We start from the raw sequence: 228,165 nt of genomic DNA on the forward strand, positions 1-228,165 counted from the left end.
CCCTAATGACCAGGCTATTTTTATCAGGGAAGGAGGTAGGACTATGCTCAAAAAAAGAGTCGATTGCTGTTAATTGATGATACGTGATATATTAGGAGAATTTATGACATTTTTTTCGACATTTACATATATATTCCATTACTAAAAGATGCATATTTTCAGATGTTTTTCTTAAAACAGTGAACGGCCCCCTGCCCCATCTGTGGGGTCTAACTCTAGGCCAGTCACTTGCAAGGTTCTCATGAGGGTTGGGGCGGGGTGGAGAAGGAAGCTGAGAAGGAAGGAAACTGGCACCACGAGGAGTCCTTCTCCTCCTCTATTTGTAAAGTAGGCTACACCGCAAATTAGCCACATTTTACCTAAGAGGTAAGAGAGAACCCAGAGTGTGGATTCTGATGACACCAAGGTCAAAGGTGCTGTCACCTGTGGGTAACATTGTCTTTTTTGGAAGGATACAGTGCTGGCTGATGTTATGAGGACATGGTCTGCAGCCAGACGCCCTGGGTTCAAATCCTGCCTCTGCCAGTTGTGTGATCTCACCTAGTCTCTCCAAGCTCCATTTCTCTCACTTGTAAAATAGGGATAATAATAGAAACAAAGTGAACACATGGGACTGAATGTGTTTATGAGACCAAAGTAAATGGATGGGTGAGACGTGCTTGGCCAAGTGAATGCCATATAGTAACTGCTCAGGTGACAAAGGTCAGATTGTTAGTTTCTAGAAAGTAACAGGTATTTTGTTAAGAAAATAGGTAGTTGGGGCGCCTGGGTGGCTCAGTCGGTTAAGTGGCCGACTTCGGCTCAGGTCATGATCTCGCGGTCCGTGAGTTCGAGCCCCGCGTCGGGCTCTGTGCTGACAGCTCAGAGCCTGGAGCCTGTTTCAGATTCTGTGTCTCCCTCTCTCTGACCCTCCCCTGTTCATGCTCTGTCTCTCTCTGTCTCAAAAATAAATAAAAACGTTAAAAAAATTTTTTTTTAAATAAAAAAAAGAAAAAAAAAAAAGAAAATAGGTAGTTAAAACCAGTTGTCCCCATGTCAGCAACAACCTTTAGCCATTTATTAAACTAGCAAAAAATGAGATTATGAAGCTAACAACAAAACTCTAATTAAAGTTTACTTTAATTACCCAAAACCAGATCATGGGGATATTTATTCTATTTTTTTTTTTTTTTTGAGAGACAGTGCATGAGTGGGGAGGGGAAGAGAGAGAGGGGGAGACGGAGAATCTAAAGCAGGCCCCATGCCCAGCGCAGACTGAGGCCAATGCAAGGCTCGATCTCACGATCGTGAGATCATGACCTGAGCCCAAATCAAGAGTTGGATGCTTCACCAACTGAGCCACCCAGTGGTCCCTGGGAACGTCTATTCTAAAGCCTTTTCTAAAACAAAAGATACTGTGCTGATACAAGCCGGGTGCAATGGTCCACTCTCATGGGGATATTCAGAGATGACCGCCAGCTCCCGTCCTGCTCTACCGAGAGGCGAGGAACCCAGAGGAGCATTTGCGGGGAGGGTTTTTTTTCCCCTTCCTTTCCAGTGTAATTGACATACGACATCGCATTCGTTTCAGATGTGCAACGCAGTGATTTGACAAGTCTATACATTACGCCGTGCTCACCACAAGGGTAGCTACCATCTACCCGGTTACATTACCATCCCAATATCGCTGACTCTGTCCCCTCCACCGTGTGTGGACGCAGCTAGAAGGGGCTGGCTATGCACCTGCTAGAGGGCCCTCCCCGAATGCCACCACGCCGGGGCCTTCATCCCGGACTTCCCAGCCTCCTGAATGGTGAGAAATAAATGTCTGTGGTTTCTAAGCCACCCAGTCTCTTGGCATTTTGCTACAGCAGCCCGGATGGACGGAGACGCTTCCTTTTTGTCACACTGAAATTTCACAGTGACTTGTAAGTCTGAGCAGTGTGATCTCCGACTACATGTGGACACTTGGGTTTCAGCAGGTGACTTCTCAATTTAAGTGTTAATGGCCCTCCCCCCCCCATTTTCTGCTTCAGTTACAAGTTTCCGGGGGCACCACCACCGAGTTCTGCTATCCTGTCAGTAAACACACGCACGCTCACTTCTGCTCGCAGGCTGCCAAGGGAAACTGGAGTCATAATCTGAGCCCGTTTCTGTCCTCGGAACAAGGAGAGGGAGGGTTAACTCCCGTTACCACACGTGCTACAACAGCTGCCTCCAGGAGGATGTTCTGCACGTCTGTATTAAAACACGATCACAACCACAGTCGGAATTTCATTCTCTTCACCTAAGTGCCCGGCTAGCCTCCCCTCACACGCCTCCCCTCGGACGTTCTCATCCTGCCCCAACTGCTTGTCCTCTGAAATTTGCCATCAAGACGGTCTGTCCTGTGACCACAGCCCTCTGCTGGGTTTCTCACTATTTGTTCCCACTACTTTTATTCTTCAACTCCACATGGAGCCCAGTTTCCTGTTTCTTTTTTTTTATTTTTTAATTTTTTTAATGTTTAGTTACTTTTGAGAGAGAGAGACAGACACACACACACAGAGCGCAAGCTGAGGAGGGGCAGAGACAGAGAGAGAGAGAGGAAGACACAGAATCCGAAGCAGGCTTCAGGCTCCGAGCTGTCAGCACAGAGCCCGATGTGGGTTTCGAACCCACGGACTGCGAGATCGTGACCTGAGCTGAAGCCGGACGCTGAATTGACTGAGCCACCCAGGTGCCCCGTGACTGATTGTTTCTTCTTTTCAGCCTTTTTCTGCCTCTTCTTCCTTCCCTCTCTGCCTGGTACTCTTAGGTTACCCTCAACCGCACTTAACCTCTCTTGTACACATTCATCCAATGATCAAGATCCCGATTGCATTAATCCTGTTCTTCCAGCTGTCCTACAGGCTGCTAGAAGTCCCTTCAGAGCTCATACCACAAAACTGCCATGGTATTTCATCATGAAAATATCTCCCCTCCCCTCCCCGCTGCCCCCACTTCTCCATTCCCTCACTCCCTGGAAATAACTCACCTTCCACTTGACACGGAAAATAAAATCTGTCAAATGAGAATTTGCTCAGTTTCCTGCTACTGCCCTTACCTGAGTCCTTCCTCCTTGCTTCTTTAAGGGTGGACTATGTGACCTTCCTGCCTCCGGTCTACAGCTAATTCCTGTGCATAGGCTCTCTATCCCAATACCTCCCACCTGAGAGGTTTTGCATGAAAAACTATCTTCTCTATTGTCTCTTATTTCAATGTAGCCTCTCTCTACAGGCTTCTTCCCATAAGCACTGGAACATGCTAGTGTCTTCCCTGCATAAAAGAAAGGGAGGGAGAGAGAGAGAAAAAGAGAGGGAAGGGAACAAAGGGAAGGAGGAAGGGAAGAAAGTAGGAAGGAGGGATGGAGGGAGGAAGGAAGTAAGGGAGAGAAGGAGGGAGGAAGGAAGTCCTTTCATGTCCCCTTCCAAGCGCCACTCTCCCTTTTCTCCCCTTCACAGGAAAACCCCATCTGTGTTATGTATGTGTCTCTGTCTCTTTCCTCCTGTGCCTTCTTTAGCATACTGCTTGTGCAACAGCAAGTCTATTCTTCTCTTTTCTTTTTTCTTTTCTTTTCTTTTTCTCTTCTCTTCTTTTTTCTTTTTTAAGTTTATTTATTTTGAGAGACAGAGAGAGCAGGGTAGGAGCAGAGAGAGAGAGAGAATCCCAGGCAGGCTCCATGCTGTCAGCATGGAGTCCGATGTGGGGCCAGAACTCACGAACTGTGAGATCATGACCTGAGCCGCAACCAAGAGTCAGACGCTTAACCTGCTGAGCCACCCAGGCGCCCCGCAAGTCTATTCTTCAACTGCGTTTACACAGGCTTCAAGTAGAAAAACTACAAGACCCACTACAACTTTGACAACCTGCCTCCTAAGACTGGGCTGCGAGTTCAACATCAACCCGGATCTCGACAAGCACTTGACACCAGAGTCCTTTCTGGACTTCTATCCAAACAACAAGGACTCTGCCATCTTGTGCCTCCATGCAAGGCCACCCTACAAGGACATGCCTTCAAGTTCATCAACTGCAAGCAAAGATTACTCTCGCCTCCCCTGTCAGCTCCCCGGGAACATCTTCAAGCTCTGATTCCACTTCAAGCACTACCACTCCCAGTGGTGATGGGCCAATAGATAGATGGATAGATCTTTGGGATTCCAGAGCATGAGCATGCCTTCTGCAGGTGAAAACCATTTGTCATTTGAAAAGCAGCTCCTGACATACTGCTCAGTCTCTGATGCCTGAACGTGCTGAGTGAATACTCGACCAGACTTCCCATGATGAGCTGAGTACTGTTCTATTTATGAAGTAAAATATCAGGTGGGCTTGGCAGCAACCCATTATACAATGGCTGTGATACATTTGGGATCAGGTTGGAACAGGACCAGAAGTCAATTACGTAACACTCCATCACTTACCTCTGTTTTGCCGATGTATCTCTCTCGATTCACACCTTTGGCCCATTGGGCATGACTAGCTGACAGAAGAGAAACAAATCACAGGCTTGGATGACCTATAGATCGGCTTGATACGATGGAACGAACTGACTTCTACCCCACTCAGCCACCTTCAGGGATGCCCCTAAAAGACAGCGGTGAGGGGAAGTTTTCCCACTGGGCAGTGTTTTGAGCAGTACACTCGGCCGTGTTCTTTGTGTGGAGGTAGAAATAGTCTTAGGTAAGAATATACATAGACTCTTGGTCAATGGCAAAAGGTTTGGTTGGTTGGTTGAGGCCTAAAAGAAACAAATTCGGACAACGGCTGACAACATGGAGGCTATGTTCTCACTAAAGCTGATGTAGCCACTGCCATAGCTGAACGCCCGACCTACCGGAAGAGGGCAATACTGAGTTCTGAATACACCCCGCTGAAAGGGAGAGCCAGCTACTTTAAACTCTACCCTGGAGAGAGCAGTGATTTAGATCTATAATATAGAGTCCCAGCCTAGGGAAATAAAAAGATATGGGACCTCCAAGCGTATTTCTTTTACCATTATTTTATTTTTATCATTTTTATGGTCAACAGATCTCCTGAGTCTACATCCTTTTTTAAAGCGCATAAGCTTGTCAGCTAACATTCATCCTTACCCGGCAAGAATATGGAGATAAACACTAGCCCTGAGTGGCTACAAATTCAGCTGAAGTGTACATTATAGGCAAATACAGTGTTTTGCTGTGGGCCTCAGCTGTTCAGGAGGCCCAGCGTGCCCTAAGAACACTCCCACCATTTTTAGCAAAGACTGCCACGTTTGGTCTGCAAGGCTCAGGTCTGCTGTGGACTTCTACACTGCTTCCGTCAGCCCTTCCTGTCTCCGGACCCCAAACCTGCTTAAGCTAAGCTGCGAGCTGGGAGCTAAGCTTCAGAATCGCTGGATTAGTCTGGAAGAGTTAATGCACTCCAGAGTACTTAATTTTCTCCTAGGGAGTCATCCGCTCATTGGTAGGAAATAGATGAGTAAGCAGTCATTATCAACTCCACAGGGTAGTTCTAGCACAGGGGAGCAAATAATCCAGAGGACGACATGCACTCAAAGCTTATTTATTGTGAAATAAAGGAGGCAAGCAGCATTTTACTGAATAGAAGTCACATCATGACATCACCGATCGCTCTATTACTAGCATCATACATTTCCCGTGGGCATCATAGGATTTCTTTTCAGGATTTCATAGTACACATTTCAGGCAGAAGTCCTAAGTAATTGGTTCAGATGCTGTTACTGGCCTTGACACCATTTTCTTTGTGTTTCTATACATTAACAAAAATATTACGTCCTAACCCATAATTACAAACACCTTCGATCGAAAGAGTGCTTTCACCTTCATTAAAATACAAATCAATATATCAGTCAGCACACCTTTACTGAATAAACCTTATAGAGAGTGCTACCCTAGGTGTAGCTGAGCACAGAATGAGTGTAAGACATGTTCCAGGTCTTAGAAAGCTATCATTTCACCCACCCTTTCAGCACTAGACATGTTTCCCATAAAGAATTATATTACTATAGCTTAAGAATTCCAATTGCCACTTAAGGATCATATAAGAAAAGTAGAAAATTTCCAGAAATTATCATTTAACATTTTTTTTTAGAGTCGAAGACTTTTAGCCTTTTTCAAAATAGAAATTTAAGTATGTTGCCTTCACAATTTACTCAAATTTTCACTCAAATGGCCTTATGTCTATTTACAGTTTTAATACAGTTATGCATGAAACCAAACTACAACTTCTTAAGAAGCGCCTCTTTTTTTTTGAATCATTTAAACATTTTCTATAAACCACTTTTCAGGTCTCTATATCAGTGAGAGTGATGTCTGATTCTGGGTCTACTCTTACGTTACCAAACACACCTACCATTTTGACATTCTCTTGAATTAAATCCTAAAACAAAGTTAAGCAGTAGAGCTCAGGTCTAGATGCTTCCAGGCTAGTGGATGGGGGCAATCACTCTTCCAGAAGGCCCTGGCCCTCCTTAGGCCCAGCCGATGTCATTTTCTTTGTTTAAATTCAATGTGGCATTGTCCTTCTGGCTGTTGGACACCTAGCAAATGGAGAGAACTCTAAAAGCAGAAATGGAGAAGAAATACAGACATCAAGAGACATAAGCCAACAGTATTAGACCAAAGGTTTATTCAATTGTGATGATCTCTAAAAGGTACAGAGTCTAGATTTGAAAGAGTGGATGTATTTGATTGATGCGTTTCAAAATGTCAGGCATCATTTTTTAGCCTTCCATTCAAGGAACAGAACATTTGCAACCTGTTCTATCAGCCTTGAGGGCTGAGGGATAGTGAAGAGCAAGGAAACGGTAATCAGTTCAATTCAAATCCTCAGTCTATGGTCAAGTTTGAACACAACAAGGCATAGAATGGGCTTCTTAATAAGGACATTCTTAGGGGAGTTAAGAGGATGAGTTGCAGGGTTACCAGGGACTCCTTGAAGATGCAACGACAAATTTGTGTGTATGGAAAGTTATGTTCTTTTCTAGAAAGGGATCCATAGATTTTGTGAGATTATTTAAGGATCTGTGACCCCCCAAAAGGCAAAATGGAACAAAGCCAACCAACGGGATGAGAAAAACTCCACAGTGTTAGCAAAAATGTGCTTGTTTTGGCAAGACAATTGAAGTTGGTCTTATAAATGCCCCAAACGAATAGCTCTCATTGTCAGTATCTGGACACTGCTCCCCGGTCACAGATCTTGTAAAGCTCATTGTTTGCTTCTCAATGAGAGCTGAAATTAATTTTCTAAGACTCTTTGAGGTAAAATAAAGCACGGGGCTTTTGAAAAATTAAAATTGGGGATTCTAGCATTTGATTTTTGCTACTACGACAAGTATATTTCTTTGGGGAAGCTGATTTCCAAGCCCAGCGATGCCCTTCTACTTGACAAAAGAGCGTTCAGAACATGCCCTGGCAACCCATCCCCTCCCATCTCTACAAGAGCCTGGTACCGTGAAGGCCATTTCCTGCATTTTCTTGATCACCTCATTTTGCAATTTATTAAAATAAGTCCAATAATTAAATAATTTTAATCGATCTCTTTCTAGAATGAGAATTGCGATGTGAAATGCCACTTGAGATCATGAGAATTCACTTAGACATATACTTTTTCTAAACTGAGATAACATTTCTTTTTTTGAGATATTTCTCCCAAAAATGTTCTTAGTAGTGTCAAAACAGAAATAGGATGTGTGTAGAATAGTATGATAAATATAACTAATGGAATTCTTAGCTAGGAAAAAGGACTGGGCAAAAGCTTGCCTAAGGAACTGGTCAAAATTACAGACCTCTAGGCTTAGGTGTTACGGGGTTTGGACAAACGTCCTTCTTCTAATCTGATAAGGATTCTCGTGTCCTCTCACTGGTGGTAAAATATTTGGAGGGGGAATCAGTCCTGGGCAAAACTGTGACATCTAACTCAGTGGATCAGGAACTAGCATTTGGGGAGTATACGCCTGGCCCTGATTTTCATTTTGACAATGAAACCGTACATGCTAAGAACCTTTGTGACGGGTTTTTTGATTTCCCTTCCATGGTAGGATTCTGAGGGCTTTTCATCCTGGTAGTTACTTGTACTCAAAATAGAAGTGCAAAAGAAATCAGGGGAAAGTGCCGAAATGTGCATATTTATGAGTAATACAACATTGTCTGTGTCACTTAGGCACTTACATAATTTCTATTGAAATGTCACCCAAGAGTTTTATTTATCCCTCCATACATTAGCCTTATTATATCAAGAGTAAATCAAAGCACAATATGCCATGTGAATAGCCCTGAAATTGCAATGCTTGATTTCTGAGCTCCATCCTCAGTTGAAACAGCACCTTTTATCCAGAATCTTCAAAATGACTTCCAAACATTTGAAATCAATTGAACTTTCCCTTATCACCTAGGACAGTGGTCCTCAAAGTGTGTTATCCAGATCAGCAGCATTAGCACCACTGGAAATTGGTTACAAATGCAAATTACTGAGCCCCTCCCTAGATATCCTAGATCAGGTACTCTAGGGGTGGGGCCCAGTATTCTGTGTTCTAAAATGCACCCCCACCTCCCCAGGTCATTCTGATGCTTGCCCCAGTTTGAAAGCCACTGGTCTAGGAGAACAGGCCTGTAGAAACGCAGAGGAGTTAAATGACTAGAATATTGAATGATCAGAGGAAGGAATAAGGTCACGGTCTTTTCACTTCTGTTTACTGTCTTTACTGCTGCTCACTGTCTTTGCTGCTTTCTGCTATGGTATTGCTTCCCAAATGGACCAAGGGCTATGACTTGCCTCCAAAACTGATGGGTCACTTTTGGACTCACAGACGTGCCTCTCTAGGGAAACAAGCCCAACATCAAGGCCATGTCTATTTAGCACAGGGAACAGGGTCAAAACTGGCAAATTCACTGAGGAGCTCCTTAACACTATAAATGGTGGAAACACTGCTATTTGGTCCCCGTCTTGTGACACTGTGGCACATACATTAGACCCGGAAGTAAGGGAATTAAGGGGCTATCTTCTCAGTCTGGTTTCATGTAAGACCCCCGTTAAGATCAAGCCTAGGTGAGGAAATTAGCAGCTCATCTCTAGCAATTCAAACTAAGGGGTTAGAATTTATACCAAATTTGAAAGCCATGGTATTCAAAATTCCAAAAACACTTACCTGTTTTGGTAATGGGTCCAGAAGACTACAGTCATATTTATAAAGTATTAAAATAATACATATTTGAATCTGTAACAGAGCAAACCACCTGAAAGAATAACATGAAATTGTCAGTGAAAGATGCATAAATCTCTACCAACAGAGAATATTTAGAAAGCACACATACAGATTTCAGAGCAAGTATGTTCTTCCACACAATATGAACTTTAACCATCAGAAGGATAGAGTAAGGAAGAATTTATTCTTTTCTTTTATAATTCTGTCTACTGCAGAGGGTAGATGGGATGATTAAATTGCTTAAAAATGTAGGTAAAATGCTTAGCCAGTGAAAGCACTCAATTAATGATGACCAGGTCTCCTTCAAAGTTTTAGATCAGTGCTTCCCGCCATGGTAGCCATTAGCTACACGTGGCTATTTAAACATAAATAAATTAAATTTAAACAAAGTTAAACATTTCAGTTCCTCAGCTGCCATATTTCAGGTACTCAATAGCCATACGTGGCTACTGGCCTCCCTACTGGACAGAACATCTTTAGAACATTTTGCATGATCACAGAAAGTTCTACTGGACACTCTTGTCTGATTTAGACTCTTTTTGCCCATGAGAAATTACTGCCTGGATGTTCTATAGGCATCTCAAATTCCCCATAACTACCAAATATGATTACTTTTGTGATCGTTCACTAAGATGTCTCCCAACTTTTTGATCATATACCCTATAATGAAATATTTGAGCATACCCTACAATATATTGATACTCATTTACTTATAAAGTATATACACATACTACTCTATTAGTTTGCTATATACTTTGTAAGACACATACAAATAGAAACTAAAAATATTGAGAGAAAGTATAAGTGGAATTCTGCTATTTTTTTTGTGCATCTCTGTGGGTTGTTCTCCTCAGGGTAGGCAATGCCTTTTAGGGGCCATAACTCTTAGTGAATACGATGAGTCCAACAGGTCAGAAAATTGGAAGTCATCACAGACTCACTCCCCTTCTTCGCTCTCTATATCCAATTAGGCACTGAGTCCTTTTGTTTTATCTTCTAAATACTTCCCCAATCCCTCCGCTTCTTGTCTTATCTCCAGTCCCTCCACTATTCCCTCAGTGCAGTTCATCATGATTTGTTTCCTGGATTACCAGATTAGCTCAGCTTTCAGATCAATTTCGTTGCTTCCAATTTCACTTCCCTCCACTCTGTCCTTCACTTTACCACTGGAGTGAACTTCCTAAAACATAAATCTGTCACTATGTCCTCAGTGTACGTAAACACACACACAATCTGCCGATGCTTCCCATTTCCTTCCAATTGACAACAGAGAATACAGCCTTTGAAGATATGCCCCCACCTCTCTCCCCAGCCTCCTCCCCACTGATAGCTCCTCTTTGACACCCATGTTCTAGCCACCCCGTGTACCTGACAGTTCCCGAACGGTGACGCTCTCTTGCAAGCCCTTCCCCTGCCCAAGGCTCGGTCTCCTCTGGAGGCATTCTCTGACCACTTGCTTCTGAGATGAGATGCCCCTCCTCTCCACTTCTGTGGTCCCCTGTGCACATCTCAGCCACACCACCTATTGCACTGAATTGCAATTGCTTATCGAATTGCCATTTCTCTCCTAGAGGAGGAACTGTATTGTTGGGACTTAACAGTACAGAGCATACTATTGGTGCCTAATCACGTTACCTGAATGAATGAATGAATGAATGAGTGAGTGAATAGATGATGGAAAGGATGCCTTCCATAAAAGAGATTCAATTTCCTGCCCTTTTTAGCTCTCTTTCTCTGCATTTCGGTGGCACTTTACACATTCCTCCACCAATGTCCTTACCCTCCAATCCTACTACATCCTACCATGTTACAGTTAATGGTTTGTATGTCTGACTCCCCTTATAAACTTTAGTATTCACAAACAGTAGCAACCATGTTCTACTCATCTTGGAGTCCTCAATATTTGTTGATTGAGTGAATGAATGAATATGAATGACCTGATATTCACCTCAGGTAATTAGATTTGTTTCCTACTAGTATTCTTGAAACATCTCGAAACATTCTTGAAGCATCTTACTTCAAATGAAATCGGGAGTACTCCACATGTTGTTATAACCCACTTGGATGGCACATCACTTCTTCACAAATATTTGTGATGCGTATTTAACCCTACTTATTTATGAGTGCTAAAAATAATTTATTCTAAGAGACTATCAATGGCTATGAAATAGAACATACACAGTCTTTACTGCTTCAAATCAAAGAGCAATTCCAAGAAAAAGCAATTTTGCTAACCCATGTACAGGTTCAGAATTTCTCACAACTAAATTTCTGCCAGACTTCTAACAAATGGAACTTCTACTTCTGGCCATGTCCTGCCCTAAATAACTCAAAAAACTGAGCAAGATTCACAGTGTAGGATGAAAATTCCCAAGAGAAAAGGAATCAATGAGGTGAACTCTGCCAGAGAGTCTCCCGTTCTCCGTCCATGGCCGTTTCCAGGTCACGTGCAAGGAGGAGAAAGCCCACGCAGACTGGACAGTCTCACTAGATTAAAAAGACAAGAGATCAAAGTTCAGGGAAGCTAAAGAGACTGGAATTTGCAGGCAAGAATAAAAGAGAGGAGGGAGTTTCACAGAGAGAACAAGAATGCTTCAGAGAGCCACCTGGGGGTCTCCTGGAGTATTTGGTTGAGTACTAATCTCAGCATGTGTAAGAGGCAACTACTGAAGTGAAGATGAGAGATGAAAAAGAAAGCTAAGGAACAACAAGCTGAATAATGCCCAGGGCTCCCACAAGATATGGAAGTCTGTTCCCACATGCAAGAGTGAGGAGATCTTGTAACACATGGACAATTGAATAGGGTCTTTAAAGGTTATAGCCTTATGGGGCACCTGGGTGGCTCAGTTGGTTAAGCATCTGACTCTTGGTTTCGGCTCAGGTCATGATCTCACGGTTCACGAGTTCAAGTCCCGTGTGGGGCTCCACAATGACGATGCAGAGCCTGATTGGGATTCTCTCTCTCCTCTTCTCTCTCTGCCCTTCCCTGCTCTCTCTCTCAAAATAAAAAGAAATAATAAACTTAAAAAAATAAAGGTTATTGTTTTTTTTTTTTGTTTTTGTTTTTTTTAAATTTTTTTTTTAACGTTTATTCATTTTTGAGACAGAGAGAGACAGAGCATGAACGGGGGAGGGGCAGAGAGAGAGGGAGACACAGAATCGGAAGCAGGCTCCAGGCTCTGAGACATCAGCCCAGAGCCCGACGCGGGGCTCGAACTCACGGACCGCGAGATCCTGACCCGAGCTGAAGTCGGACGCTCAACCGACTGAGCCACCCAGGCGCCCCGGTTATTGTTTTAATTAGAAGTGCATTATATTAAATTAAATGCCACTCCTGATTTTACCTTAACAAAGCTTAACAAGTCTTGAAAACTCATTTTTCTGAGCAACTTACTACATGCCACAGTAAAGCCTAAAACTAAAGAATACAATAAAATCTAGTATCCATGACACTTAAATTTTTTTTAATGTTTATTTATTTTTGAGAGACAGAGACAGAGAGAGAAAGAGAGAGAGAGAGCAAGAGTGGGGGAAGAGCAGACAGACAGGGAGACACGGAATCTGAAGCAGGCTCCAGGCTCTGAGCTGTCAGCACAGAGCCCAATGCGGGGCTCAAACCCAAGAACCGTTAGATCATGACCTGAGCCAAAGTTGGACGCTTAACTGACAGAGCCACCCAGGCAACTCCTAGTATCTATGACACTTAAAATTCATGTTTTGCATTTATTCAGAAATGGCCATGCCTAGAATAAACAGGGAAATATGAAACATGGGTGAGGGAAAAATCATTCAAAAGAAACAGACCCAGAAATGACAGATACTGTAGACAGCTAGTTAGATTTATTCCGCATGTTCAAAAGGTAGAAGCACAATGAAGAAAGAAATGGAAGATAAAAAAAAAAAATCAAACCTAACTTCTAGCAATGAAAATACAGTATCTTAAGTGAAAATACACTGGATGGAATTAACAGAAGATAGGACACTACAAAAGAAAAGATCATGGAACTTAATAGAACACTGGGAAATATCCCAAATGAAGTACATAGATTAAAAAGGGACTGAAAAAAGAAATAGAGTATCAGTGACCTGTAAAATACCATCACACAGTCTAACATATGTGTAATTTGGAGATACAGAGAAGTGGGCAGGAAAAATATTTGAAGAAATAGAAGCTGAAACATTTCCAGATTTGTTAAAACTGTTAGTTTACAGAGCTAAGAAGCACAATGAAGCGAAAGCAAAAGAAACATAAAGAAAACTATTCCAAGACAAATCAGAAGCAAATCGTTAACAAAAACAGTGACAAAGAAAAAAGTCCTAAAAGCAGTCGGGGAGTGGGGAGACACAAGGAAGGAAGGAAGGAAGGAAGGAAGGAAGGAAGGAAGGAAGAAAGAAGGTCACAGGTCACAACCTCTCATCAGAAATCATGAAAGCGGAAGACAACAGAACAACATCTTTGAGGGGTGTCTGGGTGGCTTAGTTGGTTAAGCCTCTGAATCTTGCTTTCGGCTCAGGTCATGATCTTACGCTTCGTGAATTCAAGCCCCGCATCGGGCTCTGATCTGACAGTGCAGAGCCTACCTGGGATTGTCTCTCTTTCTCCCTCTCTCTCTGCCCCTCCCCTGCTCACTCTCTATCTCTCTCTTAAAATAAATAAATAAACTTAAAAAAAAGTTTAAAAAACAAGAACATCATCTTTGAAGAGTTGAAAGAAAAAAAAGTAAACATTGTTCTTTATAACAATACGCTGACTCTATTATGAGAGAAACTTGCCTTGATGATTTGGGGGTAAATATTTAATTTCCTCTTTATAGGTTGAAAGTATAGTATCTTGTGGGGAAAAAATGATGGTCTTTGAGACATATGTGAAATAGAGAAAGACAGAGAGATGTTGAAATGGCAGTCAGATATTGAGTAGAGAATTTAAAGGATAAACATGTGTACGTATCTTAAGACAGTTGTCCTGAGAGCCCCTGGTGTTATTCTACACTCAGACTTTGAGAAAGGTACTCATGGAGGAAGGGAGATGGGTCTTTGAGTGAAATTGACACCCCAGGCGCAGGATGAGGTGAAGAGGACAGTGACCACTCTGTGATTATTTTGCAACAGACAAGCACAGCCTGTGTGCAAGGGCCAACGGTAGGAATGGGGGATTTCCTGGGCTATGGGAAAAGAAATATTTTAGATCCATTTTTTTATCTTTCCCTGACTATCCCACAGGCATACCTTGTTTTGTTGCATTTCACGGATACTGCCTTTTGTATAAACTGAAAGGTGGTGGCAGTCCTGCCTTGAGCAAGTCCTTCGGCGTCATTTTCCAAGGCCATGTGCTCACTTTGTGTCTCTGCGTCACATTTTGGCAATTTGCACAAAATTTAAAACTTTTGCACTATTATTATGCTTAGTACGGTGGTCTGTGATCAGTAATTACTACTCACTCCAAGTTCAGATTAGCTTACAGTTAGGATTTTTTTTTTTCCTCTGGCAATAAGGTATTTTTAAGGTCAGGTATGTGCATTTTTTAGACATAATGCTACTCCACACTTAATGGGCTACGGTGTAGCATAGAAGCGTAACTTTTATATGCGCTGGGAAACCAAAAATTTCATTTGACTCACTTTAGTGCGATATTAGCTTTGTTGCAATGGTCTGGAATCAACTGTGTCATTTTTTAAAAAACATCAGTCAAGCGTGATGCATCTTTATGGCCCTGTGTGACACCGCTATGAAGAACAAAGAGACGATAAAATGTCAGGAAGCATGAAGAGCCTCACTTTCCTCTCTCTCCTGGAGACAGGGTCACACAAACAGCGTCTCATCTACCATGAGAAGCTGGGAGTCTAGTAGACATCACAGGACACTACGGGTCAGATTTGGAAGGGACACCTGGGGTGTGGATATACGCTACTTGCTTTTCCTCCTTACTCTTCCCGGAAGGGAGGGACATTTATGGGACCAGTGAACAGGCACTGAGGTTACATACTAAGAGTTCTGACGATAACATGAGATCTCCATTCATTCATCCATTCAATGTGCACTGTCTTTATGTGCTTTATGCTCTTCTAAGTGCTGAAGTTACAGCAGTAAACAAACAAAAACACCATTCACACTTTTCATAAGAATGCTTAAATTCTAGAAGAGAGGTAGTAAGCAGGCAGCACATAAACAAGCAATGCAGATATCAACCATGAGAATAAGTACTACAGTAACAAATAAGACAAGATAAAGGGAAAGGGAATGTGGCGTGGGCTAAAATATTTCGGATGAGGAAGTCCTCTCTGATGAGGGGACATTTCAGTAGACATTGGAATGATGTAAGAGGGTGCAACATATGAATATCCGGGCACAGAATTCCACACAGAGGGAACAGAAAGTGCACAAATCCAGAGGAAGGAGAATGAGGAAAAAAGAAGAGGCTAGTGTTGCTAGAGATGAGCAAGAAAAAGGGAATGTCAGAGAGACCCCCCAGGCAAGTAGAGAGCCCGTGGGGGCCTGCTGAAGACTACATCTCATTCTGTGAGATGGGAAACCATTGAATAGCTCTGAGCAAATGTGACTTAAGTTTCAAAAGAATCATTCTGGCTGCTCCATGGAGAACAGAACATATCGTGATGTAAATGGAAGCCAGAAGACTGGTTGAGGAAGCCATGAGGATTTTCCAGACAATAGAAAGTAGGGCCTTGGACCAGGATGGTAGAAATAGCCATGAGCCACACAGAACAGGTGAACACAAAGGAAGGGAAGCAAAAATAATAGGAAAACAGGGAGGGGGACAAAACATAAGAGAGTCTTCAATATGGAGAACAAGCAGAGGGCTACGGGAGGGGTGGTGGGAGGGGGGACGGGCTACATGGGTCCGAGGCACTAAGGGATCTACTCCTGAAATCATTGTTGCACTAGATGCTAACTTGGATGTAAATTAAATAAGTAAAAATAAAAATAATAAATAATAAGTTAAGAAAAAGAAAAAGAAATAGTCATGAGCCAGAGTGAGAGACTGGATATACTCTGCACAGTGGGCTGACAGTTTGCCTTCTGGATGCGGAAGACTGAGCCAAGAATGAGTTCTGACCCGAGGAAATGAGTTTCTGACCTGAGGAAATGCAAGAATACAGTCGCTATTTACCTCAGCCACGGAAAGGACGAAAGGAGGAACAGGGTGGGGAGCTATCGCCTGGAACTCGGTTCTGGAACTGCTAAGCTTAGCTTGCTATGCACCAGTGGCCTGGAGACATCACTGCAGATGCTGAGTGGAGGCTGAGTAAATGGGCCTGACGTTTAGGAGGGATTCAGTCAGGACTGGAGCCATAAGGGATATAAATACAGAGTCTTCATTATTCAGACGATTATTTAAAGCTGTGGGACAGGATGTGATCACTTAGGAAGTAAGTTAAATAGGAAACAAAACAAAACAAAACAAAACAAAACCAACTGGCAATCCGACGAGACCGTGCTGGGGACATTCCAAAATTTGGAAGTCAGGAAGGTGAGGGAGAGGAGCAAAGGACACTGCTAAGGAGGAGCCAAAGGGGTAGAATAACAAAAAGAGAGCGGTATCTCTAAATCCCCATGAAGTATTTCATGGAGGGCACGAGCCCCGGATCAAATGGAAAACGTGGCAAGGAGCGCCAACATGTGAAATCAGTCACCAAGTTCCCAGCTACTAAAAAGACCAACTCTTCTCAGTACTTAGCGCCCTTCCCGGAAGTAAATTAGATGAGATCACTTCTTCAGATAACTAAGGTGACACTTTGTGTCAGTGGAATAAGCAGTGACTTCCCGGATACTCAGTGTGCTCACCTGGCAAAATACTGGCTAATTTTGCATCTGTGAATTACAAAACAGTTTGGTAGGTTCCACTTTATCCAGATGGTCCTATTTTCTCCTAACTCTGGCTTTGGCACTTCTCTAACGTTACTTTGCTATAGACCGCGCACTTCTCCGAGCTCGGCTCCCTGGCATAAAGGACCTTGGCACTCTGTCCAGTCCTTGGGGGAGAGGCACTGTAGCAGCGTGAGGACAAAATAACCACTTGGGCGGGCAGGGTGGCAGGCGCTCCAGTGGAGAAGGCACTCTGGCCAGAAGGACAACCTGTTCCCAGGCACTGTCTCACAAGGGGCCCTGGAACATCTAGGGCCCCGTGACTGCTTCACACCCTGCCCCGCAGAAGGTGAGGTGATGAGAGACGAAACTGGCAGAGTGGGAGGAGTCCGTGGAGGGTTTGAATGACAGTGTTGGGTCTTTGATCCTGAAAAGTGCTACAGACCCAGGGAATAGGTTGTGCTTATTGAAAACTTATACCTATGTGTGAAAATGACATTCCCTTAAGCATTATTACACACAGAAGACCCTCCACGCGGACTTCCTCTATCACACAGATGAGAATGCAAACAATGTTCACAAGCTATTTAGGAGTAAACATGTTAGGGGCACCTAGGTGGCTCAGTTGGTTAAGCATCTGACTTTGGCTCAGGTCATGATCTCATGGTTCGTGGGTTCGAGCCCCGTGTCAGACTCCTGGTTGGTAACACAGAACCTGCTTTGGATCCTCTGTCCCCTTCTCCCTCTGCCCCTCTCCCACTCATTCTCTCTCTCTCTCTCTCCTCTCTCTCAAAGTAGATACACATTTTTTAAAAAAGAGTAAACATGTTAGAAATACTACGCATACTTTGATTAGAAATAATTAGAGAGAATATTCACCAATTCATTAGAAGAGCTTCCCACTATAATCTGTAAGGCATTTCCTTAACAAACTTTAGTCCCTGCAATGTTCCTTAAAATCATAAAGCTACACTTCCCTTAAGGTAAAATTACAGTTGGGGCTTTTGACCAACTTCATACTGTGCATTAGAGAGGCTTTAATATTTTTCTTCTTTTATCTTTGAGTGTTAAGTTAGTTATTAAGTTCGTATTAGTTATTAGAAGAGCATAAATATTAACATATTTCATACTAGTTCTAACCATTTTGACTGATATCCTAGCTAAAGGAAAGGTAAGATGCATTAATAATACAGATAATAAATAATATGTGCTAAAAATAGTTTTCTCCAAATCCAAATATTTGAATATTATAGCAAAATTACCTCAGCTATTCACTAAATACAGTCATTTTTTATGCAATTGCAAAAAATAGTGTTTTCTAGCCTTTACCATGTTATTGAATTTTGTTTGAGGCCTGAGATGTCCGAGACTGACACACACATACCTATGACATTAAAAGCTTTTTATGTCACAGAAAATGGGCTTCCTAAAGTATTTTTAACAGAAGCAAGCTGAGCTATGTTCACGTTAGGGTTGTTTTTGTAATGCTCCTGTGTCAAAACAATGAAGATAATGAGGCATATTATTTATAACAGATTTATTTTTCACACTTACGAGAACCACATAACACATCTACAAATAAAGCTCGTTAAAATATAAACATACTGAAAATTCCTTAAATACGTAGTGCTCGTGTGTCTCCCCCGTTGGTAGATAAATGTTCAAGGAGCGCCATACAGACATGGAGAGCACGGAGTCTGACAAAACACACGCCACCTCGCAGACCTCACACTAGTAATGCACGTGGAGAGATGCAAAGGGTGACAATATGAGGCCAAGACAGAGACCAAAGGGCTATGGACATTTGGAGCCTGGAGAGAGCCCTGTGGTCTGGAGCAATCAACAGGAACTTCTGTGGAGGTCAAACTTGAGCTAGACCTTGATGGAAGGCAACGGGGCTCTAAGGAAGTAGGCCCTCACCTGGAGTCAGGGCATTCCAGACCCAGCGAGTGCAGGAACAAGCGAAGGAATGGGCATTGCAGTTGGGGGCGGCTGGTAGCCCCTTTGGGGAGGGCACTGCCAGATGTTCAGAAAGATGCAATCGGCCTAGAACTCCAGGCTCTCCGTGACGCTCTGTAGGTGACGTCACCAGAGTCTTAACGAGAGTGACCAACTGAGATGATTATTTGAGGAAAAGCAATCCGCACGCAGTAAGACGGGTTGAAAGAAGAGATGATAGAACCTGGGAGAAGGGTTAAGGAAACTGCAATGTCACCTGCTGGTGAGGCATGAAGACCTGGTTTGGGGGGTGGGGGGGACGGGGGGCGTGGAAGGCCAAAAAGAGGGAAGAGCAAAGGGTCACTCCGGAAGGCCAGGGGTCTAGAGCAGCCCTTCGTCAAAAAGAAACAGAGAGTACTCAAGGAATGGTAAGATTACGGGAAATGAATGATCTTGGTTTTAGATGTCTTGATGTTGAGATCGCCTCCCTCTCTTGCTTTTGGAAGGAAAATCTCTTGCTTTTTTTTTTTTTTTTTTCCTACCAGAAGAGTCACTGCGGGCAATGCCAGCATGGGCTGGAAACCTGCCATGGTTGCCAGGGGCAGGGGCTCTGAAGTATATTCCTAGTTGCTACCAGCTGCGGCTTATGAAAATAGAATGATCTCGCCCTGGAATTCAGAGAAGGCAGCAGACAGACATACTTTCACAGGCATCCTCCACGGAAGCATGGTTATTCAAGTTAAAGGGGAAGTACTGTCCCCACAACCTCATCTGCCCAAGAGATCTTTCAGGAAAATGAAATCAATTTGGCGGCAGGAGGCAAAGCAATCTGGCCCAGCGGTTGTCAAACGTTAGCCTGTGTCAGAATCCCCTGGAAAGCTTGTTAAAACACAGATCGCTGGGCCCCGCTCTGGAAGTTTCCCACTCGGGGAGGTCTGGGGAAGGGCCCAAGAATTTGCATTTTTTGCAAGTTTCCAGGTAATGTTCCCACCGGTGGTCCGGGAATCACACTTTAAGAATCACTGATCTAGAGGAATTTGATGAGGAGAAAGGGAAAAGACTATGTTAGAAGATGTATTTTATCATCCTTTTTTAGTTGTAGTACTACAATCACAATGATAAAGATTATCTCAGGTATACATACGGGAAGCTCTACGGTTAGGGCACCGGACTCTTGATTAGGGGTGATGGTGAGGGCAGAATGTGTGGAGTGAGCAGGTAGACACTTACATTAAATAAGAATAAGGTGGGAAGGGAAGAGTGGGAACAGGGTAAGTGGGAGAGAAGGACAAGAAAAAAGCCTATGGAAAAGGGAAGAGAATGGGAGCTATTTAATAGGGGAAGAGGAGGTGAGACAGCAGATAAGAAAACAAACAGGGACAGGATGGGAAAAACCTCTGCCCTTCCTCTAACTTGAGAGATTGTCTTCTGTTTCATCAAAGCCGGAGGGCACTCTCCAGAGGTCACTTTGAGGTGCTACCCATGATCCTGCCGCTACCCCTCCTAGTGACGGAACTCTCCTATGGATGCAATATGAGTGAGAAAGTTGGATACAACTTTGAACCTTCCTATTCAAGCAAAGGGCACAGGAATAGTAGCGACTTCCGTAAGACTAAGTATGCACCAAATAGAAGTGATCTCATGGTATATTTTATTTTATTTTTTAATGTTTATTTTTGAGAGAGAGAGAGAGAGCATGAGCAGGGAGGTGCAGAGAGAAAGAGGGGGACAGAGGATACAAAGCCAGCTCCACGCTGACAGCAGAAAGCTGGATGTGGGGCTCGAACCCATGAACAGTGAGATCATGACCTGAGCCAAGTCGGACACTCAGCTGACTGAGCCACCCTCATGGTATATTTTAAATTCCAGACCTTCCAGAAAAAATTGAAGATGAGACACTTGCTTTTGTTTTGTGATGCACCCACAGTAAATGGGTACATCACCCCTCTGCAAAAGCCCATGCTATTTAGAAAGCAATTCATGGATACGGTCAGAGCACGTTAATACAATATTTCACAGAGTTCAACAAACCTTGGAAGCACACTTTTGCTTTTAAGGAAATTATGTTACTTAGGATGCTTTGGGTCGTAAGTGACAGAAAACCACATCAGACTGGTTTCCATACCAAAGGGAATGCATCGCTTTGTGTGCCTGAAAAACTAGAGCTGGCTGGCCTCGGGCAGAGAGGGCCCAGCAGCTCAGTGATGTTCCCAGAAAGCCAGTTTGCCCCTGCTGCTCTGCCCTGTGGTACCAACTTTATCCTAACACTGTCTGCTTTTATTGTCTCCGAATGGCTAACAACAACTTGGGGGGCCAAGTGCTTCTTTATTCACATCCTACAGGGAATGATTATTTTTGACCCAGAAGTCTCAACGGAAACCCTCGTAGTTCCTCGCACTGCTTAAAACATACGCCAACACTGAAACCAGTCACCATGGGAAGGGAACTGGGGGACAGGGATGGTATTTGCACATGGGCTTAGGGAACCATGCTCCACTGTTATGGAGCTGGGGGATGGAATCTGCACCCCAGAATCCCATGGACCCCCAAAAGAAAATGAGGGAGGGGAAGAAAGGAGAAGGCGTTAGATGATAGGGAGGCAGTAACCCACAAGCAGTATGGTGACCCGGCACAGTTTTAATTCAGTCCTCACTTCCTTGCAATTAAACCCTCCTTCTGAACAGGAGACATCTCTCCTGTTCAAGAGTAGTCACTGAGTTTGATGAGTGGAGAAAGATCAAAAAAATGGGGAGAGCGGTGGAAGATACCCAGCCTGGAGTGCTCTTTCTTTCTCTCCACAGATACAAATCCTGTGCAGGTTTTCTGTGCACCACAGAGGGGCTGGAGATCTACTTTGTAAATAAAAGGAAAAGAGGGTCTTTGCTATAATTTTTGCCCAGAAACGAACATGCTATATGTCGGAAGCACTTTGGCTTAAGGATCAAAAGTCAGTCCTGAATTGCTTCTTCTGTTCTTGACAGTCTTAAATCTTAGCCTCATAATGAAGTGTCAGAACAAGGTGGCTGGGAAAGCAATGACTACAATTTTGCCAGTGGTTTCTGGGCTCCTTTCAGCGAGTCACTGCTCCTCAGTAAAGCAGTAAGAAGAGAGATACATGGCTAAAAATTAATAAAGGAGTCTGGCAGCCTGACTCAGTCTTGGAATTAACCACATCCACCCTTCCCACCCTCATTCCTAACCCTTTTTATATGCCCTCCAGGACGTGTGCCCACAATAAGGAAAATGTTAGGAAACAATTATATAAGCAAATATAGTTTTTTCAGTTCTACTTGACAACCAGAGTTGAGGGGATGCGTTTGTTTATGTAACAAATGCCTCGGAATAAATTGAATTTGCAAGGTCTCACGAAATCCATTGGGATTTGAGTTTCCTCGCTCTTCAAAGCAATCAGCTCTTTCTAAGTATAAAAGGGAGAAAAGCTACTTACAGTACTTTGCAGCATACTGCAAAGATATTTTACTGAATAAGGCACAATTATTAAAATTATATTACCTCGAAAATAAACATATAGAAACAACTGTACACAGAGCTTAAAATCCCAACATACAGGTACATTACGTTACATTATATTACATTACATTACATTCCTACGAGCTTTCTCTATACTGTTTATTGCTTATTACCATCTAGTCCATACAGCCTTTTCCAATCCCCCTCTTCGAAATTCCTACGGCAGTTACTACGTATACGTGTCATCTGGCATTTCTCACGGGTCATCTGACACTGTTAAGTAGGGCTTGTTTTTCATGTTGCTAGGGTCTCATCTCCCCAGCTATATTATAAGCAACTCAGGAAAGTTACGTGTCTTCGAATTTCCCCAGCGGTTCATGAAGTGACTTGAGTTAGACTATAAGTTCCTTGAGGGAAGGGACTTCATCCCTCATTTTGTTTTCCAAGGTAACTCCTAGAACGCTATCCTGGCATACAACATAGACTCCATAAATACTCCCTGAATGAAAGAATAAACATACTAATATTAGGTGCTCCGTAAATACCTGTTAGGTTGAATACTGCCACTACTAATCTACTACCAGCTGGATCTATGTTTGAATTAATTTTCCGATCACCGTGTGACTTTCTTTAGTAATTCAAGACAAGTCCATGACTTTGTAGCCCAGTACTGCCCCAGGATATAGGAAGGACCCAAACACGCACACACACAAAATAGAGATCGTAGTTGCTATTCCTGAGGACTCCACGCTTCATTTTTACTTCTCAAGTATTGTAGATTTACTCTTACTACAGCCTCTTCTTCTCCAAGCAAGCTTTTGCAAGTGAGGGGTCTTGCCAAAGATCAGGGCTATTGTTTTACAACTGGGATGTGACCCAGATCAATGAGCACTGGGATGCAGCCAGCCAGGCATCCTCGCGCAGGGATGGGAAGCAAGAGAAATGGGGGCTGTTGGCTCGCAAGGGGGTGGGGGATGTGGAGGGGGGTGCAGTACAGCAAGCACATCCCTTTGTGCTGAGGTCACAACTCTCAGAGATAGCCACGCCACACTGGAAATCCCCTGTTCTCTTCCTTTGTTTCAATTCATAGCTTCAGAGGAGAATGTCCGCAGTAAGGCAACTCCTCATTCTGCACGCTGCCATTGCCGAACAAGTCTGACAGTTCATGTTGCTTTCTCCTGTTTGTTTTTCTGTACCACCAGACTTCTCCAGCAATAGAATTACTGGGAAGAGTTCCCTTCCTGCCAGTACCCAGGAGCTTCCTAGCTACCAGGAAGTGCCCAGCAAGGGGTTCTTCCGGCAAATGTATTTTCAGAATTCCCACTCTGCAGAGGCGGAACAATATTCTTCCATCGTGACTTCTGGTTGGCAGCTGACAGCAGTACCGGCTACTTATTTTGCAAACTCAGCAAAACCTTCTGTGTCCACTAATGAGAGGGCTTCTCACACCACCTCGGTGGCCTGAACTCTAAGGGATGACAGCTGCGAGGCCACAAGGCTATGTGTTCATGATCAACTGTGGTCGTCGGCTACTTGAAAGGCAATTTTCTCTGACTCACAAAGTATTTGGTACACGAGAAAATAAGTTGGCTCTTGGTACACAAATTTAGAATGGGTGCAATTTTCTGAGGATTATGCTAAGGATCTGCGGGATTAAATTTCTAGTAGAGAGATCCATCTTGGTATAAAACTGTCCAAATGAAGTCATTCACTTTCCTGGAAAATCTTCTGTTTTGTTTGTCTTTAAAGACAGAATGTTTCTGGGGTTGGCTATGTAAAATACGTGATGGAAAAGTTAAGGACTTATAAAAGCAGAAACAATAGAAAAATGAGACTATGGAGGTTCTATTTATTGTTACATGTATTCAACATTCATATTTCTCCCACAGATTTTGGTTATATGATACATATTTTGCCACACCTCAGACTAAAAAGGTTTCAAAGGAAAATGTAACATCTTGTCCTCATACTTGATCCTGCACCTGATTTCTCTATTTTCACCATCTCTTTCAGCCACCTAGATTCAAGCCACAGTCCTCGAATCCTTCCCCTTGACTGATCCCGTTTCTTTTTTTTTTTTTTTAATTTTTTTTTTTAACGTTTATTTATTTTTGAGACAGAGAGAGACAGAGCATGAATGAACGGGGGAGGGTCAGAGAGAGGGAGACACAGAATCCGAAACAGGCTCCAGGCTCCGAGCTGTCAGCACAGAGTCCGACGTGGGGCTCAAACTCACGGACCGTGAGATCATGACCTGAGCCGAAGTCGGCCGCTTAACCGACTGAGCCACCCAGGCGCCCCGACTGATCCCGTTTCTAATTAGTTTCCAAAATCTGGTAGATTCTACCACTCCAAGTCTCTCACATGGAATATAGCATAATTATATAACCTAAGCCATGCCCCACTCTAATCCATTCTATACAAAACCTTTTAACACTTCATTAGTGCCTTGTGAGCTGTGTACCAACCTCTCAACCGGGTATTAAGGGGCCTCCCCAATTGGGCCAATGTGTGTATTGAGTCTTTCTTCCCACCACTACCTGTAGTCTGATCTTAATAACAGTGAAACCATAAACCCTTCAACTACATACCCTTGTCCTTAATGACCCTTTGGTCACTCTGTTTTCTCAGTCTAGACGTTCACCTAACCCTTCAAAGGCCACTTTCCCCAGGAAATCTAAGATCATTCTGACCAGATACACCCTTTCTCTCAAATCTCCACAGTGTGGTGTTTGGGCATTTCTTACCCTGCATTCCTTGTAGTTATTTATGAACTCAATATCCTCCTTGCCTTCTCCTAGATAATCATCTCCTGAGGGCTGAGAACATGGCTTATTCTTGATTGAAGCTCCTGCAATACCCAGGGCACTGCCTTGCATAGAGGAAGAGCTCAGTACATTAAAAATGTATAGTTTCTGTACAAATAAGATACTTCTAACTAAGCTGAAATGTCATGGTCTCCTCTATCGTACCATTACTGTCAACCTCCAGCAAATGTCTGTCAGCCCCAAAAGATATCACAATAATTTCATAACAGCCTTTCTTAGAAAACAGTAATCATCAGTTAATCCTTGACCACTGGCTAATACTACATGCTTCACTGCAGGGCATTTTAGTCCCTGGTTTAAAACATTTCCAGCTCAATTTAAAAGATGGTTATATGGTAGCAGATGGCAGTTACATTGGTGGTGAGCACAGCATAACGTAGAGAGAAGTTGAATCACTGTGTGCTACGCCTGAAACGAATGTAATGTTTTGTGTCAACTATACTGAAAAAATGTAAAACAAAACGAAACAAAACAAAAGCCCCCCAAGATCAATAAATAGTTCAAAATAAACTTCTGTAATAAAAGATAGTTATTAAGAAACTCTTTCGTCGTCATTGGGAATATATGTAAAGGGACCTGAAAAAAGTAACACCTATTGTTTTTAGAAGACCTACTCTGGGTGCACTGATAGTTAGTAGGTGACAAAGCAATAGCTGGGTTACAGGTGTTACCCATATATATGGGTATATATACATGTGTATATATATATATGTATATATGTATATATATATATATATATATACCCATATATATGTATATATGTGTATATATATATGTATATATGTGTATATATATATATATACCCATATATATATGTATGTATATATATATATATATATATATATATATATACACACACACATACATATTCAATGGGAAAGGACAAAGCGGGGGCCTCTATCCCAGCTATGGAAGAAAAGTCTCTCCTTTAGGTCTGATCGATGAGTTTAGGTCAACTACCTACTCCAGGACAAATCGTTGCTCCAGGCAAACACTAGGCACCAATTTGCTTACCCTTAGACTCCTAGAATGACTTTTTAAAAGGAAGATACTGGGGCACCTGGGTGACTCAGTCAGTTAAGTGTCCGACTTCAGCTCAGGTCATGATCTCACAGTTCGTGAGTTCGAGCCCCGCATCGGGCTCTGTGCTGACAGCTCAGAGCCTGGAACCTGCTTCAGATTCTGTGTCTCCCTCTCTCTGTTCCTTCCCCACTCACTCTCTCTCTCTCTCTCAAAAATAAATAAAGATTACACTGTCTCTCTCTCTCTCAAAAATAAAGATTAAAATAAATTAAAATAAATGAGTAAAAATGAAGACAGAATTTCCATGGTTGGCTAAGACTATTTAAAACCATTTTGGGGGAAATATGAATTACTAAAAGCTTACTGATGCTATCAACCATAAAACAAAAGAGGGGTAGAATGCATGCTGTGGAGTAAGTCATAATTATAGATATGGATTAGCATTCCTGCTCAAACAATGAAAACAACTGACTTCTTAAATTTAAAAACTACAACTTTTGTGATATAACGACTTTTAAAGGATTTGTACATTCACTGAGTGAGACTTGGTTACAAACAGATACTAATATTTCTCCAACAGAATCGTCCCTGGTGAAGAAATGGGACCTATTTCAGGTAGAGTGTAAGTTTTATGAAGTTAGGGACTAAGTCCATTGTTCCTCAGTGCTCTATCGTAATGAACAGAAGGCCTGGCCCAGGCAAGGTGTTCAAAACAGCTTCTGATCACATAAATAAACATAAAATAACTTTCACTAAGTGCTGGACACTTGCACTAAAACACAACATCGCAGTGAGCATCGCAGTCCTGGGGACCAGATTAATTTAACTCTGAAAGGATCCAGAAGAAAGATTTCCTAGAACCAAACTGCCCCAACAAACAGAAACCATTTAGTAAGGTGCCGCTCTGCTCCAAGCTACGGATGGTCTGTAACCCCAGCACAGGCCCATGAGAACGTTGTAAAGAAATAGTATACTTCAGACTTAATTTTCTAAAAGGTAGAACTCAAGCAACTTCGAATGTATCCTCATAGGAAAGCTGAACATTTGAAACCTAAACCCTGCTTTCATCATGCAGCTGCAACTGTCATATTTGGTTCTGATGAAGTCTCCCATCAGAAGCCACCGTAGACATTCCCACAAGGACATCGTGCAATCCGACCAGCCAACCAAACAAAATGTGGTCTCTCGGATCTCCCTGTAGTTTGGTAATAAAGAAAAGGGAGATTAAGCCAAAGATGTCCCCCCCTCTGAGCCATCGTGTCTCTGCAGACTTTCTGGATAAATGTGGCCCAGCTGTCTCACTGACCTCCCAGGACACTGGTACTTCCCGCTTCCAAATGCCATGAACCCGTCCAAGAAAGCATTCTTCTCTAAATTTGCCTTTTTCCAACGTTCCTGTGGGAAGAAATCATTTTTTTTTTCCAAATCAGTCTTATATAAATAAGCTTAACTTTATTTCTCTAGGCTAAAAATGACTTTGTACAGCTAATCCTTGCATATAAAGTTGCAGGGCTGTTGGTAATTTTTTTTCCAACCTGTTATTCATATCAGGCACAATTGTGTTTTTGGAATGTGAACTAATAAATAAAAAGGTTTAAAAAGAATTTTGTTAAGTGGTAAACGTAAATGATAATGTAAATCAACCACAGAACTGACCTCAGAAAAGGAAGACTATTTATAATAAGATCTCAGGCTCCATCACAAAATTGTCCTTGGTAATAAATCTAGTAAGTTACTGGCCGCCCTGCCTATTGGAATGAGCTTGGGATGTGGAATGAATACATCTGGATGCCATTTTTTTTTTTAATTTGACAGAGGATGGACTAAAGACAGAGGATGGACTAAATGACCTCTTAAAATTCTGCTTAGCCTTGTAACCCCCCAATTTTAAGAAACAGCAGAGAACAGCTTTAATTTGTCTTGTTTCGTTTGTTTTTAGTACTCCTTGGAAACTAACAACAGGAGCAATTGCCTGATGAATATAAAATAAGTCTTCTTTCAGAACCAGACATATTCACTTTAACATACTTTGCTGGTTTCAGATCATTTATTTTCAAGTTGGTGAAGCTTATTTCAAAAACCTTGCTATCTCATTTGTGTTATACCCATCCATATTACAAGTCTGATTTTTACTCTGTTGTCGACTTGGTTAGACCACAGAGAGAAATAGGTCTGCTAAATGACACAGTTGTAGTTAATCTATGAATTCATATTCCCACCATAAAGGAAATTAAAATCAAAGGGTAATGCATTTTGAAAGAGAGGACTTACAGGTTTGAACACTTCAGGTTCAGGAAAGTATTTTGGATTTCTATGCAGCCAAAATGGAGACAACATCAACAAGTCACCGGAAGGAACAGTGTAATTCTATAATAGAAAAATCAGTTTCAAGTTATTTTTGGAAATCTGCTTTAAAGAGAGTTTGGGTCATTAAAAATAATGCTCCAACTATATTGTAGAGAAGACATATACATTTTATAAATCAATGGCGAGAAAATCTAATTCTTTCCTGGAAGGATCGTTTCTGTTTTCCAACTTAAGCAATGACTACATTCTAATTCTGATGATTAGTTACATATGCATACACATTTGGTTACATGGGGGAAATATATTAGATAAATGTGAAGATTTTAGATACTAGTATATGTCTGATGTAATGCAGCTTTGGACGTTTGATACTGGGGTTGGTAGCAAGTGCTTTTGATGGGAACCACAGTGAATCCCCAGGTCGCGGAATAGAAAAATCTAACTCTGAGACAGGACAGTGGCCATAACAGCACTGAGGGTGGGAACAGTGGGTGTCTCCTATCCCCGGGGACATTGATGACAGTGTCAGGGCAGAGGCAGTGGAGTCTCTCTCTCTCTCTCTCTCTCTCTCTCTCACTCACTCTCTCTCTCTTTTTCCTCTCCAGAAACAGCTATTAGGGCAGAAATAATATGAAGAATATGAAGACAACTGGTTAGGAAGACACGGGACACTGAGTGCTGTGTGTTTCTTGATTGGTTTGGTGTTTGGGAACGCTGTGGCTGTGGGACTGAGGTTAAGCAGTGCGTTTCTGAATTATCCTTCCCTATGTTATCATAGGTTTTCTAATATATAAACTATACTAAGAACTAAAAACCATGTCATAAAATCACCCTGACTTCATCACGTTCAGGAACCATAGGACAAAGGGCTCTCCCATGGTGTGTAACCAGTAGATAGCTATCAACTTTCCTAAGGCACATTCTGTTAGTAACTCCCATCGCCAATCATTGGAAGTCATATCTATTTAACCCTGCGTAAGTTTGAAATGTCCTCAAGATATTCACAAAAACGCTTATCTTCTGCTTCTAGAACATGAGCACGTTACAATCACAAATATGTCTTTTTATAGTAGCAGGGAGTGGCATATGGGAATGGGCCACCATTTTTTAACCAGAGAGAAACCCTGTTAGCTCCACTGGGGACTGAATATTGCTTAAGGTTTGGCCGCTGCAGTACTAAGTGCTGAGAGAGCTCCCAAACAAGGAAGAGAGAGGGGATTTCGCTGGTGTCCTCTTACCATTTTTAAAGTAGAAAAAGACTTAGGAGGTCTCAAGCCTATCTGTTCCTTCTACCTCTGGCGGAACTGAGGTTAGAGTGGTCATGCCTGACCTTGAGATCAGCTGCAGAGGGCCCTGATGCGTGTTTGGGGGCAGGACCAGGGACAGCCCTGGGACAGGGCTCCAGGCGGGTCAACTGGTGCCCTTCCCCTCCTTACCGCATACACCTCTTTAGCGGCTGGCTGTTGACCCATGACTGTGACTTGGAGACTGACTGCCACAGCCTACAACACGGGCTAGTAGAAGCCTTCAAATGGAATCTCAGTCACAGAATTAACGTTAGCAACAGGGAGGAGACCAGAAAGAAGTTCCTGTCACAGCAGCAAATGCCGGGCTGATGAATGGCATAAAGGAACGTGAGAGCCGGTTGAACCTCTGAGCAAAGGAACCTCTGAGCAAAAGGACGTCATCGTCCCATCTGACAGTCGCTGTCATCGTCTACACGGCACATGAAGGGAAAGACCAAAAGGGAGACGAAACAGTCCTAGGACCAGAACACAGATCGCCATCAAAATCCCAGCTTCTCTGTGTTGTAAGACTGTGTCTCTCAGGTAGGCAGCATTGAGCCTGGCCGGCCCCCTTCATAGGGATCCTGTGAGGCCCAGTGAGCTTAATTTGCTAGCGTGGAGATGGGGTTTTCTTAAAGAGGGAAGAGAAGGCAGCACTCTTTGTTGTAGCTCAAGAAGGATACTGAGAGCAAAGTGGTTGCAAAGAATGTAGAGTTTTGAAGAGAAAGCAGCAGTCCTATAGAAAGGCGAAACATCCACAGGAGGGGATTCGAGGCACATACTTTCCTAGCTCTTAACCAAGAACGTGATTACGTTGCAAAAAAAAAAAAAAAAGGCTAAAAATCAAAAGTACACTCTTTTGCATGATAAAAAATGTTCTCTATCCAAATTTTCGAAAATTCAGAAAAATAGAAAAAGCGAAAAAACAACCAGAAAGCTGACAACAAAAAAACACCCATCAACCGGCTAGACTTCCCTCCAGTATTTTTACCGAACAGTTTAGTGTTGTTGTTGTTGTTGTTGTTGTTGTTGTTGTTGTTAAACATAGTCTTTATCCTGATGAATAATTTTGGAAACTTACGTTATTCACCTAATATTATAGCATAAGTATTTTTTCTTTATAGTGTGGACTCATTGTGAACAGTTTTGTCTCCAATGTCTCCTTCATCTTTCATTGGGCAGATTAATCATAAATAATTTAATCATTCCCTGGGTTTTCTTTCTATAATAAATAATGCCATCAAAAGCATCTTCTTCCATGAAGCATTTTTTCACATAAAATCTTTTAACATAGATGTTCAGAAAATATAGGGCATGGACATTTTTAAAGGCTGTTAATACATTTTGCTCAACTGTTCCCTCAAATCTGGTAGCTAAATAGGTTTCTACCTATAATATTTTAGTGTCAATTTCACTGCCCTCTTCTCTGCTAATCTGACATTTAATAGGTTATTTTTGGTTACTGTATAAATCTTTATGTCTTTGTTGAGCATTTTTCCATGTTAAGTTATTTTCTTCTATGAACTTTTGTGTTCATGTTCTGTCCTCATTAATTTATGCAATATTAGTGCTTTATTTATTGATATGTGAGTTCTTTAAATATTAACATTATTTACCCCTGTTATACTTACATTAACATTTGTTCTTAATTTTTGGTTTACATTTAATTTGGATTATACTTAAAAAATACATGTTAAATTTTGATGTGATACATTTAAATCTGTTCATCTTTGTGGTTTCATTGATGAATCCCAAGATCTGGAAGCCCTTTTTTCTCTAAAATAGTGGTTCTCAAGGGTGGCCTAGAACCTTCTGGGAGTTCTTAAGACCTTTCCAGAGGCTGTGCTAGGTCAAAAATAGGGTACAAGATTCAAAGTATAGGACAAACCAGTGGATTTTGACATAACTGAATACAATAAATTCATTGATATTTCAGATTATAACAAACTTTTAGGAAACTCCCACTGTTGCATTTCAATGAGGTATTAGAAAGCAGACATATCCGGAAAAGTTATTGAAATATTGATTCCTTTTCCAGTGACATGTCTGTGTGAGGCTGAATTTTCTTCATTTCCATCAATGGAAAGAATATATCACAACAGATTGATTCCAGACACATTTATGGGAACCCAGATGTCCTCTATTAGCAAGGCATTAGACAGATTTGCAAAATCTTAAAATAATGCTATTCTCCCACATTTTTTATGTTTTGGAAAATATAGTTATGTTTCATAAAACCATGCTATTATTTTAACATGTAGTAGGTTTCTTATTATTTTTAAATTAATTAGCAAATAAATATTATAGCAATTTCTCAGTTTTAGTTTCTAATACAGCAAACATTTTTTAATTTTTTTAATGTTCATTTTTGAGAGACAGAGATAAATCACAAGTGGGAGAGGGGCAGAGAGACAGGGAGACACAGAATCCGAAGCAGGCTCCAGGCTCTAAGCTGTCAGTGCAGAGCGTGATGTGGAGCTCGAACTCACAAACCGTGAGATCATGACCTGAGCCGAAGTCGGACGCTTAACCCACTGAGCCACCCAGATGCCCCTCTAATACATTAAATATTGATAGATATGACTAAGATAGGTAAAAATCTTTGGGGTCTCTAATAATGCTAAGAGGATAGGGGCACCTGGGTGGCTCAGTGGGTTGAGCGTCCAACTTCAGCTCAGGTCATGATCTCACGGTTTGTGGGTTCCAGCCCCATGTCAGGTCTGTGCTGACAGCTCAGAGCCTGGAGGCTGCTTTGGATTCTGTGTCTCCCTCTCTCTCTGCCCTTCCCCTGCTGGTCTCTCTGTCTCTCAAAAATAAAGAAACATAAAAAAAAAAAACAAAAAAAAACCCAATAATGCTAAGAGTATAAAGGGATCCTGAAAACAAAAAGTTTGAGAACTACTCTAAAAGTTAAAAAATACCCACTTTCTGGCCAGTCATCCCAAACCATATGTTAATCTCTTCCCTCTTCATCGATTTACGATTCACTTATTCTATATTACACTCTTGGATACAAAGGGACTTGTTTCTATGTTACCTATCCAGCCTGTTATATTGATAGTGAACATTAAGTCTGACACCACTACCATACCATTTTAACCTGTTGTGGTTTTATAATATGTTTCAATACCTCGAGAAGATAATTAGTATTCTTTAATCATTCATATTTTCTAACACTTCCTTGTTTATTCTTTCCTGGGTATTCTTGAAGATTACCTGCGTACCAAAAGTATGAAACCTTAAAAACAGAGTACAGGTAGAAGTTTAAGAGTTTTGTAAAGATGATATAAGAAAGAAAAAGAAGGAAAAAAAAGAAAAGAAGGAATAAATCAAAGAAAGCAGATGGCGTATGCCCATCTTAATTTGTTCCAAAAATATAGGAAGGAATCAGTACAGGGACATAAATAAAGGAGACCATGTTCAGACTGCATTAGGAAAGAGCAGTAGGAGAGCACTTCAAGCATTCACAGCAAGAAATGTGACCAGTTGCCCCACAGGGAAGAAAACACGAACCCCCACCACTACTTGATATGGATGATCCCATTCAAAGCATTTTTCATAATCCAAATTTCTGGGAACACATCGATATATTCAATAAAGACATTCCACCTGTTTTAGAAAACATATGAAGCCTAGAAGGACCAAGTTGTATGAATTCATACCAAGGAAATAATTACTACTGTAAACCAGGATTTGGCCATATGGATGCCCATCTTTGCCCTGTTCATAACAGTAAACACCCGGAAGCCATACGCATTCAGGCATAGACAGCTGATTTAGAAATCTATGTTATAGGGGCGCCTGGGTGGCTTAGTCGGTTAAGCGGCCAACTTCGGCTCAGGTCATGATCTCGCGGTCCATGAGTTCGAGCCCCACGTCGGGCTCTGTGCTGACGGCTCAGAGCCTGGAGCCTGTTTCAGATTCTGTGTCTCCCTCTCTCTGACCCTCCCCCATTCATGCTCTGTCTCTCTCTGTCTCAAAAATAAATAAACATTAAAATTAAAAAAAAAAAAAAAAAAAAAAAAAGAAATCTATGTTATATCCACATATTAGATCATCATGCTGCAATTCAAAGCTGTGTAGATGTCCTCTACTGATACAGAAAACTTTTGTAACTATTACTAACATAAAAGCTGATTATGAGAAAATTAGCATAGCATGGTCCTAATTGAATTTTTAAAAATGCACAGACTACAGGAAAAAAAATCTGAAATTATCAGAATACCAAAATGTTCAAGTGGTTATCAGACTTGTGAAATTTTAAGCAATCTTTATTCTCTTCTTTTAGTGTTTTTTATAGTTTCCTTTTTATTATTTTTTGTTTATTTTTTAATGTTTATTTCTTTTTGAGAGAGAGAGAGAGAGAGAGAGACAGAGCGTGAGCAGGGGAGGGGCAGAGAGAGACGGAGTAACAGAATCTGAAGCAGGCTCCAGGCTCTGAGCTGTCAGCACAGAGCCCGACGACGTGGGGCTCAAACTCACAAACCTCGAGATCATGACCTGAGCCGAAGTCGGATGCTTAACCTACTGAGCCACGCAGGTGCCTCATTATGGTTTCCTTTTTAAAACTAATTACCAAGATTTGTTTATGAAATAAGAAGAAAAAGCTGTTCAAGTTGTCATTTTCAAAATTAAAGCCTCAACTCTGCAGGGAGAAGTTCACAGTGATTAGTTTATGCCTCCTAAAAGGGGAAAGGTTGTATACATTTAATTTATAAAAGAAATAATAAGTACAGAAACAAAGGTCATATTTGTACCTTTTACAAATATTAAAAATATATTGTAGGGGCGCCTGGGTGGCTCATTCAGCTAAACATCTGACTTCAGCTCAGGTCATGATCTCACAGTTCGTCAGTTCGAGCCCTGCATCGGGCTCTGTGCTGACAGCTCAGAGGCTGGAGCCTGCTTCAAATTCTGTGTCTCCCTTTCTTCTGCACCTCCCCTACTTGCATGGTTTCTATCTCTCTCTCAAAAATAAGTGAACATTTAAAAATTTGAAAAAAAAAAGTTAAAAGTATATTGTGAAAAATAAGGAAAAGGAGTTCTAGAACATTCTTGGAAGATAGCAGCCTGAGCACATGTCTCTGGGTTGCGTGATCAGTAAAAGAGACACCAGCAGGGCTTGGAATGAGCCTGGATCCACTGGCCCCTAGGAAGAAAGTGTGAGTTTGAGGAAGTGGAGATAAGAGATTATGATTTTTTTTCTACAACTTCTCAAATTGTTTCAGATATCTATCACTTTTAATTAAAAATTTTTATTGAGAATCTATAATGTTGGAATTATAAAAACAGTTCAGTTTTGTAAGAGGATTGTATGCAGTGAATCATAAATGTGTTTATTCCCTTGGACCAATAATCCACTATTAAAGTATAATTCAAGAATAATCATTAAAAAAATGTACTATGGGGGCGCCTGGGTGGCTCAGTTGGTTAAGCATCCAACTTCAGCTCAGGTCATGAGCTCACGGTTGGTGGGTTTGAGCCCCGCGTCGGGCTCTGTGCTGACAGCTCGGAGCCCGGAGCCTGCTTCGGATTCTGCGTTTCCCTCTCTCTCTGCCCCTCCCTCACTCATGCTCTGTCTCTCTCTGTCTCAAAAATAAATAAAATATTTTTTAAAAATGTATTATGCACAAAGATGCAAATAATCTCCACATTAAAGTAACCACAAAGGAAACCAACCTAAATTCTCAAGAGTTAGGAAATAATGAAATACTTAAGCTATGAATTCAGCGGACTATTACAAGGCTATCGAGATAAATACGCAAGCGCTGGATGCATGAAAAGTGTAATAATGTTAAAAAGTGTCTAAATGGCAGATTTACACTATAATGAAACATAGGTTTCTGTATTGGTGCCATACAAGGAGCATGTGAGATAGTTGTATGGCTAACGGGTCATGGGGAGTTGTATATACTTGAGTATATACGTGTTGCATATGTTTGAACTTAGGTGTTTTTCTAGGTAAAGTTCTTGAACAAGCAAAATTGCTTTTGAAAAAATATGAGGTGTTAATGGCCACAACAAATTTATAACCTCCCTTAGTTAAGCACGACCCTGGTAAGAACATGTGGTTAAAAGCTCTTCCAAGGGCCACTTGCTTAAGGATAGAGGAGGTTTTCAGGTTGGTGAATGGAGCAGTAGAATATAGTGACTGTGTTAGTGCCAATATTGCAGCCTGACCCGCAATTAAGTCAGTTGCATGACGAAAAACAAATACATTTGTAACAACACCTTATGGTAAAATAAAAATACAAGGAAGGAAGAAATAGACTGAGTCATCTTCAAGGGTCCCCAAATGAGAAGCAAACCGAAATAAGCAAAAAACTAACATTTGTCCAGTGGAAAGCTTCCGCTCAAAGGGAAAAAAAATAGGGCACAGAAGACAGATTTCAGGTGGTGGTACAGTAAAAAACAAAGATATGATATATGATAATTAGTGTGGCAAGAGAATAGTAAGGACAAATAGTATCTATTTGAAAAAAGAAGGGTTGAGGTATAAGTATAATCAAGTTAAAAAAAAAAGTAAATGAACAGCATGATGGGGGACGAGGGATGGGGAAATGGGTGATGGGCACTGAGGAAGGCACCTGTTGGGATGAGCACTGGGCGTTGTATGTAAGTGATGAATCACGGAATCTACCCCCAAAACCAAGAACACACTATATACACTGTATGTTAGCTAACTTGACAGTGAATTATATATATTTAAAAAAAAAAAAAGAATGCTGAAGGTCAGGATAGCAGAAGCTAAAAAGAATACAATTTCAAAAGTGCACCATGTTGATCAGAAACTGGCATGTGCCTAAAGGTCTTTGGTTTGGGTCTGTCTGCCAGAAAATGTATTTATGTAATAGTTTAAACGTTTTCATTATAAAATTATCATGTGATGACCTCACATACTGAGCTAATGAAATAGCACAAGCTGGGTGTTAAGTTTGAGAAGGAGGGTATGGAGCAGTCATATATGAGGCAGGCAGAACAATGGTCAAGGAAGTCCGAGACAGAACGTGTTGAAGTCACATAACCACACTGAAAGTTACAGAGAAGATAGTACAAAAGTAACCGAAAGAATATATCTTATTCTTCCATAGATATGATATAGATAGATATATAGATATGAAGATTCTTGTGGTTTTTTCTCCCTGTTTTAGTGAAGGGCATAGTTAGTAAAGAACTATGGGAACTAAAGAACTAAATGGGAATTTAAAAGGAGAGAGGTTTCAGGGTAAAAGGGCTGAAAAATGAGATCAGAAAGAGGAAATGCGAGAAAAAGAAAGAATTAAGGAAGAAGAAGAAAGAGAGAGAGAAAGGAGAGAGAGTGGGAGAGGAAAAAAGTAAAGAAAGGAATCTGAGTGCTTATGAAAAGAGGGCAGGACAAGCATAAAACATCTTTTAAGCCATTATCATGATATAGAAACCAGACAAAACAGTATGAAAGAAAGAAAGAAAGAAAGAAAGAAAGAAAGAAAGAAAGAAAGAAAGAAAGGTAAGAAAGCAGAAAACAAAACTACAGATCACTATCTCTTAGGAACTTCCAGGCAAAAAATCCTCAACAAAATATTAGTGAAACAAATTTAACAATGTATAAAAAGAATTAGACAACATGATCAAATGACATTTATTCCAGAATGTCATGCCTAGCATGACATGTCTTTCATGTCTATGAAAGGCTGGTTCAACATTCAAAAATCCATAAATGTAATCCATCACAGCAATAGGTTAAAGAAGAAAAAGCATATGATTATATCTACTGATGCAGGAAAAGCACTGGACAAACTCCAACACCCATTCATGATTAAAATTCTCAGTAAATTAGAAATAGAAGGAAATTTCCTCAACTTGATAAGAAGCATCTACCAAAAACACACCAAAAACCGAGCTTAATGGTGGAAGATTTTCCCCTTAATACTTTCCCCTTAAGGCAAGAATATCTGTTGTCACTACTGTTATTCAACACAGTGCTGGAAGTCAGAGCCAGGGCAATAAGGCAAGAAAAAGAAATAAAAGAAATAAAATACCTACATAAAAATTCCCAAGGAATCTATAAAAACACTTGTAGGACCAAAAAGCACATTGAGTTTTGCAAAGTTGTAAGTACAAGGTGAACACACAAAAATCAACTGCGTTTCTACAAACAAGTAATGTACAATTGAGAACCAAAATTTTTTTAAATGCCGCTTACAAAAGCTCCAAAATAACTGAAATATGTAGGTATAAATCTCACAAAGCATGTATGGCATCTGTATACTTAAAATAACAATCAAGATACCTACTGGCAGACACATAACTTCTGTATTTCAGCTAATTATCTGTTAGCCAGAATATAAGTAAAGTTTAACAAACGTTCAATATAAACTATAGTACTATTCAGAGTAATAAACACATTCCTCTACTCAATTGCACCAAGTTGTTTGATTATATCTCCTCAAAGCATATCTTTTTATACTGATATTTTAAACTAATAGATTATTTAAAAGCATAAACTGTTAAAATCCCACTAAAACTAAATGCTGTAATGTATGTAAGACCAGGTAAATAAACTATGTCTCCTTTGGGTGTAGCTGCAACTTTTATAAAATTTTGATTTTTTTTTTGTCTCTTTTGTCTTTCACTACTAAAAACTGTATCAAACTGTATTATTAAAAAGCTAACAAGAGTTGAGAGCTGAGTAAATGTGATCTATCTGGATAATGCAGGCCCTAAGTCAAATCATTCTGAAAAAAAAATATTTTGTTCTGCCTGACTGATTTGCCAAATACGGAATTAAAAGTCAGCCACACGAACATAGCTGCCATGGAGCACTTGCAAATTTTCTCCTACTTTGCTCATAGGAAGGACCTCTCTCCCTCACTCAGCTGCTGGCTGCTAATATCAGTTGCTATCATCCAGAGCTTTCCCGCTGTTTCCCTGGCTGTTGTCTGTAGTCTGAAACTACCTTCCAGTTACCCAAAGGAACTTTCCTCATACCCTCAATTCCTGAACCCATTGCTCAAGATTACTTGCCCATTGGTTCAGCAGACTATCTAATCCACCTGCTTGACCTAAATAGGATCATATTAATTCTGATGTGGGATCACATAGCCAAAATGATCATCGAAGAGTTACGTTTTAGCTAAAATAGCTGCCAACAGATAAATATTCACATTAATAAAAATGTTACGGCACAACTCTCATCCGTAACCTGTTTCCTTAATGGAACTTGAGGAATTATCTAATGACATACGGCAAAATATGTACCTTTTTTCCTTCAAAGGTTGACTATTTTAAAACCAAACCAAAGCTCACCAAAATTTGAACAGGCTTCATCACTTTTCTAGTAATGATACCAGGGGCTCTTAAACGAAGGGTTTCCAAAATGCACCATCTGATCAGTGGGAGTTTCTTCAAGTCATCCTCAGATACTTTTATCTTATCTTTACCTGTAGAGAGAATTTCAAGATTTGTTTAAAAGACCGACCTAAAGAGGCCAGAGAGTGATTTCACGGTTCACTCCTTTCTTTCTTTCTTGCCTAAATATTCCTTCCACTTAAGGAAACAGCAATAGAAGATTGGCTTCAAACGCATAAAGTAAAAGATCGGAGAAGCCACCTGGCTTGCTATTTCTGCCTCTTCCCTGCTGATTCATTTTTGGTTTTGCTTTTGATTTTTCAATCATACATTTCAGAAGGTCCAAAAAGAACATGAGGAAAGGGACAATGAGGGACATGTATTACATCTGGAATGATGAGCTCTCCCTCTAAACATAGGTGCACCAAACATTCCTAACGTAATGTGCATACCTTAGTTTATGTTTAGATTGAAGGTATCTGAAAAAGGATTGGGGTCAATCCTTCCATGACCCAAAATATAGTTGGGCCCTTTCAGTCCACTTAGACATTTTAATTAGTGGTATTTCAAATAAAATGTTTGCATTCTGAAAATTACTTGAAACAACCCAGCTTTCAATTTGTTTTGACAGTACTGGTTAATAAAAGTAAAAAAACACTGTCAGTTTGATTAAGCCAAGTTGCACATTTGCTTCCCAACTGTAGTGGCAATGCATGGATAAGAGTCTCCAGCCGTGTCTTAGATTCTTGACGAATCTGGTTCTAAAGTAAACCCATTCTGCAAGACAGTTATAGGTGGGTGCTACCTGGGAAATCTGACCTGTCAGTACATCTGTAATTCCTTAGTCAGAAGCAAATCTGAAACCAGGCTTTCTAAGCTATAGTTCTACTAATACCCATAGGGACATCTATACATTCCATTCAACTTGACAGATTCTTGAGCACCAAGTAAGGGCCAGGAGTTGAGTTAGGCTCTACTAGGGTACAATAATTAAGACACTCTTGTGGGGCACCTGGGTGGCTCAGTCAGTTAAGCGTCTGACTTCGGCTCAGGTCATGATCTCACGGTTCATGAGTTCAAGTCCCTCATATGGCTCTGTACTGACAGCTCAGAGCCTGGAGCCTGGTTCGGATTCTATGTCTCCCTCTCTGCTCTCTCCCCACTTGTACTCTGTCTCTCTCTCAAAGATAAATAAACATTTAAAAAAGTTTTTTTTTTTTTAAAAGACATTCTTGCAATGCATTTAGTCTACTAGGAGGTAAAAGATAAGCCTATAGTTAACTGGTACACCATGCAAGTAAGGAAACTGTTCTGTGATGTGTAAAATATTCTGGTATTTTATTCTAATATAAAAGCAGGGAGGTTCAGGGGCACCTGGGTGGCTCAGTCAGATGAGCGACCAACTTCAGCTCAGGTCATGATCTCACAGTTCGTGAGTTCGAGCCCCGCGTCGGGCTCTGTGCTGACAGATCGGAGCTTGGAGCCTGCTTTGGATTCTGTGTCTCCCTCTCTCTCTGCTCCCCCCACCCCGCCACTCATGCTCTGTCTCTCTCTGTCTCAGAAATAAATAAACATTTTTTTAAAAAAGCAGGGAGGTTCATGTCTAACTAAAAGAAAAGCAAAATATTTTGAGTATCTTTGTCTACAACTATGATTATAATGAGTTCCTTGCAAAGAGTAGACTTTAATAAATAACTGCTGAATTAACAAAGGTCCAACTTCAACATGGGGAGATGATGAATGAACAGTCCAGGCAAAGGAAAGAGGAAAAGCAAAAGGAAGACTGTACAAAGCACGGGTATGTTCGGAAAATGGCAATGGGTGTAATGGGTCCGGAAGGTGGTATAAATGTGATGGAACAGTGAGAAATCTCCTGGGGCCATTACAGATGATCCATGACACCATTCTAGAAAATGTGAAGACTCGAGAATCTGGGGGCTTCCTCTCTTGGGCCAAGAAAGGATGAACCTTCCAACAATGAAATAGTGATACACAGCACTGTTCTTTACTAAGACCTTCTGCTCATTTGCTCAGACCTAAGTAACCTAATATTTAAAAAGAGACCAGTGACCTTATGGGCCATTTGTTTAGCCTTCACGGACATTGTCTCACAAAACTTTTGCTTTTGCTTTTCCATAACAGGGATGGGAAAATAATAGGTATGGCTTCTGCATCTTCACAACCTAAATATCACAGTTTTTCCAAATTGTGTTCTATGAAGCATTTGCAAGATGTCCAAAGTTCAAAGCAGAAAAAAACGTTTTATGGCCAACCAAATTCACAGGAAATGTTAGCATTCTCTTGGTGATTCACTGAACACATCAGCATATTACAGGTTTTGAGAAATCCCACAGGAGAAACAGCTATTTACGCTAACGTTCCCAAACTTTTAAAAACTCCCATTACCTACACCAGCATCATCAATAGCTATTTAACCAGGACACAAAAGATAAGTAGCTATATACTGGCTATGGATACTCTCTGAGATAATCCTTCAACAAACAAACAAACAAACCCTGGTTTTCATTTGTTTCAGCATTACCAGCACATATCAAATGTCTCAGCTTGCATGTGGCCAAATCTTCTGCAAGTAGTTACTGGGAACCAAAGGAATTATTACCATCAGAAAACTATCTTGATATGCCATGGAACAAAAATTTTACTTCTTCATACTTTCCCCGAGCTATCCCTGGACTTTCTAAGCTAATTCAGAAAAAAAAGTTAATTTAGAGAATCCACGGTCAGAATCAGAAATTTTTTATTTGAAAAAAAAAAAAAATGGGGGCGCCTGGGTGGCTCAGTCGGTTAAGCGGCCGACTTCGGCTCAGGTCATGATCTCACGGTCCGTGAGTTCGAGCCCCGCGTCGGGCTCTGTGCTGACAGCTCAGAGCCTGGAGCCTGTTTCGGATTCTGTGTCTCCCTCTCTCTCTGACCCTCCCCTGCTCATGCTCTGTCTCTCTCTGTCTCAAAAATAAATAAACGTTAAAAAAAAAAAAATTAAAAAAAAAATGGCTGAGATCATTGCCTATGCAAGAGCTATCACTACTAAATCAAGTGAGCAAATATTTATTTGGCATTTAGTGGAGAGCAAAGTGCTAACTAAGCACTGCAGGGGAAACAAGAAATTGAAGGTTTAAAGATATTACACTTAAAAAGACAACAAATTCTAAAACTGAAAAAAGGAAGGGTAAGTGCTTTGCCCAGACAGTGTTGAAATGAGGAATTCTGAGGTTCTAACTGATGAGTTTATAAATGGCACACAAACTTAGCACGGTGTCTAACATGAGGTAAGCGTTCAATATAAGGTGGTATTTATTATTGTTACCATTATTATTAGTGAAAATTTAGTAATAACTCTTTAGAAACCACACCTTCCTGATTGATTTTGCTCCGTAGCTAGTAAAGTGATTCTTTTCCCTGAAACCTTAGTTGGGAGATTACAGTTTGAAAGCATATCCAATACTAATTGGACACCAGGTCTGCGGAATTCTTCCAATCATTCACCCAACAGATATTTACTGAGAACCTCTTAGCAGTGTCCAAGTGCTGAGGATGAACATGAACGGAAGAACCTTGGCTCTCAAGGTACATAGTCTGATAGAAAAGGCACAGAACTAAAAGTAATTAACATGTGGTAAGTGTTACCACATCAAAATGTGCAATGTGCTATGGGGCACAGTGGTGACAGTGACCACACTGGGGTGGGTGGGGAGGGGCAGGTGTGAAGGGGATGTCAGAGAGGCTCCACAGAAGAAGTAAAATCAGAACAAAGGATTAGTAAAGGGCATGTTCACATAATAGGAATGCAGCTGGCTGGAACAGAGTTCAGTGTAGGAAGTGACAAGATCAGGGGTCCTCATTGCAGTCCCAGACTGCCCACACCAGCTGAAGCCAGAGCTAATGACAGGTGGCTCCTTTATCCAACCTCTGAATGTGCCCCAGGAGAGTCCAGGTTTCGGTTCTGGGCCTTCCTCTCTTCCCTAACTAGATTCTTTTTCTGTGGTTTTCAAACAAATACTTTTCTATAAAATATCATCAGTGGGCTGGTGAATTTTATCATCTGCCTTTGATCACCTTCCTGAGCTCCATCTTATTTTTATCCAACTGGCTTCTTGATGGCACTGCTTGCACGTCTAAAAGGCATCTTGAGGGGCACCTGGGTGGCTCAGTCAGTGGAGCGTCCAACTCTTGGTTTTGGTCTAGGCCATGATCTCACAGTTTGTGAGTTCAAGCCCTGCATCGGGCTCTGCACCAACAATGTAGAGCCTGCTTGGGATTCTGTCTCCCTCTCTCTCTCTGCCCCTCCCCTGCTCGCTGTCTATATCTCTCTCTCAAAAATAAATAAGTAAACATTAAAAAAAAGAATTAACTGAAAACTTGGTATAAGCTAGACCAGTAGTTCTCAAACATTAAGCATGCCTCAGCATCACCTGGGGGCTTGTTACAACACAGATCACAAGGCCCTACCCTCCAAGTTTCTGATTCAGTAAGTCTGAAGTAGGGCCCAAGCATCTGCTTCTGGTAAATTCTCAGGTGCTATTGATGCCTGCTGGCCCAGCAAACATACTCTAAGAACCACTGTGCTGGACTGAAAGAAGTAGAAGAAATTCTTGAATGTTATTAAATAATCTGGGTTTCAAACAGTTTCTATCACCAGTTTTAAAATTATCTCTTTAAGACAATGGAGGGAAACATACTAAGTGGGAAAAAATAAGATTTAAATCAGAAGTTCTGAGCAGATGCATAGCTGACCCTTGAACAATGCAGGGGTTAGGAGTGCTGACCACCCCCCTCAAACTCCAGTCAAAAATCCACCTATAACTTTTGACTTGCCAACAATTTAACTACTAATAGCCTAGTATTGACCAGAAGCCTTAATAGTAACATAAACAATTAATAGCACACATTTTATGTTATATATAATATACTGTATTCTTAGAATAAAGTAAACTAGAGAAAAGAGAATGCTAGTAAGAAAAGCATAAGGAAGCAAGAGTACATTTACAATATTGTACTATATATATGATACCATAAATTTATATCATCTGTTTATGAAATGAATCATCTGTCAGTATCTATGTCAATATTGTCTCATATATTTATTCAAAAACTTCCATGTATAGTTCAGGCCAGTGTTGTTCAAGGGTCAACTGTATCAACACCAAAGTCACTCGTTTTTATTCACATGAAAGTACAAGACAGCAAAGGGGTTTTATTTCTTACTATGAACCCTAAAATGAAATAACTCCGACTGAAGTTTTAATTGGCCAGGATTTCAGAACTGGCTCAAAATTATATCATTTTTACAGCTACAAAGGTGCCGTCTTCATCAGAATCAGACTGCCAAAGTGCCTTCTGGATATCATTGACTTAAGCTTACTTGTAGCCATATATTTGGGTCCTACTCTTCTTCTCTCTTATATAAGGCCATAGTCAAGGACATGGGTTGGCAAACTATGGCCAGTAGGCTAAATCCAGCTTACCATCTGTTATTGCAAATAAAGTTTTATTGGAACACAGCAAAACTCGTTTGTTATTTATTGCCTAGGGATGTTTTCACATTACAATGGCAGAGTTGAACAGTGGTGACAGAGACCTTCTGTTCCATAAAGCCTAAAACAATTTACTCTATGGTATTATACAGAAAAAGCTTGCTAATTCCTGACTAAGAAGCATCAAGGGAACAAGCTGCTTGTTTGCTCCTCATTGTACCTCCTATTGCTCAGAAGTCTAGATTTTATTCCAGCATTGGAATTTTACAAGTACCATAAATTCTGTGTGACCTTTATTACACAGATCGTTTATATAACCAAGTCAAGTGGACAATGGCTAGCATAGCATCTGAATAATCCTGTAATATGTGTCTATATGCATGGAAAATATAATCTCTTAGGAAAAGAATGGTTTTTGTTTAAAAGATACTGTCGTATAATAGTCTCCAAATCACATTCATCAACAGAGGGCACGTGGACACAATAATGTTAAGGAAACCAATTTTCTGGTACTTCCATATTTATTTTCTTCTAAAATGGGTCTGTCTAAGGAAAAACTGTGGCTCAGTTCTCTTTCCCTATCTCCTAACACAATCAACTTTTCCTCACTTTGTAAAAGTTTGCCTCTCGGTCATCTTGATATTCACATTGGCACATTTTCCCTGCAGTATAAAAATCTCTTGAGTGCCAAACAAAAGGGCAAGTACAGAACACATTGTACCTAAAGAAGGAGCCCTTGAAAGCAAAGTAAAGCAGACACAGAAAAGAAATATTAAAAGCAGACAGGCCTTCTTTCTTTTTTTAAATGTTTATTTATTTTTCAGAGAGAGAAAGAGAGAGAAACAGAGTGTGAGCAGGGGGAGGGCAGAGAGAGAGGGAGACAGAATCTGAAGCAGGCTCCAGGCTCTGAGCTGTCAGCACAGAGCCCGACGTGGGGCTCAAACTCACGGACCACAAGATCACGACCTGAGCCGAAGTCGGACGCTTAACCGACTGAGCAACCCAGGCGCCCAAAGACAGGTCTTATCCATTTCTCCACTAGCCCTTGCACATAAACCAGATAGCTGTTTCCATGTTTGTCCATGTGTCTATCTTAAAATTAGAATTCAAAAGTGAGGGGAGCATCAGAGCAACACACATATGACACATTTATTTGAATTGAATTGAAAAAAATAGGACAGATCTTTCCCATTAGAAAACAAGCTGGATTGGCTGATGAGTTTGATAATAAGAACTGACTTTGACAATTAGGTTATAAGGCAGCCATTTTCCATAACTGAATGAACTAAATCTACAACTTTTGATATTTAAATATTTTGAACAGACTAAAATCATGCAGGCAATATACCAGGAGTAGTGTCCTTTGAAATTACTGAAGTGCAGGATAATAAATTTTACACATCAAATTAAAAATGAGGGGATCCAAAATTCTTTTAAAGTGTATTTGAGGAAAGAAAGGAAGGAAGATGGGAAGGAAGGGAGGAAGGGAGGGAGGAAGAAGGGTGGGAGGAGGAAAAAAGAAGAGAAGAAAGAAAAGGAAGAAAGGAGGAAAGAAAACTAAATCGCTGATGAATGGCATGCATTAAAAGATGAAGCCCTGTGGGACAAAGCCTGAATGTCCTTGGTCAAACAAAGGAAGAGTCTGTGGCTCTGCACAGGAAGAAGGGACTGGAATTGCTGGAGTCTTCAAGGTAAGTAAGACAAGGCTGGAGATCTGAGAGAACAGAAATGACCCAGCTACATGGCAGGTGACTGATTACCTGATAGGAAGCCCAGGAAAATTCTTCAGAGTAATGGCAGATAAGACTTGTAAGAACAGAAGAATATTCAACTTTATGTCAAGTATTCAATTTTAAGTTCTTTCTGGCTGCAACATCATTTTCTCTTTCCTTGTTCCATATTTTTAATGTTTTGCAAAGTTTGCTAAGAAATAACCTTAAGTGTACACTCAGGGAAATAAAGATCTGGGTGATGTCCAGTGAGGCAATGCAATACCAAAAAGAGGCAAAACATGCAGAAGGGAAGACAGAATGTAAATTGAGAAATCAGCAAATGCAAGAACCATGAGTCAAGAGAAAACTACAAGATATACAAGCTTCCACCTCTGCCATCTCCCTGATTCCTCCCTCCAAGGATTCCTAGAACACCGGGATGGGGTTCCAACCAATTTCACTTTTATCTTGAAAACCAAGATGGCCCCTGGCAACTGGATGTTACAAATAAATTCGCAGTGACCTACAATTCAGATTTTAAATCTTCTTTAAAAAAAAAATGTTTTCTCTTTAAAAATCTATTTAGAGAATCTACATTGGACAAACAATCCCTCTTTTTCTTTTTTTTTTTTTTTTTTGTATTTTACATTACTGTAGCTACAGGGTACAGAAAAAAAATATTTTTTCTACTTAATTGAGGATAGATGACTACCAAGGACGAGGGTTTGTATTTAAAATCAGATTTGCGTGACTCCAAAGTGACCCACCTATAATAAGACAGGCATAATTCTGGCCTAAAATGTTTGGATTCAAGGAATAGTGAAGTATTCTGAGCTCCTTTAAAATAAAAATAATAAGGGGAGCCTGGGTGGCTCAGTTGGGTAAGTGTCTGACTCACGATTTCAGCTAAGGTCATGATCTCACAGTTCATGAATTCGAGCCCAACACTGAGCTCTGTGCTAACAGTGGGGAGACCATGCTTGGGATTCTCTCTCCCTCACTTTCTGCCCCTCCCCCACTCATGCATGTGTGCCTATGCGCACATTCTCTCTCTTAAATAAACTTAAAAAAAATTTTTTTTAAATCAAACAAAACAATGCATAAATAAAAACCTTTAAATTAAGTAACCTTATTAAACTAAGTGAACTGTAAACCGCAAAATTAGGGTGCCTGGGTGGCTTGGTCAGTTGAACATTCCTACTCCTGCTCTCAGCTCAGGTCATGATCTCATGGTTTGTGGGATCTTGCCCTGCCTTGGGCTTCATGTTGACAGCAAAGAGCTTGCTTGGGATTCTCTCTCTCCCTCTCTCTCTGCCCCTACCCCCACTCATGCTCTGTCTTTCGGTCTCAAAAATAAGTAAATATTAAAAAAAATTTTAAACATTAAAAAAGATAAAGCCTACAAATGTTTTGTATTATATCACACAGAAACAAAAGTTTGTTTTGAGTTCAAAATACTTAAAATCTAATGTGATATATCAGCTGTTGAAAGAACTTTCGAGGCCCAAGATGGAGCCACTTCTGCTCAGCGGGCTACATCAGTAACTTAGATAACTTTCACATCCCTGTAAATGCTCCACTTGATCAGAAAAACAGTATACCATCTGCCAATCCCCAAATGCCAAGCCAGGTCTGAACTCTGTACTTATTATTTCCTTGTTTCTTTTCACCCTAGAGAAGGATGACTGTGTGGCCCTAACCAATATTTTCTATTTGTCTCTTCCTTGTTCTTTATTCTTTATCCTATAAAACCTTCCTGCCTTCCAGCCCATTTTGCAGTTCTCCAAAAGGAGACTGTCCATTTCGTGAGGTGCTAAATAAGGTTTGTTTTTATTACTGATATTGTCTTCTTTAATAACTTTTTAAACAAAAATGTATGAGAAATGTAGAGTACTCTTGGAAAATAGATATTTTGATTAGATATCTTTAGTCTCTCAAATCCCAGTGTGATGCTGGACAAACAAGGTAGTATTCTGGGACTAGACAAAGGAAAAGAAAAGGAAATATGCTAAGTTTTCAAACAACATCTTTAGGTTAAAGACTTTTCTTATTATAACTCTCAGAAATGGCTCTGTACCCATACTCTGCATATTTCAATGCACATCTGTGGTTTGTTCTTCCAGCATTTTGACTCTAAAAATAGAAGACTCCACTGGAAGAATGCCAAGGTAATTATCAAAAGAGCTAGAGCCTAATGGGGACTGGGACCAGTACAGAAGACAACCAGGGAAGTTATGGGCGATTTGGGGTAAAATTCAGAAACCATCTGTTTAAGTTCTTGGCATACATGCAATAAAGGTCAAACCACATCTTAGGCCATTTGAAACCAAATAACAGAAAGGATGATTTTGCATTCAGAAACGGTAAACCATTTCTAAAATATATATGGTTTGGGGATTCCATAGGCACAATGGCAAGCATGTTATTGCACAGTGAATCATATCTGTTTAAGTATGTGTCATAGATTAGAATTCCATTACTTTAGCCATTAATTCACTCAAGATAAATTTGCTTCATATTTGTTCTACGCCAGGCCAAGCCTAGAGGCTGTTAAAGAGATAGGAAGAGAATAATACTAATTACTGATCATCTAATGTCACAAATACTTTGGACCACTTCATTTATTCCTCATAACTACCTGCCAGCTATCAAGCCTCAGAGATAATGTGTCCCCGGAGACAACCTTGGACGTGTCAGAGCGGTCTTCAAACCGATACCCACCCAGAAAGCCCTTGCCCTGGCTTACCTCGACCCACCGCTTCCCCTAGAGGAGAAAGAGAAGGAAGGAATGAGAAAGACACAGTCACTAGTCTCCCTAAAGGATTTTGGACACAAGGACACAAAGTAATATCTGTATATAAATGACTATGATATTAGCTTCCCAAGAGAGGACTTAGGTGGCAAGGGTGTTTGTCCCCTCTTTCCTATGGCTAGAGTTTCAGCTAAGCCTGGAGGGATGAGTTGGACTCACTCAGGCAGAAAGAAAAGCAACTTAAATTCCAAAATTAATCATAAAACCATGATTTCTTGGGCTTACAAAAAGGAACATGACTCAAATAGAATCACGAAAGTGAGTTGTTCTTTGAGATGTGGCTCCTCTGTTCCTTAATATTTCAAGCCCCTTCTCCTTGCTTAGACACACACGCAAGCATCCACGCACGTGCGCACGTGCACACACACCCCCCCAAACAGTAAGTAAATAAGTACAGAAAATATAAACACCCTGTTTCTATAGCTCGGGAATAATATTACATAAAGATTTAACTAACAACTTGGAGGAAATAATCCAGAAAAGGAGGGGAACAGTAGGCATGTGCTAAGTCCTTCAGACCTTCTGAGCCATAATTCTGAGGAGTCTGATTCAGACAGTGGGACTGCAAAATGGGGTTGAAGACTGAGGGGGCTCCATGCTTCTCCACAATGAAAAGCAGGTGTATCTACTGCCCAGGGACATATGGAAAGGTGACGAAAAGCAAACATAAACTTCCACAGCAATTTAAAGAGTGTATCGCTACTCATCCCACCACTTCTTTCTATACTTTTGAAAGCATGGATTCTTAGTTCTGTTTGCTTTTCTATGCTGGGAGATCCTTTACAAATGTTGTCTTTTCATATTCATAGAGCAGCTTGTTTAAAATATTTGGAGCTAAGGTGTGTGCAAAAGGTCACAGTACACATGAAGGAGGGTGGGGCTGGGATAAAAATACATGAGGTCCAGGCTGCAAAATAAAGAAACTGATCTCATAACCTTGAGCAATGATTCCCACCAAAATTTGATCAAGAAATTTGCTTCCCCAACTTCATCATAATTTGCTTAAAAACAAAAAATTAAGTAATAAAAGCTAGCGTTTACTTTAGACTTATTTAGGGAAATTATACAACAGCTTTGAAAAAAATACAGCATTTCTAAAACTTCTACTCAAAAATAAAAAAGCAATGACATCAATTACTGATAAAAAAAAAATAAGGGTAGGAAATGAGTTTTCTCAACCAGGGACTTCTAGATAAGCTCCTGAAAAAAAATCAGTTTTTAGAGAACAGAGACAAAGCTAAAGAGAACTAATCAATAATTTACAATATTCCAAAGTGGAGAAAAACTATCTTACATCCATGCCTTCACTTCAGGAATTTTAAAAACACCAATAGGATAAACAGTGTTCAAAAACTCAATTTTTAAAAATTATACCTCTAATTTATTCCAGAAATATTTTCTAGTATTTACAAAATTGCTGTTTTCTTCCCAAGAGAAACTTATATTCACTGGGGAAAGTTTGTACATCTCAAATAGAGAGAGTAAGAGTGGATAAAATGTCCTGAAATAGTTACTATTATTCATAACAGGTTTTATATGTCAGATGACCGTGTAACAATTATCAGTGGTAAGAATGTGCTAGTACAGATTTCTGGAAATTTTTAGTGAGATGAAGATTTCTTTGTTGGCCTGTCTCCCCATGGGGAAAGCAATCCCTTTCTACACTTATCCTTTTACACTTAAAAGGAAGTATTGTGAAACTGAGCATTCATTATTGGAAGGGAAAATTAATTTTCAGTTTTGGATAAAGATTCCAATGACTTTTCCCTTCTCCAAATATGTACCTTCCTCTATTCCTGAGGACTGAGAGACAGTGAGAGAGAGAAAGGCCTAGAACAGGAGTAGACCAGAACTGAGAAACAAAGAGTATCAAGGACAGAAAGAAGAAATGAAAGAATTAACGAGTAAAGAAGGTTGCAGAGTAAAGTTGTTTAGGCAAGCTGCAAATTATGAGGTACTTCATTATTCTGCACAGTAAGACCCAGCTTTTCCCGAATGTGGTGGATTATGTTTGGGGCTGGACCTTCTCAGGTAGTATGAGCCACAAGACTGGGCGCCACTGGTATCAGTGGGCACAGAGCACACCACAGCCAAATGTCTTTATACGGGAAAAAATCAAGTCTAAATGAATTTCTAGAGCAGATGTGAAAGGAATAAAGGAGATTCAAAAGAGTATGTTGAGAAAGGGAAAGGCTGTTTTACTTTTCAGAAGGGAGAGGGTGATGGAGAGAGGTCACTAGGCAGGGGGACCTGGGGGATAAATCAGGGGTTCCCCTGTGTCAGAGAGCTGAGCTGTTTAAGAATCCATCTCACCATGGATGACACTCTTCTGGTCTCTAGTCCTTCCCCTTCCCCTTTTCCTTTCCTATCTTCTTGTCTCTTTCTCCTCCCTCTTGGAGAAGGATCAGATCCTTATCCATGTAGTAGGGGGTGACTCTGGATTTATGGCGTCTGAAGATATAGAATGGGAGCTTATTGGGCACCTAAAACAATTAGGAAGTAAATATGATTTTCCACACACACACACACACACGCACACACGCACGCACACGAAGCAAAAAGATCAGAAAAAGATAATGAGTTAATTAAAGAAAGAGTAGAAGAGATCCCTGGAACTGAGTTATATCCTGTCGCCTCATTCAGGTATCTCACAGAAGCCCCTGGAATACGAGGAACAGGCTGAGAGAAGGAGGTCCACTCAGGGAAGCTCCTGAGGCGAGAAAATATATGCAAAATATATCTGGACCCTTTTTGAAAATACAAAGCTTGTATTTCAAACATAACAAGCAACTATAACATATCAAGCAAACTATAAGCTTATTGTGTTGAAATCCTTCAAAAACATGATTTAAAAAGTAGGTATTCTGTGTTCTCTCTCCAATATTTCTTTAATAAAGAAAAAAAGATATAGTCTTTGGGTCTTTTTTCCTTACAAAATATTAACTTCATGACTGTCCATGTACATTACACATGTGCCTTATTATACGTGTTCTGTGAGACAAAACTTTGTGAGAAAAGATTGTAAATTGGCAGAAAATTCAAGAGTGAGGTGATGGTAGATGAAAGACTATGAAGTACATAGTAGCCTACAAAGTTAAGGGCTTTTAGTTCACTGCTGTTTTCTATAAATTCTTTATAGGTATAGTGTCTCCAAGGACTGTGCGTTTCTAGAATATTAATTCACTGCAAACGTTGATGGTTTAAAAACTTTTGCTTCAAGAATGTGAAAGAGAATTTTTAAAATTATCCTTTTCCTATATTTTTTTTAGTCTTGAAAGAAAAGATTGTGAATTTGCTTTTTTGTTGGCAAAAGGTAAACAAATAAGGGTTATGCCAATCAATTGTATCCCAACTGTGTCCTCTTTTGTTATAGCAGCTTTATAAATAAGTTTTAAAATGAGGTAGGACAAAACTGGCCTTACTAATTTATATTTCCAGTAATTGTTATTTTTATTTACACTTGTTCTTCAAAACATATTTAAGTCATTTAGTTACCCCGCTCCAAATCCATTGGAATTCTCATTAAAATTGATTAAATATATATTAACTTGAAAAGGGTTGGCATTTTCATGATATTAAACCCTTCTGTCCAGGAACATGTGTGCTTTTTTTCTTTATTTAGGTTGTTTTGTTTAAAGTATATTTTTATAAAATGTTATTAATTCCTCTATATAGGTCATGTCCTAACCCAATTTCTTTATGCAAGACAAATGCCAGTTAAATGAACAGGAAGGACAGATATAAAATGAATAGGAAGGCTTAAAAAAAAAGCAGTTTAAGGCACTGGCAGTGAATACAGATGAGAAAAGTGGATACAGATGGGAAAGCAAAGACAAAGCTGAGAGATTGTCCACAGATTCTGTGAATATGGGCACTAGGGGCTTCAGGGGTTGTCGCTGGAGGCTGGCAAACCATGGCTTCACTCACCCCTTCTAGCCACCAGCTTTTTCCAAACCCCTCAGTCATTTCAGACCTTCCAGGTCTGGTTCTTGTGACTTTTCTAGCGGTAGACATGACTTTTTGGCATCTGAAGGATCTAGGATAAAATTTTATTATCAAAGAGGCACGTTCCTATCATTGGGAAAGTCAGTCTCATGAGCCCAGTCCTTGGACTCCAACTCAGCTGTGTAAGAATGGGCCTTGGGCTTGGATTACTCCTTACCAAGAATAAAGAGCCCGTACAGCCTGTGCTGGTCTTATCACCTCATGTGGGAGTATCCTTCTTTGTGGCAGGCACAGTGAAAGTTCCTTTGTCTCTACTTAAAGCACGTGCACCATCTGACATCTGGCCGCCCCCACTGTTTTATCTGTCTTCCAAGGGGAGAGGGCACCGGTTCCTTCCACTGAGGCACAAGAGGGGTAAGCTAGGGAAAGACCCACTGCTGGGTCTCCTATGTGTGTAAGTGGAGTGTGTTCCATCCAGTGCTTTACTGCTTTGTGTTTTTCCTAAAGACTCTGATACCAAGCTGCAGAAGCATTTAGAGTCCTCCTCTGGGATCTATGACCGGCGCACGGTACTCTGCTTGACGTCTATTGAAATATTATAAGCAATAATCTTTTGGAAGTAGCCTCTGCTCAGTGACTTCAGTTCGACATTCACAACCATAGACTGGGTATGTTAAAAAGAGGCAGTGATGACAATGGATTGAGAAAGATACCAACGAATGAATGCAATGTTGCTTAGAACAGGTTATTATTAGCGAATGTAAGATCAGGAGTTGATAACTAAGGGACTGATGCTCCCCACCCTTTCTTCCATTACATGCACATATAAAAATATCCCAAATCCCATTCTATCATTTTGAGAAAAGCTTAAGGTCACTATACCAAGTCAACTATATAAGATTCTCCTCTGAAAAAAAAAAAAAAAAAAAACAGTATTTTGTGTTATTTTCAGAAATATTTCTTTCATATATTGCAAAGAGGTTATCAGTTTCCCTACTTACTGGAATATAAAATGAAGCCTGCTTTATAATTACAGTATCTTTTTCAAGGAATAAAGGACATAGTCCAATGGATAATAAATAAAAGAGAGAGAGATGAAGTAAACAAGACAACAGTAGGTAGATTATAAAATGTTAAGTATATTTTGACCTAGAGATGCCCTTTATTTAAAAACTCTACATAATGATTATGAATTTTTAGATGGTGTTCTCTGGAAAGATGTCAACCCAATCTTAAGGACTTTACCTCAGTGTTTTCTAAAGGGAAAGGAGGATCATCCAAATGCCTGAATAATTCTCTAACAGAACACATGGAAAAAAGAACTTTGTCAGAATGAAAAATGTAGAGGATAAGTAAAGCAGATGAACAGTGCCCACCAAGTGAGACATGAAACACTTAATAAAATGAGAAGCGCCTGAGTGGGACCTATCTCCAAGCTTGTAAATTTGAACAGGATATCAAATGATCTATAGCTATCTCTTTCAGCCTGTTGAAGCTAGGCAATAAAAGAGAGAGTGATTTCACACAAAATCTCCTGATTTAGAGTACCAGAAGATATGCAATCAGGTATTAGAGGCAGAAAATGTAGGAGGAAATGTATCCACCTGGGAAATCTATCGTGGGCCAAAAATCTTATGTTCAAGTTTCACCCTGATCTTTACAGCTAAGTGAGTGGATTGGAAAGTAACAAGTTTTGAGTTCTAAAGTGACACCATCTTGGTCGTTAAGGTCAAGGGAAAAAGAGGATAACAAAATTATATATTCAGAGTGGACTAGAACAGTTCTAGATGGGATATCCTGCATTAATAAACACTTTCTTAGGTAATCTACGTATGTTCTTCAAGGTTGATGAATGACAAGTAGTTTGTGAGAAATTCCAGCATAACTGAATGTTTGCTAGGTCCATTCCAGTATTTATTTATTTAATGTTTTAAAGAACTTTTAGAGAGAGAATGTGATCAAGGGAGAGGAACAGAGAGAGACAGAGAGAGAGAGAGAGAGAGAGAATCTTAAGCAGGCTCCATACTGAGCATGGAGCCTGCCATTCTAGTATTTAAAAAGTTGGACTAGCAAAGGAAAACAAGGCTATGCAAGAAATTTTCTGTATGATAAGTTACAGCCTCCAAAACCTCTATATTAAGTACATATTCTCAAGCAACCAGTGGAAGTGGAGAAAAAAATTTTTTTTAATTAAATAACTTACCTCTACTCATGACTCCATTGAAGTGACCTTGGTTCTGCTACTTGACCTTTTTTCTCAATATTTTGGGCAACAAAGGGCCAAGAATCTATCACAGACACAACTTTGGCTATCAGCCATTGAGCCCTGGCAGGTTGCAGAAGGGTAATGAGAGTGAGCTTCTTCAGTTAGCTGGAGGGACTTGGGTCTTTAATATGTCATGATGGAGTCCTCCAAGAATGTTGTTATTGGTTGGCAAGATGGCATGGAGACATACTCAAGCGGAGGGAAATTGTACACATATTATAATATAGCTAAGAAGTGTACAGATGGGGTTTCAAGAATAAATGAAAATGTTTAAATGCAATGAAGTAAAACCAACGAACTATTTGTAATAATACAAACAATATGGATTTTGCCTAGAACAGCACCACAGGTTCTGAACTTCATTTATCACACTGCTAATTTTTATACTTGTTTATAATTAGGGACAGAGACAGAACCTTTTCTGACCAGTGTATGGTGAGTGTAGCCACATGAGTCAACGTCACCATGTAATATAGCATCTGGCCACTTGGACAATGTCAGTGACCATGCATCACCAGTCAGGATTGCTGCTAAATCAGAACACAAGGGAATAAAAAAACATTATTGGTTGTTTCTGAGTAAATTTTCTCTTATATCCAAAGTCACACAACTAGTGAGCGACCAGATTGAAACTTGTAAGTCAAGTTCGTGACTCTAATCCCATGAAAATCTGGTAATGTATCTTTCACAATACACAAACAATAACTTCATGTAAGACAGGGATCATTTCTATGTAGGTGCATTTCTATTACTAATCTGGCTCCTTGTATATTAACATAAAAATTTTATTGGGGCGCCTGGGTGGCTCAGTCAGTTGAGCGTCTGACTTTGGCTCAGGTCATGATCTCACAGCTTGTGGGTTCGAGCCCCACATCAGGCTCTGTGCTGACAGCTCAGAGCCTGGAGCCTGCTTCAGATTCTGTGTTTCCCTCTCTCTCTCTGTCCCTCACCCACTGGCACTCACTCTCCCTCTCTCTCTCTCTCAAAAATAAACATTAAAAAAATTTTTTTTAAGTTTTATTAATTTTTCCTTTAAATAAATGCACAGTAAAACTGAATGCAAAAAAAAAGTGTTAATGCTCCCTTACATTAAAAAGAATAGGTAGATGGGGTGCTTGGGTGGCTCAGTTGGTTAAGCAACCGACTTGGCTCAGGTCATGATCTCACAGTTCATGGGTTTGAGCCCTGCATCGGGGTCTGTGCTGACAGCTTAGAGCCTGGAGCCTGCTTCAGATTCTGTGTCTCCCTCTTTCCCTGCCCCTCCTCCACTTGTGCTCTGTCTCTCTCTCAAAAATGAATAAAAGTTTAAAAAAAAATAAAAAAAAAGAAGGGTAGAAAGGGCCAATATAACCAGCTAAAGATTTCAACTGCCTTTTTTTGGGTTTTGTTTTTAAGATAGAATGACCCTTTCCTGGTGGGCAGACCCTCACCGTGGGAGTCCAAAATTGGAAAAGAAAATTGCTTTTTAATAGCTTAAACAGGTCCCAAATGTGAGTGCCTGAACTTGCTTTTGGTCAGTTGCTCATAAATGTGAGTATTTATGCTGCGTTGGTGAATCTTCTGTGATCCTATAGTCCTTTAGTAGTTATCTAGAGAATACAAAGCACAATGAAGCTAAAAATGCAAGAAGCACCTAAACAAACATGTAGTCCTACATTTTAACTAAAATAAAAAAGAAAAGTAAACCAAAATGGTGGGTTAATGGAATGACATTATACAAATTAAAATGTAAATACTTTAAAAAATCAAATATGGCATAATATGTAGTTTAATGTTAAAGTAAAAATATGAATAACTTAATTTTCTTCTTAGAACAGTTCTATGGGCACAAAGAGCAATGTTCATTATATTGAGAATAGATAAAACCCTTTAGGAAGAGGAAGAGATTCAGAAAAAAACAAAGACAAAAGCTCCTCTTTCTTTATCAAAACACACAAAGTTTGGTTGAACTACAAGTGTGTGAATTTTTAGATACACAGGATAAAGAAGATTAGGGGTGCCTGGGTGGCTCAGTCAGTTAAGTGTCTGACTCTTCATCTCGGCCCATGTCATGATCTCACAGTTCATGAGTTTGAGCCCCACATCAGGATCTGTACTGACAGTGTGGAGCCTGCTTGGGATTCTCTCCCCCTTCTCTCTCTGCCCTTACCCTGCCCACTCTCTTTCTCCCTCTCTCTCTTGAAATAAGCTAAAAAAAACTTTTAATAAAAAAAAATGAGCATTTGACTTTGGGCAGCACAAAGGTGTGTCAGTCAATTATTGCACTGTTTTTTGAAAATTCATAGTTTATACAGGTACAAAGTGACATGAGAAAGGTGAGAAGATTTAACTGTTCTTTGTCTGCTTTCATGGACTTTGTTAGCAAGGGGTCACCTCACCTGGGAATAGTCAAGGGATGTTATGTGTGTATGTACACAAATATTTAGATATAAAGGTACATATTATATTTATGAAATGTGTTTGTATTTATAAAAAAATATATTTATATGGTAATATAATAAATATGCTTATTTTCTATACTCACATATATATATAAAGATATATATTCCATTACTTACATACACATATCGATATGTGTTAGTTTTGACTATGCAATATCTGAACCCCATGTTTCAGCAGAAGCTTGCCTACCATCACAGAGCTGAAAAATGCCAGATTCTTGCTCCCCTTGCCTCCCTGGAAGCTAGGATGTGAAAATAAGACTTTGCCAGTCAGATCTACCAACCCAGACTTTGCATTAAGAGTTAGTGATATAAAAAAGTGGACACTGAGGGGCACCTGGGTAGCTTAGCTGGTGAAGCATCTGACTTGAGCTCAGGTCATGATCTCACGGTTTGTGAGTTCGAGCCCCACATTGGGCCTGCTGCTGTCAGCACAGAGCCCGCTTCAGATCTTCTGTTCCCCTCTGTCCCTCTGCCCGTCCCCTGCTCTTATTCTCTCTCCCTCTTTCTCTCTCTCTGTCACAAAAAAACAATAAAAAACATTAAAGAAACTTTTTAAATTAAAAAAAAAGCAATTGGAATTGGGTCTGTTAGCCATTATTGTTACTATTGTTTCTACCCTCTAGGATAATATTAGATAGAAATGTCTTCATGATATATTTCTGCTGCATTCAGTCCCTTTAAAGGGATGGCCAACTGATACAAAATAATTCAATTATTGCTGTAAACATTCAAGAAAACTATGGCATTTTAAAAGGAAATGCTAATACTTAAATGTAGAAAAACTCAGAGTCATAATAGTCACTAATATCATGATGTGACAAGATTGTAAAATTTTATACAACTGATACAGGTTATATCAGTTTTGGTCATGGCTAAGATTCATAAAACGACTATAGTTTGACAAATATTGTGCTGTCTGCTTTATATTTGCCATATTCTCCTAACAACTCCATTAGGTGGGCACTCTTATTTTGCCATTTGTCTAAAGAAGAAACAGGCTTAAAGAATTTGGTAACGTGGGGAGCCTGGTGGCTCAGTCGGTTGAGCATCCAACTTTGGCTCAGGTCATGATCTCACAGTCCAACAGTTCAAGCCCCACATCGTGCTCTGTGCTGACAGCTCAGAGCCTGGAGCCTGCTTCTGATTCTGTGTCTCCCTGTCTCTCTGCCCCTCCCCTGCTCATTCTCTCTCTCTCTCTCAAAAGTAAATAGACATTAAAAAGAAGAAGAAGAAGAAGAAGAAGAAGAAGAAGAAGAAGAAGAAGAAGAAGAAGAAGAAGAAGAAGAAGAATTTGGTAACCCGAGTAAGGAATTAACCAGTAGTTTGTATCTCAGATTGGATTTGAACACAGGCATTTTGACCCCTGCATTTGGACTAAGTTTTTGAGGTTATGACAGGCAACTGACATAATGTCTGGTGATCTAACAATTAAAATTTAAAACAAAATGACTAATTTCCAGGAATGCCCAAAAACTCTGTAACAAAGCAAAATATTCTTTATCAGATTCTTAATAATTTGATAATGCATATTTCACCCATGATCAGTGGATACAATAAAATCGTAGGTAAGAAGATTCTGCAGAGTTCAAAACCCTAGAGAAATGTTAGTTGGACCTGAGACTACTCAGTGTCTCAAAGTACTGATCAGATATTAGCTGACACTAGCATTCTTCTAACTCAAAAATCAAGTGCAGAAACTCATCAAAAGCTTCTTTACATAAAATATTCATTTCATATAAACTGTCTACTGGGATGGGTGATAGAGCTGCCAATGAAAGTTAAACTAAGACATTCATCTCTTAAAATATATTCTTATACAGGGGCGCCTGGTGGCTCAGTAGGTTAAGCGTCTGACTTGGGCTGAGGTCAAGATCTCGCGGTCTGTGAGCTCGAAGCATCGAGCCTGCTTTGGATTCTTTGTCTCCCACTCTCTCTGCCCCTCCCACACTCACGTTCTGTCTCTCTCTTTCTTTCTCTCTCAAAAATAAATAAACATTTTTTAAAAATCAAAATAAATTAAGAATTATATTCTTATACTTGTTCATTAAATTTATTCAGAAAATATTTGTTGAGTAATTTTGGCTCTAGGCAGCTGGGGATACCTACCATAGAGACCAAGATAGACATTGTTCCTGTTGTTAGAGGGGCTATGTTCTGATGAAAAAGGCAGAAGATGATAGGTAGATAGATAGATAGATAGACAGACTAATAAACAAAATAATCATTCTTATGAAGGAAATAGTGAGGTGAGTCACAAAATCACTAAGAGTGAGTTAGAGAAAGTGACTTCAGAAAGGGCAAGCCGAAAAGACCTGAGGAAATGACATTCAAGCTTACTAAAACATGAACGAGAACAAGGAAAAGAGTTCTGAGCATAGAAAACCTACAGAATCCATCAACAGGTACACACCTCCGAAGAAACAATGTAAACATTCCTTGTTCTTTCCTAACATCTTCTGGATACTTCCAAATCTGTTTTCATTTTAATAAAGTACACTTCATTCACGAACTTCCTTGAGAGCCCGTACCACAGTTTACTCATCTTCATAGCCCTGATATTTTCACACAATGCCTTGACACCCTCAAAACAGAGTTGAAGGGCAGCTAAATAAATAGATGAATGAAGGGTTAACAATGAATTTGAAAGGTTTCTTAAAAGAAATTTTAAAACTTATGGTGCAGGGTAATGTCAGCAAAAGCGGCAGAGTAAAGGACTCCCAAAAGTCCCTCTTTAAAATCAATGAAAAATCTGATAAAAATCGCCGGAATTAACTTTTTCAGACCTTTGGAAATTAACCAAAGCTTACAGCAACCCAGGGGGTTTTTATCCAATAAAAATGGCTAAATCTTGGTAAGAAGAGCAAGCTTAATGACATTTTAATGTGCCCTATTCCCATCCCTCTCGCCATAGATCCACGGTAGCCTTAAAAACCAATCACCTACAATCACAGTGCAGACCAGCAGCTCAACAGCCATCAGAGGGGACAGAATGATATTGGAACTCCTTCAAAACCTCATTCCTAGAGAATTCTCATTATTTGGCCTGTCTGAGGGTTCCCTACAAGGTCCCACCTACAAGACTATCTTTATCTGACTGGACTTGGAACTTACTCAGTGGAGTAAGTCTTTTCCCCTGGGGTGTTGGTTGGAAACCTTTAAAGATAATGGACTTTGCAGCTCCCCGAGGCAATAGACAACAGTTGGGACACACAACAGGCAAATCAAAAAGAGTAAAATGAAGAGCTAGGGAATGAGATGTCCTAGGGCTTTGCAGAGGTCCAGTGTATTCCTGGGACTATAGAAATGTGTGCTTATAAAGGACAGTACAAATGCCCGGGGCTTTATTCAGGCTCCGGAAAGCCCTGAGAAGGCTCTAAGGTCTGACTCATGGCTGACCTTGGGGCTCTGTGTCAGTGGAAGTGACCATGAAGGCAGAGCTGCCTACTGCCTAGCGGAGTGTTGAAGGCATGCTCCGACACGCAAACGAAATCCAAAACATGCAAACCGAGGAGTCTTATTGGTTCTTAGTGTAAGGAAGTCTTCATCCAGCTATTAGTTGAACCCTGAACTAACCAAGCAGAAACACAGGTGGCCACACATGATAATGCAAAATTTACAGAATTAGTTAACCAAAGTCAATAAAGAAACACCCAAACAAGAGCTGTGACAAGGAGCAGTGGCAATAAACCCTGAGGAGATAGGAGAATCTGATTTCCAGAGCTGCTACATTGTATTATTGAAAGTGTCCCATTATCAACACAAAATTACAAGACATTTAACGGGAAATACGCAACAGTACGTGGAACAAGAAAATACAGGCCATACACAAGGGGAAAAGCAATCAGTAGGAACCATCCCTGAAGAAAACCAGATGTTGGACTTACTAAAAAGAAAAAGAAAAAAAAAAAGAGTTTAAATCAGATATTTTAAAACGTGTTCAAAGACTGTAAGAAAAATTATGTCTAAAGAACAAAATAAAGAATATCCCTTTATCAACATAAAGGGATATAAATTATAAATAGTAAAGATCAGGACAGAAATAAAAGAAGTAGTGAATAGAAAAGCAATACAAGAAAATAAAAGCAACAAAACCAGAAGTTAGTTCCTTGAAAACAAAACTGAGAATCCTTTAGCTGCACTGACCAAGAAAAGAAGAAAGAGGACACAATTACTAAAATGAAAAAAGAGGGAGATGCTTTCCGAGTGGTTTTAGGAACATAAAAAAGATTACAGGCAATAACATGAATGTAACGAGTCACATAGCCTAGATGAAATGGACAAATTCCTTAAAAAGACACAAACCACAAAACTGACTCAAGAAAAAAGAGACAGTGCTCACTCTGGCAGCACATATACTAAATTTGGAACAATACAGAGAAGATTAGCATGGCCCCGGAACAAGGATAACACGCATTTGTGAAGTGTCCCACGTTTTTCTGGGGATGGAATGTACAGCAATGGTATAATAAATACGTGACAGTGTATTATGTATTTGAAAGTCAGTAAGAGAGCAGATCTTAAAAGTCTGCATCACAAGAAAAAAAATTAACTGTGTGATAATGGGTGTTAACTAAATTTATTGTGGTGATCGTTTCATAATACATGCGTATATCAAATCATTATATTGTGCACCTAAAACTAATATAATGTTATGTGTCAGCTTTATTTCAATTAAAGACAATAAGAAATATATAATATGAATAAACCTATAACAAGTAGAGGGGTTGAATTAATTAAAAACTTCTCACAAAGAAAATCTCCACACCAGATCACCTTGCTGGTAAATCTATCGTATGGTTAAAGAAGAATTAACATCACTCCTTCACAAACACTTTGAAAAATCATAAGAGGAGTGGATACTTCTTAAGTCACTCTATAAAGCCAAAAGTGTCCTGATATCAAACCCAGACAAATCACAAGGAAAGAAAACAACAGATTAATATCCCTTTTTGATATAGATATAAAATGCCTTAATAAAATACTAGCAAACCGAATCCAGCAACATAAAAATTACAAATGTCATATGGATATAAATATATGTATATATACACTATGGATATTTTATATCCATAAAAGTTATATGTATTATACACATGCCTAAGTAGGCTTTAATCCCAGGAATGCAAGGGTGGTTTAACATCTGAAAATCAATTAATGTAAAATCACATGATATAAAATAAAATACTATGCCAAGTGAAAGAAACCAGATACAAAGGACCAATTATTCAATAGCGACTTTTACCCTGAGACTTATTTTATAAGAAAGTTGACCATCGTGCCTGGGATGGGCTCTAGTGGTGAGTGTTGAGGCCACAGAGATGTGGAGAGGCATCCAAGTCACTAAGGACATCTCCAAGAAAGAAGTGGTGATCTTGTAACAGAGAAGAGCATTAAGAATGTGAGAACCGCCGTATGAGTCGGATTCTTGTTCCATGCACTCTAATGTGCTTTGACAGAATTCGTTGTCACACATAGATATACTCCTTGATATCAACCTTCAAAGAGTGAGTGGTCTCTCACCTCTAAATTCCTGAGCTGCTACTACATCTTATGCGTAAACGGATTCTGAATCGTTCCGTATACACACAGCAAAGAACATTTGATATTTTAGGTAAACTGTTTCAATTCTGCAAGAGTCTTATAAACTGAAGACATTGATAGATGTAATTATTACACTGGTACTGCTGTTTGAAGGAACATTTCTCTGTCAGAGGAGAAATCCTAAAGATTATGACTTTGGAGAACCTTAAGTCAGGAGAAGACTCCAGTAAGGAAACGGTGAAGGTGAATATGAGACAATCAAAGACACATTCCCTTTTATCCTTTGTAGATGTGCAGGCATGCACATTTCCATTAACTTTGTAGCTCTAAGCCCCATAAGGGCAAGTAGTCTTGTATTCACTAACGTATCTCCAAAATCTAACTTGTTAGCATTGCTGGTGCTCAGTGATTCTAACCCTCACCATATCTGTAAGACCCAACCCCAATACCTGCTATTCATACTCAAGGCTCAGAGACAGTATTGCCTAGACAGTCATGTTGATCAAGCCAATTTGGTTTTTGGTTTAATTCAACAAGAAGCAGTAGAAAATAAAAAAAACATTTCAAAGAAAATATTTTCAGCAATCATGAAATGGTGGGGGTGGGGGGCGGGACTATCTATTGGCATCAGACTTTCGTCCTATTATTACACTGTTTTCTTCCAAGTCACTTATTATTCTTTTTATATCAGAATACATAATTTGACATATTGAGGTTTTTTAAAAGATGCTACTTCCAAACAGGTCAAATTATGCTACATAAACAAGGGGTTGAGCGCTCTCTTCATTCAAGCTTATTTCTCCTTTTTAAAACAGATGACAAGCATCCCAAACGGAACTAAAAAGTGCAAGGTGGCAATCCCCATCTACAGTCCTAACCCTCCCAAATCTCTAACTCTAACTTTTAAAACAACTCCTTTAGTGACAAAACATTACCTGACATCTATGTTATGCAATATATTCACCATATAACTTTTTACAAAAATCTGGAAAATCCTGAATTCCAAAAACAACTGAAGGGCCAAGAGGTTTGAAGGTCCAAGAGACTTGAAGAAAAAGCCTGCATGTATGTGTGTATATATATATATATGTGTCTATACATATACATATAGTGTGTGTGTGTGTATGTGTGTGTACACACACATACACACACACACACACACACACACACACACACACTGGGTTGAGAAAGGACAAATCCAAGTGTCCAAAATGCAACCTTAAAAAAAAAACAAACAAAAACCCATGTATCAAACAATACAACCTTCTTTGAAAGTGAATGAAAGTGGACTTAGTATTAGCCCTTAACATTAAAAGAAACTAGGCAAATGGGTGATGGGCATTGAGGAGGGCACTTGTTGGGATGAGCCCTGGGTGTTGTATGTAAGCCAATTTGACAATAAATTATATTCATAAAAAAAATTAAAAAAAAGAAACTAGGAAAATGTTTAAGTTAAACTTAAAGGCATGTTAGTGAGTAGCATATTTGAAAACAATATGAAGATATACACATATTTGAAGAAAAAGCCTATATATGTTTGCATTCAAGTATACATATGTATAGTATAAATGTATATATATGCATAGTATAAATATATATACTTGCATATATATATATATATATGCAAGTATATATATACTTGCATTTAAGTAGGAAAATTAAGCAAATCACAATCTTTCTAGCACTTATTTCATGATTTGGAAAGTAAGGGGGTTGCACTAGATGACCTCCAAAATCCTGGACAGTAATTAAATTCTAGGAATCTACCTGATCAGTTTATATCCGGTGTTCAATTTTGGATTATGTTCAACTTCTATAAAATTCTGGGCACTTAGGTTTGCCCGTAACATGTGACAAGCGCATATTTATTAGATATCTCTTCAACTGTGTAATTCAATTCAGGTTTAGTACCTGCTGTGCCAAACACAGAAGATATGCCTTCCACAATGGTCTTGTGGACACTGGGATGAGAGAGGACAAATCCAAGTGTCCAAAATGCAACCTTAAAAATAAAAACAACAACAAATCCATGTATCAAACAATACAACCTTCTTTGAAAGTGAATGAAAGCATACTTAATATTAGCTGTAAACATGAAAAGAAGCCAGGAAAATGTTTAAATTAAACTTAAAAGCACACTGAAGAGCATTTTTGAAAACAGACTTTATGGACAACAGAGATGTTACCCATCTCTGAGAGCCAAATCTATAATTTCATTCTGTCACTGCAGTTTATATTGTTTATACAGACTAAACTATCTCTACTAAAACATGAGGCAGGATTTTTTTTTAGTAATTCACATTAGAAAATATTACAGAGGCATACAATAAATATCCAGAAGCAACAAATTATGACACTTAAGAATGTTAATCCAGACAAAAACATTTTCTAAAGTTTAATTTCCTTGAAATAGAAATGAATGAGCAAATCATATATTCTGCAAATAAAACATGGTAATTTTCAATAAGCCTAGGAAAGTATACCTAAAATACAATAAACTAAAGGATGAGAGTTACTCAGTATCAAAACTACGGTTCTTTCACACCTGAAAGTTATCAAACATAGCATGCTTGCAAATTCTCTCTCTAGGCCAAAGAAAATCATTTCATGTCTTTCCTCACTGTGGTATTACAAGGTAAAATTATACCGCCATACATTTCAAAAATTAACTTTCCACTAACTTGGGTAGATGTTTTTGCTTCTATTTTTAGGTTACACAGTCACCTTGCATAAAATCGTTAAAAGAAGTTTGGGTTTCCCTTTCATCCTTTCTGTAAATATGTATTGTGACAGAACTTTCATCTAGGAAAATCAGTCCTGAAAGACTCAGAAAATACTTAATATTTAAAACACTTAAGTTTTTTTGTCTTTTTTTGTGAGGTAACTTTAAGTACCTTTAAATAATCCCAATACTCCCCTCTGTGGTCAAAGAAGGAAGAGCAATTATCGGAAGGAAGCGCTCAAATAAGCCAAATTCGATACTACTCAATGGTGTTCCCCTCTGGGGCAGGAACTCTGTCTGTGGGAGGGTAAATATGCTTCTGTGTACATAAACAAAGTGAGTGGGAGAACAAAGTCCGCCACCATCTGGAGAGCCTCTTTCTGTGGCATTATCCACATTACAAAAGACTTATCCTAGAGATCATCCAGGCCGATTTACACTAGAAGAAACATGACCAGAAAGCTCTCTTCTCCTGTCTCCCCATTCGGGCTCCTTCTATTACTATCTATGGATGGAAGGGCCAAATTATTGGATTTAATTAATAACCACTCCACCCTCAGTTCATCTTATTTATTAAAGGGTCAGAGTTCACGGGGCGCCTGGGTGGCGGATAAGTCAGTTAAGCATCTGACTTTGGCCCAGGTTGTGATCTCATGGCTCATGAGTTCAAGCCCCGCATTGGGCGCTCTGCTGTCAGCATGGAACCCACTTTGGATCCTCTGTCCCCCTCTCTCTCTGCCCCTCCCCTGCTTGTGCGCACACACTCGCACATACTCTCTCTCTCTCTCTCTCTCTCAAAAATAAATATTCAATAAATGAATAAAAGGTCAGAGTTAATATTAGGGGAGAAAACAGCTTAGTGATAGCACATAGACTTTCAGTTATACAAAAGAGGGGTTCAGAGTTACACTAAATAGTGCCTAGAGTTTTAGACATTCACAAAAATTGGGTAATATTTATTTTTTGGCTATACAATGGCTGTACAATGATGTTATTTATCACTTGAATTTGGTAAAAAAAAAAAAAAGCTCAATTACTTTTTCAAAAAGAAAGGAAAAAGACACATAAAAGACAGCAAAGAGTAGGGGCGCCTGGGTGGCTCAGTCAGTTGAGCATCCAATTCTTGATTCAGCTCAGGTCATGATCTCATGGTCATGGGATGAAGCCTACTTAAGATTCTCTCTCTGACCCTTCCCCTCTCTCTCTTTCTCAAAAAAAAAAAAAAAAAAAAAAAAAAGACAGTAATAAGAAACTAAGAAATTTACATATATTACTGAATCAACAAACAAGACTAAGTGACCACAAGACCTTGGCACTCTCAGTTAAAAATTGCTCCCAAAAATGACAATTAGAGTTCTGTCAAAGGGGTCAAGTCCATGGTGAGGGCTGCGCAAAAAGAAAAAGCGTGCCCTGACTCACTGAACTTCACAAGCAGCCACTATAATGCTTCTGGAGAGGTAAGAACACAGGTGACAATGGACGAAGAGGAAAGCCCTGCCCAGCTCTGTTAGAGAGAAGATGAATTGGGTATGTTCTTCAGCAGCATTTATTCCCCCATTCAAAAACAGATTAATAAATATTGAGGGAGTCTCCATAACATGTCAGACAGTCTTCTACAATCATGGTAAACACAAATATGTACAAGACATCATTCCTGCCCAAAGAACTTTACACGTCTAGGTGGGGATATGAAATACAATCAGGTGAAAAAGGAGCCAGGTATATTGCCAACAACCCATGCTGTGCGAGTTGAAAGTGAGATGGGGTGGAGTGGGGGGTAGTGGTCACTACCAAAAAGATTTAGAAAGAGCTTCAGAGAAGCGGTCGATATCAAAGACAAAATGTCAGCTGTGAGATTAGTTTTGGAAAAATGTTCTTAAAAAGTTCTTTTGAAAGGAATTTCTTGGAATTGGGAAGTGGTTTCCCCACAGGAATAATTTCACAAATTATGGTTAATATTTTGGGCCAGTCCACCAAAGGTCACCTTGACCATAATGGAGCCTTCTAGTGACCTGTCCCAAGCCTATCCTTCAGATAGGTCTGAGTTCCATGGGCCTGGAGGCAGAGCACAGAGTGGGAGAGAAGAGAAGAAAGGACAGGCCCCACCTCCTGTCCCTCCAGCAGGGCCTGCAGTGGTTGTCTAGGGACTTATGGGACATCACAGAAGCCAGGCGACATGGCCACTCCCACCCTGGGGCATTTGGTCCAGGTTTGAGAACCAAGCCAGCTTATAATTAATGGGCCATTGAAAGTAATGATTGACTGGAAGGATGGCCTCACTTTTTATAAAAGAAGAAAGCTAACACTCATTGAGCACCTTCTTTGTGCCAGGGACTGTTAGCCACTTCCCATTTCTTAAAAATACAACCGTCATGACTATCGTATGAGGTAGATCACATTCATCCTATCCTATAGATGAGAATACTGAGGCTCAGAGAGGTTAAACAATCGGTTCACTGTCACCCAGAACTGGGATTTGGCAGTGGGCCTGACTCTCTGAAGCCTTTCTAGGGTGTCTGTCCACACACCAGCTGCCTCTTGGAGGTGCCAACAAGCGCCAGCAAGATGGATCTTTCACTAATCATCAGACACTTTCTTTCTGAAATTAATGATTTAAGTCCTCTCAGATGAATGCCAGGAACACGTTCCAAAGAACTGACTTCCCCTGAGTCAGATCAATTGGAGCTTTGTGTCCCTTTTTTCTGGGGGACCTCTCTAATGAGATGTTGAAAATTAATCCTGTGACAGGAGTGGCTGTTCTGTTGCTGCTTTGGGAGCTGTTCTGATGTCTGCCTTTTAATTTTGCTGTAGCTTACTCGGTATCCAAGAAAGCTGTCTAAGGAGAAATCAGGGAATAATGTCAGAGGTACATAAAGAAGAGGAAAGGATTAGACGATTCTTATTTGCTCATTCCAGATGAAATACGTAAGACTGACACACATGTGAGCAGAGAGGCCAGCGTTTCTATTTCCGCTTCTTACCCAGTCTGTGTTCCAACAGGTTAAAAGAAACTAGACTATCAGTACTTAGAAAGCCTTCGTTAAGAAGAGGGAGAAATAAATAATAACTTAAAATATCTTATTTCTATTTGCTAGAAGAAAAAAAGAAAAATGGCTACATGTATCATTAGAGATGGGCTGAATAGTCCCATTTAGTAGAAGACAGATGCATCAAAAAGGTTACTCTTTAATTTCTCAAATAATGTAAGCGCGGCTTAAGCTAATGTGGAATCTTCTGACACAGGTAGCTGGTGCGGATCAAACACGAAGTGGCACACAGCACATGGCTTTGATCTAGTTTACAACAACTTTAAAAGAAACAGTTAAAGGGGCGCCTGGGTGGCTCAGTAGCTTAACTATCTGATTCAGCTCAGGTCACGATCTCACGGTTCATGAGTTCGAGCCCCACGTTGGGCTCTGTGCTGACAGCTCAGAGCCTGGAGCCTGTTTTAGAATCTCTGTCTTCCTTGCTCTCTGCCCCTCCCCTGTTTGCGTTCTGTCCCTCTTTCGCTCAAAAATAAATAAATACTAAAAAAATAAATAAAAAAGAAACAGTTAAAAAGTCTCTGTTCTTGGTGCACCTGGCTGGCTCAGTCGGTTAAGTGTCCAACTCTTGGATTTGGCTCAGGTCATGACCTTTGGGCTCTGTGCTGACAGTGCGGAGCCTGCTTGGGATTCTCTCTCTCTCTCTCTCTCTCTGCCCTTCCCTGGATTCTGTGCTTGTTTTCTCTTTCTCTCTCTCTCTCTCTCAGAATAAGTAAACATAAAAAAATTCTCTGCTCTCTTCAGAAGTATTGTGAGTTCCAAGGTCACCAGTTCCATTCATGGGGAAGCTTACAGGACATAGATGCCACCTAACACAAACTGATATTCACCGGGTATCAGTGGGGTTTATCTCACTGAATCCTTGCAACAACCCTGTAGAGAAATGAGTCACCACTCATTAAGTACCCAAGTCCTAGGACCATATCAGGAGCTGTATTATCCCTTCATTACCCAAAAGGAAATGGAGGCTGAAGGTTGAAGTTTCCTCTTTGAGATTCCACAGCTCTGGAGGGGGATATCTTGATTCCAGACCAATTCCATCTCAAATTATCCATTTGCCTACTCTCTCCCCAGTAAAATGTTAGAGTCAAGACCTACTCATTTCAAGCGCTAATACTAAGCATGTTGCCTGACAAAGAAAGTGCTCCATAAGCAGTGTTGTCACAATTGACCCCAAAGTGCAAGTTTTTCCCTTAGCCTGGGACGAGCTGCCTTGCAGAGGGCAGAATTCACTTGAGATCTCTGCTTTGCCTCCTCTGTGGTTTTGTCAGATTTTACTAGCCATGTGAGTTTTGTTTTCCTAGCTCACAACCAGATCCACTGCTGTCTTTTTTCTTTCCCATAATAGAAAGAACAGAAAGAAAAACGAAGGAAAAAAATTGAAATTGCAGTAGACAGAACTGTAACCCTTACTTTACTAATATACTTACAGGGACAGCATTGGACAGAGAAGCCCAAAGTATTAAAAGCCCATAATTGGGGCTGTTTTCTTCATTTCTTTCCATCTCTATGATATCCAGCAAAGTCTGCATTAATGTCTGTTTAAAAGAAATACATATTGTCAAACCACAGCTACGTGACAAAGAATGCTGTTAATAAAGAGCATGCATATTTTTCAAATAAGCTACTTCTGCCATTCCTAGCCTTGCAGCTGGAGGCATGCTAAGGGATATATATTCTTACCAGCAGGATAGTAATTAGGAGTAGGGTCTCTGCTGCTTTATGCATTGGTTCAAATTCTGGCTTAGGTTTTTTGTTTTTTTTTTAAAGACTTTAGTTTTTTTAGAGCAGTTTTAGGTTTACAATAAGATTGAGAGGAAGGTACAAAGACTTCCCACATGACCCTCACTCCCACTCATGTACAGCCTTCCCTACTATTAATATCATTCACCAAAATGGTATTTTTTTTTTTTACCATGGATCAAGGACACGGACACATCATAATCACCTAAAGTCCGTAGTTTACCTTAGGGTTCACTTTTGGCATTATAAACTCTATTGGTTTGGACAAATGCATGATGATATGCAGACATCATTACAATGTCACACAAATTATTTTCACTACCCTAAAAATCCTCTGTGTTCTGCCAATTTACCTCTCCTTCCTCTCCAACAACCACTGGTCTTTTTCCTTTCTCCACATCTTGCCTTTTCCAGAGTGTCACACAGTTGAAACTATACATTACGTAGCCTTCTTAGATGGGCTTCTTTCACTTAGTGCTATGAATGTATGGTTTGTCCATGTCTTTTCATGGCTGGATAGTTCATTCCTTTTGAGTGCTGAATAATATTCCAGTCCCTAGATGTACCACAGTGTATCCATTTACCTACTAAAGGGCATCTTGGTGCCTTCAAGTTCTAGCAGTTATGAATAAAGCTATTGTAAACATCCACGTGCAGGTTTTTTGTGTGAACATAAGTTTTTAAATCATTCGGGCAAATATCAAGCAGCATAATTGCTACATTTTATGGTAAGAGTATGTTGTTGTTGTTGCTGTTTTCTATAAGAAACCACCAAAGTGTTTTCCCAAGTGTCTGTACCATTTTTCCCCCTCAACAATGAATGAGAGTTCTTGTTGCTTCGCATCCTCACCAGCAACACCGGTGGTGTGGTCAGTGTTCCAGATTCTGGACAGAATGAGTGTCGTGGTAGTTCAGTGTTGTTTTCCTTTACATTTCACTGATGACATATGATGTGGACCATCTTTTCATACGCTTTCATCTTCTCTCATGGGTTGTATTTTTTGGTGTGATACCTAAATAGGCATCACCATACCCCAAGGTCAAGCAGGTTTCCTCCCATGTTATCTTCCAGTAGTTTTATACTCTTGCATTTTACACTTAGGTCCGTGACTCATTTGAGTACATTTTTGTGAACTGTATAAGATCTGTGTCTAGATTTTTTTTTTTTTTTGCATGTGGGTGTCCCAACTGTTTCAGCACCATCTGTTGAAGAGTCTATCTTTGCTTCTTTATATTGCCTTTGCTTCTTTGTCAAAGGTCAGCTGATTATATTTAAAAGGGTCTATTTCTGGGTTCTCTATTCTGTTCCATCAATCTATTGGTCTATTCTTTCACCAATACCACACTGCCCTGACGACTGTAGCATTACAATAAATCTTGCAGTTGGGGAGCATTGCTCTTTTGAAGAATTTTGTCATTCTCCTTGAATATTGTGCTGGTGATTCTGGGTCTTTTGACGCTCCACATAAACTTTGGAATCAGTTTGCTGATATACATAAAATAACTTGCTGGAATTTTTACTGAGACTACATTGAACGTATACGTTAAGTTGGGAAGAACTGACATCTTAACAATATTGAATCTTCCTATCCATGAACACAAAATCTCTATTTACTTGGTTCTTTGGTTTTGTTCATCAGAGTTTTGTAGCTTTCCTCATGCAGATCTTATACATCATTTGTTAAGTTTATACCTAAATATTTCATTTGGGGGGATACTAATGTAAATGGTATTGTGTTTCTAATCTTATACTCCACTCGTTCACTGTTGGTATATGGGAAAGCAATTAACTTTTGTATATTAACTTGTCTCCTGCAACTTTGCTATAATTGCTTATTAGTTCTAATAGTTTGTCTGTTGATTCTTTTGGATTTTCAATATATATGATCATGGCATCTAAGAAAAAAGATAGTTTTATGTCTTCTGTCCTGATAAATGTAACTTTAATTTCCTTTTCTTGACTTATTGTATTAGCAAGCACTTCCAGCATCATGTTGAAAAGGAGTGGTAAAGAGGACATCTTTGCTATGGGGTTCTGGTACCAATGTCTAATATGTATGTGTATGGGGAGTGGGGGGAGGGAAGTTCCAAACAACGATAAATGATATTCAGGACAGTATCTGGGTGCCCTATAATTCAATTCAATTCTGACACTATCTACCCAGAAATAGCATGAGATTATACAGGTTAAGTGTTAGTCGGTCAGGACTTGTTAGTCCTGGACTTGTTAGTCCTACAAGATTATACCCTTTCCCCACCCTTGCACCTGCCCTTCAGATGCCAGTCACAGCCCAGGTTGTTACCTGGACTTTGGACCAACAGGCTATAGACTGGAGGCTCCAAAAACCTCCTCCTTGGGCTTCAGATGCCAGCTGCAACTCCAGGTTGTTATCTGTACTTATAAAAATCAGAGGTTCCCACAACGCTTTCCTGAGGTTCAATTAATTTGCTAAAGGGGCTCACAGAACTCAGAGAAACATTTTATTTACTGGATTACCAGTTTATTACAGAAAGATATGATAAAGGATATAGAGAGACAACCAAATAACCATATATAATCATTTCATTTATATACAAGCACACATAAGTGTGCATATATATCTATATATATATATATATATATATACATATAATTGAATACATTGTTGCTATTATAATTTGAGCAAATTATTTCTGTTAGATCAATTAAGAATAAGGAAAATACATTTTTATTTCAACTTTGTTTATTTCTTTGACGCTCTTCCCTTCTTTATATGGATCTGAGTTTCTGACCTATATTATTTTTCTTCTCTGTAAAGAACTGCTTTATTAATATTTCTTATAAAGAAGGTGTATTGGCAACAAATTCCCTCAACTTTTGTTTGTCTGAGAAGGTCTTTATTTCTCCTTCACTTTTAAAGGATAATTTCACAGGGTATAGAATTCCAGACTGGGGGTGCTTTTTTTCTCACTCGACTCTTTTAATACTTCGCTCTACTCTTTTTTCGCTTGCATGGTTTCTAAGGAGAGGTCAGATGTAATTCTCATCTTTGTTCCCCTGTAGATATGGAGTTTTTCCTTCTGGCTTCTTTCGGGATTTTTTATCTTTCGTTTTCTGTAATTTAAAAGTAATATGCTGAGGTGTAGTTTTGGGTGTTTACATGATTGATGTTCTCTGAGCTTCCTGGATCTATGATTTGGTGTCTGACATTAAATGGGGGAAAATTCTGTCATTATCATTGTCAAATATATCTTCTGTTCCTTTCTCCCTTTTTTTTCTCCTTTTGGTACTCCCATTATATGTATACTATGTCTTTTGTAGTTGTCCCACATTTCCACAGTCTTTGGATGTTCTGCTGTATTTTTTTTTAGTGTTTGTTCCCTTTGATTTTCAGTTTTTGGGGATTCATCTGATACATCCTCTAGCTCAGAGATTCTTTTCTCAGCTCCGCCAGCCTACAAATAAGTCCATCAAAGGCATTCTTCATTTCTGCTATAGTGTTTATTATACCTAGCATTTAATTTTGGTTCATTCTAAGGATTTCCATCTCTCTGCCTACATTGTCCGTCTGTTCTGGCATTCAGTCTATTTTATGCATAGACCCCAGTTGTTTCAAAGTCCCAATCTGATAATTCCAACATTGGTCCATTCCACCTGCTACTTGTTTTTAGGATGGAGTTGCAACTTCCAAGATCCTTATGTGTAACCAGAACCTGGTTTAGTTACTCAAGACCTGGGTAACCTTGGACAAGTTGCTTTAAGCTCATCAATAAAATGGCCATAACGTGGTATCTACCTCATAGGCTTGTTGTGAGAATTAAATCAGTTACTACCTATAAAGTGCCTAAAGCAAAACTTAGTACATAATAGCATTTTGACAATTTTTTAAAAATAAACCTCTGCTTTTTGTTGGTGGGAATGCAAGCTGGTGCAGCCACTCTGGAAAACAGTACAGAGGTTCCTTAAAAAACTAAAAATAGAACTACCCTATGACCCAGCAACCACACTACTAGGCATTTAACCATGGGATACAGGTGTGCTGTTTTGAAGGGACACATGCACCCCCATGTTTATAGCAGCAGTATGAACAATAGCCAAAGTATGGAAAAAGCCCAAATGTCCATCGGTGGATGAATGGATAAAGATATGGTATATATATACAACGGAGTATTACTCGGCAATCAAAAAGAATGAAATCTTGCCATTTGCAACTACATGGATGGAACTGGAGGGTATGATGCTAAGTGAAATTTGTCAGTCAGAGAGAGACAAAAATCATATGACTTCACTCATATGAGGACTTTAAGAGACAAAACAGAGGAACATAAGGGAAGGGAAACAAAAAATAATGTAAAAACAGGGAGGGGACAAAACAGAAGAGACTCATAAATATGGAGAACAAACTGAGGGTTATGGGAGGGGCTGTGGGAGGGCGGATGGGCTAAATGGGTCAGGGCACTAAGGAATCTACTCCTGAAATCACTGTTGCACTAGATGTTAACTAATTTGGATGTAAATTTTAAAAAATAAAAAATAAAATAAAAAAATAATAAACCTCTGCTTTTAGGAATATGCCAGCAACACAGAAACACAGATCTCTGAAGAATTCAAGAAAAAATCCTTTCCCCATTTTCCACGAAGATTCTCAGCCTATACACCACGAAGAAAGTATCGTCAAGCCAGTATATATTATAAATACCGCAACATGAAGAGAACTGACATTTGACTGGAATGGTGCCAACTAAGCTCAGAGCCCCATCCAAGACCACCTACAGTTGCTCTCGGGTCACCACACAAATTCCCTGAGCATGTTTTCTTCACTGGGAGGTTTCCTGAACACCCCTTTATCAGTGGCCATTTCCCATCAGGGGGAAGAAATTCAGACACTGTACCATTTTCATTGAGCTACTCATGCACTTGGAGCCTTAAGGTTTAACTCAGGTTTAGGTTACAGAAATGATGGTAGCTAATGCCTAGTCATTGCCTGCTAAGGCGAGTTCTGTTTTATGGGCTTTACAAGTATTTAACCATCCAATCCCCACCACGATTCCAAGAAGTAGATACCATTATCTTCACCGTTTTCCATTTGAGGAAACTGAAGCACAATTAAGTTAGGGAACTTGGCCAGGGACAGGCAGCGTGTCGATGATTGAGCTGGGATTCGTACCCTTTGAGCCAGGTCCTGGCTCTGGAGCCCACACTCTTAGCTACTACGCTATACTGCCCCATGAGAGATACAACCCACAACTCTCATGGATTACGGATTAAGAGAACTGCATTTTACCGTTAGTAGTTTTGCTTCGGGTCTTATGATCTGAGAAATAACTGTTAAATCACTATCAAAGAAAATACATGATGGGAGACTATTGCTGTTACTTACAAAGGCATGTAATGTTTCAAAAGTGATTAACCACCCTAATCCTCAGCTTTCTGGTTTTAATAATCCCCAGTTTTCTAGGTATTACAGTGGTTGTGAAAAATGAGTCATGAACTTGTGGAATGTGTAACACTACACCTAGCACAGAGTAAGCACCACAGAAATGCTACCGATGTCTCATTGTTACTGTTTTTGTGACAATGGATTAGCAAAATTGAAAATCCTAGGTTTTATCCTACAACGTAAATTGTTGCAACACAAAGTTTGTACCTCATGAAAAATCCTATAGATGGATTTCATTCTCTGGATATGCTATTCTGTAGGTGCAGTCTTAATTTTAAATGAAAATACTAGTTTAATATACATCTAGAATAACAAGAGAGAAATCACCACGTTTGATGTTTATAATGTGATGAAATGTGTGTGTAATATTTAAAAAAAACAAAAACTTCTTCCAGCCTTCTGCTTAACTAGGCCATTGAAATCTACTTATACAGTAGAAGACAACAGAATCTTTTATTTTCTTCTTAGCCCACATTAAAAAAAAACTGGGTACAAAACACAAGCTCAGTGTGAACACTGTTGGAAGAAACAGAAATGATACACAAAAAAATGAAAACTTCTCATGAATGTTCAAACTGAGTTCTCTCCCAGTCTTTTAAAAAAACTTTTTAAGTGTTTATTAATTTATTTTAGAGAAAGAGAGAAAGCGCGAGCAGGGAAGGGGCAGAGAGAGAGGGAGACACAGAATCCAAAGCAGGCTCCAGGCTCTGATCTGTCAGCACAGAGACTGATGTGGGGCTTGAACCCCAGAACCATGGGATCATGACCTGAGCCGAAGTCAGACACTTAACCAACTGCGCCACCCAGGTGCCTCTGTCCTAAAGTCTTAAATGTTGGACTATCTTCAGCAAAGTTCAAAATGTGTCTCTATTCAAATAGCAAGTTGGAGCACCTATGATTAAAAATGCCTCCTTTCGGGGCGCCTGGGTGGCTCAGTCCATTGGGTGTCCGATTTCGGCTCAGGTCATGATCTCGCAGTCTGTGAGTTCAAGCCCCGCGTCGGGCTCTGGGCTGATGGCTCAGAGCCTGGAGCCTGCTTCCGATTCTGTGTCTCCCTCTCTCTCTGACCTTCCCCCATTCATGCTCTGTCTCTCTCTGTCTCAAAAATGAATAAATGTTAAAAAAAATGCCTCCTTTCTTCAGAATAGGAATGAGAAATGTTACTCTAGAAGTATTGTCAGTGGAGAGTTTAGCTGTGGCATTAAAAACCCTGTTTCCAGACCCACAAATTGCAGATCTATCTGGATGAATCTTTTACACACATGGGGCTTTTCCCCTCAATCCTGGAAAATTATGCAAACAAAAATGTATTTGTCTGGGTCTGTTTATAAAATAGAATCCTTAGCTGCAACATCATTTATCAATAAAGGGCATTCCAGAGTAGCTTTCTGTTCTCTTTATTTAGGAGGGAGATACCTAAGCATTTACACATCCTTATTTTTCTAAAGCGACCTTCCTCTCCAGCGTTAAGCAGAGTTGCTTGTGATAACACTTGCTATCATAACATAAAATCAAGCAAACAGAGATGTTTGGTATCATCTGTAAATACTAAAAGATCTGATTTTTAAGAGGTTAAAGAGGGAGAGAGCCAAAGCATAAGAGAATCATAAAAACTGAGAACAAACTGAGGGTTGATGGGGGGTGGGAGGGAATCTGTGGCACATTATTATCTACCCCTAATATATATATATATATAATATATATATATATATGGGTGGGTGGGTGATGGGCATTATCTACCCCTAATATATATATCTATATATATGGGTGGGTGGGTGATGGGTATTGAGGAGGGCACATTTTGGGATGAGCACTGGGTGTTGTATGGAAACCAATTTGACAATAAATTTCATATTAAAAAAAAAAAGATCTGATTTTTAATGATAATCACATGGTGTAAACTCTGATGTGGTCCTCACTACTCTCTAATTGCTTCACAAATATTAACTCATTTAAGCCCCACATTCTATGAGGCAGGTGAAAAAACTGAGGCCAAGAGGCAAGGTGCCACGCCCAAGGTCATGTGACTGGAGACCGAAGTTGAGCCCGCGCTCAGACTCAGTGAATCCCAGTCTCTGGGCAGTGGAGGGTAGGGGAAGTCTGGAGAATCAGATAGTTTTCAAAGGTTCCCAGAGATTCTGATGAGCTGGCAGGGCTGAGAACCTTCTTCCTTTCATTACGCAAGTGTAAGAACCACCTGGAAGGCCCATCAAAGCACAGACTGGGGGGCTCCACCCCAGAGTTTCCGATCGAGTGCTCCCAAGGCGATGTTGGTACCATTGGTCTAGGGACCACACCTGAAGAACCACAGATCTAGGACGCTTAGGACAGTGGCTCCCAGGGCATTGCTTTTCAAATTATATCTTACCACATCCTTGCATTTGAAGAGAGAAAAAATTAGTGGTAGTGGCATGAAGAACAAAGTCTATGGAGCTTTGTTCTCCTTGCCTGACGCACCATCATTCCTACCTACCCCTGCTGACTCAACTGTAGGATACATAAATCAGTAAAACCTTGAGCATCTTGTTATATGTTGCTGTTGTAGCCTCAGTTTTTTTCTTTATGTAGAAGACCAATAATACCTACCTCATTGTTGTGAGGATGTAGCCACAGATTAATGTACGTAAACATCCAACACGGTACTTGACACAAACATGTCACCTGAACAATCTTAGGAGTTTTTAGCAAAACATCTTTTAAAAACCATAGCTTATGACTGCTTTCATCCCACATACTTTGGAAAAAAAAAAACAACTAAGGGATACTTACCACCGAATTATCTTTCGCAGATCTGTATGTTTTTATACCGGGAATGTTTTTCTCAAAGAGTGCTAAGAGCCACTTTTTGGATTTCGACCAATGACTGGGTGAGGAAAAAGCAGGTGCGTAAGTTCACGGGAAAGCACTTCAGGAATAACCGGTCACGGCGCGAAAGGGGGAATATCTATGGAATTATTTCTCCAAACTTCGTCTTCAGTTTTGCCAGAATTTCATGCGAGGTCTTCCTTCAGACTTACTAGTCCACAAGAAAAATCGAGGGGGCAAGGCAGCCACATTTTTAGTGACTTTTTTTTTTGCGAATAAATGTTTGCATTCTTACAGGATTGGCATTGAATACAAAAAAAAGAGTATGACCTGCTTGCCCTACTTTTACTCGGGCTGTTGTCAGTTGCTAGAGGATGAAAAACTTGCACAGGGACGGAGGACTGGCTTAAGCCGGGTGAAACAAACCGGCTATGATTTTTTTAATATTATCTGACCAGCCACTACTGCAGACCAGCTGCTAAGGCATTTAAGAATTCATGTGTTATTTTGCATTCAAACCATGGGAGCCAACCGTGACAAATACATTTGACCATGTCTCCTTTTGCCTCAGAGAGACTAAACACAACAACATCTATGATCGGTGATACTTGGTGATTTAGCATGGTTCCAAACTACAGCCACGACTGTGATAATAATAAGCAGTAAATGAGAGAAATTCTTCGTTTCATTCTGACACTCTCTCTCACTTTCCCTCTCTCCCATCTCATTTTTGCTCAAAATTAAAAAAAAAAAAAGAGGAAAGAATGCATCTCTCTCTTCTTCAGTTCCTCCAACAATTTAAACACAAACCACAAACAAAAACTGATCATGAGAAGTAGCTTTTGTGTCTTCCACTTGGATGCTGCTCTCCCTACTCAGAAGAGGAAAATGAGACAGGTATGTATTTCTGGGAGGAGCTTGGTTGGTTAATTAATTATAGGGAAAAATCTCTCTACCTTAGGAGACACTCTGGCATCTGGGACCCGTACTCGAAACCTTCGTCGTAAGCTTGAAAATGCTGATGGAACTCCCTGATTTTTCTCTCATTTGTGGGGAACAAACCTTTTTGAAAGAGTATATTCACTGAAACCGGATAAAGCAGATGCCTACAAAGATAAAAACACATAAAAAGTCAGACCCAATGACCAAAGAAGAAAGGTACAGGATACAAAAAAAGGGAGTTACTTTAATAGATATATATTAGGGGTAGATAATAATGTGCCACAGATTCTTTTGGGAAAGTGTTACTCTTAAAAGGTTTTAATATTTGCTCACTGTGGTCAAGATAACTTAGGGGTAACTGAAATTTTGGTTTATTTCTCTGAAGATTTTAAAATGCTTTTTAAGCAAGCATTGTTAGATCTTGACAAATGTGAGATGATACGCCAGAAATAAATTGACTCAATAATTTCAACAAGCGCTTACCTAGCAAGTAATACCAATAACTAAGATACAGCCCATGATTTTAGAGAGCAGCAAAAAATAACCAAAGACTCAGGGCAACACTAGTTACCAAATTTCCTAAGCTCTCACAGGATCCCACAGAGCTGAACCACTGCGTACTGAAATATAGTACCTATCATCATTAAGTTTTGCCATAAGTAAATAAAATGATTACTGTGGCATACTTAAGTGAAAAAAAATCAAAGATTATTAATAAGACTTAGACTAGTGACACCAAGTACTGTTTTATTTTTATTTACCATCCCTTCTTCACTAGTTTTTCAGGATCTGCTTCCCCCAAAGTTTCAAAGACATCCAAGAATTTGCTTTGTTTTGTTGTAGGTACTGGGCATGCTACAAGTTTGGATGGCTGCTTATTTTGTTTTTGGTTTGTTTTCCTCTCTCTCTCTTGTTGGACCTCTAACAAAATATTAAACGCTGTTCTTTTATTATGAATCTGAATTATTGAATCCTGCCCTCGGCATCCCAATGAGATGGAAAAATGGCCGACGTGGTAACTTCAATTTACCAAATCTCCTTATGCATGCTGGGAATTTTTCTCATGGCTCCCTATGCCCAGCCCTGACCTTTGCCAGAAAGCTTCAGAACACAGCTGAGGCCATTTGGCTTCCTCCACTGCCCTTCCCTGTCTCACCTATCAGCATCCCCTCTAGGTAGATGTGTTCTATGTGGCATGGCATCACTAAAGAGAAATTACTATAAATGTTTTTAAATGATTGTATGGCCTTATTTGCTCACCTTAAAATTGGTGTGCTAACTAAAAACTACCTGTTAATTAGAATTGAAAAGATGAATATAATCTCATAATTACCTAGTTAGACTTCATTAATCCACCAGATAATTTTTTACGTTCAATGCACTGGCTGCAGAATTTTTTATCCTCCCCCCCAAAAAAAAGACCCACATGCAAGAACCCTACAAGATTAAACCATACTAATGCAACAATTTACCTTACGAAGTTGTTCAGCTCCATTGTCCCATGAGTGCCTAATTTCTCCAGTTGCTCATGTAGTTCCTCAGTCAGTTGTCCAGTGAGTTGATATAGGTTCATAGTCCCTATTTTCCCTTTGATCGTGACATAAAGTTTTTCATGCAGTGTAAAAAAAGTATCTTTTGGAATTGATGCTATAAACAGAGAAAACTATTTTCAAAAGAAGCAATGACTCCTTGAAGCAAATAGTCAACGTACATCTACTATTACTTGGTCAGGAAGGACTAGATCCAAAGTCCTCCCCTTACATAAAATGGCCTCCCGCAAATAAGAGCAGATGAAGATTCGACCTATCCTGTGAGTCAGTAAAAGTCTGTAGGGAGATTCACTCTAAGGGGTGATCTACAAGTGGGTGATTCGGAGGACCTCTGGGAAACATAAATGTAGTGATTTTATTTTTATCTTTATTTATTTAAAAAAAAAGTTTTGATGTTTATTTTTGAGAGAGAGAGAGAGAGACAGAGCATGAGTTGGGGAGGTGCAGAGAGAGAGGGAGACACAGAATCTGAAGCAGGCTCTAGGCTCCAAGCTGTCAGCACAGAGCCCAACGCAGGGCTCCAACTCAGAAACTGAGGTGAGATCACGACCTGAGCCGAAGTCGGACCCTTAACCGACTGAGCCACCCAGGCACCACGTATTTCCATGTTAGGCTTTCGTTGGCTTCCTATCCTTAACAAAGTTTACAAGGCATTCTACCACCTTTCTAGTTTTCCCGTGACATTTCCAGCCCCTTCCTGCCCCCCCTCCTGAGATTTGTATTCCAGGTACAGTGTATTCTAATATTTATATTTCCCATCATTTTTATGAGATGTACTATCTGCTCAAAACTCTTTACTTGACCAACCTCACCCCATTCCCACACACCCGCAACTATAAGCCACGCATTTATCCTGCCAACTTCTTTTTCTCCTTCAAGTGTTTTACTGAATATCACTTCCACCAGGAGGCCTTTCCTAATCCCATGAGTAGCTCTTGTTCCTTTGCATTAGTGTTTGTTCATGATCCTTCCATGATACATACACACTCCGGCTTGAGTTTGGCCAGTAAGAGTATGAATTTTTAAACTCACTAGTCTTATATATTTTTCTTTAATCCTCTTTTATTGTCTGCAAAGTAACTTTTGCAAAAAAATAATGTTTGGTTTTATATTTCATCAGCCTATTATGGGTAGGTTACATTTTATACAAGTTCATTAAAAATAATGTTTAGATCTCCTGAGCATACATCTCTGTAGTAGGGGAATGTACGAGAGGCAAAGGAAGCTGGCTCAAGAGTACTTATATTGACATATTTTGTCTATTAAATAGAAATATTTAAACATGAAAGTCCCCAATGGAGGCAGAGGTGAAAAAACTTGGCCACTTCTATGCAGCCCTAACACAGGAGAGGTTGGCACATTTTTCTGGAGGGATATATGAAGATACAGATCAAGAGCCTTCAGAATATTTCTATTCTTTGATCTGGAATTCCATAGTTTATTTATTTAACTTTTTAAAGTTTATTTATTCTGAGAGAGAGAGAGAGAGAGAGAGAGAGAGAGAGAGAGAGATGAGACAGCATGAGTGGGGGAGGGGCTCGGAGGGAGAGGGAGAGAGAGAGAATCCCAAGCAGGCTCTGCACAGTGTGGAGTCCTACGCGGGGCCTGAACCGCGAACCGTGAGATCATGACCTGAGCCGAAGTCGGACGCTTAACCAAATGAGCCACCCAGGTGCCTCTGGACTTCCACAGTTTAAATATTAAGAAGCACTAAATCATCAAAGAATTTGGCCAACATGTTGTGATTTTCATGCAAGCAAAAAGAAATGATCATCATGCTATCGGTCACTCACAGCTTTTAAAACTGTTCTGTTTTAATGGTAAGAAATGCATGAGAGGCTACATGAAGAGAAAAACTAAGAAAGAAGCAAAAACAAAAAACAAAACAGAAAAGAAAAGAAACCAAGGAAAAGAAGAATCAGGCACAAAAATGCAATCGCTCTGCATTCTTGGGAGGACAAATGGCTTCAGCACCACACGTTTGCAGCCTGGGAAGAAATAAAGTGGACGGTCACACCAGAAGCATGCTGACAAGTACAATCCAGCAGTCTCTGAGGATGGAGAACAAAAGGCCGCCGATTACATGACGCCAAGCCCCACTTACCTTAATAGCCCTATGGAATGTGCCAGGCAATGCCATAGTAAAGGGCTTACTAAGCAGTGGAATTCTACTTTCAGTGAGCAGAGTAGCAACATGTGATCAAGCCAAGAGCTATAGCCTGAAGAACACTGTATACACGGCAGCAGATGTTCATGTCCCAGCGAACATCGTGGGAGCTGTAACAGGATACAGATTCCGAATATTTTCCAAATAAACAGCAGCGAGGTAACCTCGTCTCTTACACACGTCTAGTTAAGACTGAAATGAGGCTGCCAAGAATTCGTTTGTCAACTACCAAAATCATCAGATGTTCTTTCTATCTTATGTTCCCACTTTAGAGCATAAAATAAGGGCTGTCATCATTCTCGGTAGAGGAGTGAGGGGTTGTTACCCAAAGCTGCTCTTGGACCAATGCTGTATTCAAACAAACTATCTGAAAATATTCTTTACCTGTACGATAGACGGGCTTTTGCACTGCTAGTTCAAAATTTACTTCTTTGGATTTTAGAAACACATTAATTCCCTCTTCTTCAGTAACAAAGGTCATTCGGGTGCCCATAACAAAGACTGTAAATACTGGTCCATACTGGAAGAAAACACATAAATACAGATATTAGGAAGCATTTCTAATAAAAAGTTATGGGCCATGGGTTACACAAGAACCCCAGTGCTGAAGTTATAGACAAGACACAAATTATTATGCTTATATATAGTAACATTATACATTTTGGCAGATTCAGCCAAATATAAATTATATAAATCATGATTTCTTCTGTCCTGATACTTAACCTTCCTTTTGATCATGTTATTTGTTTGAAGCTTCCTTTCTTGTAGTAAGAAATAATAATTAGAAATAATTATTAGAAATTATGTCAACAGTGATGTTTGAACCTTGTTTTCCAGATAGCAGTAGGCTTACGAGCAATCTACTGCTCAATTTTGTTCAAGAAAAACATACAAAACAGCTGACTGATTTTACCTTAAATCTGTGGGCATGCAACAATGTCCTGCGATCCTGAAAAGTCCTCTAATGTGTTCACTGTCTCACTTTCCAAAATTACTATTTCCCTTGGATACCTGCCCTACCCATGCCACACAGAGATAGTTCTGGCTTCGTAGCTCACGAGGAAAACGGAAGCAATCAAGTAAGGGCACTCTCAAATTGTCACCACCCGATCTTGCAAAGATACACATTTGTATCCATTCTCCATGCTTCCCTTTGGGTTAGGACAGAGGGGACGCCCTGCTCCTGTGGAATGTCTGCACTTGCTCACTTGCATCATGGATTCCACACTCTTACCTTCTCTTAACTCCATGTTTATGCACCCTGTCATCCCACATCATCACTCCTGCCCTCCATCAGGTCACCAGCAGCCTACAAACACTAGCCCAGAGTTTGATTTCGGGAAGTCTGTGACTTTATTGGGAGAAAAATATATCAATATTTTCATTGACTTCAAATTGTAATTTAGTATTTTTTTCGATGATGAATGCAGGCAACAAACCCCAATCTTATCTGTGACTCTATCATTGAAAGAAACCATTGTTCCAACTATATTCTCTTATATTCTGTGTCTCTTTGGCATCCATTCATCACAGGGCCAATTATATTAATTATATTTCTTATTCTTGATGCTCTGGCATTGGAGTTTCACTACTGGGTAGAGATTGTCCTCCTGGGGCTAGCCAATTCTTTGAGGGAGCAAAGGGCTCAGCCATCCAGGAGCATACCTTTCACATGCAAAATAACCAACCTTGAGTTTATATCACCATCTACTTCCTTATCTAACCCTCACACACCAAGTCAGCATTTCCCCTGCCCGAAATCATCCAAAGGCCAGGTACCAGGCAACTAGACCCCACCAGTATGGCCCGACGCCCGCAAGAATTATTCAAACTAGCCAGTCCTAAATTGTTTTCCCTGCCCTGCTTGCCTTTCTTGAGGAAGCCCCAACAAAGGCTCAGGCACAGGCTTTTCTCTTGCTGTTAATGTCTGCCTCCTGACTCTTTCTTCCCTGTGGCCCTGCATGGTACCCAGTGGCCACACTCTCGGACCTGTGAGTATAATACACTTCTTCCTTCCAATCCCTCCTTCTCATTTCCTCCTATGGCGGCTCTGACTTTACAATATCACATGCAACATATACATTCTTAGAACAATTACCCATACTTTCATATCCCATCATTGTCACTGTAAGTATTTCGAAATATTATGCTTGTCACTACTTCGATATTACAACCATTTCTAGGACCACCCTGAAATGGCACGAGATCATTCCTCTGACACACTGTTGGGCCCCATCAGGCAACTGCGGGCTTGTAACCGTTAAGCCACCTAACAGTGAAGTCTCATTTTCTTACACTGGTGATCTGGACATCTGCATTACTTTCCAGTATTCCTTATCTATAGTTATTTGTTAGTCGATATTTAGAAGCAGATGAAGGATTTCCATTGTTGGTTAAAGTTTTGTTCAAATGAGAATTCCAATTAGGAAAGTGGCCTCTGTAACACATATAGGTACCCAGGCCACAGTGCAGAGCAGATGAGTTCAAACACATTGAATAACTGAGGTAACTGCTGATTCATGGTATTTAAGGTAACTTATCGCAAAACTGTATTGTGCAAATGATCATGTGCGATGTTATAAATCCGTTTTTTGGGTCTTATTTGATTTGCTTTTGTTCTTCTGTGCATGATGTCTGAGTGTTATGAAGCAAAGGCAAGCACATACAGTATGTCATAGACATGGCCCTTGTGTGTTGTTTCATTAAAATTTTTATTTGGAGATAATTACGGACTAGTGCACAGTTATAAGAAATAATACAGAGCAACCCCACGTAGCCATTACTCTGTTGTGCCTAGTGTTAACATCTTGCAAAACTACAGTATGGTGTCACATTGGTATTGTGGCCGCTGGTATTGATGAAGTCAAGGTACAGAGCGTTTCCATCATCACAAAGATGCCTCATGCTGTCCTTTTATAGTCGCTTCCATTTCCCTCTCACCCCCACCTCTTCCTTAACCCTTGGCAATTGCTAACCTGGTCTTCATTTCTAGAATACTGAATTTCCAGAATGTTATACAAAGAGAATCAGATAGTATAGAAATTTCTCGGATTGGCTTTTTTTTTTTTTACTTGGCAGAATTCATTTGAGATCCACCCAGGTTGCAGTAGGTACCGATAATTCTTTCCTTCCTTGGGGCACCTGGGTGGCTCAGTTAGTTAAGTGTCCAACTTCCACTCAGGTCGTGATCTCACGGTTCATGAGTTTGAGCTCTGCATCAGGCTCTCTGCTGTCAGCACAGAGCCCACTTTGGAACCTCTGTCCTCCACTTTCTCCGCTCCTCCCTCACTCTCTCTTTCTCAAAAATAAATATAAATATTTAAATAAAATAATTCATTCCTTTACATTTCTGAGTAGTACTCCATGGTGTGGACGTACTACAGTGTTTTTTAAACATGTTGAAGGGCATTTGTGTTCTTTTCAGTTTGGGACTATTACAAATACAGTTGCCATAAACATCAATGCACAGATTTTTGTGCGAACGTTAAGTTTTCATTTCTCTAGGATAAGGGCCCGGAAGTGAAATGGCTGGGTCATATGGCAGCTGCATGCTTCATTGTTGAAAGAACTGCCAGAGTGCTTTCCAGAGTAGTTGTACCATTTGACATTTCCACCAGCAAGATATGAGTGATCTGTATGAGTTTCAATATATGAGTTTCTCTGTATCCTTACTAGATCTGAGGTTGTCACTATTTTTTATTTAGCCATTCTTATAGGTGTGTAGTGATAGCTCATTGTGGCTTTAATGTTTATTTGTTTATTTATTTATTTTTGAGAGAGAGATACCGCACACACGAGCGGGGGAAGGGCAGAGAGAGAGGAAGACAAATCTGAAGCAGGCCACAGGCTCTGAGCTATCAGCGTAGAGCCTGATGCGGGGCTCAAACTCCCGAACCATGGGATTAGGACCCGAGCCCAAGTCAGACACTCAACCAACTGAGCCACCCAGGCAGTCCTCATTGTGGTTTTCATTTGCATATCCTTATTGTCTAATGATGTTGAACGTTTTTTCATGTGTTTATTTACCATCTGCATATCCCCTTCAATAACCTGTTCCTATGTCATTTGCCATTTCTTTAGTTGACTTGGGGTTTTTTCAATGCTCAGTGTCGAGAGTTCTTTATATATTCTAGATAGCAGTCCCTTGTTGGATATGTGGTTTACAAATATTTTCTCTCAGTCTACAGCCTGTCTTTTCAGTCCTAACAGGGTCTTTCACAAAGCTTTTAATTTGGATGAGGTCCAATTTATCAGTTTTTGTTTTTATACATTGTGCTCTTGGTGTCAAGTCTAAGAACTAGTTTTTTTGGCCCCAGACATTCTCATTCTTTTCTAAAAGTCATATAGTGTTATGTTTCACATAGAAGTCTACGATCTAGTTTGAGTTAATTTTTATATAGATGGAAGACTTAGGTCAAGGTTCATTTTGTTTTGTTTTTGGCTTAATGGTGTCTAATTGCTTCACTGCTATTTGCTGAAAAGGCTATCTTTATTTCATTAAATTGCATTTGCAATTAAATTGAACATTTAGCGCATCTGAGCTCTCTATTTTGTTTCATCAATCTCTGTATCTATCATTCCACCCACATAATCTTGATTAATGTAGCTATGTAATGAGTCTTGAAATCGAGAAGAATGACTCTTCCCATTTTATTCTTCTTTTTAAGATTATTTTAGCTATTCTAGTTCTTTTGTTTTTCCATATAAATTCTGAAATGATCTTGTCTATATCCACACCTTACAGGAAATTTGGTAGGATTTGCATTAAACCTGTATATCAATCTGGGAAGAATTGGCATCTTTACTATGTCGACTTCTGCAATATGTGAACACAGTATGTCTCTTCATTAACATCTTTGATTTCTCTCATCAGTGTTTTGTAGTTTCCAGAATAAAGTCCTATACACATTTCATAATTTTTACACCTATTTCTCTTTTTGAGCAAAGGCACTGAATTTTTAACTACCATTTGTACATGTTCATTGTTACTATGTAGCGATACAACTAATTTTTGTGTGTTGACTTTGTATCCTGTGACCTTGCTGGATTTACCGGTTAATTCCAGATTCTTTAAGTAAACAGCCACAGCATGTGCAGAGACAGTTTTATTCGTTCCTTTCCCTCTGACTCTTATTTATTTCTCTTGCTTTATTGCACTCATGGAACTTCCAGTACCATGTGGAATAATAGTGGTGGCAGTAGACATCCTTGCTTTTTTTCCAATCAGAGATGAAGCATTTATTCTTTCACCATTAAGATTGCTGTTAGCTGTAAATTTTTTGTAGATATTCTTTATCGAGTTGAAGAAGGCTCCTCCTATTACTACTTTTCTGAGAGTTTTTAAAAATCATGAACGGGTGTGGGATTTTGTCAAATGCTTTTTCTGTACAAATTAATGTTAATGTGTTGTTTTTTTTTTCTCCTCTTACCTATTAATATGGGAGTTTGGACTAACTGATTTTCAAATATTGTACCAGTCTTAAACCCCTGGAATAGACCTCACTTGGTCATAGGTCATATAATTCACTTATACATTGCCGGATTTTATTTGCTGATATTTTAAGGATTTTGCATCTTTATTCATAAGGAATAGTGATCTGTAGCTTTCTTCTTTTGTGCTGTCTTTATCTGGTTTGGTATCAGGGTAATCCTAGCTTCATAAAATACACTGGGACATGATCCCTTCTTTTCTACTTTCTGGAGATTGTAGAAAATTGATGTCAACTCTTCCTTAAACATTTGGCATAATTTCCAGTAGAACAATCTGGGTCTTAAGATTTCCTTTTTTGGGAGTTTTGAAATTATGAACTCAATTTCCTAAATAGTATAGGGCTATTTAAATTATCTAATTTATACTGAATAGTTGTGGTAGTTTGCATTTTGGGGGGGAACTTGGTTCATTTCATCTAAGTTGCCAAAATTTCTATGTGTAGGGTTGCTTATGGTGTTCCCTTATCATCCATTTGATGTCTGCAGTGATATGCCCCATTCTATTCCTGACATTAATAATTTGTGTCTTCTTTTTCTTGCATAAGGTCTTTCAAAGTAATTGATCTTGTCAGGGATTGGCTCTTTCTTTCACTGATTTTCTCTATTTTTTTCCTGATTTCAATTTCATTGATTTCTGTTCTTTAATATTTCCTTCCTTTTGCTTGCTTGGGGTTTATTTTGCTCTTTCGTGGGGAAGGGGTTGAAAGACAAGCTTTATTCATTTCACACTTATGTGCTTTTATAATGAAAATATTTAGTGATAATAATTTCCCTCTGAGCACTTCTTTAGCTGTGCCCCCAACTTCTGATAGGTTGCATTTTTATTTTCTTTCGATTCAGCATGATTTCTTATTTCGCTCAAGAATTTCCCTTCAACTCATAGGTTATTTACAAATATGCTGTTTGTTTCCAAGTGTTCAGAGTTTCCTGTCATCTTTCTGTTATTGATATCTAGTTTCATTCCACTGTAGTCAGAGAATACATTGTATAATTTGAATCATTTTAAATTTTGTGCGGTTTTGTGGACCTGAATATAGTCTATCTTGTCCTATGTCTCATGGGCACTTGAAACGAATACATAACCTGCTTTGTTAGGTAGAATGCTCTACACATATTCATTAGATCTGTTGGGTTGGTGGTCTTTTATAGTCTAGCTGATTTTCTGCCTAGCTGTTCTACCCATTGTTAAGAGAGCATTGTCGAAATGTCTAATTATAACTGGATTTGTCTGTTTCTTCTTTCAGGTCTGGTTTTTGGTTCACATAATTTACAGCTCTGTTGTTTGGTGCGTACAAATTTAGAATTGCTAATTCCTTCTGACCATTTTATAATGGTCATAAATTATCTCATAATGTCTCCCTCTGTCTCTGGTAATTTTACTTGCTCCGAAGGTACTTTTTCTGCTATTAATATAGCCACTCCTACTTTCTTTTGACTGATGCTTACATAATATATCTTTTTCCATTGTTTTTTGTTTTTCACCTGCCTATTTCATTATACTTGAAGTGAGTTTCTAGTATATATCATAGAGGTGGATCACTTTTAAATCCATTTTGCAAATGTCTATCTTTCAATAATTGTATTTGTACCATTTATAACTTAAATTATTGATATATTACGGTTTAAGTCTCTGCTATTTTATTTTTATTTTTCTGTTTATTCTCCCTGGGTTTTGCTTTTCTGTTTTATCTCCTTTCCTGTGTGTTATTTTAACATTGTTTAGAATTCCATTTTAACTTATTTATACTATTTTTAAGGGGACCTTTTGTGTAGAGTTTTTTAGTGATTACTCTAGGTATTACATTAGATATATATAACTTATAGTCAGTTAGTATAGTCACTTTTTAAAGTTTTTTATTTTAATTTCAGTATAGCTAACATACCGTGTTATATTAGTTTCAGGTGTGCAATATAGTGATTCAACAATTCTATACATTACTCAATGCTCATCATGATAACTGTACTCTTTAATCCCCATCACCAATCTCACCCATCCCTCCACCGCCTCCCCTCTGGTAACCATCAGTTTGTTCTCTCTAGTTAAGAGTCTATTTCTTGGTTTGTCGCTCTTCTTCTTTTGTTTGTTTGTTCCTTAAATTCCACATTTAAGTGAAATCACATGGTATTTGTCTTTGTCTGCCTGACTTATTTTGCTTAGCATTTTACTGTTTAGTTCCATCCATGTTGTTGCAAATGACAAGACTTCATTCTTTTTTATGGCTGAATAATATCCCACTGTATATATATGTGTGCGTGCGTGTGTGTGTGTGTGTGTGTGTGTGTATCATTTCATCTTTATCCATTCATCTGTTAATGGACACTTGGGCTCCCATATCTTGGCTATTGTAAATAAATACCGCAATAAATACTGGGGTGCATGTATCCGTTTGAGTTAGTGTTTTTGTATGTGGAGGGTAAATACCCAGTAGTGCAATTACTGGATTATAGGGTAGCTCTATTTTTAACTTTTTGAGGAACCTTCATACTGTCTTCCACAGTGGCTGCATAGTGTAGCCATTTTATCAACTCAAGCAAATCTCTCTTTATGTCCCTTTACCCTCTCCCATTTGTAATGTAATTTTCTTAGGTAGTTCCCTTACACACATACATACATACATACATACATACATACATACAACTAGGACAATATCAAATAGTGTTATAATTGTTGCTTCAGGCACCGGTAATAATTTAGAAATCTCAAGAAGAGAAGTCTGTTGCACTTACACATCTTTTGTTTCCTGTGTCCTTTCTTCCTTCTTGATGTCCAAGATTCCTTCTTTCATTGGTCCTTTTCTGTTTAAAGAACTACTTCTACTCATTTGTTTAGGCTAGTCTTCTCGCAGCAGATTCTCTTAATTTTCCTTTAACTGAGAATGCCTTGATTCCTCCTTAATTCCTACAGAATATTTGTCCTGGAGATAGGACTCTAGGCAGACAGTTCTTTTCTTTGAGCCCTTGAAAAATGGTATGCTATTCCTCCTGGCCTACATGGTTTCTGATGAAGAATCTATCATTCCAGTTTCTTTTCCTACCATAATAAGGTTCCATTTGTCTTTTGCTGCTTTTAAAAATTATCTCTGTCTTTAGTTTTCAGAAGTTTGACTTTCATTCGCTTTGCTATGGATTTCCTTGGGTTTATCCTGTTTGGGATTAGCTTGGCTTTTCAAATCTGTAGGTTTATGTCTGTTACCACACTTGGGAAGTTTTCAGTGCTACTTTCTACAAATACTTTTTCAGCTCCACCCTCTTTCTCCTTTCTAGGACTCTGATGACATAAATATTAGGTCTTTTACAGTCCCTGAAGTTCTGCTCATTTGCTTTCAATCTTTCTTCTCTTTGTTTTTCATATCAGGTAACTTTTATTGACCTATGTTGAAGTTCACGGATTCTTTTCACTCTTCTCCATTGTGCCATTGCACTCATCCACTAAGTTATTTTTTTCTTTTTTAGTTATTGTATTTTTCAGTTCTAAAATTTCCATGTTTCCTCTTTATATGTACTATTTCTTCGCAGAGACTCTCTGTTTTTTCCTAAGACTTTGTTTTTTTTTTTTTTTCATTTGTTTCCAGCATGCTTATAATTGCTTGTTGAAGCATTTTTATTATAGCTGTCTTAAAATCCTTGTCAGATAATTCTAATATCTATGTCATCTGTTGATTGTCTCTTCTCATTCAAATTGAAATCCTCCTGGTTCTTGGTATGAGGAGTGATTTTCTACTAAAATCTGAACATTTTGGATATAATGTTATGACACTGCATTTTATTTAACGGTTACATTTTTCCAGGCTTCCTTTGGCATTATTCTGATATGGGAAAGGGGATGCCACCTCATTGTTGCCAGGTAGGGGGATGGAAATTTAGGTTCATCACTCAGCATGGGGAGAGAAGAACTCCTTATTACTGCTGAGTAGGGGTGAATGCTAAGTCTCCCTTCTAGGTTCTTCTTATATCACTCTGGCTGGGAGAAGAAGGGATTCTTCATTACTGCTCTCACATGACACCACTGGCCTGGAGGTGAGGTGTTTGAAGAGCAGCCTCTTTATTGCTGAATGGTGGTGAAAATCCTGGCTCACCCTCTAAGGTTCATGGCTCACCACCTCAGTGCGTAGGAGAGGGACTGCTTGTTATTCCTCAGTGGTGGTACAGTCCATGCTCTAGGTATGGTCTCCATTAACACTGTTGTGGGGATGGCCTCATTATTGCTGAGCAGTATGGAAAGTCAAGATCCCCCTCTAGGTCTCTTTTGCCACTACCATTGCTAGGAGGGGACGAGTTTTACTTCATTTCACCCTGGCTAGGAGTCAGGGGTAGCCTTTCCACTTGGCACTTGCTGACTGTGGTGACACCATGTTTTTTTTCTCTTCCCTGTGGTGTTTGCCTGGAGCAGTTACAGCCTAAAATTTTTGTCTTGCTAGGCTACTCCTTTTTTGGACCTTTACCTAGAGAGAGTCGGCTTTTCTTGGGGCTTACTTTTTTGCCTGTGCCCACTGGCATCTCTAGGTTGCTGGCGTTTCTAGAGCCCAATCCAGATATATGAAGCAGAAAAAAAAATCAAGGAAATTCACTACCATATTGTTCATCAGATCCTGTTCATAGGTCGCTAGCCTATCAGCCCTCCTCTCTCCACCTTGCAAAATCATCTCACGTTTGTTTTATATATAATGTTTAATTCATATTTAGCTGTACTTAGTGGGAGGAATAGGGGAAAGTACAACTACCCCATCTTTTCAGAAGCAAACATCCCTAATTCGTTTTGTTTTATTTTTTCACTCACAGAATACCTCTGAAAGTGATACAAGAGAATGGAAACATTCTTGTTGGAAGAGAAAGTAGGCAGTTAGAGGACGGAGATGAGACGAAGACCTTTCATTGTATATATGTTCATGCCTTTAGAGTATGGACCTATTTGAAAAAAACACACACATTTCTTTAAAGAAGCACACAGCCTTTCAATTCTGGTGGTGATGTCACAGCGACGTGTTTCTTAATTGTTCTACTTCTTTCTTGGAAACCACACAGAGCCACAAGGAGAAAAACATATGTGCACAAGCAACATTATTGAGCTAGACAACAAGAAGAAAATCTACGAACTACAAAAAGCATGACCCACGCACTTGAAACCAGTAGAACTCTTCGCTCTGCTCTTAGAAGCTATCACAGCACCGTGAGAAAGACGAGGAGCATGTGCAAGGGGTTCGACAATGGAAAAGCCCAGAAACACCCACTCTGAGATAGGAGAAAGAAGTCTACAGAGTTGGAAGCACGATGAGATGGGCTAGGATAAACAGCCCACGGATACTGAGGGACGTAGCAAAAGATAACACAGAGAGTGGGCTCCCAAAAGCACTTTCTTGTAAAAGCGAAGAGTACACCTGAGAAGACAAGGGTCACCTCTTTTCCTAGCAGCTGCTATTGAAGAAAGGCAGTGAGAGCTCAAGCGTGAAAGGTTGCATCCTAAAAAGCAGAGGAGCCATGGGTGCACAGAGGCACTGTATTTTCACTGTAGCAAGGGAGGATAGGATAAAAGAGCTCTGTCAAGAAACCTGGAAAGCAACTGCCCCCAGCCAAAACCTCCTGCTGACAGCTGGTCCAAGACAACTTAACACCTTAAAATACAGTTAAATGGAGGCACTTAGGCATCTGACTTCGGCTCAGGTCATGATCTCACAGTTCTTGGGTTCGAGCCCCACGTCGGGCTCTGTGCTGACAGCTCGGAGCCTGGAGCCTGCTTCTGATTCTGTCTCCCTCTCTCTCTCTCTGCCCCTCCCCTGCTCATGTTCTGTCTCTCTCTGTCTCTCAGAAATAAATGAATGGTAAAAAAAAAAAAAATAAAAATATGGTTAAACAAAAAAGGAAAACGTCACCACTGTAAGAAAAATTCTTTAAAAAAGGGCAAAAAAGGACATCAGAACTTCCTTACAGATGAAGTAACTCACCAAAAACATTCTGCCATAGGGCACCTAAAACCTGTAATGCAAAATTATTTTTGTAATAAAAAAAAATTAATCTAATAATTTTGCCAACTGCGAAAGAAATAAGCAAAGAAGAAACATAAGAAGCCATGGAAGAAACAGCCAGACAATAGAGAAAAATTAGGAGATAAAGGAACTGAGGAAAGAAACAAACAATAAAGACATTTCTAAATAAAAGATAATAATTACAAGAAGCACAAAGGAGACTATAGGAAATAGTCTAAAGACAATACAATATAGAAATGCAAAAAATATTAAATAGAATTATGTGAAAAGAATTTTAGGGGAAATGATAGCTATAGAAGACAGGCAAAAGAGGTTGAACCTGTGCATCACGGGACGTCTTTTGCAACTCCAAATTCATTTATCCAACTACTTAACTCAGCATTTCCACTTAGATGTCAACATTCCAAACTCCTATGTATCTAAAGCTGCACTTCTGATAACGTCTTCCCTTCGAGTAAGTTCTTGCAATCATGGCGATCTCACTGGACTCCCATTCCCTAGCTACTCAAACCAAACTTCTTGGAGCCATCTTGGACCCTTCGCATTCTTCTACACACCACGTGCAATTAACCAGGAAATCCTGCTGCTTCCACCCTCAACATATACCCAGCTACTTCTCGAGTTTCCACTGCTTTCTCCAAACCACTTGACCTCAAGTTTGAATTACTGCAAAGAACCTTCAAATTATCCTGCTTTTATTCTTACAGTCCTGTTTTTAACAGAGCAGCCAAAGTGAACCTTTAAGATTTAAATCAAATCCCATCATTCCTCTGCTCAAAACACTCTCAAAAGATTTCCTACTTCACTCTAAATTATAAATGCTTTTATACTTTGAATCTGATCATTCATTCTATGGATACATTTTCACACATCCAAATGGGAAACAAACTACTGTATGTCAATTATTAAGTCACTGTTGAAGGAAATTATAATTTAGGGAATACTCTGCAGCTTTTAAAACAAATGAAAGGCTTCTGTTTTGGTGTAGGATGAGGTAGAACCAGATGAGATAAGGATTTCACTGGCAGTTAGGAAAAGATGAACAGGTAATAAATCACTATTTAATTCCCTGGTGGCATCTGTGAATTCTTGGTATGGATTGAAGGTCAGGACTGAAATAGGCACCTCTGAAAAATCTACTGCTAACATCACACTCAAATGTGAGATACTGAACGTGTTTCCGCTAACATTAGGAAAAAGACAAGCTTGTCTAGTCTCACCACTTCTAGTCAACAGCATGTTATAAGTCCTACTGATGGTAATAATATAGGAGAAAGAAACAAAAAGCATAAAGATCAGAAAAAAAGGAAGTACATTTATCTTTTTATAAGACATATCATTTATGTATAAAAATCCTAAGGAATATCCAAATTAGCTAGTAGAACTAATAGGGTGAATTTAGCAAAGTCACAGGGAATAAAGTTAATATAAAGAGAACAGATTGTATTTTTTATGTTTCAACGGGATACAACTGGAAAACAAAAATTAAGGCAATTTTATCCACGAGTGCCTCCAAATATAAAATACTTAAAATAACTAACAATCGCATCACAAAAAACTACAGAATATTTCTGAAAGAAATTATATAGCTAAAAAATGGAGAGATAGACAGTATTCACAGCTTTGGAGACTTAATATTATTATGAAGTCAATTCTCCCTAATTTCCTAATAGATTTAACAAACTTCCAATCATAATTCCAGCAGTCTTTATGATACATATTGACAAGCCAATTCTAAAACTTATAATAACATGCAAAGAATCTTGAATGCCAAGTCAATTACAGAGAAATATGGACGGCTATCACTGCCTGGTTTAAACACTTACTATAAAACTACAGTATTTAAGACAGTGTACTAGTAACAAAGGAGTGGGCATATAAATCAATGGACTAGGATATAAAGGTTAGAAATAGATCTACATGTATATGGTCAACTAATTTTTGAGAAGCGGCAAAGGCAACCAGTGAGGAAAGGAGAGTGGAACAATTAGAACAACGAGACCATCCAGATTGGGGAAAAAAATTAACTTCACCCCTGACTCTTACCACACACAAACACACGCCAAAAAAGTAATCACTCAAAATGGATCATAGACCTAAATGTAAAATACAAAATCACACACCTTTTAGAAGAAAACAATAATCTTTTTGACCTTGCTTGACCTTCTGAGACAAGCCAGTGAAAACGTTCCTTAAAATTTATTAAAATCATATGCCTAAGAAAGGCTACCAGAGACAAAGAAACATTCTTTTAAGATATCATTTTTCCTATATCTGGCTCTCAATAATTATGGTATCTAGAGTGGGCTAGAATATGAGGAGGTAGGCAATCCCGAACACTCAAAGGAAAAGGTGTATATTGTTACATTTTTTTTTTGCAAGGGTAACACAATAATATAAACAATTTAAATATTTATGTCACTGGACTAGGCACTTCCACTTTTAGGAATTTATTCTGAGGAAACAACTGGATAAGTGCCAACATCACAACCACACGACACACATACAGCAATGCACACTGAAGCACTGGTAGCAATAAAGGGAAAAAGTTGGCAGTAACTTATATCCTGTTTTTGAAAGATACACTGTATTTAAAAGCTATTTTAAGGACAAAAACGTCTCTACAACAACATTACTAATCTTAGTATGCAGTGAAAATGGATCTCATCATCATCAAATAAGAACACCAGCTGAAAATACAGCGCAGGCTAAATTTGAAAAGACCGTTTGTAAGCAATTTTTACAGCAGCCTGGTGTTCATCTCAGTTCGGACACGTATTTACTACACGTTTTCATAAATTTAATTTAACTGTATTTCACTTCTGTGTTTCTGAATTATTGCAAGTTGTTAGCTAATGTGTATACACTTAGAACTTTTAAACTACGGTGAAGTAACTAGCATTTATAAATTATGTATCTACTTCCAAAAGGGCAGCTACGAGCTGATAAAAATCTGTTCATAATCGATAAAAATCTATTTCTTTCGAAAACTCTTGCATAAGGTACAGCTGTCAATATTTAAGTAATGATCGTCTTTATCTGTGGATCTAGGTATGTTCTCCGTATTCTAGTATTGCATTTGAGAACCCGGGAAAGAAAATAAAAAAGAAAACATTACCTCCTCCGCAAACCCCACCTGCTAAGGCCACATACCTTGATTCTTGCTTTCTCTATAAATTCTAGAGGGGCTTTCCCAAACTCAAATCCAGCTCCAATCCAAGGAATCCAGCCCCTTATGCACGGGGGTCCACGCAAATTCTTCCGCTGAAAGAATAATAAAAGAGCAAGGAAACCCAGGATTATAATCACTGTTGGGGAAATTAGTTCCATGTTTTTGTCTAGCGCCTTCCACAATCAGAGAAGGTAAAAATCCTGCCGCCGTGGCACTTGCTCATTCCCTCTTGGGAGGGTGCACCTACTGGACCTGCCAACTTGTCTGCTACAACTTCCGCAGTTTGTCTGCCTTCTAAACTGTAGCCTCTTTTCCCCGCCCCAATTTTTAGATGACTTTTGCAGCATCGCTCCCTCCTCCCACCTCCACTTGTCTTTCCTGCCCTGGCCACCCCGGACCAAACGCTGGGGCTGGACCGAACGGGCGCGGGTGAGGCGGGGTGGAGGGCGGGGCGAACTTGCGCCGTTGCCATGGAGACCGGGGCCGGCGGCGCGGAGGGAGCTTCGCTCCCGGCCAATTGGAGAATGGCGCCCAAGAGGCGCGCAGCCCGGCGGACTACATTTCCCAGAAGCCTCGTGGGCTTCGCGTTGTTGTTCTGCTCTCGGTCCGGTGGACCGCTGCAGCCGGGGCTGCTAGGAAGGCTGCAGGTTCGCGGGGCCGCCTGACTGAGCCGAGCGAGGGAAATGGTCCCCGGCCCGCCACTCGCCGCTTGAGGACGGGCCGCCCTGGCAGAGGGGCAGGCCAGCCGCGGCGCGGGGCGCCGGCCAGAAGGGGTGCACTGTCGTCCTGTCTTGCTGCTGAATGTCGGTTCCAGAGGATGAGGAGAGGCTTTTGCCGCTCGCCCAGAGATGGCCCCGGGCGAGCAAGTTCCTTCTGTCGGGCTGCGCGGCTACCGTGGCCGAGCTAGGTACCCAGCCGCCCCCGCCTGGGCCTCCCCCGCGAGTCGTCGAGGTGCCGCGCTGGGGGTGGGGGTGAGGGGCACGGGGGTGTTCGGCCGGCTGGGTTGCGCCCTCTTCTTGCACACCTGCCTGGCAGATGTGGCAGGGCGGGGACAAGGCCGGCCTTGCGAGGAGGACTGGAGGTCACCAAGGTCTTTTCCTTCCAATTGCGTCTCCCTCAGAGGTGTGCCATTGTGCCTGAGTGTCTACTCTTGGAAGCTTCATGAGCGGTCATTCCTCTGTAGGAATCCTTTTCCTTCCGCGAGGATGACCTTCTAATAAAAACACAATCCACTTTTCATCCTTACTGAGATCATCTGATTCATATTCTTACATAGCTTCACTAGATCATTGTCTTTTGGGTCCAAGTTGTGGAACCAACTTGTGGGACTTACGTTATTAACCTGTCACTTTTGGATCGTCTACTCAACATCCGTCAGTTGTCCTCCTTGAGCTTAGCTGATCTATACTGTGGTTACCTTGCAGGATTCTGAGAAGTCAAATGCTAAGTCCAAAGCGGGTCACTTATTAATTGCAACATTGTCATAATAGCTACAGTACTAGACTGTGGTGATAGAGCTTAAAAGACTCAACCCTGACCTTACAGGCGGGTGGGGACACATGCAGAGACAGACAGTTCCATTGTGCTAATTATTAATAATGAAGATATCAAGTACCATAAGAGCGTAGAAGATGGACAGTTACATATGCATAAGCAAGTCAGAGAAAACTCGAGACCACCTGGAGAGAATTCGGATGCCCTTGCATGAGCAGGTGGCGTTCTTTCCAAGGATTTTGTAAGCGGAGTGCCTATGTGTTCCCTCTGAAGCCTTCTGTGTGCATTTTAAGAATACCCTTTCATTTTCTTGCCTGTTGCGGGGGGGGGGGGGGGGGGGGCGGGGGGGGCGGGGAGCAACGGCTTTGATGTGTTACCGTTAGGCAATGGTAGTTTGTCCTCTTGTGAAATAAGTGTATTATTTTGTATTTCTGCAGAGCCAGAACGGTCTGTTGTTTTGCCCTTTATGCTCCTCCACTCTTGCCCTTTGGACCCTCTATGTTTTCTTCATTCTTTTCTAAAGCTGATGGGAAATTTTTGTTATTCATTGCTTTTATTGAGATACACTTCATCGGCTTTTTAAAACATGCAAAATCAGATTGCTGAATTAGGTATTTGCACTTCGTTTGTTTGCTGGTTTGTTTTTTAACTTGATAGTTTCCCCCTGTGACCAATGGCTTTGGCACAGAACCCTTCCTTTTGTTAAAAATTTGTGGAGAATGGTGTGGGGGCTAGGCATGAGAGGTGGGGAAATCAGAGTATGAGATGGTTTGAGTACAAAACAATTTAGGATCGGAACCTGAAGCGTTATTTAAGTAACCAGCAAGTAAACGAAAATTATTTTGAGAGGCACATGGTATAGACATGCCTATATCATAAGACTTTTCGGGGCTCATCTGTTAAGAAAGCATGGCTTAAATTCTCTTCATGCAAACGACTTCTGTTTTAGGGGAACTATCAGCAAGATATTTTTTCCAAAGACCAGTGGTAAGATTTAATATTCCCTTCCCCCCTACTGTCTTCTCTTAGAAAAAGCGTAACTATGGTTTTGTGTCAGGCTGTGGTCATTGAAAAGACTCATGTAATGTCAATAATGTGCATGAACTTCTCTGAATCTGGTTATTTAAGTTATTCAAGACATTATGCCTATAAAGTTATGAGCTTGATCTTCCTAATGTGGGCCAGTTAGCTTCATCGTTTCGAGGTAAAATGTCTAGCTTGAATTCAGAATATAATTATTAGAAAAATTGTTTTCAAGTACAGTGGGTACTTGTGAGGAGGCCATACATAAAACTTAGTGCTGGAAAAACGATTCAGTATGTGCCTTAATCGAAAGTATATTGAGCATGCTGCCCTTGTATAAAAAGACAACATTATAAACCTGTATTACATCTTCCATATCTCAAACTTGGGGTCAGTGAGCATCACCCATGAAATTATAGAATTCAGCTTCACCTGCATTTATTAGGAAGCTGTCATAAGTAGTATAGTATTCTAAAAGTCACATTGTGTCCCAATCATGGTTGCAGTCAAGGGGGCATCACAGAATATGAATATCTGAAGTTATTCCTATGGGAATGCAAAAATTAAGGACTGAAGTATATTTTAGGCTGAAATTTCTGAGTAAAAAAAGCCCAAATCTTGTCACTTACCCCCCCACCCCCAGTGATCTGGGGGGTAATCTGGGACAATGATTCTTAAATTTGGGAGTGCATAAGAATCAGCTGATTTCTAAACCCCCATCAACCTACTGAGAATCCATAAGCATGGGGCTGGGAAATAAATACTTTTTCACAATTTCCCCAGCTGATTCTGATGTACTCTAAAATTTGAGAACCGCCCATCTTGTAGTGACTAAAATATTAGACCTATGACTTTAGAATTTTAGAATTTTTGTTGGTTTCTCTGAATGTTGCGGGTTTCCCCCTCATTTTGTTTTTCTTTGTTAGCAACCTTTCCCCTCGATCTCACAAAAACTCGACTCCAAATGCAAGGAGAAGCGGCTCTTGCTCGGTTGGGAGACGGTGCAAGAGAGTCGGCTCCCTATAGGGGCATGGTGCGCACAGCCCTAGGGATTGTTCAAGAAGAAGGCTTCCTAAAGCTTTGGCAAGGAGTGACACCTGCCATTTACAGACACGTAGGTATTTATCTTGATTCCATCTGGTAAGTTTGTTATGAGTGCTGTGTTTGTGTCCTCTGCTTTTGCGTTTAGCCGTGTCCAAAAACCAGTAGCTTTTTTCCTATTAATGTGATAAATGAATATATATTCTCTTAAGAAAATTGACTACCAATTTAAGGCAGTTAAGGAACGATCACCTTAAATTTTTAGAAATGCACATACAAGTATTTAGGGATGAACTGTTATGATGTCTGTAATGGACTTTAATTAAGAAAAAAATGAGTCATAAATATGGAGAACAAACTGAGGGTTACGGGAAGGGTTGTGGGAGGGGGGATGGGCTACATGGGTAAGGGGCACTAAGGAATCTACTCCTGAAATCATTGTTGCACTATATGCTAACGAATTTGGATATAAATTTTAAAAAATAAAAAATAAAATTTAAAAAAAGAAAGAAAAACATGAGTCAAATATGGCAAAAATGTTAGCAATTGATCAATCTCAAGGATATAGAGGGAGTTATTTTCTCTACTTCTTCTACATGTTTGAGATTCTTTTAATGTTTATTTATTTTTGAGAGAGAGAGAGACAGCATGAAGAGGAGAGGGGCAGAGAGAGGGAGACACAGAATCTGAAGCAGGCTTCAGGCTCTGAGATGTCAGCACAGAGCCCATGGTGGGGCTCGAACCGCGAGATCATGACCTGAGCCGAAGTCAGACACTTAACTGACCGAGCTACCCAGGCGCCCCACATTTGAAGATTTTTAAGAAAAAAAAATGAATAATCGATACATTTCTCTACTTTGGAAACTTTAAAGCACAAAATTTAAATTTTTCATGTTCTTTGCAAATTAAAATTTATTTGACTTAAATGCCAAATCTCGCTAGTGTCTGTCCCGTATGTTAAGACTAGGTAACTCTGAAAGAAAACAAGGATGACTAATCCTATTCTGGCAATGGAGTAATTGCAGTGCAGCTGATTTTTGCCTCAGTTTCCAAGGCTACCTAACTACCTGTGTGGGCCTTCAGTCATTCTTCAAGGAAAATAGTTGTAACTATGTCATAGCCAGTGAAGATGCTTTTCTGCCCTGCTTCTAAAGTGGCACTCACAAACATAATAGTTGTTGGGTTTTCAGCTTGTGCACGGGAGAACGTAAAACTTGGTTTCAAAAGGAGGTAGGACAGACATGGCATTTTACTCCTCTACATTCATAATATTTCCTCAAATATGTAGGGACCTTTGACCAGAAAAGTGTCCAGACTTAATATTCACCAGCTTATTATTTTTAAAGTTTCAGTTCTTCAGATGAGTAAGTTAAGAGTATATATATCAAGAGCTATCCAGAAGTATGTACAGAGACTGTTGGTGTTTTGGTGCTTCGTATATTTTTGCATACATTAAAACCCTTGATCAGACTTCCTGAAATATCACGAAAAGTGCTCTCTGTGAATACCATGTACTGATTTTAATGATTTTCATTTTCCATTCTTTTTTTTTTTAATTTTCTCCTTTGCTTCCCATGATTGTTCTGATTTCTTTTCATTTGTATTTTGTTGATCATCATATATGGCTTTCCAGTTACGATTCATGTCATATGTTTGATACTTGACTGAAAAATTAATATAATAAGTTATCTGATGAAGTTATGCATGTTTGTTCAAGGAAAATCCCTGCTGTGTACCAAGCTCTGTCCTTGAGAGGGCACACAGAGTAATGAAAACACACAGAGCCTGCCCTGAAAAGCTCACGGTCTGATGGAAAGATAAGCAACAAAGCCAAGTTAATCTCCAATTAATGTGATAAAAGTCCTATTAGATGTATGCCTGGGTGGTTCTGGGAGAACAGAGGAGAAGCACGGCAGGTGCAACGGCAGTCTAGAACAGAGCACTTTTTAGACAACATGTCCTTTGAATTGAATCTTGGAGGACTAGGAGGAGTTAGCAAAGCAGAGAAGGGAGAATCCATTCAAGAAAGATCAGCCAGCCTGTGAGAAGGCCTGAGGCTTGATGCGTGCCACATTTAGAGAAACATCAAGAAAAACCCACGTGTTTGAAGCATAGGGCGCATGAGGGAAAGACACAGCTAAAGAGATCCACTAGCTCAGGTCAAAATGTCCTCTTGTCTTATTAAACGTGTAGCCGAATTCACGTTTTAAATGATCTGTTTTACACAGTGTACTCTGGAGGGCGCATGGTCACTTATGAACATCTCCGTGAAGTTGTGTTTGGCAAAAGTGAAGATAAGCATTATCCTCTTTGGTAAGTTTTGTTTTGAAAATAGTCTGTGCTCTTGCCCCCGAGGCTTTCATGTTTACCCATCAGATACATATAAAATTGTACATTTATGCCACAACTGCCTTGTCATAGGCTTAAAATAAAGAATAATTACAATGTAAATTCAAGTAATTGAGCGTTTACTGCATACAGCATAAAACAAACATGTACATATGTATATTAAGGTTTTATATATAGTATTTAATATTTTAATGTTAAAAGAACTCTTACAGAGCACCTCCTTTATGCCTCTTTCTACTGAGAAAAGAGCTTTCGAGTCAGAGAGAGGCTCAAAAATTCCTGCTCTACTAGTATATATGTAAGCTGATTAAATTACTTGATCATTTTTATCTTCAGTTTTCTTAGCTGTAGAAGTAATACCTACCATCAGGCTCTTGTGTTTGTACGATTAGATGAGATAATGTATGTAAGTGCATATCACTTACAGTGTTTATAACAGGAACAGAAACATAGGTTATTATAAATAGGTTAAATATAAATAAATTAAAAACATATAAAAACACAAAGAAAAATAGGGAAAGGATATCAACAGGCAAAATTCACAAAGGGAAAACTATGTGTTTGTTAAACATGTAAAGTGTTCAACCTCACCAGTAATCAAAGAAATTAATTAAAATTATCTTTTAGCCATTACATTAAGCTATTAATGGGAATATAAGTTATTAGAGAGCTTTTTTTTGAGAATAAAATTTCTGTTAAAATGTTTAAATGTGTAATCCTTTGACCCAGCAACTCTTCCTTTATGATATAATCACATTCAGAAATACTTGTACCTATGCATAAACACACACACACACAAAGATATTGACTGTAGCAGTGTTGATAATAGTATTTTTTTCTTTTTTTAATTAGATATATTTTTAAATTTTAAATTCAAGTTAGTTAACATATAGTGTAGCGTTGATTGCAGGAGTAGAATTTAGTGACTCATCATTTACATATAGCACCCAGTGCTCATTCCAAGAAGTGCCCTCCTTAATGCCCATCACCCATTTAGTAATTTTTTTAAAAAAGTAAATATCGGGGCACCCAGGTGGCTCAGTTGGTTAGACGACCGACTTCGGCTCAGGTCTTGATCTCGCAGTTTCTGAGTTCAAGCCCCGTGTTAGGCTCTGTGCTGACAGCTCAGAATCTGGAGCCTACTTCAGATTCTGTTCTTCCCCTCTCTCTACCCCTCCCCTGCTACGCTCTGTGTCTCTCTGTCTCTCAGTAATAATAAATAAACGTTAAAAAAATCTAAAAAAAATAAAATAATAAAAAAAGTAAATATCAATTGGGAAGTGGGTAAATTTTGATATATTTATACAGAAATGCATAATGCAGAGCTTTGAAAGACTGAGGTAAGTTTTATATAACTAACCAATAATGATGTCTGTAATAATATCTTTCCTGGCCTAAAAAAAAAGTCGAAGTCACAACTGTAAGGAAAGGGCAATAAGCAGAATTTCACCTTCCAGGTGAAATCTGTTGGGTCTGTTTTTTAAAAAGTGTAATGTACTAAGTTACACTAATTGCTTTTCCAGAACTAGTGATAGAATAGATTAATAGTCCTTGCATTTTGTAATCCCCCCCCAGCAGAGAAAGATATAGATAAGGGGTTCAAAGGAAATATTTCACTATGAAGTCACCTCTCAGGGTGGATGAGCTTGATGTCCTTTGACCCAGTCTGAACAATTAATTCAGTCAGTAAGTATTTATTGAATGATCATGGCATGCCAGTTCTGTATTTAATACTGAGGCTATCGTAATGAAAAAGATACAGTCCCTGCCATCACTGAGCACACAGTAATAGAGACAGATGCCTAAAGAATTACAATTATGTCACAATTGCCAAGGAGGCCATGGTTATGAGATTCTCACAGAGAAAAACAATCATGGTGTACCATGTTCATGATTGTGAGAACCAGGCACTCTGGTAGGCCACTGGTGGCAGTGGAGATTATATAAAGTCTATGGAAGATAATTTGGCAGGGCCTATCAAACGTCCTGTAAATCTTCAAATTTTTTTAAACATTACACCGTTTAAATAAATTGTGGTGTGTCCATAAAGTGGGATGCTATGAAACAATCTTTTTAAACGAGGCAGCTCTATATGAATTGATAACCTTTGAGATACAGTATTAGGAAAAAATATCTTAAAAGATATTATTAGGGAAAAATCAAAGTGTGAAACAGCATACAGCCTGGCATTCTACATTTATGCCTTTAAATAGGAGTATTTATGCATACATGTTTGTGTGTGCACTATCAGTTGTAACTTAGTGCTTAAGACTCTGTGGTCCAGGGGCTCCTGGGTGGCTCAGTCGGTTAAGTGTCCTACTTCAGCTCAGGTCATGATCTCACAGTTCATGGATTCAAGCCCCACATCAGGCTCTGTGCTGACAGCTCCGAGCCTGGAGCCGCTTCGGATTCTGTGTCCCCGCCCCCCTCTTGTCCCTTCCCTGCTTGCACTCTGTGTCTGTCTGTCTGTCTGTCTGTCTCTCTCTCTCAAAAATAAATAAACATTAAAAAAAAAAAAAAAAAAGACTGGGTGGTCTGCACTCAGACTTCCTGGCGTTATTTCTTGGCTGTTCCACTCACTTATATATAATATATATGTTCCACTCACTTATATATAATATATAATATAATAACTTATATTCCCATTAATAGCTTAATGTAATGGCTAAAAGATAATTCTAATTAATTTCTTTGATTACTAGTTGTGTGATTTGAGTTATCATTTAACTGCTTTTATGTCTCAGTTTCCTTATCTGTGAAGAGAACGTAACAGTTGTACTAATATCATAGGTTTGACATAAGAATGAAATGATGTTTTTAAACCTGCTTAGAACAGTGCCTGACATAATAAGCATTCAGTGAATGCATTACTGTTACGTCCAGGACACCATAAGAAACTAGCAATTGTGATTACTTCAGAGGAGGGGAACTGGTGATAGGGACCCTTTTTACTCTATACCCATTTGTACCTCTTCTAATATTGTTTTAGGGTAAAAGGAAAGAAAATACCCCCTGTCTCCTAAGAAAAGGTAAAGCATGTTTAAGTGCAGTAGTCTAGACATGATCGCTATTGGCTTTGGGAGGTGAGGAGAAGAAAGTCTAGGGACAGAGAGAGCTTCTTCAAAGAGAGGAAAGTTTTCAAACCCCTTTTACTTTGCAAGTACTAAAATGGTAGTTTAGAAAATTTGACCAGCTTCTGTCTGTTAGACTGATTACATCTATGCTCTTTTTATTTCCCTGTGGTCAGAATTAAGCAATGATTAAATGGTCAGTTCATATATTTATGTCTTTGAAGCAACTGCCCTTCCTTTGAATTTCAGGCTATGGAAGGCCCCTGAAACCAGATTTGAATCTCAACTCCTTCTAGTCCTTTAACCCTCCCTTCAGTAAACAGACAAACCATCTGCCTTCCCCTGTAATTTGTTTGGGTCTATCCTTTTCTGCACTTTGTCTGAAGTCCCCTATGCAGGGGCTGTACCAGCTTGGTACTGTTCACTACAACATTTGTGAAATTGATAGAAACTATTAAAAATGTATCTCCTTTTATAATTAGGAAGTCAGTGATTGGAGGTATGATGGCTGGTGTTGTTGGCCAATTTTTAGCCAACCCAACTGATCTAGTGAAGGTTCAGATGCAAATGGAAGGAAAAAGGAAACTTGAAGGGAAGCCTTTGCGGTAAGTTCTCCAATTAACTGATTGATACCTTTCTTCTCCCCCATCATACTTTGAACACTTACCTAATGATTTATGCATTTTTGCAATCCACTGTTCAGTAGAGACATTAGTTCTGACTTTTTCAGCTTGGAAGATAATATTCATTAAGAGGAGAGTTAACATGGATCATTTCTTTGCATGTTAAGGTGCACGTGTTCTCTACCAGACAAATTCTATGCGTGCGTAGCTCTTAGCTGCTTTTCCCAGCCAAGTCAGCTAGACTTGTTTCCTGCTACAGCTTTTGATATAGCGTCTGATCACTAAAATTTGCCCTAGTGTGAATCCCAATTTTGCCGTTATGGGTTACTGCTGTGGAGGTCACTTAGCACTCCTCGTCTCTGTTTTTTCATCTTTGAAAAGGTTAATATCAGAAGGTTTGCATGACAGATTGCCTGGCTCATCCATGTCTAAAAGCTAGGTTTCATTCCCTTTCTCCCTGAAAGAAGGGAAATAGCAAGACTGACCTTGCAAGTTCTTTCCACTTCCCTAATTCTGTTCCATCTCTTTTCCCCAAGTTGAAGGAAGGTTTTCATTTTGACTTTGTGATATAAAATTCTCCTATGGCATTACTCTACATTATTGAAGTCTGCCTTTCTTCAAAGGTTTTATGTTAAATAATTTATGAAAACACCACTTGGACTGTTTCCCTGGAAAAAGGGCAAAACCTTAGAGATTGATAGACCTCTGTCAGAAAAGAGGAAAAGTGCAGGATGCCTTGGACTGAGTACAAAGAGGTCTGCTCCTCTGAACACTGCAGGTCTGTGACTGGGCCAGAGGGGAAGGAGGCTTTGGCGGCCCCTTCGAGAGCCCACCACTGACCACTGCTCTCCATTCAGCCCCTCCTCCAGCTGGCTCCGTGAAAAATGAGGTTGGGCTTGGCAGTCCACATCCCCCTTGAGCCCTGCAAACAGAGAGAGGACACCCACCACAGAGGACAAAAGGGTACCACTCTGACTTAACCGAGCAGTTTACAGAATCCCAGGGCCCATTTGATTGTCTTGTAACAACTTTGAGTTAATTACTAAGTAGCAGGGCACAGCTATGTTGCCATGGTTGGATATATGGAGAGAATTATTGGGATCCAGAAAAATCTGACTTTTTAACTAATCTCCTCAATTTTTCCCCCTTGTCTCCACTGTTGGAAATTTTTGGTTTGATGTAGTAGTAAAACATTTCATGTACAGAACATCAGCCTTGGGGTCACACATCCTGGGATTCATATCCAGCCTTTGCCACCTTTTAGCTCCAACCCTAGTCAAGTTCCTTAACCTCTCTAAGCCTCAGTTTCCTCAGATGGAAATTGAAATATTAATACATATTTCATAGAGTTTTCAGGAATAAAATTTATCTTATGTATATAAAAAGTCTTGTGCTTAATAAGTGCACAACAGATTTTAGCTACAAGGGCCATCATTTGTGAGTATCGCTTCCCATGTAGCATAAGAGCCATTATGCATGCCCAGTAAATATGTCATACTATCTTTTTGCCGAGCCTTAGGGAATGTAATGCCTAAGTAAAAGCCACTCAGCTAGTAATGGTAAAGGAGGCATGGAACTCCAGGTATTTCTGACTATATAAAACCCAGACTTTTATTTTATAACAGAGGTTTCCAGATTTGATTCATGGTTCAGCCTCATTTTTTACTTGTGTACCATAAACAAGAGCAAAATCAGGATAGGATAGTAAATTTTTATAGAGCCATAAGTACTCAATTTTAAGAACTCTTATTATGACATTACCCTCCCTACTCTTTGGGCTAAAAATGTCATTTCCTTTCTGAGAATATTTGGGGATTGATTTTGTAACGTTATTTGGTGAAATTACAAAATTTGCAGGTCTCACGTAGTACTAGTAAAATGAACCCAGACATTTGATAGCTTCCCTCCTGGATTTAATATGTGCGTTGATGGCTAAATATCAAGAAAGGAATTTTAACCTGTTTAATAATCTGAGAAGAGGATGAGAGTTGATAAAGACTTCAGTAAAAAATGTTTAAGTCAAATGTCAGCTTTTTTTCCCTAAAAAAATGTGTTTTTTTGGAAATTGACTTATATGGATTGCTTTAATTTCTAACAATTCTGGATAATTAAGATGTTATTTTACTCCAAATCATAACAGCTATAGGCAAAGCTTATCCAGCTGCATTCCATGCACAGAAATGCATAGAATTTTCATATTTAATTATTATTTTTCCTTTAGATTTCGTGGTGTGCATCATGCATTTGCAAAAATCTTATCTGAAGGAGGAATACGTGGGCTTTGGGCAGGCTGGGTACCCAATATACAAAGAGCAGCACTGGTGAATATGGGAGGTAATGGAAACTTTATTGAATTCTGAGAAGTCATACTGCCTTGATCACCATAAGGTTAAGCACTTACATTGGGGAAAATGAAATTTTTTTTATCAGTTTTAGTAATGTATATTGGCAACAGTCTTATTTTATGTTGTTAATATTTTAATTGAGTATTTTCCCTAGAGCATTTTTACTTTTCTCCATGGTGATCTATGAAAAGGATTTCCTAAAACAAGCAAATTGTGACAATAAGGATATTAAGACTAAATAATTTCTGAGGTCTCCTCTCCACCTATACCCTCCTCTAAGACTCAAAGTGGCACATGTAACCATGTGGTAATCACTCTATCCAGACTGTCCAAATCGTTCCCCCAGTAACCCTGCTCCTACTGCTGTATAACCCAGCTTGTGCAGCCAGGCACCCCAGGCTGGAAGCCTGAACATTTCCTTAACTCATCCTGTCCCTCACCTTTGATATTCAGTCACTAATTGCTTCTGTCTTCTAAGTATTTCTTAAAAGCGTCCCCCCCCCCAATACATAACACCATAGTGTCCTTAAAACCACCATTTTTACAATACTCACCGTCAAAGCCACAGAGCTAGAGCACTGACACAGCCATCCAGCAGATGTCATTCTTTGTCCTCGTTATTTGTACCCAATACCCAGAGGGATTTATCTAAAATACACATCTGAACATGGTACTGGGACCCTTAAAACCCTTCACTGGCTTCTCATCCCTCACAGAACAAAGTGGAAATTTCATCACATAACTCAGAAAGTCTGCACAATCCAACTGGTGCTTCGGGGAATTGAGCAATTCATTGATGGAGGAGTAAAGAGTGAAGTAGAGAGTCACGAACTAGAAGGTTCCACTGCCTACACATATCACACTGTTCTTTACCTCATACTTTGTTCTTCCCTCTCTTCTTCTATCTAGTTTTCTCCTGCAGATCACTTAGCACCAGCTGAAGTGTCTCTTCACCATGTGATTTTCCTGAACCCCACAACCACCCTACCCTAGCCATGTTGTGTTAGATGTCCTTTCATGTGTTTCTGAAGTTCCCGGTGCTTATCTCTGTTATTGCTTGTACCTCATTCCATTGCTTTCTAGTATATGTTTATCTCCACTAGATTATGAGTTCTCTGAAGGCAAGGACCAGGTTTTATTTATCATTATTTTCCTAGTCCCTTAACATGTAGTCACTAAACAGTTGATGAATGAATTAATGAGTGAAAGAATCATTTCTAAGACCAAAATTATATGATTCTAGGAAATTAACAGATAGCCTTTTTGAGGGGTGTAGGAACATATCACATAAACCTCAAAGAAAGCAAATCTGTTTTTTTATTATTATTATTTTGCCATTTCAGTCCATCCATGTCTACTGTATCATACTTGTGGATATTTTGGTATCAGGAATCTTGTCTGATTGTAGTTTCTCAATTCGATGCTTCAAAATCTCTTGTAGCTCAGATTTCTCTCCTAGGTTCCCAGTTATTTACTCAGAATGTTCACTTAGGTTTTCTCAAATACATTGCTTTGTGTCCAAACCAACTCATTTATCAAACCACTTCCTTCTCCATTCTTCCCAATCTCAGAATATGATAAAATCACCTTCTCATCTGACCAACGCAGAAACCTAAGCATGATTTTTGTCTCTTTCCTTTCACTTCAAGTCCAGCCACTTCTGTCTCCTAGCTAAATCTCACATCCACCTACTTCTTCTTGTCCAAGGAGCCACTCCTTTGTCCAAGTATAATTTATCTTCCCTCACTGGATCACTACAAAAGCCTCCAAACTGGTCTCCCCATACCCACCCTACAGCCATTGTGTGCCACCTTGCATCTGAAAGTGCTCCCATCAAGGTCACCAATCCATCATCTTACTTAAAACATTTTAAATTGGCCAGTTCTCATTTTCACCATCTCCAAAAATGTCAGCAGTGCTGACAGACAGAGTGTTAAACCCAAAATGTTATAGTCCTCTTTGACCCCTTTCTTTCGCTCTCTATACAGTCTGCTGGCTAATCCTGTTGATTCTGCCTTTAAAACTTGTCCTGAATCTGACCAGCGCTCCACAACTCCCTTGTCCAAACCATCATCATCTCTTCCCAGAATAAATGCAATCGTCTCATGTCTCATCTGCCTTGTCTCCCTATAGTCTCCTCACAGCCAAATAAGCAGAGTAGTCCTTGTAAAGAATAGCTTAGATCAGTTCACTGCTCTGCTTAAAACCCTCCCTTGGCTTCTGTTGCTCTCCATCTCTGGACTCGTACTTCTCTGACACTTACTTGCTTCTGTTAGACCAGTATTCTTGCTGTTCCTCTAACGCACGAAGCTGTCACCTCAGGGATATAATGCATACTGTTGTTTTTCCTGGAACACTTTCTCTTAGATTATCTCCAAGGTCTATTTTCTCATGTTTTCTTTAGGCTGCTGCTCAGATGTTATTAAGAAGCCTTCTCTGATCACCATCTTTAAAATTGATATACATCCTTCTTCTCCACCCTCTGGTCGTCTTATCCCCCTTGCTTTGCCTTATTGGTTATTTGTATCTGAAATGCCATGTGGTTTACTTCTTTGTTCATTGTTCATCCCTCAACAAAGAATGAGAATTTTGTTCGGTTTGTCCATGGCTCTTTCCCCAGCGTCTAGAATAATGCCTACCACATGCTAGACGCTCACACATTTAGTGAATGATCAAATGCATCTATCCATTCTTGCCTCTTTACAGTTCACTTCCCTGTGCTTCACTGTAGGTAATCTTTATAAGACTCCAGTGTTGTGAGATACCACTGCCCTGTTTAAAGCTCTTTAACAGCTCTGCATTGTCATTAGGAAAGAAAAAAAAAACATAAAAAGCTTAACAGAGAGTAATAGTCAGGACCTTTTATTATAAGTGACAGAATTGCAACTCAACTTAAATTGGGATTAAAAAAAGGAATTTATCAGCTCAAATACTGAGAAAGGCCACCAGTTGAGCTGACTTTATGCTTAGCTGGATTCAGATGTTCAAACGATATAATTGAGTGTCTGTCTCTCTTCCTCTTCTCCTCCCCCTCCATCTGTGGCTTGCTTTCCTCTGCTTGAGAACAATAATGGTATCTTTCATTCCCGCCCCCAGCCTAACATATTCATGACATGAAAGACATTTGTTGTCAAATGAATGAATATTCCAGCCTTCTTTTTCTTGTTAATTGCCAGATTTAACCACTTATGATACAGTGAAACACTATTTGGTACTGAATACACCACTTGAGGACAATATCACGACTCATGGTTTATCAAGGTAAGTGATTATTTTAGTTTGATTGATTTTTTTTGTGTTTCACTTTCCTTGCATATTTGGCATCAATTCTAACCTTCTGTCTCTTTTGATTGAGAATCTAGTGATATTACCCTTAGAGTAAGGTGATAGTACAAAGGACAGATTTTCTTTACAAAGGACAATTTTCTTAAAGATAGTTGCAGTTATTATGCTAAGTGAAATTAGTCAGAGAAAAGACAAATATCTCATGACTTCACTCATATGATGACTTTAAGATACAAAACAGGTGGGGCGCCTGGGTGGCTCAGTCGGTTGAGCGTCCGACCTCAGCTCAGGTCACGATCTACGGTTCGTGAGTTCGAGCCCCACGTCAGGCTCTGGGCTGATGGCTCGGAGCCTGGAGCCTGCTTCCGATTCTGTGTCTCCCTCTCTCTCTGCCCCTCCCCCATTCATGCTCTGTCTCTCTCTGTCTCAAAAATAAATAAACATTAAAAAAAATTTTTTTTAAATAAAAAAAAATAAAAAATAAAAAAAAGATACAAAACAGGTGAACATACGGGAAGGGAAGCGAAAATAATATAAAACAGGGAGGGGGACAAAACATAAGAGACTCTTAAATACAGAGAACAAACAGGGTTGCTGGAGGGGTTGTGGGAGGGAGGATGGGCTAAGTGGGTAAGGGGCATTAAGGAATCTACTCCTGAAATCATTGTTGCACTATATGCTAACTAACTTGGATGTAAATTTAAAAATAGATTATTGGGGCGCCTGGGTGGCTCAGTCGGTTGAGTGTCCGACCTCAGCTCATTCATCATCTCGCAGTTTGTGAGTTTGAGCCCCGCGTCAGGCTCTGTGCTGACAGCTCGGAGCCTGGAGCCTGCTTTGGATTCTGTGTCTCCCTCGCTCTCTGCCCCTCCCCCACTGTTCTCTGTCTCTCTCTATCAAAAATAAATAAATGTTAAAAAAATACATTAAAAAAGAGATTATTAAAATTAAAAACAATAGTTGCAGTTAAAACGGGGGAGAGACACAGGTGCAGAATGTTACATATTAAACCTTCCCAAATATTTGCACCTTGATGGGACCCTCCTGGGGTCAGATTCTGGTGATTCAGTTCTCAAATTCAGTCCCACAGATATGTTTGAGCATCTTTTTGATAAAGGCACCCGCAGGGCTCCGCAGTGGGTACAGAAGGTAACCCAGGCTCCTTTGCAAGGAGTTGACCAAGGGGAAAGCAAGACAAGTATAAAAACAACACAAGGTAAATGCTGAAAGAAAGTGACTACTTACTGTAGCATTTGAAGAGGAAGAAAAAAGTAACCATCTGGAGGGGCCTATAAAGAAGACAGGATTAGCTAAGTGTTTTTGAAGGGCTGGAGCTCTTGACAGAGACAGGAAGTAGAACACTCCAGGAAGGAGCAGTACCTTAATCTCTTTGCAACACAATTTCAAATTATCCATTGGAGTGGTTACTTTATAAATATCTAGTATCCTGAACATTATAATGATTTTATTTAGCTTCTGATCATGTGTCCAAATTCCAGGACCCTTTATGCCATTTAAAGAACCCCAAAAGTATATTAATAGTGTCAAACCAATGACATTTAGAGATATAGAGATAGAAGTCATTCCTCATTTCAGATTCACCTTAATATTCCTTGAGTGGCTTTTCTTTATTCCTCCACTTTAAATATAAGTGTTATCCTTAGTGCTACTAGGGCAATCTCTGTATATGTCTTTGCTTACCATCCTTTCCATTCTAAATTCTCACCCACGTGTGTTCCCAAGCTACACCATACTTTCTGTAGCCAATAGTCTGGCCTCCTCTTTCAGAGGAAATTGAGGATTTCGGCTTCCTTCTGCCTCTTACTTCCATCCTTGTACACATATGTATTACACGTGTACCCACCCTTACCATCTTTCCTGCACTGTCTTTGTTCATGCTGTTCACTCTGCCCAGGAGTCGTTCGTCTCCCATTTCGACCTAGTCAGGTCATCTTGTGAGACTCTCTCATCTTTCCAGACACTGTGTGTTCCAGTGTTATGATCTACTTACTCTAGGGGCAGGATATTCAGATCTGTCCTGGGGTCCCACACTGATATTGCCACTCTTTCCTTCTCATTGTCTTTCTATCCAAATGGTTTCTGAAGTACCACACTTCTAACCAAAGAACCATGGATTTCCCAGTGAGTGTAAATCTTCCTACCGTATACTACTCCACCGAACAGGTCTGTCTTTTTTGGAAAGACATAAGATTTTCAGCTATATATATTCCAGCCCTAATCTGAAATAACATAGTCTGATTATTCTCTAATTCAGGTTTTAGGAAAATGAATTCTCTAATTCAGGTTTTAGGGCATTTGGTTCATTTTTGAGCTCTACCCACCAGATCAGGTTTTTTAATGGGTTGATATGAATATGTGTGGTATATGAGGCAGCTCAAAAGTTGCTAACCATGAACTCTAAGTAAGTAAACAGTGCTGTGTGATCTGGAAGTTCTGGATACTGTGTCATAGAATAAAATGAATGCTCATGGAGGCTTGAAGGGGATTGCAGCTGTACAATCAGAGAGCTTTATATGAGCCATCAACACTGAGGGAAAAATGAGTTTGATATAAATAAAAATGATATAAGCACTGAACTGCGCACTTAAAAGTGGTCAAAATGGTAAATTTTGTGTTGTGTCTATTTAACCACAATTTTTAAAAATGGTGTAAGTAAAAGTACCTCTCCCAGGGTAGAGCAGGAACAGTAAAAGACAAGTCAGGATTTTAGTGAGGTGAGAAAGCAGGTGACAAGTTATGTTTAATAAAGAAAGCAGAGGAACAGTGGAGAGTTGAATTAATGGTCAGGCGATGATAAAGAACAGAAAGGCCAGAATAATCTTTTTTTTTTTTCTTATTTTTTTAATGTTTTTTTTTTTTTTTTGAGAGGATGGAGTGGGAGGGAGGGAGGGGGAGAGAGAGAGAGAGAGAAAAGAAGAAGGAGAAGAAGAAGAAGGAGGAGGGGGAGGAGGAGGAGGAGGAGGAGGAGGAGGAGGAGGAGGAGGAGGAAGAGAGGGAATCCCAAGCAGGCTCTGATCAGGCTCTGCTTTCTGACCAAAGTGGGGCTCAGTCTCAAGAACCATGAGATCACGACCTGAGCCGAAACCAAGAGCTGGACTCTTACCTGACTGAACCACCCAGGCACGCCTTTTTTCTTCTTTTCAAATCATGAGGCTATTGAGAGGTGAAACTGGCTAGTTTACTCTCTGTGAAGACGATACATGAGCATGATTATTTAGTTCATCCTTGAGAGGATCACTTTCTCTGAAACGGTGCTGATGGAATATCTGACACTGGTCTTGCAGATAAGCCATTGGGCCTTCTGGAGAGATCAGAAGACTCACGCGGTCACTTTCTGTCCATTATCACTTCAGCTGTGGCCTGGGCTTCATTTGGGGGTATTACTCGCAAGGAGCGATAAAGGCCAATAGCAAAAAGCTGCAACGTCCATTTCAGTGCAAGTAGCTTGAGCAAAATCCATGTTCCTTTTATTGCCCTATCTTTTCATTTTGACCCTAGATACCAGCTTATTTGAGGCCTCTTTAACACATTATTTGCTCGTTCAATGTTTATTTTTTTAAAGAAGTCTAGCCAAAGCACACTATATCCTTAGGTGTTAGTTAAGATTTTCTGTGTGAAAATATGAAGGTGTATTAAAATTGATGGTATTGGGGCGCCTGGGTGGCTCGGTCGGTTGAGCATCCGACTTCGGCTCAGGTCATGATCTCACGGTCCGTGAGTTCGAGCCCCGCGTCAGGCTCTGTGCTGACAGCTCAGAGCCTGGAGCCTGTTTCAGATTCTGTGTCTCCCTCTCTCTCTGCCCCTCCCCTGCTCATGCTCTGTCTCTCTGTGTCTCAAAAAATAAATAAATAAAAAAACGTTAAAAAAAATTAAAATTGATGGTATTAAGCTTTCAAAGAATCTGAACTAACAGGAAAGAATATGAAAAGAGCAGTTGTGTGCACCTACTGGAAAGTATATGGTGAAACAAGAGCTCTTCCCACATAGACAATGGCTGTTATGTGGACAGAGACACAAGGAGTTATTAGGTCACTTGCTGTAGCATATGAAATAGGCTGTATGTACATGACATACAGTTGGGTCATTTGCTGTAATATGAAATAGGTTATATGATTTCCTTCTCTCGAATTCAAGTATTTCTAAAGTAATTTTCTCCTTTGAATTATAAATCCTGGCTGGAAAGAGGTAGACAGAGTCTGGGTACTTCCTAGAGTGAGAGAGAGTATGAAAATTCCTAAGGTAGCTTCAACTTCCTGCCATAGAGCCTTCAGAGATTTCAAAAGCCTTGGCACAGAAGCCAGTGGTCCCTGTATTTGTGAGGTATTTGATGTCCTAGAAGGACCTAAAAGTTTTCCACGGTTTTCCTTTCCAGCTTTCCATTGGCCGTTTATGTTTATAAGCCGTTATGCTTACTTCCAGGATCCCAGTCTGCGGATTCGGCTTCTGGGACATGGGACTTCCATTCTCTATGACTCAGGTCAACCACCCTTTTACTCATCATATGTCTTTCTCATGGAAAAGTTTCAAGAAGTTCATGGGTTTTCAGTGTGTGGATGCTCATGCTCTATAATTGCCTCTCATGCCCACATATATAATGAACTGCTGGTGGTTTCTTCACTTCTCAGTCTCTTGATTAACTTCTCAGTATCTTCTCAGAATCTTGATTTACTCTGCAGTAGGCTGACCATATCCATTTTGTCTTTTCTGAGTAACTGACATGCCATGTTCAAGAAGGAGTGATTAGCCTTGGTGGATAAAGGAAGAAGGGATAAGCCTAAACTTCCTAGCCCTTATGCCTGAACATAGATTCAAAGAAAAACAGGAATTTTCCTACTGGATGGGGGTGCAGAACATTCCAAATGGAAGAACTGAAGACACGGAGGTGTTACATAGTATGGAAAGTAGAGAGAACTACACTTAGTTATGTTGTTAGAGCATAATGGGCAAAGAGGGATGTGATTTTGGAGTAATGTGTGCGGCAGCCAGTGTGGAAGCTAAATCAGGTAATAGGGAGCGAGTCTTAGATGCCTCTAAGTAGGGAAAAATGACATAGTTAGACTTGTATTTTAGAAGGATCCTTTAGGCTGGCGGGAAAAGGTAAGGTTATTATATTCAAATCAAATAGCTTAGTGAAGTGAGGCTTAAACAGTGGTCAGAGTGAACTTTTTCTTATTTGTTAACTATTAACCAAAGTAGGTGATTCCCTTGCTTCCGATCCTCTCGATGACACCCTTTCATTATCTAGGATAAAATCAGACTCCTTAAACAACCTTCATGGGCTGATCTCTGCCTGCTTCTTTAGTCTTTCACATGGCTGGCCTCCCTCCTTCAGGACGCCATAGCCCTGCTGGCTGCCTTCTGGCTGTTAAGCACACCAAGGGCACTTTCCGACTCACGGCTTCTCCTGGGCTGTTCCTCTTGCCCGCGACATTCTTCCTCCGTGTCTTCACACGGATGCTTCTCACCAGTCAGGTCTCGGTTCTGCTGCTGCCCCAGAGCCTCTCCCCGGCTGCCTGTCACCCAGTTACTCCCTAGCACACTGTCCCATTTTGTTTTTTTTTTCATTGCACTTACCTGCATCTGAAATTATTCATTTCCTCTCTGCCCCTTCCCAACTAAGTGCCTCAGGGACAGGACCGGGTGTGTCTTCCCCACTGCCTAGAAGAGTGCCTGCCACCAGCAGGTGTTCCGTGTATACTTGTCGACCGGACATTATTTTTAGTTTTTCTTTTTTCTACCTCTTTAGTGAATTCATTAAGCATTGACTTTAAGGTAAACTAAGATCATTATGAAGAATAATACAATGATACATACATTCTTTCTGTCTACATATCAAATTTCCCTTTCTCAAAATTTAGAAACCCCTATGTTTATTATCTTTCAAATTCGTTTCTTTGTATTTACAGTTTATGTTCTGGACTGGTAGCTTCTATTCTGGGAACACCTGCTGATGTCATCAAAAGCCGAATAATGAATCAACCACGAGATAAACAAGGAAGGTAGATAGAAAGTCTTCGCTATTCATGTGTTCGAATGTCTGTAATAATAATGTTTCTTTAAGATGTTTCCCTGCATTTATTCTTGTTAGAAATGAATACGTGTGTTCGTGTGTTCAACCAGCAAACTGTTTGTATATAATTACTTGCTCTTTGTCTGAGGGAAAAGTACTGTGCATTTGAGGATATAAACTAATTTAATGATCATATTATTTAGACACAAGGTATTTATTGTGATTTTATTGTTTTCAAAGAGTTTATGAAAATATACTCTGCTGAGAATTTACAGAGCACTTTCTTCAGAAGCTTATGACTTACAGGTAACACGGAGAATTTGATTTGATATAAAACACTATATTCTCTCTGGAAGAGATCAGGTAGAGCGAATTCTAAGTATAAGACTAAGGGTGGGATGAATCAGAAGAGTCAGCCTTAGACATCTAAAGAAAATACCTTTAAACTCAAAAGAGGTGATTTATATATACTGAACTACAAATATTATTTGTTCTAAGCTAGCAGAAAATATTTAAGTTTCATTAGAGTAAGTTTGCTTAGACTATTTTTTATTTATGTTTTCTTTACACATCCATTTACACACAAGAAATTTAGTAGAACTGTCTTCTTTCCTTTTTAGGGGACTTTTGTATAAATCATCAACTGACTGCTTGATTCAGGCTGTTCAAGGAGAAGGATTCATGAGTCTATATAAAGGCTTTTTACCGTCTTGGCTGAGAATGGTAACGTCAGGTTTTTCCTTTGTTTTTGTTTTCTTTGTACTTAAATTGCTTTTAATCTGTAAATATTTTCCCCTTTCTCTTTTGGTTTTTAGCATGGCTCTGCCCCCAAACCACAATTCTTTCTCTTTTTTTATATCTTTTTTTGTTTTCTTTTTACCTCTCCTCAGAGTCCTGTTACCTTTCTTGGTAGAATAAAGTAAAATAATTCAGTTACATCCAGAAATAAATAAGTTGATATTCTGTTGTTATAAAGCCAGAGGAGAGGGTTTTTCTGCAATTTAAAAACCTTTAGTGGTCTATTTAGTCAAAGTACTGTAGTTTGGGACAGGTATAAAGATTTTATGCTAGAGACCATTCCTATGGAAATGTTACTGTTTCAAACAAATTTTTGTTACTTTGATGGCAAATGTTGCATTATCCATTAATACTTATCACCACAAAGCTCTGCTTAGTAAAAAAGCCTTATGTCATTTTTATTAGGTCTGGATGTTATTTTTTATGGAGGTGAACAAAGATGTAGTGTGAGACTTACTCAAGTAACAACATATATAATAAACACAGGGTACTCAAGGATTTTGTAAGTTAGAACGTATTTGAAAGACTGAGTCGTGCATTTAGAAATTCAAACAATCAATACTTTACACAATATGATAATATTAATTGAGCACCTACTCCATGCAAAGCCCTGTACTCAACGCCTGGTTTGGGGGGATGAACAGAAGAGTCTCACCCCCTGCCCTAGTGCCAGAGCTGCTGGTTTGATAAGGGCCAAACACTGAATAAAAAACTGGAAGTGATGAGTGGTAGAGGAAAAGTGCATGGTGCTATGGCAATATATAGCATGTGCATACAGCCTAGGCCTGGAGATTAAGAATACCTCCATGGACAATGGACTTTAGAATTGAGTTTTGAAGAATGGGTAGACTTAGCCAGATAAAAAGAGCAGAAAAAACATTCTAGGTAGAGGGAATCATTGGAATGGACAGAGAACACGAGGAGTTCGAGGAACTGAAGGAAACCCAGCCGGCCGAGGCATGAAGACATGGAGGAGAGAGGTACAAGGTGAGGCCAGAGAGAGGCAGAGATCAGTGTGGGAAGGGTCATAGGACCCATAAGAGTGAGGGGCACCAGCTTGATGATACGTGTATTTTTAAAAAGATCATTCCAGCTGCCATGTGGATTAGAGAAAGGCCAGGAACAGTAGTAGATGAGACATAATGATAGTGCGGACTAGAGTATCACAATGGGGAAAGAAAAAGATAGATCTACAAAATAATTTAGGAGAAAGCAAGGAGCTGGAAGCATGACAAGCATGAGTGGATGAGGAGGGGAAGATGGTCAAAGAAGGCAAGAAATGCTGGGTTTCATTCCCAGGTTCCCAACCTGAGCAACGGATGATGTAATATCCTAACACGGAGATCATTTGTAGGGATGATTTCATGGTAGAATAACAAGTTTAGCTCTAGATTTGTTAAGTTTTGAATACTCATAGGACATCTAAGAACAGAGGTCTAGATAACTAGCTTTGTATATTGATCTGGATCTTACAGAAAATATGGGGATGGAGATTTAGAGGGGAGCACTGTCTACATATAGATGGGAATTGAAGCTCTGAGAATAAGTGACATCACCAAGCAATAGTAGGTATCTATTAACATGGATTTAATAGCCAAAGCCCTGGGCAATAGCTGGTCCAAAAGTGTACCCAAGTGTAAAACCTTATTTTGATTGTCTAGATTATATCTTGAAATTATCTCAAATCTATGGATGTTTCTTAATGGAAAGGAGGATTTTGATTTGGCCTGCCATGAACCAGGCACTATCGTAAGTGCTGGTAGCCCTAGGGAATAAGTTTTTTTGCCTGAGAGGAGCTTATAATGTGATGGAAAATGTAGACATGTAAATAGTGAAAATTACAGAATAAAGTTAACATTATTAAATCACTTGGTAGGAGCACCAACACCGTGCTAATCATTTTCACGGATTAACTCACTGAACTCTCCCAACAATCTCTTCAGTAGGTTATTGTGATTTCTCTCTTAGAGAGGAGTAACAAAAGCTTAGAGTATAAAGAACTCAGCCAGGCTAGGTAGTTATCAATTCGTGGCATCAGGGAGGCAAACCCAGCAAGTCTGACTCCAGAGGACATGGTCTTACTAAGCAGTTTGTATTACTGCTCTACTAGTGGTATAAACAAAATGTGTTGGGAACACGGGTAATGAAGTAAACATGGCTCTGACTGTTTGGGAAGGCACAAAAGTCTTCTGCAGAGGTACGTTTGATCCGAGCTTTGAAAGATCAGTAGGCATTTATCAAGAAAAGCTGTATGAGCCTAGGGATCAATTCATGCGTGGACCCAGTAGGTTGGGGCAACTGCAGAAAATTCGGTGTAGCTGGAGAATAGGTCCTCGGGGGAGACGTGGTGGGACAGAATTCTAAAGAAGTACCTATGGACTGGGTTATAAAAGGACCTTACCGGGGTCAGTTTGCTGGTTTAGGTAAAACCCCGGAGCAAGCAAGCAGCTGTTTAATCATGGGAGGAAAGTACTAAGGTTTGTTTGGGGACAGGACTACTTTGGCAGCAATATAGAAGATACATTTAAAGCCAGGACCCAAGAAAGGAAGTTTTATCCGTGCTCTATCCTGGAGATGATTGTAAAAATGGAGCAAAGACATATTCTAGAGACATATATGGTTAACTCCATAGGACTTAACTGACTCTATGTAAAAGGTGGGGAGGGAACAAAGGAAATGGGACTTTTGTATGTCTAGTGTGGGAGACTGTGAGGATGGTGAGGCCATTGGTGAAAAAATCAGGGGCAGGAGGCGTGAGGGCAGGGAGAATATCCAAGTCCAAAGGAATACCGAGACCACTGAATCTGACCCATTCTCTTTGTGCGTGAGACTCAGGAAATATAAATGAGAAAAAAAAAAAGAGTACTTCATATAGGACAGGCACTGTGAGAAGTCTTTGAGAACCTAGTAAAACAGGTGGTGTTATCCTCATTTTTCAGGTGAGAAAAACATGGCTCAAAGGATGAGACGCTTGCCCAAGTTCATTTAGCTGGTATGTGGCAGAGCTGGGAACTAGCTGTGGGTCTGTTCAGCTCTGAAGCCATGCTCCTAGCTAATACAGTGTAGTGAATCTCTCAAGATCCCGCAGGTAGCTATGGAAGTCGTCAGGGAAAAGAGACAGTGCGTGCTGATAGAGAGATGTTCCCAAAACAGCTGGCTAACCAGCAGAGATCTCCAGGATGGCACTGCCTTGTTGGTCTGCCACAGTGCATGACCCTGAGCTTAGAAACCTGACTCATGAAAGCTGCAAGTAAATTGGCCTTGCAAATACAGATTCACTTTGACCGTACTCGTTGAAACTGATGATCGGACCACGGCACTGGCCCCTTCACACTGAGAAACACACTTGGCAAGTGATCCAGATGCTGAAGTCCTTTGGACAGTGTGCTTCCTAAATTCAAGCTGTACGTGAAGGCAGGTCACAATCAGGAGGCTGCTTGCTGCACACAGAAAAGTAACAGGAAGAGCTTATTTGTAATCTTAGTATTTAAGAATATCAACCCAAGAGCCCTTATGTGTTCAGCCCCACAGTGAAAGGCATGGAGAAGGACTCTTTTGAGCAGTCACAGCAATAGCCAGACCAGAGCAGACCACATGGGTTCATATTCACTTGGATTCTTTACGGCAGTATAACTATACTGGTGAAGAGAAAACAAGTGCACATGCACCACCCACGTGTGATCCTGCGCAGACGCTCCAAGGATCCCATCTATGTAGTACCCCTGTTAGTAGCTGTATGCTCTCCCTGTCCAACTCCCATTCATAGGCCAGCTAAACTCAAGCCCAGTCCCTTCCACTACGTGAAAGTAGTATGGCCTTGCTTTACTCAATCCCTAATTAATATTTCTTTCATTCGCATACAGAAGTCTGATTACCAGAACAGTTAGGAAGGATTATATAGTCCAGTCTTAACCAAGACCTCTAATTCCTTGATCTGATTGCAATGATATCCGTGGCTCACTTGATTTTTGTTGTCACAAGGATATGATACCGTCATGGCTTCACCTCCTTTATTTTGTGTCCCTCTTCACACATTTAACTAATCAAGATGTGTTCTCCTAAACCCACCGGTAAAGTCTCCGTCTCCCATATAACATACTCCGTATTTCTAAACACGTGACCTAAATATTGCTTCACAAAGTGTCTAACCAAATACATTTTATAGTCTAATTGCTCAGGCTTCTATTTTGATTCTAGTGTGATAGTTTTTGTCTGATCTATATTACCTATAACCTATGAACTAAACCATACGGGAACTGGATCCAAGATACTCTTTCCCTGACGATTCCTTCCAGTGTTTCCTCTGTGATTTCCTTCCACGTTTATATCTTCTATTGTTGAATAACCCCCTTCCCTTTAATTCCTTTTGACACAGGTATATCAAGATAGGCATGTCTCCCTGAGCTGGAAGCTCTTTTCTCTCTTTAGTGTGAATTTTTCTATCCACTTTGTGAGAGATCAGGTGTTGAGTTTATGGTTTACATCTCAGGGGCTAATCTTCTGTCTTCAGTTTCAAGTTCTTAAATGTCTCCTTGTCCATCTCCACACAGAAAGTACACACAGAAAAGCCCAGCCTAGAATTCAGGCATGGCGAGTCCTAGCCTTTTAGCTAGTAATGGTTCAGTGAAAAGAACCCTAGAATGGAAGCCAGAAGCCTGTAGTCTAGCTCTATCATATGTGAATAGGTATTCGATTGCCGAGCCTCAGTGCCCTCATCTGTAAAATAGGGGTGTCAGTACCTTTCCTTTCTATTGTAAATTGTTCAGAGAAATCTATGAAAAATAAGATATGAAAATGCTTTGTCAACTATAAAGTGCTCTCTAAAGGTGAAATACCAAAATATTTGTTTGCAGCCTAAGTGGATTCAAAATGACTTCGTCATTCAAAGATGTATATGCATATATGTAGAATATTCATAATCGCTTTGAAATACGCACTAACTTCTTTGGTTAATCTTTCAGACCCCTTGGTCACTGGTGTTCTGGCTTACTTATGAAAAAATCAGAGAAATGAGTGGAGTCAGTCCATTTTAAGCCCTTAAAGATGCAGCCCTTAAAGATACAGTGTTCAGTATCATTGAAATATGGGCACCTACAACACACACCCCTATTATTTCTACCTCTTTAGGAAGACACTGTACTCCACAGAGACTGTGATTTATAGGGGGCAGCACTTTATTTTTCTCTGGAAACCCAAGTTCTCTTTGACTCCTCTTTTTGTTCAAAAGCAATCTGGTTGGATTACACAAGGCCACCCAGTGAGACCCAGCACAGAATTTTCAAGAAGATTGAATCCTGAGCACTTCCCTTGGGCCAGAAGATTTGACCTTTGCGATGCAATTCTGTGCTGAGGAGCCTACTTAGAGAAGTGCCACAAGGGGGCATCTCAGACCTGAAGTAGACAATAGGAATGTGGAAGAATACATACATACTTAGTGATTAAGAAATACATTGAAACTGTTGTATTTTCAGCTGAAACTCGGGGATTCATTTTTGTTGTTAACATGCACATACTGTAAATTAAAGGGAGGTGACTGAAAATTCATGAATAAACATTTTGAGTCTCCCTAGTGGTGACGGAAGTTGATGTACCTTTTCTTGCCAAGAGGACCAAAAAACGTCAATTTGACATGATGTTTGGATTTCAAGGAAAGAAGCTCCTTTCTGTCAGTGTCCTATCTTTAGTTAGATCTGCATTATTGGTCAGCACTCCACTGCACACGCTTAGGACTTCCTGCCAGCTACAGACCGAGTCTTGATGAAAGCAGAGAAGAGTGTCTGCTTCGTTACATATGCCATTGCAACCAGAGTTTGCTGCTTGCTCCTGAGAATCTCGATATATAAGAACATGCAACTTGTTTGATTAACGCTTAAGCGGACAGCTTAAGTTGCTTGAGTTGCTTAAGCTTAAGTTGCTTTTCATAAAGCAACTTGTTATTATCATTATCAGCCTTTGAATTTTAAACCGTGGCATTTTAAAAGCAAGGCTGAGATGATGTCAGCCACTTTTGACAAGCATCCTTTCTTATCTTCCCTTCCTTAACACTAAGGGCCCGAAGGAGAGATAACTAAGGAATCATACTGAAGCCGTCTCTGGCCTGAACCTTACTCCATTTTGACAAAGCTTCCTGCCTAGTGAGAAGTATAAATTGCCTGTGATATATGGTTATGTCTCTAATCATCAGATCAAACCCTTTTTCTTACTTTATAAAGGTGAGAGATTTCTTCAGATTGACCTGTATACCACCTGCTCCCACACCCACAGACAGTGGGCATTTCTGGATAGATGGATACAGTTGTAGGTAGAGGCTATGACTGTCAACATAGGAAAACTCAAAACGCTTAGACCCAAGAAAGACAGTGGAGTTGACCAAACAGAATTTGTTGTCATGGACATGGGTGATGTTGAGCCACAAAAAAAAAGTTTACAAGTGCTCTGTGGTTGCACTAATGTATAATCACTGCCATTTAAAAGAGGATGTATACTTTAAATATATATTTTAATGTGATGTACGAATATGCAGTGGCTTATTGTTTTTCTATGAAATTTTCAGATTGTGGAGTTTAATCAAAATCTGTTGGTGGTCTACTTTTCCATTGCATCTGTCAATCTGTGTGAATTGAGTTGTTAAATATATTTAAAATAATATTGTGTTCTTAAATTCCCAAGTGTTCTGCATTGGGACCACTTTGGGGGACTCTTGGGTTTTCATGTTTTATAACTTTTAAAATTAAGTAAAGACTGGATCAAAATATGCAAACTGGACCATGAAAAGTTTGTTTAGCTTTATTCTTTGAGGGGTTTGGGGGTAAAAACACTGCTTAAGTACTGAGTACTATTCCTTGATCTGTGGATTCAACATGAATAATTGGAATTTTTAAACCTGAAGTGACTCCTTGGGATCATCTGGTTTAACCTTCTCATTGTACATGTTGTGAAACAGAGGGCCAGAGAAGTAGAGATGTTCATGCTCATAGGTCACTTGATAGCAGAGCCTGAATAAAAATACAGATCTCCTAATTATTATTACTATAATTGGCAGTTATTATATTCTAATTAGGTATACAGCAAATGCCTTATGTTATCTTCACAACAACCCAGTCCAGTGATCTTGAATCTTCTAAAAGTAGATTTTTCTTTACGCATTTTTTTTTTTTGTCTCGTACATTTTAAATAAATTTGAATGGTCTTTAATCCAAATTTTAGAATGGAGTCACCATGCCTTATCTCGAGCATTAAGACCCTCCATAATCTGACCAAATCCTTTATATCCAACACATATGTCTCTTCCCATTTCATACTTTTCCAGTGAAGTCATTTTCATTAATGTATCTTGGAATTTCACTTTATTTATACCAACTTGAAATCATCTTGATCTGCTTCAAAATAATCCACAGTAAATAAAAAGGAATTAAAATTTCAGTAAAGACGTAACCATTTCAATCTCACTTTCTTATACTAATACTGTATTTATCTTCAGTATTGATAATAACTAACATTTAAGTTTGTTTCGCTTCTACCTTCCGCATTTTTCTCTTCCCAAATGATTTTCTCTCATTGAAAAATATATAGCGATTGTTAGTTACATACAATTCTTTGTTCTTTATACATATAAGTGAATTAGCATATATATCTAAATAGAGATAACATTACTGAAATTTGATTTCAGTAAGGAATAAAGTATCTATCAAGTGCTCCAAATCCTATTTGATTATAAGCCACTAGTGGTGGAGCCATGTCTTATTTTTATATACGTCTTTATGCTCATTGGCAGCATTTCTTTGCTGTGAGGTACCCAACAATTTTTTTTTTACAGCTACAGATAACATAAATCAATTTTGTCTTCATTATTTTAAGAATGTCCATCATAAGACTAGTCTGAAATTTCTTTCACTTCGCTAAGAAAAAAAGGAAAATTCAGGGAGATTTTAAATGTAAAAAAATGCTATTCTGCCATCATCTTCAATTTTTTAACCACAACATTTATTTACAGTCAAAATAGTTATACATGTTCTTTTCTGTTTGTGAAAACAGATTACCTCCACTGGAAAAAAAAATGTGTATTTTAATATATGAGGGTTAAAAATTGGGTGGGAGGAGGGAAGTATTCAATTCTCTTCTCCTCAGTTAAACTGGGATTCTTTAAAAATGATTACCAAACAAATATATGTTATTATTAAATGCCAGGTAATGTGGAGGAATGATTGAGCTTGAATTCTAAAGACCTATATCCAACTCAGGTTCTACTTATGAAAAAGTAGTATAACTAGATTAAGTCCTTTCACTTCTCTTGATTTCCATTCCTTTATAAGATGAAGTGCTGGAACTCTAGAATCTTCTAGAATCTTAACTTGCACATACTTGAAGGGGGCCATTATATTGATGTCATGTGGAAAAAAAAAAAAAACAAGATTAAAAATTTGTTGGGATTTGCTTTTTCCTGAATTTGATTAACTTCTCATATTTCAAGCTTGGCTAAGGTTTACTCAGGCCTTAAAGTACAATGCAAATTTTTATATAGATGGCCTGCGTCACGGGAAAATCCTCCCTCACAGAGTGGCAGCCTCTTCTTCCTTTAAGCAATACTGGACATGTCACTCTACGTTCTTACCTTCAGCTGCACCTCATACACTCATAATAAAGGCAAAAATCTTTAATACCACGTCCAAGCCCCTCTCAATCTGACTCCAAGCCATTTTCCTAACCTTTGCATTTCACCGCATACCTGCACTCCACCTTCTTGCAAAGGCATTCCTCCACTTCTTTCTCTGGAGCTGTTCTTCACTTGGCCGCTTCTCATGCCACGTTCCCACTGTGTGCTCCTGTCACCACTGCCCATTCATCCTCATGTTGGGGTTAAAGCCTACTTTAATATCTAGAATGACCTCCGGAGACTTCCACATTTGCAACACCTCTGTGCTCCCATTGCCTCCCCTCCTAAGAACACATGACTGTGTATATGGATTTATGCCTCCTTCCCCCGTACAGAATGAACTGCTTGCAAGCAAGGACCATGTAATACATCTCTGTTTCTCTTAAAATTCCAAATAGAAGCCACTCAGAAGGTATTTGTTGCATTCAGAGAATTTTTGGGGGGTGGAGAGAGAAAAACATCTATGCACACACAGGATTCTTTAAAAACGATTCCCCCGGGGGCGCCTGGGTGGCTCAGTCGGTTAAGCGGCCGATTTCAGCTCAGGTCACGATCTCATGGTCCGTGAGTTCGAGCCCCGCATCAGGCTCTGAGCTGATGGCTCAGAGCCTGGAGCCTGCTTCCGATTCTGTGTCTCCCTCTCTCTCTGCCCCTCCCCCATTCATGCTCTGTCTCTCTCTGTCTCAAAAATAAATAAAAACGTTAAAAAAAATTTAAAAATAAATAAATAAATAAAAAATAAATAAAAACGATTCCCCCAAAATATATACGATTACTAAATGCCAGGTCGTGTGGAGGAATGATTGAGCATCAATTCTAAAGACCTTATATCCATAAAAACTCATGTGTTGTTTTCCTCCTACCTTCAGAATAATTGTGTTGGGTCAGTAACACTTGATTTCATGAGATTCTTCACCAAACTAACTGTTTAGCTGCATTTTCAAAAGATCGTGTGTTTTTGAACATACATAATTATTACAATGTTTACGAAGTAGTCATCAGTTTAATAGCTATTCCATAAAACTCTAGGGTTTAACACAAAGTATTTGGTGAGTTAATAGTTAATAATGGGACAAGTTTATATTATTCATTTTAGAGTGTGTATGGAAATTACATCACTATTTTGGCCTTCGTTGGTGCCATACAAATGCACATTTACCCGCTCAAGTGTTTTATTATTTCTGAATTTTGAGGAATACGTGATTATTTTTCTCTCCCCATACTTTACCCCCAACAGGCTGCTGTGATTGTCAACAGCAGCAGGAGCCACTTTGAAGGTTTGATAAAAGCAGATGAAGAGGCTTAAAGATGTCTGTTTGCTGAAAATATCTGGTAACAAACAGGAATATATGTGAGTAAATATAGCGCATTATTCTGATTTTTAAAATAAATGTTTTAAAAACGCCTGATGGGTTGTAAAAGGTTTTGTTGTGTCCTGGTGCGGCTTTGCCCTGGTGTTATTTTTAAATGATGATAATAAATTTAGAGATGATTTTTAAGTCTTAATCTGTACTTTTCACAACTGAAATAAAAACAGGCTTAATTTAGATGTCAGCTTTGAAATATTAGCAAAAAGGATGCTCATACCTTGTCACTACAAGCTTGTTAATTTATAATAAATCCAGCTCTGCCATTGACCCAGTTTTCCTATTAATTCGGTTCTGCTGGGACTAGAAAGGATATCTAATAAATTACAGTGATGGACATGATCACTGGCTGAGGATCGAAGGGGAAAATAACACTGGAATTCCTTGAAACATTGGAGAATCAGCTCTCCTTTTTAAATACCATATTTTACTTTGATTTCAAAATACTATTCCCTCCTGCTGCTTCCTATTTTGCAGTCTCTATTGGCTATTTCTTTGCTGCACAGTACTTAAATTTTGGTTCTTCGGGGTTCTGTTCTTGGCCCTCTTGCCAACTGTCACTCTCTCTGTCTCTCGGGAGAGTCCTGCAGTTCTGTGACTCCAGCTACTACACGTAGGCTGGGAATTCGTGAACATTTACCATTACTCAATAAATGGCAGATGCTCCCATCATCTGTCTTCCTGGTTCTTACTCGTTCTCAAGTTTCAATCATGTTCCCTCAGCTGCCAACTATATACCTCCTCCAGGAGGGCCACAGTCCTTGTGAGCTGAACTTTCCCAATATTACAACAGTACTTTTTGTACACATCCTTCCTCCCTGTCCTTTAAAATCTGGTCCTGCTCCAGGATTCTCTGTGGCACTAGAAACTCACCAACACAACCAAGAAACCTCAGGACAGCCCTGACTTTTTTTTTTTTTTTATTGTCCCAAATGCTTAAATCTGTTTATAAAAAAGACCACTACAGACCAACGTCTTTTATGAACATAGGTGCAAAATTCATGAGTACCACTTCATACCCATGAGGATGGCTGTTAAAAACAACAACAGAAAATAACAAGTGCTGGTGAGAACGTGGGGAAACGTGGCTGATGAGAATGTAAAACTATACAAAACAGTGTAGAGGTTCCTCAAAAAAAAACTGAACATGGCATTATCGTATGACCCAGCAATCCGGGTCTAGGTCCCTACCCCAAAGAATTGAAATCAGGGACTTGAACAGCTACTTGCACACCAATGTCCATAGCAGCATTTTTCACAGAGCCAACAGGTGGAAACCCAAATGTCTGCTGACAGACGATGTATGAAGGGATAAACAAAATGTGGTGTGTGTGTGTGTGTGTGTGTGTGCGTGTGTGTGTGCGTGTGTGTGTGCGCGCACGCGCACACACACAATGTAATATTACTCCACCTTAAAAAGCAGGGGAATTCTGAGACATGCTGCAACACGGATGAATCTTGAAAACGTGGTGCCGAGTGAAGTAAGCCAGGCAGAAACGGACACAGACCATATGATCCTACTTATGGGAGATAACCCGGGGTAACTGAATTCATAGAAAGGAGAATCGTGGTTACTAATGGGCTGGAATGGGAGAGAATGAGAAGTCTGTGTTTAATGGCTACAGAGTTTGGGATGAGGAAGACGTTCTGGAGATGGACGGTGGTAGCAGGAGCTTAATCCTCACGGCACAGTGGTCTGATTTTTTAAGCTCCCTGTCCAGCAGCAGAGCAATGCAGGGCAAATAAAGCTACCTCCCCCAGACACAGAAGAGGGGGGACATTGGGAACATCTGGGAGGATGGGAGGAACAGGTTCTCAGCCCATTATAGCCACATGATATGCCCTGACATTCAGGAGTCAAGGCACTGAGCCATGGAAAGGAGGTTAGGAGACAAGTTCAACAGAAGACAGAAGTCATTTCCTCTGTCTACAGCCCTGTGCTCTCTGTAAGGGTTTGGTTATACTGCTTGAGCTGAAACAGAGAATTGAAACCTCCATTATTCCGTGGGATGATCAAACAATTCCAGATGATAATAAGACCATTTTATAATGAACTCCTTCCTTCCACCATAAAGGACACAGTGCCAGATAATCTGCTTATTCTCTTGTTCAACATTTATTGCGTGCTGACTAAAAGTCCAGTACTGGGCTAGGCCCTGAGAATATAAAAAAATGAGAGGAGTTCTTGCCTTTAAGAAGTTCATACCCGGGTAAAAAGGAGAAATAGTAAACAATTGCATGGTGTGACATCATATGTCACAAAAACTAAATGTAACAGAGGGGGCGGGGGGCTAGCCAGTTCTGCCTGGGTGAATAGTAGAGTCACGAAGAAGAGACATTTGAGCTACATCTTGCTATATTTTTTTAACGTTTATTTTTGAGAAGGAGAGAGAGACAGAGCACACGCGGGGGCAGGGGCAGAGGGACAGAGACACAGAATCTGAAGTAGGCTCCAGGCTCTGAGCTGTCAGCACAGAGCCTGACGTGGGGCTGGAACCACAAACCGGGAGATCATGACCTGAGCCGAAGTCAGAAGCTTAACCGACTGAACCACCCAGGTACCCCTAGATCTTGCTAGATGTTTTTAAATCAAATGTTTTTCTTCCATCATGAATATAAAACATTACAGAAAAATTGGAAACCGAAACTGAATTGTCAAGGATGAGTTTATCAGATAAAAATCTAACTTCTTAAAGAAACCAAATGATTCTTGTATTTATTCATCCAGCAAGTACTTACTGTGTCAGCCCCATGTTAGGTCCCAGGAATGCAACCAACATTTATTGCCACAAGGATTGTTTAAGTTGGCGGGATGCCAAAGTGCTCAAAGCCAACCGCAACACAATGTGAAAGTGCCATTAAAAAGTATGGGGGGAGAAGGCTGGGGGATACTCAGTCTCTAGTCCCCTCAGACTGAGGGGATGCTCATTCCCTAGAGCATGTGCCTCTTGATCCCAGGGATATGAGTTGAAGCCCCACCTAGAGCTTACTTTAAAAAAATAAATATTAAAAAAAAAAAAAAACTTGAAAGAAGTAAGCATGGGAGGTTTCGGCAGAAGGAGGTTACTTCTAACCTGGATAGATTGAAAACGCTGAGATTTAATAGCCCAGGATTATATTAAGAACTGTCTTGATTTTATTTACATTGTATTTGATGGTATTTCTTTTTCTTTTTTCTTGTTTTAATTTTTTTCATGCTTATTTTTTGAAATAGAGAGAGAGAGAGAGAGAGCAGGGGAGGGGCAGAGAGAGAGAGAGAGAGAGAGAGAGAGAGAGAAGCACAGAATCTGAAGCAGGTGCAGGCTCTGAGCTGTCAGCACACAGCTGGGAGGGACCGGAGAACCCACAAACCGTGAGATCATGACCTGGGTGAAGACCCACCCTTAACCGACTGAGCCACCCAGGCGCCCCTTGATGATATTTCAAAATGTGAAGGAGTGACACGAGAAACTCCCACGAACGTGACTGGCTTTGCGAATGAACAAAAATCTATTCTAGGCATATGTCTGGGAGCTATCACAGTCCCCCCGACCACCACCACCCTGCACTTTCCCCTTCCACTCCCTCCCCCTGCAGTCTTCTAAGGGTTACCTTGCTAAGATTTCAATGAGGGAACAGAACAAGAGGACAGCCAAGAGGTCCCCTGCCGTAGTTGATACAGCAAGATACCAAGCCGTGTTTCTTCCGTTCCTCTAGACCTCCTTTTGTTAAGTCCGGTTCTGCGCTAGCCCTGTGAGTAAAAGAATAAATGCCTGCAAAACCGAGAAGCCGGAATTAGGCCAAAAAAGCAGAGCAAGTCAAGCCCAGTAGCTGTGGGGAAGATGTAACAGTCTCCAAATACATTCATACTTTACTGTAACCCTCTTAACAACTTCATCAATTCAAGCTACTAAACAGGTTCAAGAAGAGGGTAAGCAACTTGCTCAACGTCACAACACCGAAAGGGGAATGGGCCGCACGCAAGCACCCCGCCCGCGGGACGCAGGGGCATCCCGGTCGGCCTCCGCCCTTGAGCCCCGGGCCCTCTGAGCGTTAGGCCCTAACGCCCAGGCACGTGCCCTCGGCGCCCCCAGGTCTCCTCCCGTTCCTTCGGAGCCTAGCATGGGCACACGGGGCTCCAGCAGCACTAGGTGGACGGCCAAGAGCCAGCCCCCCTTCGGTGTCGCCCCCCACCCCCACCCCGCCCTCCGCCAGGCCCGCCCACTGCGCCCTCCGCGACGGAAGGCGCTCTTTCGAGAAGTAGGTTGGATCGCGACCCCGCCACCGCGTGGCCCCGGGAACAGCCCTCCCAGCCCCTTCGGCAAACCCGCAGGCCTCGCCCCGCGCCGCGCCGCGCCCGCGGGCCCGGCCGGCCTCCCGCGCCCGGAAGTGGGGCGCCGCGCGCTGCAAATGCCTGCGCGGCGCGACCGCGGCGGTTGGTCCCGCCGCCGGTCTTACCAGCCGGCGCGAGTCCCGGAGATCCGGCGTCGGGGATCTCGCCGTGGGGGCGCCTCGCCGGGCGTCCTTCCCGGTCCCTCTGTGCCCGGAGCCTGGGGCCGTGGGGCCGTCCCTCCCGCGGCACGGGTGCGGGGGCGCTGGCGGGCCTGGCGGCTGGGTGCGCCAGCGCGGAACCGCGCCGCGGAGATGTCCTCGACGCCTGGGCTGCCCACCCCGGGGACCTCGCTGGTCCTGCGGGTGTCGTTCGTGGACGTGCGCCCTGAGGTGATCCCCGTGCAGCTCTGGGGGCTGGTGGGCGAGCGGCGGGAGGAGTACTTGCGCCTGAACCGGGAGATTCAGGAAGCGGCGGCCACGCGCCTCCCGTGGGCGCCGGGCAGCGCCACGGCTTCTCCGGGCGAGCTGTGCCTGGTGCAGGTGGGGCTCGTATGGCACCGCTGCCGCGTGGTCAGCCAGCAGGCGCAGGAGAGCCGCGTCTTCCTGCTCGACGAGGGCCGCACCGTCACGGCGGACGCGGGCTCCCTGGCGCCGGGGCGCAGCGAGTTCTTCCACCTGCCCTCCGAGGTGCTGGGCTGCGTGCTGGCCGGCCTGGTGCCGGCGGGCGGCGGCGGCGCGGGCGGGGGCGAGCCCCAGCACTGGCCGCCCGGCGCCGTGGACTTCCTCAGCAGCCTGCAGGGTGGGCAGGTGCACGGGCGCGTGCTGGACGTGCTGCTGCTCCATCGCCTGGTCCTTCTGGAGGTGCCCGGGCTGTCGCAGCAGATGCAGGAGCTCAGCCTGGCGCGGCAGGTGCCCGACAGCCTCTTCCGCTCGCTGCTCAAGCGCTACGTGACGGCGGCCGCTGCCGGCCTAGGCTCGGGGGCCCGGGTCCTCCCGCGAGTCCCTCCGAAGCAGGAGCACCCTGGCCTGGACTATTTCTACCCGCAGCTGCAGCTGGGCGTGACGGAGCCGGTGGTGGTGACCCAGGTGTGCCACCCCCACCGCATTCACTGCCAGCTCCGGAGCCTCTCGCAGGAGATCCACCGCCTGTCCGAGAGCATGGCCCAGATATACTGGGGTTCCACGGGGACGGGGGATGAGAATTCTACCAGTGCCACCCGGGAGGAGAGGGAGGAGAGCCCAGACAAGCCTGGCTCTCCGTGTGCCTCCTGTGGGTTGGACGGACATTGGTACAGAGCGCTCTTGCTGGAGACGTTTCGGCCCCAGCGCTGTGCCCAGGTGCTCCACGTAGACTATGGAAGGAAGGAGTTAGTGAGCTGCAGCAGTCTCCGCTACTTGCTGCCCGAGTATTTTCGAATGCCCGTGGTGACCTACCCCTGTGCCTTGTATGGGCTCTGGGACGGTGGGAGAGGCTGGTCTCGGTCACAGGTGGGTGACCTGAAGACACTGATACTGGGCCAGGCGGTGAATGCCAAGATTGAATTTTACTGTTCCTTTGAGCACGTGTATTATGTCACTCTGTATGGAGAAGATGGGACCAACCTGAACTGTGTATTCGGGCTACAGTCCTGTTGCCTGGCCGACCAATTCCTGCAGAGCCAGGGAAGGGAGGAGGAGGAGGAGGAAGGGGAAGAAGAGGAGGAAGAGGAGAAGGGACAAGCCACAGCTCTTCAGTCTCAGTCTCCTGCTGAAGAAGCAGATGAAGAGATTCCACTCCCGGCCTTAAGATCTACCAGGTTGAAGATAAACGCCTTCTATGATGCCCAGGTAGAGTTTGTTAAAAATCCGTCCGAGTTTTGGATTAGGTTGAGGAAGCACAACGGCACCTTCAGCAAGCTGATGAGGAGGATGTGCAGGTTCTATTCCTCAGCCAGTAAGCTGGAGGGGGTGGTGTTGAAACCCAAACCCGATGACCTTTGCTGTGTCAAATGGAAAGAGAACGGCTATTATCGGGCCATGGTCACCAGATTAGATGACAAGAGTGTGGCCGTATTCCTAGTTGACCGGGGCAGTTTGGAAAATGTGGATTGGTACGACGTGAGGATGCTGCTTCCTCAGTTTAGACGACTGCCAGTGTTGGCTCTGAGGTGCACGCTGGCCGATATTTGGCCTTTGGGGAAAAGCTGGAGCCAGGAGGCAGTTTCCTTTTTCAAAAAGACTGTGCTCCACAAAGAATTGGTTATCCATGTCCTTGATAAGCAGGATAAGCAATATGTTATTGAGATTCTTGATGAATCAAGAACAGGGGAAGAGAACATTAGTAAGGTAATGGCTCAAGCCGGATATGCAAAGTATCAGGAATTTGAAACACAGGAGAACATTCCCGTAAGTGCCCATTCTCCAGGGCGTGTTTCAAACCATTTTACTGCCAAGAATAACAAAATCTCTCCTGCCAAGAGGGGAGACGTAGAACAGAAGGCCCAGAGAGACAACACAACTAGCTCTGTTGCAGAAATTTTGACTGATCCACCAGTCGCTGCAGATACCCCAGCTGGACTAGTGGTGCAGGAGAAAGAAAAAAGAGTATCTGTTTATTCTCCTCTAGTGCAGAACTTCCTGGAAATTACGCCAGACTCTTCTTGTAAAGGAGAGGTGAGAGTCGGAAGTACAGTAGGAGTCAAAGTGTCTTCTGTTGAAAACCCTGGCTACTTCTGGTGCCAGCTGACCAGGAACATTCAAGACTTTAAAACTTTGATGTGTGATATCCAGGACTACTGCGAGAATACAGCTGCTCCTTACCAGGGGACCGCCCCTGCTTGTCTGGCAAAACGCACGGTAAATGGAAAATGGTCCAGAGCTGTGATCCGCGGGGCACAATCTTCACAGCGCGTCAGAGTAATGTTTGTAGATTATGGAGACGAAGATGTGGTAGCTGTGAAGAATATTTGCTCAATTAGTGAAGAGTTTCTCAAGGTTAAGGCTCAGGCTTTTCGGTGCAGTCTTTATAATTTAATTCAACCAACGGGTCAAAATCCTTTTGCTTGGAATGAAAAGGCAATCCAAGCTTTTAGGGAATTTGTAGACAACGCATGGGAAGACAATCTCGAGTTGAAATGCACAGTATTTGCTTTGGCTTCAGCGCATGACGAAGAGCTGTTTAACATAGTGGATTTGCTAACACCGTTTCAGAGTGCCTGCCACTTTTTGGTAGAAAAGAGACTCGCAAGGCCAGTGAAACTTCAGAAGCCCCTGGAGTCCTCCGTTCAGCTACATTCTTACTACTATTCGACACACGAGATGAAAATTGGAAGTGAAGAATTGGTGTATATAACGCATGTGGATGACCCTTGGATATTTTATTGCCAACTGGGAAGAAATGCAAATATTTTAGAACAGTTGTCCTGTAATATTACACAATTGAGTAAAGTTTTGCCAAATTTAAAAACATCCCCCTTGAGCCCTGGAACCTTGTGCCTTGCCAGGTACACTGATGGAAACTGGTATAGGGGGATGACAATAGGAAAAGAACCAAAGAAAGTCTTTTTTGTTGATTTTGGAAACATACATGTGGTAACCAGCGATGATCTGCTTCCGCTACCTAAGGATGCGTATGATGTCTTACTTCTGCCCATGCAAGCTGTTAAGTGTTCATTGTCTGACATACCCGCTCACATACCAGACGAAATTACAACATGGTTCCAGGAGACTGTTTTAGATAAGTCATTGAAGGCTTTGGTGGTGGCAAAAGATCCAGATGGGAGACTGATTATAGAACTCTATGACGACAGTATCCAAATCAACGCTAATATCAATGAGAAGTTAGGGTTACTTGGCTACAAGGGTGGGACAAGAAAAAAAGAAGAAAGCAAAGATCTCCTCACCGCGACAGAAACTCTTGAAGTAAAGAAGGAAAATCTCAAGTTGTCACCTACGGAGTATTCAAGTAGATCAGTAGAGAACTCTGCATTATGTAGCATGGAGATCTTGGGAGAACCACACAAATCTAAGACCAGCCCAGCATGTAGGGAACCCAAGCTTTTACGAAGTTTGACCAAGACAAACTTCGTCACTCAGTATCAGGACTCCGTGGGAAATAAAGATAATCAAATGTGTCCCTTCACAGCCGAGAAGAAAGAAGAAAGTTTTGCTGAGTCGCCTTTGAAAGCCACAAGACTAGAAGCTACCCTTTCAGAGAGAAACATAGGAGATTCGTGTAACAAAGATTTGCCTCTAAAATTTTCTGAGCTCCCTCAGAAGATTATAATGCCTGGCTTTAAAACAGTGGTGTATGTTTCCCACATAAATGACCTTTCAGACTTTTATGTTCAACTAACAGATGACGAAGCTGAAATCACTAGTCTTTCAGAGAGATTAAACGATGTTAGGACCAGGCCAGAATTTTATTCAGGTCCACCTTTGCAGAGAGGAGATGTAACATGTGCCATTTTTCCAGAAGACAGTTTGTGGTATCGGGCTGTGGTCAGGGAACAACAACCCAATGACCTTCTGTGTGTACAGTTTATAGATTATGGCAATGTTTCTGTGGTCCATAGTAACAAGATAGGTAAGCTGGACCTTCTTAACGCACTGGTACCAGCCCTGTGCATTCACTGCTCCTTGAGAGGACTTTGGGCTCCTGAGATTTTAAACTGTAAGGCAGTGACGCGTTACTTTTCCCGAAGGACAGACGAGGTTCAAGTAAGATGTGAATTTGTTCAGTTCCAAGACAGATGGGAAGTTATTCTTGCTGATGAACATGGGATCATAGCAGAAGACATGATTAGCAGATATGCTTTCAGTGAAAAATCTCAAGTAGGACTTTCTGACCAAATCACTAAAGGTGCCTGTTCAAAGTCTGTCCACAAAACAGACATTGGCACTTCACTGTTTCTTAACTGGTACAACCCAAATATGAAGATGATAAGAGCATACGCCACGGTGATAGATGGACCTGAATATTTTTGGTGTCAGTTTGCTGATACCGAGAAACTTCAGTTTTTAGAAGCAGAAGTACAAACCGCTGGAGAACAAGTAACGGCTTGGAGGAGTTGTGTCCCATGCCCTCATATCGGAGATCCTTGCATAGTGAGATATAGAGAAGATGGGCATTATTACAGGGCACTTATCACCAATATTTGTGATGATTATCTGGTATCTGTCAGGCTTGTGGACTTTGGAAACGTCGAAGACTGCGTGGACCCCAAAGCACTCTGGAATATCCCTTCTGAACTCTTGGTGGTTCCCATGCAAGCCTTTCCATGTTGCCTCTCAGGATTTAATATTTCAGAAGGTGCGTGCCCTCAAGAGGGAAATGACTATTTTTATGAAATAGTAACAGAAGATGTGTTGGAGATAACAATATTAGAAATCAAAAGGGATGTTTGTAATATCCCTTTAGCAATCGTTGACTTGAAAAGCAAAGGCGAAAGTATTAACCAGAAGATGAAGAAATATTCTAAGATTGGCATCAGTAACAGTGATCTGCCCCATGAAAAACATGACCCGGAGATAAAGGGAGCTCTGGGGTCCCTCAGTCCTGAGGTTGGATTTAAGAAACCAAGTAGTAAAGCTGGACAAGAGAAAGCCCTATATGTCGAGTCACAGACAGATGAGCTCTCTGAAAGAACTGAAAAAGATTTAAACATCACTGAAGCCAAACCAACTAAGTTCTATGACCCTGACACTGACAACCTTTTTGAAGCTTTCGAAAACCCATGCAAAGATAAAATTGGCGTCGAGGTACTGGAAGGTAAAAGAGAGTGCCGTCTGGTCGACGAAGCAAAGTTTGATGATAAACACCTCATGACAGGATTTAACACGTTACTACCACTGCAGGCTAGTGAAACAAAGGAGATATTAGAACTGAACTCACTTGAGGTGCCACTTTCTCCTGATGATGAATCAAAAGAGTTCCTGGAGCTGGAGTCCATTGAGTTACAGCATTCTCTAGTCGGGGATGAAGAAAAAGAGCCAGGCCGGGTGCCTCCACTTGTGCCCCTCCCCCAAGGCTGTGACACAGAAGCCACCCTGCATCCGTTTACAGTGCAGCTTCCCCTCAACTGTGAATCTGAGAAACAGCCGGAACTAGAATTACCCACAGCCCAGCTGTGTTTAGACGACAAAATAAACCCTTTGTCTCTACCAGTTGGTCAGAGAGCCCAAGACCCCATGTGCGCTGAGGACACAAGGAAGTCAAGCTGTATGGAATGTTTTGACGACCAGCCTAGGTTACCCTTGCACCTACACGGAAGGAATTGCGATCCCAACAGGCAAATTGAAATGAACATATATAAAGAAGAATTTACAGAGTACAAAAGCAGAGATGCCATTTCACCACTGACTCTGTTCTCCGAAGAAGAATCCAGAGACGGAAGGAAGCGCAATAATGCTTTACAAGATCATGTCTCAGGTATGTAATTTCTTCTACTTTTACTTAACTTAGTGTTTTTCAAAAAATACCTACTTGTCTTCAAGACAATAATTCTTATTTACTTTTTGCCTTGTTTTTTTCTTAATTAATTTTTTGGGGAAAAGATTAAAACCTGAAAAGAGAATCAGATTTGGATTTCATGACGAGCATTTTAAGTGTGGGGAGATGAAGTTGCGAAATCAATGTAGAACCATACCTTGTAGGCTGGATGAAATGCTGCTAAATTATTAATTTTGTGTTTAAGAATAAAATGCTTAGAATCAGTGTTTCCAAAAAGTAATCAGGTTTCAAATGTAAGCAAATAATCTTTAAAATCAAAAGTTCCATTTTTTGGTAAGTCTTAAAAAAACATGTTGTTCCTTTGCTAAGCACTACTGTAGGCGTGAATTGACGATAGGGATCATTTTTGCAGAGTTTTCAAATTTAACCATTTTGTTTCATGCATACACCTTGTCATTTATTTCGAAACCCCTAAACAAACACTAGATTTGGGGAGCTTATAGTAACCAAGCAAGAGACCGGCCATGAGTAAATATTGGAGAAAATTTATTATGAACTTTTTAAGTAAGCTACATGTATTGCCGTTTTCTTTCTACTTAATAAGATTTAAAAGTTACATGAAATGGGGGCCCCTGGGTGGCTCAGTTGGCTGAGCATCCAACTCTTGATTTGGGCTCAGGTCGTGATCCCAGAGTCGTGGGACTGAGCCCCACGTCTGGCTCCGCGCTGAGCATGGAGTGTGTTTAAGATTCTCACACTCTAAATTAAACAAGCAAACAAACAAACAAACAAAGTTACACGAAATGCCTAACTTTTAGGGTTTGGGAAATAATCAATGTTAGACTTCTTATATGTCAATTTTTACTTATTATCATTATTATTATTATTATTTTTATCTGAGAGAGAGAATGTGTCCTGGGGGGTGGGGGGAGGGTGGGCAGAGGTGGGGAGAGAGAGAGAATCTTAGATGGTCTCCATGCTCAGCACAGAGCTCGATCCCAAGACCCTGGGATCATGAGCTGAGCCGAAATCAAGGGTCGGACGCTGAACCGACCGAGCCAGGTGCCCCATATGTCAATTTTTAGATTATTAAATTTGAGCCATCGTACAAAATAGAGAAAACAGTAGTCTAGGGAGAATGAAAATCTCCCATATCACCATAAGCCTGCCACTATTAAAACTGCAGTGCACTTCTTTCCTTTTGTCTTTCACCCTGTGTCTATTTACATACAGTTTAAAGAACTAAATAGAAATCACATTATTGGGGCGCCTGGGTGGCTTGGTCGGTTAAGCATCTGACTTTGGCTCAGGTCATGATCTCAGCGCTTTTGAGTTCAGGCCCCGCGTCGGGCTCTGTGCTGACAGCTCAGAGCCTGGAACCTGTTTCGGATTCTGTGTCTCTCTCTCTCTCTGCCCCTCCCCTGTTCATGCTCTGTCTCTCTCTGTCTCAAAAATAAATAAACGTTAAAAAAAAAAAAAAAAAGAAATCACATTATCATAGTGTCAAATCCTGCATTTTAATCCCTTAAACATGTTTTCAAAATATTTTAACTCTCTAGGATTCCATTCAGTGGCTGTACTGCAATTCATTTAAATATTACCCTAGGTTTTTAGTCCCCCTTGCCACATTTTATTAATAATAAGTAATAGCTCTGTGATAAGAATGTCTACCAATTTGTAATATGCTGCTTCAGAAACAGCTGTTGTAACCATAGACCACATCGCGTGTGGCAACAATAACCAGCTGCCAACAGTAAGTTTCGAAGTCAGGAATCAGATTCATATTCTTTTTTTTTTTTTTTAATGTTTTACTTATTTTTGAGAAAGAGAGAGAGACAGAGCATAAGCGAGGGAGGGGCAGAGAGAGAGAGGGACACAGAATCCAGAGCAGGCTCCAGGCTCTGAGCTGTCGGCACAGAGCCCGACGCGGGGCTCGAACTCACAAGCGCTGAGATCATGACCTGAGCCGAAGTTGGACGCCCAACCAACTGAGCCACCCAGGCGCCCCCAGATTCATATTCTTAAAAGACGCATCACATCATGCTGGTATTTTTTGAAGAAAGCGATAAGGAATTTTATTGGGAAAGGGCCCTGGAAGAATTTAAAATAAAATCCAGGAAAAGATACAGACTGAGACCATCCATGACCTTGATTATATAGGAATAGTCAATGCAGATAAGAAAATGCTTTGCTTGTGTATTTAACATCAAGGGATTAAGAGGTACACACTGAGTCTTTATTCAATTTGGCAGCTCAAGCAGAGAAGACCTACACTCTGGAAGGATTTGCTGTTGGATCCAAGTGTGTTGTGTGGTCAAGTCTAAGAAACACATGGTCTAAATGTGAGATTCTGGAAATAGGTGAAGAAGGCACAAGGGTAAGTGAAATGGAAGCACTTTATCTCAAAAGATACTGACTGTTGAGGAAATTTTAGCCAACTTTACCAGACTAGAAAATGCACTTGAAGAGACGTTTACCTGATCATTCCCCTTAAAAATTTGGTGCAGTGCAGAACTCATCTCGAAGGTCAGATGTAAGCATCCTGGCAAGAAATCATCCCCGACTCTTGTATCTCCCTTGCCTCTGAAATCCTATCAGTCACCAAATCCTATCAGTCACACTTTCCACTTCTTATCACTTAGTTAAAACTTGTTACACCTACTGTCACTGCCTTGGTGTGAAGTCCCTTATTTTACAAGTGGATTACTCTATTAACCTATTTTGATTTACTTCTTCTAGTGTTCCTTCAGCTGAGTCTCTACACTACCAGTGTGACACTTGTCAGATGCAAATCTGACGGCAGGATTCCTGTGTGTAAAACTTCTTGGGGACGTCCAGTTGATTGAGTTTCTCCTGTGGTCCCAAAAAACCACCTGTGTCAGAATCACCTGGTGGGTTTCTTAAGCTGTAGATTCCTGCACCTTGCCCTGGCTGGCTACTACAGAATTTCTGGGGGTAGGACCAGGAATGAGCATTCTCTTACCATTAAAATTTGAGAGCCACTGGTCTAGGATAGAAAAGCCAAGCCATGCTCACTAACATGGCATGGTCCTCTAGGGGACCTGAGGTCTTCTAGGGCTGAGTGTCCGTATTCTTCTCCAGTCTTAGGTTCACTCCTTTGTGTTTTGTAACTTATATTGGATGGGCACCAAATTGCTTGCTTTCTCTTATATATATCATTCCCCAGGGCTTATTCAATATATTTCATAATGCAGATCCAGTCACTTGTATTCTATCCCCCTCCCACACTGGCTCATTTTCACTTTTATTTTTATTTTGTTATTATTTTATTTTTAGATAGGCCTTATTTTTGGAAGAGTTTTAGGTTACAGAAAAATCATGAAGATAGTACAAAGACACCTAATTTCCACTATTGTTTTGTTTTGTTTTTTTAATTTTACATCCAAATTAGTTAGCATCTAGTGCAACAATGATTTCAGGAGTAGATTCCTTAGTGCCCCTTAGCCATTTAGCCCATCCCCCCTCCCACACCCCTCCCGTAACCCTCAGCTGGTTCTCCGTATTTATGAGTCTCTTCTGTTTTGTCCCCCTCCCTGTTTTTACCTTATTTTTGTTTCCCTTCCCTTATGTTCCTCTGTTTTGTCTCTTAGAGTCCTCATATGAGTGAAGTCCTATGATTTTTGTCTTTCTCTGACTGACTAATTTCACTTAGCATCATACCCTCCAGTTCCATCCATGTAGTTGCAATATTTTTATTTTTTTGAGAGAGGAGAGAGTGTGAGCAGGAGAGAGGGACAGAGGGAGAGAGAGAATGAATCTTAAACAGGCTCTGTGCTCAGCGAGGAGCCCAATGCAGGGCTTAATCCCGTGATCCTGGAATCATGGCCTGAGCTGAAATCAAGAACCAGACTCTCGCCAACTGATCCACGTGAGTGCCCCGATTTTCACTTATTTTTGGAAGATTTTCATTGCGTCTTCATTTTCGTTTTGCATTGCCTCTTCCAGGGAGCATTCACTAGCATTATTTCTAAATCTCTCCATCTCTTGACCCTCCCCACACACCAAAAACTTTATACCTATATTATATTCCCGTTTCTCCTGCTACAGAGGTCTGTACTTACTACGATGTAATGATCTGCTTAGAGATCTGTTTCTCCACAAAATGTTGAGCTTCTTAAGATCTCATTTTTAGCTACCTTTGATATCTAGGCATACTCAATATGTTTTTTGACCAGAAGTTCCATAGAGTTAAAAGCGTAAAGTTGAAGTTTAATAAAATTATTTTCATTGCCTTTTGAGGTATTTCAGTTGAAGAAGGATTGCCATGGTCCATAAATCAGTTACAGTTTTTGGAAACTACCAAGTTTTATTAAATACCGTTTTTCTCTTGTAGGTTCTGAACCTTTCAAATGGTATGGAGGAGATAGTGAACCCTGAGAATGTCTGGAATGGCATACCCAAATTAGATAAGAGTCCATCTGAGGTATGGATATAAATACTAATTAGTGAGAGCATTGTGTTTCATTTTGAAAGGTAGTTTAAACTATTTCCAAAGCCCTTGTGTTTGGGAATAATCAAGAAAAAAGAATACTAATACTGGAATTAATGACAATGAAAAGGAGCAATAACAAAATCAGTGATTCTGGACTTTATGCCAAGCATCCCTTTGGGCAAACTGGTTATTAATGTTTTACACCTTGATTTGGGGAAGAGGGGGATTTTAAAAATGAAAATTGTTTGGTGTCTGAGATCTTTATAAAATACATCTGATGTAGAAAATCTGGAAAAATGGCAAATTTGAAACAAAGTATCTATCACCTGTAATACATCCATCTAAGACAAAGAGCTTGATCGGTTTCATTTTATTTCATAATTTTTCTGTTTATATGGAATGTACGTATGTCATCGAAATGTTTTGTGCATAATTGATTTCATTCTGCATAGTTTTATATTTTGTGTTCTGTGTTCTATATTTTATATTTTGTGTTCAATTTCCCACGCCATTATAATATCTGGGCATTTGAGTTTATTCTGTTTGACATTTGTTGACGTTTTTACTTTAAAATATGTATCTGATAGTTCCAATATCTGGTCGCCTCAGGGCTTGCCATCTACTGATCACCTTGAAATATGATTAGCTTTTCCTAGTTCTTTGTATGTTGAGTAATTTTGGATTATGTCCCAAATGTTTTGAACATTATGTTGCAAGGCTTTGGATCCTATTAAAATCTTCTAGAAAATATTGAAGTCTTTATTTTAGCAGGTGGTCAACCCAGTTGGGTTCATACCACAAGTTCTGTCTCTCCTTCTTTGCTTGAGGGTTCCAATGTCAGTTTAGTTTTCAGAGACTTTGCTTTGGTGTTTGCATCCGCCCAGAGCACAAGCCTCCCAGGGACTCAGGTAGCAGTTTATATAGTAGATCGGCTGTTAAAGATTGCTATCTTTAGTTGGTTCTCTTCTGCATATGCATAGTTGAGGGTTGACCTTGGGATTTATATCAGTTCATTTATAGTATCAGGGATTCATATTTTTCAATTCCTTTTCTCTCTGAGATTTCCTCCACACTTGCTGGCCTCAAGGATCTTCTTTATTATTATTATTATTATTATTATTATTATTATTGTTATTAATGTTTATTCATTTTTGAGAGACACAGAGTGTGAATGGGAGAGGGGCAGAGAGAGAGGGAGACACAGAATCTGAAGCAGGCTCCAGGCTCTGAGCTGTCAACACAGAGCCCAATGCAGGGCTCAAACTCAAGAACTGTGAGATCATGACCTGAGCTGAAGTTGAGTGCTTAACTGACTGAGCCACCCAGGTGTCCCTCAAGGATCTTCTTTAATCCAGCTCCTAGGGGCTCTTTTTCTTGCTCCTCTAGACAGAGAGTATGTTTCTCTCAAGGTTTCCTTCTTTGCTGTCATGCAGTTCTGTTTGACTGAGCCTGCCTTTGGAGTGAAGCAGAGAGAGAAACAAGAAAAATCAATCCCCACCCCCCATTTCCAGATAACAAACAGCCCTTTTCCCGTTCCACTGGTCAGAGTCTTCTCTCAGACTTTCAGTTGGGGCTGCTCTCATGACAGGGTCAGAAGGTAAAAAAGAAAAATAGTGAAGAGATTTCCCATTCATTCATCACTTTCTAGCATTCAGGGGGCCTCTTTTCCCAATCTGCTGGCTAGAAATAGGGATCTCCCTCAGAGTTTTGCCATCCACACAGGCTGGGCAGCCCTGATTTGGTCCAGGCTCAAGTCAAAACTAAGAGACAAAGAAGGAAAAAAATAAGGAAAGGAGAGGAGAGGAGAGGAATGAAGAGGAGAGGAGAGAAGAAGGAGGGGAGGGGAGAGAGGAGGAAGAAGGAAGGAAGGAAGGGAGGGAGGGAGGGAGGGAGGAAGGAAGGAAGAAAGGAAGGAAGGAAGGAAGGAAGGAAGGAAGGAAGGAAGGAAAGAAACATCTGTGAATCCACCCCTGTTATGAGTCATTATTCAGGTTTTTACTTCAGTCCTCAATCTGCCTGTTCCTATTTACTTTTCAGAGCCCACGGTTACTTTTTGTATACTTTCCAGAATTTTTAGTTGTAGCAAGTATAAGAGAGGCAGGCTATAGTCAACTTACTCCATCTTGGCCACAGCCAGAAGGCCATAGTTGCATAATCTTATATGTCACAAATGGTCAGTCATTTGTTAAACCATTTCTTGTAGTGGTGCACATTTAAGTCATTTGAAATTTTTCCACTATGAAAAACCACTGAACATCTTTCTTCGCCTTCTTATATTAATTTCATGTTTTTGTTTACTTGTCAAAAATAACAGCTTGCTTCACTTAGGTTGCATAAGTATTTACTAAAGTTTTTCTTTTACATTCTGATCTTTTCCGTTCATTACTTTTCAAGAATCCACAGCCAAATGCATAGATGTACACATATGGGATTCTATTTGGATAAACTACCCTATGCCTGCCAAATAGAGAACTATGTAAGGCAACTCAGAGTGTTCATAAGATAGTATAGACACAACTGGCTTTTACATCAGTTAGCAAATATAGAAGCTACTTATGGATAAGGCTTTACTTTTTAAAATTTGGTTATTAATTTTATTTATTAAATGATCCTTTCCTCAAATTTGAAGGAACTCTTAGATATGTGTCTACAAATAAGCTGGTTTTCCTTTACAAGTGGATATTGTGAGGTATTAAATTATGCATGACTTTTTTGGTCAAGTCACTGTGATCTGATTGCATTTTTTAAGGATTTTTTTTGTATGTGAGAGATTTCATTTTATTTTAAGAATATGTCTCATGAATCAATTTCTGTATAGACTTCATGCATACACACAGTGCTATTATTTGTTGAAAGGAATATAGGAGAAATACCCCTCTTCAGTAAGTCTTTAGTAAAGGATCTGTGGCTCACCGTGGATAATGTGTTTGCATAGGAGCCCTTTGAGAAAGGCATCAGACACCAAAGTTGTGGGAGATTGGGAGCTGAAAATTGGAAAAGGCTACTTTACTCCCGGTATGGGACGCTCCAGTAGAGATGTTCCAGAGAAATGAGTATTGGAAGGATAGAAAATGTTCTTGGGTGATTCTTCACTACAAAATCAGATTGCCACACTTTCAAGAGGCTTAGTTTTTCATTGTTTACCATTTTTTTCTGGCTTATCTACGGTCCCTTTCTGATTTTAATCATTTTGTGTCTGTAACAAAGAATTGGTGGTAATGCAAAGGTTCCTTTTGTTAGGCTGTATTCCAAACAGTGGGGAAAGATCTCTACTTCGTGTCATTAGATTGCACTACAATTGAAGGTGATTTGTGTTTTTAAAAGAAAATAGCTTTTATCAACAGATTGCCAAGCCTTAAAGGTACCATTATTCTGAATCCTCAAACAAAAATGTTTTATCAATTTCCTTGGATGTTAGTAGTAGAAAATTTTTAGCTAAAAATGTTAAATGTGCATCTGGGAATAAATAACGAAGAAGAGGATTTCTTGAAATATCATAGAAAATTTGTTTGTGGGTTGAATTAATCTTGAAAGTTAAATTGTGAATATGATAAATTTATATTTTAAAGGATTTTAAAGAATTTTCTCAGCATTGACTAGCTCATACATTCAAGTGACCTTCATATATTAAATGATCTCTCAGAATTTCTTTCTGGGTTTTTAGTTTATCTCGTGATAAGATTCAATTTGTTGGAAGTTAGTGGTTATTGCATGATCTTGTTCATAAGTAGCACATGGTCCTTAGAACTGAGGTACACTGAGAGTGAAATCCACTCTTGGTGGCTTTCCCATTATTTGAAAAACACATACTAGTGAAAGAGAACAAAGGACTGTTCAGTTATCAGCTTTACTAACATCATTCTAGAAAAATATAAAATATGCCAGTTATATATTTTAGAGAAACTTTGATAATAGGTAGAGTGTGAGAACCAAAATGCTAAAAGACAAAAAACATTTCTGTAGGAATAATTCTCCATAGAATAATTCTCACCATTTTGAAAGGACATTAAATTTGTTGTGGTAGCACTTGTGTAGATAATTTTCTTGTTTTTCTTTCTCAACTTGAGATTTCTCTCTCCTCTCTCTCTCTCTCTTTTTTTCCAGAAAAGGGGTCTGGAGGTGATATAAATTTAACTGTGGATCCATAGACATGGCCAATCTGTCCGAAACTGCTCTTAAACATGTGGCATCTTGCCCAGACCGGCAGAGTATTTGAGCAAGTCGAGAGCATATGATCACAAGAAGTTGTCATTTTTGAAAACTCTGATATGCACTGAAAACAAAATAGATCTCAGGGCCACTACGAAATGTATTTACAGTGGTTTTGCCGTACATATGGATCTGGGATCTTTCTTCTCCCTTTAAATATGTTATGTTTCTAATCAGTTAGGTGGATTTATTTTGCTAAACAATATGCTAACACATTACTCAAATTTAAAAAAACAAAAAACAAAAAAAAACAACCCACCCCTATTTCTGTTTCTTTTGAATATAGTGTTTAAATTAAAATAGAAAATGCTAGGTTTATGGCAAGTATATTATATGATACTACTTACAGGGATGGCTTTGTTAGCAATAACTCCTTCAGATTTTTGTTTTGTTTCTGAGCTTTGTCTTGTCAGTCTAGTTAACATTTGATTAATATTCTGTTTGATTTTGGAAGTATTCTAATATGACACAACATTTGAATAAAGTTTCTCCTTAAAGGTGTGGTAGTCTCATTTTATTAAAAAAGAGGGGCGCTGGGGTGGCTCAGTCAGTTAAGATTGCGATTCTTAGTCTTGGCTCAGGTCATGATCTCACAGTTCCTGAGATCAAGCCCCACATTGGGCTCTATGCTGATTGTGCAGAGTCTGCTTGGGATTCTCTCTTTCCCTCTCTCTGTCCCTCTCCGACTTGTTCTCTTTCCCTCCCTCCCTCCATCCCTCCCTCTCTCTCAAAATAAATAAATAAATAAATAAATAAATAAATAAATAAATAGACTTAAAAAAAAATAAAAAGGAGGGGTGCCTGGGCAGCTCAGTCGGTTAAGCGTCCGACTCCAGCTCAGGTCATAATCTCACGGCTCATGAGTTCAAGCCCCGCATCAAGCTCTGTGCTGACAGATCAGAGCCTGGAGCCTGCTCTGGATTCTGCGACTCCCTCTCTCTCTCTGCCCCTCCCCTGCTCATGCTCTGTCTCTCAAAAAATAAATAAATGTTAAAAAAAATTTTTTTAAAGTTAAAAAGGAAATATGGGACACAGCAAAGGCAGTCATAAGAGGGAAGTATATAGCAATCCAGGCCTTCCTAAAGAAGGAAGAAATGTCTCAAACATATAATCTAACCTTACACCTAAAGGAGCTGGAAAAAGAACTGCAAATAAAATCCAAAACCAGAAGAAGAAGGAAAATAATAAAGATTAGAGCAGAAATCAATGATAGAAAAAAAAAACAAAAACAGAACAGATCAACGAAACTAGGGGCTGTTTCTTTGAAAGAATTAACAAAATTGACAAGCCCCTAGCCAGACTTATCAAAAAGAAAAATGAAAGGACCTAAATACATAAAATCATGAATGAAAGAGGAGAGATCACAACCAACACTGCAGAAATACAAACAATAATAAGAGAATATTATGAGCAATTATATGCCAACAAATTGGGCAATCCGGAAGAAATGGATAAATTCCTAGAAACATGTAAACTACCAAAACTGAAACAGGAAGAAACAGAAGATTTGAATAGACCCACAATCAGTAAAAATATGTTGAGTCTGTAATCAAAAATCTCCCAACAAACAAAGAGTCCAGGGCTGGATGACTTCCCAGGGGAATTCTACCAAACATTTAAGGAAGAGTTAATACCTATTCTTTTGAAACTGTTCCAAAAAATAGAAATGGAAGGAAAACTTCCAAACTCATTATATTAGCCCAGTATTACCTTGATTCCAAAACCAGACAGAGACCCCACTAAAAAAGAATTACAGACCAGAGACCCCACTAAAAAAGAATTACAGACCAGAGACCCCACTAAAAAAGAATTACAGACCAATTTCCTTGATAAACATGGATGCAAAAATTCTCAACAAGGTACTAGGAAAATGAATCCCATAATACATTAAAAGAATTATTCACCACAATCAACTGGGATTTATTCCCGGGCTGCAGGGGTGGTTCAATATCCACAAATCAATCAATGTGATACATCACATTAATAAAAGAAAAGATAAGAACCTCTCAATAGATGCTGAAAAAGCATTTAACAAAATACAACATCCTTTCTTTATAAAAACCCTCAAGAAAGTAGGGATACAAGGAACATACCTCAACATCATAAAGACCATATACGAAAGACCCACAGCTAATATCTATCATCCTCGATGGGAAAAAATGAGAGCTTTCCCCCTAAGGTCAGGAACACGACAGGGATGTCCACTCTCACCACTGTTGTTCAACATAGTACTGGAAGTCCTAGCCTCCGCGATCAGACAACAAAATGAAATAAAAGGCATCCAAATTGACAAGGAAAAAGTCAAGCTTTCACTCTTCACAGACAACATGATACTCTGTGGAAAACCTGAAAGAATCCACCAAAAAACTGCTGGAACTGGCCCATGAATTCAGCAAAGTTTCAGGATATAAAATCAACATACAGAAATGTTGCATTTATATAAACCAATAATGAAGCAGCAGAAAGAGAAATCAAGGAATCTATCCCATTTATGATTACACCAAAGCCCGTAAGATACCTAGGAATAAACCTAACCAAAGAAGTAAAAGACCTGTGCGCTGAAACTATAGAATGCTTATGAAAGAAGCTGAAGAAGACACAAAGAGATGGAAAAACATTCCATACTCATGGATAGGAAGACCAAATATTGTTAAAATAGCAATGCTAACCAAAGCAATCCACACATGCAGTGCAATCCTTATCCAAACAATACTACCATTCTTCACAGAACTAGTACAAACAATTCTAAAATTTGTATGGTACCAGAAAAGACCCCAAATAGCCAAAGTCATGTTGAAAATGAAAACCAGAGCTGGAGGCATCATAGTCCCAGACTTAAAGCTGTATTACCAAGCTATAATCATCAAGACAGTATGGTACTGGCACAAAATCAGACATATAGATCATTGGAACAGAACACAAAACCCGGAAACGGACCCACAAATATATGGCAAACTAATCTTTGACAAAGAATGAAAGAGTATCCCATGGAAAAAAAGACAGTCTCTTCAGCAAATGGTGTTGGGAAAACTGGACGGCGACATGCAGAAGAATGAACGTGGACCAGTTGCTTACACCATACACAAATAAACTCAAAATGGATGAAAGACCTAAATGTAAGACAAGAAACCATCAAAATCCTACAGGAGAAAACACGCAACCTCTTTGACCTTGGCCACAGCAACTTCTTACTAGGTATGTCTCCAGAGGCAAGGGGAATTTGGGGGACCTCATCAAGAAAAAAAGCTTCTGCACAGTGAAGGAAACAATCAGCAAAACTAAAAGCAACCGATGGAATGGGAGAAGATATTTGCAAATGACATCAGATAAAGGGTTAGTATCCAAAATCTATAAAGAACTTATCAAACTCAACAGTCAAAACCCAAATAATCCAGTGAAGAAATGGGCAGAAGACATGAACAGACACTTTTCCAATGAAGACATCCGGATGGATAACAGACACATGAAAAGATGCTCAACATCACTCATCATCAGGGAAACAGAGACCAAAACCACAATGAGATACAGTTGTGAGGACACTTGTCAGAATGGCAAAAATTAACAACTCAGGAAACAATAGATGTTGGCAGGGATGCAGAGAAAGGGGAACCCTTTTGTACTGAGAATGAACACTGGTGCATCCATTCTGGAAAACAGTATGGAGGTTCCTCACAAACATTAAAAATATAACTACTCTATGACCTAGCAGTTGCGCTATAAGGATTTTATCTAAAGGACACAAAAATGCTGATTCAAAGGGGCACATGTACCCCAATGTTTATAGCAGTGCTATCAACGATAGCCAAATTATGGAAAGAGCCCAAATGTCCATTGACTGATAAATGGATAAAGAAGATGTGTATATACAATGGAATATTACGCGGCACTCAAAAAGAATGAAATCTTGCCATTTGCAACAACGTGGATAGAACTAGAGTGTCTAATGCTAAGCGAAGTAAGTCAGAGACAGATAAATATATTTCACTCATATGTGGAATTTAAGAAACAAAACAGATGAACATGAACATATGGGAGGAAAAAATTAATAAGATAAAAACAGAGAGGGAGGCAACAATAAGAGACTCTTTTTTTAAAAGCGTATTTATTTTTTGAAAGGGAGGGAGGGAGGAAGGGAGGCAGAGAAAGAGCAGGGAAGGGGCAGAAAGAAAGGGAGAGAGAGAGAATCCCAAACAGGCTCCACGCTGTCAGCACAGAGCCTGAGGCGGGTTCGAACTCACGAACTGTGAGATCATGACCTGAGTCAAAATCAAGAGTTGGATGCTTAACTGACCAAGCCACCCAGGTGCCCCAAGAGGCTCTTAAATACTGAGAACAAACTGGGGTTGCTGGAAGGGTGGGTGGGGGATTTATGGATGATAGGCATTAAGGAGTGCACTTGTTGGGACTGGCAATAGGTATTATACATAAGTGATGAATCACTAAATTCTACTCCTGAAACTAATACTACACTATATGCTAACTAACTTGAATTTAAATTAAAAAAAGAGAAGAAAAGAAAAATTCCCTGTAAACTCACATTAGCATTGTTCATGTAAAAAACCTGAAATGGGGCCCCTGGGTGGCTCGGTTGGTTAAGTGTCCAACTCTTGTTTTCTGCTCAGGTCATGATTTCATGGTCTGTGAGTTTGAGCCCCGTGTCAGGCCCTCTCTCTGCCCCTCCCCTACTTGTTCTCTCACTCTCTCAAAATGAATAAACTTAAAAAAAAAATTAAAAAATCGGAAATAAATGGTGATGAGAGTCTAAAACAAATAGGAAATACGATTGTGGAATATCTGTGGTTCTGGATTATCTGTAGTAATGGAATCACAGTTCTAAAAATGGGGGAAATAGTAAAGTCAGTATTAGCTCTTCTGTGTCAGTCACTCCGCTGGTACTTTAAGTGCATTTTCTCCTTCAATTCTGAACTCCGAGGGGCGTATTAATATTATCCATGTTTTATAGGTGAGAAAATTGAGTATTTATTTTTGAGAGAGAGGCAGAATGCAAGCGGGGGAGGGGCACCGAGAGGGGGACACAGAATCCGAAGCAGCTCCAGGCTCCGAACTGTCCGCACAGAGCTCCACACGGGGCTCGGACTCACAAACCACAAGATCATGGCCTGAGCTGAAGTCAGACACTTAAGGGACTGAGCCACGCAGGCGCCACAGGAAATTGCAGGTTTTTGGAGAAGTTAAATAACCTCTCTAGGTCAAAGAGCTGGAGAGTCTCAGAAACCTGATCAAACCCAGACCGATCTAACTTCAAAGCCCATGCTTTGAAAACATGGTTTTGTGTAGGTGGTGAGACAGGTCCCAGCTTTAGGACCTCAGCTATATGCTGCTAATTAGATATGTGACCTGGGCAGGTTATACAATCTCTCTGAGGCTTCATCTTCCTCATTTGTCAGATGGGGTTAATAAAACCTTTCTCGAAGTGTTTTTAAGATTAGAAATAGTATTCTTTTCCTTTTAAGATACTCAGTGCGCGCACTAGGTCATTATTGTATTTGTAACCTTTAACTCATTGGATCTTTCTCCTGTCAGCACCTGCATGTACCACCCACAAAGATGCTACCGAATGGGCCATCACCACAATTGGAAGGACCATCCATTTCTAAAATGAGTAGGGAGGTTTGCTCCGTGAGCGGGGAAAAGATCCCTGCCTCCGAGACATTACCAGACCCTGAAGCCTGATGGGGCAATGGTGAGAACTAAGGACATTAAAAGCTGGGTGTAATTTCAATAAGTAGAAAGGAGAGGGTTTTGCGTTGAACAGAGCTGAGGGAGAAAGCGTGTTACCTGTTCCTGGGATGAGAATAGACAAGTTTGGTTCACTCCTGTAGGAGATACAGTTGTGGGGTACTGGCAGAAAAGGTCAGAGGAGATGCATTAGGGCCAGATGATAGAGAGGCTTCAGTGTCCTGCTAAAGAGTTTAACTCTTAAAAATTTTAAAAATCGGAAATGGCTATAGGCTGGAAGAAATTAAATTTCTCAAAAAGCGCGATTTTGTACCCTACAACATTAGGATAGCCCGAAGTGCCAAATCAAAACACACCGTTGCTTATTAACTGAGCAAAATAAGTAGGGACGGAATAGTTACAGTTAACCTGGTTTGCTTATGAAGTCCCGGTTATCCTGTTCACACAGGCTTAAACAAGCTTAATTGTGAAGAATTCATAGGAGTCAGACCATAAGCCAAAATATACTTAACTATGAGTGGCATAAATCTTTATAGTCATCGGGAAACAAACTATTTCCCATGACGCCCGACGTATAAGCGTGTGAAGTTTTAAGCCAGCTTTTTACCTCCATTTACAGCTATACCTGAGAGATATGTGGGTTCGGCTCCAGATCGCCACAAACACCACAATGAAGCACGTCAAATAACTTTTTTGGTTTCCCAGTGTGTATACAAGTTATGTTTACACTAGAGTGTAGTCTATTAAATGTGCAATAGCATGTCTAAACAAAGCAACGTACATACCTTAATTTAAAAATACTTGATTGCTATAAAAATGCTAACCATCATCTGAGCTTTCAGTGAGTCATAATCTGTTTGCTGGTGGACAGTCCTGACTCCATGCTGATGGCTGCTGACTGATCAGGAGGCTGCTGATGGCTCGGGTGGCTGTGGCACCCAAAATGGGGGCGCCTGGGTGACTCAGTCAGTTGAGCACCTGACTTCAGCTCAGGTCATGATCTCACGGTTCATGAATTCAAGCCCCGCATCAGGCTCTGCACAGACAGCACAGAGCCCACTTCAGATCTTCTGTCCCCCTCTCTCTCTGCCTCTCTAAAAAATAAACAAACACTTAAAGCGTCTTTTAAAAAGACAATGAAGGGGGCGCCTGGGTGGCTCAGTCGGTTAAGCGGCCGACTTCGGCTCAGGTCATGATCTAACGGTTCGTGAGTTCGAGCCCCGCGAAGGGCTCTGTGCTGATGGCTCAGAGCCTGGAGCCTGCTTCCGATTCTGTGTCTCCCTCTCTCTCTGCCCCTCCCCCGTTCATGCTCTGTCTCTCTCTGTCTCAAAAATAAATAAACGTTAAAAAAAAAAAATTAAAAAAAAAAGACAATGAAGTTTGCCGCATTGACTTCCTTCCATGAACAATTTCTCCGTAGCACGTGATGCCTTGTGGTAGCATTTTACCCCCAGTAGAACTTCTTTCAAAATCGGAGTTCATCCCTTCACACCCTGCTGCTGCTCTGTCAACTAAGTGCACCTTGTATTCTAAATCCTATGTTGTCATTTCAACAGTCTTCCCGGCATCTTCACCAGGAGTAGATTCCATCTCAAGAAACCACTTTCTGTGCTCATCCGTAAGAGGCAACCCCTCATCCGTTCAAATTTGATCATGAGCTTGCAGCAATTCGGGCACATCTTCAGGCTCCCCGTCTGATTCTAGTTCTCTTGCTATTTCCACCACAGCTGCACGCACTTCTTTCCTCCACGGAAGTCTTGAACCTTCAACGTGTAAAAAATTCAGTATCTGCCCTGTGCAATAAAGCAAGGTATGCCTGTGTTGTGCTATTCCACTTCTACCACTGCATACACAATTTAAAACATAAATAAAGCCAATTGGAAAAACAAACCAATTAAAAGCAATTCTGTTTCCTTTGTTATCGTTCACAGCCTTCGGCTGCATAACTAATATGTTATAACTGGAATCCCTGGCCCGGGTCTCGTGCACCTTTCTTGAGTAGGTGGAATCCATCAGAGATAAAGCATTAAGTAAATGCAAACAAATTATAAACTCTCTTTAATCCATTTTAATCTGCTGCCTTTGCCTTGTCTCCAATATTCTTATCCTTGGCCACTCCCCTAATTTAGTTTTCCTATTGAAATTGTACAGTATCCCTAATCCTGTGGTAAATCAGTGCTTTTATCATCTGTGTGATCTGATTTTTCTCACCATGACCAAAAGTCAAAGGGGAGTGCTTCCAAAGTCTACCTAGAATACCAAATTGCCAAAACTCAATTCTACTCATAATAGAAAAGAGAGGCAAAAAAAAAAAAAAAAAATCTGTATTTATTGTATTTGGGGGGAGTTATGTCATTGCAACATGTTTTCATTAGCATTGTGCCTGTTTTGATATACTTGTCCACTAAAGGAATGTAAAAATAGTTATTAATTTTGGCACTGAAAAAGTATCATTTTAGTAAAATAAAAATTTAGGCTGGTATGATTGTTATACATAGCAGTCGTTCTTTACATTTAAGGAAAAAAATTCCAGTACAAGCTTCAATCACTGTTATGATATAGTCTACATTTTACAATAGAGTTATTTGAGAAAAAACAAACAAACAAACATTAAAATCACACACATACACACACTTTTAGACAGCTTTTTAAAAAGTGCTCTTGATCTAAATTCTATTTCTCTTTTCCTGTAGAGTTTTGTAGAGTGACATGTTGGTTGGTTGTGTCAATGTTGGTCCCTGGAATAAGATTATCATCTTCTCCTTCAATTAAAGAATCCCACTGATCAAAATCTTTCTGCAGTCCTGGAAGAGAAAAATGTTAACAAGAATATGAAGCTTTGGAGAGTATGAGACAGCTCAGTGCCTCTAGGTGGCAGGACAGCCTCACAAATTACACCACAAACGGCCACCAAGTCTGCACAGAAAGACTATTCCCTTTAACAAGCTAGACTTCCAGGGCGCCTGGGTGGCTCAGTCCCTTAAGTGTCTGGCTTCAGCTCAGGTCACGGTCCCACGGTTTGTGGGTTTGAGCCCCACCTTGAGCTCTGTGCTGACAGCTCAGAGCCTGGAGCCTGCTTCAGATTCTCTCTCTTTCTCTCTCTCTGCCCCTCCCCTGCTCATGCTCAGCCTAAAAGATAAATTAACAGGTAGACTTCCTATCTATGATATGTAGCATGAGACGCAGCAAAACTCAATCTCTCAAGTTTCTTTCTTCAAACTGATTTACTGTTCTGGGACATTGTAAACCAACTGGAGACAGTTAAAATGGGACTCACACTGCAATAAAGCAGTTTTGTCTTAAGAAGCACCTGGTTTATGTCATGAAACACTCTTAGTTTCTTACCTAAATGCTTTTGTAAGAATGCTAATGAAGCTTTGTTGCTAAGATCAATTGCTACATTTGAATCGATATCTCCTTTTAAAGTGAACATGTATCCAATTATTTTGCCAGTTGCAAAAGTGAAATCCACAAAATTCTGATGCACTGAACCCCTGAAAGAGAAATGAGAGGTTTATAAATCACATTGTTTGACAAAATTATTTTGGTACTTAGGGTGCAGGAAGGATACTGGTCTAGGTAGCCTATTGAGTGAAAACTAAGGAAACAAAACTTGTAGATTTGATCTCTGTAGATGTGTTTGTGGGTCACAGGCTGTGCATCTTAGTATCTATACATCTTCCCCTCTAGATAAACAAAGATTCCTGAGTTCCTTGGCATCTTGGTTTTAGAAGAAATGATTCCAGCTTTTTGGTGGGCTAGAGTAGTCCCAATTTGAGCTGACAAAATGTGTTACGTGTTGCAGGGACTATATACTCAGAGCCAGAAGCCTTTACCAACACTGTTTAACTTCGTATCTATGTGATGCCATTCAAAACACACTGCACTAAACCTTGGATTAAATATTTGGTGGGGGGAACCTCTTTTCCTTGTATTATTTAAGCTGTAAACACCTTACAGATATCATTTACACTGCTCTTTAAATCTACCTAACATCAAGTAAACGGCCTTTTTTGGTGATCACTTTCCACTGCCTCTAAGACATTTGACACTTTCTCGCCGTTTTTTTTTTCCTTTTGTTTCTTTGATCTCGTTTCCCTTGTTTGTACCTTCCCTTCTTCCCGTAACAACTCTGTTCTCTTCACATACATATAGACATTCCTCGATATTCTGCTCTCAGACCATTTCTTCCCCTACTTGGTGGTCTTATCTACTCCCAAGGTTTCAGGTGTAAGACACAAATTCTGTCCTGCCCGGTTTGTGGCCAGACACCTCTACTCTGGTTTCCCCGTCCCAAGCTAAGAAATTCCGAGATGAAAACGTATGTCTCCAGCCCCGAATGGTGCAACTCTTCCTCTTCACTTTGCTGCTGCTTCTAAGCAAACACCACTCTTTCAGTTATCTGTACTCAAACCAGAGCCACCTGCCTCCTGCTCCTTCTTCCCTGCTTCCAAACACAACGTGAGTGTCAGAAGGTAGAACCGGGTCATGAGAGGGCTGGGAGTAGAAAACTGGATGCTATCAACAGTGGAGGAATGGCCTCAGGAGACAGAGAGGGTCGGGGAGAAAGGGAGGGTGCGGTCTAGATGGAGGGAGGACCAGGAAAGAGTAGGGGTGTGGTAACCAGGGGAGGAGAAACAGGGGGAGTCCACAGTGTGTAACGGATGCAGAGAGCAAGGCTGAGGCTGCGAATAGGCTGCTGGGCCTTTTATGTCCTCCACAGGACGCATTTCGGTACATTGGTGGCGTTCAGGAAGCTGGTCCACAGGAGTCAAAGTGGAAATGGAAGTCAGGATGAGCTCTTAAGTACGGGCTATTCTTTCCAGGCTCCTCGCAGAGAAAGGATGAAAAAGGTGAAGAGCCTAGTAAGGAAGTGGGGTTGAGGGAGGCTAGGCGTTCTGCATTACCTCTGTTTTAGGATTAGACTTATACACACAAATATTGAAGTCCTTAACTAACTTGAAGCTAAATTGAGGTCCTTAACTAAACCACCTTAGACCCTCCTCACTATCTGTTTAATGTCTCTTGATCCTTCAAGGCTAATTCTATTCCCGTGTCTTCCAAGGTGTCTTCTGACCACATCAGATAGAAAAGACTCCATTCTCCGACCCTATCACAGCGTTTATCACCTATGCTCTTTGTGGTTTCCTTCCTGCCACCACTTGTCTTCTTTGAAATAAACCATGTTTCAGATAGAAGAGGAATGCCCCCTACCTTATAACATCACATTGTGAGTTCAAAACTCTTTTGGGATTTCTTTTTCACATTCATGATATACGCGTATCACGGATGCTCAAGGGGGCCCCATTATAGCTTTTGGGAATTTCAAAATTCTTTCCAAACAGGTAAACACATTGCCGATCTCAACAGATGCTCTGACTTTTTTTCCAAAGAGTTCCCAGCCTGGCTTAATGATACAATACCTCTCCCTACCCTCGCCCCCCCAAATGCATAAGCCTGCTCTTGTGTTTACATAAAAATAGCATGTATCCTAATGCAAATTTTAATGATCAATATATGAACGACATATGTTAACACTACTCAAAACATTTGCATTTTAAAGAGTAAACACAAAGGCTCTTAGACCCTGAAAGTATCTAATATTCTCCCTTAGTGAAAGTCTAAACAGTGAATTTAACAACTCTGGGACGGCTACCAATGGTATCTTGGGATGCTTATCCAAGTTTCAAGTTTCTTTTCAGAGGATGAAATAAATCACTAATACTTACCTGATTGTAATCATTTTTCTTTCTTTGTCAGGTGAGTAGCATTTTTTCATTTTTATGATATTAGCAGGATATTGGAACCGTTCCGAGTTGATAAAAAAGAGGGGCTGAGGAATTCTGGAATATACTTCATCACCCAATGGAAGCATCCATGCATCCAGGGCAATACCACACCTGCAGGTGTTTGTCGACAATGATAAAAGAAAGCTGGTTACACGCTGGCCGACATACAGCGTTCCTGATGATGCCAGGATTAATGGACATGCACCACACTGGTTCATTACAGGTTAATCTCACTGGTACTATACTTCAGTGTGGGAAGGGAATATGATTAGCTTCATAAGACGGTCGACTTGGCATCACATAATCATTTTCTTTAGGAGACATTTAGGAATCGTGACCTTTAGAACGATATAATATGCTTAAAATGTTTTCATTTTTGTTACGGTCTTCAAAACACATTCTCGAACAAGTAACGATTTCTTCAGAACTGTAGGGTGTCTGAAGAAATACAATACATGCACTATTGCCCCTGTTGCCAGCACGTACGGCCAGTCTGTGGTTGATTTATTATGCCTTTTTCAGAGCAACCGTTGGACCACTTGCTTTGAGGTACCACACCTGAAAAAGTGGGGCTTGAAGAAAAACATAGGGGGGCGTATCATTCGAAAATGTAACTTTCTTTTTAAAAGTAAGTTTATCCTGTTTCTGGACCTTTTGGACACTCGGTTTTATGTGCTAAATGGGCAAACTAAGATAATTCCCTTAAATGGAAACCGATTTTAAGGAAGAAATGTGAGATGAAGTTTCAGAGATGATCCTACCCATTTTCTAACTGGTTGGCTCTACATGATCTCATTAGTCTGTGATGACATAGTTCAGGAAAGAAAGTATTTTTTTCTGGGGTCTGGTCCTGACTCTCACCCAAGTTAAGTGTAATTTAAGACCTCTGTCCATCTTAAGGATGGGAAAAAAAAAAAATTAAAAATGCCCTGCATATTGAGGAAGTCTAGAAATACTACAAGACGCATTACTGGCATCACAATCATATGTCATATATGAAATGTATACGGGGGCGCCTGGGTGCTTAGTCGGTGGAGCGTCCGACTTCGACTCAGGTCATGATCTCGCAGTCTGTGGGTGCGAGCCCCACGTCAGCCTCTGTGCTGACAGCTCAGAGCTGGAACCTGCTTCAGATTCTGTGTCTCCCTCTCTCTCTCTGCCCCTCCCCCGCTCACGCTCTGTGTCTCTCTCCCCAAAATAAACAAACACTAAAAAATAATAATAATAAAATACAATGATGTATCAAGATAAATTTCCAAGTGAAAATGTTAAGTCCTTAAGCAGATAAATAAGAATGATGAAGAAAAATATATAGGAATGGGGAGATCTTATGATAGCAAGAGAAGTAGATTATTTCTGTCTAGGAAAATTCATATAGAGTACTTACGGAGGCAAAAGAACAGACTTATAAGCCCTGAAGGGTCCCTTCCTCATTAAGAATTTGAAAAATACTCTATCTCACATGGGTTCTCACTTCCTCTCTTCCAATAGCTTACTGTTTTCTCTCTTTGCCTCCTCTTACCTGAATCTCTGGTCTTCACTAAGAGTCTGAATAACTGTGGCTCCACCAAAAGAATGTCCAATTACTGCTAATTTATTCCTGTCAATAGAGTCCTATATGAAAAAGCATGATATATATTCATAACTATCTCACAGGTTGTTAGAATAGACTAAATTAGTTTTTAAATTATAAAATTATTAATAATTTCATGGGCATGGTTAAGTACCTTGATTTCTTATAAAAGAAATACATACATACATACACACAAATACACACATACATACACGTGTATGTACACATATATGTATATACGTATACACAAATAACACACACACACACACTGAGCATTCATAGAAGTTCAGAAGTGAACTTAATGATCTTCCTAGGCACCCACACTTGCAACACCAGCATCATTGCTGACTTCTGCCTCTCCCTCCGTCCACATTTAATTAGTTTGTTCATTTCATGAGTATCTATTGAACACCTGCTCTGTGCCAGGCACCGTAGTTCATTTTCAATGAGCTCCCAGTCTATCAGTGAAGAAAGAGACATGGACACGTGATGCAAATACAACAGGGTGGTGCCAAGGAGCTAGGAGGGTGATAGTTCGCCAGTCCAGGGCGGGGATGACAATGGGGTCCAAGAAAGCTTCTCGGAGGAGGTGATGCCTGACTTGAGATGAAGATTAAGCAGGACTCAGGGAGAAGAATGTGTCAGGCCAAGGGGAAAACATGTACAAAATCATGGAGACAGGAGAGGGAGTAGACGGTCGAGGGACAAGAAACTCTTCACTGTGTCAGGAGAACAGACGATCATCTTCTACCCAGGCTGAAGCCCTTCTACCTAGTCCCCTCTACTCCCTGTCCTCCGTCCTCCATACACACTCTTGGGTCTTTGTGCATGCCGTCCACTTTGATACTCTTCCACCTCCTGTCCATATTCTGCTTAAAACTTTTGGCCACCATTTCAGGATCACGCTCAACAATATGCAGGAGCCATCCGAGAAATGACGACACTTCTGGTGGAGCTCTTGAGTTGAACCACAGAAACGGCTGCTTCTGTAGCTCAAAGCTGACTGTGGGCAATCTCATCTACAGTTCAGCCTAGTTCATTCCTCATCACTATAATACTTCACATACACTTTTTTTTTTTTAATTTGCAGCCTTTTGTCACACGGTTCCATGCATTACAGCAGAAAAGCAGATGATAAGGAACAATAAAGAACTACAGGACAACGGAAATGACTTTTTTCAAGCTCACCTTCAGTTGTTCCACATCAAACTCTACATCTAATGCATTCTTCACTGGCCTTCCACGATCAATGTCCAGAATCAAATCGAGAGCTTGGGAACACTCCTTTGCCCTTTGGCGCACCTGGTGTGATTATTAGAACAAGGAAATGACCAGTAAAGAAGCTGCGATACTTATTTTAAAGAGTGTGTACGAGTTGCGTGTGGGAAAGACGATTGATTGCTTATAAACTACAAATGTCTCAGTGTTTAGTGACTGGAACACAACCTAGTGTAAGGACACAGGCTTTAGCCCTGCAGGTAGTTACAGCTGAGCCCAGAGCCTGTCTCTGCTGCTTCCCCACGGTGTGACTTCAGACGGTTTCCTTAACTTCCGGAGCTCCCATTTGTTGTGTAATAATGCCTACCTCAGTGAAATGTGGGCGGGGTTAGATGCAATGACATATGGAAAACGCCCATGGTAGTAAAGCTTGGCACAAAGGTGGAAGCCAATGTGCCCTCTATCACTTATCTTCCAGACTCCCCCGTGAGCCAAATACGGTTATTATTCACTACTTTGCAACAGGTAAAACATAGAAGCAAAATAGAGTAAGTCGCTTGATCGAGATCATCCCACTAGGAAACGAGGGCATCAGGATTCAAACATAGAAATTTGGATTCTAAGGCCTGGACTCTTAATATTATCCTATACTGCTTCTCCGAAAAGTAGTGCTTTTAATATTGCCTTGGCAGCGAGGGTATTTATGGATTCCTTTTCTAGCACCTCTGAGATTCTAAAATTAGAAGTTCTTTTTCTTTTTTAATTTTTTAAAATATTTATTTATTTATTTTTGACACAGAGAGAGACAGAGCATGAACGGGGGAGGGTCAGAGAAAGAGGGAGGCACAGAATCTGAAGCAAGAGCTGTCAGCACAGAGCCTGACGCGGGGCTCGAGCTCATGGACCGTGAGATCATGACCTGAGCCGAAGTCGGAGGCTCAACCAACTGAGCCAGCCAGGCGCCCCTAAAATTAGAGAAGTTCTGACGCCAATGATTTCTGAATATCTACTGTCATCTCTCAAGATTTTTATGTTGGTCTTTTGTTTTTACCATGATCCAGACTTTTCATCAAGGGAGCTGTATCACTCTGAAGATCTTCCCACAGGCCTTTTGGGAATGGGAAATGGGAGAGCTCCGAGCAGACCTTACCATGTGCAAATTAAATCAGCAAGCATCATCATCGTGCATACGATTTTTAGTCACCACGCCTCCTCCTGCTGCTGCAATGTACCTGCTCATTTCGTAGAGGCACCTCCTGGTCCCCTGGTTTTAGGGTTTTAAGATAGAGCCAAGACTTGTTCCCTATTTCTACAGCAGACTGGTCCCTGAAATAGTAAGTCGCAGACGCAGATCCGTCTCTACAACACAAACAAATCAATTACTTACATTCGCTCTTCCTCATCCCCATCCCGCACTTCACTCTGATCTTTCCGACTTCCCTTTCTTCTTCCACTCTACCTTTGTTTTAAAACCGTTCTCACTCGTCTGTGGACTGTGAGGAACTTAACAGAAGACCGTGGGGGAAGGGAAGGGGGAAAAAAATAGTCACAAACAGAGAGGGAGGCAAACCGGAAGAGACTCTGAAATACAGAGAACAAACTGAGGGTTGCGGGCGGAGGGGCGGAGGAGAGGGGGAAAATGGGTGATGGGCATTGATGAGGGCACTCGTTGGGATGAGCACTGGGTGTTGTAAGTAAGGGATGAATCACGGGAATCTACTCCCGAAGCCAAGAGCACACTGTGTGATGGCTAACTTGACAATAAATTATATTTAAAAAATAAATGAAAATAAAAATAAAACCAAAGAGGCCCCCAAGGGAGTCCTCAGAAAGAGCCATCGCTGCAGGTCAAGTCAACCCGTCCTATCGTCATTGTTCTAGGAGGCCCCCTCGCAAACTCATGCGTGGAATCCGATCCCAGTGCTGCCATTTTTTCACTGTGTGATTTACAGCAAGTTACTCAACCTTTCCCAGCTTCATTTTTCCTCCTCCTTAAAAGAGTGATAACAGTAACCATTTCAGAGGGTTGTTCCAAAGATTAAATGATGTAGGAACATGGCACACAATGACAACTCTAGAAATGCTAGCTGGTTTTCAACTCTTGACAATTTAACTCAGTCCCCTTTTTTCCCCTCACCACGTAACCATAGTTGACAATTTTATTGATTTCTTTTTATAAATCTTCTTGGAAGTTAGAGCCCAGGCGACATACCTGTGTTCTACAGCAGCAACTATGAACCCATGAGATGCAAGATCAATGCCAACAGCAGAATAAATTGTCCTTCAAAACAAAACAAACAAACAGGAAGCACTGAAATAGCTGTCATGCAAAGGCGGGGTCCACTAACGAGCCTCGGAATGTGGAAGCCATCACACCCCTGTGGTAGTGTCCAAGGGTACACCAGAGAGCTGTGGTTCTCAAAGGGGGCACACTTCTGCCTCTCGGGGGACACCTGACAATGTCTGGAGGTAACTTCATTATCATGACCGGGCAGAGGGTGCTGTTGGCACCCAGTGGGTAGAGGGATGCTGTTAAAAATCCTACAGTGCACAGGGCTACCCTCCACGATGAGAAATTCTGAGAAATGTCAGTAGTCCTGAGGTTGAGAAACCGTGATGCAGTGATTCTAAATATTGCCTTTGAGAGCGCTGGATTTTAATCTTGGTCCTACCACTGATCAGGTATATAAGTTTAGGCAATTGCATTACCAGATCTTTGTCTGCACCTGTAAAATGGGACTTTATAAAGCCTTTGCTTTAGAACAGTTAGAAGGTTTTGCTAAGACAGCATAAGTAGGAAGGCAGGGTAGTGTGGTGCTTAAGAGAACACGACCTGCTGTCTGACCACTACATTTGAATCCACCACTTATTAGCTGTCTGCTTTGGATAAGTCACTTATCTGTCCTCTGTAACACTATGATAACTGGTGGGATTCTTGTAAGGATTAAGTACATTAATATGTTTTCAGTGCTTATAACCACATCTAAAACAGGCGAAAGGCTGAACACATGTCAACTGTTATTTATTTAAATGACTGGAAACAATCATGTGCTAAGTAGCTGCATTGACCCCTTCCAGTTCCTCATTCTGGACGATCTTCTCGTGTCATGCATTCAATAGGAAATGGCAATAGAGAACCAAAGAGAGGTAGTGGGAACTATGTCCTCTATTGTTGAAGATACGCAATCTACCCAGGAAGGGGAAATGGGTCTAGTACAGGGATCAGCAAACGTCTTCTGTAAAAGGCCAGAGTGTAAATATTCCCAGCTCAGTGGGCAATACGATATCTGTCACAGCTGCTCAACTCTGCTGTCGTAGCACAAAAGTCGCCGCAGACAATGCGAAAGACGAATGAGTGTGGATGTGTTTCAGTAAAGCTTTATTTATAGAACTGAGCAGCAGGCTAGAGTTGGTCCTCAGATTCTAACGTGCCAACCACTGGTCTGGTAGAAATCAAAGAAATGGCTCCAATTGAAGTACCGAAGATAATTTCTTATTGTAGAAGCTACCCAACTTCTGGTCAACTAAAAGTCACCTTTTATTTTCTGAAAGTCTTATAATCCTCTGAGGTAGAAAGAAAGGTAGGCAGTTGAGAAAACAGAGGAGGCGTGGGTGTGGCGGTCATGAAAACGTGCCACTCTGAGATCATGCCACAGAAAGCATAGTTGACTAAAGACCCCACTGAGCCCCTTCCCCTTTGGATCCACCACCACCAGCTAAGCTTCCTGTGGGCTGTGCCCAGTGACTGGGCATGGCACAGGTACCAATGGAGACCCATTCCTGTGAGATGCGAGGCTCCTTTGATGAGCAACTTCGAGTTAAGCACTCTCTCATTTGGCCTGGTCCAGTCTCTGCTAGAACTGTGCTGTAATCTGGGATTCTCCACACCCAATCTCTCCATTCCCCATCTCCTTCCCAAGTGTCCAACCTGCATCATGGTCTGAAGATTCTGTCTTTTCCTCTCTGTTCCCTCTATCCTTCACGGGCATTTCTCTCCATAAATGTCTTTTATAGCCAATCCAATCTTGGTGCACGCTTCTCAGAAGGCCTGAGCTAATCCAGGGGATGGTTTTGAGAGTGTATTGGACTATAGAAGGGTGACAGCCCCAAATGCCACCTCTTCTGTCCTCGTCATGAGGCTAGTCCCCATGAGCTGGAAGGAGAGAACAAACTACTTGACCAGATAGGGCTGGACTGATCAACAGACCATGGCCAACATTTGAGGAACCCCAATTCCTCCAAGACGGGGGTGACCATGATACTCCAAACTCTGCTCTTCTTTTTGCGGGGGGAGGGCAGGGAATGCATTGCCATTGGGCCTTAGGGGTTAACAGTTTTCCTCTCACACATTACCGGAATGCTCCAAGACCATGAGAAAAAACTATTAGTGGGTATTTTTCACCAGTCCTCAGAGGAGAATTCCAGTTTGCAGGAGTTGTCATTGAACCTAGACAACAATGAGAGATTATAATTACTGTTTGCTCTGACTTGAATGTTGCCGCCTAATTTGCATCTTCTTAGTAGAAATCCTAACTCATGGAATTTATACTTATGTTTTTATGTGCTAATAGTAAATTCATTAAAAAGTCTGCTGCTAGATGCTTAACACCCAAAGACCTGAAGCATGTAGTTTTTCCTAAGACGGTAAAATCATGAATTACCAGTTTTCACTGCCAGCTCTGAACTGAGGGTGAGACACTTTACCCCTTACAGGTGTATTCAGAAGGCTGTTCCTGAGCACCAACCCCGGGTCTTGGTGAAACTTCAAAGGGAATATTCTGAAACCAAACTACCGAATAAACCTCAGGAGCGTTACCCTGAGAACCAGAATCTTCAAATCTCCTTTCATTCCATGCTAATTTGGTAATGATCAAGACAGACCACTGACTTCATACTCGGATGTGCCTTTGGATGCAGCTCTACCACTTACTATTGACCTTGAGCAAGTAACGAGAACTCTCCGAGTCTCCGATTCCTCTTTTGCACAATGGAGGAAATGATACCTGGTAGGGCTTTTGTGAGAATGTTATCTAAGTAGGCAACATATGTAAAGCGCCTATCTCGTGCCGTAAGAAGGGGCTCACAACGTGGAAGGCATTGTCTTCCCTCGTTTCACTTCTCCATTGCTATTGTCATTATCACCATGAGTTATTTGTGTTTCATTTTCTCATTTATAAAATGGAGAGGCAGTCATAAAGCTTGAACGTGATGATTGCCGTGGAAGTGATCTGTAACTTATTCGGCACCATAAAGAGGTGTTAGTTACGGTTCCATCATTTCTGTTATTAGGTGGTTTTTAGGAAAACTCCAAGGAGATGTTTCAAAGGATGCCAAAAGTGGCAGGTAGTTTTGAGAGGGAAATTTGAAGATGTAGTTAACACCGGCCCAACAGTAGTGTCTGGTCAAACAGATAAGGAAGGAAACGTCTATATTAGTTATAAGTAGACAAATGAAGTGGGGAATGCACATCAGATTGTCTTGGTGAGGGAGGCTGGTCCCTTGGTGGGTAGGAGATGGGAATGAGAACGGAGTCTCATCATTTATGACGGGTGAGAAATTAGTTTTCACTTTCGTACAAAGCATACAAAAGGGAAGTGGGCACTTACCAGATTATTGCTTCCCTGCAGTATATGAGCAGGAATATCAAAGAATATCTGCCATGGGCAGATATTACAGCCGCCTTTAAGTCTGGCACTTTCCCTACCTCCATATACCCCGATATATGCAAAACGAACAAAACGAGAACCCCTGCTTCTCTGACAGTTGCCTGGGCTTTTAAGAAACAATTTGTCATCTTAGAAGTTTAGACTGGAGAAAATCTACTTTGATCTTTGCCAGAAACTTCTGCTGTTTTCAAGGTTTTCTTATATTCTAGAGCCTACCAAAGCAGGATCAACAGAAATCTTACCAAAAAAGAAGCTCAGTATTTTGCCCATAAGCCAGTGTGTTCCAAGAAATTTACTAAGACCAAAAAAATATTCTTTGTTTGGGATCCAAAGGGTGTCAGAGTGGTCATCCTCTTGGGATGGATAATACAAACGCAAGAAGGTGCCCTGGAGAGGAAAAGAAATCAATGTACTTTTAGTGAAGTTGCTTCTCCATTATGTCCCAACAGCTATTTGGCATATTTAATTAGAGGGGAAACCTCGGCTGTTCACAAGGAGGTCCAGAGAGAACTTTTTTAAGCTGCTGTGGTGCCTGAATACAGTAGAAAGAGAAGGTGAAACATGCTTTCTGAGTGAAAAGAAAGCACGAGCAGGCTGGTTTCAACCATTAAGGAAGGGGAAAATAGAGCTTATAGATAAATAAATCAGATGACAGCAACAAATCTGGGAAAGACTTAAGTAGCAAAAGGCTTCTTATGCAACAACATAAATAACAACATGAGTCATTCTCAGGTGAGGGCAAGAGCAAGTTTCAAAACCTTCCAGGGGACCACAGGAACAGTCAATGTCAGAACATAAAGCTTAGTGCTATTAATCAAAGCATTACCTTATTACTGTAATCAAACATCAAGTCTGTACAACCGACAGAATAAGAGCCATTTCCTTTGGGAATTTTAGTTTGGCCTAAGCTTGCAGCAGCCATCAGAGCTTGTATTTTATTGACCCATGCTGAAAAAAAAAAAAAAAAAAAAGTGAATATTATCTCACTGTCATCCATTACACCCCAGACTTCATCATGCAAAAGGAAATTCCAAGGGAATTAAGTTACACCCCTTAGTTTTTGGCCTCCTTCATTTCTTTACCTAACTAGCAAAATATACAAATAATTATTAAAGGCCTGATATAAGCAAAGTATTGTGGGGCATAAAGATAGAGGTAGACATTTCTTAGGATGCTCAAGACCATCACCTCCTACCACTTATAGCCTTGCCCTTAGCCTCTGCTCTGATCCAGATCATGTTAAAAGCCCCTTCCCCCGACTGTTTTTCCCAAACAGGAACCTTATCTCACACTTCAGATTTGGGCTTACAACTTCCCATTGGGTGCCTCTACCTGCTATCCTTCCCTGAGGAACATCAAGGCCAGTGGTCCAAAATAAGATTGAATGGCCATCTCGCAACTCTCCTTCCTCATCCCCCAACCACACACCCCGCAGCTCCAGCATTTCCTAGCTCGTGTATCCGGAGTCAGAAACCTGGGAACCCTCCTCCTATGTCCTTCTCATCAAACCCCTCCACCCAACGAGTCTCAATTTTAACATTGTGTTTTTAGCCTAAAATTCCCTCTCCAGTATAGCCCCGATCCCCTAATTGTCTATTTACACTTTCAAGGTCTCAGACAGTTGTCATCTCTCCTAACTGTCCTATTCATCTTGGATCTTAACCTTCAAATGCATCCTTCACATTTTACCAGGCTACTCTTAGAATTTGTCAATGGCTTCCGATCACTAAGCGGCTATTTCTGAATGAGGAATATATTGGAATCTTTTTGGAAGGCAGTTTGTAGGCGGCATTTAAATCTACACATCTTCCTAAGCTACTTCCGTTGCTACTTGCGGCACAAATGTGGCCTATCCTTCCAATGTTCTGGAGTTGAAATGTGTAGATTTCATAGGCGCATAAGTTACATCCCAAGTTCTTGGGCACTGTAAGAAAGACCCTCAGTGATCTGAAGGTCTACTGCCTTTGTACTCTTCTGCTTTTTCTTTACCTGCCTTCCATGGGCTCCAGCACTCCTGAGCGATACACGGAGCTGTTCGATGCCTCGGCACCTTTATAAATTCTATTCCTTGTGTTTGAAATCCCCGGGGCAAACTCCTGTTCGCCCTTTAACATCTTGATCAGATGTCAGGTCTTCTCCGAAGCCTTCCCTCATTCCCCAGACTTGTTTCATTCTCAGTATTAAATCAGTTCCCTCTATGTGTTTCTATCATTCTTTTTTTCCTATCATATTAAAATTATGTGTTTGTACACTCTGCTTCCCACACTAGGCTATTTCTTAAGAGCTGTGTACTTTTGTATCTTCAGATCTTAATGTTGGCACACAGCTGGTGCTCCATAAATCTTTGTGAAAGTAAGCTGAGCTGAGCTTTTCTACGGCTCACCAGGCTCTCATCTGCATCAACCCCTTTATGGTATATATTCTTTTACCCACCCACTCTTGAAACTGCTTCTCCTTCTTTGGTGCCTAAACTCTTCGACACATCTGCAGTTTTACCTGTTACCCTCCTTTCTGAATCCCAGTTGAATCCGTATTTACTTGGTAAGATGGTAAGTCCAACTATCATTATAGCCAGACTTTCACTTTTCTATTTGTCTTTCCGAGCTTGCCTACTTGATATCGTGCGAGTCAATTTCACTGCTCGACAGACTCCTTCAAGCTTTCCATCGCATTCCGCCTCTGCCACTAAGACGCAGGGAACCGTTTTAGGTATGGAACTTATGTCGATATCATGGGGCATCACCCAGAAATGTTCTGAGGTCTGAGAAGAAGCCTGTCTTTCATGTCGGTGACTAATGTGTGAAGCACTTGCCAGCGATGAGCCCTTCAATACACGAGGCTTGCTAGTCAAAGTTGGTCCATGAATCAGCATCACTGGGAGCTTGGAAATCAGGATCTTCAGACGTACCCCAATTCTACTAAATCAGAAAAGCTGTGCCTATTCAAGTTTGCAAAACGACTAGGCGAAGGTACCAGACCACCTGATCTGCCATTCATAGTCCAATAGTAGGAGCTAGTTCCAAGGAAGGTGGGAGTGAGATGAATGGCCTGGGGTATTAGAGCCAGGTAATCCTATTTTGGATTCCAGCTGTACCCCTGAGAAGCTATGGTGCTCTGGTCTAGGCAAGTTGCTCCCCTCTCTTATTCTCATTTGTAAAATGGGGGAAAAAAAGCACTTGACAACCTGCAGGACAGCTGTGAGAATGAAGTGATGGTGGAAGTCAAGGGCCTAGCACAGAACACATCAGCAGCAGACAACTGACATTGTGTGTCCCTTACCTAGAGGGAGTTAACTCTGGCTGCCCAAATTCAAGCCCTCAGAAGAGTTTGAACAGATGGAGACTAGACCATACTATTTTCCCTTTGGGCAGATTCAAAATCCAAAGTATTTCCTCAGACATTTCAACAACAACAACAACAACAACAACAACAACAAGCCACTTTACCTGTAAAGGCTAACGGTTTCAGTGCTATTTAGAATCACAAAAGGCTCTTTCCTTCCCATTTAAGATTGCCTACCAAGTCAGGCTTCGTGGTGTAACAGGGAGATGTTAAGCCCTGCCTTTCCCTCTGTGAGGGGCAGGCTGTGTCTGGCTGTGCCCCCACCCACATCAGCCATGATGTGATGGTACGGGCACCGAAGGGGAGGGCTACGGCTCATGGAGTTTGGTGAGGAGCCCAGAGAACGCACAGCCGCCTTGGAGGTACTCTACCTCTGGAAATTAGGAGTTCAGTTCTAGAGTAATGGGAGGGTTCCAAGGCCCACAAGGTTTCTCTTGTGAGATCTCAATTCCACCTCGGCTCTGGGAACCTTCTCCAATTACCTAGGAGTGCCCTGGTTCTCTAAATCCTGCTCTACCAAAAAGCCCCCTCGCTCAGCATTCAGGAGCCGCAGGTCAAGGTGAGTCTACAGTTCTGCCCATTTGAAGACGGCCCCTCAGGAATCTTGGAGCTAACCCAGGTGTGGGTGTAGGTCTACAGAGCCCTGTGGCTGTTCAGTGCCAGGGGGGTACAGAAAAGTTTCATCAGCCTGCAGGTAATCCAGTCACTGTCCCCGGTTTCCTGTTCTCCAATCATCTATCAGGACTCATCATGAAGGGAGAAACAAGGAGTCTTATCAGGTTGAGCGTCCATCCTCTAGATGATACAGTTTGTGGTTCAGAACTCATAGATGTCACTCCTTGTTTTTCTTCAACTTTATTTTAATAGGAGCGTTGGAACCTCTGGACTATTTATAGGCTATTAATCTTACGATACATTTTTTGGGGTGTTCATTTGTCAAATATTCCTGATACTCGCTCCTGGGTTTCGAGATGGATTGTATACACGCTAGGAACATTACATTTTCTTATTCAGCTTTATGTCCTCCATTAACAAAAAGGATATTTCTAGCCCATACTTTACCTGCATAACCATGTTTTCTACATACTCAGGATATGAACAACCGTCTATTATCTTAATCCTTTATTTAATCAAGGATTTCTAACAATTTACAAAATATGTATGCATTCGGTTGCTCAAGACTGAATGGGACACTGGCCTTGACTGTGGGACTACAAAAGATAAATAGTGTAGTGTCGCTGTTCTTAACTTTCTGCCAGTCCAATGACAGCCTTCCTGTGACTTTCAAACATGGGATATAAAACATGTTTTGAAATTCCCACCTTGAGCCAATAAAAAGTGCATGATGTAAATGTCTCCTGCTGATAATCTGTCCGTCGGGTAAGATGTTACTCGTTTCCAATCCTTGGAAAAGGTAATGGGAAAATTAACTTCACTAGGCTGGAAGGTCCTTGAGCTTGACCACAAGCTCACTGTCTTAGTCACCGGTGTATCAGCGATGACTCCAACTTCCTGATAAGTGTTGTTGAATGAATGCACCTGTGAGATACTATGCCATTTCCTATGTAAATACAGATACAACATATAGTCTGTCCGACCGATGCATTTGCTTTGCCAACTACAAAGCAAGGCAGTATTTATCAGGTGCAGGGTTATGAAAGCCCTTTTGTAAATGTTACAGTAAGGAGTCACCCATCAAACCTGAACAGCTAGATCCAGAGTCACCAGGTCTGTGGCTTCAGAAGCCACCTACACTGCTCACCTGAGGAGAAGCTGGACAGAGAAGACCGTGCATCACCATGCTCTGGGATTCGCAGGAACCCACAAAACTCCGGAAGCAATCTCTTTGCAATACAGGTCCTTCTCGGTGATGGCAGATGTACCTTTCTAGAGGTGGCTGTCCCACTCTGGCCACCTCTTCTGGGCCTGACTAAACCTTCCCCTCCTCCCCTTCCCTCCCACCACAAGGTAAGAGAGAGCAAGAGATGTGCATCCATTCTCCCCTGGAGCTCTTCAGCTGGTCCCTGCTTCCCCTTGTGATAACATAGAAAACATGGTTTCCCTCTGGACCCCAAGAGCCTAAATGGTCGTCTTCTCACATCACCCCCCCCGCCCCCCCCCCCAGTACTAACCAGGACTACACCTGTTGATCAAGACACCTGCCTCTCCTTCACCTTCATGGGAGCAGGTTTTGAGGTTGCCTCTGAGAGAACTCCAGGGGCTTTGTGTCACTGCGCCTGAGTGAGAGCGGGCTAGGGCAGTGAGGGACAGAAGGGGCCACGTTGAGGAAGTTCTCCACAGTGGTTGCCAGCTGAGCTTCCAGTCTGTCTGAAAATGCCTCATCTTGGTTCTGTCCTGCAGTCATGATATTGAAGAAGACAGGCGCTTCTTCAGTTTCAGGTGCAATGAGGAGAAAGTGAGGCTCTCTCCCCGACCCCAGGAGAACAGGTCTCCATGAGCCTTTTTGTAATAGAACTTGGTTAGAAGTCCACACATGCAACTTCTCCGGGGCCACGTGGAATCTGGCCACAGATCAGTTGCTCAAGCCCTGGAACAAAGATGTCTCTTACCTGATGATCTAATATGGGCAACAGGATTTAGGTCTTGCCAGTCAAAAGGATGAACCAGTGCGAGGCAGCTGCAGAGGCAGAAAAGCGCATGCAATTTGGATGGCAACATCTTGGAAGCTGAGGAGTGGTTTCAGCTTAACCTTCTTCAAGGCAGGTTATTAAAAGAAAAAAAAAAAAACACATGCAATCAAGAGGACTTTAATAGGCTGACAAATCAGGGAGATTAAGGCACTAGCAACATGATTTTACATACAATTATGGGAAGAAACCCCCTGGAAAAAAATGGAATATGCATTTTCTGGGCCGGGTTTTTGAAAGGCATCAAGGTGGCCAGATCCTTGGGAATGCCGGATCATATCATAGCGCGTAGAAATAACACTTTGAGGCAGTCATATTAGGTTTCTGGTCACTAATTCTCTAACTCTGTAGCAGTCTAGTTTGGTTATAAAGAATAGCATCAAAATAGAATAATTGTAGCAATCACAGATGGCAGTCAATAATGTCCACACACGTCTAGCGCATTCGTAAACACTCCGGAAGTTCTGGCTAATGTTTCCGTCACAATTATAAAATGATTATATTGCTGCAGAAATGATGTTTCATTTTTGGTGATCTCTATGCCTCTTCCACACTGAAACCTTCCCGGAGGCAGCGAGGTCAGGCCTTATGTATTCTTCCCACTGCCTACCAGGGGCCTGGCATGCCGTGGGTGTTGCATAAATGTTTACAGAATTTGTGAAAGAATGATTGTAGTCCAACACATGGCATATTAGACTCATGATAATAACAAATGATGTTACAACTAGGCGCTATGCTAACATCTTATTAGCAAAAGCCTATCTTGTATTTGTGCATCATCTTTACCTTCTAGAATTTCTCCCTTCATAAAACTGAATTGTTTCCTCACTGGTAGTAACTTGCTGACAGACTTTTGTTTTCAGATGTATTTCTATGCTTGAATACATGCATAGAATACATACATAGCTATAAATACACACATACATATAAATACCAATATGTAAAACTATACTCTTAAAATTTATTTGCAGAACTTCATTTCAAGTTACCCTTTTATTTATTTATTTTAACGTTTATTTAGTTTTGAGAGAGAGAGAGAGAGACAGAGCATGAGCAGGGGAGGGGCAGAGAGAGAGGGAGACCCAGAATCCAAAGCAGGCTCCAGGCTCTGAGCTGTCAGCACAGAGCCTGATGCGGGGCTCGAACTCACAAGCTGTGAAATTATGACTTGAACCGAAGCCAGACGTTTAACAGACGGGGCCACTCAGGTGACCCTCAAGTTACACTTTTAATTTGATAATATGGTTAGAGTCTTTTCATATGAGTATATGGCACTATAGTTTGTCTTTTTATGTAAAATGGCACTTAGGAGTTCCTCAAAAAAGCTTGTTCACTAAACAAATGATAATATTGCCAACATTTGAAGGCTTATTATGTGCTCAGCATTTTTCATAGTTTCTGGCATGTGTTTTCTTATTCAGTTGGCCCTAAAACAATCTGTGAGGGAGATTTAAGTATCCCCATTGTATTGATGAGGAAATTGAGGCAAGGAAAAAACAATTTTTATATAATTTATCAGGTTGGCTAACATACATCGTATCCAGTGTGCTCTTGGGTTTCGGGAGTAGATTCTTGTGATTCATCACTTACATACAACACCCAGTGCTCATCCCAACAAGTCCCCTCCTCAATGCCCATCACCCATTTTCCCCATCCCCTTTCACCCTCAGTTTGTTCTCTGGATTTAAGAGTTTCTTATGGGGCGCCTGGGTGGCTCAAACGGTTAAGTGTCCGACTTCAGCTCAGATCATGATCTCACAGTTCGTGAGATCGAGCCCTGAGTCGGGCTCTGTGCTGACAGCTCGGAGCCTGGAACCTGCTTCGGATTCTGTGTCTCCCTCTCTCTCTGCCCCTCCCCTGCTCATGCTCTGTCTCTCTCTCACAAGTAAATAAACATTAATTTTTTTTTTTTTTAAAAGAGGGTCTCTTATGGTTTGCCTCCCTCTCTGATTATAATTTTTTTTCTTCTCTTCCCTCATGGTCCTCTGTTAAGCTTCTCAATTTCCACATATGAGTGAAAACATATGATAACTGTCTTTCTCGGACTCATTTATTTCATTTAGTGTAAGACCCTCTAGTCCCATCCACGTTGTTGCAAATGGCATGATTTCATTCTTCTTCAGAGGCAAGGATAATTTAACTGACTTGTCCTGATCAAACAGCTAGCAAGGGCTGGAGGCGGGGCTTGAACCCAGACTATCTGAGGCCCTGCTTTTAACCACAACTTTGGGCGGCACCCATTTCTCTTCACCTTAAAATGATAATCTTCTAAAGTTAACGAACACAATGCCTATTTTAATGACGCTAATGTGTTTAGGAACTTCCTGGATTGAAAAGAGGGGTTAATAGGGGTGCCTGGGTGACTCAGTCGGTTAAGGGTCCGACTCTGGCGCAAGTCGTGGTCTCCTGGTTCATGGATTCAAGCCCCACATCAGTCTCTGTGTTGTCGCTTGCTTCGAATCCTTTCTCCCCCTCTCTCTGTCCCTCCCCCCTACAAAAAGGAATAAACATTTTAAAAAAAAATTTTTTTTAACGTTTTTATTTTATTTTTTTTTGAGACAGAGAGAGACAGAGCATGAACGGGGGAGGGTCAGAGAGAGGGAGACACAGAATCTGAAACAGGCTCCAGGCTCTGAGCTGTCAGCACAGAGCCCGACGCGGGGCTCGAATTCACGGACCGCGAGATCATGACCTGAGCCGAAGTCGGCCGCTTAACCGACTGAGCCACCCAGGTGCCCCTAAACATTTTTTTTTTTTAAAAGATGACTTAATAAAGGGCTAGAAACTGTTCTCTAAAGAGAGGAGACTCTGTCTCATCGTTCTTGCCCTAATTCATATTTGGAGCAACATGCTAGAACCCTTGGAGACGGCAGAGTGCTGTGTATGCATCCAGAGAAATAGCTACTGAGTTTCCCAAATAAGCAGCAGATGAAGTCGAACAGAAGTCAGGCGATCCGCTCCCCAGCCTCCACCAACCACCCTTCTGTTATACCGTCACAACTGGGGTTTTCACCAAATGACACCATCCGCAGAAAGTATTTACAGGGGCATGAGCAGAGGGCTTTAGAAAATTCTACCCCTGGTGCTCCAGCCCATGGCTGAGTTAGAGGAGCTTCATTTGGCCATCTGGAAAATCACTGGGGATGAAGATGAGGAAGAAGGAAGGCCACGTGAAACACACAAGGAGATCAACAGAGAGTTTTAGGAACACTGGACTAACCCAAAGAAAGTTAGCTTGCCAACAGCTCTGTGGTACTCATGACAGCTTCCCTGTTAACAACCTCAGGAAGAGTTAGAGACGGCCAGTTGCTGGAAGGGCTTCGCCAGGTCCTCCACGCAGGACTGGGGTGCTCTGCCCCCCCCCCATGTTTCTACCAGACCTGTTCCAACGCCATCACCGTCGGTCCTCAGAGTGAAGCAGGACAGACTGAAGGCCAGGTGAAATGGCACATTAGAGTTCCCACCCTGACCTCATGCTAGCTACAATGGCTCTTGGGGAACCTCAGACTGCTTCCTGAGTCCCACCCAGACCTACTGACTCAGAATTTTTAGAAGGCACGTTGGGGCATCTGCACTTTAGCTCTTGAGGGATCCCGACATAGCCACTCCCAGAATGTAGCATTTGGAAACTGCTGCAGTGGGACGAAAAGAGTACTATTCAGTTAGTATTATTAATTAACTCACTATTTTTTTTATTTAAGTCATCTCCACTCCCCCCATGGGGCTCGAACTCATGACCCCAAGATCAAGAGACACGTGCTCTGCGAACTGAGCCAGCCAGGCGCCCAGAGAGTACTTACTACCTGTTTAGAGGTTTTCACCACCCTCTTATAATGTGCTATCTGAGCTCATCCTCAAGAGAGTAAGCCTCTAAATAATTTAATGATTGGCTGACTCATTCATTCGTTCATTTGTTCATGTACTCATGCATTCAATTTTAAGAGCGCCAATGTGTCAGCCCATGTTTGGGATAAAAATACTTTTTAAATCAATTTTTTTTTTTTAATAGATGTGATTTTTTTTATCCTAAAAATTCCGATGGGGAGAGAGACTTTCAAACAATTGTGGTAAATGCCGTAACAGATTATTTACAAAATGTAGGGGGAATAAAGGTTTAGTGGACATAAAGGAGAAGCAAACTTTAGCACCTGCATTTTTCCTTTTGGGGGAAGAAGGTCAAGGAAACACAGAAAGGCTCCGGCTCCGGCCTGAGGTCACCTAGTCACTGTTTGCGGCCAGGAATGGACGGCGGGTCTTCTTCCTTTGGCCCCCGTGTACCAAGTGATAGAAGGATCCAGATGGGTCCTCCCTGCTTTCCACCCCCCCCCCCCTCCCCGTGCCACAGAATGAACTGCCTTCCCCTGCTGCCTCCTGCTGGTGTGCTTTGTGGGATGAAACGATATGCCAACCCTGTCCCCGGCTGATGGCAAGACAGCTGGGTCCAAAGCAGTGGACAATCGTCACCAAGGTTTCCCTGCAGTCGGGAAAGGAGGCCTTCTCTGGGCCTGGCTCCTCAAGGACACCAGGGAAGAAGGCATTTCCCACCCCAGAGAACAGGGGCTCCTGTGCCGTGGAGCCACTACCAACACAGAAGTCTGCCCCCTTCTGGTAGCATTCTTTTTATTTTTATTTTTTAACTTTTTTATTTACTTTTTTTTTAATGTTTATTTATTATTGAGAGACAGAGAGAGACAGAGCATGAGCATGGGGTGGGGGGCAGAGTTGGGGGGAGGCACAGAACCCGCACCAGGCTCCAGGCTCCAAGCTGTCAGCACAGAGCCCGACGCGGGGCTTGAACTCACGAACTGCGAGATCCTGACTTGAGCCGAAGTCGGATGCTCAACCGACTGAGCCACCCAGGCGCCCCTCTGGCAGCATTCTATACACGTCCTCCTTTGGATACTTTGCAGCCTCCAGTACAATGCTCTGTTTACAGAATTGTTTCACCCTTAGCCTGTGAGCTCCTCCAGGGCAGGGATTGGTCTCATTTACCTCTTTACTACTTACAAAGGGGCCAGTATATAGCAAGTATGAGTAAATACTTCCTTAATGAGGATGAAGAATCCTGTTTTCTTTTTGGTGCGGGCTACCAAGCAGCCCAGAAACACATTCCCAGATGATTTCACACCAGGGGTGACTTCTCAATACACCACAGTGGGTAGGGGTCAATTACTTGGGCTTTAGTGCCTAGAGCCCAACTGCCTGGGTCTGAATCCCAGCCTGGACGCTGGTAGTGTGACCCTCGGCAAACTATGGAATCCCTCTCTGCCTTATTCCCTCATCCGTAAAATGGGGCTGAGGATGATAATAATATTACCCAGGGTTAAGTGATTAACATGCGTAACACAGTGTTTTTGCATGGAGCTAGATGCAAACCTTAGCATACTCGTTTTGCATTCCTAGCACCATGGGTCACTCCCAGGTAGGGAGTTGCTCAATAAGTGTCATCCAAATAAAAGCTAGTGTGCCAATCGAGACCTTGAGATAGAAACAGGAAGTCATGCTTGGTCATCATCCCCTTTGTCCATAGGTGGTTCTGCTGAATAGATCTAGGTTTCATTAAGGGCTCCAATATCTCCCAAACACTGTCATTAGCATCTCCCCTATAATTCTGGGGGAACTTTGTATTCACTGGCCTTCTCCCCCTCTGCAGGCTGCTGGTGCCCCCATAATGCCTGCGCGCCTCTTATGATCTACAACCTGCCTCTCAAGACTTCTCAAATATTCCACCTTTCAGCTCCTCACGTGGCTTCTCGGAGTGACAGCTCCCCAGTCTCACAAGCTGCTAAAAGGTACTGGTGTGTTCATGGGGGCTTTCCTCATCAACTTCCAAAATAACAGCCCTTTCCTTTAGCCAAGCTCTCCCGGAGGCAATCTATCAAAGCCCCTGAAGATTTACTCCCAAGGAAAGAATCATAAGCTATTGGGAAGAAATGCTTTGGGGAAAAAAGGCTTTTCAAAGTCCTGCAAGTCAGATCCTGTGGTCAGTAATCCACTCTGGCTACCCCAGCACCCTCTGGCCTCCAAGCTTCAGACAAGAGCGAGCTGTGCTCTACCATTCGGTACGGCACTGAAGAGACACTCTATAAACTAGGGGACTAAATTGTCCCGAGTATAGTTTGTGATGTAACTTTTGTGTTTGAAGGTGATAGGTAACAGACAATACTTAAGGGGTACAAACAGCTCTGTTCTTGGGATGCAACTTCTCATAATTTAAAAAAAAAAAAAAAAAAGGGAAAATTGGTTTTTTTGAAACCATTCTTTTCTCTCTGTATTTGGGACAGTATCAGCCAGTACTCTCTTAGGAGGTTTAGTAGTGAAACAGGCAATTCTGGGCAATAAGTCCTTTTAAAACTAAACTAGGGAGGGGTGCCTGGGTGGCTCGGTCTGTTGAGTGGCTCACTCTTGATTTCAGCTCAGGTCATGATCCCGGGGCCGTGGACTGGAGCCCCACCTTGGACTCTGTGCTTAGCATGGAGCCCACTTAAAATTCTCTGTCTTCCTCTGACCCTCTCCCCCAGCTCGCGAGCACACTCTCTCGTTCTCTCAAATAAAAGAACAAACAAACTCGTGATGTTATGAAAAAAGCTAAAGAAGTAATAAGATAATAAGAAAGAGGATTTTGATACACATTTTTAAATGCATTTTAATCAGTTTTACATTTTCTTTTTTTTTTATTTTAAGATTTTATTTTTAGGTAATCTCTACACCCAGTGTGGGGCTCGAACTCACAACCCTGAGATCAAGAGCCACATGCTCTACAGACTGAGCCAGCCAGGTGCCCAGTTTTACATTTTCTTAAAACCTGAATGAGAACTCCCTGGCCCAGGAGAAGGACTTGCTGAAGCATGCTTCTGGAAGTCTCTGGCAATGCTCCTGATTAACATATCGTAGGCATCTGAGAAAAGACTTGGAGATTAGTTTTCCAGTGTCTCAACTTGTTGCCTTTGGTTTTGGTTTACGTGACTTTTCGCAGAAACTCTAAAGATAAACAAAGAAGTATGTTCACTGCAACTCGGTTCTCCTGAATCCAAAACCTGATTACTGGTTAAGAAATTTTAAAAAGGATACGAAGTGTAAATGACTATCTTACCTACTTAGGTGAACATGAGCCCCACTCTGGGTAAAATACGAGTCCTGCTTCAGGTGAGCCCCGCTTCTCTCTCTCTCTCTCTCTGCCCCTCCTGGGATTCTCTCTCTGTCCCTCGCTCACTTGCGCCTTCTCTCTCTCTCAAAAAAAAAAAAAAAAAAAAAAAGTGGGCGAAGGAAAAGACAAGCCTATCTTACCGAGGAGATGGGGCAAAACCACATAGTCAATAAAGACCAGAGTTGAAAACCATCGATTTTAAGAGAAAGAACTTTCAGTATGAGCCCTCTTGCTAAGCAGGTAGGTTGATCTAACAGTAAACATAGGGTTGGGTGGTTGGTTTAGGTTTAGGTTTACTAAGAGATGTGAATTCTTCAGTAATGTATTCAACTTGTGATATGCACGCGCCCTCACACTTGCCTTTCATCTTACTCTCCCTGTAGTCTAGTTGGGGATCTTTTGCCGAGATGCCCATGATGGTTTCCCCGAGTGGAGGCACCTGCCCCTCCCCACAGTGCCCACATATTTGTTCCTCCCAAAAGGTGTGTACTTTCCCCCACAATGCACCATGCCACAACAGCCTCTATGCCAGGCCATCCGTTGGCCCATCCTTCCACTCAAGCATTTCCTAAGCACCATCACTGTGCCCGGTCTTGAGAGCTAAATGGATGGCTGGCACCTATACGCCAAACCCTGTGATATATAGATATAGATATAGATATAGATATAGATATAGATATATAGATAGATATAGATAGATCTATATCTAGATAGATCTATATCTATATCTATAGATATCTATATCTAGATCTATAGATCTAGATAGATCTATCTATATATATCTAGATCTATAGATCTAGATATAGATATCTATAGATATAGATAGATCTATCTAGATCTATAGATATAGATCTATCTAGATCTAGATAGATCTATAGATCTAGATAGATAGATATAGATATAGATCTATCTAGATCTATCTATAGATATATCTATAGATATAGATCTATCTAGATCTATCTATAGATATATCTATAGATATAGATCTATCTAGATCTATAGATATCTATATCTATATCTATAGATCTATATCTATATCTATATCTATATCTATATCTATCTATATATATAAGCACGCCAAACCCTATGAAGGGAAATTGTGTGGCAAGGGCTCCAAAGCTAGGAGAAAATTTCAGTTTTGATAAATCTATTTATTATATTTCAATCAAAAAGTCTATAAACGAATTATTCTAAATTAATATATGCACAGGTTTTACGTGTGATTTTTGGCTTAGGATAGTCTTCATCTTGCATTACAGGTAGAGGACGGGGACGCTGTAGTATATTTGCAACACCTGTAGCTTCTAAAGGTCTTAACCCTGCTTTGGCTAAATGCAGAGGAGGCACAGAGAGAGTCAAGGATTTATTAAAATGCAATTTGGAGTATGAGATGTTTTGATAAAAGTGGGTTCGGTGCGGACACCAAGGAGGATGGTCAATTTCAGGGGGTGGGCATGCCGGGAGGTGTGGAAAGCCCTAGAAGAGGAGGTCACGCTGGAGCTGAGGCTCCCAAGAGGAGGACGCCTTAGCGGACTGGCCTGGGTTGATGAGGAGACGGAAGGCATGCCCCAGAGGAGGCTGTAAGTGAAGGCACTGTGGGGATGCAGCCTGGGAATAGGTGAGGCGTAGAGGATGCTAGGAGACTGGAGGCAAGGGCAGGGGCCAGAGCACAGAGACCCTTACAACAGTGCATCTCAGGGGGGACTTCTGTCCTACACGTAGTGATACTTCTCGCTGCACCCAGCAGTGAGGGCCTTTCAACCAGCAGGTGACCAATGAAGATGTGCTGAATTAACACAGGAATGACTTGGGCAGTGCACAGTGCTGTCTGTGGGTGTCCTTAGCCCAGTGATGTGTGTATGCATGTGCACGTGTGTGTGTTTGGGGTTTACAGGGGATGTAAAGTGCAGGGCTCTGGGGCCTCAGCACAGCCACTGAGCACAGCTGTGTCCCCAGGACACAGTTCAGTCTACGACTCGTGTCCCCATGATGTCACGGCCGCCCCTTGACCCTTTAGCTCATTTCTTCCTGCTAGGTGAAAATTGTGGCTCCCTTAAATGATGCACTCTCCTTCTCCCTGCCCTCCTGTTCTCTACAACGGGAGATGTGAAAGCTTCCCCAAGGAAAACGGAAACCCCAGGAGGACACTCCCTCCGGAGCCTTTCTCTCCGCCTTCGATTCAATTCCAGACCACGGCTCACCGCCCCCCCGCGCTGTCCCAGGCTGTGGCCCCACACCTCCTCATCAAGGGGATCTGAGCTCCTTAACGGTAACATCCGCTCCCCCAGTGCCTCCTCAGCACCCCAAAACCATGCTCACTCTATCCCATTACGTTGCAGTTAATTCGTGTGTCACTTTGTCACATTTAAAAATCGTGTCCTTTTTCTTACCCCAAATAGACTGAAGCTGCTCCTGAAAAAGGTCCAGTATCCTTCACCTTTTCAAATTTCACCGTTTTATGGACCTTCACAATACATTCTTTTGGTTTCTAGTCCATTTCTCTAGCTTTATTTCTTACATGAGCTGTTTTGTTGCTTCATGTGATTTTATTATAAGCAACTACCAATCCTCTCTGGAGGTATTACCCATTTTAGATCAATATGACCAAACAGTTCCCAGTTCCCATATTATTAAAATGAAAAGCGCCAAAAAAAAAAAAAGAAAAAAAGAAAAAGAAAAGAAAAGTGCTTCTGCTTTTCTGAACAAAGGGCTACTGTCACCGGCGACAAGTCCCTGGCTTTCTCAAACACTGGCTTCTTTTATCTTCTGATGGCCATTGAGATGTCTGAGAAGAGGACTAGGGAGGCCTCTGAATCCAAACAGAGGGATAATTCATAAGAAGTCTGTTAGCTGTCATGGTTCCCCTTCCACAGAAAAGTACCTTTTTCCCAACTGCGGGCTTTGAGTTAGCTAGAAATGTATTTACCTCTGAAAACGAGGGCCCTGAACAGTCTAATATTGACTTTGGACATTTACAACTGGAGAATCCAAGGCGACAGTGCTAAAACGTTTGATCCTGCAACCTTACTAATCATAATGTTTGAGGATTCGTTACTAACGGCGCCAGCCAATACGAAATCTTCATTGAGAAAGATGTACCCGGCCAGGCAGAGCAGTAACTGGTAAGCCAAAGGCTGGAGAACACAGGATTTACCTTTTTCTTTAACACTGTGAAATTTACCAAAGCAAAGTCAGCAGTTCTAGCGGGAGTATAAATAGGTACTCTGACTTTTGGAAGGCGATTTGGCAAGCTTTAAGTTGTCCATATCCTTGGACCTTTTCACTTCATTCCTGAGATCAGCACACACGAAAAAAATCTTATTCACAGGGAAGGAAAAGCCTAAAAATATAATGCACTATGGTGTTCATTCCAATTCCATTTATGAGAGCCAACCCGCACATATACACATGGAAACCCTACGGATTTCAAGCAATATGAGAATATCATCAATGGGATTTTATTCAGTTACTAACAACATATTTACAAAACAATTCATTATGACTTAGGAAACTCTTTACAATGCAATTTTGATTGAAAAAAAATAAAACGATGCTGTGTAAAAATTCACACTAAAAAGACTATTGATATAATAAGGGTGATAGAATTATGTGATTTTCCCATGAAGTTTCATATTTTCTTTTACAATAAAACATAATGCTTTATTGTTGACAATTTAATCTTTTTCTAAAGTTGATTTGTTTATTTTGGAGAAAGAGAGGGAGAGAGAGAGTGAGTGAGCAAGTGAGACAGGGGCAGAGAGAGAGGAAGAGAGAGAGAATCCCAGGCAGGCTCCGAGACGCCAGCCCAGAGCCCAACGGGGGCTTGAACTCACGAACGGCGAGGTCATGACCTGAGCTGAAATCAAAGGTCGGACGCTTAACCAACTGAGCCATCAGGGTGCCCCCTAACAAATAATTTTAAAAGAATATTTAGTAGAGTTGGTATGACCATGAAAAGTGTTTACGTTTAATATTAAGTAAACTGTTTTGTGGAGAATAAAAAGGATTACCCACAATCTCAGATACATAAAAGAGGAAGAAGGAGTGCGGGTGGGGTGGGGGGGGGGTGGGGAGGACGGCGGGACAACAAGAAGAAGACCCAAAATCAATAAAAGAAATAACAAACATTTACAAAGTTTACCTTCTTGGAAGAGTTTTGTATAGGTAAAAACTGAAGGTAATTTTCTATCCTTTCTACTTTTCTCTTGGCCCATATCTTAAATCAATGAGAACATTTACTTTAAAAAAATCACTACTTTTTTAAAATAATAAAACCCGAGAAGCATTTTCTTCAATTTTGACGCCCTGACCATGACATAAAATGCCATGCTGATAGATCAAGAAGACCCTTTAAAGAGAGCTCAAAGAACATATTCTTTCTAAATCCATCTAAAAGTTAATACCTTCTTGGGGCGCCTGGCTGGCTCAATTGGTTGAGCATGCCTCTTGATCTCAGGGTCATGACTCCAAGCCCCACGGTAGATACGGAGATTACTTAACAACAACAACAAAAAAGTTGATACTGTCTTTTCTTCTGTATTTCCTTCCGTCTGTCCCTCAAGCCACAGTCCCCTACTTGTCCTTTTAATCTCAGCTGAGATCTCTATATAATGCCATGACCTCTGCTAACCCTCTGTTCCCCTATCGGTCACTAGTAAACTCCTATCAGGCATCATTTCCCTTTTTGAAACAAAAGACAAACCAAAATAGTAAGCAAGATGTCCACTCTTGAGTCCAGGATTTATGTCAAGAGCTGATAGGTAAACCTGTGTAAATCCCAATCCTGGTGAGAGATTAGGGCATGGGCCTTAACTCTACTGTTCTTGGTAAAGAGAAAAGAAATGGTTCTTTCACAAGTGCCAGTACTCTGTTCCTCAGATTCTTTCTGATGAACTTCTGGAATGGGGGTATAAGGCAGACAGAATAGCGACACTCCTCAAATTCCACATCTTAATCCCCAGAACACGTAAATATGTTTTCACGTGGCGAAAGGGAATCACGGTTACATATGGAATTAAGGTGGCTAATCCGTTGACTTTAAAATAGATTATCCTGGGGGTGCCTGGGTGGCTCAGTCGGCTAAGCGTCCGACTTCGGTTCAGGTCATGATCTTACTGTTCACGGGTTCAAGCCCCGCGTCGGGCTCCGTGTTGACAGCTCGGAGCCTGGAGCCTACTTCAGGTTTGTGTCTCCCTCTCTCTCTGCCTCTCCCCTGCTCACATTCTGTCTCTCTCACAAAAATAAATAAACATGAAAAAAATAGATTATTCTGGGGACGCCTGGGTGGCTCAGTCGGTTGAGCGTCCAACTTCGGCTCAGGTCATGATCTTGCGGTTTGTGACTTCGAGCCCCGCGTCGGGCTCTGTGCTGACAGCTCGGAGCCTGGAGCCTGCTTCAGATTCTGTGTCTCCTCCTCTCTCTGCCCCTCCCATGCTCATGCTCTGTCTCTCTTTGTCTCTCAATAATAAATAAATGTTAAGAAAAAAAAATTAAAAAAAATAGATTATTCTGGATTATCCAGGTGGGCCCAATGTAATCATGTGTCTTTAAAAGTGAAGAAGGGGGCGCCTGGGTGGCTCAGTCGGTTAAGTGGCCGACTTCGGCTCAGGTCATGATCTCATGGTCAGTGAACTCAAGCCCCGCGTCGGGCTCTGTGCTGACAGCTCAGAGCCTGGAGCCTGTTTCAGATTCTGTGTCTCCCTCTCTCTGACCCTCCCCCATTCATGCTCTGTCTCTCTCTGTCTCAAAAATAAACGTTAAAAAAATAATAATAAAAAAATAAAAGTGAAGAAGGAAGGTGGCCAAAGAGGGCTTTGTGTCTCGAGACCAGGCACCATGCTGTGCGGTCCTTGGGTGCAAGCCAAGAACCCTGGGTTCAACACAGCGAAGTCCCCAGTCCGTGGCAGTCCCTCGAGGCTCTCCGAGTGCCTCTGTGGATGCCTGAGACACACACGCAGGGTGACCACCGCAGTGGGTGTGGATGCATCCGACAAGATGATGAGCCAAATCCTAGTGGTGCTCCTGGTTTGTGGCTCCCTCAGTCCCATCCCCAACGAGCAGCAGCGTCTGTCTGAGGTGGCCAGAGACTGCCGATGCCAAATGAGCAGGTCAGTTGGGGGGGCCAGGTCCAACGGAAGAACCGGTAGGACTGGGCCTCCTTGGGCTTTGCTGATGGTTGTCATCATTGCCATTATTAACACTGCTCAGTTTATGAACTCACGGCATAACTGGGGCTATACGTTTCCTTCATCATATTTGAAGAGCTGACACCCCGTGGCCCCGTGACATGTGTACAAGTCCTATCCCCGGCCATAGTTGAACACTTCTCAGCGTCCACCACCCACTGCCATCTCCCGTTGCCCGTGAATGCCAAAAAGACCTTGGGCACTTTATGGGGCACCTGGCTGGCTCAATCGGTAGAGCTTGATCTCGGGATTGTGAGTTTGAGCCCCACACCGGGTGTAGATTACTAATAAATAACTAAGTAAGTAAATAAATAAAATAAAATAAAATAAAATAAAATTAAATTAAATTAAATTAAATTAAATTAAATTAAAAAAGAAAGATGCTGAGCACTTTCTAGAAACTGTGTCTCAGGGCATTCTTTCTGGTATTCCCAGGAAGCATCTACCTACACAGCCAGATGAATGGGTAGCATGTGCCTCTAAGAACTCTTGTGATTCTTCAGTGGGAAAGCAAATATGCTGTAATGGGAATTTCGGTATTATCTCCTTTGAAAGACTAGATGTTAGACAAGTACAAATTAACCATCTGGCCTGTGGGGCGTTTCCAGTACAGCTGGTATGGCTTTGCTAGACATATTTAATCAGCTGGGAATAGTTAATCTCGAAATACTTCATCTCTTTGACTTCCCAGTTTATCTTTAAGAGAATAAGACGGCGTTTGGGATCTGAAAAAATAAATAAATAAAAGTGGAACAGGCGGGAAGAAGAGGAAGTCAGTGTGATGAGATGTGAGAAGAACTTAACCCACAACTGGTGGCTTTGAAGATGGAGGAAGGGAGTCATGAGACAAGGAATACGGGCAGCGTCTAGAGTCTGGAAAAGGTAAGGAGACGAATTCTCCCCTAGAGCCTCCAGGAAGGAATGAAACCCTAAAGACACCTTGAGGTTAGCCCAGGGAAGTCGTGTTAGACTTCCGACCGATGGAACATTAAGGTAATAAAGTTGGGTTGCTTTAAACCAATAAATTTGTGATAAATCATTACAGCAGCAATAGAAAACTCACAGAGCACATAAAGCTACAGAATGAAAGCAGAGAACAAATATAGGCTGATTCACTTTCAACCAAAGTTAAAAAATAAAAAGTGCTTTAAATATCTCAAAATTGACCCAATATCAGACTGAATGATTGAAGAAGATAAAATCTGCTTTGGATCTTTTACAATAGGATGAAGGCAGGAGACTGTCAATTTTCCAGCCCTGATTTCTAAGCAATCTAGTACTTTTTTTTTTTATGTTTATTTATTTTTGAGAGAGAGAGAGACACACACACACAGCACCAGTGCGGGAGGGGCAGAGAGAGGGAGAGAGAGAGAGAGAGAGAGAGACAGAATCCGTACTAGACTCCAGGCTCTGAGCTATCAGCACAGAGCCTGACACAGGGCTCAAACTTAAGGACTGCAAGATCATGACCTGAGCCGGAATGAGATACTCCACACTCACAGCGTGGAGCCTGCTAGGAATTCTCTCCCTCCCTCCCTCTCTCTGCCCCTCCCCCACTCACTCTCTCCAAATAAATAATAAATAAACTTTTGAAAAATATAGGGGGAGGGGCGCCTGGGTGGCTCAGTCAGTTAAGCGTCCAACTTTGGCTCAGGTCATGATCTCAATGCCCATGGGTTCAAGCCCCACTTTGGGCATTGTGCTGACAGCTCTGAGCCTGGAGCCTGCTTCAGATTCTGTCTCTCTCTCTCTCTCTCTCTGCCCCTCCCCCACTCATGCTCGGTCTCTCCCCATCTCTTAAAAATGAATAAACATTAAAAAAAAATTTTTTTTTTTAATATATAGGGGGTGCCTGAATGGCGTAGTCAGTTAAGCATCTGACTTCAGCTCAGGTCATGATCTCATGGTTCATGGGTTGGAGCCTGTGTTGGGGTTGAACCATATATATATATGGTCCAAAAGGTCAGTAATGCTGTGGTTGAGAACCCTGGTCTAAAGGCAGACTGGAGAAACTATATCCTTATTTAATAAGGAAGATATTTCTTTCATTCTGAAACCGGCTAGAGGAAGGTGGATGCCTCATCAACACAAGGAAGAACTTTTTAATGATCAGGTTGTTTGTGACGTATACCTTACAGTGTGGAGAGAGTCCTCTGTCATGAGAAGGGTTCAAGCATTGCTAACTGGCCCTCTGCCAGGGACACTGGAAAAGGGATCGATGCATTGTTCTGGCTGGACTCCGAGGTTCCATCTTTTTCTAAGATATAGGACTCCTTTTAAAAGCATCAGCAAAAGGGCATCTGGGTGGCTCAGTCGGTTAAGCATCTGACGTCGGCTCAGGTCATGATCTTGGGGTTTGTCAGCTCGAGCCCTGCGTCGGGCTCTGTGTTGACAGCTCAGAGCCTGGAGCCTGCTTCAGATCCTGTGTCCCCTCTCTCTGTGGCCCTCCCCTGCTCACACTCTATCTCTCAAAAATAAATAAACATTAGAAAAATGTTTTAAAAAACTTAAAAATAATAAAAATAAAAATAAAAGTGTCAGTAAAAAGTTCTTGCCTCAGACTTGCTAGTACTGAAACTCAAAAAGAAAAAAGATAGTACCTAATCCATTAATATCATTTTTGCTCTGCCGTTTTAGCTAAGGGAATCAACACTTCATCTGGACATTGTCTCAAATGAATGCAGGACTCTCAAGGGACTTCTGCAAAGTCTCTAAAGCCTCTTATCTTGGGCACAGCAGACACAACTCTTGTGTAATCCTTTCACAACCCAAGAAAAACGATAGATTCCAAAAAGCAAGATAAGAGGCAGTTCCCTATTGTGCGAGTAATTTAATAAAACACACGCTCATAAGCGTAAGCACTGAACAGCTGCAAACAAAACGCGATGACCTGATTCTACTCACACGTTGAAAATGTGCACTCACCTGCATCTGGTTTCCAAACGTTTGGTGCCCTACATGGCTTCCAGGCCACAAATATTAACAGTTACCTAAGGTCGCTGGACAGTTTGCGGCCGCGCTGGAAGCATATCGGTATATTCCACACCGGTTAAACCCCACCTCACTGAACTGGTCAGGTTTTGAGGACTTCAACAAATGACAGTCTATGCAGCAGGACGATCGCTGAACAATAACCAGACTGATAAGGGAACAAGGCAACAAATCAAAAGAAGAGCTGTTCAAGGCACCAGGGATGTTTACTCTGGGGGAGACACAGATGGCACATGGCCGCCACAGTTCCATGGAAAGAGGACATGTTGTATATACTCCCAGACTGGAGAACTCTGTATCAGCAGCCTTTCAACAGTTACCATGTTCAATCAGAGGAGCAATGTAAATGCAGGTCTGGGGACTCCTAGCAAAGACACTGAAAAGGGGACTCTTGCATTGGCTAGAGGTAGAAATGGGATGCACAGGCTGGGCTAGGTAACCCTAAACCTGAGGTTTAAGATCAGACGTCTGCAAGGGCCAGCCAGGTAACTCAGATGAGCTAAACGGGACGTGCGTGAAAGAAAAAAACAGTGGTGGGGACAGGGGCAAACAAGACCAGCTGAAAAGGAACACCACCACCCTGTTCCAGTTGATTGCTGTTATGTAAGGTTGATAGCTCCATGGTACTAGATTTTCTTCTTTCCAAGAAAAGCTGGGAAACCGTATTTGTATGTACAATCTACTGACTCTATTGATTTTTAAAGGATAGCGGCTAATTCAACATTTCAAAACATTACAGAAGTCAAAGAGAATAATTAGTCGTCTCTAGGAGAAACTATAATCTCTCCCTCAAAGATGCCCCCATTACTCCCAACCCCAAGGGGAGATACAGATCCCACAATTATTGTCATATTTTATCTGCAGTTTGAATCACCAGACTGGCCACTTCAAGCTAAAATCAGATGCCCCAGCCAATAAATAATTCATGGGGTCTGGGGCGCCTGGGTGGCTCAGTCGGTTGAGTGTCCGACTTCGGCTCAGGTCATGATCTCCCGGTTTGTGAGTGCAAGCCCCACGTCCGGCTCTGTGCTGACAGCTCGGAGCCTGGAGCCTGCTTCCGATTCTGTGTCTCCCTCTCTCTCTGCCCCTCTCCTGCTCGTGCTCTGTCTCTCTCTCTCTCAAAAATAAATAGACATTAAAAAAATAATTAATGGGGTCTGGCAAATGAAGATAAATGACAGCCCATTCCCAGAGCAGAATCCCCCACTGCACACAGTGTAAATGAGGAAGGACTTCTATTTCCTTGTAAACAGATACATCTCCTCTTAGTATGTTGCATGTCAAAAAGAGGCAGGAAAGAGAAATAGGGTTGCCTCATTGTGGCAGTTAGTTGTCCCGTCCCTGAGACGGTCATCCCTACCCCAGTTGGTAAACAACTTTGAAACTCCTCCCTGGCCCTCTAATATTTAGTCAGTGATCAATCAGGGAAAGTTCAAGAGTCCCCTCTGAGAGAGAATGCTTCACTAAGGGAAGCAACTCTTATTCAACTCTGGGTCACAGCCCTCTCCAGAAATTCTGCGGCCACGAATAGACTTTCAATTATCAACAGACCTTTGCACTCAGATCTCTGCATACAGCCCTATCCAGGACAAAAGGAAATCTCCTAACTTCCTTGTGAACTGTTTTCAGATTCAAATACTCTGTTTTGAACTTTACCCGATCACATTCGACTCCTCACAGTAAGTCAGTTATTACGCCAGCATCCTTTTACTCCACTCTGAGATGGCGCGTTTAATTGGTAACTCTTAGTTGAGATATTCCAATCTTCTGAGCAGATCAAAGTATTTTTTATGTGCAATACACATAATTTATTGTAACGGATAAAGTAAGTGAAAAGAATGAAATCTATGGTAAACTTTTTGAAAACGAAGCACAGAAAATTCCAAGTAACGCGGCATTAGCAAATAATGCCGGTAATGAAGTCTTACCTCACCCTTAAGAGCATAATCAATCGCTAGCTTATTTATTTTTACAAGCTAAGTGGACCAGACGTAGCAATGGCATCCCCACCAAGTAGAAGGGAAGTTTGAGACAAAAACATTAAGGAACTTCCTACTCTGCTTCCCCAAACAGCTTCTGCCCACCTACGGCTACCATCATCTTCCAGGTCACCATAAAAAGCCTGGGGCTAGTCTCCTTCTTGCCCTTCTTTCCCTGCAACCCATTCTTCACAAGGCACCGAGAGTAACTTCTGAGGAAACGTTAAGTCTATTATGGCACGCCCCTGCTTTTGGTTTACCACTGCCCTTGAAGTCCAGACAGTGTACCGGAGCCCAAGAGGCTCTGCATGACCTGGCCCCTGGCCCTCATCCTGACTCTCTTCCCTCACCCTGTTCCAACCTTCGCTCTCTTCCCTCACCCTGTTCCAGCCACGCTGCCCTCCGACTATGTCTGGAACACACTGAGCTCTCGTGGTCAGAGCTGTGTGATTGCGGTTCCTTCACCAGAACAATCTGTCAATGTTCTGGGAGCTCATCTCAAGGCCATCTCTCAGAAAGATCTCTCCTTAAAACCCAATCTAAGAAGCTGGGCCTCTCCCACCATCTCTGTCTCTGTCTCTCTCTCTCTGTCTTCCTCCCTCCTTCTTTCTCTCTTTCTCTCACACACACACTCATCACAGTACTCTACCACAGCACTCTGTTGCCTTTGCTTTAAAACACCTAGTGGTATCTGAATTTACCTTGCTCATCCCTCGATTCTAGAAGGTGAACTCCTTAAGAACAGAGACCACATCTGTCTTATTCACTGCTCTATACTCAGTGCCAGGCACACAGTAGGTGCTCAATAAATATTTCTTGACGTCAATGAAGGAATGCACAAACTTGTATGAGGAATCAACTAGCCCATTGAATCCAATCAGTATTGATTCTTACAGCTGATTTTTTTCTTTCTCAACTAAGTTTCTTTTTTAAAAAAAACGACAAGCCCATATATATCAGACTGTTTCGATTAGTGTGTTATGAGTCATACCTGTAAAATGCAGCAAAGTGACAGTGAAGGTACATAATAAGTGCCTGGCTTCATAGAGAGAGGCGGTAAGACTCTGCTGCCCGTCCCTTCAAAACACAAAGGTTCCTCAGAATTCTGGTACAATGCAGTTTTAGAACCAGACATTCCCCTTCAAATGTCCTTCACTCAATGCTTTCTCTTCAATGCTTCACTTTAATGTAAATTTCTCAATACCTCCAGAGGTCAGTCTAGCCAATAACCATGGATCTTGGGGGGAAAAAAAAGGTTCATCAACCTTCAGATGAATCAAAGTATAAATAACCTGATGATCACCTTCCTTTCCAGGAAATAATCCGTTTTCTGGGGTGTCACTGAAAGGAATACAGATTCCTAAGCTCCGGTGACATTCCCAAGGGTTCCACTCGTGTTGCTCAGGTACCTAGTCAGCACTTGTCTCAATGCTCTACCAGGAGACTCTCAAACAGTATGGTAAAACCTAACTGGGTAGGGAAGGCGTATTCCTCACTACTGAAGTTCAAAGGGCACAGACATACAATGGACAGGAAATGAGGAACCAGCTGTCCAGGGCTCTCTTTACAGGAAAGCCTTGGGGTGCTGGGCAAACCTCTTCGACACCTCGGAAAGGATTCCTCAACTGTAAAATGAGTGGCTGAACCAGATTAATATCCCTCACAATTCATAGTGTCCGCCTTGAGTACAAAGGGTCCCGTTCAACGAAGAGCATCACCATGCCGTCCACGGCGGCAACCCCTGCCCGAATGTCTGGGGAAGGGAGAGAACCTACAGTGCCCACACGCAATGAGTGGACGCTGGGAAATCCAAGGAGGTAGGTTCTCACCAGCTTCTAGGGGACCACCAGAATTCCCTCCCTGAGGAGATCTGTGGGGTGCTAGCAGCTCACCAGTCCCTTGTGGTGGCCAAAACTTAATGCCCTGGTCTCTTGAGTTCAAGGGGAGCCCAAGATTTGGTCCTGAGCCTTTTGGGATTGTCAACACTTTAAGGGATACGCTTTCCAGCTCCTACTCCCATACCAGTCTCCCAGCTCAGGATTCTCTCTTGGGTCGAAGGTAATTTGCACAAGTCTGATTTGTTCACACAAATCTCTCCCAAACCTGAGCTCACATGTCCTTCAAAAATGGTGAGCTCCCCTTTATGAACCCTACACACCTCTCCCTCCTCCTGCCTCATCACCTCTGCAGCAACCGCAAGAACCAAAGACCTGAATGAAAGCCTGACCTTTTCGTTCTCTGGGGCTAGAACCTTCTACCAGAAGCTCCAGAGTATGATGGGAGGAGAATGCTCTCTGCTGTGTGTGACTTTTGTGTGACTTTTTACAAGCAAGCTTCCCCTTTACTCTGGGTAGAGCCGGGGTGATGGTGTCTGAAGGGGTGGGGGGGGGGGGGGGGGGGGGAGGCGTGGGACCCGCGGAGCCTGTGAGCAAAGCAGAGGTAGTGCTTTTTATTACCCTAGTGGTACGGCAGCTACTCGGAACTGGGCTCTGGAAAACGCCACACTCCCCAAAGAGTCCGTTTTGTCCCAGCACAGGAGACTTAGAGATAAGAAACCTCCCCGTGTCCCCTGATTCCCTCTGGGCACCGAATTCTTAGGTTAGGAGGGTTGCCTCCTCGGTGGGGGGGGGGAACAGGCGTGGGAGAACTGGGCTCCAATTCCGTGACCCTCCCCGCAAAGATCCCAGCGCGCTGTCGCCAGGCGGCAGGGACGGCGAGCCGACCCCGGGCAGGACGCGGCGCGGCTCCCCACCTTCCCCCCACCCTCCCGACGCCCGTGGCCGTGGCCGCTCCGGGATCGCCGGCCTCCCACGCCGGGGCCGCGAGGGTCCGGTCCGAGCCCGGCGCGCCCCGCGTTCGCTCCTCACCCGGGCGCTGCAGTGAGCTGCTCGTCTGAACCAGGAGCCCTGGACTGCTCCTCGCCGCCAGCGCTGCAGTTCCCCCGGGGCGCGCGGCGGGCGGGTGGGCTGCGCGCAGGTTTTGCCCTCGGTCCGCCCCTGTGGGGGGTGGGGAGGGACGGGGCGGAGCGTGTGGCCGCCGGCCTCCCATAGGCAGACGCGCGTGGGAAGCCAGCGCGCTCGGGCGCACCCAGCACCCTCCCCGCGGCCCAGGGGTCCCGCACCCCGCACCCGCTGGATAACGCAACACGCCCCAGGGATGGACCCAAACATGCCTCGGGTGGGTGCTGTGCCGCCCAATTTCTGTACCCAGACTCCGGCCTGATCAGATCCGCTCCCTGCTGCACTCCGCATCCAGCCAACCTTGTCTGTCCTGCTCACTTTCCAGGCACTCTGCTTCCATCTGTAATCCCAAATAGCCTGCGCCTTCCTCATTTCCCGACCCTTGTGCGTTCGACTCCGACTCAGACACACGTGGGCTGCGCTCAGGTTTGGAAAGCCTGCCACCGTGTCGGTTTCATTTCTGCGTGGAGATGCGGGGGAGGGCCATCAGAAGAGCATTTATGACGGGAAACGTAAGAAGGGCCAATCTCGTAGCTCAATTAACGCAATTATTTGGGGTTTAGCTGACATTTCCTCCGTTTCCCAATGCCTTCTCCTCAATCTGCTTTCTAATGAAAACATACTCATTTAAAACTTCATTTAGAGACTCAGGGAAAATAGTTTGAAATTCCTGCGTGGCGTTATTAAAGTTCTGTACGTTTAAAATAGTGATTTTTGGTTTTGGGTGAGGTGATGGAATGACTCTGGGCACGGTTTTGTTTTGTTTTGTTTTGTTTTTTCCCTTAAATCCCTTCTGCTTCTCAGTTTCCTCACCAGTAAAATGGAGATAATCAAAACACATCAGTCGACGGCCCCTTGGAAGAATGAAATGCCTGTGCATGTGAAATGCAAGGACAGAGCAGTCATCTGGGAAACAGTCACACTGTTATCTCATATCAGTATCTTTAAAGAAGCAGGCACTTATTTAAACCTAACAGTAGATGAAAATTTAAATAAAACTTGATCAGCTTAACGACATTTTCCTGTACTTCCTGGGCTGACCTCCTGTGAAGCAAACTGTCCCAGAATATTCATGGAAAAGGGTACATGTGCCCTAGGTAAGAGATCTCTAAGGACCTCAAGACCTGATGAAGAAGCTGGAAATTCAGCATCACACCTAAAAATGTGGTGGGCTTTGAAAGCGGGTCTGGAAGGCAAGTATGAAATATTGTATTTGTTTCTTTCAGTGCCAGCCAGCTCTATGCTTTTCCCATCATAATAAGATCAGATTCTCTGATGGGATGACAGTGGTTGGCATTTTATAGGTTAGTGCCCTGAGAAAATATCCAGTGTAGGGTTGCCAGATTTAGCAAAAAAACAAAAAACAAAAAATAAAAACAAGATACCCAGTTAAAAGGAATTTCAGATAAACAACAAAAGCTAAAAAGCTTTATATATATGTATAAGTAGGTTCCATGGGACTTGGAAACAAATGAGCAGAGAAAGGGAATCCCAAGACGACAGCTAGGCCTAGCCTGGAAGCCAACCCATCCTGATGAAAATAATAAGCTAGAGGAGAAAATGGGATTCAATAAAACTGAAGATATGATTGGGAACTTGGAAACCCCTGAAGCTCTTAGCTGGTGACAGAATGCAAAAAAAAAAAAAAAAAAAAAAAAAAAAAAAAAAATTAAAAGATTGTGGGGGGAATAAGCTTAGAAATTCCCTGGCTTACACCAATGGGTTACCAAGGCATAAATAAATACAAAGCCATAGGATGCCCACACACTGAACTCACAAGATTTGGCGAATAAGGATAGAGAAAGGGGGCTTAAGCCCCCAGAATGGGGGGGGGGGAGGTGAAGAGCCCCCAGGATAGAGAGGGAGGGGCAAAGGCCCCAAAATAAGGGCACAAAGGTGAAATAAACAAGATTAGGTATTCAGGGTGGAAGCACCCCCCCCCCCCAATTTAGTACTATAGCATCAGGAAGATGCTATCTTAGTACTTAGATATTAGTACTATCTTCACAGGAAGAAAGGACCAAGTTAGGTAAACAGGTAAATTGGGCTATAGACCACTGTGCTGCAGGTAAAGCAGCCCAGAGCAGAGATAATTAACAAAAGAAAAGGTGCCTTGTTAATTCTGAGGTCATGTGTCCTACCTGTCCCATCCCCTAGGCTAGCTAAGATAAACAAGGGGGGTGCCTCATGTCTTCTGTAAACAACCTTCTACCCGACTGCCCAGTGTCAGGATTTTGCTTTGTATTAACCCAAACCCCTAACCCCGAATATCTTCAAGACCTCTTCCCTCACATCCACAAGTTAATGTTCACAGATTCATTGTCTCTTTGTGCACACCCATCACCATGTTTGTAAGCCTTCTGATCCTAATAAAAATGGGGCAAGTACCCTTATTTGAGGCTCTTGTCTTTTCCTGGACGTTAGCCATCTCTTGCTTTTCATCCTGCATCCTGCTCTTTTGCTGGCCAAAAGAGAACTTTAGACTTAGAGTCTATGACAAAAAAGAAATTAATTAAATTTAAAAATTTAAAAATTATCCTTTGGATAAATACCTAGTAGTGCAAAAATGTTGATTCAAAGAGGCACATGCACCCCAATGTTTATAGTAGCACTATCAACAATAGCCAAATTATGGAAGGAACTCAAATGTCCATCAACTGATGAATGGATAAAGAAGATGAATACGGAAGATGGAATATTACTCAGTGATAAACAAGAATGAAATCTTGCCATTTGCCACAATGTGGATGTAACTAGAATATATTATGCTAAGGGAAATAAGTCAATCAGAGAAAGATAAATATCATATGATTTCACCCATATGTGAAATGAAAACAAAGAAGATGAACATAGGGGAAGGGAAGGAAAAATAAGATAAAAACAAAGAAGGAGGAAAACTGTAATAGACTCTTAAATACAGAGAACAAACTGGGGGTTATTGGAGGGGTGTGGGGTGGGGTGGGGCTGAGCTAAATGGGTGATAGGCATTAAGGAGGGCACTTGTTGGGATGAGCACTGGGTGTTATAGGTAAGTGATGAATCACTACATTCTATTCCTGAAATCTTTATTAAACTGTATGTTAACTAACTTGGATTTAAATAAAATTTAAAAAATAAAATAAAATAAAAGGAGCTCCAAGGGAGGAAATGTCCAGGAAAGGCCTAATGCTAGCGTGACACAGCTTACGATAGATTGATTTTGAACTACTGAGTGGTATCTAAATATAGAAACTACATTTAAACCAGAAATCCAAGAATATACCTCTCTGAGTGGCCCAAAGAAGAAAGTATGAGCAGAGTGCTCTATTAGACTATTGGAGACAATATTCAGATAGTCTAGTAATGGGAACATTGCTTATTGGTTTTCAACTTTTAGAATCACCTTATAAACAAGCCAAAGTAGAATAAACTATGATTACACAAGAAAATGTAAATAGATTAATTTTTAAATGTAAAAATAAAGGTAGGTAGGTAGAAGGAAATAGAACTGGGGAGGAGGGTGGAGAGAAGTTTGGGTTACTAAGGGTCTCATTTTAGAAAATCGAGAGATTCTGTCTACAGTTGGTAGGACAGAAATAAAGTTCTGGATGTATAGCAATTCTGCAGAGGAGAGAACAAGCATGAATATACAGAAGTAATTCTATCAGGAGGCTCAGGGAAGAGAAAAGATAGGGCCGGTGTGTTTGTGAGCCAAATGCTCACTCTCTTAGTAGAAATTAGATAGATAGTGCCTAAGATGATCCACTAAGAAATAATAGTACCATGTATTATTTTGGAAACACAGGGAGATCACCAAAAATCCAACAAGAAACACTGTTAAGATTGATTATCTTTGGGGAATTAGACTGGGGTAGGGATGGAAGAGTCTGACTTTTCTGTTCTAGAACACCTTAACAATTTGAAGTATGTGCATGATTACATTGAATAAATATTTAAAACTTTTTACAATAGGAATTTGTCCAAAGGAAGGCTTCACAGAGAGTGGCTTTTGTGAATGAGTGGGAGGTCATCTGGAAGAAAGAAAGCAAGAGCACGTAGAATGCTGGAACAGAATGTAGAACTGTATGAGCAAAGGCACAGGGACCTAAAGGTGAATGACATTCCTTGGGAATGTCAAGTTCCCCACTGTGGCAAGCATCAGGTGTATAGATGGGGTGGGCCAGAAGTTAAGGATGACAAGATAAGCTGGGATTACCATAAGAGTCTTCCCAGTGATGCAATGGGGTGTAGAGTGTGAGCTCCTTAAGGACAAGAACTCTGTCATTTTTATTCCCCTGCATCCAGTACGGAGCCTAGCACACATTAGTTGCCCTCTGGAATATTTAAATGAATGCAAAACATCGTGAGGCAATGGGAAACCGTCAACATTTGTAAGCAGAGCAGTAGCATTACAGATTTTTGGAAAACAATACTGTACTAAAAAAAATTGAGATTGGAGAAATTGAAAACAGGGGATGAGTTGGGAGGCTAGGGGGTGAAAGGTGGTGATATAAACTGGGATAGTGACAGGGGGAACTGAGGTAGGAAGATCTACTTAAGGGATATCAGCAAGGTATAAAGGATAAAGCAGAGGGATGAGTCCAAAATGGCCCCGAGACCTCTAGTGGGGAAACCAGGTAGATGATGGAGCCATTAATTGAGAAAGGAAAAGCAGGAAGAGGAACAGGTTGTTGAAAGTGAGATAATAATGCAGTTCCGTACACATTGAGTTTGAAAGACTCGAGGACGATGTTTTTAAATTGTGAGTCTTGAACCTTTAATGGCTTATTAAATGTACTTGGTGAGTTGAGACACATTTTTTAACGAAATGAAACGTGATAGATTTCAAAGTATATCACATGCAATAAGGTTATGTTGTTTCACAGAACAACTTTGTTCCAATCGTATACATACTCAGGTAACTGACACAGAATGTGTTTTCTACCATATGTTAAAAAATAATGTTTGAGAGCCTTTGGCCTTGGATACCAGGCAGAACGAGTGGGGGTGTGGAGTTGACTTATTCCTGTTCAACCCCTGCCTGTGCACATCTCTTTCCAGCTCTGTAGTCAGTGACTTCGCTCTGATAGCTTGAGATCAGCCATAGGGAGGGCTTCATGTCACAGAAATCAGCAAACACTACAAAATGATCCTTTCTTCCAGTGAGCTAGCACATCTGGGTGGAACCATCTCCTGGGCCGTTAGTTGTGCAGGTCCGAAACTCAGTCTCAAACCTGGGCAGAAGTCATTTATTTGGAAGTGAAAATGCTGAGAACTCATGGGATTGGCCATCAAGGGTTTGCAAAGAGAGCAGAGGTGGAAGAATTCTAAAGAACATCACAGTCATGGACGGTAGGCGGAGGAGAAGCTGATGAATGAAATTGAGACAGGCTAGTCACAGTAAGGATAGAAAATGGGAAAGAGAAGCTCTGTGGAATCAAGAGAGAAAAGAGGTTTTAAAAGGTAAGTATGACCAACACTGTTGATGAGATAGAAGGAATGAAGGCTGAGGAAAGGGTCATGAGGCTTAGCAATTAGAAAGATGTGGTGACCCCTAAAACTAACAATATCATGACTGAGGGGTGAAGTCAGAGTCTGTAAGGAGTAGAAATGCAGATGCAAAGACAATGAGTGTAGACTACTTTTAAGATAGTTGATGGAGAAGAAAAGGAAGGAGATATGGCTGTGACTTGGGTAACAGTAAAGCATGAAGAGAGTGATAATGTGGGAGATGGTCCTGGGCTCTGTCTGAGGCTGTTTGAAGCTTTCTGAGCCCCATGGTGGCTGGCATTCACTCCTTAGTCATGGAGTCAGTCTGTCTGGTGATGTGCATTCCCGGATGATGTTTGCTCTTCCAGGAACAAGGCCAGAGTGGCGGCTTATCTGGTCTTGCAAAATTAGACAGCAGATTGACCAAAGGCAGAGAAAATGAGGGAATTGATGGTAATTTGAAAAGAGATTTTTTTTTCCAGTTAAGATGAAATAATACATTCCTGTTGTTAGAAATCTAAACAAAACTGCAAACATAGGAAGTGGGTGGGTCACGCAACCCCAACTTCATGAAGGAGTTATTTAACATTTGGTGCATATCTTCCTGACATTTTTTCCAGACATAGTGCGGTAATTAAGAAGGCTGAGTCAGACAGAGCTGGGCTTGAACCCAGTTCTACCTTTACTAGCTCTCAAGGCCTTTGGCAACTTCCGTACCCTTGTAACCTTTCAGTTTCCTAATCTGTAAAGCAGAAATAAGAATAGTATTTGTATCACAAGGTTGCAGTAAGAACTGAAAGGGATAATGCATGTAAATTGCTTAGGACAATACTAGGCAAGCAGAGTGAGCATTTGAAATACATATGTATGTGTATGTATGTGAACATACACATTATACATATATATGTACAGTAAGACCTTGGTTTGGAAGCATAATTCATTCCAGAAACATGCTTGTAATCCAAAGCACTTGTATATCAAAGCAAATTTCCCCATAAGCAATAATGGAACGCAGACAATTCCTTCCACAACCTAAAAATACTCACACAAAAATGATCACAATACTGTAATATAATACAAAATAATAAAGAAGATACATAATAGAAAGAGAAATAAACAGCACTTACCTTTGAAAACCTTCCTGGAGGGTGTGAGGGAGATAAGAGAGAGGAGGGTTACTGTGTAGGAGATCTTTCACTATCATTAATGGAATCACTGCTGTCTATTGGCTCAGTGGAATCTTTCCCATTTTGTGCAACTTTAGCAAGGAACCTATCCAATGATGTTGGTTTTGCCTCCCTTTGAGGCTTTCGCAGAAACGTGACATCGCCTTGTCCTTAAACAGATTCACTGCTCTCACTGCTACAGCCTTATTCGGGTGGTGCTTTCCCACAGAATTTTGCACTGTTTCTCACATTTTACACATCTGCCTAATCTCATTTGAAGTGAGGGATTCAGTTCCTCTGCAGACGAGGTGGAGATATAGACTTCTTATAAAATCTTGCAATTTTGGCCACTCGCATACCTTGTACATACTTCTTGACGATTTCCTTCTTAACCTCCACAGCAATCATCTCCTTCTTACGCCTTTCTTTTCAACCTTTTTCTGCATGGGGGCCATTGTATATACACTCACACGGATGTTGACTGTGGTACAGTGTTAATAAACTCTTGTCATATACCGTATTTAATGTAACTGGCAGTAAGAGGAAAGGGTCTAAATCTGCAGGCAGCCTGACCTAGAATGAAGCAAAGCATTCGTCAGCTTCCTCTTGAATGGAAAAGCAAAGGACTGTCCATAGGTGTTTTGAAGTGACAAAAAATACATTAGTGCCAGCTGTGGGCGCCTTCCCACGTTCCGAAAAATCACTGGTTTCTGCCAAACACCGCAGCCTGAGACCAAGCATCTGGGCATCCCATAATCTCACAGCGAGAGAGAAAAGAACCATTGGCTCAGTTGTGATCTTGTGACATTCGGCATCCCGTACTACCACTCGGATTGTAAGACATCGCTCCTTTATCAAGTTAAAATTTATTAGAAATGTTTGCTCATCTTGTGGAACACTCGCAGAACAAGTTACTCACAATCCAAGATTTTACTGTATGCGGGAAAGAGAATTAATATATGTAAATGCACACATACATACATAACATGAATAACCAAGAAGAACTGAGAAATATTGGTGACGTGGGTGGGTTGAAAGACAAGAGAGAGGAGGGTTATTATTGCAAGCCTTTGACTCTTGGTTTTGGCTCAGGTCATGATCTCATGGTCCACAAGTTCAAGCCCGGCATTGGGCTCCATGCTGTGGGTGCAGAGCTGCTTAGAATTCTCTCTCTCCCTCTTTCTCTGTCCCTCTCCTGCTTGCTCATGTGCTCTTTTTCTCTGTCTGTCTCTTTTTCTCTCAAAATAAATAAATACATTTTAAAAAAAGATTGATGAGTAATATCCCAAACACCTAGAATAATGCCTGATGCACAAAGGCATTCAACAAATATCTCATTTTTTCTTGTCACTCCCAGATGCCAGATCACCATTCTGTCCTCCCCACTGTATTGCCTCCTCACAAGTATTGCTTTGAGAACAAAGTCTATATAGGTTTGTTGTTATCAACTTCTTTAGAATTGGAGGGAGGCAGAAGAAAATCAAATCATGGTGTTCTGAGCAGAGGTCAACAGTAAGCAATAAATATACAATGGAGTGACAAAGCGGCCCAGCCAACCCTTGAACTTGTGGTCACTGAGCATCTCTTATATATCCTGAGTTTAGTTAGGGTGGGGATTGTGGGGAATAAGTTTAGGAATTCCCTGAACTTACACCAATGGGTTAAGAAGGTTTAGGCTGAAAGCATCTGAGATTAAGTAAACAGAGCAGAAGCGCCCCCAACATAGTACAAAAGCAGAAAGCTGCTTTCACAAGAAGGAAGGTCCAGAATAGGTAAACAGGTAGACAGGGCCATAGACCTCAGTAGGGTGAAACTGACTGGAGTAGGGCTAATTAGCAAAAGTAAGGTGCCTTGTGGACTCATGCTCTTACCCCTAGGCGAGCTAAGATAAACAGAAGGCTCTCCTTGTGCCTGTGGTAAACAACCATCGGCCCAGTGCCAGGATTTTGTTTTGTATTGACCCAAACCCCTATCACAGGATATCTTCAGAACCCCCTTTCTCTCGCACACATGAGTTAATGTTCGTGGTTTCATGGTCTCTTTCCGCACGTCCGTCATATTTGTAGTCCTTCTGATCCTAATAAAAATAGAGCAAGGACCCTTACTTGGGGCTCTTGTCTTCTCCCAGACATTACATCCTCTCTCACATTTTAATTCTGTGTCCGCTCTCTTGCTGGACAAGAGAGAACTTCAGGCTCAAAGTCTGTGACAGGGGGAGATGGTAAGAGATGCATTAAAACACAGTGACTGTGTGAATTAATCAAATCACATAATGTCAACGGATCGCAACATTCTCATCTCTAAATGAATTTTTGAATCACGATTTCTAAAGTCCCTTCCTGATCTAAAAATGGCTTCTATGGAGAAGATACTCAACGGCAGTCACTTCAGCCAGAAATGCTAGTCCCAGTGCTTGAGCCAGTGTGACCAAAGGTCAATGTCTGGCCCATAGATGTTGCCGGGTGGCCTCTGTGTCCTATCACAATATAAGCAAGTGACCCTTGAGGGTAGATTATTGACATTCACCCCAGATGAAGGCATTCATTCAGTCATAATTTTAAAAAAAATTAAAATTTTGACAGAAATACCACACAAAGCTTTATAAACATAAGATGAAGATAAATTCTGATCTTGCAACAATATCAATTCTTTGTACACTGCAAGAAGTGGACTCTGCTAATGGAATACTGAATTTGTGTAGTAAATGCTTTCAACATGGTCTGTCTTTTACTTTGGACTCTCAGCTCGAAGAAGAAAGGAACATGAGTCTTGTTCTCCACAGAGCCTAGTACAGTATATAAGGCATTCAGTAAACACATGTGGGAAGAAAGGTAGCAGAGAAATGATACGAGAAAGAAAAAAAAAAAAAAGAATGAAAGAGGGGGGAAGAGAAAGAGAGGGAGGGGGAGAGAGATAAAGAGGGGGAGGAAGAAGAAAGGAAGGAAGGAAGGAAAGGAGGGAGGGAGAGAGAGAGAAAAGGGAGACAGGAAGACCAGCATCACCATAAAGATAGGAGATGCTAGATAAGGGATCAAAAACGAGGAGGCCATGAGAAATTGACTGAAGGCTTTCTCCTTCCTCCACCCTGTTAGCAGGTGCTTTATCAATTATATCAGCTAAGCATCTTTCGTTGCCGAATGAGAAAAGTGTTAAAACTTCCTTTTATTGGTGAGAATTGAGTTTCAGCAAATTTAAGGGTCTTGCGCAAGATCTCAAGCTGGTTCTGAGAGTGCGGGGTGCATGTCATCTACGACACCCCGTGGTGGTCACCGGGCAGCGTGTTTCCTTCACAGTGCCCTGTGGACTGGCAATCTGTTTTTCCATTTTCATGCATTTGGATGAAATGCTACTTGAAGAGAAGCTGTCAAGGACCACACTCATACTACAGAAGCAGGCCAGGACCGCTGACCAGCTTCAGTGGAAGCAAAGGGGCAGTCCCCTTTCCTCCAGCAAGCACCTCCTCCCGGAGGCCTACCTTGATTGACAGGCTTTACTGACGAAGGAGGGGCCAGTTTCCATGGTGTGAACAAAACAAACCTCTGGCCCCTAAGACGCCTGCCTGTGCTGGGTGCCTCAGATCTCAAGCAAGAGAGTAAGTATTTTTATATTACTCCTGCCTTCAGCTTTTTACACCTATTATGGATCATTCATATTATTAGAACTTATATTTACTGGCTACTTCTTTACATTTGGGCGCCTGTACCAGAAAGACAGAAATTCAGGTGCACTTCATGAAATTTATGAAGATTCATGTGAAGGAAAGTTTGCTAAATTTCAGTAGTCAGTTGCAGGCTAATGAATTGGACGTTTTCTACATTTTTTTTTTTTTAAAGAAAGCCTCTAGCAGTATCATTTATTTTTTAAAAATTTTAATGCTTATTTATTTTTGGGGGGGGGAGGGGCAGAGAGAGGGCGACACAGAATCGGAAACAGACTCCAGGCTCTGAGTTGTCAACACAGAGCCCGACGTGGGGCTCAAACCCACAAACCGTGAGATCATGACCTGAACTGAAGTCGGAGGCTTAACCGACTGAGCCACCAGGCGCCCCCTCATTTATTGTTTTTAAACGGCTTTATTGAGCTATAATTCACATACCATAAAATTCATTTATTTATAGTACATAATTCAGTGGTTTTTAATATATTCAAAGTTATGAAAGCCTCACTTGCCCCTGCCTAATTTTAGAACGTTTCATCACCTTCCCCCCCCCCCCCCCCCCCCCCCCCCCCCGCGCAAAGAAATCCTATCCCCATTAGTAGTCACTTCCTACCCCCGCCTCCTCCCAGTTCAGGCAATCAATAATCTACTCTCTATCTCTGTGGATTTGCCTATCCTGGACACTTCACATAATTGGAATCTTACAATGTGTGGTCTCTTGCGCCTGGCTTCTTTCATTTAGCATGTTTTCAAGGTCCATTCGTGTTGTATCAGGTGTCAGTACTTTATTCCTTTTCTTTGTCAAATAATGTTACATCGTATGAACTCCCACATTTTATTCATGCATTCACCTACTAAGGGACATTTGGGTTGTTTCCACTCTTGGCTATTATGAATAATGCTGCTGGAAACATGTGTGTAACAAGTTTTTGTGTGGATATGTATTTTCATTTCTGTAGGTAAATAGCTAAGTGTGGAGTTACAGGTCATATGATAAGTCTATGTTTAACTTTTTGAAGCACTGCCAAACTGTTTTCCAAAGCAGCTGCCCCATTTTATATCCCTACCACATCTGTGAGGGGTTCAATTTCCCCACATCCTCAGTGACACTTGACATTGTCTGTCTTTTTGATTACAGTTATTCTAGAGGGTGTGAGTGGTGCTTCAGTATGGTTTTCATTTGCATTTCCTCCATGACTAATGATGTTGAGCATCTTTTTCAGGTGCTTATTATTTTGTGCATATCTTCATGTGCCTATTCTTTTGGAGAAACTTCTGTTTATACTCCTTGACGATTGTTAATGGAGCTTTTTGTTTTTTATTGTTGAATTGTAAGAGTTCTGTATGTATTCTGGATACAAATCTCTTATCAGATATATAATTTTCAAATATTTTCTCCCATATTTGCTTTTATACTTTTCCTAAGGTATTGTTTGTAGAAAAAAAGTTTTTAATTTTGGTAAAATTCAATTTATCTGTTTGTTTTCTTTTGTTTCTTGTGCTTTTGCCGTCCTGTCTATGAACCGTTTCATTGTCTAACCCAAAGTAATGAAGATTTGCTCCCATGTTTTCTTCTAAATGTTTTAGTTTTAGGTCTTCTATAAGTCTGCAATTCATTTTAAGTTTTGTGTGTGGCATGAGGGAAAGGATTAACTTAATTCTTGAGTATGTGAATACCCAACTGTGTCAGCACCATTTGGAAAGACTACGATTTTCCTGGCACCTTTGCTGAAAGCCAATGACCATAATGTAAGCGTTTATTTCTGGACTCCCAATTCTGTCCCTTTTCTCTCTCTGTATCTATTTTTATGCCACACAATGTACTTTGTATCACAGTTTTTTGGTTACTGTATCTTTATAGTAAGTTTAGAAATCTGGAAGTTTGAGTCCTCCTACTGTGGTCTTTTGCAAGATTGTTTGGCCTATTCTGAGTCCTTTGTATTTCCATATGAAGTTTTAGGATCACTTCATCAATTTCTCTGCAAATAAATGTAGCTACTCATTGGAAACTTCTACTTGAATTGCAACTTCTCTGTGGGAAGTTGTGGAATTTCCTTGGTATGAACACAAACGTGACCCCAATGGAGTTGACTTAAGCCCAAACCTGGTTAAAGGTTGGTGTGAAATGTAAGCAGAGGCTTCCAGACAACTGATTCTAAAAATGGTTTGTTTTTTGTGACACCTGCAGGTCGGAAAGCCTCCAGTACTTGTTCACGATTTGATTTTATCATCGATCAAATCCTCCGGTGTAAGGGTTTTCTTACTAAAACAAACAAGCCAAAAAGAGGAAACACATCCCATGCCATCTTCTCTTACCTAATATATACTGAGCGCTCACTTCCTGCAAAAAGGCATGTCCTTGTCCGACACATCTAGTGACTCTGAAGCACTTCAGGCCGAGGCCCAGGCATCTATTTTTTTTTTTTTAATTTTTTTTTTTTTAACGTTTATTTAGTTTTGAGACAGAGAGAGACAGAGCATGAACAGGGGAGGGTCAGAGAGAGAGGGAGACACAGAATCTGAAACAGGCTCCAGGCTCTGAGCTGTCAGCACAGAGCCCGATGCAGGGCTCGAACTCACGGACTGCGAGATCGTGACCTGAGCCGAAGTCGGACGCTTAACCGACGGAGCTACCCAGGCGCCCCTGGGCATCTATTTTTTAAAACTCACCAGTAATTTTCACGTAGTCCTTCAGTGAGGAACAACAGCCGCATCCCTACTGCTTCTCCCTTACTTCAGGTCTCTCCCCTGCCTTGTAGCCAGAGACATTGCTACTCAGTGCGGTCTATGAACTGGTAGTTGTCGTGTTGACTTGTTACAGATGCAGGGTCTCAGGTCTCCTCCTAGACCTACTGAATCAGAATCTGCATTTTAACAAGATCCCAGATGCTTTCTATGGACCAGAGGTTGGTAAACTACGGTCTATGGGCCAAGTGTGGCTCACTCCATTTTTCCAGGCATGTGGTCACCACTTATGAGGGTGGCTCTCGGGGGGCAAGCACGGTGAGCTTTGGAGAGCTAACTGCTCTCTAGTCTGCTCTTAGCACTTGTCCGCTGAGCTCACGGCTGTGCCTAGTCCCTGCCCAGGGCCCTGCTGGTCAGTGCCTACACTTTGGGGACTCTGCTGTCGGCAGTGAGCAATAGGAATGGTCCAGCCAAGTTACCTTGCCTCCCACCAGCTGTCAACTTGAACTGATTGGGCTGTTGGAGAGGAGAGAGGGCATGCTGGGATCTGGGCATCACTGGAGTAAAGGGCAAGTGACCATCCTTTCAGCCAGACCCCTCCTCCCCGGGCTGGTTGCTCTTGGCCCTGAGAATGTCTCCAGATGAGCGTGGCACAAAGGACGCTCACCCACCACCACCAATCGTTCCCCTCCCAGGATGGCCCGCCTCTGGCAAGAGGTTTTCTCTTGTTGCATAATAGTTAGGTAACATTAAATAATCGCCTTGAGTTTTGCCTCTTGGCCTATAAAGGCTAAGAAGTCTCCTATCCAGCCCTTTATAGGAAACATTTGTGGATCCTTGGTCTGTCCGTCAAAGTTAGAGCCACTTGCTCTTTGCAGAATGTGCCTCCCTCCCCACTCCCGATGCGCTGTTGCCTGGGCTGGATCTTCCACTATGGCCATGCCCGAGAAGATTCTTACTCATCCTTTGGGGAGTCGGCTTAGGTCACTTTTGGAAAAAAGTCCCTTTCACTTCCTAGCCTGGGGAAATGTCCTTTCCTTCTGTCCCCAGAAAAATCACTGCCATTATAACACTTAGGACATTGCATGTTAATTATGTTACGCACTTCTCTCCCCCTCTAGGGCTGTCCTCATATTTCCGTCTACGTCAGGAGGTCTGATATGAGGCTCAATAATTCACATTTCTAATAAATTCCTAGGTGCTGCTGCTGCTGCTCCTGGGCCACAATGTGTCTGGCTGACTCCAAATTCTTCTTGAGATCTCAACTGAAATGTTGGGATCAAAGAGACATTCTCGCTGGCCCCACCGCAAGTGGCTCTCTCCTCATTCTTTAATTCTATCCCAACCCCTGGGGCGCCTGGGTGGCCCAGTTGGCTAAGCGTCCGACTTCGGCTCAAGTCATGATCTCACAGTTTGTGGGTTTGAGCCCCGCGTCAGGCTCTGTGCTGACAGCTCAGAGCCTGGAGCCTGCTTCGGATTCTGTGTCTCCCTCTCTCTCTGCCCCTTCCCCGCTTGCAGTTTGCCTCTCTCTCACTCTCAAAAATAAGTAAACATTTAAAAAATTTCTATCCCAATCCCTTATTTTGTTTATATCTGTAATTCCCAAACTTGTTGGTCTCAGGACTCCTTTACCTTTAAATACCTTTACCTTTAAATAATAAATTTACCTTATTAGAAATTAAAATGCAGGCATTTATATACATTGCATTAATGCAATATACATTGCAATAATATACCATAACATAAAAATATTTTTATGAAAAATAATTACATTTTCTAAAGCAAAAGAAATGAGAAGAGTAACATTGTTTATGTATGTATGTATGTATGTATGTGTTTATGTAGTTGAATCCCTATAATATGTGGCTTAATAGAAGATAGGGGGGTTCTTAGATCTTCTGTATTCAGTTTGTTGTTTTGGCTGAAATATTGAAAGAAAATCTGGTTCCACATATATTGGAAAAGGGAATTGGGAAAGGGAAGAGTATTTTGTAGCCTTTTCAGATAACTGCAGATATTCTCTGATACTGTGCCCAAACTGACACATGGTTGTGTTTTTTAGTGACTTGGAATCTGAAACAACCTCAGTGTATTTTTTGTCCTCTGTCTCACTAAAATCCACAGGTCTATCTTGAATGGGTCTCTTTACCCATGCATGATTTTGTGACATCATCCACTTGTCATTTGGAAGACATCAGTTCACGGAGTTATGCAGACTTCCCAAATGTTGACACATTTCGTTACAGAATCTTTTAAAATAAGTTTTGTGAAGTCATGCAATTAAGGGTCAACATGCATAGTTCTTACTACTTTAGTTTCTTGGTTGAAACTACCTTTTCGGTTTTTTTTTTTTTTTAATATTTATTTATTTTTGAGACAGAGACAGAGCATGAACAGGGGAAGGGCAGAGAAAGAGGGAGACACAGAAGCTGAAGAAGCTCCAGCCTCCGAGCTGTCAGCACAGAGCCCGGCGCGGGGCTCGAACTCACGAACTGTGAGATCATGACCTGAGCTGAAGTCGGACGCTTAACCGACTGAGCCACCCAGGTGCCCCCCTTTTCTTTTGTTTTTGGCTCTCCGTGTGTGATGCCACTGCCTTGCTTCATGCTGAGGCAACAGCAGCTTTGTACCTCATTGCTTTTCAACCCTCAGGGCAAATGTCGGCACAGTGAACAAGGCCAATGGCATTTTCATATTATAATGAAAATAGTTTTGACTGCATGCATCCCCTGAAAGAGTCCTAGAGATTCCTAAGCATCTGTAGACTGTAGTTTGAGAACTGTCGGTTTCTGCGTTAATGTTGTAGATAACTTGTAGCCGTGTTGTTTGCATGTTTACATCTAGTCCATCTGAATTGGTGTGCCAACAGTATTAACTTTCTCTGGAGTCCCTTCTCTGCATTCAGTCAGTAAACTTTTCACACGGATTGTCATTGTACCCTCACAACAACTCTGGCAAGTTGTCTCCGGGTTATAGATGAGAAAGCCAGGGCGCAGAATCCCACAACTAATTCAGAATCGCACTACCAGCACTTTGGAACGGGAACTGGAGATAGCACTGGAAAGTGGTTTGAGGCCAAATAGAAAATGCCAGCCCATGAATTCAGCCTGTATGTCTGGAGGCAGAGGGGAGAGTCGATAGATTTTTAGGTAAGGGACTGGCATGTACTAACCATGGTGGCTGAGATCCAAATACACCCTCAGCAGCGCACACACATGCAAATTTGTGAGCTGAGGAAGAAAGTAAATGGTAAAGAATCCCGTGGAATCACTTACTGAAAATAAAGAGCTGTAGAGAACTTCCTAAGGGGCATGTTCCCCCCCCCCCCCCCCCCATTATTTCAGTCATGGAATCGACCAAAATGTCAGACATGACAAAGCTTCACCAAGCTGTGGCTGTTGGGGATTACAGTTTAGTGAAAAAGATTTTGAAGAAAGGTCTCTGTGACCCAAACTACAAGGATGTGGACTGGAATGACCGAACTCCACTTCACTGGGCTGCAATCAAAGGTGAGTGGGCAGTGCCTGGGTAGAATCCCTCTTTTGGAGCCCACCATTTGTGAAGTGACCAGTCTGTGTGGGGGTAGTAGAAAGAACATTTCTTGAGAGCCAAATGGAACATTTCAACCCTGGCACCACCACTTACTGGTTGTAGCACCTTTAGCAAATTATTTAATGTCTCTGGGCCTTAAGTGAGTTATCTACATAATGGAAACTGATGCTACCTTGGAATCTTGTGGTGAGGATTCACTAAGATAATGCATGTACAGTGCCCAGCCCATAATTTGCTCTCAATTGATATTAGTCTTCTGCCCTCTTGACCTCCAACAAGAAAGGGAACATCATTGCCGAGGTCGGACGGGGACTCTGCCTTGTTCATTGCTATAACCCCCATGCCTCACATGGCTCGGTTACAGAATTCAAGGAGGATAGTAGCAAAAGCAGCCAATGGGCCTATCAAGGCCTTCAGCAATGGAACACCATGGAAGGATGTCAAGTAAGAGAGTGTTCTGTTTGCTTTTTAAAATTTTGTTTTGACTTCTATATGGAGAATGGATTGGCAGGAAGCAAGACTGGATGCAGAGAAATCAGTTGGTAGAATTTTGCAGAAACTTAAGTCCAAGGTGATGGTGGCTATAATGAAGCACCTTTTAGTGAACATTTGCTTTATGCTGGGCACTGTGCTGTATACATTATGCCTGTGGTTTCATTTGTACTTCACAAGAACTCACTGAGGGAGGTGATCATATTTTTAATTTACAAATGAGGAAACCTGAGCCTCACACCTTCGTTTCTCGTCTGGGATGCCATAGTCAGCAGCTGTTATTTACTGGCAGGTATGAGCCCACATCCGTCGTCCCCAAAAGCCTGGGCTCTTAACTGGTGCTAACTATAAAGTCGGTGGGACTTAAAATATTTTTTATCGAGGTGTAATTAATATACAGCATTATATCAGTTTCAGAGGTACAACAACACAATGACTAAATTTTTTTATGTGTTGCGAAATGAGCACCACAGTAACTGAAGTTAAAATCTGTCCCCATTTGTAGTTACCAAAAAGCTTTCTTCTGGTAAGTTTTAAGATCTACTCTCTTGGCAGCTTTCAAATCTGCAACACAGTCTGGTTAACTATAGTCACCCTGTGGTACATTGCATCGTCGGGACTTACTTATTTTATAACTGATGTTTGGGCCTTTTGCCGGTCGTCACTCGTTTCTCCCACCCCTTACCCCCCACCTCTGGCAACCACCAGTTTGTTCACTGAACCAGTGATATTGGTGTGTTTGTGTGTGTGTGAGGTTTCTGTTGCTGTTGTTGTTGTAGATTCCGCGTACAAGTGAGATCCTAAGGTATTTCTTTTTCTCTGGCTTATTTCCACTCAGCGTAATGCCCTCAAGTCCCATCCCTGTTGTTGCAAAATGTTTGCTTTCCAATCACCATTGAGACTGCCAAAAGCTGAGTGAGCCTGACCAGTGCCCTACAGGCATGAGTACAGCGCCTTAGGAGGGAAAGCAAGATTCCTAGGAAGGGATTGGGGGGAAGGGAATGCCCTGGAGGGAGGGAGTAGAGGGAATAGTTGGAGGGCCCAGGCCTCTGGTAGGAGCAAGGTTCATGGGGTGAAGTGGGGCACTGCGTCCCTGGTAAGAAGGGGCGGGGGAAGGAGAGGGAGGGTGAGGAGGGGTTTCCCAGCAAATGTCTTCCCTTCTTTTGGACAACCTAGGCTAGTTCTGGCCTCCGCGGGGGCAGAGACATTTTAATCTTAACCTCTTCCCATTTCTTCCCGTTACATCTAAGGGCATGTGGAGGTGATGCAGCTCCTTATAGAATACGGAGCCAGGCCCTGCCTGGTGACTGATGTGGGCTGGACCCCAGCTCATTTTGCAGCTGAGTCAGGCCACGTGAATGTGCTCAAAATTCTCCATGCATTGCATGCGGCCATCGACGCCCCCGACTTCTTTGGAGACACGCCGAAGAGGATCGCACAGATCTATGGGCAGACCGCCTGTGTGGCGTTTCTGGAGAAGTAAGTTTCCTTTATTTCCAGCTAGAGAAGTGGCAGAGAAACAGGAGCCTGTGATCAAGATATCTGCCAACTCAGTGGTCTCGGGCCCATCCCAGGGAATGAGCAAATTCAGCTAACAGTTGTCTGAGTTGTTTTTATTAACTTTTCACAGAAATGACTAGTTTAGGTGGAAGCGACATTGCTGCAGATTATGTGAAATCTATTGTTTTTGTATTATACCAAAATTATAGTTATTTTAATGATACATATTTATAATATGTTAACATATTATATTTATAATATTTATAATATTTATAATAATTATATATTATTAACATATTTATATAAATATAATATTTTTAACATATTATATTATATAATGTATAATGTATAAATATATGTATAAATATTATAACATATTTATAATAATGTTAACAACATCTCATTGTTATAATTACTATTTTCGATTGTACAAAAATTATCTCAGATAAGAGAGGTGAGACACCAAGTTTGCCAATGGGACGTGGGACAAGATTCATGCAGCCCCTGCAGATTCCTGAAAGGTATTCATACTAGCTATGTGACCTTGGGCAAGTTAAGCCACCTTGCTGGCTCAGTTTTCGTATTAAAAATGAACCTGGTGAATTAGGCTATCAGCTGTAAGGTCCCTTCTACCTTTTAAAATTGCTGTCCGCCTATGAATCTTCTATTCTTACACTCACCAAACATAAGGACTTTTCTAGCATTTGTTAATCTTTTCTCTCACCCACACATTCAAATGGAATGAAGTGTCCGTTATGCACGTGACAGTTACAGCTTCGGTAGGCATGGAAATAAAATTTAGGAATTTATGATCCGGTTGGGTTAATCAGTAGTTCGTACACAAGGCAGTAAAGTAACAGAATGACGGTGGCATTGCCTGAAAACCAAAATGAGATCCGTAGCAAATCTGACTCCAGGGCAGGGCAGTTCCTGGTGGGGAGGGGGGATGACCGTGAAATCAGCTTCTAAGAACTTGAAGATAAAGTTATCATCTGTAAAGTAAAATAGTTGCTTACAATGAGGTTGGATATCTGTAGAAGTAACCAAAGAGACCTTCTCTTAAGAAGGTGCTCCACAGTAAAAAATACTCAAGCAGTGCCTGGGTGGTTCAGTCTGTGAAACCCCTGGCTCTTGATTTTGGCTCAGGTCATGATCCCAGGGTTGTGGGATCAAGCCCCGTGTTGGGCTCCGTGTTGAGCACAGAGCCTGCTTGGGATTCTCTCTTTCCTTTTCTCTCTGCCCTCTGCCACGTGTACACATGCACGTGCTCTGTCTCTCTTTCTCTATTTCAAAAATAAATAAATAAATAAATAAATAAATAAATAAATAAATATCATCATTGAGGTGATTTGGAGGTTAAAGAGACAGAACCTTGAGTCCTGACTCGAAGACTCTTCTCCCCAATCCTGCATCATCCCCTACATTCAGTGAGCGTCATCCATTGGGGACCTCAGCATCTGCAGCATTGTTCTCTGAACTTTTAAAAACTCTTAACATATCACTATGTGGGCATGGTTCCCTCTCTTCGTTCTGCCAGTTGCTGGATCACCACACAGGGATTTGAATGCATCAAGACCTCTTCTCATTCAGCTTCTTCTTTCCCTCCCGATCCGTCGTCTGCCTGAAGGTTCCACGATCTTCCATCTATCTGCCATCTGGACGCCATGATACACTGCTTCTTCCACTCTGTTCCCATGATTCTTAAGTTTCCAACCGTTTGTCCTTCTGTACCATATGACCCAGCATTCCCACCCTTGAGTCAGTGTCTGTCTTCGCCACTCCTGTGCCTGTCCTGGTGGAGAAAAGCCCACAACAACGTACACAGGCACCATAAGAAATTCTGGGATTCCTGTCTTCAGCTGAGCCCTCAGAACAGTTGGACTATCCCTTCTTGTCCTGCTCCTCCATTGACGACTCACGTCCCCATCGTACCTCCACCTGTTCCTCAGACAGTAGGCTTTCCCCTTCATAGAGAAGATTGAAGCCAAGAGCATATGTATTTCAACCTCCTACACCTACATGTGGTATATACACCACATCCGTTCCTTCTTACCTTCCTGTCTGTCCTTCTGGGAGAAGTGTTACCTCTCCATATAGGCCCTGATCCAAATCTTTGTACCTCCTACAGGGCCATCGTTCCCATACTCTCTGTTGCATCTTTTACCCTCTCTTCTGTATTTTTGGCTTTTTTTCTACTCCTTCCCTTCAGTCCTCATTGGCCTTTGAACCTGTTCAAATAGATCTTACGGAACAAACACACAAACGACTAGAGGTCCTTCTGCTGTCTGCTGTTTCTTTTCTCTTCCTGCATTTCTATGCTACTTGAATGTTACTCTGTGTAATCGTCTCTCCTTCCTCACCCACCTTTGCGCTTCTTCCCCACTGTTGTCTGAATCAATGCTCATCCGGGGAGGTCCTTGTTGCTAAATGAGTGACCTCTTATCAGTTCTCATCTCCCTTAATTTGGTATTTGACTGCCCTTCTCTTTTGGCATGTCTCCTTGGATAACTTTTTATCCTCTCTGATGCTACTGTCTTCTATTTCTCCTTGCACCTATCTGATCATTTCTTCTCATGATTCTCTTGGGCTCTGATTCTCGCTTGCCTTTTAGATGCTGAAATTCCTCAGCATCTTATCCTTGGCTGTCCTCTGCTGAACCTCTCTGCATAATCTCATCCCCTTCCTAGTGACCCGTGGGTGGATAAGCATGATACATGAGCCCAGCATAACTGAAGTGGAAGATGGGTGGTTCCTCCAAATAGTGGGGGTGGGGGTGGGGTGCTATTACCAGGAAAAGTGGGCCTGCAGGGCTGAGCCGACGAAAACAACAACGATCAGCCACATCACGTGTAAGTCATGTTTAGGTATCATCATCTTCCATGTGGAACTTCCCTTTTGACAGTTGAAAGGGGTTAGAGAGAAGGAATCCTGGTTAAGAGGAAATTAATCTGGACCTTGAAAGATAGCTAAGGCCTGACTAATGCAGGAGGGAGAAAGATTCTTGATTTGGAGAGAAGGGCACCAAGTCGGAAGTGTGCAGGGGTTGTGCATACGTGTGAGGGAGTGGAGGGGGAGTGAAAGGATGAGTGGCCTGGCTAAGTACACCACTCATGCTAGAGAGAAGTGGAGAATAAGGTTGGGTGGGTGGGTGACCATTATGGGATGGGCGAGCAGATGAGTGTGAACTCATCTAGGCATTGAGGAGAGGAAACAGATGCTCTAGCAAAGTCCCTTCTGTAGGGGAAGAGACAGCAGGGGTGGTATGCAGCTAGGATTGGAGGCACTCAGACCATAAGTAGGGAGGTCACTGAGGAATTTCTTAATGCCTCATGTTGCAAGTAGGTACTCTCCTGGGCTAGGATGACGAAAAGAAAGGATATAAGAGAATTTCAGAAAAAGCCTAGACAGTATTTGACAACTTGCTGAATATCCTAGGGGTCCTAGTGAAATAATTCAACTTTTGGTTCGGCTTCCTCTAAGCCGTGCATTCAACAAATATTTTGGAGCCCTACCTACCATGCCCATTGCTTTGAACTCGATACCACAAAGGATTTAAAGATAAATCAGATACAGTGTTGGATGTCAAGTTCCCTGTGTGAGAGGGGAGATACTTGTTGACATAAATAGTGCTACTATGGGATAGAAGGTGGCAAAACCCAAAAAGAGCAGGGCAGAGGAAGGATGTTATGTGGTCTAAATACAGAACGGTCACTTCTTGTTGTTAAGGGGACAAGCAGGTTTGCTATCTAAAGAGATAAAAATTGAATAATAAAGATTGAACTGTGCTTTTTGTAAAACTTTGTACTTGAACTACTTCAAACGATACTGTTGTCTGCTTTTCTTTGTCCATGTGTGTATGATGATCTATTTACCCATTCCTCTCTTACCTCTTCTATTGTTCCATATCTACCACCTATCTATATATCATGTAAGTATTCTTTTCACAAATCCTTCTATATACAAATAATACATATGTGATTATGACTACTTTTCTTTCTTTTTTAAATGTTTCCATATTTTAAATTCTTATACAACAAGGGTGCCTGAGTGGCTCAGATGGTTAAGCACCAACTTTGGCTCAGGTCATGCTCTCTCAGTTTGTGGGTTCAAGCCCTGCGTGGGGCTCTGTGCTGACAGCTGAGCCCGGAGCTTGCTTCGGATTCTGCGTTTCCCTCTCCATCTGTCCCTCTCACATTTGCACTCTCACTCTTTCAAAAATAAGTAAACATTTAAAAACATTTTTTAATAAAAAAATAAAATCTTATGCAACAAATGTACACGCTTTTATAATTAAGGAAAAAATACAATGGAAAAAGAAACGAAGGAAAACAGCATCCTAGTAATATGCTGGTGGCTCTGTGAATGTGAGTCCTTCAGCATTAGCAGTGTCGTCTACACGCTAAGCGCCCATCCTTCTATGAACTTCCCACTCTGGGCATGCCATTTTTCTCCACCTCAGTAGCTTCTTTAGTGTCCGAGGTCCCAAAGCGTACGCTCGGAGATGCTGGAGCTTGGCCCCCTTCTTTCCCTCCGCGACTCCTGAGGTGGCCAGGTTGTGTGCAGAGGGCTGGAAGAGACGCCCACGCTGATGCCAGCCCAAGGTCTCCCATCCGGGTACTGAGAGGCGCCATCTTGCCCACACAGGCTCTCCCATCCGGGTACTGAGAGCCGCCATCTTGCCCCTCTCCAGGGCCGAGCCCGAGTGCCAGGACCATCGCCGCACTGCCAGGCAGAAGGGGCTGCCTCTGGACCAGAGGGACGAAGACTGGGATGCCAAGAAAAGGGAGCTGGAGCTGTCTCTTCCCTCCTCGAATCAAAAAACTAATAAGAAAAAGATTAAAAAAATCCGAGGCCCCACCAGGCTGAGCCATCCCAAGGAGAGGAGAATGTGAGGACAGCGTTGGTGGCTCTGGCACCCATGTTTTCTGCGGAAATAGTTTTCCCTGGCACCAGACTAGGAGTGGTTAGATCTGTGCTGTCTTTACATGATTCTAGAGACCATTCTGTAAGACCATTCTGTAGACCGGCCTTCTACCGGCAGCTCATGACCTGTCATTCAACCCAAAGCCTCGCTGGGCGTTCCCTACAGGAGCTGTTGCCTCCTTGCTGATCCAAGCTGTCCACAAGTATTGCCAGAAATGGACAAGTGTTAGCTGCTTGTGTTGGGCCACGAGTCCTTTGCACTGTCAGCACCCCGTGACCCACTATATGCAATTATTGAATTATAGGGGGCAAAGAAAGAGCTCTCCCTAAGGAAACTGGATTGTTTCAATGAAAAAAAAAAGTAACAATACAATCCCAATAATTTCCAACCTACTCAGTTCAGTTAATCTATGGAAAAAAAAAAAAGGTATTTGTTACCACGTAAACCAAGCAAGGAGGTGAACAAATGTAGCTCCCAGTTTCCAGTTTTTTTTGTTTTGTTTGTTTGTTTCTTTGCAGAGTAGGGGCTCACAATCTCAGCATGGTCATTGATCAGTGATCACTTTCACATAAGAAAAACGGTGTGGGTGATGGACCAACTCAGTGAGCGATAACCGGAAACCCCAACAAGAATTCATTTCATCCCACATAAGAAATGAGAGGTAGCAAGGATAGTGGACCATGTGAATACAGCTCTACTTGTGCAATGTGTATTTTAGGGAATCTGAACACAGATCAGGTATTTCCAATGAAAATATTGCATCCAAATTGAGATCTGCTCTAACTGTAAAATATATATCAGATTTTGAATACTTAGAAAAAATGTAAAACAGCTCATTAATGTTCTTGATTACATGGTGAAATGATACTATGTTAGATATTGAGTTAAATAAAATGTATTACTAACGTGAATTTTCTCTTTTTCCATCCACTTTTTGAAACACGTGGCTGCCAGTGGGGTGCCTGGGTGACTCAGTCCGTTAAGCGTCTGACTCTTGATTTTGTCTCGGGCCTCAGGTCATGATCTCATGGCATGTGAGTTCAGTTGGAGCCCTGCATCCGGCTCCGTGCTGACAGCACACAGCCTGCTTGGGATCCTCTCCCACCCCCCCCCCCCCCTTCCTTCTCTCCCCACCCCGTGCGTGTTCTCTTTCTCTCTCAAAAATAAATAAAAACTGAAAAGAAAAAAAGAAAATATGCGACTGCTAGAATGTTTAAAATTCCGTAGGTGGCTTGCCCCCCCCCCCCTTTTTTTTTTCTCCTCCTGACAGCACTGCAGGAGAAACCAGAAAATATTTACAGCCTCCACCGGGCAGATGGCCTGAGGCGCTCCAATTGGCTACTCTACGTTCTAGATTTACTAGCTTCTCTGCCTAACTCAGTGTCTTTAAGCATCTAACGTCTTCATTACGCCTTCCTCAATTCATGTTTGTGTTAATACAGGCCGTGCTCGGTTTGAATTACATGAAATGAACAAATGCTTGAACGTCTTATAGGAAAGCAGCATAGCTGTGGAGGGTACGCTATCCAGTGTCTATATCCGTCCTGAGCATCAGTCCCCTTTCTCCTTGCTCAGCAATGCACCAAGGTGGCTCCTGCTCCCCTTGATCCTGTTGGTCCTCAACCAGTATGAACTTCGGAAGGCACCTGACTCAAGCTGGTCCAATAGGATTCTTCTCCCAGGAGGGTCAAAATGGAGGCTCTGGGCCAGCTGGTTCTGGAGTATGAGACTAAGCTCTGGGTGGAGCAGTGTCTCTGACTCTGTCCTGACACCACCCCACCTGCCCCCCCCTCCCCCCACTGCCCTTGATGTCTGCACAGAGCCCATCTTGTCTCTCTCTCTCTCTCTCTCATTCACACTTCCCTCCACTTCAAGACACAACACACACAGAGGATTGTAGGTGGAGGTCATGGGGGTAGGATGGAAAAAGGCCCAGGCTGCAACAGAGCCCCCTCCCCCACCCCCACTCCCCCAAGTTGGGAAAAAAAATGCCTGTAGTTTTCTGTCATCACTCATCCCGAAACCCAGTCTTCTCACCAGTCACCCCCATCCCACCACTGATGGACCCTTCACGAATGAACCCCCTCCCTCATTGAACCCTCATTCCTCTCACTAAACCCCCTCCATCTCAAAGCCCTCACCCCCCTCAAAGAACCCCCTGTCCACAATTTCCCCTCCACCCACAGCACTGGCTAGGCCCTCAGAAAGACCGCCTTCAGAACCTGTGACTGAGCTGGGCCATGGTCGGGGTCGGGCTCTGTGCCTCCCCTCTTGACTGGGCCTTTCTGGGGTCCCTGCCTCCCTGTGAATCCTCAGGAGCAGAGGAGTCTCCATTACCACCCCCTGCCTCAACATTGCCTCTGCCCCTGAGCAACCCACAATGGGTCTTCCTCTGGAGCAATATGTCCCCCTCAGCACCAGCCACCGTGTGCTGGGCTGAAAACCAGTAGGGAAATCTTGCCCAGAGGTTGGAGCTGGAGGGTGGTAGTCTCGCCTGTTTCAGAGGAACACTGATGACCGGAGCTTGTGGCCCAGGGGCTGGGGTGGGACGAACCATGGGGCTGAGGCCACCTCCCAGGCCTGCCCCTCAGCCTTGGTAGGCCCCGTGAAGGAGACTTAATGGAGGTAAGAACAGTGTAAAAGAGGATATTTTAACAGCCAGGATGCCCACAATTAAAGTGGCTGTCCTGGAGGTGTCCACACTGAGACAGGTGAGTACACTGTGGGGGTATACAAGACTCCCATATACGAGTGGGCTGGACTCAAGAATTTCTGTGGCCCAGCTCAGATTTCACACCCCTCAGATTTCACACCTGGGTCATACATACATACATACATACATACATAAATATGTAAATAAATAAAAGATTCTTCTCCTGCTAACTGGAAAAGAAATCTTCATGAGAGGATGGGCCAGTAGCCTATAACCTCAGAACTGTGGAGTGGCTAATTCTACACAGGGCTGAGGAAGTGTTGGGAGGTGCTCCACGGAGAGAAAGAAAAGACTGAGGGAAAAGATGGCAGGTGGGGGGTGTGGGGGGATGAGGGTGGGGACGGGGTTCACTGAGAACGCACATGCACAGCTTTCTAGTTTCCAGTTCTGGTTCCTTACTCAGGAAATGTGTGGAAAACTACTTTCATAATAATATTTCCTCTTTTGCTTACAGCGTATTGAATTGATCCCTCCCCCTCTTTTTTTTTTTTTTTCTAAAAAATCTTTTCTAAAAAGGACAGTATTTTAAGATCATAGGCTTAGGAGTCAAGTACATTTAGGTTTATGTCCTCCTCTATGAAATAGGCAAAATAATCCGTACTTCTTGGGGCTGTGCAGTGAGGGTGAGATGAGGTGTGCAGCCTAATGCTGGCATTGGCACTCTAACAGGTCGGTGTGATGGCTATTATGTTTCTATAGGAGTGAGCTCAGTTTTCTCCTGAGAATCCCAAAGGGGTCCAGGAACAATGATCTGTAGGGGTCAATTGAGGGTCCCCCGTTGTTCAGTCCATAAACACACCCGGTCTAGTTTCCGTCTTCCATCAGCTTCACAGACCCGGACCAAACTGATAAGTGTTCTCAGGGTCCTTTACCGCAGCTACGGCCTCCCAGTGTCCTTGCAGAGTCCCTCATTCATGGTTAGTCTCATTGAGACACTAGAAAGAAGAGATTGTGTATAGTAAATGAAAGCAATAGGAAGAAGACACTGAGGGCTCTGTTGGAATGTGGATTCTGTACTAAGCATGTATTATATCTAATCTCCATGACCCACCTGCAGAGTAGGTCTTACTGTCCCCCTGTGACACCACAAACTGAAATTCTGAGAGGTTGTGTGACTTGCCCTAAGCCCCTGGCTAATGCTCCTATAGCCTTGAAATTCTGCCCGGATTGGAAGGCGTTCTAACCCTTCAAGCTCTGGGATCTCAGTCAGATTGCTTAACTTCTCTAGAGTCCTCACCTGTTAACTGAATTTTAGCTGAGTTCGCAACAATTCTGAGAATTTGAGACAGAAGACACGCACTTCCTCAACACCCTCCATTTTAAATAATGCTCTCAGCAATGCTCTCAGCGATGTTTACCCTCATTTCTCCTCTGTATTCCAAGAATCGTGACCAGCTGAGGAAATACACAGTGGGGAATGCAAGTGGTTAGTAATAAACACCAGCTATGACCATGTGATCAATTTCCGAGATAAGGACTGTGATTCTCATAAGTATCCCTCCTCATTTTGTTATGAACATGTTTGGTGTGTGTGTGCGTGCGTGCGTGCATGTGTATGTGTGAATGCAAAATGGTACAGCCACTTTGGAAAGCAATTGGCAGTTTCTTACGTGGTTAAATATACACTTACCATATGACCCAGCAACCCCAATCCTGGATTTCACTCAAGTGAAACAAAACTTACATTCATATACAATCTGTAAGTATTTATAGCAACTTGATTCATAATTGCCAGAAATTATGGGGACTATCCAAACGTCCTTTAACTGGTGAATGGATAAACAAACTTGGTGCATCAATATCAGAAATAAGTATTACTTAGAAATAGAAGGGAATCAACTACTTTTGCACAAACACCATGCATAAACCCCAAATCCATTATGATAAATATAAGAAGGCCAGATCAAAGGCCTGTATGAATCATTTGTAGGACAATCTGGAAAGGACACAATTAGGATAGAAAGCACATCAGTTGTTGGCAGGAACTGTCTACCAGAGGGAAGAGAGAGGGAAGGACTGTCTACGAATTTTACCTATATAAGATTTTAGGGTGATATAACTGTTTCCATATCTTGATAGTTGTTGTGGATGTATGATTATCCGATACATGAAAAAGTATGAATGTTATTGTATGCAAATTATATCTTAAATACTTTTTTTATAGGAGGAAGGAATTAATGACTACTTAACTCATACACTGAGATAAATCTTTCAAAATACCGGGTCCACGAGAGTTGAGAGTGGAAAAGGGAATATATATCAGAAATTCTTGGAGAAATTCCTTGGAAATACTAAGAGTTCAATGAATTCCTTAATTGGCTGTGCAACAGAATCACCTTTGGGATTTATAGAAAATGTACGTGGCTTTGGCTTCAGAGATTCTAATTCAATAAGTCACGGCTAGGTCCCAGGAATTTCTATTTCTTCAGTATTCACTAAATTGTTGTGAAGCCCATCTTGGTTTAGAACCCCTGAGACATAATTGCTAACGTCCTTTCCAAACTAAGCATTCCCATGACTGCATAGAAATTAGAATATATGTAAACTTCTCTGGTGGAAAAAAACAACAACAAAACAATCTTTACTAATACTGATATTTAGCATTTCTTTCAATTATGAGTTGGGTAATAAAACTCAAATATTAGGGGTGCTTGGGTGGCTCAGTCGGTTGGGCGTCCGACTTTGGCTCAGGTCATGATCTCGCGGTCCGTGAGTTTGAGCCCTGCATCGGGCTCTGGGCTGACAGCTCAGAGCCTGGATCCTGCTTCGGATTCTGTGTCTCCCTCTCTCTCTGCTCCTCTCCTGCTCATGCTCTGTCTCTCTCTGTCTCAAAAATAAATAAATGTTAAAAAAAAATTAAAAAACAAAACAAAACAAAACTCAAATATTAGCATTTTCTATGACTTTGCTGCACACAGACACCTCATGTATTTTCATTACATATTGACATAATATAAATCATGGTATTTCAGATTATTAAATATCTAGATATGTGAAACCTCTTGAAATAACAATAACACTCATCATTAGTTGGAAATTATGATAACTATTAGAATTATCCTTGTGTCTAGTTATACAACACATTAAAAACATACATATTATATCACAAGCTATTATTTTAACATTTTGATAATTGCATTTTAAGAAAATTAGTTTCCTTTATACTCTTTTACATTTTATTTTATTTAAAAAAAATTTTTAATGTTTTTATTTATTTTTGAGACACAGAGGGACAGAGCATGAGCAGGGGAGGGGCAGAGAGAGAGGGAGACACAGAATCGGAAGTAGGCTCCAGGCTCCGAGCTGTCAGCACAGAGCCCGATGCGGGGCTGGAACTCATGGACTGTGAGATCACGACCTGAGCCGAAGTCAGACACTCAACTGACTGAGCCACCCAGGCGCCCCTACATTGTATCTTATTCATTTATGAACACTTATTCTAGGGTTGGCTCAGTTGGTTGAACTTCTGACTGCAGCTCAGGTCATGATCTCACAGTTAGTGAGTTCCAACCCTTCTTCGGGCTCGAGGCTTTCAGCACAGAGCCCACTTTGGACCTTCCGTCCCCCTCTCTTTGCCCCTGCCCCACTAGTGCTCTCTCTCTGTTACAAAGAAATTAAAAAACATAAAAAAATAATTTAAAAACACTTTCTCTAGAAAAGGTCCAGTGCTTTCCCAGATGACCAAAGGGGCTCACAGCACAACAGACTTAAGCACTTTCATGGTAAGTCTTCTGGATTTGAAGTGTGATAACTTCCATAAATGAGACACACCCATATTTAAATAAAAGCAGAGGGGAAGACTAGTCTAAAATACAAATAGCCACAAATACACCAAAAGTATTTCTGGTGAACAACGCCCTTCTGCTCAATCAGGTTGGCAAGGGAATTTGTTTACTTGTTTGACACAAGTTGACAGGTTGAGGGTAACAAGCCTGGGGCTTGAGAGCCGCTGAGCTAAATCTGAGCAATCCCCTATCACACGTGCCGATACTTCCACATATGCACCTGATGAGACTTCTTCACCTATGCTTTCAAGAGCATGACAAAACAAAGCAAAGAAATCAAGCCCAGCCAAGGGTCTGAACTGGGTGCAAAGGCATAGATTTGTAAAAGTAACAGATATCATGGAATACACACAAGTACACAAACACACACAAACGCACGCATAGAATCAAACTGTAAGTGTTAAGCTCTACTGAAGAAGAGCCACATAATTTATATATCCTCTTTTAAGATACTATACTTAATTATTTATTTTTATTATTTTAGTGTTTGTTTTTGAGAGCAGGGGGAGCATGATTGGGCGTGGGGGGCGGGGTGCCAGAGAGAGAGAGAGAGAGGGAGACAGAATCTGAAGCAGGCTTCAGGCTCCGAGCTATCAGCATAGAGTCTGACGCAGTGCTCGAACCCATGAGCCACGAGATCATGACCTGGGCTGAAGTCGGTAGCTTAACTGACTGAGCCACCCACGTGCCCCTAAGGTACTATATTTAAAGCTCTGATCATAGCACAGTGAATAAACCATGAGGTGTTTTTATCGTTGCTATTGTTTCATTTGGCTGTAAAAGATATTAATTGCCTATGGAAAAAAATCCCTAGTGGAAATGAGCAAAGATTATCAAAGTGAAGGCATAATGACTACTTTTGGAAAAGTACCATGTCAGAGGGCATAAGAACATGAGGGTAAGAGTCTAGCCTTTAGCCCAAGAGAAATATAGACTCTATTGCTTCCTAGCTAAGCGATACTGAGTGAGCTGCTTACCTTCATGACCTCATTCTTTATCCATAAGGTGGGATTGTACCTGCTACATTGGCTCTTGTGCTGATTGAATGGTATGTGGACAGGGAGAAAAGATTGAGAAAATGTGATGGGAGAA

General features: G+C 41.4%; 5 protein-coding genes, 2 long non-coding RNA genes and 1 other non-coding gene across 21 annotated transcripts; 5 read left to right on the forward strand and 3 right to left on the reverse strand.

The window, feature by feature from the left end:
- Positions 1 to 5,528: 5,528 nt before the first annotated feature.
- LOC122219989 (24-hydroxycholesterol 7-alpha-hydroxylase) lies at positions 5,529 to 98,839 on the reverse strand. 2 transcript variants are annotated; one of them, XM_042938971.1, is made up of 13 exons: positions 98,812 to 98,839; positions 98,430 to 98,540; positions 84,190 to 84,325; positions 81,561 to 81,735; positions 80,103 to 80,252; positions 79,111 to 79,204; positions 70,609 to 70,716; positions 65,324 to 65,414; positions 39,159 to 39,292; positions 28,552 to 28,647; positions 27,587 to 27,675; positions 9,143 to 9,230; positions 5,529 to 6,554 (listed from the first exon to the last, which is right to left on the reverse strand). In XM_042938971.1, the coding sequence occupies exons 3-13, from the start codon at positions 84,296 to 84,298 to the stop codon at positions 6,483 to 6,485; spliced, it is 1,206 nt and encodes a 401-aa protein (XP_042794905.1). In that variant the 5' UTR covers positions 84,299 to 84,325; positions 98,430 to 98,540; positions 98,812 to 98,839; the 3' UTR covers positions 5,529 to 6,482. The 2 variants fall into 2 exon arrangements, with proteins under 2 accessions (XP_042794905.1, XP_042794904.1); XM_042938970.1 differs by lacking the exon at positions 98,812 to 98,839 and having other exon boundaries at positions 98,430 to 98,794.
- LOC122220787 lies at positions 62,203 to 62,307 on the forward strand. The gene has a single exon (XR_006202971.1). It is a non-coding gene; the product is annotated as a U6 spliceosomal RNA (small nuclear RNA).
- Positions 98,840 to 99,068: 229 nt separating the features above from the next.
- Positions 99,069 to 130,567, forward strand: SLC25A27 (solute carrier family 25 member 27). 5 transcript variants are annotated; one of them, XM_042938976.1, is made up of 9 exons: positions 99,069 to 99,355; positions 101,892 to 102,083; positions 104,235 to 104,319; positions 107,909 to 108,031; positions 110,271 to 110,383; positions 113,571 to 113,655; positions 119,607 to 119,699; positions 120,331 to 120,433; positions 130,399 to 130,567. In XM_042938976.1, the coding sequence occupies exons 1-9, from the start codon at positions 99,250 to 99,252 to the stop codon at positions 130,465 to 130,467; spliced, it is 969 nt and encodes a 322-aa protein (XP_042794910.1). In that variant the 5' UTR covers positions 99,069 to 99,249; the 3' UTR covers positions 130,468 to 130,567. The 5 variants fall into 5 exon arrangements, with proteins under 5 accessions (XP_042794910.1, XP_042794909.1, XP_042794911.1 ...); XM_042938975.1 differs by lacking the exon at positions 130,399 to 130,567 and adding an exon at positions 125,470 to 127,200; XM_042938977.1 differs by lacking the exon at positions 130,399 to 130,567 and adding an exon at positions 125,636 to 127,200.
- On the reverse strand, positions 127,279 to 134,554 carry LOC122219992. Of its 2 annotated transcripts, XR_006202632.1 has the most exons (3): positions 134,120 to 134,554; positions 129,234 to 129,352; positions 127,279 to 127,503 (listed from the first exon to the last, which is right to left on the reverse strand). It is a non-coding gene; the product is annotated as an uncharacterized LOC122219992 (long non-coding RNA). The 2 variants fall into 2 exon arrangements; XR_006202631.1 differs by lacking the exon at positions 129,234 to 129,352.
- Positions 134,555 to 134,970: 416 nt separating this feature from the next.
- Positions 134,971 to 150,428, forward strand: TDRD6 (tudor domain containing 6). The gene is made up of 4 exons (XM_042938972.1): positions 134,971 to 141,248; positions 143,522 to 143,646; positions 145,624 to 145,713; positions 149,827 to 150,428. Exons 1-4 carry the CDS (start codon positions 135,152 to 135,154, stop codon positions 149,848 to 149,850), a joined length of 6,336 nt encoding a protein of 2,111 aa, XP_042794906.1. The 5' UTR covers positions 134,971 to 135,151; the 3' UTR covers positions 149,851 to 150,428.
- Positions 150,429 to 157,940: 7,512 nt separating this feature from the next.
- Positions 157,941 to 197,513, reverse strand: PLA2G7 (phospholipase A2 group VII). 6 transcript variants are annotated; one of them, XM_042938979.1, is made up of 13 exons: positions 175,790 to 175,881; positions 175,383 to 175,574; positions 174,542 to 174,623; positions 170,704 to 170,825; positions 170,120 to 170,264; positions 168,565 to 168,658; positions 166,424 to 166,492; positions 165,444 to 165,570; positions 164,182 to 164,295; positions 162,943 to 163,034; positions 161,361 to 161,531; positions 158,977 to 159,125; positions 157,941 to 158,435 (listed from the first exon to the last, which is right to left on the reverse strand). In XM_042938979.1, exons 2-13 carry the CDS (start codon positions 175,560 to 175,562, stop codon positions 158,305 to 158,307), a joined length of 1,476 nt encoding a protein of 491 aa, XP_042794913.1. In that variant the 5' UTR covers positions 175,563 to 175,574; positions 175,790 to 175,881; the 3' UTR covers positions 157,941 to 158,304. The 6 variants fall into 6 exon arrangements, with proteins under 6 accessions (XP_042794913.1, XP_042794918.1, XP_042794916.1 ...); XM_042938984.1 differs by lacking the exons at positions 174,542 to 174,623; positions 175,383 to 175,574 and adding an exon at positions 197,342 to 197,513 and having other exon boundaries at positions 175,790 to 175,932; XM_042938982.1 differs by lacking the exons at positions 174,542 to 174,623; positions 175,383 to 175,574 and adding an exon at positions 197,037 to 197,139 and having other exon boundaries at positions 175,790 to 175,929.
- Positions 164,413 to 165,392, forward strand: LOC122219994. Its single transcript, XR_006202633.1, has 2 exons — positions 164,413 to 164,736; positions 165,273 to 165,392. It is a non-coding gene; the product is annotated as an uncharacterized LOC122219994 (long non-coding RNA).
- A 9,785-nt stretch (positions 197,514 to 207,298) lies between the features above and the next one.
- ANKRD66 (ankyrin repeat domain 66) lies at positions 207,299 to 221,486 on the forward strand. 3 transcript variants are annotated; one of them, XM_042937305.1, is made up of 5 exons: positions 207,299 to 207,356; positions 213,452 to 213,616; positions 215,402 to 215,630; positions 220,342 to 220,475; positions 221,094 to 221,486. In XM_042937305.1, exons 2-5 carry the CDS (start codon positions 213,454 to 213,456, stop codon positions 221,096 to 221,098), a joined length of 531 nt encoding a protein of 176 aa, XP_042793239.1. In that variant the 5' UTR covers positions 207,299 to 207,356; positions 213,452 to 213,453; the 3' UTR covers positions 221,099 to 221,486. The 3 variants fall into 3 exon arrangements, with proteins under 3 accessions (XP_042793239.1, XP_042793237.1, XP_042793238.1); XM_042937303.1 differs by having other exon boundaries at positions 220,342 to 221,486; XM_042937304.1 differs by lacking the exon at positions 207,299 to 207,356 and adding an exon at positions 210,039 to 210,328 and having other exon boundaries at positions 220,342 to 221,486.
- The last annotated feature ends 6,679 nt before the right edge of the window (positions 221,487 to 228,165 follow it).

This window comes from Panthera leo, chromosome B2 (assembly GCF_018350215.1).
Source record: "Panthera leo isolate Ple1 chromosome B2, P.leo_Ple1_pat1.1, whole genome shotgun sequence".
Lineage (NCBI taxonomy): Eukaryota > Metazoa > Chordata > Mammalia > Carnivora > Felidae > Panthera > Panthera leo.

What these genes read in the sequence shown, in the direction of transcription:
- ANKRD66 (XM_042937303.1), top strand. Translation starts at nt 213,454, where the DNA reads ATGGAATCGACCAAAATGTCAGACATGACAAAGCTTCACCAAGCTGTG. An exon ending in TCACTGGGCTGCAATCAAAG is followed by an intron (nt 213,617 to 215,401) that starts GTGAGTGGGCAG and finishes GTTACATCTAAG; the next exon opens with GGCATGTGGAGGTGATGCAG. An exon ending in TGTGTGGCGTTTCTGGAGAA is followed by an intron (nt 215,631 to 220,341) that starts GTAAGTTTCCTT and finishes GCCCCTCTCCAG; the next exon opens with GGCCGAGCCCGAGTGCCAGG.
- TDRD6 (XM_042938972.1), top strand. Translation starts at nt 135,152, where the DNA reads ATGTCCTCGACGCCTGGGCTGCCCACCCCGGGGACCTCGCTGGTCCTG. An exon ending in TAGGTGAAGAAGGCACAAGG is followed by an intron (nt 143,647 to 145,623) that starts GTAAGTGAAATG and finishes TTTCTCTTGTAG; the next exon opens with GTTCTGAACCTTTCAAATGG. An exon ending in TAGATAAGAGTCCATCTGAG is followed by an intron (nt 145,714 to 149,826) that starts GTATGGATATAA and finishes CTTTTTTTCCAG; the next exon opens with AAAAGGGGTCTGGAGGTGAT.
- LOC122219989 (XM_042938970.1), bottom strand. Translation starts at nt 98,606, where the DNA reads ATGGAACTAATTTCCCCAACAGTGATTATAATCCTGGGTTTCCTTGCT. An exon ending in CTGCGAAAGATAATTCGGTG is followed by an intron (nt 70,717 to 79,110) that starts GTAAGTATCCCT and finishes TCTTTTAAACAG; the next exon opens with ACATTAATGCAGACTTTGCT. An exon ending in AACCTGAAGTGTTCAAACCT is followed by an intron (nt 27,676 to 28,551) that starts GTAAGTCCTCTC and finishes TTCTTCCCACAG; the next exon opens with GAACGTTGGAAAAAGGCAAA.
- SLC25A27 (XM_042938973.1), top strand. Translation starts at nt 99,250, where the DNA reads ATGTCGGTTCCAGAGGATGAGGAGAGGCTTTTGCCGCTCGCCCAGAGA. An exon ending in CTTGAAGGGAAGCCTTTGCG is followed by an intron (nt 108,032 to 110,270) that starts GTAAGTTCTCCA and finishes TTTTTCCTTTAG; the next exon opens with ATTTCGTGGTGTGCATCATG. An exon ending in CCACGAGATAAACAAGGAAG is followed by an intron (nt 119,700 to 120,330) that starts GTAGATAGAAAG and finishes TTTCCTTTTTAG; the next exon opens with GGGACTTTTGTATAAATCAT.
- PLA2G7 (XM_042938979.1), bottom strand. Translation starts at nt 175,562, where the DNA reads ATGAGGCATTTTCAGACAGACTGGAAGCTCAGCTGGCAACCACTGTGG. An exon ending in TGCCTCTACGAAATGAGCAG is followed by an intron (nt 164,296 to 165,443) that starts GTACATTGCAGC and finishes TAATCACACCAG; the next exon opens with GTGCGCCAAAGGGCAAAGGA. An exon ending in AGTGAAGACCAGAGATTCAG is followed by an intron (nt 161,532 to 162,942) that starts GTAAGAGGAGGC and finishes AAACACCTGCAG; the next exon opens with GTGTGGTATTGCCCTGGATG.